General features: G+C 34.0%; 5 protein-coding genes and 1 long non-coding RNA gene across 13 annotated transcripts in view; 5 read left to right on the top strand and 1 right to left on the bottom strand.

The window, feature by feature from the left end:
* The first annotated feature begins 36713 nt into the window (after positions 1-36713).
* On the top strand, positions 36714-146145 carry LOC148173649 (homeotic protein antennapedia-like). 4 transcript variants are annotated; one of them, XM_088039404.1, is made up of 4 exons: positions 36714-36797; positions 136858-137752; positions 139003-139020; positions 145798-146145. In XM_088039404.1, exons 2-4 carry the CDS (start codon positions 137014-137016, stop codon positions 146046-146048), a joined length of 1008 nt encoding a protein of 335 aa, XP_087895530.1. In that variant the 5' UTR covers positions 36714-36797; positions 136858-137013; the 3' UTR covers positions 146049-146145. The 4 variants fall into 4 exon arrangements, with proteins under 4 accessions (XP_087895530.1, XP_087895529.1, XP_087895527.1 ...); XM_088039403.1 differs by lacking the exon at positions 36714-36797 and adding an exon at positions 98711-99223; XM_088039401.1 differs by lacking the exon at positions 36714-36797 and adding an exon at positions 114140-114590.
* Positions 83181-88653, bottom strand: LOC148173650 (uncharacterized). Its single transcript, XM_088039909.1, has 2 exons — positions 83380-88653; positions 83181-83300 (listed from the first exon to the last, which is right to left on the bottom strand). The coding sequence occupies exons 1-2, from the start codon at positions 88651-88653 to the stop codon at positions 83181-83183; spliced, it is 5394 nt and encodes a 1797-aa protein (XP_087896035.1).
* Positions 146146-151515: 5370 nt separating the features above from the next.
* On the top strand, positions 151516-236421 carry LOC148173647 (uncharacterized). Of its 4 annotated transcripts, XR_015770265.1 has the most exons (5): positions 151516-151538; positions 166515-166639; positions 166712-166751; positions 187045-187134; positions 236124-236421. It is a non-coding gene; the product is annotated as an uncharacterized LOC148173647 (long non-coding RNA). The 4 variants fall into 4 exon arrangements; XR_015770264.1 differs by lacking the exon at positions 151516-151538 and having other exon boundaries at positions 166368-166639; XR_015770267.1 differs by lacking the exons at positions 151516-151538; positions 187045-187134 and having other exon boundaries at positions 166368-166639.
* Positions 233947-234766, top strand: LOC148173648 (homeobox protein Hox-B5-like). Its single transcript, XM_088039321.1, has 2 exons — positions 233947-234360; positions 234410-234766. Exons 1-2 carry the CDS (start codon positions 233955-233957, stop codon positions 234751-234753), a joined length of 750 nt encoding a protein of 249 aa, XP_087895447.1. The 5' UTR covers positions 233947-233954; the 3' UTR covers positions 234754-234766.
* A 3929-nt stretch (positions 236422-240350) lies between the features above and the next one.
* LOC148173646 (uncharacterized) lies at positions 240351-272006 on the top strand. Of its 2 annotated transcripts, none has more exons than XM_088038985.1 (3): positions 240351-241202; positions 268122-268334; positions 271105-272006. In XM_088038985.1, the coding sequence occupies exons 1-3, from the start codon at positions 240572-240574 to the stop codon at positions 271218-271220; spliced, it is 960 nt and encodes a 319-aa protein (XP_087895111.1). In that variant the 5' UTR covers positions 240351-240571; the 3' UTR covers positions 271221-272006. The 2 variants fall into 2 exon arrangements, with proteins under 2 accessions (XP_087895111.1, XP_087895112.1); XM_088038986.1 differs by having other exon boundaries at positions 240354-241202; positions 268122-268452; positions 271105-271193.
* A 3829-nt stretch (positions 272007-275835) lies between these two features.
* The window catches only part of LOC148173645 (uncharacterized), a 9790-nt gene continuing 9101 nt past the window's right edge, over positions 275836-276524 (top strand). The window contains exon 1 of the mRNA XM_088039907.1: positions 275836-275887. Within this exon, the coding sequence (XP_087896033.1) occupies positions 275836-275887 (52 nt within the window). The remainder of the gene's footprint in view (positions 275888-276524) is intronic.

Raw genomic sequence — 276524 nt, 5'->3', positions numbered from 1 at the left:
CTAACTCGTTGCTATGGTGATAAATCTTCAATCTTGCCACTTCTAATTGGCTCTCTTTTAGGCGAGTTTAATTTCATGTTAGCTTGGTATGCCTGAACAATTTACTAAGGTAATGGCGTACACTCTATTTGGGTTATTTAGATGAAGGGAAATATTCATGTTATAGGAGAATGATTTACGCTCTTCGTCACCCAAGTTAATTTATCGGTTCATTAACACGACGCTCACCTGTGACGAATCTTCCAAGGCTGCAACACGACCGTTTTTTGCCCCAGTCTTCAATGCCCATTCCCTTTGTCGTCCCTCATAAATTTTGCATCGGAGCACTCACAACCCAGGTGTCTTCTCCACCGTACACGGTTTTAATTAGAATACCAAGTTCCGATATAAAAACTTTACGATCGCCTGACGTTGTGAATAAATCAAGAATTTTATTAGCCGCTATCGGGTTAGTAAACAATATCGCACTCGAAAAGCACGTACTATCAATACAAAGATAGGTACGTGATTCTATTTTTATCACGCTGTGTAGCTGCGTATCAGACAAAGATCGCATAACAAGGATGTCGACAAAAGGCAAAATCATACGTGGCTTGCAATTTGCCTGCGGGTGGCGCTCATCGGGCTGTGTGGCGAATTCTAAGCGGATCTTCCGGTAGAATACTTAAGCTTGACCTAGGACAATGGTCAAGGAGGCTTGGAAGGGACGTTCACGAGGAGCGCACCGGTTTTGTTCTAAACATCAGGGTTGCCAACTCTAGAAAATTCTGACGGGTTCTAGGAAAAAAATTACAATTTGACAATGTCTCTCGAATAATTGCTTCTTTTTTTCACACCAAAAAAATTGAAATTTACAATATTAAACAATGAAAAAGTAGTTTCAATTTGGCGCCAAATTGACAACATAAAACAACAACAAAAAAAAACCTACAGGGACGCTGTAATAATCTGCTTTACGATATCGTTTAGCGTCCATAAAGTGGCTCTTTATGGACAGCGTCTATAATGATAAAGTTCAAACGGCCGCTTGTCAGTGTCAAATAATTACAAATAAATTGTCACCTCCTGTATGCGTTGTAAGTTCTTTATATACACTCCTGAAAGAAATTCCTTGGCTTTCAGTTATTTCTTCCATTTGATCCACGATTTAAGTTTTTTTCACTTGCACTTCAAATGTAAACAAAGTTCGTAACCATAACACTATAAAAACACACTTTATAACCGTCACAAATTTCGATGCCAAATCTCATTCTTTTAAAAGAAAATTGTTTTCGCTACAGTCGAACATAAAGTCTTGTATGTAAATTGTACATAATTAGTCTACAAAGGTCTAAATTATGCACTTATTACATAAATATAGCTATTAAGGTTTTATTGAGATGATTACCTATTCAAAGAAATTTATTGGATTAATTCTTGGTGTTGACAAAAATTATCAAAAATACATTTTATTCCCAAACACCAAATTTCTTCAAAAAATGCTGACGCGCGTTTCGATAGCAATGCTACCATCATCATCATCGCTCTGATGCGAGCAGCATTAATTGAATCTACATTTTACACAATAAAAACAAATTTGATTAATAGCGAAATGTTGCTACATGATGAAGCAATGCCTCTAAGGTAACTGTCTTGAATCTGTCATCTGTCAAATGTCATTTTCATGAGATGCGACTATGAGAAGAAGTTTTAACCGTTTTTGCGAAAATTATCTGTTATTGTGGTTCAAGACAAACATCTCGATAACTTGTATTCTTGCGAAATATACAATTTTTTTCCTGCATTAAAGGATTAAAAGATAGAAAGAGTTCCAAAGTTCCAGTGCTCGACGATCTAAGCATGACGAGCAATAAATCAAAACGAAATTAGCTATTTTATAGTTATGTCGAATTTTGGAATTATTGAATATACAGTGCAACAGAAATTTGTTCCTCTTTATTTGATCTCATTTTACGATTAAATACATTAGTTTAATCATGTTTCAGGCATTCATTCATTAAAACTATCGATTTTGGAAAAAATATTTAGAAAATTTATGCAAAATTTTTGGTTTTTATCAATTTTGGCAGCTATTTTTTTGGGTTATTACAACTAATATAATTATAACAATATGTTCTAGTGATAGCCACAAGCTTCTACAGTCTGTTTCACGAACTTATCCCGATCTACCATAAAAGCGTTCAGAGCAAGAAATGAAGTACGTTTATGGTTTTATCTCTTTCTATCCGATAACTGAAGCTAAAGCAAACCAAGAACGTATAGCATTAAGATTGTGTTTCTCTCTGTTCTTTTCCAATTTAAGAAGTAAAGAGAGACAGAAGCTCTCAAATATGCCGAGTTTTAGATCAGCTCTCAGAGTGCAACTAGGAATGCGAACACCGACAACAATAGAACACAAAAATCACTAAAGAATTGCACAAAATTTACTCTAAGAAAACATTACCTACATGTAAGTTCACTTGAGTACCTGATGGATTAGTACCCGTAAGTCACTGAACCTGACTTGTAACAAAATAATGAGAATTTAAATTTTTAAAAATAAAGTAATATTTGACAGCGTACTCTGTCAAATACAGACAGAGCGGGATGTCGGTACTTGAACCGTACTCTTAAATTTTTATGAGAGATCGGGATAAGTTGGTGAAATAGACTGTAGTATAGTAGTAAAATCTAAAAAAATCCTTCATCTTTAAAGAAATTGAGTTTATTTGTATTTGATTTTTTATTTTCATTATACAGTATGATTCAAATTATAACAAAGCTCTTTTATACAGGGTGTCCCAGAACTCGTGATCCAGAGAAAAAAGGCTTATGAAGGCAACAATTCTGAACCAAAATTTTAAAACAAAAATTTTCTAGCTCAAAAAATAATTGGGTTAAGACAAAAAAAAGGTAGCCAATCCGGAAGCTGAACAGAATTTGAAAATCGGTAATTATGGACACATACTATCGTCCATTAGTCAGGTGAACATTACACTCTCGTTGCCCAGAAAATTTTACTTTTATTTTTGTTTTAAAATTGACTATCTGTATTGCTGCCGGTCCCCTCCCTTGCTCTCTGGGTATGAGTTCTGGGACACTCTGTATATTATTTTCTACAACCAGAATAGATAAAACAGGAAAAAAATAAAGTTAATGTTTTGTTGTTAAAATCGGTGTCTCGATGAAATAGTTGCTATTTTCTAAATCAGGTAAGCATAATTTATCAGAAACAAAGCTAAAATTTAAAGGAACAACAACTTTTTACATTATTGTTATCCTATGTTATTAACACGAAGCAAAATTTTCACTTCCCGGTATTTTTGGGTTTTTTTTAAAGTGATTATGATTAAATTTGCTATTTTTTTAAATACTGTTATTAGCTGGGTAAAATTTCAAAATTTTAGCTGCACAGAAAGATTTTTTTTTTTGAGAACGAGAATTTTTAATGTTTCCTATGAAAATCGCACTTGCAATTACATTATTTTGTTACGTTTCTTCTAATTATGTCCTCTTTAAGCTAATTTGAGCTATCCGCCGCTGAAACCTACAACATCCAAAAGTTGAAACCACCTGAACCAACGCTTTTACAGCTGTTTGCTCAGCGACCCCCGAACCGGTGGTCCAAAATCCGATGACGTGCCAGTCTGAAACTGCTTGCGTTTGATGTAATCTCCTGAAACCGCGCTTTCAGGATGGTTTTATAATTAGTCGAAGCGCAGCATAATGACTTTATTGAAATGAGGGAATTAATTAGGAGCGATCGTATCAACTGTTTTGAAATGAATGAGATAAACCGGTGTCCTGGAAAGAAAGTACGATAAGTGTATGCTTATGAAATTTTCAGCTATATGAAGATTAACGCGAGGGGAGCGCAAAAGATAAACCATAATTAGCAGGATGTCATTTACACTTGTTATTTAAAATTAAAGTGCTTTATTCGCAGATATTCATCTCTGCTTTCACCCTCGCTTTTTATATTAAAATAAACACCGTCCTGGCCAGGCGTTGCGACAGAATTTTTTATGCAAGGGGTAATTAAAGATGGAGCTTCTTGTTGAAATATGAGATTGTTAATGCAAATCAATTGCTTACGCTACCGACCGCCTATAAATCAATTATGCCGTGATTTGATACATTAAGGTGCTTGTCAAATCTTTGATTAATAGTTCTCGTGATGAATTATGAACTTTTGATTCAGGTGAATAATTGTTCAGTGGCAGTACATCACGTGAAGAACCGTGGGAGCTGATAAACATCAGGGGCGTCGATAGTGTTTACACAAAAAGGAGGAGTGGAACAGATGCAGCCAACTTTCCAAATATGCGAGTTATGCGCGAAACAATGCGATCATAAAGCATTTAACAAAACGCAATCACATAATACACAAATACACTGACCAGTGACAACCCTGCGACCTGTGATCTCCGCCAATTCCAGTCCATAACTCATTTCGCATTCAGCGCTGATAAAAACACGAAAACACCCCAATGGTTAAAATGATATATTAATGAGTGGTGCATTTTTCGGTGGTGAAATCAATACTAATAGGTGTACATTTCTATGTGGTTTTGGCCCAAGAAGACGATTTAAATACAACGCTAGATAAATTCGGCGAGTGTCGAAAATGTTTCCTGTGCCATAAAGCTGGCATTTTTCGATAGGATGAGTTCTATACGCACACGGGCCATTTATATTTGAAAGTTTTATTCGAAAAATATTGCCATCCAAGTCGTCAGAAAATAAAACAAAAGTCGATAAATTATTGATGGACCTGGCCCGGCGTCCGCCTAACAAAAGCATCTCATGCTATGGCGATATATTTTGATAAAATGTATTTGAGTAAAGTCGCTAGTGCAGAGTTTAGATTTAGTTTTGTATTTCTTCGACCTCATTCGTGTCTGGAATACGTCTCTGGAGATAAACCAATGATTGACCTCTTCGTAATCCGTCAGTATTCAAATGAGATTTTTCCTTGCAAGACGCCAGAATTTTGTAAACAAAACGATAGAAAAATATGTCTGAGAGCGTATCCTCGGAATAAATTTTATTTGCGATTTACAGTGCAGACGATACAAGCGGCTATAAATCAGCGTTTATAAATTTATCTGGGTTCTATTCTTCTTGAACCGCTTCACTTAGTTGGCTCTCGCCGTATCTCAGAGACCATGTCTGAGGATATTTATCCTGACATATAATACGCTGCTGTATGAAATTTGTCGCACCATTAAACACTCATGTATATGTTGCTTTGGTTGAAGCTTCCAATGTGATTTTTAAAAGAGTTCAAGTCTCCACGGTCTGCAAGTCGGCGTTGGCAATGCAATTAAATTTCGTCTACTGTGTGCCGAGGATATATTGCACCATTACACTGTACTACATTAACACTCTAACGTCTACTTCATTTTTACAGTAATTGAGACTGTTAAGGAGCTCTATTACAATGAATAATTCGCATTCTTCCGAAGATTTCAACAAGTTTCTCCACACACAAGATTTTTTAACATTTCCTATTTAAAACAATTTGCCCTCATCGTTCCTCCCCCATCAATTTCCCGTCGATAGTCGTAATATTGATCGCGTCCCGTATTTAAATCCCGCAATTTATTGTGAATAAAACTCTCCCAGTGCCACATTTTCGTGAATGAAGAAGCATCGCCTGTAAATAAATCATGTTTGCGTAAGAATAAAAAAAATCCGGTCTGAAGCACGCAGGATCGGAGTGATTAGTTAAAATTTGAACACTCCTATCCTGCCGTTCGGGTCAACTTTCTCGAAAGCTTGAGGCTTGTTGAATCGTTGTGTGTTGTATCTTGAATTGGCCTTACTAAAATGAATGAAATTATTCCAGAGTCCTGACACGGCAATGCCTCAGGCCTTCGTTGACCAGGAAGTTGGCGCCAACCACTACCGGATTCTTCGACTAAATCGGACCACAATGTGAGAAAACGTACTACGCCAAAATGGACCCGTCATGTGGCATGTGTATACTTTAGTGGTAGTGTAAAATAATTATTTATAATCCAAAGTAATTAATGTTAACACAGTGACGAGATATTTTTCGAACTGTACTTTTGTTTTATAAAACTACACTGTAAAGAAAATGTGCGAATGATTACTTATATACGTAATTGGGTTTATGTGCCATAATTCACAAAAGTTAACGATATACGTAAATTATAATCCTAGTAGATGTAAGATCTAAATTATGAGAGTTAAGTAAGTGACTGAGTATTTTTTCTATTAGTGTACATATTGTTTGTAGTGGTCCTGCAAGAGCACAAAAATTCATTTCAGCTTGTTTTTGTGGTCTTGAAGCTGTCTGTCTGTCCACTTGCAATTATGGATCTCTGATTTTATTTTACATTGTAAATCTAGGCATAATTGTGTAAACTGTAAGGGAATTTCCGAATGGCTGCTGCAGTTTATCGATGTTGTCGAATTATTACGCTGAAAACGCCCAGCCACATTGGAAAATTGCGACCTGTAAATATAGATCTCTCTTCGTTTGCTATTTTTCTAGAGCACCGCTTGTACTAATTTCGAAAATTATGTTTTGTATAGCTGTAAATAAGAGACAAAAACCTCTTTAAGAATTTATGCATCTGTGCGTATCGTACCTAAAATAGCTTAAGAAACATTTTATACCTTAAGAATTTAGTTTAATTGTTTGAAACGAAAGTACAAGAAATGTATACGTAAATGTACTAATTACGCAGAGGAACTCTGTACCTTGCAAACCAGTGTGTTTGGGCTGAAGCTACATCTTCGTAATCCTAAAACTTTGTACATAAGCTGTAAAATTTTCATAGGGTAAGGATAAAATGTATACTGTTCATCTAGAGTATTGTTTGTTTTTCTTTCTCGTTTTTATCGACATTTTGTTGCTTATTTGTTGCTCAAGATTTAATTTTTCATGTAATATACGCTCCCTATCTTCTCTGTCGTCTATGTGTGACTGTAATTTATTTTAATAAAAGTCATGTTCTAAAATCTCTTTTATTTTTTAAATCAAAGCGACCGTTAATTACCTGATTCTATCTGTTATAGTTTAGTCATTTCTGTGTAATTAAATGTTTATGGAGGCAGATCAATCATCTGATAACTTGTACATTAGAGCAGATTATAATATTTGGTACCAGGATAACGTTCCGCTGAGGATAATGAAGTTGTATTTTTAGACAGGTGAACAACCGGATTTTCAATTATGTCAAACTTTAATTTTTCTAAATTTTGTTTTGTTTTTCACGAAATAAATGAGTTTATTAACAGTCGTTAAGCCAATAAATTTGACTTTTATTGGTCGTTACTTATGTAATCAACGGATTAGGTCAATTCCTAATCCTTATCTTCCGGAAGTCGGAAAATACCAATAATCGTAACTCACGTCCGTGCGCTCATGATTTTCCACATTTTTAAATGTCCACTCGTTTTACTTACAATTTTTGTATTACTGAGAATGAGAAGTCGTTGCTGGACACCCTCGAGTTTTTGCAGGAAATCCTTTAAATCAATAACAAGAGTTTATATATTCCTATGGAGAATGCAGAGTTCGCAGGTTCCCCAAAAAAATTACTAATTTTCGACAAAATTTGTACTAGTTTTTGAGTACCCGGCCTACACTTTTTATTTTTTTTGAGCTTTGCTTAACAACTTACAAAATCCTGAAACTATAAATACAAGGTTCGGCAACATTTGTGTCCACCCCCAAAATCGTCTTTAATTTTAAAGATAAAATTTTAAATTCCCATACGCTCATAGTTAACAAAACTCTAGTAGCTGACGCAAAAATTTGTTTTTTTATTGTGGATCGTTTGGCGTCTAAGACGTATAATTTTAGCGATTTTTGAGTTTCTGCGGAAATACTCGCGAATTCAATTTTTTTTCAACATAACTGTGATTCAAAAAATATTTGAGTTTTTATTTTAAATCTACTGCAAATTGTGTTTAAAATTTACGAAAAAAAATACAATCTAACGCGGACCAAAGGGTAGATGACATTTGTGACACAAGATGTTGACAGATGGGTGTTAATGTAGTTCCTAATTTTGACGTAATGAAATTGGAAACTAACTTAATAAAGCAGTTTTTCCCAAATTTTGAATATAATTTGCATTAGATCTAAAATGACAACTGAGATATTTTTAATACATTTTTTATTGGTTAATTTCATAAACCCTCACAATTTGCTAAAAATTACATCTTTAAGGCTCTTACGTTGCTCAAAAGTATTTGCCCACTTAAAAATATTATTAATTCTTTTGCGATTTCGCGGATATTTCTGCTGATTCTGTGATAAGCGATAATCATTGCACGCGTTTCCACACCTAACTTTCTTCACCATTTCTGTACAAAACTGTCACAAATTTTTTGAGAAAAACTTGAAAAACAATAAACTTCCGCAACCACAAATTAAAGAAGTTTTGTTGTCAAACACCTTTACGATATTAAAAGAACGATAAACTTTTTCAAAATTTCTAAAAGTACATTAAAAAATAAAAAAATTGATATTTTCTAAAACATCATAAAAAGAAAAAAATTGCTGTTAGCATCAATGAAGTATATAAACATGAAAACAAAAAACGCCAAACAAAAGCGGAAGAAAGAAATTATTTTGGAGTTACTTAAAAAAATGTTAGTGGGCAAATACTTTTGAACGGGAGTGTAAAACAATTTTTTGCGTCACCTAGAGCTTTATCAACTATTGAGCGTACGTAAATTTTCAAAATTTTATATTTAAAATTAAAGACGATTTTGGGGGTGGACACAAGTGTTGTATATTATTGGAAAGGTAAATAAATAACCTTCCTAACAAATTGCAGAAGTCGCCGGTAGAGTAGGATTTTGCCAAGATATTTGAAAAAAATCGAAAAATGACCATTTCTAAAAATCGTTTAAAAGTTTTTTGCATAAACTTCTAAATGGACTTTTTTATTGTAATTTGTTCGTTATTATAAAGATTGGGATTTCTGCATTCAAACGCGGTGTTAAACAAGTTAAACAATCTTGCGATTTAGAAGTTACATGATTAAAAATATAAATATAATTAATTTATAAATAAATATAATAATTAATATATAAATATAAAAATTAAAAATAATTTAGAAAAAAAAAATTGTTAACTTCCGATTTTGTAAAATATTTGAATACTCATAAAATTGTAGTTTTTCGATAAATCTAGGGTATCTAAATTATTTTATTTGTCAGAATAGAAGATCTTGGATGAAGTTTAGCAACTGTTAAAAAGTTGTTTTTGTAATTTTAATAAATTTGAAGAGTTTTTCGTATTAATTTTGAGTTTATTGTCCCAGATAAAGATATCTTTATCGCTTGCTGCCAACACATTGGCGAGTATTTGTAAAGAAAGAAAGAAATTAATTCTCTAATTTTTTGGCCCATAAGCAAACTTAAGAAATCTTCAGCATCAAGAAGTTTTCTAGAATCTATTTTCCTGGGCTACGTTAGCATTAAAGTTGAAATAATTCAATATGTGTTTGCAAATTAGGATTTTTTTTAGGCAATGGCATCGATTTTTGTATGAAATCGACAAAAAAAAGTTTTTAATTTTTGAAAAACTTCTCAATGGTTGTTATTATGCAATTTCTGAACGAAAATTGATAGCAATGAAAAATAAAATGATAGCAATAAAAAAGCAATATAAAATTATCTCGAGTTATTGAATTGAATTGTGAAAATTGAATATGAAAATCACTAAAACAGCGTTTTTTTTGGGACATGAGATCAGAAAATTAGTTACCCTAGCGATGAGTTTTATAGGAAAGCTTATTAATTTAGCTTTCTAAAACACGGTCGAGCAATTCTATAACTTTGCAAGTTTTTAAGAAAAGTGAAAAAACACATTTTGTACAGTAGAACCTGAAAAAATTTTTTCAAGATATTTTTTGTTCCGGACCTTATGAAGCAAAACGGACGTCAGGTGCGGAATGAGGAGGCCATTCCACTTTAGAAATGACTTTCTAATTTCTCCAGCACGTTTTTCCAAAATTTGTTGACTAGTGAAATTCGATATTATATTGCATTTTTTTATTTTAAAAAAAAAAGATGATTAGAGCTACAAAAAAATTTCATACTTTTATTGTGATAGTAATTCGGAAAATTCCAAAAAAGTCTCTTTAAAGTTGCAAAGTGGACGGACTTTAGTTTAGGGATGAGTATCATTAGTAAAATTTTGGATTCGGGCCTGCCTTCAAAATGTGCATAATAAATAAAAATCGCAACAGCACATTATTAAAGCCGTCCGAAATAAAATACAATAAAACACGAAATAAATCATAAAGCTCCCAATAAACAACGTTTTACTGCATCCGCTCCTACAGCAGCGCACCTCTGGTCATTATGATATGTGGGGTCCATCCATTTCTACGCAAGAAACCGCACAACACTCTATCAAATTGCATGCAGGTTGTAATAATCCACAAGGATTAAACTGTGAAATGAACGTATACGAATTTAGTCCGGGTTGGCCCGGAGGTGGGGGTGGGAGCATCCCCATTGTGGAGGGTAGATTTGCGGTGTGAGGCAATCAGCCGCCTGACAGCGATGAACGATGGCGCTACCAGGTGTTGCATGCATGCTCATACAAGAACGTATTTTTGGGCCTTTGTTGCCTCAAAAATATGGGCACAATTAAATCAAATGGGAATTAAAGGAAATGTTTCAAATTAAAAGGGGCTCTTTTGAGAGTCTTATGTCGCGGGTAGAAAGAGAAAAAGGATATTTATGTGTCGCTACTTAAATCGGAATAGAGCGTACTTCATTGGTATGCATTGAGGATTTATACAGGCATGAAGCCAAAAACATTCATCAAGGTGGATTTAACTGAAACTCTGATTCATTGCAGCTCTAATATATGTTCGGCTTCAGCATGCACCTCGCTGAAAATTATTATTTACTGGGGCTGATTGCTTTTCCTGGATCGCCAACAAAAGATGAGGAAGAATCGGGAAAATGGACATTTTATTCACTCGATAGTTAAATAACATTGGTACTGGAGCAGATATCTAATACTCAACGTATATCACGAGTGTTTCAATTCAGCTGTCTATAGAAAAGAGAAATGTTCACCTTAATTTTCTCCTGGACAAAACGTGGTCTGATTTAAGAGCAGCAAAGTTCAACTGGCACAAGTCCTAGTCTGGATTCGTAGGTATAACGTACAATTTGCTCTGGTCAGATTAATGGTCGAAAATATATTCGCTGTAAAATGCTCTCTTCACCTAAATCACATTACTACAAACGCAAGTTTTCCTCAGAACGTTCCACTTGGAAGAAATTCGTGGCGATGTTCACCTAACGCTGATGAGACCAAGTTGTGGTATTTATTACAGCAGTCGTGGAATAGTAAATTCCTGGAAGGCGTTGGCATATTTCGCAAGTTCCGTAATGCGACTAGGAAGCTACATTTGATGGAATGCGCTCAGACGGGCGACATTCCTCGGTTCCTGCTAGCGTGATGTGCCCCGGGGCTCAAACTAGACAACATTATTATCTTTATAGTGTTCTGGATTCGCAAATGCTTCTTACGTGTTAAGCGGCCAAAGAAAAACACCAGAAAGCACTGAAGGAAACTTCTAATGATTCATTAAAATTTCCTAGCACCACTTTGGTTTGTCCGAAAAACATGACTAATATCCCCAATATTTATCGAAAAAATTGGTTTTCATCTTTTCAGTCCAAAAAGATTAGCTTTTTTCATTTCGGAATTATGGGGGGCTTTATACATTTTGGAACCAAAAACTCACTATCCAACTTTAATCGCAACTTTAATCGCTTACGTACGTGAGCAATTCGCCCAGTTTTGGATTTTGCATGAAATTTTGAGTAAGATGAACACCAACAATGTAAGTTTGCTCGACAAATAAGCGAGAGGTCGTCCGAATTAGAATTAGATTTCAGCACATAATTTTGTCGAAAAATTTCAAATTTTAAATTCAGGAAATTAACACCTGATTCTTATTGACCCGAGGGTGATCATGGTTCAAATCGTACATTTGTATCTGTCATATTTCCGGAGATATTTAGCTTCAAAAATTGAAAAAAGGTTGCTTAACCCTTTGACTGTTATAACGTATACAGTATGTCCCAGGATTGAGTTCACATGAGGAAAAAAAACGTTATTTTTCATTAAAAATAATGACAAAGGAATAACATTTTTTGCTTAATTTAAAATAAATAAATTTTTAATTAAAACGTTAATAATATCAAGCTGTGTTCTTAAAATCGAAAAAAACAAAAAATAACGAAGAAATTTTTTATTTTTAATTTTGCCAAAAATGTCAAAGGAATGAAATTTGTTCCTTAACTCAACCAATTTTCACTATTTGATTACCTGTTTTAGCACATAGTTCAATTCTAACTCGTAATTCTTTAAGACTGTTTCGAATTTTCTCAATTATTGTTAAGGATGCAATTGCATTTTTTTTCGAATTTTTTAATGCTTACACATTATTGGGTCAATTTTGCTTTGATCTTTAACGCATTATTTGATATTGTGAATCCACAGCCTGCTATTATTTAAATACGATTGCAAAATTTAATAAATAAAAATAATAAAAAAAATAATTTTTAGAGTAGAAACTAATAATTTTGAAATTTTAATTGCAGATTTATCTGTTTTGAAATAAGGAAAAAATGTTAAACTTTTTTTCTCTCTTGTGAACTCAATCCGGGGACATACTGTATATACGTTTTTACATTTTTCTCATAAACTACAAAAGATGAGAATTTAAAATTTTGGGAACAAAAATAAGCGAATAAAACAAATTGAATGACAATATTTACATATTCGTGACACTTTCGGTTATGCCGGAAGTACAAGTCATTTTGCATATTTAAAAATGGACCACCCTATATATTATTGCATTTTCAAATTCTTCATCCAAATTAAGGGTGACTTTATGTATAATGTGCTGTACTTAAATTGGAACTATTTCAGAGATATCTTGATTTTTCTAAAAAAGTTGCACAACAGAAGTGACATTTTTTTTCGAAATAAGTACCCTATAATCTATTTCAAAATCGCCACGTGAATTGGAAAATAAGCAAACAACAAATTTATAATGAAATTTTGCATTAACTTTATGTATTGGACACCTATTTCCTAGTAAAAATACGGAAAAAAGAAGTGTTTTTACTCTTTTGTTTCCAATTTTTTAAGCATGTTTTGGAATGGTGACAATTCAATTTTAAGTGGATCTTTTATAAACAAATTTGGTGCTCTAATAGAAATAAAAAATTCTTAAAAATGTTTGTGGAAATATATTTTTTTTGTAATTTTTTTTTTGAAAAATCGATATACTTCAGAAATGATACAATTTAGGTTATACCACGGCATAAAGAAAGTGATCTTTAATTTGCATATAGAATTCAAAAATGCAAGAAAATATAGGGTGTTCTACTTAAAATAAGCAAGTTGACTGTCACTTCCGGCATAACCGGAAGTGTCACGTAAATATGAATCCATTTTTTCGATTTGTTTTATCCGCTTACTTTTGTCCCCAAAATTTCAAATTCTTATCATTTGCGTTTTCTGAGAAAAATGGCAAAACGTACGTATACGTTTACAACAGTTAAAGGGTTAACAGTTAGTTGCAAAAAAAATTGAATTTGGATTTGACTGGATAAGACAGCTCGAGAAAATCCTTAATAAAAAGCGCTTAAGTTGTTAAGTTGCTAAGTCCATTTTAAATTTTTTGAACAGAGGTCGAGAAATATTTATTTTTTCGAATTTGGGTAATGAAAATAAAATGTTTCTTAATTCTGAACTGATAACATGTTAAAGAATCCAATGCTGTACTTTTTTGTTTTCCTTTTTATAAAATTGGAAACGCATTTTGTTCAAAAATGGACTTAGCAACTTAACATATACTCTATCTGTCTTAGTTTCAGAGTTCTCGAAGTTTATATATATAGTAACTAAAAATTTACTATCCGCAACTTTAAACGCTTCTAATTTGGTTATTTATTACCGTGACTAAATAATTTCCACAGTTTTGGATTCTGCGCGAAATTCTGCATAAAATTAAGTACAACAATATAAGTTTGCTCCACAAATAAACGAGATATTGACCGAATTAGATTTGGATACATATATTTTTTTTAATTTAAAAACTAAAATCTGGAATTTGTGCCAACTGGTTTTAATCGGCCCAAGGGCGAAAAAAAGGTGGTGAAAACCGCATCTTTCTATCTGCTATAGTTTCGAAGATATGAAGGTTCAAAAATTGAATTCAGGTTCATGTTTGGGCTAAGGTTTAGGTTCAATTTAGATATTGAGCAATAAAAATTTCGAAACTAAAAATTAATTTTTATTTTTTGTTTGTTACCTTTTGCGCAAAATTCTGAATGAAATGAGGAGTAATAACTTGGGTAGTTCGACAAATAAGCCAGAAATCGACCAAAAAGTGAGAGAAATTAATTTCGTCTTCGAATTCAGAATAGGAAAGATCAGATTCTAGCAGCAAATGTGTGTGAAAAAGTAATGCGAAATTTTCAATTTTCTATCTGTCCGGAGACATCCGAATTATACATATTTACATATTAAATCGAAAAATTAAATTTCAGATTCTGGGACTTTTCAAGTTTAGTTAGAAAGATTTTTTGACGTTTAATGACTCAACCTTTAGCCAATGGAAGTTTCGCATCGCATGTCATGCAGCAACTTTTCGGCGCCTCAAACACATATGACATAATTTCATTGCATCTGATTGGTCATTATTTTAGTGTAGCCAGCCCACGTCTCGTAAGACATTATTATGTAAAATCATGCGAGGCATAAATCATGCAACGATGGAGTCGGTTATTAAAAGAATTTTTTTGGGCACGTCCTCCAGGACCCTCCACGACGAACCCCAGGTCCATGGCGAAATAAATAGAAAGTGGAGATACCTTAAAAGTCATTACGGCATTCGTAGAATTTACGACGTTGTCAGAACTAATATCCCGTATTAATGAAGAACAAATTGACATTTTTCAGGGTGCGTGCTCATTGCGTATGCGGAGTCACGCTTGGGGATGGAGTCATTGGAGTCAGCGAGGGGATGGAGGTAGACCTGCACACGTAGCTGCATGCGTGAGCCACATTCTCAAACTCACCGCCTAAGCGGCCATCGATGATGAATATGCATACGGTTCTTATGGAAATTTATGGAGTGGTTCCACCAGATACAACGAACGAATCGATGACGATTCCCAGAGATTGATTACGATTTCGGGAAATGAAAACCATACAGCGACGGTTGATGAATATTGCATCGTTATTATTTTATGGGATGCACTATGCGGACAGGTAGTTACAAATGCATAAGCTAATCAAGATCGTAATTTAACGTTGTAATTGCATTCTAATATTGATTGTAATCTAGTTCGAATATTTTCATGGAGACTGCCCGGGTTATGCCCTCATCAATATGCGCTGTTTATTGGCAAATCCTCAATCAATCATCGCGCGCAAAATCTCTTTTTTCGCCCCCATAAAACCACAAACATAAAATGTTTATTTTCGTCTTGACCGTGTCTTCGCAAATCCCACTCATATATCTCTATTAGATTGTTAAATTGTCCATGGTATGTCGTGTAGCAATCAAACATTAAGTATTCAAGCAAGACCACGCGGGGCATTTATCACTCTTGCCCTGATGCACGCTATCCGGCGACTCCACCATTTCTCTTCATCAATGTCTTCCAGTTCTGCGTGATCGTACTACGTCCTTATTGGTTTCCTTCTGTAAAACCCAAATTAGGAAATATCACATAATGAAAATTTCGACCACTGGTACCTCATTTCTTCTCCATAGTTGAGTGAGAGTTATAGTCGAGAGGAGGAAAGCTCCAGGAGAGAAATGATGGCGAGCGAAATCGTTTGCTGAATATCAAGCAGTCTCAGGGACATCGTCTGATATAAAGCAGGCATCGTGGTCTCAAAAGAATTTATTGGATGAATATAAAAATTTCTAGATTGCACACCTACATTTAAATGATTTCAGTGGGGAGCTTTTAACGTGGAAAAAATTTCTACATGCGTACTTTCGCATTGTTCCACTAGCCAGACCATTAGAAAACTATCCACGTACTTGGCATTTTATTTGCGTAACCGTTACCCATCGAGAGGGGTTAACAAAACGTCAATTTCATTCAGTTCGTCGCCGTAAATGCGTGGGAAATTATCTTCGTTTCTTAGTTCAAGTGAATTCTAATTACCCATCACGTAAACACAATTAATGAATTAGTGAGCGTACGCAGGATAAATTTCATTTTGTGAACTGTGATAAAGTGGGACGCGTTGGAAATATCCAGGATTGATAAGTGAGGGCACGTCATAAATATTTCATCCCTTTCATAACTACTACATTATCCAACAATCCATCCAATAGACGCGCGATTGCTCCGTAAATCGTTCCAGGGATCTTGAGATAAACAACAATGATCTCGAGTGAAATACGGACGAGGAGGCTAAGCCGAATGGACGTCATTTTCGAAAGCTCCAGGTCAAAAATCGGGAATAAATGTGCAGTTAACGGGAGTGGACGACCGAGTTTTAGAGCCTCTTTATGGGTATTAGAGGCTCGTTAACATAAACACTTTCGAAAAAGACAATCATTTTTTCAAACGTGCAGCTTGTTGAAAAGGTAAGTTGAGGTACGGAAATAATTGAGAAAATTTGGAGCACTTTCTTTGCATTTCATTGAATAATAAATACATAAATTTTAACCAATTGTCAATATTTTTCAAAAATTCAGGAAGAAACTTCGAATCCTTGAAAAATTTACTTCTTAAAGCACTACATGTTAGGTTTATTGAACACTAGTCAAGAAAAAAATGCTGACGCGCGTTTCGATAGCAATGCTACTACCATCATCAGAGCGATGATTAAACTAAAAACTAACAAAATTCCTTTGGACTAGTCAAGAACTTTTGAATGAAATTTGTGGACAGTCGTTTCTAAAGTAGAATTGTCTCCTCTGATTCTAAATTTTAGTTTTGCTTAACAACTTGCAAAATTATGAAACTTTATAATAAGTATGTCATTGGAAAGATTATTGAATAAGTTTTCCAACAAACTAAAGCAGCCTCTAGGGAAGCCAGTTTTTGCCAAGATATTAGGGAAAAACAGATACAATTTTCGAAAAACGAACGAATTCTGAAAACCTTTTTTTGCGCCTTTTTGCTAATAACTCCTTAATTGGTGCTTTGATTTTTAAGGGTAATATGTATCTCAATGTCATTATAAAGTTAGAGATATCTGTTTTCTGACGCGGTATTAAGCAAATTGTTAGCTCTTGCCATTTAGAAGCCACATGACAAAGAATATGAAGTGATTTTTAGAAAAAAAAACATGTTTTGTCAACTTTCGAAGATTTTCTAAAAATTTTAATTTGCATACTCACAATATTGTATTTTTTCGATAAATCTTGCATTTCTAAATGATTTCATTGGTCAGAATAGATAATAATATTTTAGATAAAAATTATGCAACAACTGTTAAAAGGTTGTTGGTCCAGTTTTTTATAATTTAGATAAATTTGAAGATTTTTTTGTTTTAATCTAGACATTAATGCCATTGTTAAAAAATCCTAATTTCTAAACACATATTAAGTTTTAAAATGACTTTAATGCTAACGCAGCGCAGATTAATGCATTTTAGAAATTTTCTTGGTTAAAAATTAGAGGGTGTAAATTTTGGAGAAAAATGTTTAGATTTTCTTTGAAAACACAATGAGCAACTATTAAACACAAATACTCAGTAATCTGTTGGAACATTGGCACAAAATTGAGAGGTGGCTGTCCTGAAAATTATTTTTTTGTATTTTTCTTTAACACTGTTTTCCTGACAATCTGGTGGCAGTAACCGATGAAAATAATTATCAATTGTATGAACATTTTATCTGGAGCAAAAATATGTCTATGCAATCCCCAAAAAATTAAAAAAAAATATTTTTTTTTGAAAAACTTTTCAATGTTTTTTGTTCTGTAATTTCTAAACGACAAAATATAGCAATGCATTTGTCATGGCGTCAAAAGAGCAAAATTTCAATGTTGTCAACAATGTGTTTCAAAAAAAATTGATGTACCTAAAGTGAAATGAAGAAAATTAATTTTTGAACAGTAGAACCTGAAAAGTTAATTTTTCAAGAATATTTCTGAATCCGGATCTGGTGGATCAAAACGGACTTTAGAATCGCAATCAAGAGGCCATTCCACTCTTCCAGTACAATTTTTTTCTAAAATTTGTTGACTAGTTTCTCGAGTTTTATGCACAATTGACTATGAAAATCACTAAAACAGCGTGTTTTGGGGACATAAGATTAGTTTTTCAAAAATATCATGAACTACTAACCCTAGCGATGAGTTTTATAGGTCGTTGGAAACGTTATTAAATTAGCTCTTCCAAAACACTGTTGAGCAATCCCATAGCAATGCGAGTTTTCAAGAAAAAGTAAAGAAAGTAAATTTTTGTACATTTGAACGTAAAAAAATAATGTTTCAAGAATATCTCTAAATTCGAGCCTGATAGGTCAAAGCGGGCTTCAGATTCATAATCAGAAAGGCATTCCCCTTTTGAAATGACTTTTCACTTCGCCAGTACAAATTGCACCTGGGGGATGTTTTAAATAATTCATGAGATTTTTGATAAAAAATTTAAACAGAAATAATTATAGAAAATCTTGAAAATACAATGGAAAATTTTCAAAATCAAAAAAATGTTATTATATATGTACCTAATCTTGAGTCCCAAAAATCGCAAAAATGACAGCAAGATCCAGAACTTTCCGAAGAATAGAGAGAATTTTAAAACTCCTTGGAATCTGGAGAATCTGAAAAGATTAAAAAAAAAAAATTATACCTACCTTTCAAACAAATCGAAAGCTCCAACGAATCGAAACAAATTTCTTAATGAAATAGGTACCTTGTTGAAATTTTAAGGATTCCAAAGCCTAAAAATTCTCTGAGAAGAATTCGAAAAAATGAACATTAAGTATAAAAATGGTAATATTCAGCTCCTACAAATAATAATAAAAAAGTCACATTTTTTCTTGGTATAATTTTTATTTACAATTTCACTTTGAAAATTTTCAAAAATTTTCATCCTGAAAGAAATGAACGAAAATCTAAACTTTTTTTGTATATTGCTTATTTGAAATGAACATGTTCGGCAGTGTGGATTTTCCACGGAACTGTCCACAGTTGTATCAATTTGTTTCTTTGTTCGAGTGCATCCAGAAATGGTGGACAGTCTCTTCCCTCTTCGGGAATAATCAAACTTCCCTGGATCAGATTACTGCATTTGATAAGGGTGTTATTTATGCCGTCTGGAATGCACGTTGTTCTCGAAAATGTTTATATCTTCATTCGTCGTGTTGACGATAACTCATTTCAAAGTGAGATTACAATTTCCATTCCACTGTTTCTTACAGCAAACTCTAGGAAGACAATAAGAAAAAACAAAAAGAACGGACGGCTCGTGAGTTATTGTGTGTAAGATAAACGGGTCCGCTCCAGCTCGAAATGAAGTCTGGCGGGAAATTTATACGCGGCCCTGCTGCAATATCTCCAGTAGAACAGAATTGGACTAGCTTCGAGGAAAATAGGCTACTGCGGGAGACGCATTTTAAATTAGCTTTTTATTGGGGCTGTTTAAAGGCTCCCAGTTTTATATCAAATGGAAGCGATTTCTAATTGTGGAGTTGTGTGCAGGTGATGGGATCATAGGCCGACCTCGTAAATCTAGGAGGCCCCTGGGCGGGACCAGAACAAGTGCTATCCAGATAACCTCTTTGCTCCACACTCACTCATTCTTGCAGTGGACATGTTAAGATCTTGTCACGGAGGCCAGACCAAAATTTCAACTTTTAGATCGTCTTATCGCGGGCATTCATCCTCGTTCGTTAGCTTCATCAAGATTAAAATTTTATTTAATTGTGGGGATATTAAACACACAAGTGCAGACCATCGATTTTTAGATAAATTACCAGGAAATGATAATTGGGTGGTCATTAAGGAGGGAAAGAATGTTTGACCCTCGTTTCAATGACCTGTATTGATAAAGAGTAAATCTCGGTGATTTACGGCTCTTGTTATCAGAACTAGGCGCGTAACTTTTCTTTATGAAAACTTTTGTTTTCCAGCTCCTGACGTTCAATATATCAGAGGGAAAAATCGGGTAATAACTTGTCTTGAAGGCGTTTGATTGATGTAATCATTTTGATAAAAGCGTCGAGAGAAAATGGAGGAAACCGCAAGAATGCACTTTATGCAAACGCCCTTATCTTCAAAAGGGTGATCCTCGGAGTGGCCCTTATTTATAGCACACACTCTGGAATGCTATTGACACATCTGCGTATAAGGATTTATGTTGAAAGCCATTATCACATGCCTATTTTTCCATTAATCATCGCGGGGGCCAGTATCCTCCATTATCTATGCATAAAAATCCCTCGAAACTATAATCCTCCACTTTCGTCTCCGGTCTAAAGCCTCATCGCTCTTTCTTTTACAATAGTGATAGAAACTGTCGGGTTTCAGTGGTAATAAATAATCATTTGTCATTCAGATCTAGAACGCACAATAACACACCGTATTCCCGATATATCATAAATCCCCACAAAGCTGCGAAATGTAATATGAGTTGTATTTCTCTCCTCCCTCCGTTGTCCACCGAGGAGATATTGGTTTTTTTGCCGTTTCTGGCCGCTGCTGCTGGTGCCATCTTGAGCGCTGCAGCCTGCAGCAATTCATCTCCTTTTTCGCTCATATTTTCTTGCATTGGCCTGCAAAAGCGTTTTATTAAAATACAAAATACCGCGTCGGCGGTTTCGAGGATTAGAGTTCATTGGCAAGTGACGGACGGATTCCTCTTTCTGCCGGCTCCTCGGTTCCTGGAACAACTCTGTTGCCGGAGTTAGGAATGTTTTCGTTTTTTTCTAAAAAATAACCGTCCAAATAAATATGGTAATTCGGTCGGATAGTGGTAGAAGAGTGGAAAGCGGCCATAGTCCGGGGTTTGAAGCTCGGCACTCGCGAGCCCGCCATTCGGCAGCGATAAATCATGGGTTACCACATTGTAGCCCGGTAAATCATGCGGGGCTGTCGGGAGCGGGGCGGGAGGCCCAGCGTGAAATGAAACCCATTCGTCTCTGTCATGCCGAAGTCTCTCTCTTGCGCGAAGCGAGCTCCTTTGCTGCTGCCTCCCTGTACACTTTGTGTTGGAAATAATGCTCCTGCGCCAAACCCCCAATTCACCACTTGACTTTAATTTAAGAGCTAATTTAAAACGTGCGGAAAAACGCCAAGAGACTCCCAAGGAGGGTGCATTATGAACTGATGGGGCACTGGTCAGAACCAGGAAGTCGTCCCAGTGATCGCTAATGATATTGTTCGTTCCCATGCAGACCATGACCACTCACTCGATGTTGCTTGAGATAAAGAGAATCCCAACCAACTATAATGACAATTTAATATTAATATTGTCCGGGCGATTTATGGGCTACACTTAATGAGCAGGTTGTATAATTTACGACGTGGATTTTTCCTGTCTCGTGAATCTGATTTAATTGAGATGATTATTGTGATAATAAATTCAGTCTCGTTCCAACGTGCGAAGAGTCGCTAATTATTCGTTCAAAAATGCACGTGCACCACCTTCGATTTAGGGCTTATATTAATGCGCAGCCACGACGGAGACGACATCCAAGAAGCCATGATTCAAAGTGAACGATGTTCGGACTTAGCCCAAGTTTGTGCAACTTTGGAGCCCCACGCTAAAGAAAGAAGGATTTATGAGAGGGTTTTTTTCTTATTCGAGCCTGCTTGCTTCCTTCCTTCCATACATCGATTTGTCTTCTTTTTGTCGTTTAGCATTTAACAATGATTTATTGCTTAAGACAACGGAAGGATCACCTGCACTCTCGAATCGAAGACGTGATCGCCACGAAGGACATGGAAAGGAGAAAGGAGGAATAAAGCAATCAAATGGGGATTTTGTTATTCTAAAACGTTCTCTGCTGCACGACAATGCTGGAAGGGCTCTATGAAAGACACTTACCTTTAAAGGACGAAGTGAAAACTCTGGCACGCCCGACTGGAACGCAGCAAATACCGAAAGCAATCACGTAATGTGATTATTCAATGTTTTTTTATCAGTTATGCAAGTACAACAAATCCATCAATTAATTGTTCATAGTCATATCGCAGTTTGTTTTTACAAACATTTTTTGTGCTTCGTTTTCAGAATTTTCTCAACTTCATCAGTGAATTAGTTTATTGTTTCATTCTCTGCGAGTAGTGAGTGAGTGGACTTGTGTTATTTACTAAGGAGATTTTTAGTTCTGCTTTTATTTAAAGAAACAGGACCACTTGTACTCAGTCCGCCTGTAAGGTCCTGATCGAATTCTGAATCCCGAAGAAGGAGATGGGGCAGCATTGGCATATAAGGTCAGTGGCTCTCAATCAGTCCGTGGTTGCATGTCCTTTGGGATGGAACGTCTTCTAGACATCCAGAGGTGTAAAAGTCTGGAAAAAGTTTAAATGGACCAAACTATATTAAATTTATATTTATAATATTATTTATTAAAAGATTTTCATAAATTATTATAAAGTCGTGCTAATTTTAGAATTTTCAAATTCTTAGTTTTAAAGATACAATATTACTGCCTAGTTACATTTATTAAGTGTGCTAAATTACAAATTTTTTTCTCTCAGGATTTTAAACTTCTAGCTCTCAAATTACTTCCTCTTAAATACTATAAACTCCTTTAGTTTTAAAAATATCAAAATAAAATTTGGGGATATTACTATATTGGTTGTGTTTATTAAGTGTGCCAAATTACAAATTTTTCCCCCGAATAAGAGAGACTTGGGAATTTTTTATATCTCAGGTGCTCTTAAATTATACCAAGTCTTCTGTTAAATTCTATAACTCACTTAGTTTTAAAGATCCAAGAATGAAATTTGGTGGTGTTCCAACTTTTGTTACCCTTATTAAGTGTGCCAAATTACAATTTTTTTCCCCGAGTAAGAGAAATTTGAAATTTTTGTATTTATAGGCCGCTTTTTAATTATACCAAATCTTGTGTTAAATTCCGTAACTTTCTTAGGTTTAAACATACAAAAATGAAATTTGGGGGTGTTACAACTTTCGTTACTCTCATTAAGTGTGCCAAATTACTATTTTACAAGTTTACAATTTTAATTACAATTTTTTTCCGAAAAATTTGAAATTTTTTTATTTCTAGGGCGCTTTATACCAAATCTTATGTTAAAGTCCGTAATTTTCTTAGCTTTAAAGATAGAAGAATGAAATTTGGGGATGTTACTACATTGGTTACTTTTATTAAGTGTGGCAAAATACAATTTTTTTCCTGGTAAGAGAAAAATTTGAGAATTTTTTATTTCTAGGTTGCTCTCAAAATACATATACCAAATCTTCTGTTAAATTCTATAACTCTCTTAGTTTTAAAGATACAAGAATGAAATTCGGGGATGTTACTACATTAGTTACTTTTAATATGTGTGTTAAATTACAAATTTTTGATCCGAGAAGGAGGAATTAGAAATTTTTTTATTTCTCAGGTGCTCTCAAATTATACCAAATCTTCTGTTAAACTCCATAACTCTCTTAGTTTTAAAGATCCAAGAATAAAATTTTGGGATATTAATATCGTAATATAACCGTTACACTTATTAAAGTGTGTCAAATAACAAATTTTTCCCCCAAGTAAAAGAAAATTGATTTTTTTTTTCTCAGACGCTCCCAAATTATACCAAATCTTCAGTTACATTTCATAACTCGCTTAATTTGAAAGATATAACAATGAAATTTGGAGGTGTTACTACAATTGTTTTCTTTATTAAGTGTACTTAATTACATTATTTTTTCCCCGAGTAAGAGAAATTTGGGAATTTTTTATTTCTAGAGCGCTCTCCAAATATTTCAAATCTTCTGTTAAATTCCATAACTCTCTTAGTTTTAAAGAAACAAGAATGAAATTCGGAGATGTTACTACATTAGTTGCCCTTAATATGTGTGCCAAATTACAAATTTTTTGATTTGAGAAAGAGAAATTTGGGATTTTTTTATTTCTCAAGCGCTCTCAAATTCCACCAAATCTTCTGTTAAACTCCATAACTCTCTTAGTTTGAAAGATCTAAGAATAAAATTTGGGGATATTACTATAACCGTTACGCTTATTAAGTGTGTCAAATTACAATTTTTTGTTCCCTATTAAGAGAAAATTGAAATTTTTTTATTTCTTAGACGCTCCCAAATTATACCCAATCTTCAGTCAAATTTCATAACTCGCTTTATTTGAAAGATATAACAATGAAATTTGGAGGTGTTACTACAATTGTTACCTTTATTAAGTGTGTCTAATTACAATTTTTTCCCAGGTAAGAAAGATTTGGGAATTTTTTTATATCTCAGGCGCTCTCAAATTATACCAAATCTTTTGTTATATTTCATAACTATCTTCTTTTTAGAGTTACAAGAATAAAATTTGGGGATGTTATTACGTTAGTTATCCTTATTATGTGTGTCAAATTACAATTTTTTTCCCAAAAAAGACAAATTTGACGTTTTTCTTTTCATAGAGCGATTTCAAATTACACCAAATTGCCTGTTAATTCCGTAACTCTCTTTACAATATTACAATGATATTTGGTGACGTTATTACTTCTATTATCCTTATTAAGATTGCCAAATTACAAATGTTTCCATCCATAAACATGAAAAACAAGAGAATTTTATTTCCCAAATAATATATATTTTTTTAAATTTTATAATTCTTTTATTTACACTATACTAATTAAAAGTGCCAAATTACAATTTTTTTCAGACGAGAAGAACGAATTCTAGATTTTTTTAAATATTTTGAATCAAATTCGCTTTAAGTTATTTATGAAATTAGAGACAAAAGTGATTCATTTTAGAACGAGACGTGCTAGTGACCATCGATCTAAGATGAGACGAGACAACACATTTCATGTAAAAAAATTCTAATTCAATAATAAAAACGAATTAGAGTAAAAATAAAAATTGAATTTTTAGAACCGAGAATTGTATAATTTTTATCGCTCTTTGTAACGAGTTGCCTGGTGGTTTTTCTCCCGCCGCGCCGCCACTGTTTCGGTGGTTGGCTACTCCAGTCGTGGCAATAACTTTAAAAGTAGTTAGCATTGGGTGGGAACCATTAGGTATTTAAATAGTGTGCTGAATGCCAACGGGCTTCTGTAACTTATTCGGCAATAATACGACTTCACCTGTAACCACCTTCCATTTAAACGACGTCGGAAGAGAGATTTAATTGACTACTAATTACTTGATCGTTGACACTTGTCAATAAAAGCACAGAAACGGCTCAATCGCCAAAGACACGACATTGATGAATACGTCTGTGGTAAAAGGTGGTGCGCTGCACATACAAAACCACTAGTTATACATACATTAAGGTTGGTTCACATGACAAATTGAATGCGAGCCAGTCTCGTCCATCATGTGGAAATTAAAAATACGCCGACTCCTGTATAAAGTCTTTCGTTAACGCGTAAATCCATCAAATATTCATTACGGTATCAGCGTCGTTTCGTCAAAACCCCTCTTCATTAACATTTCAATTTCGGTCAATATTCGAATCGTGTTAAGAATCCGCCATGAAATAAAAGTGTTCACGCTGAAATTATGTTTATAGTAACAGTTATGTTAAGGGCACACTTGTTGTTCACCAGAGAGCTTCGTGCCTGTGGGAACTATCCTCATCCTTGTTTAGGTAAAGTAAAACATCGAAAGCTCTATTGCACTCTCGACGATCTCGGGAATCGAGTTTAGTACTTCATAAACTAGAGGCGCACGCGAGCTTCCGAGGTTGAAATCTTAGGTTACAGAAGAGGGCTGTTATGGTGCCGTAAAGACGAGTGATTTGATTTTATGTGTTTCGGTTAAATATCGCTTTATCCAAGCGGGGTGCTCTGCCTTAACTGCACGACGAATGAACTCTCCTGAAAGTGGGACGAACGAGGCTTTTAGGGAATTTTTAATTGGAATTAGATCGCGGTGAAGAAGGGGTGGCGCTACCCTTCGAAATAATCGATAACTTTGGACCGGTGGTATATGCAAAATAATTCGAAAGCGCTGGAGGTAGACATGATTTGTGACTTCCTATAAAGGTGATGATCGTAAAATTAAGCGAGAGAGTTATGGTACGGACGACGGAAAAATTAATTGCGATGGGATGATTAGATCTGAATGCTGCTTATATTAAACGTACGGAGATATTTTTATTTACATCGATATTATCGATTTCCAATTTGAGGAGGAATTCGGAAAAAGATAAAAATCGCAATTCGCGCTTTCAAAGGCAAAACGAACGTGAAAATTCTATCTAGCAAATACAAAAAAAATAAATTATTTATTCGCTTGTGAGCACTTCACTCCTTTTTTGAACTGCGCTGTCAATCATTTGGAGGTTTTACTACTTTCGCTACGGTTATCAATTCCACATTTTTCCCTCGAGCAAGCAAAATTTAAGAAATTTAAATTACCAATTTTTATTTAAAATTCCATAACTCTCTTAGTTTTTATAATACAACAATGAAATTTTGAGGTTACTTCTTTTGTTACACTTATCAAGGTTGCCAAATTACGAGAAAGAAACATTTGAGAATATTTAAATTAAAGTCGACCTGAAATTAACATTTTTTTTCTATAATTCTATAACTCTTAGTTTTAACGATGTAACAAAGATATTTTGAGTTCTAACTACTATCGTTACGTTTATTAAGAGTGCTACATTACAAATCTTTCCTACGGGAGAGAGGGGGAGAAATTTGAGGACTTTTTATTTTGAAGTCGAACTCAAATTACCAACTTTGTTCTAAAATTTCACAACTCTCTTAATTTTAACGATATAACAATTAAATTTTCAGATCTTACTACTTTCGCTATGCATATCAAGAGTGCAAAATTACAATTTTTTTCTATGCAAAAGAAAAAAAAATTAAATTTTTTATTTTGAAGTGGAACTCAAATTACCAATTTTTATCTAAAATTTTATAACTTTCCTAGTCTAATCGATATGAAAATGAAAATCTGTGGTCTTACTACTGTCATTACGCTTATTAAGAGTGCCAAGTTAAAAAGTTTTCCTCTTAGAAATAAAAATTTCTGAATTTTTTATTTAGAAGTCAAACTCAAGTTACCAATTTTTTCCTAAAATTTGATGACTGTCTTAGTTTAACCAATATAAATCTAATTTTTAGATCTTACTACTTTCCTTGGGCTTATTGAGTGTCAAATTAAAAATTTCTCCTATAAGAATGAAAACTTATTAACTACTTACTACTTTCCTTACGCTTATTAGAGTGCTTCTCCTGTGTAAATAAAAAAATGTTTGCATTTTTTATTTTGTAGTCGAACTTAATTACCATTTTTTTTCTAAAATTCCATAACTCTCTTAGTTTTAACGATAACAATGAAATTTTCAGATCTTACTACTTTCGTTATGCTTATCAAAAGTGCAAAATTATACATTTTTTTTTCTATGTGAAAGAGAATTATTTTTGAATTTTTTATTTTAAAGTCGAACCCAAATTACCAATTTTTTTCTAAAATTTGATGACTTTCTTACTTTATCTGATATAACAATGACATTTTTAGATCTTACTACTTTCGTTACGCTTATCGAGAGTGCCAAATTACAAAATTTTTTAAGAGAAAAATTATTTTGAAGTCTAACTCAAATTACCAATTTTGTACTAAAATTTTATAACTCTCTTAGTTTTAACGATGTAACAATGAAATTTTCAGATCTTACTACTTTCGTTATGCTTCTCAAGAATGCAAGATTACAATTTTTTTATATGTAAAAAGAAAAATTTTTCAACTTTTTATTTTGAAGTGGAACTCAAATTACTAATTTTAATAAAAATTCTGTAACTCTCCTAGTTTAATCGATATAAAAATGAAAATTTGTGGTCTTACTACTGTCGTTACGCTTATTAAAAGTGCCAAGTTACAAAGTTTTCCTACGAGAAAGAAAATTCTGATTTTTCTATTTTGAACTCAAACTCAAGTTACCAATTTTTTTCTAAAATTCGATGTCTCTCTTAGTTTAACCGATATAACAACCAAATGTTTAGATCTTACTACTTTTCTTATGATTATTAAGAGTGCTTCTCCTATGTGAAAGAAAAAAATGTTTGAATTTTTTATTTTGTAGTCGAACTTAAATTACGTTTTTTTTTTAATTCCATAACTCTTTTAGTTTTAACTACATAACAATAAAATTTTCAGATCTTACTACTTTCGTTATGCTTATCAAGAATGCAAAATTACACATTTTTTCTATGTGAAAGAGAAACATTTATGAATTTTTTATTTTGAAGTTGAATTCAAGTTACCAATTTTTTTCTAAAATTTGATGACTTAGTTTAACCGATTGAACAATGACATTTTTAGATCTTATTACTTTCGTTACGCTTATCGAGAGTGCCAAATTACAAATTTTTTTAAGAGAAAGAGAAATTTGAGAATTTTTATTTTGAAGTCGAACGTAAATTACCATTTTTTTGGTAAATTCCATAACTCTCTTAGTTTGAACGATAAATTAATGAAATTTTGACGTCTTACTACTTCACTTATTAAGAGTGCCAAATTACAAATTTATTCTATGGGACCTCAAATTACCATTTTTTTTAATTCTATGACTCGTTTAGTTTAAAACGGTGTAACAATGAAATTTTGTTGTCTTACTATTTTCCTAACGCTTATTGGGTGTGCTAAATTACAATTTTTCCCCTAGAAAACGAAAAATTTGAAAATTTGTTTAAAAAACCTCCGTAAAATCCAGCCCTCGTAGCGCCGCCACTGTTCCCATAACTCCTCGACCAGAAAGTGCGAACATGCGATGCACCCAACACACATTTATCTACCAGTATTGAGATATCAGAGCTCAAAGGCAAAGCGACCAAAAAAATATTGCACTACTTTTTGTCGGAATTAATGATTGTGGTTTTCATTCATGCTTCGTTGGAGCTTCACCGGGATTTATCGCTATTTTTACTTTATTTATTTTTCCTTGTTGTATTTTTTTATTATTATTTATTATCGCGACTCTGACTTTGACGATTTACGACGGACATGATTGGCGTCTTCCCGATGCGGCGTATTGACAATGAAATAATAACTTACACGTAGATGGTTATCGCCGAAGAATGTTTAGTGATAATGAAATGTTCGCGTTCATTCCCTGCAATTATGTGTAAATAAGCGGTTATTTGTTCTAGATGGATGCTGGGCGATACGATTATGCAAATTATATATCGTACTTGTCTCGAGGAGTTATTGGTAATCGCTTATAATCATATCAATTGTGTTGGTGTTATTTCGTTAATTAGTTAATTAACATGTAATTAACTCGAGCAGGAGTGATTTCTTCGAAACGTTTGCAAGACATACTGGTATTATTACACTAATGATGTATTATCTGCTGATTACAATTACCAATTGTAATTTGTGGGAGGAATAATAGTAATTGAATAACGGACGATTATATAAAACTGATACAAATGAGATAATATGCTAAAGAAGCTATAAAAAATATAAATATGCAAAGATAGGTACATACGTCCAACCAGTTTCTTTTATGACTTATTTAATACAGTACCATTGGGTGAGAGATAATAAAACTTGCTTGGCTTTGTTCTTATCTGGTTTTGTAGTTTTATTATGCAGGGACTACATTTAGATAACTGTTCTTACACATGTAAAAGTTGAATAATTTTTCAAGGTTGAATTTTAGGTTGTTGGGCTACGACTAGTTCAGTAGCCAGGATTGGCAGGTCCTTAATTAATCAGAAAGAATTATTGCTAATTGATAAATTGCCCTAAATTAGGAAAAACGTTGTACTGAATAATTCAGTATCCGACAAATCCAAACAAAAACACTTTTAATTGAATTAAATTTGATGGAACGTAAAATAAACTGATCATTTCAGACACCCATAAATTACAAATAACAATTAAATTACATTTACTTAATGACCTGATTAAATTACATGCTCTTAATTATTTGGTATGCAGTTGTGATTTTAATAAGTCTTGTCTTGTAATTAAATTTATGCATAAAATTTCCTGCCCATTATTTTGTGGTCTTAACAAATACGACTTAATTTTTTTCTTGTTTTGACATGAAATTCTCATTTTTGTAGATGGCAATAAATTAATTCTGTCTCGCACACAACATAATTAATTAGGCAGTAGTTCGTACATGCGAGTACAACTCAAGCGTTTCAAATTAAAGGGATTTTTTTAATTTATTCGCAAAATTTGGGATTTTTTCACCAACAAATTTTTATAATGCACAAATTTATCATTTCCGTCGAATGGAACGTCAAAACTGGTTGTTTTTCTCCACATTTCTGCTCTTTATAGTTCCGTTTCTCACATGGAATTGGGGCAGAGCAAACATGTAAATGTGTTCATTAGTTTTTCAAAATAATACGGTCTAAGTATTTATTAGCGCCAATATAAATTATGTTATCGAGTAGTATATCTATTAGTGCATATTTATAGTAAAGTTTGATATCAGATCGCGGTGTGGCTGGATAATTATGAAATAATTGTGGTGTAATTTTTGGGGGAAATCGTGTAGTTGTAGTTCGTTTTTCGGTGTCCGCTTAGCAATCCCATTAATCGATTCCGGCCCCCTTCCGCCGCCCCCGGGCGTTCAGCTTAGATCCCCAATCACGCTCCATCTCGTGCGTGTTGTTTTCATACATTTCCATACCCTTGAACCAAAAAGTGCTAATGGGCAATAACTCCTTAAAACGCGTAATGAAGTGTTAAAATGCACCTCATCAGAGACATGTATTTCGCAAGAATCGATGTCGCATTCGAGTTGGCGCCGAAAGTAGCGATTGGTCGTGTCGTAGTCACGTGTCGCTATTACGTCACGGAGCGAGAACGTGAACCCATAAATCCGCTGAGAACGAGAGAGACGTACATAAAGCATGGTTAGCGGGGAGCGTCAACCATTATCTTGCGTCCCCTGCGTTGTCCGTCTTCTTCTAGCTTAAGCGGTGGCGGCGGTAATAAAGCGAGACGGTTGTTGGCGGTCCGCCCATAAAGTGTTGTCACTCCCCCGCCCCCCGGCGGGCGGAGCGCGGCGTGCGGCCGTAAAGCATTCTCTAACACTTAACTCACGTAAAGCAATCGGACAAGTCTGTCCGCGGTATCAATGATATCATATGTACACACCTGAATCTTAAAGTCACGCGAGTTGCACGTTCTGCACACGTTTCTTAGTGACCGATGGACTGCCGCTTCCGGACCACTTCCGGGTCCTCGTAGGCTCCGGATCCCAAAGGTCAGTGCCTGTTTATTACTTCCGTTGCAGGAAAGTTGTCGCGAAGTTTTCCGCGCGGATTTTTAAAGCTCGACGTACACGGCTCCGCGCCAACCGCCTTTCCCTGTAATTATAATATGGGCCATAAATTTGCCGGCTTCGCGGACTACGCCGCTATCTGCATGAATGGCTTCATTTTCTCGTTATAAATGCATTGAAATTATTGAACAAACCTGTATTTAATTTCTACTCGTCTTGTTTTGCAAATTGAGATACAGGTTGTGCCCGCTTTACAATGGAAATTTAGTTATTATACAAGTAATTTTAGATCTGATACCACCAATCGTATAATCTTCTTTCGGACCACTCTTTTTTCTCCATAAAGCAAATGTTAAGCTGAGGTCAATCTTAAATTATAGCCTACTTACATCGAGAACTGCATAAATCTTACCACATCTGATACACGAGGTTTAATAACCGGACAAACTTTTAAAAACCGAAAAAAAATTCTCCTTCGCTCTTGACGCAAATTTCAAAATTACAAAAATACACAAAAATTCACCGTTTGCCTATCATAAATAAGTTACCATTTATCATGATTATAGTCGAAGATAAATTACTCAAAAATATGACGAGCATAAATTACCACGCCGCTCATAAATTAATCAAATTAATAATCGCAAAAACTGGTAATTTAGCACAACATGTTTGCACTTAGCGCCAAAACTGCAGATATGGAATTGGGTCTGATTGAAGTAAAAATGAAGTAATTTATTCGCTTCACTTTTCAACGTTTCTTATGTGCAGCGCGTATTTTAATGATTAATATTTCAAAATTAATTATCATGTAAAACGCTCTATAATTAATTGTAAGCCGACGGGAATTTGCTGCACCGGAGTAATTTAACAATAAAAATTTCAATAAATTAGCATGTCTACTGAAATCTGATATCTCCTCATCTATTAATTGTAATTACCGCAATTACCGTAAATTTGAAATCTTTTTGTGCACCGCGCCCGATTATTTATATGTATTTATTTAAAGGCGATCTGATAAATCTCACGTTCGTCCTTCCCGGTTTCTACAATAATTTAATTTGGATAGAGGAGTAATTTGTCGAGGACAACCCTGAGAAAACAAATCGCCACAAATAGCATCGCTATTTCCGATTTCTAGTTTCAGTCTTAAACTCACAACAATAAATCTCGCGTGTTTTCTATTTCAGAGGTGAACAAGTTTTTTCAGGGTTATTTACTAGGTACGATTTGAAATTCTTATCGAGGTTTATTTACATTGGCGGAGGAGTGCTACTAAGCAGTGGCACGGTGATGATTGGGGGTGTTTTAGTTTGTTGACTTTAAGTTTCCGGAATTTTTGATTTTTGACCTACAAGTTGAGGAGTCAGTGGCATAATTAAAATTGAATGAGAGCCGCCCATAAATCATCCTCCACAATTGTATTTACACGGATTAACAAGACAAAGGCGCGATTCTCGAGCACAAAGATCACGACACGCCATCGCGGAATTTTTCATTAAAAGGGTTGAAATTAGAGCAGTCGATTTGGAGGGCGGTGGTCCCTAATTCAATGGCCCGCCAGGAAATCCGTTAAGGTGTCCATCCCCTTGAATCCCCTTTGCACTCGATACGAAACGTCCGTTCATCAGAAGTCACTAAACAGGTGGCCAATAACCATAACCGTTATAATAACGCGACCGTTTCTACACAAATGAGTTGAAATTACGACCCACTGCGCGCTGGTAAACACTCTATTACGAGCCAATTCCCTTACTTGCGGGACAATTGCATTATCAGAACTCTTTCGACGCAAGAATAGACCTCCCTTGGACGAGTAATTAGGAGTTCCTTATCTCTCCAGGACACCACCTATCCTAATGCGCACGTCGTAGATCATTTCAGACAGTATCTTCCACAGCTTTTTGGCTTCAACTTTATGACACCACGGTTTGACGCTTATGATGCGCTCTTTCCTTCTCCCGCGTGGAAAAACGCTCAAGACGTCTTCGTCGAGTCGTACGGTTAACTTTATGTGACGTCTGCTGTATTACACACTTCTAGGAGATTTTACGAGGGGTAAATGCGCTATTACTTCAACACCGCGGGCTTTATGAGATCTAGATGTTTCACTGATTTCTTGATGGCTTTCCACCTGTTTCTCCGACTAAATACAGCCCAGCCACGCATCTTCTTCTTCTTCCTTAGCTAAATTGGCCCGAATTTTTTAAGGACGTGCTATAATTTTTGACGAAGGTCGTATCTATTTGTTCCATTTATTGCACATACCGTTAGCTCAGCACGGCGCTTTTTTTTCGCGTCAAGGGCACTTTTTACAGCATCCCCTACAATAGTTTCGGAGGTCGACTGTAATTTACGATTCAGTTTTGAAGATGCTTTCAGGTCAGTGGCTCGTTGCTATCGGAAATATGTGTTAGATTAGATATAATGAGGTGTCTAGTTGTGTTGCTGCGTTTTAGTACGATTGTAGATGTTAAAAATTCGTATCGAAGATCTCGCAACGGTGGTTAAGTGTACGTATGTTCGAGTCAGGTGTTAAAAGTGATGTGACGGCTCTGGTTGAGGAGGAAATTGTTGCACAATGGATATAATTGGGTGCATACATAATAAATTAGGTGGAGCTAGGAAGAATAATGGGATTTACATATTAGGTCTGTTTGGGTGCATGTGTCAACGAAAACTTCTTCTCATGTTGAAGCTAAAAGTGTGGGCCAGGAGGCGTCTGCAGGAACAGTCAAAAAACGGTTTTTTTTGGTCAAAAGTTCATTCTTTGTTTATCTCGATGTCTGCTAATTTACCGATTTTCACATAAAACTGCAAAATTTTCGATCGAGTTTTACAAATTTTGGATTTTTGTCGGTAATTTTTCACTACCAAAATAAAGGATTTAATGTCTAAAGAGATTCTTTTTAGAAATTGTTATTTCGACAATGAGCCTCAAATTTTCTGTAATCTGTAATGTGCCGAAATTTAGAGAGGTCACATTATTTTGTATCTCCTTGTTTACTGTACTCAAATTACAAAATTTTAGAACAAAAAATACAAATAAAAAAAAATTAGTTTGAGAATGATTCGCAAATTTTCAACATTTTTCATTGGAACCTCTAATTCGGCCAGTTCTAAAGCGATCAAATTTGGGAAAGTTACTATTTTAGATACGTTTTTTATTTGTTATGCTTTTTACCTATTACAAAATTTTAGAACAAATTTTAAAAATTTTTATTTTTGAAGTGAACCGAAAATTTTCGACATTTGAGACTGCATGTTGTAAGTCGGCTAGTTCTAACGCGAGTGTGAAAAAAAATGGGAAGATTACTATTCTAGGGCTGCTTTTTAAGTGTTAAATTATAAAATTTGAGAACAGGAGACACACATTTAAAAAAAATTATTTCGGTTATGACCCATAAATTTTTAGCATTTTATATTGAAACCTTTAATTCGGACAATTCTAACGCGAATGTGATGAAATTTGGGTTGGTTACTATTCAAAACGTGCTTTTTAACCACCTCAAATTACAAAATTTTTAAACAAAAGATAAAAATTTTAGAAATTTTTATTTTTAGATTGATCTGAAGATTTTCAAAATTTTGGATTGCAAGCTGTAAGTCAAATGTGATGGAAATTTAGACAGGTTATTTATTATTGTATTATTAACTGTCTCAAATAACAAAATTTTAGAACAGAAATACAAATTTTAGAAATAACTTCTCTGCTGGTTTACCGGTTTCGACATAGAATCAATAAATTTTCAATCGAGTTGAAGAAATTTTGGATTTTTTTGATAATTTTGTTGTAACGCTTACATGATGTGTAGAGAGTGCATTTTTTAATCTGCTAATTAACTGTCCCAAATTACAAAATTTTATGTCCAAGAGAGAATTTTTGAAATTTTTATTCAAGGATAAACCAAAATCTTTTAAAAAGTTCTAAATTTATTAGTTTTAACACGAAAGCCATAAAATTTGGAGAGGAAACAAGTTTGAGGTTGTTTATCAATTGTAGCAAATTACAAAATTTTAGCACATAGAGAACAGGTTTTAGATTTTTTTTTTAAAGTAACCTGAAAATATGTATATATTTTTTAAATAAACCCTGTAATTTTGTTAGTTTTAATTTTAATGCGATGAATTTTGGAGAGGTTACAATTCTTGATCTGCTCAATAAGTGTACAAAAGCAGAAAATTTTAGAGCATACGAGGCAAATTTTAGAATTTTTTTTCTTAAAAATGGCACGAAAAGTTTTGTAAAAATTATCAGAAAATCCCTAATTCTGCTAGTTGTAATCTAAAAGTGTAGAAATTTACAGTTTTTTCTTATCTTTGACTAAAATTTAAATTAAACGAGATTTTTATTGTGAAAATTTTCGATATATTTTTAAGTTCGAAGCTAATTTTTATCCAACGCAGACAACATTCATATTCGTGTTTTATTTTTATTTTTATGATTCAATCTTTGGAATTAAGCCAACAGATGGTCAATTATTGTATTTTAAATTTCAGACATCCAACTAAAAAATAGCAATCGTATCCTGAAGCCCAAAACTGTTGACACTAGCTCAAATTCTCCACGTTTTCTTACAAAATAGCTTATACAACATTGAACAATAAACTTGAACTGGATTATGGTGATTTATTCAATTTATAATACCACACATATCCGCCGCGTTGTTTATTTCTCCAGAAGGAAATCTGTAACAGTAAAAAAAAACTTTTCAACTATTTCGAAATCGTAAAATATCTCCAACAATAAATGTTTATCGCTTAATTTCCCGAGATTAATGTAGATGTTTTAATCGCAATTAATTTAATTGCGCTTGTTAGGCTATTAGGCCGGATTACTACTTTGTTCGAGCTAAGCCACTTTCGTTGCAGACTACTCATAATCTGAGTAGAATTCATGTTTGTTTTCGTCTTTTTGTGAAAATAGACAAAGAATTTAGTTTGTTGTGTTTGCAATGTGCACCGTACAAATAAGCGTCATTATTATCTGCCGGAACGTTAGAAATGCACTTCTCCCTGTTTGATTTAATTTCGCGTGTGAAATTTTTTCGTGAAATTTCCGATCGATTTCTCTAATTCTTTGTTCGGAGGCTCCGCTTTTAATTTGGGCGGTTCTAATCCGAGTCCGTTCCAACCGTCGCTAAACAATCCTTGCTTCAGACAAGGACGAAAAAATACGTGGAAAAAGAATTTTTTCGAGCAGAAACGAGCGTTGCTTTCCTAGCCGATAGTTCGCTAAGCTACTCATTTCCCTATATTTAAATGTTGATAGCGTGTTGATCAGAATGTTATGACTCAGTTCATAGTTGATTGTGAATGTGAACGGATCGTTATGTGCGTTCGCTCAACTTTTGAGTTAAGGTTCTTTTGTGGTGGTTACGTAACGTGGAATTTGGACCAAAAGAGCGAGAGGATACCAGGTTCAAGGTAATGGTGGCTTGGGTTTAACGGCGCCGGCGCAAAAGGGCGATTCTAAGGGTGGTTCAAATTTTTTTACAACTTCCAGGTGAATCTAAAAGAGATAAGCGTTAAATCACTCCAATAAACCTCCAATATATCGTCGATATTTCTCACTTAGATAAATATTCCGCGACAAATCTCGCAATAAATTCGGCAGTTAGTAAAATCCTCGTAGCCATCGTAATGAATGTAAAGCAAATAGTCTAATTGAGGGCCACGTGAGGGCCCATATGTGTAGAGACCGAGGGCGGGAAATTTACGGCCCCGGCATCCGACCGGACTAGAGCTGTTATTGCAGCGGCAAACGATGTGTTTTATATGCCATGCTTTATAAATACGATCACCTACAATTCTTTGGATTTATCCACTTGGGGTGCTGGTGCAAAGTGACTAATTGCCGATTGGAAAAATACAGTTTTTAATTCTGAGATTCACGCCGAAAAATTCAATTCACTCGGAAGCTTACTCTTCTTGATCTGTTGTTTAACTGTTCCAAATTACAAAATTTTAGAACAAAAGAGAAAATTTAGAAATTTTTATTTTGGGCATGACCCGCAAATTGTCAGCATTTTTATTGCAACATGTGATTCGGCTAGTTCTAACGCAAATGGAATGACATTTCGGGCTATTTTTGACCTTCTTTTTAACTACACTAAATTACAAAATTTTATAACAAAATATACAAATTTTAGAAATTTTTGTTTCGGGAATGACCTGCAAATTTTTAACATTTTTTATTGAAACTTAAAATTTGGCCGATTTTAACCAGAATGTGACGAAATTTGGGGAAGTTACCTACTAATCTTGACCCGTTTTTTATCTGTACCAAATTGTAAAATTTTAGAACGGAAGATACAAGCTTTAACAATTTTTACTTTTGGAATGAACAGAAAGTTATCAAGAGTTTGGATTGCAAGTTATAAGTCGTTTAATTCTAAGACGAATCTGCTGAAATTAGTTGAGGTTACTACCATAGACCTGCTTTTTAAGTGTGCCAAATTACAAAATTACAAAAAGTTTTTATTTTGGTTATGAAATATAAATTTTCAACTTTTTCAATTGAAACCTGTAATTCGGCTAATTCTAATGCAAATGTGACAAAATTTGAGAGGCTACTAATTTTAACCTGTTGTTTAACTGTTTCAAATTACAAAATTTTAGAACAAAAAATAAATATTAAAAAATCATGCATAAATTTTTAATTTTTTTTATTGAAACCTGTAATTTAGTCAGTTCTAACGCGAAAGGAATGAAACTTGCGGAAGGTTATATTCTAGACCAGCTTTTTAACTGTCCCAAATTGAACAAAAGATTAGATTTGAGAAATTTTTGAATGAGTCGAATATTTTCATGATTTTGGATAGCAAACCGTTATTCGGACAATTTTAATGTAACAAAATTTGGGGTAGTTACTACCTTTGATCTGGTTTTTAACTGTATCAAATTATAAAATTTTACAACAGAAAAAACAATTTTTAGAAATTTTTATTTCCGGAATGATCCGCAAATTTTCAGTATTTTTTATAGAGATCTGTAATTCGGCCAGTTTTGACGCCAATGTAACAAAATTACTATCTTTGATTTACTTTTTAACTGTGTTGCAAAATTTTAGTACAGAAAATACAAATTTTAAAAATTTTTATTTCCGCAATGATCCGCAATTTTTTTCCATTTTATTTAGAATTCGATCAATTTTAATTCGAACGTAACAAAATTTGGGGAGGACAGTATTTTTGCCATGTTTTTTATCTGTGCTAACGTACAAAATTTTCAAATACCTAATAGATACCTACAAATTTTAGAAATTTTTATTTTTGGATTGATTTGAAAATATTCAAGATTTTGGATTAAATGAGGTGTAAGTTGGCTAATTTTAAAGGGAATGTGATGAAATTTAGGAACGTTACAATGTTAGACGTGCTTTTAACTGCCTCAAATTATCGAATTTTACAACTAACGATACATATTTTAGAAATTTTTATTTCAGTTATAACCCATAAATTTTCAAACATTTTGAAATGAAACCTTTGTAATTCTGACAATTCTAAAGAAAATGTCACTAAATTTTTGGAGGTTACTACTTTTGATTAGTTTTTTAATTGTCCTAAACTACAAAATTTTAAATCAGCAGATACAAATTTTAGAAAATTTTATTTTTAGTATGAGCTGAAATTTTTCAAAATTTTGTACTGCAAACTGTAAGTCGAGTAGTTGTAATGCCAATGTGCTGAAATAGCTTTAGGATTGTATACTTGGTTTTTAACTGTACGAAATTTCAAAATTTTAGAACAGAAAAAACAAATTTTAGAAATTTTTATTTGGCCAATTCTAACGCGAATTTGGTCAAATTATGATTTGTTTACAACTTAGTTTTCTATTTTCTTTATCATCTCTTTAGAATACATTTATTTCAATTTTTCCAGTACTTTATTTATATACCCACTATAAATTAAACACTTACATAGTGAAATTGTTTACTTATTATGCTTATCAGTCTTTTAAAATACCGTGACGATGTCAGTTTTAAAAGCACGGAAATGTAACGAACAGTTCTCCGCTAGAAAATATTTTTCATATCCACCTTCATGTTTCGTCTCCAATTTTCGCCCCATTAAAGCAAGCCCTCCTGCGCTGTACATCCACAGTGCTACCAACATGTTTCTAGTTTCTAATTGCTCATATCTGATACGTATTTATAGCGTGCAATTATGGCGAGGCTTCAAGTTTCTAGCTTGAGCAAGTACAGGCGAGAAGTTCCACGCTATACACGAGCATATTCACTAACTTCCTTATAACTTATCGCGCCTCAGCTATGTCATATAGGTATTTCATTACCAGACCTGATTTATGCCCTGATTTATTTAGTACAAACTTTGCGAAACGTTGCAATATGTCTTTGTAATTAAAACAAAACTCACACTCTGCGGCGAAAATTTGAGCAAAAAACTCCGGGAAAAGTAGCCCAGCTTGATTGTAATTGCTCGTGGTTTAATTAAGCGGAAGCGCTTTTCTATTTTCCGATCGAATTTAATTGACAGAAAATATGAATGTAAGATTGAAACGGTGCAATTTCAGTCGTGACAGCTCATTCATTACAGAATTACTTTGTTTTATGCTGAAGAATACTTGGCGTTCCGCGGTAACGGCAGTTATTAATTTGAATACACAACAAATGAATAAATAAATGTTTGGATATTTCCAAAGAATGTTTAATTTTTAACCAAAGTGAGGAACTCAGATAACTTGCAGGTCACCGGGATAAATAAGCTTTCACACAACAAGTAATTAATTGAATTTGATTACATTCACACTGATAACGTATCAATCTCTTGGGAGGCTCCAGACACGCAAAAAATTGAGTCTTGTGTTGTTTATGACGAGAAAGAAATTTTTGGAGCCCACCGAGGCTCTAAGGTGTGAGTTACGACCAAGGCGGTTAACATAAACAAGTAAAAATCCTATAAAATTAATTCATTCAGCGAGGGATTGTTTAGCAAAACGTAAAATAAAACTGACACTTCGAGGCATTTTTCCGGTCATAAAACCAAAAATCTTGATTGAGAACCAGCTATTATTCTAATTAAATGCGATTGATTAACACGAATAGCTCAATTAACTTAATGGATTTTACAGCTCCAGAAAAAGGTTTAGTACGCCGGTCATAAATCTTATCGGAAATTATGACTACAATGTCTTTTTTTGGGTCAAGTGACTTTCACGGTGGGTCAAATTGCGAAATTTGGTAAAGTCACTTTTGATCCTTATCAATATTTATGGCAGTTTTTTTCGTCGCTAATTTATTTCTAAAAATACCACCACCTGTTCCTTCAAAATACTCGTTTCTCGAAAAATGCATTTCATTATTTTTAATAGCACGAGCTGGAGGTATTTATACTTTCCGTCGGACGGCGCAACGATACCATTTTAACCCAAAAATGCGCCCATGACGTTTAATTAATTGAGAAGGTACATTGGAAATTTATTCCGGTGCCTAAATACACGGGATTTTAACACTTACAGATGCATTTATAAAATATTTAAAAACGTGCTTGTACGTAGGTGTGAAATTTATGTTTCTTGTACGGCTATATACATGTGCCAACAGCCATAGTGAAATATTATATTCTAGACTTAACCCCACATATTAAAACGAAAAATACGTGATTTATAAGTGGGCCTTAACGGACAGTCGTTTATGTGAAGATCACGCTGGATTTATAGCCAATGGAGATGGTAAAATTTGCTTTTGTCTAAACATTTCGGGATTTGTGTAAGGTGAGAAGGTGGAATCATAAATTTGAATTTGTTAGTATAATTTGTGGGCAAAAACTTGCAGGCGACAGGGAAATATTGGCGTCCGAATTTAACAATAAGAGACGTGGATTTATTGGGCCTGTGACTTAGGAAATGGATTTTTTTAATCATTTTCGTAATTTATCGCGCAATATTGGCGATATATTCGGCGGTTTTTGTGTGGTTTTGAGCTTGAGAATTATTATAATGTTGGCAGGTTTAATTACAATATTTGAGAAGAACAGAAAAAGGCTTCGTGCCATTAGAGTTTGGTATTCACTGGGTCAAATTGTAGAATTTTAGAAAGTGAAAATTATAAATGTTCAGAACGAGCCATTCTTGCGTGTGTTAAATTACAAAATTTTAGTTTAAATACAAAAATATAGCAGTAGCTTTTGCAGACTAGTCGTTAAAGCTCCCAAAAACTTCATATTTTTATTACCATAGTAACAGAGTGTTAAAATAAACACAAAAAATTGACGTTTTTCTTGCATAAAATCGAGAATTCTAAAAAAAATACCCAAAACGAGAAGAAAATTATGTTAGATTTACTTACAAACTTAATAAATAATTTACTCATATTATCATTTATTATCATATTATCTGTATCTGTTAGATCAAATTAAACCATCTTAAATTCAGTTAGTCAGTTAGATTTTTGCGGATCTGAGAGCATTTTAGTCCCCATTTTCTGAATCTACAGTTTGTCTTTTAAGAATTTCGCATTCCGAAAATCAAAATATTTCGTCGCTACTGCTCGAATTAGTTTTACGTCTTTCTTTCTGGCTCTTAAGAGCTTACGAGCTTAAAAAAATCCCGCTTCGTCCCTGGACACTGCTGGCGCACATTTTTACTTTCAAAAGTCCCTAACTTACAAAAAAAGAGTTATTTGTTCGTCGATTGACATTTCAGCTAGTTAGATCGAAAACTTATCACATAGAAAATCATTTGAAGCGTATAGTGAAAAATATTTTAATAAAACAGGAATTTCTGGAAATTACGCTTCAGACCGAAAACCGGTAGATAATATTTACTCTCAACTTTAAATTCTAGATTTTTGGTTGTCAAATGGGAATTTATAAAGAATTTTCTATTATCTTTATTTATAACTGTTTTGTTGTTATTTGCCACAATAATTGCAAACATTTTTGAAACGTTTTGGTCCATTAAAGGTCACAGTTTCATGCAAAAATGGTAGAATTTGTCCATTACCGACTAAAATTCGACATTTTTTTATATTTCTATATAATTTAGAAAAATTAGGCGAGGCGTGCAGAGCGTTGATCGCATTTCACTTCCGGAAGATTCTGCACAAAATGTTTTCTAAATAAGTAAAACGGTCGGCAGGCCTCGTTCAAAGTTTTATTGTGATTTAACTTTGAATTAGCGTCGTGCAAATTTTATTTGGGCTAGGAAGATGGTTTGGACCTCGTTTTACGCAGAATTTCATGAAGAATATTTTGATCTCTTGATATTTTTTCATTTGACTGACGGTTTGGAAATAAAATCGGATCAACGTTCGGTACGCCCTCGCCGGATTTTTTTTAGAGAAATTGAGACTTAAAAGGATTTTTTCTGTTCCTAAATTATTATTGTTCATGTGAATTTTGTGGACCAATTTGGGTGTTAATTTATTCAATTTGAATGTTTTGGGCAAATTTTTCGAAACTGAAGTTATATGTTAGCAACGAAATTAAAATCCATTTTCTTGATAGGTGAATCTGCCTGACTTTTTTCGAACGCAGCTTAAAATTTAATTACCGAATCTTGTTTTTCTTCATGACATCGAATTGCACTCTGTCGTTGCCATTATGGGAACAAAAATTGAGTAAAATTTTCCGCGCGAATTTCCTCTGAATTCATCGCCAATTTAGAGGTGCGCGCATTAGCATGACATAAAAGTCCCTCGTTTAATTTGAGTTTAGCTCTTTGTTTTTTCATCGTTGGAGTCTTTGAAAATAAATGCCAGTGACATCCTCACTGTCACGTAAACCCACGTGATTTCGTTTAAAAGGTCGCTTGTTTTTGTAAGAAGTAGTCTCCCCAAAGTCACCTTTAGCGGCCGCATTACGAAATCCATTCTTCGGAATGTAACGGATGCATTTTTGGACGCAACAGGTCAAGATAAAAAAACGCCCGTAATTGCACATATCATAATTCCCTAGCGGAATAATTTTCACCCGTTCTTTCTCCGCCATTATCGGCTAATTGTTCTTGTTGAGCGAGTGGACTTGTAGCCGTACAATTTTGCAAGAACTTTATTAGTGGCACTAAATCTCCGGTGGTTTGAGACCCGGAGCGCCGATTATGTTATTTTTGTCTTCTCCTTCTGGCGCTAGAGTAGAGTAGCGAAGACGCTTCTGACGTTTATGCAGATTTCCCCAGATGGACGTTATCTGCGCACATGATGTATAGAGTTCAATTATACAGCAACATGGCATTGTTTTAAAGGTTGACAGTAACATTGATTGATGGAATATCGGCTCACCGATGCATGTAGCTGAATTATCCGAAGATAGTGTAGCTGGAGCAGTTTTTTACGCTGTCACGAGTTTTATTGAGAAATCACTGAAAACCATCATGAATTAAGGATCGAGCTAAAAACTGATTCTCTATATTTTGTCTCAATCTATAATTTAGCTCCATTTCGGGGTTACGCAACTGGGTTTTAATGAATTCAGTTGCCTGCTGGGATCTCCACTTGTTTTTTTCCTTGTTTATGAAGAAAAATATCATCCAATCCCACGACATCTCAAAAATTGTGCATTTCACCGTTAGAAAGTCTCTTGACCGTTACTAGATATTTTACTACAAGCTTCAAATATTCCATGTCGTGTAAGTGACCATAACTCCAAGAAATACCAACTATAAAAATAACTCGTCGCTTATTACTATTCCGCGAGGGCACCTCACCAACTTGTTTACCAATTACTTTTTTATCTATTTTGACGCCAGCGTTGCTCCTTTCAATAATTGATCTCTTATTATTTATTCAATCAATTTAGCGTTTGCACGCCAGTTTGTAACGCTTCGACATTTAGAAAATGACTCAATTGCCTGCTGACGCAATTAATTAAATTTTGATTTATCATTTATTATATTAGCGTTGTAGTTGTGACATGTCGAGTTGGTTTTACTGTAGTTTAGTGTTGATTCCGTCATCTGAAAGTATTACGGTTTGATTTATTCCCGTTAATAGCTTGCGGTTTGTGGTCAAAATCGCTGCAGAATTAGTTCGGTTTTGCAGCACCCATCATCCCTGTCGCCACGAAAAACTCGCCTCTGACCGGAACGCCGAAACTAATTTATTATTCAGAGGCGGCCTCAGCCCCCCAAAGTTATTACTTCCGTAATTACAAAAAAACCAAAGCTGTAGGAAGCGCCTTCTAATCAATTTGGTGAACGTCGAATGATAAAAAGTTGTTTTCGTTCTACTTATCTCGGCGGCCATGTTGCCGAAATTCTGTACCTACGGGATGCAGTTATGTAACTTTTCTGGTATGTGGGCAGTGGTTTAGCCAAAGATAAGCTTTCACACACAGTCGCAAGTGGCGAAACACTTAGAAACTGGTTCTTGTTCACCGTGAACCTCATGTTCGAGGCGACGCTGCGCTTCTCATAATCACAATTAAAACGAATGCGATAAACAAATGTAACCACAAAAACAGTGAGATTATCTAACCCAAGTGTGAGGAATTTGGCCGATGAAGAAATTCGGACCTTTTGGAATTTAGAAGGGGAGAGAAGAGCAGTAAAATAGTGAATGTAGGCTTACACGTATGGAAATTGGTATGATGCAGCTGCGCAGGATGTTCCCACAGAAGGTTGCAAATTCATTATTCTACAGCACTCAAGAAGTGTTTACAATGGTTCCGATCACTTTTGAACCGCTGCCAACGAGCACCCAGTCACAATATTTTCACTGAAATGAACCCGCCTTCTGACGGACACGTTCCATCATCCGATTTACATCAATCGTATCGCCGTTTCACGACAAGACATTATCCATTTAGCGCTAAAGAGGCAGTGAAAACTAAATTTCACGTTTCAGAGGTATAAACAACAAGTGAATTTTAAGCGGCGGCGACTCAGAACTTCATTATTTGCCACGTAATGCTACAACCGTCTCGTAAAATTTTCTCGTCTTTTATTTCCGCGTTTTCAGCTTCTATTCTCAATCAATTCACGTTTTTCCCTATTGCTGAATTATGTATTAGACTCGTAACGGTTGTCGGTGAAAAGCAGCCAGGATGTTCATTTTTAAAATCGCATCTAATTAGACTATCGCTAATTCCATTAGTTTAATTTAGCTTCATGCTAAAGGCGAATAAATCATAGATAGCCGCAGGAAGCGATTTTTTGGTGCGAATTCTCGACTTATAATGAAGTTGTCTCGGGGAAAAATTTGCATTTTCCGTCATCTTTTTTGAAATCTTATTAAATAATTTTTGTTGCTTCAATAGTTGTAACCATTTTTTTATCAAAAATTATTTTAGGGCTGAAATAATAAAATTTGGACTTTTCTCCTACTCTTATTTTAATTGGCAATTTGTTGAAGTGTTGACAAGTCTTCCTCTCGACAGGGGCAATTCACCCCTTTTCGGACAAAAAATTGTCTTGCTGCGAGACGTGTTGAGCGTTGATTGCAATTACTTTAGATCCAAAATTCTAGTGCTTAAAGTTTTATCTTTACCACGTAATTTAAACCATAAACGTGAAATAGAGGAAAAATTTAAGAAGAGATTTGCTCAGATTTACTCATTTGCTGACAAAAAAATTCTCGCACTATTGAAAGGAAAATTTTATTTTCTACTTATTTTTCGTCTAAAAAAAAAGTCGCATTGGCAGAAAAATTCGTTTTAATGTAACGAAATTTAGGGAAGATGCTAGTTTTCAACTATTTATTAATTGTGTCAAATTACAAAATTATAGAGTGGAAGACACAAATTTTAGAAATTTTTATTGGCATCTTGTCGAAATTGAACATCTCAACTTCAGAGAGAGCGTTTTAGTATAGAGTTAATTTTCCTGATGAGTCAAAAATCTTCAACATTTTGCAAATAAAATTCTAATTCTGTCAATTTTTGTTCGAAAGCAATGAAATTTTAAGAGGTTACTACTTTCGAATTATTTATTAACTGTGCCAAATTGTAAAATTAAAGAGCGGAAAACACAAATTTTAGATTTTTTTTTTCTAGATAAGTCAAAAATCTTTAACATTTTTCAGAAAACGTTCTAATTCTGTCAATCGTCGTTCGAAAGCAATGAAATTTGGGGAGATTACTACTTTCGAATTATTTGTTAGCTGCACTAAATTGTAAACTTATAGAGCAAAAGACAATGGTTTTAGAAATTTTCATATTTTGGACGAGCCAAAAATCTTCAATATTTTTCAATAAAATTTCTAATTCTCTCAATTTTTGCTTTAGAGCAATGAAATTTGAAGAGGTTACTACTTTTGAATTATTTATTAAGTGTGCCGAATTGCAAAATTATAGAGCGGAAAACACAAATTTTAGAATTTTTTTTTTTCTAGATAAGTCAAAAATCTTCAACATTTTTCAGAAAACGTTCTAATTCTGTCAATCGTCGTTCGAAAGCAATGAAATTTGGGGAGATTACTACTTTCGAATTATTTGTTAGCTGCACTAAATTGTAAACTTATAGAGCAAAAGACAATGGTTTTAGAAATTTTCATATTTTGGATGAGTCAAAAATCTTCAATATTTTTCAATAAAATTTCTAATTCTATCAATTTTTGCCTTAGAGCAATGAAATTTGAAGAGGTTACTACTTTTGAATTATTTATTAAGTGTGCCGAATTGCAAAATTATAGACTGGAAGACACAAATTTTAGAAATTTTTATTTTCTAGATGAGTCAAAAATCTTCAACATTTTTCAGAAAACGTTCTAATTTTGTCAATTTTCCTTCGAAAGCAATGAAATTTTGGGAAGTTACTACTTTCGAATTATTTGTTAGCTGCACTAAATTGTAAACTTATAGAGCAAAAGACAATGGTTTTAGAAATTTTCATATTTTGGACGAGCCAAAAATCTTCAATATTTTTCAATAAAATTTCTAATTCTCTCAATTTTTGCTTTAGAGCAATGAAATTTGAAGAGGTTACTACTTTTGAATTATTTATTAAGTGTGCCGAATTGCAAAATTATAGAGCGGAAAACACAAATTTTAGAATTTTTTTTTTCTAGATAAGTCAAAAATCTTCAACATTTTTCAGAAAACGTTCTAATTCTGTCAATCGTCGTTCGAAAGCAATGAAATTTGGGGAGATTACTACTTTCGAATTATTTGTTAGCTGCACTAAATTGTAAACTTATAGAGCAAAAGACAATGGTTTTAGAAATTTTCATATTTTGGATGAGTCAAAAATCTTCAATATTTTTCAATAAAATTTCTAATTCTATCAATTTTTGCTTTAGAGCAATGAAATTTGAAGAGGTTACTACTTTTGAATTATTTATTAAGTGTGCCGAATTGCAAAAGTATAGACTGGAAGACACAAATTTTAGAAATTTTTATTTTCTAGATGAGTCAAAAATCTTCAACACTTTTCAGAAAACGTTCTAATTTTGTCAATTTTCCTTCGAAAGCAATGAAATTTTGGGAAGTTACTACTTTCGAATTATTTGTTAGCTGCACTAAATTGTAAACTTATAGAGCAAAAGACAATGGTTTTAGAAATTTTCATATTTTGGACGAGCCAAAAATCTTCAATATTTTTCAATAAAATTTCTAATTCTATCAATTTTTGCTTTAGAGCAATGAAATTTGAAGAAGTTACTACTTTTGAATTATTCATTAAGTGTGCCGAATTGCAAAATTATAGACTGGAAGACACAAATTTTAGAAATTTTTATTTTCTAGATGAGTCAAAAATCTTCAACACTTTTCAGAAAACGTTCTAATTTTGTCAATTTTCCTTCGAAAGCAATGAAATTTTGGGAAGTTACTACTTTCGAATTATTTGTTAGCTGCACTAAATTGTAAACTTATAGAGCAAAAGACAATGGTTTTAGAAATTTTCATATATTGGATGAGTCAAAAATCTTCAATATTTTTCAATAAAATTTCTAATTCTATCAATTTTTGCTTTAGAACAATGAAATTTGAAGAGGTTACTACTTTTGAATTATTTATTAAGTGTGCCGAATTGCAAAATTATAGACTGGAAGACACAAATTTTAGAAATTTTTATTTTCTAGATGAGTCAAAAATCTTCAACGTTTTTCAGAAAACGTTCTAATTTTGTCAATTTTCCTTCTAAAGCAATGAAATTTTGGGAAGTTACTACTTTCGAATTATTTGTTAGCTGCACTAAATTGTAAACTTATAGAGCAAAAGACAATGGTTTTAGAAATTTTCATATTTTGGACGAGCCAAAAATCTTCAATATTTTTCAATAAAATTTCTAATTATATCAATTTTTGCTTTAGAGCAATGAAATTTGAGGAGGTTACTACTTTTGAATTATTTATTAAGTGTGCCGAATTGCAAAATTATAGACTGGAAGACACAAATTTTAGAAATTTTTATTTTCTAGATGAGTCAAAAATCTTTAACATTTTTCAGAAAACGTTCTAATTTTGTCAATTTTCCTTCGAAAGCAATGAAATTTTGGGAAGTTACCACTTTCGAATTATTTGTTAGCTGCGCTAAATTGTAAACTTATAGAGCAAAAGACAATGGTTTTAGAAATTTTCATATTTTGGATGAGTCAAAAATCTTCAATATTTTTCAATAAAATTTCTAATTCTATCAATTTTTGCTTTAGAGCAATGAAATTTGAAAAGGTTACTACATTTGAATTATTTATTAAGTGTGCCGAATTGCAAAATTATAGACTGGAAGACACAAATTTTAGAAATTTTTATTTTCTAGATGAGTCAAAAATCTTCAACACTTTTCAGAAAACGTTCTAATTTTGTCAATTTTCCTTCGAAAGCAATGAAATTTCAAATTATTTATTAGCAACACCAAATTGCCAACTTATATAGCGGAAGACATAAATTTTAGAAGTTTCCATATTTTGAATAGGCCAAAAATCTTCAAAAATTTTCAACAAAATTTCTAATTTTGTCAATTTTCGTTCTAAAGCAATGGAATTTGAGGAGGTTACTACTTTTGAACTATTTATTATCTGCAGGCAATGCAAAATTATAGAGTGGAGGACACAAGTTTTGAAATTTAGAAAGAAAAGAAATTTTAGAGCCATTTTTGTTGAATTATAGATTATGGTCTCTCTCCAATTCTTAGTCTTTTATTTTATTACGGTTATTTAGGTTTGAGGAGGAATGTGAAAACTACCCAAAATTTACATTTCATAATGAAATAACTGATGAATAACATACCTATCACTGATAACATTTAAAGATTTTTCTTCTGGCAGTGCAACTTTTTTTCTGACAATTCCACTTTAAAAAAAGTGTGTTGGCCCCTCTACGCTTCCGTAGCAAGACATGTCTTTTCAACTTTGCGTGGTTTGTGGCAAAACAAGTAAAGTGCAGAGTTGAGTTATCGGGGCTCCGAGAACTTAAATAAGAACCGCATAATAGAACAAGGCGTTGTGTTAATCAACAGTTCTTACATCTTCACATAACAAGTTTTTCCAAGTTGTAACCGCAGTAACGATACTTTAGTGACTCGAATTTGGGAAAGTGAAGTAATTGTCTTTAATACAGATATTAACTTGGCATCCGTTATCGCACTAATCGACCTTTTTGCCTTGATTGTGCTCCAAGGAAGTGGCACATAATGCCAGGCAATGTAAACCATGTATGTCCATATAACGCCATACAATTGACTTGCCAGTCTATAAATCTTGGCCACTGTGTTCACATTAGCCGCTACATTGATTACATGCATCGTCTACACACCGCAGATGAAGTGAACTGTGCGCAATTTGTTGTAAATAAATACATATTTATTATAACAATTATTCCGTTTTTGTCCGAAAAAGAGTCTTTGAGGCGGCCGTAATAACTCCATCAGCCGAACAAATAACTTAAAACCTCCGGTACATAAATAAAATTACACTTAAATAAAGCCCATAATTAATGGCTGCTTATAATTTAATAACTGGCTACTGCATAAATCTCGACATCAAGCGTCAAGATGGCTGCATGTTGTTTCTTTGTTTTTCGTGGATCATGGCCAAGATATTCTGCACTTCTTTGCCGACTGAGGCGACGCATGGCGTACAGAAATATCGGCTGTGCAGACACATCACCTGTCGGCATCTCTTCAAAGGAAATCTGACGCATCTCATTAACCTACAACAGGAACGGTCCATCATTTGGTTAATTACGAAATGAAGACGTAATGGAGTGGACGAACGAATAAGAAAAACTTTCCTCCCCTCTCTAAAGTATCAAAATCTGATAACTGAGATGTGCACAAAACGCACCTCGTTGTTTAGTGTTGTGTTACACACACGAACATTAATTTTGATAGCATTTCACGCCACTGCTTAATTGGCACCGGTGTGGGATGCAAAGATAATGAAGCAATCAGAGCTATGGACAGATTAACAGGAAAAGTTATCTGCACACTGCCAAAACCCCATTTTCTTCGTCTAAAGTGATTTTTAGCGGCGATAGTTTTTTCAGGGAAATGGCCATGCGCGAACTAACTGTGCTTCGTAATCAATAAATGATGTGCTGTACGAAGCAATAAATTAAATTAACGCTAAATTTAATTTTGGAATCAAGCGCGAGTTAATTTACAACTCAGTTATTGATATATTTGTTTTATTTAAAATTGCCGAACAATTGTTTCACTTGCAACGCATTCATCATTTCTTTTTGTCGAGCTGGGAATGGATGGATGGAGGCGAGAGTTTATTGAGCGGCAATTACACGAATCCACTGTTGTGCGGGGGAAATTGTATTAAACACTCGCTGGTGTCTTCGATGGGTAAAAAATGAGTCCTGGGGGCGGCGAAGCCACCGATAAGATAAACAAATGAAAGATGGTCGAAAACACCGCCATTAAAGTCCTGTTGATTAGCTCATGCGAGATTATTTACTACAGAAAAGTTTGCAACATTAGCATGTTCACTCTTTCTTTATTTGTATTTCTCAAATGTAACTAAGCTAGCAATTCATTACACAGTTCCTTTGCTCCGTTTCTCCTAAATTAAGTAAACAGTGGAGCGACTTCCCTTAATTGCATCCAATTAAAAACGGCACACATGCATCAATAAAGGGATGCGCAAAATCCTATCTGAAAGACCACACTCGACTTGTCCGCTTACAATTCTTGCAAATAAGTTACGAAACACGGCGGGTCCAATGATTTAGGGAAGTTAGAAGTCGCGCTCGACTGTAATGGTGTTCCATCGATTTTACATTAGGGGTTTCTTTGTACATTATACTTTATACAATCTAAAGTTGGATATGCACCCGGTTGGAGAGTTATGTCCCTAAAAAACTCGGAAACTTCGGAGATGGAGAGCGGGAAAAAAACAGATAATGGGAAATAAATTTGCAGGAGTTCGTGTTGTGATATTTTTCACATTATAATTAGGTGGGGGATATTCTTGCACGGGGCGAATATTGAACTTGGCACTAATATATTACGTCAATTAAGGCAGATAAGCTCTCCGGGGACTAAATTTGGATTTTTTTCAGGTAGGACGACATGCGTGCGATCTCCATAGACGTAAGTAATCGAAATTATTTATTAAAAATTATCCTGTTGGTTTATCGCTCGCGAGGGTGTTAGTGTCAACTTTCAAATTTGATGGTAATTGCGAATTTGAATACAATACCTCGTTCGGCAGCGACAATTTGTTTGCGAGAGAAAAACATCTCTGAATTTCCTTTATTACGTTTAATTATAAGAAAGAAAATTTCGCGAGCCCATAAATTTCCCGTCAACGGTGGACGCACAACACGCGTTTCATAAGTGCAGACAACGCTCGTCGAGAATGTGATGTAATGGAAAAATACCGAAAGTTAGAGAATTGCGAGAACAGCGGTATACAAGCTGGTGATATTAAATTTTCCGACCTTCTGCGTCCGTAATGTATTGGCCTGAGGGAGAAATGCGGTTTTTGTTATATACCGATTATATATTAAACTGTTCTATCACGAGTCTCTTGTCTGCTGTTGCCAAGAAACCATTTCGGGAAAAACAGATTCGATTTCGATGGTTTATGGAAAATTTCGGGGCGGAGGAGGATCAGCGAAAAGGCGCCTCTTGGCACTTTTTTTCGGTGGAAAGAGGAAAAGCGCTTTGAATTTCAGATCCAAGAAGGAAATCGTGGCTGTGGCGATGTATGGCCCACTTTAATTGGCATTAATTATCCGGTTTTTGGGATTTATGCCCCGCGGCGGCGACCCAAATCCAGCATTTTGTGAAAGAGACAAATTTTTGGGGTTTTTATTTTGGGGATGAAGTTTTTTTAATTAAAAATAGCGCAACTTTGTTAATTTTAGCTACAAACAAATTTGGGGAACTAACTCATTTGGATTTAGCTGTTAGCTGTGCTTCGTTTCAAAATTATTGAGTAAAAGAGACAAATTTTGGAATTTCTTTATTTTGAGGATAAACCGAAATTACAATTTTTTGTATTAAAAAACGTAACTCCGGTAATTTTAACGCAATTACAACGAAATCTGGAGGGATTATTAATTTGGATCTTGCTATTAATTGTGCCAAATTTCAAAATTATAGAACAAAAGAGACACAATTTTTTATTTTGGGGATGAACTGAAATTTCAATTTTTGTTTTATTAAAAAATGTAACTCCGATAACTTTTACGCAATTACAACGAAATTTTAAGGGATTATTAATTTGGATCTGGCTATTAATTGTGCCAAATTTCAAAATTATAGAACAAAAGAGACACAATTTGGAATTTTTTATTTTGATGATGAACTGAAATTACAATTTTTTTATTAAAAAAGGTGTAACTTCGCTGATTTTAACGTAACTACATCCAAATTTGGAGAGGTGTCTAATTTGTACTTCGCAAGTAACTGTGCCAAATTTCAAAACTATATAGCAAAAAATGCAAATTTAGATTTTTTTTATTTTGAGGAAAATAAGAAATTGCAAAATTTTTATTAAAAAATGTAACTCCGGTAATCTTAACGCAATTTTAACGAAATTTAAAGGGATTATTAATTTGGATCTAGCTATTAATTGTGCCAAATTTCAAAATTATAGAACAAAAGAGACCCAAGCTGGAGTGTTTTATTTTGATGATGAACTGAAATTACATTTTTTTTTATTAAAAAAGGTGTAACTTCGGTGATTTTAACGTAACTACATCCAAATTTGGAGAGGTTTTTAATTTTGACTTATTAACTAACCGTGCCAAATTTAAAAATCATAGAGCAAAAAATACAAATTTTGGAATTTTTTATTTGGAGGATGAACCGAAATTACAATTTTTTTATTAAAAAGCGTGTAACTTCGCTGATTTTAACGTTACTACATCCAAATTTGGAGAGGTGTCTAATTTGTACTTCGCAAGTAACTGTGCCAAATTTCAAAACTATTTAGCAAAAAATGCAAATTTAGATTTTTTTTATTTTGAGGAAAATAACAAAATGCAATTTTTTTATTAAAAAATGTTACTCCGGTAATTTTAACGCAATTTTAAAGAAATTTAAAGGGATTATTTGGATCTAGCTATTAATTGTGCCAAATTTCAAAATTATAAAGAGACACAATTTGGAATTTTATTTTGATGATGAACTGAAATTACAATTTTTTTATTAAAAAACACTGTAACTCCGGTGATTTTAACGTAACTACAACCAAATTTGGAGACGTTTTTAATTTGAACTTAGTAACTAACTGTGCCAAATTTAAAAAATCATAGAGAAAAAATACAAATTTTGAAACTTTTATTTGGAGGATGAACCAATTTTGAAATTACAATTTTTTTATTAAAAAATGTAACTCCGAGAATTTTTAACGCAATTACAACGAAATTTGGAGAGATTATTAATTTGGATCTAACTAATAATTGTGTCAAATTTCAAAAATAGAACAAGACACAATTTGGATTTTTTTATTTTGATGATGAACTGAAATTACAATTTTTTTTATTAAAAAAGGTGTAACTTCGGTGATTTTGACGTAGTTACATCCAAATTTGGAGAGGTCTCTAATTTGAACTTTGCAAGTAACTGTGCCAAATTTCAAAACTATAGAGCAAACAATGCAAATTTTAGAATTTTTTTATTTTGAGGAAAATAAGAAATTGCAAAATTTCTATTAAAAAATGTAACTCCGGTAATCTTAACGCAATTACAACGAAATTTAAAGGGATTATTAATTTGGATCTAGCTATTAATTGTGCCAAATTTCAAAATTATAGAACAAAAGTTTTTTATTTTGATGATGAACTGAAATTACATTTTTTTTTATTAAAAAAGGTGTAACTTCGGTGATTTTAACGTAACTACATCCAAATTTGGAGAGGTTTTTAATTTTGACTTATTAACTAACCGTGCCAAATTTAAAAATCATCGAGCAAAAAATACAAATTTTGGAATTTTTTATTTGGAGGATGAACCGAAATTACAATTTTTTTTATTAAAAAATGTAATTCCGAAAATTTTAACGCAATTACAATGAAATTTGGACGAATTATTAATTTGGCCCTAGCTTTTAATTGTGCCAAATTAAAAAATTATACAACAAAAAACACACAATTTGGATTTTTTTATTTTTAGGATGAACTGAAATTAAGAATTTTTTGTAAAAAAGATGGAAAGGTTTTTAATTTGGACTTTGCAAGTAACTGTGTTAAATTTCAAAATTATAGAGCAAAAAATACAAATTTAAAAAAAAATTATTTTGAGGATGAACCGAAATTACAATTTTTTTTATTAAAAATGTTTCTCCGGTAATTTTAACGCAATTTTTAGGTATTAATAATTTGCATCTAGCTATTAATTGTGCCGAATTTTACAATTATCGAGCAAAAAAGACACAATTCGAAATTTTTGTTTTGAGGATGATTTAAAATTACCATTTTTTTTATTAATAATGGTGATTTTAACGTAACTTCAACCAAATTTAAAGAGGTTTCTTTAGACTTTGCAAGTAAGTGTGTTAAATTTTTAGGAAGAACCTAAAATATAGGTATTCGATATGGATGATTTATGAAAAATTTCGGGGCGGAGAATCAGCGAAAAGGCAGATTTTTCGGGGGAAAGAGGAAAAGCGCTTGAAATTTGGGATCCAAGAAGTAAACCGTGGCTGCGGCGATGTATGGCCCACAATAATTGGCAATTAATTATCCGGCTTTTGGCGATTTATGCCCCACGGAGGCGGCCCAAATTTCAGCATCTTGTGTCCCGGCATTTGCTTGCATTAATAGCAATTCCAGAATTGTCGAATGGGCCCTGTGAGGCAACATAATCACGGGCGTCTCGAAATCGCCGGGTGAATATTTATACCGCACCCATAAATCCCTTGTCGACTTTTTGCCATTTACGGTTACAAGAAGTGCTCGCTATCTGTGCGCCTCGCATTTTTTCAGCCCCCTACTCTCCAACAAATCATAAACAGATAAGAAGCAGCACTCGCGTCTTCCGATAAAGATAGTCCATGTTAATTTCGAGCTGCTCGAAAGAAGAGATAATGAAATCGAGCGAATGTAGCAAAGTCGACACCCCATAAACCATCCCCGTTGTGTTAAAAATGCTCGCATTAATCGGTCGCCAGTTTCTAAATGAAGTAGTGGTAGAACTTGGAGACCACACCGAGGGTCTGCAGATATTTATTGCACTTATTCATTAGGGAATGGATTCATCACAGAAGTGCGCCGAGGAGAATCTCATGATACGCCACCAACTGAATCATGGAGCTGATTACCTCTGGGTCTTGCAATGCGCTCGCCGAAGATGAATAACCCCGAAACAATTCCTACATAAACATTTTACAACGTGGAACTGCAGCTTTTTACTCCGGCACACTTCTTTGCTTCACCGCGGACTCGTTTATTGCAACAATAAAATCGGAGAAATCGTTGCTGGAATTAGAAGGATAAATTGGGGAAATTCAAAATGCAATTTTCAGGGCTCTCCAGAGGAGGAGATAATTTCAAACTTTGCTTATGTGGGATTTTAATCAACGTGCTAAAATTCGCAATATGTTTAAAATCCCTTCCGACAGTTTGCGCCGTTTTTGATTAACGACAGTTTTTATTTCGGAGCGGTAAATCATGTTTCTATGCAGGTAATTTGTGCCGGTTGATCGCGCACCTGAAATCGTGAAACACAATTTAGTAAAACCAAAATATCAATGGCGAGCCCTTCGTACGCGACATGCATAATGTGTAAGCAATCAGAGCACCGAGGGGTTGCAGCGCAATCCGACATCAGCGGAATGAAACAGCTGTGCTCAAAGGGGTAGCGCCAATTTGTCATTGTTTCGTTCGAACTAAATATTGCGTCTCTTAATTGCACATTTTTGCTCGCGTGCGTCGTCTTATAAATCGTGTGCGATATCGAAATCTAATATGGAACTGGAATTGAACAATAGGTTATTTTCGCTCACTTGAGAGACAAATTCTAGGGGTTTTATCTTATTTTTCTACCCTCGTCTTCCCCAACAAAGATAGATTACTCCGCCATTCTTGCAATTTCCCTGTCGTATCTGAGCTCATAAATTGCGGGTGAAATATCACCAGTTGGTGACTGGGGTGAGGAGTACACGAGATGGAGGGTCGAGGGGCGGTCTAAAATAAAGAAATATGCGATCAAATCGATGTTTAATACGCCCGAGAAGATAATGTCGCGCTATTTAAATAGTTGTTGTATATTAGCTCTGGAAAAGTAAAAAGAACTTTGCGCTACTAAATTCTAAAAGCAATAACGATGTAAATTTAGCTGTTGAAATCGCCGGCATGCCGCATTATATTTCTAACAGGAAATTTATAGCCACGTTCATTCAAATTAAAATTTGAGTGGAGTTTTACACTCCGCAATATGGATGCTGCTTTATAAGCAAATTATGTTTTTAAAAACTTTGTTAGCTCCCTATTGTTTTTTTCGACACCCTTTGAGACATCACCCCCAAAAGGGCCGTAACCAAAACGAATCATAAAACGATTAGATACCGTCTGGGCAGGGCATTGTGCATTTTGGACGTTCCTACTGGTGACTATTTTCAGTAGTTTTAAAATAGCGTGATTAATTGCGGTGGCAGAATTGATGCACTCCATTCCGAACGTTGTTGACTCACGTACCTTGATTTATTAGCCCTGTTTTGCTTTGGTACTCTTTCATTAGCAAAATAAAAGCACGGCGCAAAACAGAGCGAGCTTTTTGTTGATTTTGCGCGACGATGGAAAAATTCGGGGCTGCGAAAATGCTTGATCAAACACCAAAGACCGCTTTTTGTCCAACTCCGTTTCCGGTGGTTCTGTTATACTTAGCTGCATTTTATGCGTTGGTAAATTGCATGTTTTTTAAGCATTTGCATGTTAACGAGGTTTGTAATTAAAACTCTTCAATTCAATTAATGTCTTTCAATTCAAAGTTTCCTGATGGCAACTACACATTTTATAGTTCAAAATGTTCTCAAATCGTTTTTTCTTGTTCGAAAATTTTCTATTTTAGCACAGTTAATGAACACTTTAGAAGTAATAATTTCGCCAAATTTTATTGTCATAACTTGAAAACTAAGAAAGATACGAATTTTAATAAAAAAGTAAAACAATTTTGGTTTGCAGTAAAATGAAATCTTCCAAAATTTTTGTTTCTTGTTTTAAAATGTTGTATTTTAGCACAGTTAATAAACACTTTAGAAGTAATAATCTGCTCAAATTTCATGGTCATAACTTAAAAACTAACAAAGACACGAATTTTAATGAAAAAAGTTAAAAATTTTTGGTTTGTCTTAAAAGAAAATTGTCTAAAATCTCTATTTCTTGTTGGCAAATTTTGAACTTTGACACAGGTAATTAACATTTTAAAAATAGTGATCTTCTAAAATTTTATAGCCATAACTTTTAAACTAACACAGATACGAATTTTAATGAGAAAAAGTTAAAAAAAATTGGTTCGAAGTGAAATAAAATTTTTATTTTTTGTTCAAAAATTTTGTATTTTGACTCAGTTAATAAACACTGTAGAAATAGTAACCATTTCAAATTTGATAGTCATAACTTAAAAACTAGCAAAGATACGAATTTTAATGAAAAAGTAAAAAAAAATTGGTTCGCAGTCAAATAAATTTTCCAAAATTTTTATTTTTTGTTCTAAAATTTTGTATTTTAGCACAGTTAATGAACACTTGAGGAGTAATAATCTTTTCAAATTTTATAGTCAAAACTTAAAAACTAACAAAGGTACGAATTTAAAAAAAGCTAAAAATTTTTGGTTTGTCTTAAAAGAAAGTTTTCTAAAATCTCTATTTTTTGTTCTAAAATTTTTGACTTTGGCACAGTTAATAAACATTTTAAAAGTAGTAACCTCTTTAAATTTTATAGCCATAACTTAAAAACTAATAAAGATACAAATTTTAATGAAAAAAGGGTAAAAATTTTTAATATGTAATAATAAAAATTTTTTAAAATCTCTATTTGTAATTCTAAAATTTTGTACTTTAGCACAGTTAATGAAAACTTTAGAAGTAATAAATAATCTCGCCAAACTTCATTGTTGTAACTTAAAAACTAACAAAAATACGAATTTTAATAAAAAATGTCTAAAATGTTTGGTTCGTCTTAAAATATTTTTTTTTAAATTTCTATTTCTTGTTCTAAAATTTTGGACTTTGGCACAGTTAATAAACATTTTAAAAGTAGTAACCTCTTTAAATTTTATAGCCATAACTTAAAAACTAATAAAGATACAAATTTTAATGAAAAAAGGGTAAAAATTTTTAATATGTAATAATAAAAAATTTTTAAAATCTCTATTTGTAATTCTAAAATTTTGTACTTTAGCACAGTTAATGAAAACTTTAGAAGCAATAATCTCGCCAAACTTCATTGTTGTAACTTAAAAACTAACAAAAATACGAATTTTAATAAAAAATGTCTAAAACGTTTGGTTGGTTTTAAAATATTTTTTTTTAAATTTCTATTTCTTGTTCTAAAATTTTGGACTTTGGCACAGTTTATGAACGCTTTAAAAATAGTAACCTCTTTAAATTTCATAGCCATAACGTAAAAACTAACAAAGATAGAATATTAAAAAAAGTTAAAAATTTTTACTTCGTTTTAAAATAAAAATTTCTAACATCTTTATTTTTTGTCCAAAAATTTTGTACTTTGGCACAATTAACGAGCACTTTGGAAGTAGTAACCTTCCCAAATTTCATTGCTATAACTTCAAAACTAACAAAGATGGAAATTTTAGTAAAAAAAGTTGCATAAAAATACGCCAATTAAAGAATTCAAAAGAAAGTGTTGTAAAATTCGGCTTCCTCGTTCTAAAATTTTCTAATATAGCCAAGAAGAAGAAATTGAAAAAAAGTAAATTTTCTTTACGGTAAAATTGCCGGAACCCGGAAACTCCTGTCGGCTTAGCGTTTCGTCCGAAAAAATTAAGATTCCGCTCTTGTCCACTGTCGTTCCATCCACACCTGTTCGTCCTTATCAACGATGAATGCGTCGTGCTTATTTAGGGCCGAAAGCGCGTTTTTCCCTCCTAAATTGCCTCTCCCAATTATTATTAATGTAGCCTCGCTATTGCGTGCCGCCCCCCAAATGAAAACATGTAAACCAGAAAGTTCCGTCTACAAACATGTCAAAATTTCCCTCGACTTAATTATTGTTGTCGTAAAGTTGCAGCAAGTAGCGGCCGCAGCTAGAACTATTCAAGTTGGAGAAACTCTGACAGGAAGCTTCTGGTAAAGTTTCTGTGAACTCGGGGTGAACAAAGACCATGAAAAAAATCATGAAAATCGTCGGACAGGTATAAATGCAATGCAGTAGACCTTGACTTGTATTATTTTCATATCCGTGTCCCATCTTTTACAAGCAGCTGGAATCGGGGTGACGCAAGAAACAGTGTCCTCAAGGCCACAATTATTCTTGACTCAACACCAAGTTCATTGGTATGGCAAACGGCGCTGTGTGGTGATTGTATTGTGATTTAAATAATGACAGTTATCTGGTATCTATCGGAATTTTTAACCAACTGTGACATATTTGACCGGTGCGGGCTGATTTAGCGACGGGTCGATAAAGCGTCCGATCCCTTTAATTCCCCAGAAATAATCATAAATGGGAAACGCAACCAAGACATTCCAAAGCTCACATCTTTAACATGCGTTTAAGAAACTTTAATGGCTGCTGCGTGATCCTCGCGTGATTTACAGCCCCCAACCGGGCGTGCCTTTAAATGTAGATTATAAGATTTTGATGAAAACATTAAGCTCGCAGTGGAGAAAAATATTTGGTCAATCTTCAGACCCATAAATCGTTATTGTAACGAGCAGCTTTCCAGCGGAAACTGATAAAAATTTGAGCGGTTTGAATATGAAAATAATTATCCAATTTGTAATAATTTTCAGTTAGAAGTGATGCGGGCTACTCATAACCACGACAAGTATAAATTACACGCATTGTCCGATCAATTAAAGGAAAAGTACAGAGTTTTTGCTCGCACCGGTGCGGTGGCGTCCGTTCGCCGTCTAATTGAACCAAAAATTTATGGCGAGCTTCCAAAAATAATTAGATCTATTCCTTAATAATCACCTCCTAATTTACGAGCGTGGTCAACTTTGGGCGCTATTATTCATCCCGTCATTTTATCTCGAATCGAACCGCCCGATTTGGAAAAACGACGTGGGCGCTCAAAAATCACAATACGTGCCACAATCCTCCACTTTCGCCGAAACCCACAGGAAACACTAGCTCAAAGTTCGTTCCCTGGCGCCACAGTTCCGAAAATTTTCCGATCGTGTCATTTGTATGCAATCAGAGAAGTGCAATAAACATCGGCGCGTGATTGCTGGGTCCCACGAAAACTGGGGCTCGCATGATTTATCGTTAAAAATTGTGATGATAATTAGTTCATTATTGCTCCATTAAAAGCAGGTAAAAATATTTGGTGTGGGGCTATTATGGCAGACGTCGGCTCTTTTCCTAACAGACCCTTGGGCGACCCGATAATCGCCAACAAAAGTTCGAAAATCCCTTTTAGCTATTGGTCGGGTCCCCTCTCTGCGATATCTTGTCCTATCGGCTACCCTCAATGGCCTTCAGACGGGACCCAAAGCCTGCTTTATCAGACCCCCATGATGCAACCCCCTCTATTTTACATCTGAGCGGTGCAACAACAAAGAGTAAATTAGTCTTGCAGCGACCAAAGAGTTGTGAGTGCTGTGATGCGAATTGTGGGAATGGGGCACATGTGCCGGCCATGTGAGTATCCGTATTTTGGTTCAAACCCCCGAAAACAAGTCCGATTTAGCAGGTGCATGGCTTTGATAAAATTTCATTTTAAAACGGTCTCGGTAATTTATTGCGGCTTGAGGAAGGTACAAAAATTCATCTATGCGCTGCAAGTCCTGAAAATTCCAGCGATAAATTAACTAGCAAACTTTACTTTTAAATTTTGTTAAGAACTTTATTATAGTTGGACGTATTTGAGAGTGTTTAAATCATTATAATCTGTTTATCTTCCTTTATCTAAACTTTGCTATTTCGCTGCGAGTATCGCTTCCCAGAGGACTAGCCCCTTCCTGGCTTTTGGACTCCATTTAAGCAAATGTCTTCCGTGGTAAACGCCATTAGGACGACGAATTTGTCACTGCATAACTTTTGATGGAAATATTCGTTAAGAATTCATTAATTTTTAACTGTGCTGTCATAAATGACTTACCGATTTATCTGAATATTTATTAAATAATTAAGTGTAGGAGCACAATGATTTATTTGTTATTGTTAGTGCGGCACCTTGCTACCGGTATCAGATTAGTACACAAAGTTTCCCATCGCACATTTTTTCCGTTTTAAATACTTTTTTAGTTAGGATTGCTTACTTAATCTTAAGTGAATTTAACTGTCACATTTCCGCGCCAGAAAAATTGGAGAAACTAGTTTTGAATTTCTGAGAATCAATTTCTGGATTCTTAGAATTCCGTGTTCTAAAAATGTGAAAAAATTTGGAGATGTACTTCAAGTTTCTGCCTCTTAAGAAATGGAATTTCAACATTTTTTGAGCAACAGGAACGGATTTTAAAAATTTTCATTTTTACGATGGGCTATAAATTTTCAAAATTTTCTATTCGAACTCGTAATTTTGGTTGTTTGGCAATAAAATTTTGAGAGAATACTACTTTTGTCCTGTTGACTGCCTGTCCCAAATATTCATGTTTTTTGAGCAACAGAGTCGGGTTTCAGAAATTTTCTGTTTTAAGACGAGTTGAAAATTTCCAAAACTTTCTATTCGGACTCGTAATTTTGGTTATTTTGACACTAAAGCCATAAAATTTGGAGAGTTTACTAATTTTAACTTGTTGACTGTTTGTCCCAAATCTCATATTTTTCGAACAGGGACGGATTTTAGAAATTTTCATTTTTAAGGTGGACCAAAATTTCCAAAATTTTCTATTCGAATCTGTAATTTTAGTAGATTCGAATCTAAGGCAATAAAATTTCGAATGATTATTATTATTGATCTGTTGACTGTCTGTCCCAAATCTCAATTTTTTTGCGCAACAGGAACGGATTTTAGAAATTTTCATTTTTACGATGGGCTAAAAGTTTTCAAAATTTTCTATTCGAGCTCGTAATTTTGGTTGTTTGGCAATAACATTTTGAGAGAATACTACTTTTGTCCTGTTGACTGCCTGTCTCAAATCATCAAGTTTTTTGAGCAACAGGGTCAGATTTCAGAAATTTTCTTTTTTAAGATGAGCTAAAAATTTCCAAAACGTTCCATTCGGACTCGTAATTTTGGTTGTTTTCACACTAAAGCCATAAAATTTGGAGAGTTTACTAATTTTAACTTGTTGACTGTTTGTCCCAAATCTCATATTTTTCGAACAGGGACGGATTTTAGAAATTTTCATTTTTACGATGGGCTAAAAATTTTCAAAATTTTCTGTTCGAACTCGTAATTTTGGTTGTTTGGCAATAAAATTTTGAGAGAATACTAATTTTGTCCTGTTGACTGCCTGTCCCAAATAATCATGTTTTTTGAGCAAGAGTCGGGTTTCAGAAATTTTCTTTTTTAAGACGAGTTGAAATTTTCCAAAACTTTCTATTCGGACTCGTAATTTTGGTTGTTATTGACACTAAAGCCATAAAATTTGGAGAGTTTACTACTTTTAATTTGTTGACTGTTTGTCCCAAATCTCATATTTTTTGAACAACAGGGACGCATTTTAGAAATTTTCATTTTAGGTGGGCCAAAATTTTCTATTCGATTATGTAATTTTGGTAGATTCGAATCTAAGGCAATAAAATTTGGAGAGATTATTATTATTGATCTGTTGAGTGTCTGTCCCAAATCTCAATTTTTTCGCGCAACACGGATGGATTTTAAAAATTTTCATTGTTAAGGTGAGCCAACATTTCAAAAAAAAATTATTTGGACCTGAATCTTGATAGTTTTGACGCAAGAGCAATGAAATTTGGGGAAATTGCTATCTTTGACTACCCAACTGACTGTTCCAAATTCAAATTTTTTTGCGCAGCAAAGACGCATTTTAGGAATTTTAATATTTAAGACAAGTTAAAAATTTTCAAAAATTTCTATTCGGACTCGTAATTTTGGTTGTTTTGACACTAAAGCAATAAAATTTGGAGAGTTTACTACTTTTGATCGATTAACGGTTTGTCCCAAATCTTATATTTTTTGAGCAACGGGGAGGAATTTTAAAAATTTTCGTTTTCAAAACAAGCTAAAACTTTTTAAAATTTTCCATTTGTACGTATAATTTTTCTAGTTTTGACGGCAAAGCAATAAAATGTTGAGAGATTGTTACTATTGACCTGTTGACTGCGTGTTCCAAATTCCATATTTTTTGGTCAACAGAGACGAAGTTTAGAATTTTTTTTATTCAAGACGAGTTAAAAATTTCCAAATTTTTTTATTTGGACTCGTAATTTTGGTTATTTTGACACTAAAGCAATTAAATTTGGAAAGTTTACTATTTTTTATCTATTGACTGTTTGTCCCAAATCTTATAAAGACAAGTTAAAAATTTCCAAAATTTTATATTCGGACTTTTATTTTAATTTAATTTTAGTAGTTTTGTCTCTAGGGCAACAAAATTTGAAGAAATTATTATAATGGACTTGTTGACTGTCCCAAATCTAATTTTTTTCGGACAACAGGGACGGACTTTTCGAATTTATTTTCGCAGAATCTTAATTTGCAGTGCTCGCTGAGCTAAAAATGGTGAAATTTTCAGATGCGCGCACGGAAAATTCTCTTCAGAGCAATAAATTGTCGACGAATAACATTCCTTTTGTGTTGTTCAAAATGGCGGCTAAAGCTCTAAGACGGCTTAATTTTTTTTCTCATTTTCCTAGGACAATTTATGATCCCGTCATTTTTTGTACGATTTAATTATTTCGAAATATATCGTAGTGATTAGCGATTACGAAAGGTGCGTTGTAAAATTTATGCGCCTGGTTATTATGCCCGGATTTCGTGTTCCTGAAACGAATACATAATTTACGACAAGTAATCATTAAAAAACCAACAAAGCTCGAGATATAATCGACAATAGAGAGGCGCAAAATGTAGTTAAAATGAGACTCCCACCGTTTCAAGATTTTTATTGCCAATGAACTTTAATGTCTTAATTATGAAGTGGTTGCGAGCAATTTAATCGATAATGAAGATCATAAATAAATCAGATCACTTTTGATAGCCACCGGTTTTTTACTAATTGGCACCAAAGAATTGTTCTTAAATGTTAATGAAGCGTGCTTTGTCAACATTCCGCCTCGAGTGTATAAATCCGAGTCTTCCGTCGGAGTGCCCATATTATTCAAAACTTTATAATGCAATTTCGCGGTGATTTACGGTCAATTGCTCTTACCCAACTTTTTCAGACGAGGCCCTAATTGTGTCTCTTAGGAATCGAGCTGATTTAAATTTACACCGTTAACACGTTAATTCTTGGTGAAGACACACAAGGTACAAATACCGACATGTCTCCGAAAATAAACCCAGAGAACGAAAAAACCTTCTATTGTTTAGCGACAATAAAACGACCTAAAAAATTCTTTGGGCTTTTATTATTCTTTTCATTGAAGCTGACCTCGACTTGGGGGACAAAAACTATTTTCCTGGCTATAACTCTTGAAGGAGCCTGTGGTGCAACGGACTCGAAACTACCAAAAAAATGCGGATCTTCCTGGAAATAACTGTAACTGACCCATTTGCAGATAGGGATGATTTACCGGCACAACTTGAGTTTATTATAGTTATCGAGCAACCTGTTGCTGCATTTTTAATATTTCCGCACTTGCAAAACTGCAAAAATCATCCTATTTTCGGTTCGCCAAAGCAGATAAATCAGGACTAAAAATAGAAGCGACTAAAAGCTCCACAAATCAGCGCGCACGCCAAAGCGAATTTCTTCACTCTTGAAGAATTTCAATTTTTCCAAGGTGTCAGACATTGGCAGCACTACTACGAACGGAAACTAAAAAACAAGCGCCAGCAAATGGATAATGAATTATCGCCATGGACAAGCTGCACTTTTTTCATAATTTCACATTTGCATGATGAGGGCGCTCCTCGAAAAAATTTCATTTCTATGGCGAAAAATAAATTTACAATCAATAATCTAGAACTTGATTCGTGGTTATGTTTCCGACGCACTGACAGAGGAGCAATTAAGTGTAATCAATTACCTCCCAATTACACCGGTTAACCTCTGTGTAATTTCTCTTGAATTGCTGTAATTTCTGAAAGATTAACGGATGAGTTATCGATGGATTTTTTCACAAAGACGTGCAATTTTACCTTTTTTCAAAACGGATTAATTAATTGCGGACTTGTCACCTACTTTCAGTGGAAATGTAGACGCTCATTTCCATATGTCTAGATTATTTCCCGACAGGTGTGATAAAGAATCATATGCAATTTAAATAAGACCGATCGCCTGAAATCTGATCTTAAAGTGACAATTGCGGTAATTAGTCATACCTATAAATAAATGATTTTACAAAACTTTATTCGTCTAAATCAGCTCTAGATTTTAGAAACTTTCCTAGTGTTGACCTTGTTCTTATTTTTATTAATTTATTATTATTGATTTCTTATCTTTCATTCATAAACTTCTGTAAAATTTAAAATTAGACAGTTTTTAGGACACAGATATGCGACCCCAAACATAAATGGTTATAAGTTTTTTTAGATTTTTTACTTGGAGACTGATGAATCCAAACCTATGTGCCCTAAAACTGTAAAAAAATTCAAACTTATGGTTTGGACAGATTAAAAATGAAGATACATTTTTCTCTGGGAAAAACGAATGTATTTCAAGGTATGCGCTCGTAGTAAATCACATTGAAGTAACAGGTTATTTATAATAATTAATTGAATAAATATGTAATACTCATAATAATTGTTTAAAAAGTGCAATACAATCATAATATATCTAACAACAATAATAAAGCTTCTAATTAATTATGTATTTTAATTATAAATAATTCAACAAAGTATGAAATATGGCGAGCATGTTCTTTACCCATAAACGTCCTTTTTCCGTTTTCCCGAGCAGCCCATAAAACCAATACCTCCATTTCCCGTCACTTTCCACAATTATCCGATTATCTCCCAAATAAATGCAAACATCGGTGAATTTTTGCCGATCCGGTACTCTCTGTTTACAGGAGATAAAATTAAACTTATGATTTATTTTCGTGACCCCACAGTAGGAGTGAGAGACAAACAGCCAGGCAAAGGCCGGCACTGTCCCTCTGGTTAATTGCTATGTAATTAATGGGCATACATAATTGCAGACCGCAAAGAATTCATGTGTTGTGGGGGTGCTTTAGTTAATAAAACGCATCGGTTGGATCTGACAAGACGAGACTTATCCCTTGCTCGTTAGTCAATAACGTTGGATTTCAGGGCCGGAATTTCAAGTGGAGTGGACTTTTTGTTGGGCCTTGACCGGCAGTGGCGTCTCGTGGGTTCAGAGATTGTATCGTTGGAAGAAATAAGGGAGGGATTTTACCTGCTGGCGTCACCGAGCTTAATTACGGCTATTTGTTGCAATTTTTGAATATTTTTGAGGTGCTCCGCCTCCGGTCCGCCGCCACCGCGAGATAATTTTATTGTTTCCTTGTTTACAGCGACCGTTCCTCCGACCTTCCCAATTAAAATCCATAAATCCTCGGAAGCCATGATATATGTGGAGGCCATGCCGAAAAGGGCAGCGGCCTCAACTACAAGAATAAGCGTAGTTTTGAGCATTGCACTCGTGTCCAAGATCGCTCCCCCGAAATAATTAAGCGGCGTGACTTATGGTTAATTAATTCGGGCATCGCGTCCACTCCAATAAATAATAAAGAAAACGCCACGTCTACGGCGAGCTTTATCTGAAAGCAGCTGTCAGCTGGCCAGATTAGGGTCAGGCGGAGAACTCGGGGGGGACAAAGGGGAGGCTGTCAGATCCAGCGGGCCGTGGATTCGTCTCGCACTTAGGCTAGGCTCAACCCTAATCCATTATGGCAGATGCAGCTTAACTTTGGAAATTTAGAGTTGGAGGAACACAGTTTTAAATTTAGTAAATAAGATTTCCGTAAACGCGAGAGGACTAACAAGACGGGGTTTACCGAAAAACGCCAACCGGAAGGGAATTTAGGGCTAGGGTTAGCGAGTAATTAATTACCGGTTCGTGGTTTGGGCTCGACGCGTCGTCGAAGAGGCTTAACGCAAGGACTAGCTTTGTTGAGGATAACAGCGAATTCTAATCCTTTTCAAAATCGACCCACGACTCGGCAAATTGAAAAAATTCAAAAGTGACATTTTTCGTGACGTCACAGGTTGAGTAAAAATAATTTTTGTTTACTGTGTAAAAAGCGGTAATCAGTAAATTATAGGAATTGTGCGATTAGGAATTGTACTGACAGGCACCATTGTCTTCGCCTCGAGTCGTTTAATTTTTTCGACCTTCACGTGCGTGTTGGCAAACAATGCGATTTTTTATTAGAAGAAAAGGAAAATTTTCAGGCCGATTTGTTGCAATTTGAGGATCCCATTCTTATTCTGTTCATGCTCTAAATTTTTCGAAAGAGCAGTCATTGTGTTCTATGAAGGATTTTTTCTTTCCGCGGATTTAAAATGACGATTTTTTGCAATTTTGTAGAACATTCTTCTAAATTTGGATTCTACGTAAAATTCTGCACAAAATAAGGGCAATTTGCATTTGATATAGCCTAGAAATAAACGAGATAAAATATGTATTGTGTATACCGGTGTCCCAGAACTCACGCCCCAGAGAGAAAGGCAACAATTCTGAACCAAAATTTTCAAACTAAAATTTTTAATTTAAAAAATAACCGAGATAAGACGAAAAAACGGTTGCCAATGCCGAAGGCTGAACAGAATTTAAAAATCGATAACATATACTATCATCCATTGCTCAGATAAACTCTTGTTGCCTAGGAAATTGGGATGGTCTTTTACTCTACTTCTCGAATAAGCTTTCGGGATTGGTTGTTAATTTTTATCAGTTCTCGAATACTATTAAACTTAGTCAATTTTTGTTTTGAAATTTACCATCTGTATTGCTGTCGGCACCTTTCTTGCTCTATGAGACGCGAGTTCTGGGACACCCTGTGTACATTTTAAGAATGAAATTTAGTATTTGGAGGTTGTTCGAAGGCTTTTTTCAGTATGATGTCATTTTCAGTTAAATTATTTCAGAAATCAAATTTACTAGACAGGGTCCGGCAACACTTGTGTCCACCCCCAAAATCGTCTTTAATTTTAAAGATTAAATTTTGAAAATTTGCATACGCTCACAGTTGACAAAGCTCTAGAAGCTGACGCAAAAATTTCTTTTTATCACTGATAGTTTTGTCGTCGCGACGCTTTAAAAATGTAATTTTTCGTTAATTGTGAGGGTTTGTGATATCAACCCGTAATTTAATTTATTTTCAATATAAATGTGTTAAAAATATCTCAGTTGTAATTTTAGATTCAATGAGAATTGTCTTTAAAATTTGTGAAAAAAATGCTGTTTTATCAAGTTAGTTTCCAATTTCATTACGTCAAAATTGGGAACTACGTTTACACCCATCTGTCAACATCTTGTGTCACAAATGCCATTTATCCTTTGGCTCGCTTTAAATTGTAACAAAAGTCTTACTTGGCGAAATTGTCGCTTTGTCGATGTTAATTAACGATTTCTGGTTTTTATAAAAAATATCATTAACTGTTAAACTGTGATGTCTAACAATGAAATTATTATAAAAAGTTTATCCAAATAAAGTATGATCGTTTATAAAAGAAAGCATTTATCTTCTCTTAAAAAATTGTTTTGGTTTCAATTTTGGATTCAGGAAAGAATTATCTGCAACATAAGAGGTGCGATGGGCGTCTTTTTTTCATCACCTTGTATTTATACTCTATAGCCAACGAAAAAGCAGCTCAAAATCTAAATGTGGACCAAAACTGACATCTATGAGTCAACTATTTTAGTAGTTATAAGCAGAAAACTGACATTGAACATTTTTAGCCTTTATTTTTGAACCAAAAGTTCCAATGTCAAAGTCTGAGCGAAAAAATTAATTATTAATATTTTACATATTAAAATGTGACTTACAAAATTATCTTGCATTTAGAAATCTAGTTTTAAAATGTATTTAAACCCGCTTCAGCCGATTCTTTTTATGCATATTCTCTCCGTTTTAATGAAAAATTAGACCAAAATTAAATGTATCCTTCTCAAACCGCAGATTTTATTGCTACCATGCCCATCTTGTTTGTTACATAAGTTTGCCCCCGTCCTCCCACGTCTTTTCTCTTCGCATTGTTTTCTTCTAAAGTATGCCACTGCTGCCACCGAAATCCTCCTAATCGGTTTCATAATTCCGGAAGTCACGATTCCAACTAATGGATGTCGTCGCATGTGTTTAATATTTAACAAGAAATCTCAAATAATTCAGATTGATCTAAAGTTTGAAATACCACAGTTGTGCTTGGCGTAAAAACTCGTGAAAAAGCAGTTCTTCTATTTGAACTGGTCGAAAACAAGCGATTATAAATAGCTGTTTAATTTGGCTAAACGTTTATTCAGTCATAAAGTAGATGATTATCTGACATAATGTATATCCCAATATATATTTTACTCACGTCCTTTGCACGCGAGGGTCGGTACATATGAATTTTTCGGCACCGAATTTTAAAGAAGAAGACGAGGAATGTTGGGTAATTTATTCCGGGGAATTGTTTAATTACATTGTCGATGTTATCTAGGCATCTTTTTATGAAGCTATTATCTTGTTTTGGGGTAATTAAAGAAAATTCGATTTATCTAAGCGTGGGGAATTGCTGGTAGATAAACTCTTAAATGTCTATAAAAATATCACCGCTAATATAGTTATAAATCATGCACAAACAAACAAACCAGAACCGATATCTTGCTGTGGTTAAGTCGTTATAAAAAGTAAATGTTATAGCTTAACCTTTTAATCTATCAATTTCCAGCCTCAAAGTGTGTAGTGCACTTTATTTATGTTCGAAGTTTATGAGCCGTGAAACATTTTCTCGTTCAATTTGAATTTTACCACCTTAATCGCAAATCCGCGCATTTTGCAAAGGGGTCAAGTTTAGGCCACCTAAGTGATACTTATTTAATTACAATTTATTCACGTTCATAACCTACCGCATCGCGCTGCCCGTGCAGAATACTCAAACGGATTTGTTGTTGATTCGATTTGTATAATTATTGCAATTTTTATGCCACTCACATTGCCACAATAATCGTAAATCCTCTACGTTACTAGCTACTTCTCTATTGTGTGGTCTAATAAAACAATTTATTATCCAACCAGCGTATCGTTACGTTATATTTTTTAGAACCGTATGCGGCCTAAATGCCGGGGACTTTCTAAGAATTTTGTAAGAGCGCCTTTCTAACTTTGCGGAAAGAATCCCTGATTCCGTCCGTGGCGACCTTTATCTAGCCGGGTGCTGATCCAACTGTACTGTCAAATGGAAAAGATCCCTGTAACCGAGCAGTTGAGCTATCCGCCACTAGGGGAGACACGAGTTTGTCGCGCCCCCACTGCCACGAGCGGCGAACTACAAAGCGACTTTATCGGCGGGATCAATATTTTTTCGCGGGAGTTTCGAAATTCGACTTTGATGACTAAACTAATTTGACCACGATGAGAAGAGACCTCAAGCATGTGCCTGCGTCGGCCAATCGGCTTGGAGAACGAACCGCTTGCGTGCATGTTTGGCTAGTCGGACTTCTTCTATGACCTACCTCCTCATATTTTAGTGCTATTTTACTCTCTATTAAAGCTGTCGTCTCTTTCTTTTTCGTGCAGTGACATGGGAAATTCAGGTAATTTTTTCGTAAAAATTCAAGTACCGTATGTAACTGTAATGCAATTTGCGCACATAGTACTTGTAATTTATGGCACTTCGCATCCAATTTATCACTCTTTCAACGTTTCCTGCCGAGCTATTACTTTCTCTGGTTTATAGACACCTAAAACTATAAAAATTTATTATTTTTCTTAACATCTGGTGGACGCATATAATAATAATGTAGAAACCTGTTTACGATGTTTATTTATGTTGTTAATATTTGTGCTGTACAGATGTGACGGTGGAAGTCGTTCTCAGCTTACCACGAAAACATTTTTTATTATTTATGGTTGTTTAATTTGGATCGTTGCTATAACTCATTGCGGTTGTTTTTATTGGAAATTTATTCTAATGTGATTGCGGTCAAGAAAATTCACGTTCATTGACAACCAAAGAGATTATTTACTTTGACAGTGTTATCTTCCAATTAGAGGCCAAGGTTAGAGACGGAGTATTTTTAGAACCGCGAATTGTACCGTTTTGGGAAAAAACAATTGGCTATTGGACTTTTGGGCCTGTTTTAGTCGGAATTGCTCCAAAATGCACTCATAAAGTCGACCATTACTCACCCATTTGAGGCTAATAAAAGCCTGTTACTCCCTAGAGAGATAAAGTCATACATATTCCTGAAAAATACGCTTTGGGAATTGCCCTTGCTGTCACTTCTATCAATTTTTTTTGAAAAGGAGTTGTGGATAAAATATTGTATTATACTCCTAGTGAAATTCTGAAAATCTGTGTAAGATTCTGAAATTAAGAGTCCAATAAATGCAAAAAAATCTTCGAAAAAAATTACAATCTTCTTTGGAATCCTAAAGAAATCCGAAGAATCTGAAGACACTAAATATGTAAAATTTCTGGGACAAAACTCAAGAAATTCAAAAATTCAATTTGGGAAACCTCTTCTAATTCTGCTCGTGCTTTAACTTTTTCGACCCTTTTCAGACCGTTGTTTGAACTCCTTTTATTGAATTTTGTTTTTTTTTGTTTTAAAAGGAATTGACAATTTCTCTAATCTTGGATTGTAATATGTATGTAAAATTTTGCGTAAAATGTGGACCAATTGCATTGGATTTAGATTATCAATTTACGAGATATACATAGATACATTGACATCTTTAAATTTTAGGAAAAAAAGCAGCTCAAAATGTAAATATTTTAGGAGTAAGAGCCATAAATTAATAACCATCTTAACATGAAATTCTGATAGTTCTGAAAAGACGTTTTTGGCCTCATGAATTGTAAACGTCAAATTAACATTGAACTGACATCTTCGGAAACACTAGATTTACAAGCGCCCTGGACGTTTACACCCGCCGTGCGGTAAAAATTGCCCAAATCGTCTGCTCTTCAGATGCGTTTATAAATAAAAATCACTTTACCATAATGAAGATTGATCACCAAAGTGGAATCTACCTAAACTATTATCTCAATTAAGACAATATTTCTATTTTTAAAGTAATATTAAAAGGTTTTTTTATACAGCGCCATCTTGTGTACTTTTTGTGCACCAACTACAAAATTGACAGAATTGACAGATGATGAAATTTATAAATGTCAGATGTGACAGTTCTCATGAATTTTGAAAAACCCAATTATTATACAAAAAGTTTAATACAACTCTTGTGCGTTAACCACTTTACAGCGCTTAATCATTAAAGCACTCCGGCTACGCCGTCGTGCTTCAAACTGATTTCGCGCTGTAAAATGTAAGTTACCGCACGCGACTGTAAATAACTATTAACTAACGCAAAAAATTGCAATTTTCTGTGGAATTTTAAAGAAACCAGGAAAATCTTAAGCCAATCCATAAACATGTCAAATTTCTAGTTTTAGTTTTTTAGGTACTATCGACGACACCGAATTGTGTACGGCAAAATTGTTTAGCGTAATTATGACTTTAAATCATAGGCGCACTTCTAATTGTCATTTATGACAATTGATGACAGTAGATAGTTAAAATCGGCTAAACATTGAACTGTAGTCGAAAAACCAAGAACTATTCCAAAATTTGATAAAAATCGGTCGCTAAGAGTAGTGGCTGCTGATTAGTAAGAGTTGTATTAAAATAAAATGTTTAGAGAAATATCAAAAAGAACGCCACTGGTCAAAGTCTGATTTACATTATGGAAATTCAGAGAAAAATCCATGACAACGAAAAAGTCGTGGTGTCGCCGATAGTAGTATCGCGGAATCAAAATTTCGAACATCAAATTGATTGATGTTTAAAAATTGTAAACTGTCCTTTGTTTTTATAACCTTACAATCTATAAACGGCACAGCAAGTGTCAGAAATTTACTTTAAATGTCAGTCACAATGACAATAAAGCTTGCTTTACATTGCCATGTCAAAAAGTGATGTTCGAAATTTTGATTCCGCGATAGTAAATGCAGGACAAAACCTAAAAAATTCAAAAAAAATCATACTTTAACTCATTCGTTTAATTTTGCTTTTTTGCCTCGACATATTTTTTAAAGTATGTATTGCTCTATCAGGAATAAAATTTGATAATATTACATAGTTTGAAGCGCATTTTCCTCATCGTTTCTAATTTATTCAGATCCTATCACGATTTCAAGGTTAAAAATGTGTCCGAAAATGGCCATCAACGAGTGTCAAAAAAATTTTTTATTGCAATAAATTGATACTTTTAGGCTTTGTTTTTGAACTTATTTCAGGCAGAATTTTTCTGGGAACTTTAATCCATATAATGAAATTCAAATTATCATGTCCATTTGTTTGGGTACTGCCAAAATTTTTATTTTTAATTTTTTTTTTGCATATATCTTTTGAAGTATTCCTCTGGCGGTGATAAAATTCGGTCCTCTTAATCATTTTGGAGCGCTCTTTCCATTGGCGGAAGATTAAACCGGATCCGAGCACGATTTCCTGATAAAAACTGTTTTGGAATCTATCTGTCGCAAGAAACGGACTAATTAAATCCCAATCACGTACTTTTTAGTCTGTACTTTCTAATAAGCGTAAAATCAACGAAATAGTGCTTTTAAAAAAATTTATCACAATAATTAGTTTTGATCACATTGAAACCACTGGCTTTTTATGTGGGATAGGGGTGGAACTGTCCCGTTTAATGGAGAAATTGAATAAAATTTTTCATTAGCGCCAGGCAATTCCTGCAGATGAATCTCCCATATCCTGAAATGACCATAACACTAAAAATAATAGAGAGCCGATGAGGTTAATTCAATATGAGCAACAGTTTAATGCCTTGACGTTGTTTTACGAGGTTTTAAGTGGCCATTGAGATCGCGGACTTTTGGTGGCAGCTTATCGGCACATGCGCTCTATTCAACTTGTTTACGATCCCATAAAACCAATTCCGTGACTGTTATGCGCATTAAACACATCGTAAAACTCGTAAAAGTCAACAGCAATATCATAATCATTCTGTGTATGTTGTGAATCGAATATCTGATTAATGTCTTCATTGGATATTGCCGCATCTTCGGCGAACAATTGGCGCGTGCTGGACGATGAAATTTACATTTTTCATGCTGTGACACAGCGCAACGTTTATCTTTCGCAACAACTTTTCCGTGTATGAATGTTGATTTTAATCAAAGAAAAATTACCTGACATTGCGGAAAGCTTGTATCCACGGTTTGAAGAGCAAAACGTGTAAATTATACGGTTATGTACGGATTTGTGGAAGATAAATGGGCTGTAAGCGACTTGTTTTCCGCTTTTTCTAGGGTATTATTTTTGAATGGTCACTTTTATCGCTGGGCTAAAAATTGTGTTTTTGTTGCAGGTAGGGAGGCTCCGTTCCCAGAACGGCGGCGTAAGTACACCCAGTAAAAGTCCCTAATTAAAATTTAATTAAAAGTGCAGCTCTTGTTTAAAACAGCCACACACTAAAATAAAATAGTGAAGGGTCATAAATTGCGGCAATCTCCTGAAAATCAATCTGGGCTCATGTTTCGTAAAATTATCGTTGCGTGTAGACCCCACTAGCCATCTTACTTTTTTCCGAGCCTTCCATTAGCGAGAGGGAGACGGGGAAAAAGTCGGGACAAAATAACCAGAGATGGAGAAGCATGACTTGGGGCAAGGTATCAAAAAGCGTTGTTATTATAATAATAATCACATGCGCGAGTGGCGGGTCGGCCATAAATCATCTTGCGATCCGCCTGCTCGGACGGTCACTCAGTTGACTGATTTATCGATCGAAATGTCGGCTTTCTTTTCCAACGGTGTTCTTGTTTTTCTCTGATTTTATGTTTTGCAAATCTTCGAGCGGCGGGAAAAAAGCGGCCGCGGATTAAATTCTGATGCGACTTGAAAAGTCGCAAAAATCTTCACTAAACACCTCTAATGGCACGCTTCGTCAAGAAATGAGGAATTTAAATCGCTCGTGGGCAAATGAAGTCCGACTATTTTCAAAGTGCTGATAATTTATCAACGTCTGAAACAGCCTGTGAGCGACCATTACTCTTACGGCCTCACACAAACGTGCTGATTGCTGCAAGAAACGATGTGGGAACATGGACGTCTGGACCAATTCTTTCATTAGCGAATTTTTCCGCAAAAAACAAGGCGCGCGATCATCCTGCGAGTGAAAGGCCACACTATCTTCCATCCGACAAGTGGCAGGCATATGCAAACAGCGATGTAGATCTTTTATTTGCGCCTGAGCGAGACATGTTCTCGGCTATTCTTTCATGCTCCCATATCATCTACAAATTCTTGATATGGTGGACAGCACAATGGACAGCGCGGTGTTCTAACGACACCCTGTAATCTGATTGCTCCGACCATTTTTACCCGCAATTTGCCCAATGTACCACATGGTTTTTTACTATAGTGTTGATGGCCCACCTGCTGAGCGAATGGGGCACAAAAATGGGTAAAGCACCGCACCTGGTGCAGCTCCCGTTCGATTGTAGCAATAAGGCAAATACAAGACGCAACAATTTATTATGTTAGCCCACGCATCCGAGGTATTATTATGATAATAATATGGAAGAGACTGCATTGCTGTTGCCATATCTTCGATCAGTCCATACAACTGTCGTTGAAGTGTCTCTCTATCTTTCCGAATTGAAAAATGCACTATCGCCGGGAAAATCTGAGAAAAGATGGATAGTTTATACATTTATGCGGATGTTTTAAATATTAATTAGGTCGGGATAATTGCACTATGCTAATTCTGCTCAGCGGATAATCATCGGTGGTGGAATAATGGCTGCCAGGTAGACGGGTGGTCCAACGACTTTGACCAATCTTCGAGCTCGAGAATTTAACAATTCCCTTATTCTTTTAATTGGGTGTTTGTAGATAAAATACAAACATCATTTACATACGTGTATTTAACGCACGGAATTAATTTCAAATATTTCATAACTCGTGATTACCATCAAAATTTAAGAAATGGAGGAAATAATACTAAAATTAAAGACAGTCTTTGTTTGTGCAGGCTGTTGACCCAACGCATCTACAGGGTATCCCCAAAATTCGCGGAACAACTTAACACAACGTTGTAAAATATGGGTAAAATAGTGTTAAAAAAATGTGAAAAAAAATCTAAGTTGTTCATAGGCGAAGATATTAACCTTCTTTTAAGACTAAATTTGGCAACCTCTTCAGTATATCAATAAATAAAATAGTAACAATACGTAGGTGCAAATTATGTTGTATCTATGGAAATAAAACAGAATAACACAAACTACCTCTTTATGTCAATGTCAAATAAATTGAAATTAAAAAACACAACATTACAACAATTGTTCAAAGTTTTGCCCGTGTTGATTTCTGCAAATATCTGCTCGCCGAATTATGTTCGCTTGCACCCTGTCTAGTATTTCCTCATTTATAGCACCAGCTGCTTCAAAAATTCTGTTTATTAAAACGGCTTGGTTTGGCACCGGTGTTCGGTATACGGTAGACTTTATATGGCCCTAGAGGAAAAAGTCCAGAGGCGTAAGGTCGGGCGATCTCGCTGGCCACTGAAACGGCCCTCCTCTGCCTATCCATCTTCCGGAGTAATTTTTGTTTAACTAAGCTCTTACGGACGCTGCATGATGGGCTAAAGCGACATCCATTTGTTAAAACCACCACCAATTAAATTTTGGTAATCATCTATGAGAAATTCCAAAAATTTTCTCCGCCAAGTCGAGGGGGAATAATAAAAGTTCCAATTAAATGATTATCGAATATGCCAGCCCAAACATTAAGACTAAATCGTTGCTGATGTTTGGACAATGTAAATACCGTAATAATAATTCCTAGTATTGTAAAATTCATCTCTTAAAAAATTTGCTGCTCGGTCCACATAATGTTTCTACAAAATTGAGGATCATCTTGCACCTGTTGCAGCAACCAATTGCAAAAATTTTCCCTTCTTACAATAATCTTCTGGCAATAATGCATGCACTTTTGTACTAAGTTGTTTCGCGAATTTTGGGACACCCTGTATACTTAATTACAATCTGATTTCGGTCAATAATAAGTCGGTAAGACTGTTATTACGGTACCTCGAGTTCTAATTCGCTTAGACCACCAATTTTCCTATTGTAAACGCGAGCCCAATTTAGAAATTCTGTATCGGTAATAACATGGTTCGGACGTAATTTACGGCCATTTCTCATCCCGGTCCGGGACGCGAAACCGGAAACGCAGCCCACGTTTATTTTGATGTCTGAATGAACTGGAATAAAACTCCGCCAAAATTGATAAGAATCGTCCCTTTCCACAACAATTACAAAAATTGCCCAAACAATTCCCTAGACGTGCCGACATAATTAATGGATCGCGTCCCAGCATTTTGTGTTTTATACAAAAGCCGAGGATAAACTCAACTTAAAAAAATCCAACGAAAATAAATGTATTTCCGACGAAGCTGGCGGCAATTTCGTGAATTATGATATCATAATTCAAGAAAAGAAAAGAGCAGTTGGCAGGCCTAGTAGGTGGTTGTCCGGACGGACGTCGCGACGCTGCGATGCGTTTCATGATGCTAAGGGTGAAAGTTTTAAATTTTGGCGCGACGTGGCGACGCAGCGCGGACAAAATGGGGAACTAAACGGTTCGACGAGTTGGCGGTAGATGGCGCAGGGTTGGGGGGTGAGTTTGAGCGAGCGGAATAAGACAAATTCGTTTTCAAGTTGATTTTTTTTGTTTCAGGTTGTGTGGATACTTGGTTTGGTGGAGGATCCAAATTCCAACGGTGAGTGACCCAACACGGCATTTCCATAACGGGCCGAAAGGCGTCGTCTCTTTGGGACTTGGTGGAGTGCGTCGGTCGTAATTAAGAGCCCCCAAAGAGGGGTGGTAACACGAAAGCTTTTGGCAATTAGGCGTTTCAGTCCATAGTTTGATGGAAGCATTAGGACACGGTCTGGCGGTGTAAATTGTAGCGATAACGTCGTTTATTTATTGCCCTCTTCGGCGCCACCTTTTCAAATATGCATCGAATTAACGTGATTATGATAAGGGATGATTATTTATCAACACTTGTGACGACATGGGATTTTGTGTGTTTTCGTCCAATTCCTCCCTTCGTGGGGACAATTTGAGTTACGTGTTTTCTTCTAACGAGATCCGCCTTTTCCTTGTTCGTACTCCACCATTTTCGGATACTTATACATTGTATTATAATTGTAAATTGGAGGATTGATTTTGCAAATGAAGTCGGATTGAAATATTCGAGATCCACGTTCACTTTTTCGCCGGAGCGGCCAGCATTTTCCTTCCGGGATCCGGAGTGGGTTCTAAATATCAAGCGGCGAAATATCCCTCTTGGGGCTTTACCGCGATTTCATGCCGAAACTAATCGCCGATAACTTCTATACGATTTATTCACTATTTCATAAATTTTCACGTGGTTCGGTTATCGCCCACAAAAAATTCATTGTTGAAACAAAATAAATTTGTCATAATTCGGATGTAGGTGATTGTTTTTTACTATGTCGTACATGTAACGGTGGTATTTTAAGTTCTGCTCATGCATTATTTATGGGCGGATTCCTCGTGCAGAAGGCCATTTCGTTGAAAGTTATAGCAAGTTTTTATTGTGCAGAGAACCAATTATATTGGGTACTGAAGCAAGATCAAGGTTACAAATATGAGGGTTTTTTTTGGCGATGATCGACAAATTTAACGGCCGAGGTTCACTTTTTTATGCTTAATCAAAATGGTACGAATTATTGAAGTAACTGGGAACAGCTAATGATCTTAATTTGGCCACTCTGACGACTTGAATGAACAGAATTAATTTCTGTATTGTACCGAAAAGATTCTGCGAATTTCTTCTGGTAATTTTTGGCTCTATAGCAATGAAACTTGGGGAGTTCACTGTTCTTTTTACTGAGTGGACCAAAAAATTTGGGACATAAAAGACAAATTTTAGAAATTTTCATGTTGATGGTGAAACAATATTTCCAACTTTTTTATGAAAACCTCTAACTTTGGCAGTGATAATTAAATTTAGGGAAGTTAGAGTTATTGATATTAGCAATTAGTGTACAAAATTATCATAAAAGAAATTTTCAATTTGTCGTTAATGCAAAATTTTGATATTTTTTTAATTAAGGCCTTTGCTCTATGGAAACGAAATTTTTAGAAGAAACTGTTTTGACATTATTGCTGAGTGTGCCAAATTACAAAAATATCGAGCATTAAAAACCAATTAAAAAAACATTCCTATGAGGTTGAAGCGAAATTTCCAACTTTTCTTATCAAAACTTCTAATTCTGCTAATTTTGGCTCTATGGCAATGAAATTTGGGAAAGTTATTGTGCTTGACATTATTACTTAGTTTGCCTAATTGCAAAAATATCGGACATAACAGACAATTGTAAAACTAATTTTAGACATTTTCAGTTTGAAAGTGAAGTAAAATTTCGAACTTCTTTGTTATTAAAATCTATAATTCAGGTAATTTCAGTTCATTGGCAATGATATTTGGACAGGTTACTGTTCCTGACATTACTATTGACTGTGCCAAATTGCAAAAATATCGGGCATAAAAAACAATTTTAGAACATTTTACTTTGAGGGTGAAGCACAATAGTACTTTTTTATAAAAACCTGTAATTTCAGAGATTTTTGATCTATGGCAATAAAATTTGGGCAGGTTAGTGGGTATCACATTATTACTCAGTGCACTAAATTACAACATGGTCGGGCATGAAAAACCAGTTTTTGAAAATTTTACTTTAAGAGTCAAGCAAAATTTCGATTTTTTCTTATGAAGACTTGTAATTCTGGTAATTTCTGCTCTATGACAATGAAATTTGTTGAGATTACTTTCTTTGACATTATAATTAAGTGTGCCAAATTACATTAATTTTGTGCATAAAAGACTAATTTTACAAATTTTCAGTTTGAAAGCGAAGCAAAATTTCGAACTTTTTTTTTATTAAAATCTGTAATTCTGGTAATTTTAGTTCTATGGCAATGAAATTTGGAGAGATTACTGTTCTTTACATTACTGTTGACCGTGTCAAATTGCAAAAATATTGGGCATGAAAGACCAATTTTAATATTTTACTTTGAAAGTGAAATAAAATTTTGAACTTTTTTTTATTCTGTAATTCCAGATATTTTAGGTTTATGTCAATAAAATTTGGGGAAGTTAGTGTGTTTGACGTTTTTACTCAGTGTACCAAATTGCAACAATATCGGGCATAAAAGACCAGTTTTGGAAAATTTTACTTTGAGGGTGAAGCAATTTTTTTTGTATCCAAATTTGTAGTTCGGGTAATTTTGGTAATGAAATTTGGCGAAGTTACTGTGCTTGACATTGTTACTAAGTCTACCAAATTACAGAAATATCGGTCATAAAAGAGAAATTTTAGAAATTTGCAGTTCAGGATGAAGCAAAATTTCGAACTTTTCCGTATCAAAACTTGGCGGTAGTTATATTTTATATTATTACTCAGTGTGCCAAATTACAAAAATGTTGGGCATAAGTGGTAAATTTTTGAAAATATGTCTTTAAAAATGAAAGAAAACGTTAATGACAATTCTATGCAAATTTTAACGTGCATAAAACGCCGACAATGGAATTTATAATAATAAATCGTCGTTATTGTTGTTGAAAAGATGTCGAATTTGTGCGCATTGTTTCCTAGACGGAATTAATTGCATCAATTTTCCTTCGATCGATCGGCTGGGTCTTTAAACTCACCTGTACAAAAGCTGCACCTTTGCATTCCCATGAAAAATTTATCGATTCACTCCGTCCAGCACTATCCATATTTAAATTCAGTCGTTTTAAAAACCCATCCATCCAACTAATAAATACATAATAGACAAACGTAGCGACACGCAACCGGAATTCAAAAACCCGAAAAAAATACAATGATCACAATGAAGTGAAAGTTGCTCTTCTATTTTGTAACATCGACATTTACGACCCCATCCCCCGAAAATCTCTAAACAATAAAATCCCAAGAAGCGACGAAAAAATAGAAGAGAAAGTTTTTACAGTGTCGTAAAAATCATTTGTGCGGCGGTTGACTAGGGTCGGAATTGCGCAAGATGAGCTTTTGTGTGTGAAAAATGCAGACTTTTGTGTTGTTGGAGTGGATTAATTTAGAGCGGCGATTGCGTGCACAAAGGCAGTTGATTACGAGTATCACGTATGCAGATAATTGTAAATGCATCATTTACACAATCTGATATCGGGGACATGTAAACGTGTAGCTACCAAGACTAATTACAAGCAGCTTCGAATGCTGAATTTATTTGTTTGCCTACACCTACTCTGAAGGAGTTGTGTTTGTAGACTCACATGCAGACTCAGTAGTTGTTATTACAATTTGCAAGATACTATCTTGTAATTTACGGCTAAGCGTATTTCATAATTACTACAGCGCACTTTATTAGCTTATTATGTACGTGAATTATTATTTTTACGGGAATCTGCCAGGACTCGTCACATGCCAGCAACTCTTCTTCATGGGAGGCGAGCTTTTACCACTGTTGAGGGGGTGAGTAAGGACAACCACCATGGTTCTATCAATACTACTGTTTATTAAAAAACGCCTATCTAATATAATACTAATTTGAATTAACTATAACTGTGATGTTCAAAATGTTGTGTAAATCTGTTGTTCGCCAACATAACAACCAACGTAACTGGTTTACGGTCGCTGGTTTGCAACCGTATTCTGCTGTCGATGCATCCACAACTAATTGTCACATCAGGATTGCTCCACCGTGGACTGTGAGCCGCTCTACTTTCGACACTTCCAGGTGAGCAATCCCTGATTAATCGATGATTAATCATATTGGCGAGGGCGACGAAATGGGTTGTGGACCTCTCCAGCAGAATGTTGTCTCAGTCGTGGCATTAAAGGTTGAGTACTGCGGCCTTGATCCCCTGGATGATACACTGAAACATCAGCTGACCACAGTATTTTGTTTCACATCAAGTTATTTATAGTATATGGCATTCGTATTACAACTATTTAATCCCCCTTTAAAATAATTGCTACATGATTAAGTACTAGTTTCCCATGAATTACAACTAATTCCCATTAACAAAAGAAATCTAACTGGCTTAACTTAAGTTCGCGACAACCCTGATGTGGAGTAGTTATGAAACGGATCCAGAATCCCTAACGGTTGAAGCTCCACCACTTCCTGTTGTGCTTGTCCCTTGATTATTTGAATCCTCCTGGTTTCCTGTTGGAATCTTCACCAACTTGTGAATTGGGCGTTTTGCTTCCAGTCCGGACGCTCTTCGAATTGTCACGACCCTTACCAATCCTTCTTGTCCCTTATGAACTTGTTCAATTTTCGCCAACGGCCACTTACTGGCAGAGATGTTATCTTCTTTCACTAAGACGACATCTCCTGGCTTCAAATTTTCTACTTCTGACTGCCACTTGTTTCGCTGTTGCAGCTGGTGTAGGTAATCTGTCGTCCATGCCTTCCAAAAGTCCTTTTTCATCTTTTGGATGACTCTCCATCTTCCCGTTAGACCGTCACAACTTTCTAACGCTACGGGATTGGTTGGTCCCACCAACTCCTTTCCAATGAGAAAGTGTCCTGGTGTCAACACTGATACATCGTTAACTTCTTCGGTTAATGTGCACAGTGGACGTGAATTCAAACATGCTTCTATTTGATTGACTAACGTCGTCAATTCTTCGTACGTTAATGTACTTTCGCCAATGACACGTTTTAAGTGGTGCTTTGTAGATTTTACTCCAGCCTCCCACATACCCCCAAAGTGCGGTGCCGATGGAGGGATGAAATTCCACTGAATTCCCTTATTTGCTAATTGATCTTGTATGTCGGAACCCTTGATCATTTCGCTTACTTCTTCTTCCAACCTCTTAGCTGCGCCCACAAACGTCGTTCCATTATCTGAGAAAATGTTCGCACTCATTCCTCTGCGAGACATAAACCTCTTCAATGCTGCCATGAAGCTTTCCGATGTCATGTCGCTCACAATCTCCAAATGGATCGCCTTTGTTGCTAAACAGACAAACACCGCTATGTATCCTTTATACGACTTATTTCCTCTTCCCTTTGACACTCTTAGTTGGATAGGTCCTGCGTAGTCGACACCGGTGTTGGTGAACGCTGACACTGGTCTGACGCGAGTCTCGGGTAGTTGACCCATCAGCTGTTCTGCTGTTTTTGCACGATAACGAATGCAAGTAGGACAATTGTTGATGACCTTTTTCACGGCTCGTTTTGCGTTTGTTATCCAAAACTTTCTTCTGATGAAGGCTATCGTTTGCTGATTACCTCCATGAAGAGTTTGTAGATGCGCTTCCCTGATGATGAGACTCCCCAGATCACCTTTTCCTGAGATGATTATTGGATGCTTCTCATCATATTTGAGTAGTGAATGTTTCAATCTTCCACCCACTCTCATAATTCCTTTGTTGTCAATGAATGGGTTCAAGTTTATCAACCCACTTTGTTTGCCAACCGACCTTGCGTTCTGCAGTTTCTTTACTTCGTCAGCAAAACATTGACCTTGCTCCATTTTTACCATGTATTCTTCCGATTGAAGTAACTCCTGCACTGCCAACGGACCGCTGCTTTTTCCTTCTCTGCAGGCTCGAATGAATCGCAAACACCATGCCAAAATTCTTTTTCCTTTTGTAAACGACGAATATGCTGCAAAGATTGGCTCTGCTGGATGAGTGACCTTCACATGCATGCATCTTCTTTCTTCTATCTTCGTATCTTCTTCTACTGCGACGTTTGGCCATTTTTCCTCCTCTTTCAACCAACTTGGACCATTCCACCACAGCTCGTCTTCCTTTAACTTGTTTGCATCCAGCCCTCGTGAGATCACATCTGCAGGATTGTCCTTTGTGCTGACATGATGCCATTTAACGTTTTTTGTACGTTGGATCTCTGAGACTCTATTGGCTACATAGGTCTTCCAACGTCCTGGTTGTCCAGCTATCCATGCTAGCGTTATCATCGAATCGGACCATGCGTGTAGCTCTGTTTTTTCCAATGATAATGTAGTTATTATTCGATGCATGAGTTTTGATAACAGTGCCGCTGCGCACAATTCCAACTTCGGCAAGGTTACCTTTGTTTTTATTGGAGCCACCTTTGATTTGGCTGCAAGCAAACTGACTGTCACTTCCCCATCTGGTTTCGTAACTTTCAGGTAAACCACCGCTCCATACGCCTTTTCTGACGCGTCGCAGAATCCATGTACTTGAATTTGAACCGAATTCTTGCCTTGTTGTGTCCATCTTGGAATGACAATTTCTTCAAGCTCCTTCAGAGTCTTAAGAAATTCATACCACCTGTTAGCAACCTCGTCTGGAACTTGATTATCCCAGTCTAGCTGACCTCTCCAAAGATCCTGCACAATCAGTTTGGCTGTCACTACGACTGGTGCTAACACTCCCAGTGGATCAAACAATTTCGCAACACTTGACAGAATTGTCCTCTTCGTTAATTTCCCACTCGTTGACGTAGTTGTGTTGACCTTAATCCTGATTGTGTCATCATTGGGTGCCCAGAATACTCCCAACGATTTCTTCACCTCGTCCTTGGCGAATTCTATTTGTTTGTTGTCTCTCAGGTGCTCTGAGAGGGTTTCTAACAACTTGCTGTCATTACTGCACCACTTTCTTAAGTTAAATCCACCCGAATGAAACATGTTTATCAATTCCGATTGCAGTTCAATTGCTTCTTCAGTTGTGTCAGCCCCAGCTAACACGTCATCAACGTAGCAATTCTTTGTAGCTACTTCAGCCGCTTCTGGATATGTGTCGCGTTCGTCTTTTGCCAACTGTTGGATGGTTCTAACTGCCAAAAACGGTGCTGACGCAGTTCCATACGTCACCGTAGTCAATCTAAACTCTTGAATGGGCTCTGATTCTGAAAATCTCCATAGTATTCGGTGATACTCCTGATCATCTTCATGGATTTTAATTTGACGGTACATTTTTTCTATGTCTGCATTAAAAGCTATCTTGTTGCTTCTCCATCTCAACAAGATGTCACAAAGTTCACTTTGCACTCTTGGTCCAACTAACGTAATGTCATTCAGACTTTTTCCGTTACTACTCTTACAAGATGCGTCGAAAACCACTCTTAATTTAGTTGTCGAGCTATCTTCCTTTATTACCGATTGGTGCGGAATGTAGTATCTTCCTGTCCTTTCCTCTTCTTTCGGAACTTTTGTCATATGACCTAGTTGCACGTATTCTCGCATGAACTCGTTGTAATCTTTACAATGTTTTTGTTGCCTACTCAGTCTTCTTTCGAGTTGTAGTAACCTTGCGACCGCCCGTGACCTAGATTCCCCAAGTTTAGAATCATCACTTTTAAAAGGAATTCTGACGACGTATTTTCCATCCATGTCTCGTTGTGTTGTTTCTTCATACCGCTTCTGACACATTTCTTCTTCATTTGTCAGCTGCTGCTCCGTTGAAACTTCTTGCTCCTCCCAAAACTTGTTTATGTTTTGGTCTTCTTGAGCTCTTGATATCAAGCTGCACAGTTTGATGCCTCGCGTTTTTGAACCTGAGCTGCTTCCGGATATTATCCATCCGAAATGCGTATTCTGACCTAGTAGTCCATTTTCTGTTTTCTTCATTCCATCTAACAATATCTCGCGGTACTCTTTTGCACCTAAGATAATGTCTATTTGCCCTGGGGTGTAAAACGTTGGATCCGCAATGACCACGTTTTTCCAGTCGTCTTCTACGAAATTTATCTGGCATTCTGGTGTTTTTTCGGTTAGCTTCGGAAGTATGACCACATCTGTCTTTAATTCGAATGCTCCTGGCATCCTTGCTTTGCAAACAATTCTAATTTTTTGGTTGCTAGTTTTGGGTTTCACATCCCCAATCCCCGAAATTTTTGCTCTAATTCTTTCCCGAGGTAGTCCCAACTGACAGGCTGCTTCTTCCGTAGCAAAAGCAGCTTGCGATCCTGGATCAATGAGCGCTCGCAAGTACTCCAAATCCCCAGACGCATTCTTTACTCGAATTAATGCTGTCGCCAACAAAACCGTTTCGTCATGACGTGCGATGTGACTTGCTACCTTCGTCAGTTGATGTTTTGTTTTTTCTGACTCCATTTTCTTCTGATTGACCGATTTTTCTTCATCCCGATGCATTAGGGTATGATGAGTTTTCCCACATACGCGACATTTACTCTGCGAGTAGCATTTCTTCCCAAATTCATGACTCAAACAGTTGTAGCAAAGTTTCCGTTCCCTCGCGAAGTTAAACCGGTCATCAGCATCAAGCGATTTAAATTCAGGGCATGCATGAATTGCGTGAGACAAAGAACAAAATTTGCAACTTGCCTTATTTGATGTTGGAGATTCCTTGAAGCTTCTTGCGTTTTCTCGTTCCGACTTCTTTCCAAGATGATGAACTGCTTCCAACGCCTGGAATCTTTTCATCAAGAACTTCAGCACACTCTCCAAGGATTGTACTTCGAAAGGGTTGTCTATCGACGCTTCAAAGCTTTCATTGGTCTTCCAATTCCACTTGTTTGCCATCACACAAACAATGATTGGATCCCACGATGAAACCTCAATCTTCTGCTGCTTTATGGCTTCTAGACACTCTTTCACTGTGTTGTACATCGTCTTCAGTTCCTCTGCGCCGTCATCCTCCTTCATTGATGGTAGTTGCAAGATCTTGTTCACTAGTTTGTTCACGATCAACCTCTTATTGTTGAACCTTTCTTGAAGTTCATCCCAAGCACTGCTGTAGTTGTCTTCAAGAATCTCAAAATGTTGAATGGCCCGTAGCGCTTCACCGCTTACGTACGTCTTCAAATACTGCAGCTTTTCCACCTTGCTGAGACTTGTGTTTGCGTGAATGATCTTCGTGAATAGGTCCTGGAATGTGGGCCATTCTTCGTATTTGCCTTCAAACACGGGTATCTTAATCTTTGGCAGCACCACACTCGTTGACCCCGAAGTTCCATTACCTCCGCTTGGACCTTTCATCTTCTCTTCCAAATGAATCATCACTGCACGATACTCTGCACGCATCGTGCCAAACCATTCCTCTTTGAAATATTTGGACTCCCGGTTGCCCCTCGCACACCTGCAGAGTTCCACTTCCTTTTCTCGGATGGTTTCCCATTGAGTTCTGATGTCTTCAGAATACTGCCGGAATCCGTTTGTTGCCGTCTTTGCACTGTTAATATCAATTCTCAACAGCTCCATCCGACGGGCTTGGTCGATTAAGTTCATTTTCAGCTCAACTTCTTCAGCTGATTCTACCTTGGTTTTAAGCAGATCTCTACATTTGTCTATGTAACTTGACACCTCCATGTAGGCTGCTTCAATTCCGCTGTAGCTATTGTTTACGAAATACTGACTTTTTTGCTCCCGATCTAGAGCCTTAATCTTCGCATGGTTAGATTTTAGCTTGGCCACAATTGCGTCTATCTCTGCGGCCTTTTGATGTAGGTAGTGCTCCGTCTTCCTCTCTTTGGAGTCTTTCTTCATATTTATCAACTTCCTTGTAAGCTCATCCTTCCACTCCAGCTGCTCGCTTACCAGGTCGTTGATTTCTTCCATTTCACCAGGTAGCACTCTCACTTTCCTGGCACAAACACTTTTTTCCACGAACAGACACTCCCGTTTCGCGAAAGCTATAGGAATTTGGCAACGTTTTGCCCACTTGAATCTTGCACACTTTACAAGATTTTGCCACGACGATACACTTAGTTTGCTCGAAGGACCATGTTGAGGGGGTGAGTAAGGACAACCACCATGGTTCTATCAATACTACTGTTTATTAAAAAACGCCTATCTAATATAATACTAATTTGAATTAACTATAACTGTGATGTTCAAAATGTTGTGTAAATCTGTTGTTCGCCAACATAACAACCAACGTAACTGGTTTACGGTCGCTGGTTTGCAACCGTATTCTGCTGTCGATGCATCCACAACTAATTGTCACATCAGGATTGCTCCACCGTGGACTGTGAGCCGCTCTACTTTCGACACTTCCAGGTGAGCAATCCCTGATTAATCGATGATTAATCAACCACTGACACTAATATAATATGCAATTAGTCTTATCACTTCTTAAATTAATTTACCGGCATTTCTCCATAATGAATTTTGAGCTGCATAAAAATAGACACGAATTTTCCGAATTGCCGCTTATCACCAGATAAGAAATAAGTAGAATTTCAACTGCGTGTTATCGCCGTAAAAGTGTCGGTTCAATTTATAGGTGTGTAGTTTATGGAAAAGTGATAGCACTATCAGAGAAATGTAAAAGCGTAAGAAGTAGATTATCGGGGGAATTTTGTTGACAATATTTTCCCAAACTTGGTGTTTTGCTAATTTGCGCCGATAGAATTTGCGCTCGTTTCCAAGATTGTGACTAGAAACTCCGCCAACTTTTCCGCTCGCGCAAGCATAAAAAGAAGGAGAAAAAGCCCAACGCATGACTCATGTTTTCTTTGGGGTGACGATTCGCAATCTATATTTTATATAGAATTTATTAGAGTCGGACGAAATGTCGCTTCCCTGGAGGAGCACGGGTCAGCGATCGCTCCAATATTTCTGCAAAAATCGGAAACTCTACTAAGTTACTATTACAACCCTCAAACCTGCAAATTTTTCCCCTCTCGAACGAAACTGTTTTCTCTTATTCCCAATTCATCCAATAAGTGGTCCGATTCTGCAAAAGCCTAGGGGCGGTTTAATGATAAAGCAGCGAGGAAGGAAAACTATGATTGTCGGAAAAGTGGGGAAAGTAACGGTAATAAATTACGATGGAGACGGGATGGCTGCAATGAAGTAACGTACTAAGACAATGCCTAATTGTGGGAAAACTGGATTTTCGGTCAAGGGTCTCCTTGTCCAGTGTCCTTTGATTTAGTGGATTTAGATCCGGTCGGGGTGGTCGGACACAAAGGGATCCATGGGGTCTTACCCTAAGGAAAAATGTTCACTGGGAATATTTATTTACCGCCGTTTATTTATCGCAACTAAACAAACAGATCTCGCGCAAAAATAATGTCTGTAAGCCGGGCATTTATATATCATCGCACAAAATCAATTACTCTGTATAGACGATAATATAAATGATGTCGATAAACACGCTTCTGTCCACACGCTATAAATTAAGTTTTCCATAAATTTCGCATGTTTTCGTTTGGGATCATTGCAACTAAAATTTCACCTCTGCAGTCTCTATTTTGTATAAACACCTAATTAAAACTCGCGATAATAAATAAACCGGTTGCTAACAAGATATTAAATTATTATGAAAAAGGAAATTAATATCTTTAGAAGTGCATAAATCAAATCGAGTAGTTTTTATTTTTGAAAAAGCGACATTCGGAAATATTTGTGGAAATTAATCGAGTCGGCCATAACAAGTGACATTAATTAGCGCTAACGGTTACTTTTAAATTTTGATGCGATTTATCTTTAGTCGGTTTCGGTGAACTGATTCGGTTTTTAATTGTTATTAATTACAACATGGAAATTAAGCGCGGTGGAATTTTTTACCGATGCGTTTTCCATCGGAATTCCATTAATAGTGGGGATATTTCTAATTCAAATGGGGGCCGTTACTAATTTCCTGACTGTCTCAGTTTGAGAGTGTGTTATGTGCGCATAAAAAACTAATTTTAGACATTTTCAGTTTGAGAGTGAAGTAAAATTTCGAACTTTTTTCTGTAATTCTGTAAATCTCTTTTCTGCAATTCTGGTAATTCCAGTTCATTGGCAATTATATTTGGACAGGTTACTGTTCCTGACATTACTATTGACTGTGCCAAATTGCAAAAATATCGGGCATGAAAAACAATTTTAGAACATTTTACTTTGAGGGTGAAGCACAATAGTACTTTTTTATAAAAACCTGTAATTTCAGAGATTTTCGATCTATGGCAATAAAATTTGGGCAGGTTAATGGGTATGACATTATTACTCAGTGCACTAAATTACAACAATGTCGGGCATGAAAGAACAGTTTTTGAAAATTTTACTTTAAGAGTGAAGCAAAATTTCGATTTTTCTTATGAAGACCTGTAATTCTAGTAGTTTTTGCTCTATGACATTGAAATTTGTTGAGATTACTTTCTTTGACATTATAATTAAGTGTGCCAAATTACAATAATATTGGGCATAAAAGACTAATTTTAGAAATTTTCAGTTTGGAAGCGAAGCAAAATTTCGAACTTTTTTGTTATTAAAATCTGTAATTCTGGGAATTTTAGTTCTATGGCAATGAAATTTAGAGAAATTACTGTTCTTAACATTACTATTGACTGTGCCAAATTGCAAAAATATCGGGCATAAAAAACAATTTTAGAACATTTTACTTTGAGGGTGAAACACAATAGTACTTTTTTATAAAAACCTGTAATTTCAGAGATTTTCGATCTATGGCAATAAAATTTGGGCAGGTTACTGGGCATGACATTATCAATCAGTGCACTAAATTACAACAATGTCGTTCATGAGAGAACAGTTTTTGAAAATTTTACTTTAAGAGTGAAGCAAAATTTCGATTTTTCTTATGAAGACCTGTAATTCTAGTAGTTTTTGCTCTATGACATTGAAATTTGTTGAGATTACTTTCTTTGACATTATAATTAAGTGTGCTAAATTACAATAATATTGTGCATAAAAGACTAATTTTAGAAATTTTCAGTTTGGAAGCGAAGCAAAATTTCGAACTTTTTTGTTATTAAAATCTGTAATTCTGGGAATTTTAGTTCTATGGCAATGAAATTTAGAGAAATTACTGTTCTTAACATTACTATTGACTGTGCCAAATTGCAAAAATATCGGGCATAAAAAACAATTTTAGAACATTTTACTTTGAGGGTGAAACACAATAGTACTTTTTTATAAAAACCTGTAATTTTAGAGATTTTCGATCTATGGCAATAAAATTTGGGCAGGTTAGTGGGTATGACATTATCAATCAGTGCACTAAATTACAACAATGTCATGCATGAAAGAACAGTTTTTGAAAATTTTACTTTAAGAGTGAAGCAAAATTTCGATTTTTCTTATGAAGACCTGTAATTCTAGTAATTTTTGCTCTATGACATTGAAATTTGTTGAGATTACTTTCTTTGACATTATAATTAAGTGTGCCAAATTACAATAATATTGTGCATAAAAGACTAATTTTAGAAATTTTCAGTTTGGAAGCGAAGCAAAATTTCGAACTTTTTTGTTATTAAAATCTGTAATTCTGGGAATTTTAGTTCTATGGCAATGAAATTTAGAGAAATTACTGTTCTTAACATTACTATTGACTGTGCCAAATTGCAAAAATATCGGGCATAAAAAACAATTTTAGAACATTTTACTTTGAGGGTGAAGCACAATAGTACTTTTTTATAAAAACCTGTAATTTCAGAGATTTTCGATCTATGGCAATAAAATTTGGGCAGGTTAGTGGGCATGACATTATCAATCAGTGCACTAAATTACAACAATGTCGGGCATGAAAGAACAGTTTTTGAAAATTTTACTTTAAGAGTGAAGCAAAATTTCGATTTTTCTAATGAAGACCTGTAATTCTAGTAGTTTTTGCTCTATGACATTGAAATTTGTTGAGATTACTTTCTTTGACATTATAATTAAGTGTGCCAAATTACAATAATATTGTACATAAAAGACTAATTTTAGAAATTTTCAGTTTGGAAGCGAAGCAAAATTTTGAACTTTTTTGTTATTAAAATCTGTAATTCTGGGAATTTTAGTTCTATGGCAATGAAATTTAGAGAAATTACTGTTCTTAACATTACTATTGACTGTGCCAAATTGCAAAAATATCGGGCATGAAAAACAATTTTAGAACATTTTACTTTGAGGGTGAAGCACAATAGTACTTTTTTTATAAAAACCTGTAATTTCAGAGATTTTCGATCTATGGCAATAAAATTTGGGCAGGTTAGTGGGCATGACATTATCAATCAGTGCACTAAATTACAACAATGTCGGGCATGAAAGAACAGTTTTTGAAAATTTTACTTTAAGAGTGAAGCTAAATGTGCGTCAATGATATTCCATCGGAATTCCATTAATAGTGGGGATATTTCTAATTCAAATGGGGGCCGTTACTAATTTCCTGACTGTCTCAGTTTGGGTAATTTCTTCCATAAATAACATATCACAAAATGACTTCAATTTTCGCAGTCTGTAATTTTCTGGTATCGTGTCACGGTCCCATTAGTCGCCTTTCTGTGCCGCCTGTGTCTCGGGTAAGAGACACCCTATGGTACCGGAATTACCTAGCTGATTACCAAATCAAACTCGTGTTCTGTGCCTGATACACCGCCCGATACACAATCTCCCTTTGTAATTGTCTATCTAACTTTCACTTTCGTCTATAAAAATCACGAGATCGTTCCGACGACCTCCATTTTTGTTGACGAACATGCTCATGAAGAATGGCTTCTGTGCGAAGTTTGTGTTTATTTTGTCCCCTTCTCTCGTTAATGCCGCTTCTGAAAGGAATGTGGAAGCTCTCTTTCTATCACGTTCGAACTACCCTCAAAGACCAACTCGTCACCCTGGGGCTGTCACGTGATCTTGCGCAGCTGTTGGGGGCATATATTGTACCTATGAAAAAAACTAAGGCTAAATTCCACGTTTTTAGGCCGCACCGGATTTATCATCGTCAACGGGAAAAATTGATGGAACTGTACGAAACTATAAACTTGCTTGGCAACACCACACATAATTTATATTCGGGGGAGATTATAATGAATTTAAAAAAAGACAAACATAAATCTTGTACCAATAAACCGAATTATTTTTATCTGCGTTTGATTTCTTTGTGAGTTGATTTGTTTGTTTGGCCCCGAAATTTTGAACAACATCTTCGCGAGCTGGGCTCAGGTGCGCCCATTTTTGTCGTTTCCGCGCAGCGTTAATTAAAAGGAAATCATAATTTATTTAATGGCAAGTTAATTGACTTGAGCACATGCCTTCATTTGAATAATAAATGACGTCGCGAGATACAAATTCGTGACGGCGATCATCGTGTTGATTACCTAAAAAACGCGCAAATGGCACAGTTACGAGATGAGACAATCTGTGTCTTGAGGAGCGGCGTAAATTTTCAATTTTCCAAATGTGCTGGGTGAAGATGAGCTGTTGGGTTTTATGAAGAGGGGTGAAGTGGGACGATCTCGGTTGGGTATTGATTTAGTAGCTGGCGGGCGTTCTAAGGCTTTGGTAGCAGATAGACAGGCAGAGGCATGACGCATTATATATGGCGGTGGAGACGAACTTTGCTGAGAGAGACAATGCGATTTCCTCCCACGCCACTGAGTGGAATGCCATGTGTGTTTGGGAGAAGCAGCAGCTCACAAGGGAACGCTGCCTGATGTGAAAAAGACAGCTGGGCCTCGGAACTTATTTCGAAATGCAAACGAAAATAATCACAAAATTCCGTCTTCCAGCACTCAAAATCGGCTTTTTCGCCTAATTGTTTACAAGATTCCCGAGTAGTGGTATTTATGTAAATCTCAGTTAATAAATTATTACAACGAGGGTTGTTAAGGTGGTAATAAAACGCAGCAACACATTGCTCTAAGCCGGCGGATAACATTATAACCTTCCTTTAGAGTGTTTACGTGCCACCGATAATTTATCGCGCGATTTTTCGATATGAAGTGCGAACTGGATGAGAATTTTTAGCAACGGAGAAATATCTCTTCCTCGAAGGAACAAACAAAGTCAACATGTTTTGATGCCACCCCAAACTTTTTAATTACAATAAAATGCAATCTAACTAATTACACGGTAGTTTCTGCGCCGACAGAGATTTTAAATTTAGATAAAACGCTGCCAAAATTTCGTTTTCCTGTGCGCCATAAATTAGAGTGTTTGGCTGACATGGAGTTCGGATTAATTCATCTCTTTCAGATTAACTGTAGTGAACTGACGTTGGCGTGAGGGTTTTTCATGAACGGAGAAAGCGGAGCCGAAGCTAGAACATGAATCTCCAAATGAAATTATTATCACTGCTTTCAGCTGCTTTTAAATATTTTCGACGCGGCTCTTCCGCCTCTCTCGTGCCTAATTAACCCAATCTAATGCAAATTTCGACCCCGCAAAGACATGCGAGCGGGAAGCGTCGGCTTTGTCCCAAAATTTTTCTATTTGAAAATGATTAGCGCAAATTTGTAACACGTTATCGCATAAATCGACTACGGCGGATACACAAATTGTTATGACTTATGACAGTAAATTAACAGGAATGACTGCAATAACTGTTTTATTTTGTAACCGGAAGTTGTTTAATTTATTGCACCTACCTACTGTTTTAATTAACGAGATAAAAATGCTCAGTTTGATGTTGGCTACCCCCGTTCGATTCGTAATTAATAGACCATGAAAATGCTTCCTTGTCAATATAAAACGTAAGATTTAATTAAATAACGGGAGCTTGATCTAGGTGAGTCCTCAGCCACTAGAATTAATAAACGCATGTGAAGTATGCGAGTCGGGACCCTCTGGATATTCTTGCATTTACTGATATGCATATTTAATAACGGTTTCTACGCTTCATGTGTACAACATGCACTCCAAGTGCAAGTTTTATCGTACCCGGGACCATACATCATCGTCAGTGTCAATGCCGGAGAATACCGTAAGATTTCGTGAATTTTCCATTAATTACTTTAATTAGGCTCTTGGAACAAATACACGCTTATCTCGATTAGAGTTTCCGAAAAAATGATTAACGGTGCCGCTGAAAGCTACTTAGTATGCGCATAACGAAATTTTGACCATCGAAATGAAGTAATTAGCGTCTAGTTCGAGTTTTTGTGCCCCCTGCTCCGGCGATATGAGAAATCGCGATAAAAATAAACAAAACAAACGTGTACCGGGTGTTCCAGCGATTGCTGAACATAGGGAAATAACATGGGAAAATGAATTTTATTTTTTTCCTGCTCTCTCGAACCTCCAAATTGAATTTGGTCAGCGGTGGATTATTCTTTGAATGATTCTCAATCAGACTGTAATTTTTTTAATTCGATGCTTTTACGGCATTATTCAAAAAATCAAATTAAAAACGGTTAATTTTGAATTTCCCGCCGGAATGTCGGTACTATTGAAATTGAAGTGAGTCCAAACTAACCACACTTTTTAAAGATTTGGAGGTTCATTCGTTTTGGAGGACCAACAACGATGTCTAACGTTTCAAAACTCTTGTTCTAAGCTCAAGTTGTTGATTTCCGACGTAGGTAACTTCAATCTGCGCAAAAATATGGTTAAAATTTAACAAAATGTTGCGAGAACTTTGAACTCTTATTAAAAACAAAAACATGTTTGGCTGTGTTCTTCTGTTCGACAGTCTCTGCCATATATTTTTTGTCGTTTCAAAAATGGTATTTTCAGTTGTAGCATTTGCAGTTTGTCGCTTTCCTGATTGTTTGGTAAATAAAACCTATTTGGTTAAAAAAAGTAAAGTAGAGTATTAATTGAATAGTGTTACTCAACAAAGATTCAGCCACTGTAGTCTAAAAACGGAGATCAAGGCTATTCAAGCCTTAATTTTACCGATTCTGCTTAACAGATGGTGACAATTTTTATCGATTTAATAACGCGATGAAGTCCATTAAAAATGTTTTGTGAGTTGGAAATTTGTTGCACCATTCAATTAAAAGGCAACATAAGCTGCACCGCCAACGTTTCTTTTTCTCTCAGCTGCTTGTCTTGGTAAGATGGAAAAATCCAGTTCGTTTGGAATTATATTAGATTCTCAAAAATCCCCCCTCTGCAGCAGTACAAAAAGACAATCTAGCAACGAAATTTCTCCTCGTATTTGCTAACATTTTTGGTGTCACTTGGGTGCATATTTGACTTATTTCTTCTTTTAGCTCTTGAGTATTTGGATAACTTCTTCCACCGCGATATAAGTTCTCATTGATGAATCCCCATAGGAAAAAATCGCAGGCCAGTTTACATCTAAAAATTTGCACACTTGAAATTGATTTCTCAACAGTCTTATATTTTGTTGCGAGGTATGGCTAAGTGCCTCGTCTTGTTGGAACCATATTTGATGATCTTCGTTGATGCCGATGGCTGGAAACACGTTTGTCGTCAGCAATTGGTAGTATCGCGCCCCTGTCAACGAGCCATTTATAAAGAATGGTCCAATAAATGCGATGACCCAGAAGCCCAATCCAGACGTTTTCGGACTGGCGAACTTGTCTGTCGATTTCGATGTGGATTTTTTAAAGCCCAAATTCGGTTGTTTTGACTATTGGGTTTCGCACTTCACGTGAACCGTAAAACACACATTTCTCAAAAGTCCTTGATTGTCATTAATTTTGGTAACCATTGTTTCACAATAGTCTGCAGGGCGTCATCTCTGGTGTTTTTGCATCTTGAAGCTTTTAAATTTGTGTACCTTTGTTATTCGGTAGGCTGATGTGGATGGAATCTCTCTTTTACTTTGGATTTGGCAAACGCTAATGGTTGGTTCGTTTTCAAGCTCTGTTAAGGGATTATTTGCTTCACCAAGAGTCCAGATGCATGTTTGGAACGACAAAAAATATTTGGCAGGGACTGTCGAACAGAAAAACACAGCCAAACATCGGTGTTTTTGTTTTTAATAAGAATTCAAAGTTTTCGCAACATTTTGTTAAATTTTAACCATATTTTTGCACAGATTGAAGTTACCTACGTCGGAAATCAACAATTTGAGCTTAGAACAAAGTGAGGTTAGTTTGGAATTGTACCGACATTCCGGCGGGAAATTCAAAATTAACCGTTTTTAATTTGATTTTTGTGAATAATGCCGTAAAAGCATCGAATTAAAAAAATTACAGTCTGATTGAGAATCATTCAAAGAATAATCCACCACTGACCAAATTCAATTTGGAGGTTCGAGAGAGCAGGAAAAAATAAAATTCATTTTCCCATGTTATTTCCCTATGTTCAGAAATCGGTGGAACACCCGGTATACGTTGGTTCCGGTGAAGCGGCATGGTTCAGAAACGTCGAATTAGCATTCCGTTCAGAGCAGAGACTTCGCCAGATTGAAGTTGCAGCTTGGATGATGCCAATCCACATTTCCACCGAGGTTCATGAATTAAACAACGCAACGATAGGCGTACATATCGTACTCGTGTTTACTGTATTGATTTATTGAACGGTTTAATTAGGCGAAAAATCGGAAAAGCTGTGATAAAGAAGTAGAAGCGGCGATAAGTCCAAGTTGACGGCGTCCGCAAATCAGTTTTATTGTGGTCAGTAGTTGAGCAAAGTTGGTGTTTATCTGCTGTCGTTTTGTTCCATGGGATTCGCAGGACCTCCTCCACGGCGGCGCTCTCCCAATTTGAGGAAGTCGAAACGAATCCGCGGTTGAAAGCTTTACGATTGCCGTTGACAGGTTTAGCGTCGTTCCCGCAAAGAGCGCGCGCGGCGTGAATTTCCTCAAAAGTATCGCCTCCGAAAATATGGGTGTCATTCCGTGCCAAGATTAGCGTTCGTATTCAAAAAGTTTATTTGCACGCGAATGTAATTCAATGTAAGTTTCGCAGTCACGGGCCGACAGCTTGGTAGATACGTTCGGGGAATAAACACAAACGCCTCCGATATTCCTAATGCCTTTGTTGCAGGAGGCGGGGGACGCATGAGCACAGCGTCGCGGCGCTTCAACACAAGTGCGGGATTACCGGCGTCGGTCCAGCAGCTTCATTCTAGTGTCAGCCCGCGTTTGCTTCTCGCTGTTTTAAGTTAACATTCGCTTGTGCGGTCGTGGTCGGCGTGTCCAAAGTCGCAAATTTGTCATTCGAGCCGCGTCTTTGAAAAACTCGTCCGATGAAGATGTCATCGTGTGTCGTTTAATGAACGCCAGCCGTCGCGGTCAAATGCGTTGTGGTGCGCGCCAAAAGCACTTTTAAATCTCGGGATGACGACCGTCTTGGACACCTTCACCGAAGCCTGGACTTTCCTTCCAGACCGGTGATACTTGAGCAATTTTTCGTTTCCTCATGGCTGAGAACATGTGGCGAGTGAACGGACTCGGATGGTGATCGTCGAACGATAAACAGACGTTTTTCTTTCGTTGCTCTATGATTTCTTTACGATGGTGCGCAGGAAGAGGAAACTCGCTTTTGTAAGAATAACAATCACGGTGAGTTTTTCTAATTTATAGTGGGGCTGACAAAATTTTAATTAAATCAATTCTGAACATCGTCGCCTCGAAACACATAAATCTTTATGAATCCGTTGTCCGCATGTTTTAATTAAATATTCGAGATTGATAAATGGCCGCCCATTGTCTGACAAAATATAAAACATTAATTACGCGCCATCCTCACCTACGACGACCCGTGTTTATTGCACTTTTTGAATATTTCGATGCGGATGACCACCACGTGCACCAACAGCAAAAATTTTTACTCGACAACACAGACGCTGAATTGTCTAATAATAAACGCACCACGGCTTTCGTCAGATTGCATATTTTCACTCGTCCTGCACTAGAATTTCGTTTCAACAATCCGCGCTGATTTACGACCATTTCCCCATAATGTGCAATTATTTAGTTTCGGCGGCGCAGGTAAGCACAGTTACACAAGACTGTTATGTAAATCAGCCGTGAAAAAGCTCCAAGGCTATTGAACCATCGCCGTAAAGTTCGGCCCATAAATCAAAATTTCCAAAGTACACTTTTTCAACTTTCACTTTGACTGCGAGATAAGAAGAGCATTTTAATGTGGCATCTTTTTACCCTCGTTTAAAAGGCGCTATTGTAAACAAGGTTTCTAACGTGTTGGAATAAAGCGGAATGCGTAACAGGGGGTCGGCTAACTTTTCCTTCTTTAGAAAAGTCTATTATGACACTTAGGGAAGAAGCGAAAGTTGCGAGGGATTATTAAAAATTCGAGACGGATTTGGGGAAGATGGTGATTTGTGATGGTGGTGACCGCTTGAAGGGGAGATTTATCGATTATTTACAAATTGGTCAAAACGCGGAAAACTTGCAAGATGGCATATATACAGACAGGGGGTGACAAATGGTTAGGTGGGTGGGGGTAAGTAATGATAGTAAACTGACAGCAAATGAGAAAGCGCAGCTGGCTGATTATGGGGTACTCAACGCACATGACCCACCCTTTTCAGAGAGCTCTTTGTGTTAACACCCTTCATTCCACCCCGTCCAAATAAATTCATAGCCAACAATAATTAAGTCAAAAAATGAATTCCGTCTCGACCGGCGTTTTATTGAAATTAGAATTCCGCACGACGACCATTTGCGATAAAGCGTTTCGATTAATTCGAAAAACGTCGAAAATACATCTTCACACTTCAGCAAGTATCGGTAATGTATTACAGGGGCACGGGTGAACTAAGTGATAACGCTTATAGGCTTCCTCGAGACCATAAAGTGCAGTGAATCCGTGCCTCTTGGAGCGAACGAGTGAAGCTAAAGGCCAAGTCGCGGGGAGGATTCGCAAAATACTGCGGCATAACTTTCATTGTTCCGGTTGGGGTGAAAGTGAGATATTCGTCTTCTGGAGACGAAATTCCTAGCTTTGCTAAGTGCCGGGACTGTTTGTCTCCTCTTTGTTTCTAGTTAAACGACAACTATTTACGGGAATGAGAACCGGGATAAAGACGTTTACTGCGGCTTCGAATATTCTAATAGATACGATTTTCCTTCTAAAATTAACGCACCCAAAAAAAGGACACCGCGCGGAAAAACAAACAGTCGAGTACATATCGTCCGTTTGTTTCGGTTGTTTATTCGTAAGTTCTGTTTCGTGTTAATTTAAGTAGCGTTGTTGGTATATAAATCACGCATGTTAAAACCGTGATGTTATTGAATTCGGTCGATAAATTGTTGTCCCCGTCGTTGTCGTTTATCTCTCGCGGTGCAAACAAGTTTTTCGTTAGAATTTGGCAGTATCGTAACCTGGCCGGTAACGTGACAGGCCGCAAAAAGTTGGGCTGAAGCTGGCACAATAAAAGGGCAAGAATAGTGAAAAGTAGAGCCACAAATCATGCGTTAGACGGCAATATATGACTGCAAACCCGATATAGTGAAAGGCTTTGTGTTTACGAACACTACATTATATTCGCAAGTCTACGGAATGGCGAGGGATGCACTCGGATGACTAATGTATTTTAAAATGCCCTCCACTCCCGCGAATTATGCGGCTGCGGTTTTGGCTATGTGAAACGCATAAAGGCTAGTTTACATAATGCCGTATCAAAACGCGCCATCGATGATGGCACGGGTAATGCAACAATAGTGTTGATCGGAAACATAAATCAAAATTCGACGCGATACCAGTGCTCGTTACCCTGATATTTTTACGGTAACGTTCCGGTACGATTGACTATCTACCGACCAATCACACGTGCTGATATGGATGCATCTGCTGGTTAAAATAAATACTTGATTTATCGACAGACGATAATTTTATAAAGCGATTATTTTATTAAACAATGCCAGCGGCGGGATTTATTTATCGGTGGCGGCAGTTGACACGCTGTTACGCGAAGGGACGAAATTTTCATTTGCGGAATTTCACGCCAACACTATTTCAGTACACTTATAGTTTCATTTTATTGCCATTCTAACGTTAATTTAAAGGCACTGGGATATTTATTTTGAATTATACCAAAAATTCTAAAAAAAAATTGTTTTGAAATTTCGAATTATTCGCATCACAATGAATTTTTCTTAAATGTGCGTATTGCTCGCGAGTTGTCAGGAATTAAGGGTTTTTGTTGTAGGTAGCGTCAAATTTAAAAATAATTGTAAAATTTACTATCCCCCTATTAAGACAAATATCCTACTCTTATTAATAAAGATTATATAGATGTTTAAAAATTTTCTCTGAAAAATTGAAAATTTTCTGGATCTAATTTATAAATCATGTACCGTAATGACTTGATAGTTCGGACCTGCGATAATCCGCATCATTTTTTTTTACTTAATTCCATATGTTTTACAATCCTGGAATTTTATGCTTTACTAATTTTAATTCAATACAGAGTGCGTTTTTTATTCTGTTAAATTCTAGATTATCAAATTTTGATTCTGTTCTCTGAAATTCTTTAAGCTTTTATAGAAATGCCCGGGATTCTCCAACATTCAGGATTGCGGTTTTTAGGGTTTCTAGTCATTTTATAGGATTCTTTAGGAGTCAATAGAGTTCTTTATCTTACCTATTGAAAATGTTTGGACTGAAAAATTCAAAAATTCTCTTGGATTTAGTAGGTTTTATTACAATTTTTTGAACTCTTTTTTGGACTTTTTACTCTGTTTTTCTTAAAATTACCTACGATTTGAATTCTCTAGGACTTTCAAAAAGTTTTCGAATAGACTTTGGATCTTTGTCCGTTCTTTAATAGGTAGAGCGCTTATTTTGATCTTCTGATTTCATTATGACAACGCCAAATTCATAGAAAGTCAAACAAAAAGAATTGTACTTAATAGAATTGCTAATTTTTTGTCTTCTGAATTTTTTCGAAGAATATTTGTTTCTGTCAATTTATTATGATTAATAATGCGCTGAAATTGACAGGACTTACCTACATACTCATTTTGATTTTTTGATAAAATAGGAAACAAAAAAAAATTATATATGGAATTGCTAATTTAGTGTTTTATGAAATGCTGTTTTATCAAATTGGTTTGCAAATTTATAACGGAAACTACGTTTACCAAGACAAACTGTCGATGTCATCGTTTTTTCTCAAATTTTAAACGCAATTTGCATTAGATGTAAAAATGCAAACTGTGAGATTTCTATCACATTTATGTTGAGAAGAATTTAAATTAGCAAATGACTTAACAAAAACTCAACAATCGCTAAACATTACCTACACTTCTTAGGCGTCGCAATGCCAAACTAACGGTGCTAAAAAACAAATTTTTGCGTCAGATTCTGTATCAACTAATAAGTGTATCCAAATTTGCAAATTTTTATCTTTGAAATTAAACACGATTTTGGGGATGTTCATATAAGTGTTGCCAGACTATAAATAAACTTTTAAGAAATTTCAACCTGTATTATAAATATATTTTAGTTGAAAAAATCTGTATTTGTGTACAGGGTGTTAAAAAAAGGCGTCCATGCTACCTACCATGTTGCAGCTAATACTTTCCTGAGCCCAAAATTGAAAAAGCTTTTTTTTAAAGAAATTAGAAAGTGTTGAGCAGCAATGCCAGTTTTTCCTCTGAATAAAATCCGTTTTGTAAAAAAGAACATAACAGGTTTAGATTAATTTTGCTTTTATTTCTAGGATCGTTTAACAGAAAAAGACATGATACATCCACTCATGGGCGCCTTTTATTTATCACTCTTTATAATAATATGTTTTTTTTTTCTAAAATAAAAGAGGTACACATTGTAAAATAACACGTTTGGTTAATTCGAATTTTTCGATATTTTAGATCGGTCTGGATTAACGCGACTATTCTGTAAAATTTGTAATATATTTTTATTTATGTCTAACAACCGTTCTTCGGACTATTTTATTCACTCTGAATTCTAATATTTGTCTTTGCCCAAAATTTTCAAATTTAAACCGAAATTTAATGGACTTTTTTTCTCCTACTTCCAAACTATTACCGTAATCGGTATAAAATTTCGTTTCTTTATAGATTTTGAGCTGCTCCTTTAATTGATTCATAAATGAACATTTTTTTAAGGAACTCCAAAATAATTTCTTTCTTCCGCTTTTGTTTGGCGTTTTTGTTTTCATGTTTATATACTCCATCGATGTTAATAGCAATTTTTTTTTTGATGTTTTAGAAAATATCAAATTTTTATTTTTTTATGTACTTTTAGGAATTTTGAAAAGTTATCGTTTCACATATTTTCACAATCCATCAGTCTATAAATGTAAAAACGAAAGTGTTGATTGACGTTTACCGTTTTTTTAATATCGTGAAGGTGTTTGACAACAAACTTCTTTAATTTTTGGTTGCGGAAGTTAAATTGTTCAAGTTTTTCTCAAAAAAATAGTGACAGTTTTGTACAGAAATGGTGAAGAAACTTAAGTTAGGTGTGGAAACGCGTGCAATGATTATCGCTTACCACAGAATCAGCAGAAATAACCGCGAAATCGCAAAAGAATTAATAATATTTATAATAATTAATAAGTGGGCAAATACTTTTGAGCGGTAGTGTAGGTACACACATACATATAACATTTCATAGAATCGTACTGTTGATAAAAAAGTTCAAAAAAATTCCTAAAGTAGACTATTAAAACCAAAAAATCCCAATGTATTGTAGTGATATTCTTCGTACAATTTTAACAAAATTTGACGACCATTTCGTGGAGCCGAAATCATTCGTTGCCAATTTTGGTGCACGCCCAAATAAAACTAGAGTCTTGGTCTAACTGTAAACTAGTCTGTAATAAATCTAACTGTCAGGACTTTAATGGAAAAATAAATATACCTACACCTTAAAATTCCACCTTGTGGGACGGAGGTCTTAATTAACTCGAAATAAAGTTATTTCCGAAAACCTGAAATGAAGGCCTGTCCAGGTCTAAAATAATTTAGAAAGTGCATTTCCTGTCGAGCTGTTGATATATTCGCCAAAAAATAAAATGTAGGTCGATATGCAGCAACGAGAAAGCTGGCACGTTTTGCTATGATTTGTGGAGAGAAAAATGTCCATATTCAGCGGTTGCGCCAAAACAACACGTTTCCACCTTTTCAATTATGGTCACCCATCAAAAATCAGTTTACCATCGCTCTTAATTCCTCCTTTAGCCCCCATCTAATTTTACGGCGCCATAAATCTGCGGTGATTCCCATGTTTACACGGCGGTGCCATCGCGATTCTTATTTTCGGTGTGTGCGTTTAGTGATTCTTGTTTTTTTTGGATGATGGTTCGCTATAGCGGGGCTGTCTGCCAGTCCTGCTCTTCATTTCTCGCATTTTCCATCGCCATAAATCAAGGGACAGGAGACAGCCTAGCGGAGAGCACTCCGTTGCTATGGTTCCGCGGCATCCCGACAGTTTTGCGGGACGAGGGGCGGCGGGGAGCAGATCAGAACCGGGGATTTAATCCTGTCGGGGATGTCTGAGAGACGGGGAAAGTTAATAAGAGTTTGGGGGGATTAAAAATAATCCTACTGTTTTGCAATATTGCTGCGCGCAGCGGTAAATTTCTATCGCCGATTCCACGCTCGTTAGTGCTAAGGGGTACCCTATGATCCTAATTTCAGTTTTTCTTGTTCCAGGTAAGCTGCCCACCATGCCAATTCTTCTACTATGGTAAAGTAAATTAAACCGATCTTCTGACACTTTAAAATGTGTGTAATCTATGTTAAGCTCATGTTGTCAGTGAACCGAGCAGGTGTCGTTAAATATCCTCGCTTCTCTATGCCAGCTATTCTAAATGGTTTCTAATTATGTGCGGACTACCAGTTATTTTATCGTAAAATCCGATGGTTCGGAAACTGGGTGAAAAAGTGCAGTATAAGTAGTTTCACATTTTCGAGTTTGGATTTCACTCTTGGGAGCTTTTCTGAATCGAGCGCAAAGTATCGAGGGTATTGGAGAAACATTTTTGGCAATTTGTAACGCAACAGACGCCAAGTAGGTAAAGAAAATATTGGCTAGGTCAAATGTTGGATAATCAAAGATCAATTTCGTCTGACTTGAAATAACAAAGCTCGTACACTAGGTTAATGCGCCAACATGATATTTCACTCTTTTTGCTATTAATTATCGTAATATTTCACACGCGGACGGCTATTCATCGCAGCCTATAATTTTTAAGACGTGTTAACACAACTTTTTCTAATTACAAAATTACAGAGTCGCTTCTATAAATTCTTCTTCTTGTTAGCGGTTTTCTTTAGTTTCGGTTTAGTCTCATTGTCTTTTAATCCGTGCTTAAATTTTTCTTACATCCTCTTGATAGAGTTTCTATATCTTTTTGTGACTTTATGTCCAGTTGTATAATAAACTGTCTTTTGGTATCGTTTAGCGTTTATAAAGTCCTTCTTTATGGACCGCGTCCGTAATGATAAAGTAAAAAGTAATGATAAAATTTAAGCTATTTATTCACTCTATTTATGGTTTAGCTTTTTTACTTGGAATTCAAAAGTAAACACTGTTCGTAACCATAACACTAAAAGCAGTATACTTTGAAACCTTGCAATTTTCGATGATAAATCTCCTTTTTTTCAGAGAAAATTGTTTTTGCTACAATCGAACATAAAGCGTTGTATGTAATTCTTACATAATTAGGCTTTGTAGGCTCGCTCTATTTAAACTATAGGACTCGTCCACAAAGACCTAAATTATGTACTTATTACATAAAAAGTTTTTAGTATGCATTCCCAGAAATAGCAATTTTACGGACTCTTTGAAGTCCCTAAAATGAACTTTTCCGGACCTAAAACTAAACTAAATAGTTCAAGACAACTTGATTAGATCCAATAGAATAAATGAATAAATAAATTAATTATTCGGTTTGTAAGTGAATCTAATAAGAGTTTTTAGGGAGTTATTTATTATAAACAAATATTTTATTATAAACAAACAATTTGCTTTTGAAAGTTACAGGATAAGAGCGAGCGTAAATTTGTTTGCAATTTTTGTGAAACGGTTCAGTGCCAAAAGTTTTTCAGTTTCTTCATATTTTCTTATAGTCTTATACAAAATGAACCTGAACACAAGTGGCAAAATCGTTTTTATGTTCCGTTGTAAAATAATCTATGTTTTACGGTATTGTTTAGCGTCCATAAAGTGTCTCTTTGTGAGCGTCCCTAATGATAATAATATATAAATAATTATATAATGCAATTTTACCCCCTGTAAGCGTTGTAAGTATCTTTATACATACTTCTGGACTTTTAGACGCTATTCCATCTATTTCATCCATTTTAAACACGTTTTAGGTTTTTTCACTTGCACTTTAAACGTAAGCACAGTTCCTAACCATAACACTTCTTTAGAGAGAAAATTGTTTTTACCACAACCGAACATAAAGCCTTGTATGTAATTCGTACATAAATTAGGCGCTCACAAACCCGTTCTGCATAAATAGAGAGCTCGTTCATTCCAAAGACCTAAGTTGTGAACTTATTACATAAATATCTATTTTACGGACTCATCGAAGTCTTTAAAATGAGCTTTTTTGGACTCAAATAAACAACTTTATGTTATTCAATGTGACTAAATTATTAGGCTTGTAAGTAAATCAAACATGGTTTTTCGGGGACTCATTTATTTAAACCATAATTTTCATTGTAACACAGTGAAAAGTGAAAATTAAAACAGTACGATAAAAGTGAACAAATTTTTTTGGCAATCATTGGAAAATAGTTAAATTCAGTGCCAAAAGTGTCATTTTTTGCAAAATCAGAGTCTGCAGTGCTTTGTATTTTGTTAGGGTTTGCTCTGCAGATTCTTCCCACGCAGAGGCCTCTAAGTCCGCCTCTGCAAAATTATAGGAGACTGCACAATTTAATCTTAATCTTGAGAACATTTGAAGGCGGTGACAACCCGATGCTTTTATTTCGAGGCTCATAAATCATGAATAATCACTTTATAATTGGCATTTTAGGTCTGCTTCTGGTTAAGCACCTAATATTACACATGAATATGTGTACGCTCGTATATCATTTGAAAATATTCCGGGGTAAATCGCATTTAAATACGTAACTGTAAAACCGATCTGAAGATTAATGAAGAACAACACCGACTAGTTTCTACAGTTATTTAATTATTTTCGAACGGAACGCCGCGTAAAAATAGCAGCCAATATTACGTATTATCACAGAGCGCGTAGACTACATAAATTAGAAGAAATTTAGTGTAGTCTGGCAATTGGGGGTGATTGACTGTCGAGGGAGATAATTTTAGACAAAATGGCGGAACCCGGGTTTCTTTGTCCGCCGCAAGAACCCAAATATTTATCCAGACAATGGTGCGATCGCAACAAAAAGCGTCTCCGAGTTGGTTTTTGTGAGAAAGTCGCTCCGAATCCGGTCCCTGTAAAGCACAAACAGTTTTTCGGCCCGTCCGAAAAAGTGATTTTATTCATTAAAGCGAAGTAGTGTTGGCATAAGTTCAGCGAGTTTTTGGGTGGAAAAGTTTGGTTCAGGATCACATTATTCCGCTAACATGGGTTTTAATTGAAATCTCTCAGTCAGCCCACCCCCGCTTGACGTATTTCATAGGTGTCATCGGCAGCGGCCATTTATCAAGCTGGTAAAAATTGCTCAGTCTACAGGAAACGTAAATTTCGCTGGAGCAAAAACAACGCTGATTGAACCAGTCAGAACGTTCTGCAGGCTCTGACCCGGGCGAATTTTTACTAAGAGAAAAAATTGATTAGATACCGAATTGAGCAACAGACGATGAAAAGCGCGCACGGTTCATTTTTTGAAACTTGTGCCCTCCGATAAAAAATTAATTATTTCGTCCGAGCTTAATCTCGTGATGTACAACATCCATTCCGTACCGAATGCTGTTACACATGGAAGGGTTAGTTTCATTACGCATGTATGGCATTCTCTACAACATTTGCACGGACACGGTATTCAAATTGGAAGTCATTGTGGCACAGTGGTAGTATTCGAAATATGCCGAACGCAACCCCTGTAAAATATGACGGGAGATTTAAATATCATTTGAATACAACGGTCACCTTCATGGATATTAGAGAACACCTCACTCGACATCTTAATTATAAACCGTACACTTTTGATAAATCGGTGCAGACAGACGAGGTCGAAGATAGAATATTCTCTATGCTAATCAATGTAACAAATTGCTCAAAATAAACACCACAGGTTGGGGAGGATTTTCCCGGAGCATCTGTCGATTCTGACGAGCCCAAACGGCACAACAAGCTGTGAAGGGTTTCGATAAATCAAGACGAAGATGATTTGTATGGGGACGAAACACGGGAAGAATGCTGGCAATTAGCAAACAGGGATGTGTGCTAACAAGGGTGGACGTTTTTCTCAAGGAGGGTCGCGGTTATTTCTCAATGGCAACAAAATTAATTAATGATCGGTTAGTCAGTCGATCGAGGAAATAATAGTAATAAATTCGTTGGAAGCTTATGAATATAAATTCGAAAAACCGTTGCAGATACAAATCTAATTCGGACCTCCACATTTTAATTATAAATAATAAGTCTATTATCTCAGTGGAACAATAAATTGTGAGACCTGAGACCATCAAGTTATGCGTAATAAATCAAAAATATCTGGCACAATTTGGAAGACTCAATTAATAATAACATGTTCCCTAGCATGGCCGACGCATAGGGGCGGACTGGACGGCATCACCATTGTGCGTTACGCATAGCAGGGGGGCAAACATCCTGCGAAACCCACCAAAAAACAGGGATGACTAATATTTGTGTCAGAAACCTTACGGACGACCATCAAGAATTGTAATGAATCTATTATGTTCCGAAATGAGGTCCCATCTTCCACGACACAGACCTTTTTCATAATTAAGTGGCGAGATATCTTGGAAAGTTCCACTGAACCGCGAAGAAAAACCGTTGCAATGTTGGAACTTTCATAAAAGTCAGTTCTAGTTCTGTCTGTGATATGTTTATTGCCGTATTAATATTTTAGTTGTGTTGTACTAATTAAATGCGCAATGAGAGGTGTCATTGGAAATCGCTCTATTGACCTGTTTTTACCAGTTTCTACCTTGACGAGAATTGATGGCGGGACTCCGGAGCGCCCAAGACAAGAGGTGGTGGCAAAAAATCATTTCTCAACTGTCAGACGACAAGCAATGGCAAAAATTTGAAAACTGCGTTTGCATGATAGCAACAATGTACGAGTGTTAAAATTGTTTCAAGTCGCGCATAAATTTATTATTTATAATTTACTGGCAGTGGGTAAATTACCGGTGTTGCACTGTCACGATTTTTCTTCGCCGCGAAATTTAGTACCAACTAATATATTGATTTATCGCATTTGAATGTCAGTTTTATTTCGGTGCCTATAAACAAAAATGATGTAACTGACCTCCCCCATCAATGTAACAAGCAGAAGGCAGGGCCGGGGGCGGCATTGTGAGGGCGAGGATTCCTAATATCCGGAATGTTCGCGATCTTAGCGCATTGTGTATGCCGCGCGGGGATTAGCCCATTAATCACTTGGGTCATTGTATCAACTATCAAAGCGTGCAAGGTCTCGCAACAATAGTCCGCGCGCTCGGCTGCACACACCCCCAGCTACAGGACGCCCCCGACGTTCCCTGCTGCAACCCCTCGCTCGAAGCACAGAAAACAATCGAATTTCCATTACATAAAATGCTACGGACTTCGGAACACCGAAATAACACACCGAAAGTCATTAATTTTACTCGGATTTCACCAACGGGTTAACCGCCCTTTCCAAAATACTACCAATCAAATCAGCGCGAAATGAAAGCTCTTTGATCGATAACCGAGCGGGAGATTCCACATGCTAAGAATAGCCGGGTTAATTGCCGCCTTCGAGCATTGCTTTTCTTTGGTCAATAAGAAGGAAAGAATCGAAAATTCGCCCCATCAGCTAAGTGACCACTTTGCCGGAAATGCCATAATCCGCACCGTTGCCAGCTGCTGCCAGATGGAATCATAAACTTGCACCTCTGAGCTCTAAACCCGTCATCATCCAGATCTCATAAATGTGATTATCGTTAACCAATTATCAGACTACAAAATGGACACAGGGCCATAAAAATGGAGATATCTCTCAGAAGCCGTCTGGGGGCGGTTTTACGACCATGTTCTTCAATTTAGTGGCACGAGTCGGTTTCGTACAACTGGTTTAATTTTATTACGAATTGGACACTATAAAGTATCGGAAAACCTCGTAGGAAGAAGAAAGCTGTCTTGGCTAATGTCAATGTTATCGCCCCATGAATAAGTTACAGATTTAAGTCGATGCATAAAATAAAAATTTCTAAAATGCGTGGCGCTCTTTCGAAAATTTTCTAATTTTGCAGATATAACGACCAAATGTACAGCAGCATGTAAAAAACGCAATTTACAGAGGACTTGTTTAGCGTTTCCTATAATTTCGTGATTTACCGTAGAACAAGCAGAGTATTTTCCGCAAATTTCAAGATTATGGTCTAATTAATAAATGATTTGCAGAAGATTTTTTTGAAATTTGAAAATTATACGTCTTTGAAACTTTAAAAATTTGTTAAATTTGTCATGATTTTGCAGTTACAGCGAGCTCATTTGAAGCACTATTTCTACAGAAGCGCAAGTTTATAGCCCAATTCGTGTCCGATTTACAAACGTTTTGTTGAATTGTAAAAATTTTTGCGTCCACTCAAAAATAAAAATTTTAAAAACTATTTCACGTCTCCTATTCTTTCGTGATTAAGCACATACAACAAACAAGTTTAAGACAGTATTTTCCACAAATTTCAAAATTAGAGTCCAATTAATAGGTGATTTACAGAAGATTTTTAGAAGTTTTAAAAATGTGCGTCCTTGAAATTTTGAAAATTGAAAATTGATTGATTTACAGAAGATTTTGTTAAATTTGAAAATTTTTGCGTACCCTAAAAAATAAAAATTCATAAAATCTGTTTCGCACTTTCTATAATTTTATGATTTGGCATATGCAACAAGCAAGTTTAAAAGAGTATTTTCTATAAATTTTAAAATTATAGTCTACTTTATAAATGATTTTCGAAGATTTTTTGAAATTTGAAAATTATGCGTCTTTCAAACTTCAAAAATTTGTAAAATTTGTCTCGATCTTTCGATAATGTTGTAATTTTCCAGATGTAATAACCAAGTATAAAACGACGTTTTCTTCAAGTTTTGAAGTTATAGTCTAATTCATAACTGATTTACAGAAGATTTTTTGAAATTTGAAAATTATGCGTCTTTGAAACTTTGAAATTTGGAAAATTTGTCTCGATTTTTCGATAATTTTGTAATTTTGCAGTTACAGCGAGCTCATTTAAAGCACTATTTTTACAGAAGCGCAAGATTATAGCCAAATTCGTGTTCGATTTTTAGACGTTTTGTTGAAATGTGAAAGTTTTTGCGTCTACTCAAAATTAAAAATTTTAAAAACTGTTTCGCGTCTTCTATAATTTTGTGATTTAGACAGTATTTTCCACAAATTTCAAGATCATAGTCCTATTGATAGCTAATTTTCAGACAATTGGAAGTTTTAGAATTGTACGTTCTCGTAATTTTGAATATTTGTAAAATTTGTTTTGATTTTTCTATAATTTTATAATTTGGCAGATGCAAGTTATAGTCCAATTTATAGAAGATTTACAGACATTTTTTTTTTAATTTTTTGCGTACACTAAAAAATAAAAATTCATAAAATTTGTTTCGCGCTTTTTATAATTTTATGATTTGGCATATGCAACAAGCGAGTTTAAGAGACTATTTTCTATAAATTTTAAAATTATAGTCCAATTCATAACTGATTTACAGAAGATTTTTTGAAATTTGAAAATTATGCATCTTTCAAACCTCAAAAATTTGTAAAATTTGTCTCGATCTTTCGGTAATGTTGTAATTTGCCAGATGTAATAACCAAGTATAAAACGACGTTTTCCCCGAATTTTGAAGTTATAATTCATAACTGATTTAGAGAAGATTCTTTGAAATTTGAAAATTTTTGCGTTCACTAAAAAATAAAAATTCCTAGAATCTGTTTCGCGCTTTCTATTTCGTGATTTGACATATACAAAAAGCAAGTTTAAGAGAGTGTTTTCCCCAAATTTCAAAATTATAGTCTAATTGACGGCTGATTTGCAAAAGTTTTTTTTTTATTTTAAAATTATGCATCTTCCAAAATTTTAAAATTTGTAAAATCGGTGGTAATCTTTCAATAATTTTGTAACTTGGCAGATGTAATAAGAAAGTTCAGGACGGCGTTCTTCCCCAATTTCAAAGTTAAAGTCTAATTTACAGCTGATTTACAACAGATTTTTTGAAATTTTAAAATTGTACGTCCTCCAAACTTTAAAATTTTGAAAAATCTGTCTGTATTTTCAGATAATTTTGTAATGTGACAGATGTAACGGGCATGTCTAAGTCGGCATTTTCCCTAAACTTTAAAATTATAGCCCAATTTATAACTGATTTGCAAACGTTTTTTTCAAAATTCTTATACATCTGTTTACCTTTTTCGATAATTTCGTAATTTGGCAGGTCTAGCAAGCCCACATTGTCCCCAAAGCTTAAGATTATCGCTGTTTTACGAAGGTAGTCCTAAAATTTCACAATTTTGTCCGTTCTAAATAACTAAAAATTTCGAAAATAATTTTGCAATTTTATTGATCTAACAAGTACATTTAAGGCAATAATTTCCATAAACTGCAAGGTCCAGGAGGCATAAAATGGAAATATCTCTCGGAAGCCGTTTGGGAGTGGTTTTACGACCGTGTTCTGTAACTTTGTGGCACGAGTTTGTTCCGTAGAAGGAGTTAAACTGGTTTAATTTGACGACGAATTGGACACTATCAGAGAATCTTGTCGGAAATTCTATAAAAAAAAATCAGAGGTGCTGGAGGCGAGCGCAGCGAGCATATTTCGCAAACACTGTTAGTTAGAAATGTGAGATACTTTTTCGGCATTTTAAATAATCAATGGATCTAGGAAAATTGTTCCTAGGAATTTTGATTTAAAAATCGTAATATTTCCTTGTTCGAAAATTGTCCTATTTCTATTTGACAATGTCTTCGGTACTTTTTGGATATTTCAGGACGGTTGTTGGTTCATTTTCCTTAATTTAATGGCGCGAGCTTTCATAATGTTCCCGAGATCTTGTAAGCGAGCGCAGCGAGCGTTTTTGCAAAAATTTAGAGAATTTTCGGCGATAAATGGGCAATGAAAGCTTTTCCCCGTCGTTAAATATGAGCGTTTCATCCGCGAAAGCTCCTTTGTCGGTGTGTGGTCCGCGCACATAAGTCGTTTTGGAAATGGGGGTAGGAGGTTAGTTTCAGCATGACAGCGCGGGAGCGTTGATAGAAGGAGAGCGACGGGAGGTGTGCTGCGTGCGCTTGGCATATAGTGATGTTTGAAACGCTGACAGCTTGCCAGCACTATTACATCGCGTCCACCAATCCCGTGCGAGTCCACGGTGCAAACTGACTGTCGCGCGCCCCTCTCGAATTTGACAGATCAGTCCACGCGGTATGAATCACCGGTTTGACAGTTGAGTGCGGTGTGCGACGACGATAGTGCGATTTGGTGATGTGCGCCCAAAGTCGCGGACGGCAAGGTAAAATCAAAAAAGCGTCGCGGTACGGGTGGTCCACCGGAGGAATCTTAATGCCGTTAATTGACATGTTAGAGCTCACACTATAAAGCGATTTTAAATGGAACTAAACGGACACGGTTGCGATTATACGAACGCTGGGGGACGGGAACCAGTTTACCAATTTTCAACGACAGATTATCATATAGTCGGTACCACCAGATTGAATTTTAATTGTGTCGTGATACTGGATAACCTTCGATGAATTTTGTGAGATATGGCTACCATGGACTCCTTAATACAGGTAGATGATAGTTTTATGAGGGCCTATTACTATTTAATGACAATGCTTATAAAGAAATTGTTACTTAATGGGTACCCACTCGTAGGTTACTAAGTAAGTGCGGCCATGGTCATAAATAATGACTGCCGTTATGTGGTTAACGTTTTTTCAAAAGCAACAAAGAACTCGTTGACTCGCGTGTTTGGGAACTTTGCCTGTAATTTTACCGCCTAAAGTGTTTACTACCCATATTCGGTAAATTATGAGAGAACCATGAAAAACTGACGTTTATTACCAGATTAAAATTAAAAATCACATAAACACTACTCGCGTGTTTACACTCACATTTATTTACGCTCCTAGACACATAAATTCGAATTTTTACATCAAACACTACAATAATTTATACACCATATATTTTAACTTCAAAAGTTCATATTTAATTAAAGAAAATTGTTGTAATTATTTATAATTATTTATTTATTGTGTTGTTGTTGTGCGACTTTTCCAGTTGAACTTTCATGTTTCAGCAACAATTTCACGTCAAACTTATTTTATGTGACAGCAGACATTTATTATTCACCTTCATTCTTTGCGTCATTCGCCATTCAAAACAAACACAAAATTCAAACGTTTACCATTGCAAATTTTCCGAAATTGTTAGACCACATTTTTCACTCGTCGCGCTAAAAATAAAAATTCCACAAATATGTCTTACATTTTATAGTTTCTTTCGACTAAGCAAAAAAATTCCAAAAATGCTTAAAAAAAGGAAAGTAAAATTATTGCTGCATTTCTAGTTAAATTGATAAAATTACGAAGCAGCAACATTAGAAGATAGCACATTTCAACCCAATTACAAACCGTTAATCGCTTGTTAAAGTCAAGGTCGGCTTAAATATTGTTAAGAAGAACGAGTTTGAATTAATTGTTTTTTGAACATAATTTAAATGGCAGTTTTCCATGTAAAACTTTCAAGTTTAAAGCAGGCGGAAAGGTACCAACTGCAGGTTTAAATTAGGCTAATATTATCTAAATATTTCCTATGGCCAAAACTTGGATATTTACATTCTTCTGAACTTCTAACCGCAGTTTGATTTAATTTTGTTAAAGCAACAATTAAATGGTTTTACATTAAAAACCTCCATGACGCAACGCCTCCAAGGACACGTATAACAGTTACAAGAGATTTTCGTAGCTGTTATTAATTTATCAATCTGATTACCATTTGCTTAATTAATTACCTCTCAGCCTCTAATTACCTAAATTATAAAGCGCACAAATTCGCGTTGCAAATTAACTTCTTAATAATATGCGGACAAACCTACGATTTCTACCAAGAAGTTGTCATCTGTTGTTTTTTAATTAGAAAGGTGATTTCTTGTTTTTCGACTTAATTATATTTAGGCACTTCCTGCGTTTAGTTTTGAATCAGATAACGTACATCTGGTGGCAGTAAAATTTTATTGTCACATTGTTTCCCTCTTTATCGTATTTTCCTGAAATTGTGATCAACCGATAGAGGATTCCTGCTGCGCTGAAAAACTTCATTTTCTTGGCGATGGCGTGTGTTGGCCAACCAGGTGTAACAACAAAAACTTGAAATCACTTTTTGCCAATTAGTGTTGAGTAAAACAAGAATATTCGAGGTTTTTTATCTGACATAGATCTACGTTATGTTGCCGGTTTCGAAGAAAAAGTAACGACTGTTGTACTGTTTTCCTTTTATCTCACACTTCATATCAAAAGTCGTGTTTTGAAGCAAGAGACATAAAACTGTCACTAGCTTATTATTCATGTCGGGGTCATTTTTCGAGATAATTTGGGTTGTGCGCGTGAAACTTTCTCCAAATTTTGATCTCGATAAAAACGAACTGAAATCTTTTCCGGATGATCAATAGCTGTTACGCATTGTTCCACGGGTCGTTCAAGGGATTCAATTTGAATAATAATTATTTTAATTTGAATATTGTGTAAGCTGAGGTAGGGTATAAATCAGAGGGCAATTAGAACAGACTGACAGGAGGCCCTTCTTACCACCACTTGATATAGCATACATATGCATGTCTCATTATACGAGGAGCTTGCGTTATGTCTAATCAGTTCGATTCCCTTTGGAACGATAAATCATACGCTGTTAACGGGGATTCTGATATTTAGAGTTCGCCCTGATTCAATTACTGGGAAAAAATACACGAATCGATGAGGTCAAGGAAGTAAAACAACGCGGGATTCGTTTCACTGACATCATCAGGGTTATTATCCAATCACCCTGTAGACTGGGTCATTTTTCCTCTGATCCGGCCCACGCATAATAGAGTTATGAGTCTATCTCCTAATTTCGTTTCAGGTCTATAAATTATTACCTCGAGATCTCTTGATTAGCAGGGTCTGCATTCTTTCAAAATGACCCTTATGGTCTGGTCAGAGAGGGTCCTTTTTTTTGGTTGGACGCGGAGAAAAACCATCTGTCTAATAATTGCATATGTACAGTTGCGTGCGATGTTTTTGTTACAGCTAGTACACGCTTCACAAATTGATTGTGTACGTCCTTTGAGAATAGAATGCGAACCCACTGTTTTACATTGCGATAAATGCAGGCGATAATTTGTAATTGTAATATTAAATAGTTGCTGGCAATCCATTACAACGTGGCGTTTATGCATATTCCGGTTTTCGCTGATATTAGACGGTTATTAACTCGGGGTAATGAGCACAATTGAAGAAGTCAATTGCTTGTTTTGATAAAGAAAATGTGGAAAATGTGTGCCCTGAAGATTTTCTAATCCGCACGCGCTTACTTTGCCTATTTATAGTCCTTGCAGTATCTATCATACGATGCCCCGCTTATTGTTCCGATTTGAACCCAATTGAACACAGTTGGGACGACTTAATAACATCACACTTTTCCTGCTAATTGCTTTCGCTAACTTACATCATAATTGCGTGGAGAAAACTGTAAAATTAGTCACGACCCGACGAGACATTACCTGAAAATATAGATGTCGAGACGTTTTCCCGACAAATGAAGTCACGAACTGTTCAGAAACCATTATGTGGCAAATTTATTGATTTTGAAAGCATAAATTTGATTATCAATGAAGCTGGAGCTTGACTGATTAATGTGAGTCGGCTTGGAATTAAATGGGAAAAGTGAAATCTGTTATCGGTTTCTGATGGGAAAATTAAAAAACAAACTAAAGTCTTAAGTGAGAGATAAAATAAATATGAAAACTGAATTGGAAAGGAGTATTTTATTGAGTTTTTTAAGGTTTAGAGTTACAAGTGGTAATAAAAAAAACATATTGAAATCTTTTGTTCACCTCCAATTTCTCGGAAATTTTCTAAAATATGTCTCTTCTGTTTTGTTTCTGTAAAATTTGGTTCAATTAATAAGTGACTTAAAAATAGTAACCTCCCCAAATTTCATCATTATGGCGCAAAAACTAGCAGAATGACAAGTGATAATAAAAATGATCATTTTTTGTTCGTTTTTCGAAAATTTGTTAAAATTTGTTTCTTTTAACCTGCATTTTTCAAATTCGGCCGAGTTAATAACTGAGTCAAAAATAGTCAGATCTCCAAATTTCATCATTGCGACGCAAAAACTAACTGAATGACAAACGGTAATAAAAAAATATTAAAATTTTTTGTTCGTCCCCTCAATGAAAATTTTTAAAATATGTCTCTTCTGTTTTGTATGTGTAAAATTTGGCCGAATTAATAAGTGACTCAAAAATAGTAACCTGTTTAAATTTTATTAATATGGCGCAAAAACTAGCAGAATGACAAGAGGTAATAAAAATATTGAAACTTTTTGTTCGTCCTCTCAATAAAAATTTTTTGGAAAATTTCTAAAATTTGTCTCTTTTGCCCTGCGTTTTTCAAATTTGACCGAGATAATAAGTGACTCAAAAATAGTTGCCTCCCCAAATTTCATCATTGAGGCGCATAAACTAGCTGAATGACAAATAGTAATACAAAAATATTAAAAAAATTCATTCGTCCTCTTTAATGAAAATTTCTAAAATATGTTTTTTCGGTTTTATATTCGTACAATTTTACCGAATTAATAAGTGACTGAAGAATAGTAACTTCCCCAAATTTCATTAATGTGGCGCAAAAACTAACAGAATGACAAATATTGAAATTTTTGGTTTATCCACCCAATGAAAATTTCTAAAATTTGTTTCTTCTGCTCTGCATTTATCAAATTTGGTCGAATTAATAAGTGATTCAAAAATAAAAACTTTCCCAAATTTCATCATCGTAGCGCGAAACCTAGCTATAGCAGACAAGAGGTAATAAAAAAATATTTAAATTTTTTGTTCGTCCCCCAAATAAAAATTTCTAAAATCTGTCTCTTCTGTTTTGTGTGTGTAAAATTTGGCCGAATTAATAAGTAACTCAAAAATAGTAACCTGTTTAAATTTTATTAATATGGCGCAAAAACTAGCAGAATGACAAGAGGTAATAAAAATATTGAAACTTTTTGTTCGTCCTCTCAATAAAAATTTTTTGGAAAATTTCTAAAATTTGTCTCTTTTGCCCTGCGTTTTTCAAATTTGACCGAGATAATAAGTGACTCAAAAATAGTTGCCTCCCCAAATTTCATCATTGAGGCGCATAAACTAGCTGAATGACAAATAGTAATACAAAAATATTAAAAAAATTCATTCGTCCTCTTTAATGAAAATTTCTAAAATATGTTTTTTCGGTTTTATATTCGTACAATTTTACCGAATTAATAAGTGACTGAAGAATAGTAACTTCCCCAAATTTCATTAATGTGGCGCAAAAACTAACAGAATGACAAATATTGAAATTTTTGGTTTATCCACCCAATGAAAATTTCTAAAATTTGTTTCTTCTGCTCTGCATTTATCAAATTTGGTCGAATTAATAAGTGATTCAAAAATAAAAACTTTCCCAAATTTCATCATCGTAGCGCGAAACCTAGCTATAGCAGACAAGAGGTAATAAAAAAATATTTAAATTTTTTGTTCGTCCCCCAAATAAAAATTTCTAAAATCTGTCTCTTCTGTTTTGTGTGTGTAAAATTTGGCCGAATTAATAAGTAACTCAAAAATAGTAAGGTGTTTAAATTTTATTAATATAGCGCAAAAACTAGCAGAATGACAGGAGGTAATAAAAATATTGAAACTTTTTGTTCGTCCTCTCAATAAAAATTTTTTGGAAAATTTCTAAAATTTGTCTCTTTTGCCCTGCGTTTTTCAAATTTGACCGAGATAATAAGTAACTCAAAAATAGTTACCTCCCCAAATTTCATCATTCAGGCGCATGAACTAGCTGAATGACAAATAGTAATACAAAAATAATAAAAAAAATTCATTCGACCTCTTTAATGAAAATTTCTAAAATATGTTTTTTCTGTTTTATATTCGTACAATTTTACCGAATTATTAAGTGACTGAAGAGTAGTAACTTCCCCAAATTTCATTAATGTGGCGCAAAAACTAGCAGAATGACAAATAAATATTGAAATTTTTGCTTCATCCCCCAAATGAAAATTTGAAAATTTTTTCTTTTGGCCCTGCATTTATCAAATTTGGCCGAATTAATAAGTGACTCAAAAATAAAAACTTTCCCAAATTTCATCATCGTGGCGCGAAACCTAGCTAAAAGACAAGGGGTAATAAAAAAATTTAAATTTTTTGTTTGTCCCCAAATGAAAATTTCTAAAATCTGCCTTTAGAAACTTTCCCAAATTTCATCAATGTGGGGCAAAACTAGCAGAATAACAAAGGGTAATAAAAAATATTGAAATTTTATGTTCATCCTCCTAATAAAAATATTTTCTAAAATTTGTCTCTTTTATTCTGCATTTATCAAATTTGGCCGAGTTAGTAAGTGACTTAAAAATAGTAACCTCCCCAAATTTCATCATTGTGGCGCAGTATTGGGTGACTGAAAAGCATTCTTGTATTGTTTTCAAAGCGGTAATTTATTAAGGAATTATACAACACTTCAGTTTTGATTGAACATGCGTAAGTTTAAATCCCATGCGTAATAAATAAACATTTCAGTTTCAATTAAGTCACCGTTATCATAACGACACAATTAATAATAATAAATGATTACGAAAGATCACGCCGTCGATTTTTTGCATTTTTGTTTGTAGCCTCCAATCAATTCCACATAACCAACAAACCATAATCCTGTTACAGCATGCAATTATCTCCGCAAAAACTAATGAATACATATACTTGTAAAAATATCCCCATATAATTTAATCGCTATAAAAGGCATGTAAAGCATAATTAATTACATGACTTGTAAATGGAAGGTGGTTTTAATTAGCAGTAAAATCGAGCGCATGGAATAACCACCCATTACGTTGCGGTCTTCGCAAAAACTGACCAAAAAACGAAATTTAGTTAATTAAGCTTTCACTGCATTTCCTGTCCGATGGGCCCTCATGAGGGCGCTGTCCCATATGTGGGCAATTTTTCTGGTCCGGGATTTCCATAAACTCCAGTTCGGTGTATTAATTAAAACCATAGAAAATCAATCGCTGTTGGTTTCCTGCGAGCGAAACTGGTCGCATTATGCAAGTCCGTCGGATGCAGCAGACAAATTGCGCTTCTAAAAGCCTCCAATTATCGACACATGCCGGGCAATTTCCATTCCAGCACAACCAACAAATGTTGTCGCTTTACTCTAAACGAAAATAATCAGTTTACAAAGGTGAAATTAAGATAATAAGATTAGTCAGAGGCATGTGTCCGTGTTCCTGCGATGACGGCGCTTGCATGTTAAGCTGCCGTTACCGAGATCAGGTGGGTTCGTCCTGAGCTTTACACGATACAGAAGGGACGAAAGGGAATTTGGTGGCGGGGATCTTGTAATACTCGCAAAGGTGGCACGCATAGATTTCGCCCGGTTTCACTTGGCCACATTGTTTAACGTTAACGCCGCAATTCATTAAATATGTTAAATTATTCCGGTTATAAATAGAGGACGTAATTTATGCCCGTTTTGCCGTGAAAACTCCTAACACGCTGCAAATTGGCTTAATGGCACACTTCGGAAAATCAGGAAAATGGAAAAACGGGATTGTTCTTTGACCTTTATTAATTTCGTACACTGTTGATTGTAATCGGAGAAAATGCGTCATTTTCCCTGGTTTACCTTGTACTACCGTGTACAAGAAATTCAAAGTGAACCGCAATTAATCACGGCCGAAAAGTCGAGGAGGGAGCGGTTTACTAGGTGTTGTAATATTAACACAAAAAAGGAAAAGTTACTAGCCAAAACCTTACACGTAGTCTTCATCTGAAACAACACTTTTAATTTCCCTTGTTTCGATTCCCACAGTTGCAGTTCAAGTTAATAATTGAGTTTGCCAAATTACAAAATGATAGTGCCGAAGTGATAATTTTTAGAAATACTTGATTTCAGATCTTTATAAAAAATTACAATTTTTTTTATTAAAATCTAACATTCTTTTGGTTATAGTGCCACAGTAATGACATTTGGGAAGATTACTATTTTTGAGTTGCTAATTAAGTCTGCCAAGTTCCCAAATGATTGTGCCGAAGTGACAACTTTTAGAAATCTTCGTTTTCAGACCTTATAAAAAATTACAATGTTTTCCAATAAAATCTCTAATTCTTTTGGTTTTAGTGTCACAGTAATGAATTTTGGGGAAATTATTATTTTCGAATTGCTAATTAAGTTAAGCAAATTACAAATTGAGTGTGCCAAAGAGACAAATTCTATAAATTTTTGTTTTTAGGGCTTATAAAAAAGTTTACTATTTTCAAAAAAAATATGTTTTTAGTGCCACGGTAATGAATTTTGGGGAGATTGCTATTTTCGAGTTGCAAATTAAGTTTGCCAATTTACAAAATGATTGTGCCGAAGTGCCAAATTTAGAAATCTTCGTTTTCAGATCTTTAAAAAAATTACAGTATTTTCCAATAAAATCTGTAATTGTTTTGGTTTTAGTGCCACAATCATGAATTTTGGGGAAATTATTATTTTCGAGTGGCTAATTCAGTGAAGCAAATTACAAAATGATTGTGCCAAAGAGACAAATTCTAGAAATTTTTGTTTTCAGATCTTATAAAAAAGTTTAATAATTTCAAAAAAAATTGCGTTTCTTTTAGTTTTGGTGCCACGGTAATGAGTTTTGAGGAGATTACTATTTTGGAGTTGTTAATTAAGTTTACCTACTAAATTACAAAGGATAGTGCCAAAGTGTCAAGTTTTAGAAATTTTCGATTTTGGACGTCATAAAAATGTATAATATTTTCCAATAAAATCAGTAATTTTTTTGGTTTTAGTGTCCCAGTAATAAAATTTGCGGGGATTACTATTTTTGAGTTGCTTATTAAGTTGGCCAAATTACAAAATAATTGCAACGAAATAACAAATTTTAGAAATTTTCGTTTTTTGACATAAAAAATTACAGTATTTTTGTTAAGATCTGTGATTCTTTTGGTTTTAGTGTCACAGTAACTAAAATTAAAGAGATTACTATTTTTGAGTTGCTAATTAACTCTGCCAAGTTTCCAAATGATTGTGCCGAAGTGACAACTTTTAGAAATCTTCGTTTTCAGACCTTATAAAAATTACAATGTTTTCGAATAAAATCTCTAATTCTTTTGGTTTTAGTGTAACAGTAATGAATTTTGGGGAAATTATTATTTTTGAGTTGCTAATTAAGTTAAATAAATTACAAAATGATTGTACCAATGAGACAAATTCTAGAAATTTTTGTCTTCAGATCTTATAAAAAAGATTAATATTTTCAAAAAAAAATTGCGTTTCTTTTAGTTTTAGTGCCACGGTAATGTGTTTTGGGGAGATTACTATATTGGAGTGGCTAATTAAGTTTGCCAAATTCCAAAATGATTGTGCCGAAGTGTCTAATTTTAGAAATTTTCGTTTTCAGACGTTATAGAAAATTACAGTATTTTTCATTACGATCTGCGATTTTTTTGATTTTAACACCACTGTAATGAATTTTGAGCAGATTGCTATTTTGGAGTTGGTAATTAAGTTGACTAAATTACAAAATGATTGTGCCGAAGAGACCAATTCTAGAAATTTTTGTTTTCAAATCTTATAAAAAAGTTTAATAATTTCAAAAAAATTTGCGTTTCTTTTAATTTTGGTGCCACGGTAATGAGTTTTGTGGAGATTACTATCTTGGAGTTGTTAATTAAGTTTACCGACTAAATTACAAAGGATAGTGCCGAAGTGTCAAGTTTTAGAAATTTTCGATTTCGGACGTCATAAAAATTTATAATATTTTCCCATAAAATCAGTAATTTTTTTGGTTTTAGTGTCCCAGTAATAAAATTTGCGGAGATTACTATTTTTGAGTTGCTAATTAACTCTGCCAAGTTTCCAAATGATTGTGCCGAAGTGACAACTTTTAGAAATCTTCGTTTTCAGACCTTATAAAATTACAATGTTTTCGAATAAAATCTCTAATTCTTTTGATTTTAGTGTCACAGTAATGAATTTTGGGGAAATTATTATTTTTGAGTTGCTAATTAAGTTAAATAAATTACAAAATGATTGTACCAATGAGACAAATTCTAGAAATTTTTGTCTTCAGATCTTATAAAAAAGATTAATATTTAAAAAAAAATTTGCGTTTCTTTTAGTTTTAGTGCCACGGTAATGTGTTTTGGGGAGATTACTATATTGGAGTTGCTAATTAAGTTTACCAAATTCCAAAATGATTGTGCCGAACTGTCTAATTTTAGAACTTTTCGTTTTCACACCTCAGAAAATTACAGTATTTTTTATTACGATCTGCGATTCTTTTGATTTTAGCTCCACAGTAATGAATTTTAAGAAGATTGCTATTTTCGAGTTGCTAATTAAGTTTACTAAATTACAAAATGATTGTGCTGAAGTGTCAAATTTAAGAAATTTTCGTTTTCAGACCTTGTAAAAAATTACAGTATTTTCCAGTAAAATCTGCAATTCTTTTGGTTTTAGTGTCACAGTAATAAAATTTGCAGACATTACTATATTTGAATTGCTAATTAACTCTGCCAAGTTTCAAAATGATTGTGCCGAAGTGACAACTTTTAGAAATCTTCGTTTTCAGACCTTTAAAAAAATTGCAGTATTTTCCAATAAAATCTGTAATTCTTTTGGTTTTAGTGTCGCAGTAATGAATTTTAGGTAAATTACTATTTTTGAGTTGCTAATTAAATTAAACAAATTACAAAATGATTGTACCAAAGAGACAAATTCTAGAAATTTTTGTCTTCAGATCTTATAAAAAAGATTAATATTTTCAAAAAAAATTGCGTTTCTTTTAGTTTTAGTGCCACGGTAATGAGTTTTGGGGAGATTACTATATTGGAGTTGCTAATTAAATTTACTAAATTACAAAATGATTGTGCTGAAGTGTCAAATTTTAGAAATTTTCGTTTTCAGACCTTGTAAAAAATTACAGTATTTTCCAGTAAAATCTGCAATTCTTTTGGTTTTAGTGTCACAGTAATAAAATTTGTAGACATTACTATGTTTGAATTGCTAATTAACTCTGCCAAGTTTCAAAATTATTGAGCCGAAATGACAAATTTTAGAAATTTTCGATTTCAGACGGTATAAAATTTTTAGTATTTTTTATTAAAATCTGTGATTCGTTTGAAATTTGAGATTATTATTATTTTGGAGGGAGCGGTTTACTAGGTAATATTAAAACAAAAAAGAAAAAGTTCCAAGCTAAAACGTAACACAAACTCTTTATCTGTTGATGTTGAAATGTCCTCAGAAAAGAAACAACACTTTTAATTCTCCCGTTTCGACTCCCACAGACATTCCGTTTCCTGGCATCACTTGTGACAACTTTCCGTCGTGTTCCTTTTCATCATTTTATTTATACAACCATTCATTACGATGTCATTTAATTATGAAAGTTCCAAGTCTCGTTCTGTGCCAACTCTTGACTAATTACAATCTTCTCCAGTTCAGCGTCCACAAAAACTGTCGTCAGATCCATCGAATTTCGGTTTTTTCTCCCAATTTCCTAGCTAAAGCTTATTGTTTAGCCGCCCGACAGAATATGATGTAGTCGGCACTAAAAGTAATGAAAGTCGTGTAGTTTATGGGCGAAAAACACGCACCCAATTTTATTTAAATACGACATTTGTACGAAAATGTAGTTAATAACAGTCTGTCGCTCACGAGATACCCAATATTTTTCTAAAACGATAATTTCGCGTTCCCCGACCCGAAACGTTGTGTGGTTACGCCAATTCCGACAATTAATTCGTTGGTGCATGTTAAATGGGTATTATTGACATGATTTATGTTGCACATTTGCAATTTGTGGCTAACGCAGGTACTTAGATATTTTCAATTAAACGGGCGTTTTTCTTTACTTGTCAGCCATGGGCTCTTCTCCATTTCTGCGTCTGAGTTATTCTGATAGGTTGTTCTGTAGACATCATTTGTCTCTGACACATCATTCATCCATCTTCTTGACGTTAGTTGTTCGCTCTCTTTCGAGATTAAGACATTTTTCGTCTTTATGCTTCTGAATTGTTCCTTTTAAACCCACATGGGTTAGTCATTAATGAAAGTTTCAATTAATTCCCGAGCTAACTCACGTTTCTGTGCGATTCTGATGGGATGGTTAATTAATGTGAGAATGTAGACTTAAAAATTGACCAACAATAGACGTGGGAGGATCTGGGAGAAGAAATTCCAACAACTATAATTACAGCTCGAAAATATGTGCTTGCCGGTAATGGTTTAATCTTATGATTTTGATGACTAAGGTGCACAAAATGATTTATTTATTGAGAAAGTAAAACTGAACAACGGCAGTATGTAGGTTAGCGAAAATGTCAAATTTGTATTGTAATTACTCCAAAGTAATTTATTATGTATTGGCAAATTGTACTAACATTCAAAACGTGTGTGTTTCCTGCAGGAAATTATATCTGTTCGCGAATTTTTCTGACATATTTTGCATATTTCAAATATGCGGGTTCGAATACCTACTTAATATTTTAATTATATAACAGGGAAACATGTTTTTCATCTCCAACAATATCACGCAATACTTAGTATTCATTATTGTAACGTACGAAATTATGCGTAAAATTATATAACATTATAATTTTTGTAACTGTTTATGTAACTTGCAATTAAAAGAATTTGCATACAAATTAAAATCGTCTCTTCTTAGAAGAAGTAATTAAGTGAACTAGAAGCAACGGCCGAGGGTTGTTAACTCCACTTTCATGAGTTCAAGATTTTGAAATTGTAGTTTTGAAATTTGGGGATGCTATTATCACTTAGTGACTTGGCGAAATTTCAAAAATTCAGTGCAGAAGAGACCGATTTTAGAAACTTTTATTGGAATGAGTGATAAAAATTTCTGTATTTAGCTACTAAAATTTGCAATTCTTTTGGTTTTAGTGGTAAAGTAATGAAATTTAAGGAGATTACTAATCTTGAGTTGCTAATTATGTTTGCCAAGTTACAAAATAGTTGTGCCGAAATGACCAACTTTAGAATTTGTTTTTCAGATCCTGTAAAAAATTTGAGTATTTTAAATTAAAATCTGCGATTCTTTTGGTTTTAGTGTCACAGTAATGAAATTTCGGAAGATTATTAATTTTGAGTTGCTAATTAAGCCTGTTAAGTTTCAAAATTATTGTGATTTTCGTTTTCAGACCTTAGAAAAAATTACTGTATTTTCCAACAAAATATGTAATTTTTTTGGTTTTAGTGTCAGAGTAATGACTTTTGGGGAAATTTTTGGGGAAATTACTATTTTTGAGATGCTAATTAAGTCTGTCAAATTACAAAATGATTGTGCCGAAATGATAAATTTTAGAAATTTTTGTTTTCAGGCCTTATAAGAAATTACAGTATTTTCCAATAAAATCTGCAATTCTTTTAATTTTAATCCCACAGTAATGAAATTTAGGGACATTACTATTTTCAAGTTGCTAATTGAGTTTGCCAAATTACAAAGTGATTGTGCCGAAGTGATAAATTGTAGAAATCTTCGTTTTTAGACCTTATAAAAAATTTGAGTATTTTTTATTAAAATCTGCGATTCCTTTGGATTTAGTGCTACAGTAATGAAATTTGCGGACATTACCATTCTTAAGTTGCTAACTAAGTCTGCCAAGTTTCAAAAGTATTGTGCTGATGAGACAAATTTTAGAAATTTTTGTTTTCAAGCTTTACAAAAACGTTATTTTCCAATAAAATCTGATACTCTTTTAGTTTTAATTTCAACGTAATGAAATTTGAGATTATTTTTTTTGAGTTGGTACTTAAGTTTGCCAAATTTCAAAATTATTCTGACAAATTTTTGAAATTTTAGTTTTCAGTCCTTATAAAAAAACTTCAGTATTTTTCATTCAGATCCGATTCTTGTGGTTTTATTGCCAAAGTAATGAAAGTCGGGGAAATTGCTTCTTTTAGGCTGCTAATTAAGTCTACCAAGTTTCAGAATTATTGTACCAAAGAGACAAAATTTGGAAATTTTTGTTTTCAGGTCATAAAAAATTTGATTATTGTTCATTAAAATCTGCGATTCTTTTGATTTTAGTGCCACAGTAATGAAATTTGGGGAGATTATTGTTTTTAAGTTGCTAATTAAGCCTGTCAAGTTTCAAAATTACTGTGCTGCAGTGACAAATTTTAGGAATTTTTGTTTTCAGACCTTTGAAATTTTTCATTAAAAATCTAGGATTCTTTTGGTTTTGGTACCGCAGTAATGAAATTTGCGGAAATTACTATTTTTGAGCTACTAATTAAGTTTACCAAATTTCAAAATTATTGTGCCGAAGAGACATAATTTGGAAATTTTCGTTTTCAAACCGCATAAAAAATTACAGTATTTTTTATTAAGATTTGCGATTCCTTTGGATTTAGTGCCACAGTAATGAAATTTGCGGACATTACCATTCTTAAGTTGCTAACTAAGTCTGCCAAGTTTCAAAAGTATTGTGCTGATGAGACAAATTTTCGAAATTTTTGTTTTCAAGCTTTACAAAAACGTTATTTTCCAATAAAATCTGATATTCTTTTAGTTTTAATTTCAACGTAATGAAATTTGAGATTACTTTTTTTGAGTTGGTACTTAAGTTTGCCAAATTTCAAAATGATTCTGACAAATTTTTGAAATTTTAGTTTTCAGTCCTTATAAAAAACTTCAGTATTTTTTATTAAGATCTGCGATTCTTGTGCTTTTATTGCCACAGTAATGAAATTTGCGGAGATTACTATTTTTGAGTTGCTAATTAAGTCTGGCAAATTACAAAATTATTGTGCCGAAATGACAAATTTTAGAAATTTTCGTTTTCAGACCTTATAAAAAACTTCAGTATTTTTCATTCAGATCTGCGATTCTTGTGGTTTTATTGCCAAAGTAATGGAAGTCGGGGAAATTGCTTCTTTTAGGCTGCTAATTAAGTCTACCAAGTTTCAGAATTATTGTACCAAAGAGACAAAATTTGTAAATTTTTGTTTTCAGGTCATAAAAAATTTGATTATTTTTCATTAAAATCTGCGATTCTTTTGATTTTAGTGCATCAGTAATGAAATTTGGGGAGATTATTGTTTTTGAGTTGCTAATTAAGCCTGTCAAGTTTCAAAATTACTGTGCTGCAGTGACAAATTTTAGGAATTTTTGTTTTCAGACCTTTGAAATTTTTCATTAAAAATCTAGGATTCTTTTGGTTTTAGTACCGCAGTAATGAAATTTGCGGAAATTACTATTTTTGAGCTACTAATTAAGTTTACCAAATTTCAAAATTATTGTGCCGAAGAGACATAATTTGGAAATTTTCGTTTTCAAACCGCATAAAAAATTACAGTATTTTTTATTAAGATTTGCGATTCCTTTGGATTTAGTGCTACTGTAATGAAATTTGCGGACATTACCATTCTTAAGTTGCTAACTAAGTCTGCCAAGTTTCAAAAGTATTGTGCTGATGAGACAAATTTTAGAAATTTTTGTTTTCAAGCTTTACAAAAACGTTATTTTCCAATAAAATCTGATATTCTTGTAGTTTTAATTTCAACGTAATGAAATTTGAGATTACTTTTTTTGAGTTGGTACTTAAGTTTGCCAAATTTCAAAATTATTCTGACAAATTTTTGAAATTTTAGTTTTCAGTCCTTATAAAAAACTTCAGTATTTTTTATTAAGATCTGCGATTCTTGTGCTTTTATTGCCACAGTAATGAAATTTGCGGAGATTACTATTTTTGAGTTGCTAATTAAGTCTGGCAAATTACAAAATTATTGTGCCGAAACGACAAATTTTAGAAATTTTCGTTTTCAGACCTTATAAAAACTTCAGTATTTTTCATTCAGATCTGCGATTCTTGTGGTTTTATTGCCAAAGTAATGAAAGTCGAGGAAATTGCTACTTTTGGGCTGCTAATTAAGTCTACCAAGTTTCAGAATTATTGTACCAAAGAGAAAAAATTTAGAAATTTTTGTTTTCAGGTCATAAAAAATTTGATTATTTTTCATTAAAATCTGCGATTCTTTTGATTTTAGTGCATCAGTAATGAAATTTGGGGAGATTATTGTTTTTAAGTTGCTAATTAAGCCTGTCAAGTTTCAAAATTACTGTGCTGCAGTGACAAATTTTAGGAATTTTTGTTTTCAGACCTTTGAAATTTTTCATTAAAAATCTAGGATTCTTTTGGTTTTAGTACCGCAGTAATGAAATTTGCGGAAATTACTATTTTTGAGCTACTAATTAAGTTTACCAAATTTCAAAATTATTGTGCCGAAGAGACATAATTTGGAAATTTTCGTTTTCAAACCGCATAAAAAATTACAGTATTTTTTATTAAGATTTGCGATTCCTTTGGATTTAGTGCTACTGTAATGAAATTTGCGGACATTACCATTCTTAAGTTGCTAACTAAGTCTGCCAAGTTTCAAAAGTATTGTGCTGATGAGACAAATTTTCGAAATTTTTGTTTTCAAGCTTTACAAAAACGTTATTTTCCAATAAAATCTGATATTCTTTTAGTTTTAATTTCAACGTAATGAAATTTGAGATTACTTTTTTTGAGTTGGTACTTAAGTTTGCCAAATTTCAAAATGATTCTGACAAATTTTTGAAATTTTAGTTTTCAGTCCTTATAAAAAACTTCAGTATTTTTCATTCAGATCTGCGATTCTTGTGGTTTTATTGCCAAAGTAATGAAAGTCGGGGAAATTGCTACTTTTGGGCTGCTAATTAAGTCCACCAAGTTTCAGAATTATTGTACCAAAGAGAAAAAATTTAGAAATTTTTGTTTTCAGGTCATAAAAAATTTGATTATTTTTCATTAAAATTTGCGATTCTTTTGATTTTAGTGCCACAGTAATGAAATTTGGGGAGATTATTGTTTTTAAGTTGCTAATTAAGCCTGTCAAGTTTCAAAATTATTGTGCTGCAGTGACAAATTTTAGGAATTTTTGTTTTCAGACCTTTGAAATTTTTCATTAAAAATCTAGGATTCTTTTGGTTTTAGTACCGCAGTAATGAAATTTGCGGAAATTACTATTTTTGAGCTACTAATTAAGTTTACCAAATTTCAAAATTATTGTGCCGAAGAGACATAATTTGGAAATTTTCGTTTTCAAACCGCATAAAAAATTGCAGTATTTTTTATTAAGATTTGCGATTCCTTTGGATTTAGTGCTACAGTAATGAAATTTGCGGACATTACCATTCTTAAGTTGCTAACTAAGTCTGCCAAGTTTCAAAAGTATTGTGCTGAGGAGACAAATTTTCGAAATTTTTGTTTTCAAGCTTTACAAAAACGTTATTTTCCAATAAACTCTGATATTCTTTTAGTTTTAATTTCAACGTAATGAAATTTGAGATTACTTTTTTTGAGTTGGTACTTAAGTTTGCCAAATTTCAAAATTATTCTGACAAATTTTTGAAATTTTAGTTTTCAGTCCTTATAAAAAACTTCAGTATTTTTTATTAAGATCTGCGATTCTTGTGCTTTTATTGCCACAGTAATGAAATTTGCGGAGATTACTATTTTTGAGTTGCTAATTAAGTCTGGCAAATTACAAAATTATTGTGCCGAAATGACAAATTTTAGAAATTTTCGTTTTCAGACCTTATAAAAAACTTCAGTATTTTTCATTCAGATCTGCGATTCTTGTGGTTTTATTGCCAAAGTAATGAAAGTCGGGGAAATTGCTACTTTTGGGCTGCTAATTAAGTCTACCAAGTTTCAGAATTATTGTACCAAAGAGACAAAATTTGGAAATTTTTGTTTTCAGGTCATAAAAAATTTGATTATTTTTCATTAAAATCTGCGATTCTTTTGATTTTAGTGCATCAGTAATGAAATTTGGGGAGATTATTGTTTTTAAGTTGCTAATTAAGCCTGTCAAGTTTCAAAATTATTGTGCTGCAGTGACAAATTTTAGGAATTTTTTTTTCAGACCTTCTTTTGGTTTTAGTACCGCAGTAATGAAATTTGCGGAAATTACTATTTTTGAGCTACTAATTAAGTTTACCAAATTTCAAAATTATTGTGCCGAAGAGACATAATTTGGAAATTTTGGTTTTCAAACCGCATAAAAAATTACAGTATTTTTTATTAAGATTTGCGATTCATTGAAATTAAGGGAGATTACTACTTTTGAGTGGCTAATTAAGTTACAAATCGATTGTGCCGAAGTGACAAATTCTAGAAATTCTCGTTTTCCGGAATTTTCATTTAATTTTATACTAAATATTTCTTAAATGTGTTTCCGAAATTGCAATAGAAATCCCAAGCTAATTCCTGACGACCGATAGACAAAACCGCTTCTTGGACGCGGCCGCAGCTTGCCCGGAACCGCATCTAAATATACTCGGAACCAAAAGTTCAAAATCGCTGGCAAAAAGTCAGGATCCGCCGCATTCCCGACATTTACTCTCCATGGCCATTTCTTCCGAACCCTCCTCATCTCTCACAGCGGGATTAGCAACCCCAACCCTCGACACATTGAAAAACTCCTTGTACTTGTCCGTAATGGTCAGTTATCCTTCACTACCCCTCGCAGTAAATAAAATTTTTTTAAAAGTAGATATGTATGTGTCAGTGAGTGTTGATCAACACGGGAAGCGCACCGGTCCCATCCGGCTGATTATCACCCAGAGCACACATGAGTGGAGTGTTGCGGAATCAGCAGCAGGGCGTATAGCCAACTCCAACTCGATAAAGCGGGGCCATAACTCACATGCGACACCCTCACACCTTCACATACCTTCGCTACAAGTTTCATTCATGCGCCAAACGTTGGTACTTCCAAACGAATTCACAACTCGTCCTCATTACCGCGTTATTTATGCGGTTCCCATGTGGACAATGGACGCGAATATGCTGCGGAAGTGACGGAGAGGACGCCATGGGACCTCCCATGGCGTATAAAGCAAACTTCAAAGAGAGAATCCAACTTGCTGCGCCAACAAGGTCAAAGTGATAAATAATAAATATATTGTTCTTTTCCCATTTCTCCGAATTGCCATAGTTTCAACTAGTTTCAACCGCTCTCTGGACCCGACAAGTGTTCATCGATCCGGCCATATTTTGTTCTAGTGCACAATAATAAATTCCAGCTTTCCGCTGAATCATTTTATGATTTACACCAAATACCGCCAGTTTATAAAAATTGACGCAAAATCCCACCCCTTGAGATAAATTTCCATTGACATATTTATAGTTTCCGCTAAAATGTGAAATGATTTTATGGTTCCAGTCAACTAGGAAATGCGCTTTTTGAATTATCTACAAAATCGCATGCAAGCTGATTAACATCGATTCATTCCAAACTCTAAAAACGACACTTTTTCTTCTCGGGGATATTTTCGACTGATTTTCATCCCGCTTGCGACCACATTCAATTTATCAATTTCAGTTTTCGCTGCCGCGACATTTCGGTGTTATATGGCGCTTTTATGTTTGCTGTAGTTTTGTACGGACATTAGCGGAAATGTTATATATGAAGAGCAACTATTGTTTGCTGGTTCATTTTATGTCCCGCATTACAAGATGATTTTTATTTTTTTGCCTTGACCCCAAAATAGTTTCACAATAGTCGTCAAATTCTTCAAAATTTGCAAAGCAAAATTCTTTACGGCTTTTGATTACTTTTCATGGTTTTCTGAGCCGAGATTACATATCAGGCCAGTTTTTACGATTGCCTAGATAAGACTGTTTTCCATTGGAAAATTTGGCCCACTTTCAATAAATTTTTGGCCGCGAAATTAGCATAATTCTAGTTCTGATCCTCCATTATTATAATTACCGCCTACGAGGCGGCTTCTTCGTCTCTACCAGAACTAGTCTCAACAGTTTGCTTTCGAAATAAAAAAACTGAAATCATTATTCATAAAACAGACTGACTGTTTCCTTTATGAATAACAAATTTTCGGAGGGAAGTCAAGAGGAATGAAAGATATCTCTAATTTGCCGACGCTTTGGGTTAATTTATACCTGCCTACCTATGTTGAGGGCTTATTTAAGGTCCACGATACAATCGTTTTTAAATCGTAGCAATTAATTAATTATAGTGATTAACAATGAATTTAGCTTGACTTTGTCGTTTCACCACCAGCACCGCAAAAAAGAATCTCAGTCGAGTTGGTAATGTATTCAGTGGCCATCATTTTCCCCCTTAATAGCAGCCATGTTGATGGATCGCAGCCATGATTGTTTTGAATTTTTCCCGTTCCCCTTCGGGGTGACTCCACCCTTCACTCAATCACTCAAGCACCCTCCGCCCCTCGAAGATCACCATGTAAAATGCCTTTTACTGCCATCTATACGTTATTTGTGAGATTTCTTGACCCCAGCCTGTTGAGTCTAAATAGTTTATCACCTTGCAACTAGAGGGTACAGCGAGCGTCTTAATTGTAGCAAGTTTTTAACAGGTTATGCAAAGGAGGCAAAATTAGATTTGTATTTTTATTTTCAACATTTTTCTTTCCACTATTGTTTGCGTGGCAGTGGGCCAAGACACGAATTATAGGTAGACTAAATTTAAAGAAATTTATGGTCGAGCGGTTTTTTGATCTAAATTCAATTATCTTCGATTGAACCGATGATGTCTGCATTAAGTCTCGAACAGTATACATTTGAATAATCTGACATGAAGCGGACACCCTATTGCACCTATCTGACTAGTTGATAGTGTCCTGTGATTTAGTGCTATGCATATCAAGGGACTATTGAAAAGGCAATTGAAATGGAGCAGCGTAATCGCACATGATGAAAACAATTCATCAATGCGGCTGGAATCGATAGAATTCGTGTTGTAACTCCATGAAAATGCAAACGGTCGACAGAGGACAAAGCAAGCCCTCACCGATACTCGCAGCAGGAATTTTAATCGAGCTAAAACAATCTGCGCCCGAACGGAACCAGATAAATCCCATTTCACTGCATTTCTCCCTGTACTTCCGGCCACTCCGGCGATTAAACGGAACTGCAAAGGGCCCCGGTATCGAGAAAACGACAAGGATCGTTTTTCAAAAAACAACACTGAACCGCCACGCCGGATTAAAATTTCCTGCTTAATTCACGTTAACTGTATTACCGGCATCAATCGTGCGACAAAAAACTTCAGCTGTTACCCGACAGAGGCGTACAGATCGGCGATCGGCGCCAATTTCAATCCGGTTAAAAATCATGTCGGGAGGGGTTGTTATTAATTGTCCCGAAGCGTAGGTTGCAGCACCCTCACCGCCAAAACCGAGACATTCACACCTCATGCATTAACGTCTCACCCCCACATAACCATTCCATCCAAAAACACCCTGGAGTGTCAAGTTCTTTGATTAAATTAAAAGTTCGGTCCGCGAGGACTGCCGACATCATTTACATGCAAATCTCATTTAAACATTTAGCCAATTACATTTTTGGGGTAGTTTGAGGGTTGATCACTCACCGTTGCGTTGCACTGCGAAACTGAGGTGTTGGGCAACTTTCTAATTTTTTCAAAGCGAGAAAAAGTCTCGTGCTTTTGTCGGGATGGTAATAGGTTTGGAATAAAACAACGAGATCGTGGTTGAAATCTCATTTGCACATCCACTTACCAAGCATTTTCTCTCTCAGAACCAACTCATAAATCTGTGACATTAAAAAACAAAGGCAGGGAGTACATCAAAACATGTCTGTGGTAAAAAATGTAGCTTTCGCAAAAAGCAAAGCTTGATGGCGGCGTCACGTTGGCTGGCTGCGGTTAACGAATTGCATGTGTGCGGAACCTTTCAACTTGACAAATCGTATGTCGGAGACGAGACCTTCATTCTGTGGGTGGAGGCAATTAGTTTTCCTATTAAACCCTCTACCTTTCTATAAACATGGATGGCGGAATTCCAATGCTAAGAATAACGGACGCTCCATGCATCATATTGATAACACCTGATGAAGCTTTGCGCAATTAGGATAATCGAGAGAGGAGATTGCTATTAATCAGTGCAGGAAATAGGCATTTTTTGAACACGGGCACAAACCAGCTAATCTAATTAATAACTCTGTCGCAGCAGAATTTGAATACGGAGATCTAATTACCTGTTCTTGGCGCGGTATGCAGAAAATTTTTCGAGGCGGTCATTAACTGACGTGTTTTTAACGACAATTCTTTTTTGGGTTGTTATTCAAGAGTTTTCTCATCCGTTACGACTACTTCTTAGAATGGAGGAGAATATCCAGATCTCGTTTAGATTTCAGCCGGTTTATAGAGCGACTACGGCGTGGCCTTTGACACGACCGCATTTAAACAACTTGACTTTACCGAAACATCTACACCTAGTTAACTTGGGGGTACAACTACTTCAAACACGTGTTAGTGACATGTCACGTTTCTTTCTGGTTTCATGACCGTGATGAATTCTTTATCGCCTTTTCCAAGGACCACGATGTCTAAAATAACGGTAGCTCTTGGGCCAAAGGTTAGGAAACGCAACAGTTGAGGAATGTCGACTTTCCCAACAATTGGAAGTAGTTTATGCGCCCTATTTTTTATGCAAAACTTTCAAGATAAGATAAGTTTTAAAACCACCTCGGTTTTATCGGTCCACCGCGTTATCGGCCGTTCATTTTGGAAATATTTCGAATATTCTATGGAGTAGCTAACTAGCTGCAAGTGTCGCATTCCGCGGACACGTGTTTACATGAAGCGTGGAACCCAAATGATGATCCGTCTCAGTTTACATGTGTCAGTCATTTCTAGTCTTTGCTCAAAATGTTTAGTCATTTGCCATTTGCACCTCGATCACAAATGTTATCAAAGACTTTTGTTGCAGGGCCGCATGACGTTCGTTTTCGTCGCCCAATGAAGAAGACCGCCAGCAACACCACGTCGTGAAAAAAAGTGTTTTGTGTAAAGTGGCGATGATACAATGTCTTTAGTGCTTTAGTGAGGTTAAACTGTGTCTAACTGTGTATCTGTGATCAGAATTATGAGTTCTTATTTCGCTAATTCGTACATGCCGGACATGCGAAACGGGGGTGTAGTATCAGCGGAGCACCCACATCAACACCAACACTACGGCGCCGCCGTCCAGGTCCCTCAAGGCGGAGGCGCAGTGCAATCGGACCCGAACTCCTGCGGCGCCGACCCTTCCGTCGTAGGGCTCCGCCAAAGCATTCCCCCGCACCACTATGGAGGTCCTCCTTCCGGCGGACAGCCGCCCCAGGGGATGCCCTACCCACGTTTCCCGCCCTACGACCGGATGGACATCCGTGCCGCCGGTTATTACGGCGCCCAGCAGCAGCACATGGACGGGAATCAGGAGTATCGACCTGACAGTCCTGGCAGCATGCACATGGGGAGCAGTGCTCCTCCGAACGGACACCAGACGCCGGTCGTCTACGCTAGTTGTAAGCTACAAGCGGCGGCGGTTACTCAGAATGGGGTCCTGGGGCCCACGGGGAGTCCGCCGTTGAATACCTCGCAGACGATGAATAACCATCATATGGGGCATCACATGCAGGAACAACATCCTCAACATCACCAACAACATCATCAGCAGCAGCATATGATGTATGGGGGGCAGCAGGGGGCTAATATGCATCAGCAGGGGCCGCCGCATCAGCAGCCCCCCATACAACAGCAGCAACCGCAGGGGCAGCAGCCGTCGGGGAACACGGCGGCGGCGCTGCCCAGTCCTCTTTATCCGTGGATGAGGAGTCAGTTCGGTAAGTTCGCCAAACCAAAAAGGATAATGACTATTACATGATTTTCTCTCAATTAAACCAATTGTAGATCTTGACTGGACGAAATGCTTCATAGAATTTCGCGTGTTTTTCGTAAAAAACAGTTTAGTTTCACCGCTCCAATTTCTAAAACGTCAATCATCTTTAGAATTCTTTGCCACCTCCGTGCTTCTTTGTCCCCTCGAAACAAGGGAAAATTCCTCAGCTCCCGATTCCCCAAAGTGAAACTTGACAATGAGGTCCACCTAAAATTGCACAATGCTGACATTTATTGTACCTAAGTTAGTGATTTATGGCGGGCATTCACGTTTGATGCGACTTTGCATAAAGAGACCTTCCGGACATCTCAATCCTCACAGCAGGAGCCCCAGACTGTCCCTCAAGCGAGCGATAAATTTCAACCGAAACATTTAAAAAGTCATTAATTTTGATTGTCGTATCAACACTTGAGGTGATTGATGGTAACGTGGTGTACATGAAGTTAGTTGTGCGGTGCGGCAGGTGCTTGGTGGTTCTTGGTTCGTGGTTTTGCATGTCATTTGGCAGTCGGAGTGCAAGAAGTAAAAGAATGAGAGAATGCGTGGCCCATGTTCGAAATGCATCATCCAAAGTCTGTGGTTTGTCTGTCGGTTTGTGAAGCAGCGATTAAACTAATAGAGATGGAATTTACATCTGTTGGCAACCATAAGCACGGTAATAACAATATAACCGCTTCGGTATATAGGCTACTTGTTGAGTGCAATTTATGAAGCAAGGATGTGTTCGGGCCACGTTCGTGCAGATCCGAGCCGCGTCGACACTATTAAATAAGCATTCTGGTGATAAATTGTGACGGGATGAGATTTGATAGTGCTGTAAATTATTTAACCCTTTTCATAGGGTAATTATTATTAGGTTACACCGCCATAATGTTCTGAATTGTTTATTTTATTATCTCTTAATTTGTTTCACTCGTGTTCTCGAAATTTATGACGCCATCTAACAAGTCGTAAAATACGTGTTTACGAACTGTAAACATTCACTCGTTATGACCAACTGCTTCTTTATGATCGGACTATTTTTCATATGGTATTGCCACAAAAATGCCATTTGTTCGCGGTTTGCCGCCGCCGGCAATCATTTCCACTCCACTCACGCATCCTTCAATGTTTCGATGGATCTTTACATTTTTGCATATTTCTCTATTTTATTGTGTCACTTGGAGAAATAATAGTCTTCATTCTTTTTTGCAGATTCCTCGCAAGGAAGAGGTTAGTGAAGCTTCTTTTTTGTGTAGTGTAGACGGAATGCGGCTCCTAGTTTTCAAGCCGGAGAATTTAATGCGAGGCCTATCTAAACTTTTCACCTGAAATAATAACTTCATATTTCATGCAGCTGTTGGGAACTGAAGCGTTTGATTTCGAATTAATTCTCCTTTTAACGTGCTTCCGTTCGGTTATGAAGCGCGGAAAATATACAGAAAATTTCACTGTGAAAATATGCAAAAATGTACGATAGAATCCTCCGGGAATCTAGTTTAGGTTAGGAATTCTAATTTATTTTTATATTCTCTCAAGATTTTAAAATCCGTCGATTTCTTCAGTTTTACATTCCTTCACGTCTTTCGTCTTCTGTTCTTTACTTTCGTCGGATTCTTGAGTCTTTCTTGTTATTCAGATTCCGGTCATTCGACATTTTCCAAATTTCCCAGATCTTTGAGATCCTGCAGATCCTTTTTCAGATGCTTGAAATTATTTTCAATTTTACATTATCTCCGTATGCTTTTAACTGTTTTTTCTATTTCTACAGATTCTTCTCAATTCTTTGTTTCTTTGTTTCTCATTATCTTTCAGATCTTTTCAGATTAATATTAATTTATCGATTATATGAAACTTAAATGTGCACTGGATTTACCTACAAAATATATAAAATAACTGTCCGTAAAATGAAAAGAAGAATTGATTTGCTCAGATCCCGGAGCGCCGCAATTTCCATTCAATAACACATCAATTAGTGTCTTGTTTGGTCCGAGTTCTAACGTCCAGTGTAAGTTGAACAAATCGCTCTTTTAATTAATGACCTCCCGCATCCTCTTTGTTCCGTACATCCGAAACGCAGACGTATTTTTTCCACAAAGTCTGTAGTATTTCATTTTGCATTTCATTTATAACTCGCTAACAGAGATATCACACTCCCACAATGAGAAGCGACAAAGAATAATGCGTTTTTATTGTGCGTCGACATACAATTGCATAATCTACGGTATAATAGAACCGCTCTCCGTATTTTCCATTTTGGAATTCATTTATTCCTGTTCAGTCGGTGGTCCATGGGGATGGAATTCGAGTGTGAATTAGACTGTGAGCGAGGGTATTAGCTTTCGCTCTTTGATCACGCGGTCTAACAACGGCTCGGTTTTTTGACGGCCAGTCATGGGTAGTTGATATGGGTCTGACGTAACGTCGGAACGCTCAGAATGGGTGCAAGTCCCAAGACTGCTTATCTGATAAGTCACAGTCTGGTGGTTGGGGGTCGCAGACGGCGACATCGCTCATGTAAACCGACAGATCCTTTAATTATGGCACGACGATGGCGGACGCACAGTCTAAACCCAACGTTAAAAATTTGGACGTTGTTTCGCGTTAAAATTCTCTCTAGGTGTGCAGATTGCAAGCCGACGTTTACAAATCGGTTTCATCTCAAACGGCCTTCCCACTCGAGCACAAGTATTCAGTAAGAATAAAAAGCCCCGTTAATTAAAGAAGCATCGAACTAATCAGAGTTCACGTCTGTGTTGAAATAAATCAAACTCAGAACAGTCGGGTTAAAATAATTACATGTCTTGTTCAGGGTAGCGTAGCGTTCATCACGACGAAGCTGCATCCGAATCTAATATCGTTAATTAGATAACTGAAAAACCTCTGGGATTCGGGAGAATTTTAAAAGAAATCCGCTCCTTCCTTTATTAATGTCTTCCACTTTATCATAAGCAACCCACACACGGGGTTTGATCGCGGAAAAATCGCTCGTCTTTTGACGAAATGCTTAATTTGACACTAATTACCACCGCAAAAAGCGAGCCGAAAAGAGGAATGTTGAAGTCGTTTTTACCACCACACTGGAACTTAAATTGCTAATTATAATTATTGACGGTGGAACGTGGTCTCAAGACTGTCAATAATTGGTTTGCAATCATTTCGCGTAATAACCGATCAATTAGGTGAAAAAGCGAAGCGGAGCCGGCGGTTTTGAAGCTCTTGCTCTTTTTGGAAGGCCTCAAGTCGACGAGTTTTCAGAAATCTATTTCCACGTTTTAATTTTTCATTTGTATGCGTTTTGTTTGATTGCAGTGTAGCTATGAATATTCATATTTTTGTTTATGTTCCGACAAACGCAAGTTTCCACATTAATAAAACGACTGTTTGCAGTAGTTCGGATTTCGATTTTTTCATTAGGGAAATTTATGTGGGAATTTGCTCGTTTTTTGAGAAAATTTCAAGATGGCCCCGTGGCACCACCTCCGTGCCCTCCATTAATTTCGGCCCATCCGCGTCGATTCGTCATAATCAATCGGTTTTGACAAGAATCTTATTATGGCGGAGCGAATCGTAATTATTGTGTAGAGAGTATTTTGAAATTTCGCAAGACCGCCGAGTTCTGAAACATGGAAATGATTTATGCATCATTTATAAACTCATTATCTCAGATGCAGGCTCTACCGCCTAGAGCCAGGTTTGATTGGCGTCACAAGGCCGGCTCAGCCTCCCTTCAAACCGATGTATATAATTATTTTCATACAATTTTTGTTGCTTTCCAAGACTCGTCTCCAGGTAATAATTTCTATAATGAAACCTCCACAGGATACGCCGAAATTTGACAACCGTTTCATGCGTTCCAAACTCAGAAATGACAGTGGCAAAAACTGTACATGCCTATTACCGACTTCCTGTCTCCTTTCGGCGACTTTTCTTATCGCGGAGGATAAATCACCAATGGGTATCATTTTTGCGATGGTATGCACCCTCAGCGATGAATAATTAATTGCAGCTGCGATCGCTGGCGAACTCAAATAGACGATGTAATTCCCATCACTGCTGGAATTTAGCTATCGCAAAATCGAGATATTCAAACGGGGAGGTATGAATCAACTTATGAGGCATAAATCAAAATTAGAAGACGATAAAAATATGAAGCAGCTGCAAATCAACTCGCAGCTAGGTCTGGGCTGATTGGGTTTGTGCATCGCGGAAAACGCGCGGCATCGCTGGTGGAAATAAACAGTTTTTGTCGACAGCAAATTGGGCTAAATATAAAACTGCGGAGGCCTTCTATCCACATAAAAAGGAAAACAAGACTTCTTCTATTTTATATTCTGCTCGTGAAATATTTTCCAGTTCTTCCAGATCATCTGGATCAAGTACGAGAGAAAAACTTTTAAAAATTTTCTTATAAATGCTTTAATTTCGTTATTTGCCGCGGGACAGCAATAGGATTTGGGGAGTTTTTTATTTAGAATCTGTTTACTAAACGAACCAAATTGCAAAATGATTTAACAATTAGCTATGGCAAATATTCTATTTTGGTAATTTCTAGAGCTGCAGAAACAACATAAACGGAGGTTTTTATGTTGGACGTTAATTGTACCAAATTTCAAAATTATAGACTAAATATTTAGCATTTTAAAAAAGTGTATTTTAAGCACGAGCGAAAAATCTCGAAATGTTTTATATAAATTCCTTAATTTCGTTATTTGTCGCCATTCAGGAATAAGATTCGGGGAGGTTGCTACTTTGGACCAGTTTTTTAAATGTACCAAATTGCAAAACAATAGAACAGTCATGTCACATTTAAAAAAAAATTTGTCTTGATTAAGCGAAAAAATTTAAAATTTCTTAAAAATGTTCTACTTTGGTTGTTTCTAGAGCTGCAGGAACAAAATTTGGTGAGATTTCTATGTTGAATCTGTTTGTTAATTGAACCAATTTGCAAAATTATAGAACGGATATTTCTCATTCTAGGAATTTTTATGTTAAGCTTATGCGAAAAACTTTAAAAATATTTGTACAAATACTCTAATTTCGTTATTTGGCGCAAGTGAGGAATATTATTTGGGGAGTTTGCTACTTTGAATCTGTTTATTAAAGGTACAAAATTGCAAAATGATGGAACAATATAAAACATTTGAATTTTTTTATAATGCTCTAATTTGGTTATTTACAGAGCTATTGGGGTAAAATTTTGAGAAGTTTGTTTGTTGAACCCGTTCGTTAATTGTACCAAATTGCAAAGAACAAATATTCTTTACATTAGAAATTTGTATGTGAAGCTCAGGCGAAAAACTTCAAAGATATTTCTATAAATGCTCTAATTTAGTTATTTGGCGCGAGACAGGAATAGGATTGGGGGAGTTTGCTATTTTGGACTCGTTTATTAAAGGAACTAAAACGCAAAATAATAAAACAATTTTGTAGAATTTAAAAAAAATATATTGCAAGAACGAGCTAAGAAGTTTGAAAATTTTCTTATAAATGCGCTAATTTAGTTATTTAATACAGCTGCAGGGACAAAATTTGGAGAGATTTCCATATTGAACCCCGTTCACTAATTGTACTAAATTGCAATTTATAAAATAAATATTTCACGTTTTGGAAAATTTGATTTTAAGCACGAGCAAATTATTTCACAATGTTCCATATAAATGCGTTAATTTGGTTATTTGCCACGATATAGGAATAAGATTCAGTGAGGTTGCTAGTTTAGACCCGATTGTTAAATGTACGAAATTGCAAAGTAATAGAACAGTTATATCGCATTTAAGAAATTTTTATTACAAGAATGAGTTAAAAAGTTTGATTTTTTTAGAAGTGCTCTAATTTGGTTATTTACAAAACTATATGGAGCAAATTTGAAGAGGTTTCTAAGCTGAACTTATTGACTAAAATGTACTAAATTGCAAAATTATGGAATAAATATTTTACGTTTTAGAAAATTTTATTTCTAACACGAACGAAAAACTTCAAAATGTTTCATAAATGCACTAATTTCGTTATTTGCCGTAATTGAGAAATAAAACTCAGGGAGGTTGTTACTTTGGGTTCGTTTATTAAAAGTACCAAATTGCAAAAGTTTTATAAAAGAATTCGCATTGGTTTTTAAAAACCAGTTAAAAAGTCCGAAAAAAAACGCTCACAGCTCTAGAAGCTCACGCAAACATTTGTTTTTTATTACGGTTTGTTTTTGTACGTCGCGACGGCTAAGAAGTATAATTTTTAGCGATTTTTGAGTTTTTGTGGAAATATTTGCGAATTAAATATTTTTTCAACATAACTGTGATACAAATATCTGAGTTTTTATTTTAAATCTAATGCGAATTGTGTATAAAATTTGCGAAAAAAACGCTGTTTTATCAAGTTAGTTTTCAAAAAAGACAGCGCAGTGGCAAACTACGTTTACACCAAAATTTCACATGTCACTTCATTCACTCTTATAAAGGTTAATTTTGATTAACACGGGCACGTTGCACTTTATGGACACCAAAAATCGTTAATTAACATTGACAAAGCGACAATTTCACCAATTAAGACTTTTGTTACAATCTAAAGCGAGCCAAAGGATAGATGTCATTTGTGACACAAGATGTTGACAGATGGGTGTAAACGTAGTTCCCAATTTTGACGTAATGAAATTGGAAACTAACTTGATAAAACAGCATTTTTTTCTCAAATTTTGAAGACAATTTGCGTTGAATCTAAAATGACAACTGAGATATTTTTAACACATTTATATTGAAAAAAAAATAAATTAGAGGTTTTGAGGCGTTGCGACGCCAAAACTGTCAGTGATAAAAAACAAATTTTTGCGTCAGCTTCTAGAGCTTTATTAACTGTGAGCGTATGCAAATTTTCAAAATTTTATTTTTAGAATTAAAAACGATTTTAAGGGTGGACACAAGTGTCTCCGGTCCCTGTATATTAAATAATCTCTTATTGGAATATTAATATTTTATAACCTGAATTTAACCAATTAGGTGTTTTTTTTGAGGAAACTTGTTAATTTGAACATTAAAAATCATAAATAAATTAATAGAACTGAAAGTAGAGATAAAATTTGAAAAATTCTGGTGCATTGGAGAATTAAAAAAATTTCTTTCTACAGTATGTCCCCGGATTGAGTTCACAAGAGGAAAAAAAAGTTATTTTTTATTTTACAAAGAAATGACAAAGGAATAATATTTTTTGCTTAATTTAAAATAAATAAATCTTTAATTAAAACTTTAATATTATCAAGCTGTGTTCTTAAAATTGAAAAAAACAAAAAATAACAAAGAACTTTTTTATTTTTAATTTTGCAAAAAATGTCAAAGAAATGAATTTTGTTTCTTAACTCGAACCAATTTCCATTGATTGACTCATTACCTATTTTAGCACCTAGTTCAATTCTAACTCGTAATTCTTTAAGACTGTTTCTAATTTTCTCAATTATTGTTAAGGATGCAACTGCATTTTTTATCCAATTTTTTAATACTTACGCATTATTGGGTAAATTTTCCTTTAATCTTTAACGCACCGTTTGATATTGTGAATCCACAGCCTGCTATTATTTAATACGATTTCAAAATTTAATAAATAAAAATAATAAAAAAACTAATTTTAAGAGTACAAACTAATCATTTTTTATCTGTTTTAAAATAAGCAAAAAATGTTATTTCTTTGTCATTTTTTTGTGAAATAGAAAATAAACTTTTTTTCCCTCTTGTGAACTCAATCCGGGGACATACTGTAGATGCTGGTACTGCAAATTTGAAATTACTGAAATAGATTTAGTTTATATTCTAGTTTAAATACATCTAGTAATTCTAGGCTAAATGAGAACTAAAAATTTGGAGATTAAAAAATGCCAACATGAACTGGAGGTCCTTGAAGTTTGATCCAAACTTCCAGTTTTTGAGGACTTTTAGTTTTAGTATTTATTTATAAATTGATACCTTGATTGAGTGTATGCAACCAGTAATTGGGTTTTTCCATTGTCTAATGTAATTTTTGTTTTAGAGAGGAAAAGGGGCCGCCAGACGTACACCCGCTACCAAACGTTAGAGCTGGAAAAGGAGTTCCATTTCAACCGTTATCTGACTCGACGGCGACGCATCGAAATAGCTCACGCACTTTGTCTGACCGAAAGGCAGATCAAGATCTGGTTTCAAAACCGCCGCATGAAATGGAAAAAAGAGAACAAGACCAAAGGGGAAGCCGGGTCAGAGGGCGGCGGCGACGACATCAGCCCCCAGGGTTCACCCCAGTGAAGCACCCCCTCACGATAACCATGTACCTAATTACACATTGTAGTCATTGCATTTTCTTTTTGCCGGATCTCCCGACGAAAAGGTGCGCTCTTTCGGCAGGAACTCTCCAAATTCCCAACACAACCATAATGACCTCTCACACCTTTGTGTATAATTCAAGTCGATAATTTAGTTCCGATCGCGATTCTCATTGACCGATTTTATAGTTTATTTATTTATATTGTATAGATAGTCTTTATTGCGCGGTTTTATATTTGGACTCCACGATTGATTTAGAGGCCAGTGCTACGTGCAATCCAGTGATGCAGACGAACTGCCTAGTGATCTTTTGTATAAATTTTCTAATGTAATTACTAAAAAAGAGTGGTTCGCTGAGGCTGCAGTTTTTGGATAAGAAGGTCAGTGACGTTTGTTTGTGGCGAAGCGAGCTGACTGGAATCTCCTTCCTTTTTCACGATTTTTCAGCAATTTCCAGTGAGTTTGTTGATCTGTGTGACTCTTTAGTCTCGAAAGTGTACGTTCGGCAACTAGAATTTACTTATAAAGTGTAGATATTTCGAATGAATGTATATTTGGTTCTACTCATAAGTTATACAAATGATGTAAATAAATCCGGTAAAGAAAAAGGATATGAAATATACGATATTATTAAAATTACGCACTTTCATGCCAAAGGTAGAGTAACGTTATCCATGTAGGACGTTATTACAATACTCAGATACGTAAACACTCTTAATTAAGGTTTTGCTGTCCAGCAACGTTAAACATTCGGAGTATCAAAAATGACTTTAGTTTTTGCAAAAAATAATGAGAGATGAAATATTTTATATACCATGTAATTGGAGCCGCAATTGAGGACACAATTGCTAGTGATAATAGTAACGAAATACGTAACGCTGCTACAAATCGAGTATACGTAATTAATTATTTTAATATAAAAAAAAAACCAGAGCTATGTAAGACGGTTAGGCAAATTAAATGGGTCTCTCTAAATTCCTGTCGACCGTTCCGAGTTCGTCCCTGTTTAACTTGGTTAACCATTTATATACGCAACTATTTATACTATAAATTAGGATTTGCAGTGGCATGCTGTATATTTGTACCTATATGGATAAATTAGAGTATAGTTCTTTGTGCTGTGGTGTAATATTTTAGACTAGAAGTACTAAGTTTGGCCGACACTTAATTTCGGACAAATTACCTTTAATTTTGTAAATGAACAAAAGAGATGTAATATAAATTATTATAATTTTAACCAATCCTATATAAATTTTTATTTGATTTAAACGAAAACTTTTAAGTATAATACTTTACTACTTGGATTTCTGTCTTGTGGATTTCAACCTATATATACCGTACATATAATTAATATATGTATAAATAAAATATTATTGTAAATTTACATCGCGTTTTGTGTCCTCCTCATCCTCGTTTCGAAATATGCCAAGATGGCCTCTTTTCAAAGGGATTATTATTGGATAACATAGTGTGAAAGGCTCCGCCTCAGTTCTACTTTTGACTGGATGATAAATGAATCATACTGAGGGTCCAAGTCCTCCATCTGATTATCAAAAATCCGAAACCAATCCGCCGCCCCCGCTTGCATGCCGCATGACATTGCATGAAACTTTAATTACGTTGCACGAAAATGCCTATCAAGACATCTCCACGTTGTTTCCGTCTCCTTTCGTCCCGTTTTCTTTCGCGAGGTGCGTATGTTGTACCGCCACTTGAATCAGAAGTTATGGGCAATAACAAGTGGTCTCTTAAAGTAATCTGCCACTAAATCATTCTAGGCACACGCGATACGCGTTTATCTTAGTTTACGCAACAGCTTGCATGGGTTGGACGAAGAGGGAACGAACGATGTGGCATACAATAGAATAGGAGATGAATACGGAACATCCATAAAATCGCAGATGATGATTTAAGATAGCTCTTGTCTTTTTCGCTACTTAGTGTTGTGTTTACAAGGTGCTTATGCGGGTGTTTTATGGGGTGAGGTAGATGCAGGATCGACTTTCCAAATTGGATTTTATTGACGCAATTGCTCGATTTGGGAATTTGATTAGATTAGATTAGGCATTCGGGATATCTGGAGAGGAATGTTTGATTCTCTTTTTGTTGGCTTCTCAAAATTTGAATTACATTTCGTTCACGTCAGCATTTTAAAGTGGGAAATTTGTATTATATCTTTTAATAACATCTGCAAAATTAATTAACACAGTGCCACATTTAAATAGCCAGTGGTACTAATTCAGCACATTTAGCGAAAATCGTAACTTAATCGTAAAAATCGTAATTATTCTAACAAAAATTGTGATGGCATTTAATACTTTTAGCTTTAAAACGATTCTAATTATCCTAAAATTGGATCAGGCGTTTTGAAACCACAAGCCATGGAAGTTATTTTAATTTAAACTCGATTTGTAAATTTCAACCTAACATACTAATGATTAAAAATTTGTGACAAAAATCAGTCATATTTCCCACCTTTGGCTTTGAAATAACTTCAGTTTTTTTTAAATCGAAGCAAACTTTATAAAAATGCAAACCTTTGAATATAGGTCTGCACCGCTCTAACTTTTTTTTTGGAACTTAAGTTTTAAAAATTCGTAACTTGAGTTTGATAGGCAGTAAAATTTTGAAAAAAAAATACAATGACACTGCTTACTCTAAGCGTTAAAAATATACTAATTTTATTAAAATTGGATGGTTGGTTATGTAAATAGAGCCCACTGAAAATAAGTCTGCACCGCACTGACCCATTTGTTCTTTTTTGAAACTTGAGTTTTAAAAATTTGGAACCCGATTACCATCGGTAGTCAAAATTTTGAAAAAAATCACAGTTACACTGCTTACTCTGATCTTTAAAAACGTACTAACCTTATTAAAATTGGATGGTCTATTTTTCCTTTATTTTTGGGACTTGAGATTTAAAAAAATCGCAACTTGAAATGGATGGGCGGTAAAATTTTGAAAAAAATCACAGTGACACTGCTTACTTTCAGTTTTAAAAACATACTAAATTTATTAAAATTTGATGGTTGATTATGAAAATACAGATCACTGAATATTGGTCTGTACCCCACTGACTCATTTCACATTTTTTCAAAACTTGAGTTTTAATAATTTGCAACTTGAAATATATGGGCAGTAAAATTTTGAAAAAAACTACAGTGACACTGCTTACTCTTAGCGTTAAAAATATACTAAATTTATTAAAATTGGATGGTTGGTTATGAAAATAGAGCCCACTGAATTTAAGTCTGCACCGCACTGACCCATTTGTTTATTTTTTCGAAACTTGAGTTCTACAAATTCGGAACCCGATTACCATCGGTTGCCAAAATTTTGAAAACAATCACAGTAACACTGCTTACTCTGAGCTTCAAAATCTTACTGACCGTATTAAAATTGAATGGTCTGTTATGAAAATGCAAACCACTGAGCAATAGGTCTGCACCGCTCTGACTTATTTTTCCTTTATTTTTGGGACTTGAGATTTAAAAAAATCGCAACTTGAAATTGAGGGGCGGTAAAATTTTGAAAAAAATCACAGTGACACTGCTTACTTTCCGCTTTAAAAACATACTAAATTTATTAAAATTTGATGGTTGATTATGAAAATACAGACCACTGAATATTGGTTTGTACCGTACTGACCCATTTCCCATTTTTTTCAGTTTTAATAATTTGCAACTTGAAATATATGGGCAGAAAATTTTGAAAAAAATACCGAGACACTGCTTACTCTTATCTTTAATAAAGTACTAAAATTATTACAATTGGAAGGTCTGTTATGAAAATACAAACCATTGAATAAATAGGTTTGCACCGCTGACTTATTTTTTTTTTCGGAACTTAGGTTATAAAAAATCGCAACTTGAAATCTATAGGCAATAATATTTTGAAAAAGAAAACAGTAGCACTGCTTATTCTTACCATTAAAAACATACTAATTTTTTTTAAATCAGATGATTGGTTATGAAAATATAAACCACTGAATACCGCACTGACCCATTTTTTTTTTTGGAACTTGAGTTTTAAAAATTTGCACCTTAAAATTAATGGGCAGTAAAATTTTGAAAAAAATACACGCAAATACAACACAGAAAATTCACTCAAAATCGACTAGCAATCAAATTTTAAGTAAAAAATTAGAGATGATAATAAGCATTGATATTTGTAAATCTAATTTTTGTCTCTTAATAAAATCTAGAGAGAGAACATTTTATTTGGGACAGAAACTATTAAAAATAAGGAAAGTGTTTAATCTCTTTTTAATAAATGAGTAGATTTAATTTCTAAAGTGATTTGGTTTTAGGCAATACACAGGTGAAGACAGACATAATTCCCTTTGTCGATGCAGGCGCAGCGAGTAGAAGCGAGCTTTAGAGAAAAAGCTCTCGCTGCATTCAAGATGTAAGAAAAATCCCACTTTAATAATGCCTGAGTGAATCGAAGCGGTTATTTTAAAACATTATCACGGTCCAGTCAGTTTCTTTTTATAATTTTCTCCAGCCATAAATCTTGTAGCTTGCAATGTAAATGCATGCTTTCGTTATGTTTTTTGTCGAGTAGTTTAAAATTGCATGGCAAAGCTCCGTTCAATTTCCGGTATAAATTAGCTGTAGGTAATTGCCAGTCAGTCGATAAAGAGTTTAGTGAAAAGTGATCTCAAGATCTTCATACTAAACACTTATTTGGCCATATATTTCAGGACTGGTAGTCAAGACCGCAAACAGCTTTATGGAAAATGCTGGGGTGGCGGCACATAAATCAATAACTGTGTATTCTCCGTCTCTCGCTCCCTCCAACTTCCATCGTACTCCTTCTTTCTCCATATCATCCGAATTGCTAAAGTTAACCTCGATATTTTTGTAAGATATACGAGCATTTCATTTCTATCATTTAATTCTTCTTTAAAGGATCAACACGCGAAACAATGTTGGAAAAGTAGCGTCCTGTCATTATCTCATTGTAGATGTGGAAAGCTGATATTTTTATGAATAATAGGAGCATGCTTTTATTTGTAGTGGCAATAATGGCTTATTTCCATTCGCCATTAATAAAATACGTCGTAATGTTATATTAAATTCATCCTAATTACTGGAACGCTAGATTCTACATTTAGATTATGAGTTAATGTGGTTGTGCGAGGTTGTGGATTTTAAAATTGGCGCCTTTTAGGGGGCCATTCTGATTTGGGCCGATCTTGTATCGCTCCACCTCTAACACTTAGTTGCTGTCAAGCAACTGTCAAAGCTGCACGGCCCCTATATTTGTCAAGGCCCTGTGGCACCGCCTATGTTCCTTATAGCTCAAGCTGATTGGTGGACACAGGTGCTTTCCGGTGTATGATTAGTCATTAAGCATATGAATAAACAACATGCCCTTGGATACTAGCGACTCTTTTACAACCAACGGTAAGTGCTCGAACTAAATAGTTTTCTTTGTTGTTGCCATCAAGTGAAGAGCTCCTCATTGGTATGTACGTAACATGTAGTCTTATTGAAACTCTTCAAGACATGTTACCTTGAGGATGTTGCTTTAATTAAATTATGGACTAGCAGGTGCATCCGTCTTGAATTTATGGCAAATGCGAGGCTAATTTTAGTTCACATCCTGATTAATTTCTAACGGTATTATTTACACGTGGAAATCTTACAAAGGTGTTAGACGACTCGAGAGCTTCGCACTAAATTAACACACAAAAAATTATTTATGAACCAAAACATAACTGCCGTCGGATAATATTTACAAACTCCCGAGAAATATTATTCTTGGCAACACCAGACAGCTGCTTAAATAATCTTATTATTTTTCCTTTCTTATCGCTTACAACTGTTGCATAAATACCACATTAATACTAAAACAACACTTGTAATTGCAAGCGTTTATTTGCTCGAATTTGTCCAGAATTAATCGTCGTTTTCTGGATCACTGGCAAGATATTTTTTAAACGCGGATAATAAGCACTTATTTTGACACGGCAAAAAACAAACAGATGCTAAGACTTTTCGCACTTTTTTGTAAATTTGCGAAACGACCAAATTGTAACAATTACCTCGTCACCTGAAATTGTTTTTACCTGCTTCTTCCGGTTGCTATAAAGATGTAATAACCTGGAAATTGTCTAGATGGGTGTGGAGATACAAGAACAAATTAGTAATTTTAAGGGGATAATTTATTTTGTTGGGAATAAATTCAAAAATGATGCAGAAGGAGATAATGTTTTATTTTTTTATTAGGTATATTTATAAAGGTACGGTCAGGCTTGAAGCTCTTTGAAGTCCACCCACTGAAACGAGATAAAATTTCAAAATTTTGGTTAGTATTATTTTGGAATTTACAGGACGAAATTACCTCTTTGTTGACAGTTTATAAAGTTCAGAAAAATTACAGGTCCAAATTAATATGTAATGCACGAAATTTGCGTCGCATCCAAATTTCTAAAAATGGGACAATTAAAGTGTACGTCAAAAGCCGTAGTCTGTGTAAATTTCATTGTTTTAGCTCTAAAATTTCCAGGATTACAGATCAGAATTAAACTTTTATATAAAATATAAAAATTTCTAAAATTTGTCACTTTTGATCTATAGTTTTTAGATTTGGCACAAGTAAACAGCATATGAAAAGTAGTAATCTCTCAAAGTCTCATTGCGATAGCGTTGAAATTACCAGAATTACAGGTCCGAATTGAAAATTTTTGTAATTTTAGTCTCATTCTTAAAACAAAAATGTCTAAAATTTATTACCTTTGCTTAATAATTTTAATTCTGTTTTATGAAAAAACATGTTGAAAGTAGTATTTTCTCCAATTTTCATTGATGAAGCACCAAATCTGACAAAATTACAGGTTCGAATTAAAACTTTTGGCTTGATTTCCAAAATTAAATAAAAAAAAATGATTTTTTTGCTGTAAAATTCTGGCATTTAACACAGTTATTAAGTGGTCTAAAAGTAGTAATCTGTCCAAAACTTATTACTGTGACTTAAACACTCACCAAATTACAGGTCTGAATTAATTTTTTTGTTTACAATTTTTGCTTTCCTTAAAAATACAATCAAAAAAATGTTTTTTTTTTGTTCTAAATTTTTGGCATTTGACACGGTTGTTAAGTAGTCAAAAGGTAATGATCTGTCGAAATTTCATTGCTGTAGCTCAAAATCTGGCAAAATTACAGGCGCAAATTAGAAATGTTTTGAGAATTTTCGCTTCTCCTGAAGAATAAAATTGTTAAATAAAAAAAAATGTTTCTTTTGCTTTAAAATTCTGGCATTCAACACAGTTATTAAGTAGAGTAGTAATCTCTCCAAATTTCAATGCTGTAGTTCAAAATTTGACGAAATTACAGGCCCGAATTAAAAAAAATAGAGAATTTTAGTTTTTCCTGAAAAATAAAATTAAAAAAAATGTTTCTTTGGTCTAAAATTCTGTCATTTGACTGAGTTATTAAATGGTTGAAAAGTAGTAATCTCTCATTGCTGTAGCTTCAAAACTGACCAAACTGCAAGCCCGAATTAAGTTTTTTCGACTGTTTTAGGTATCTTGAAAAATAAAAATTTGAAAAAAAAAGTTTCTTTCGCTTTAAAATTTTGGTTTTTGACACACTTAAAAAGCGTAATATCTCTAAAGTTTATAACTGTACCTTCAAATCTGACGAAATTAGAGGTTCGAATTAAAAAAAAATAAAATTTTTGCTTCTGTAAAACCAAAATAAAAAAATGGTTTCTTGCTCAAAAATTTTGGCATTCGACACGGTTATTAAGTAGTCGAAAAGTAGTAATCCGTCCAAAACTTATTACTGTGACTTAAACACTGATCAAATTACAGGTCTGAATTAATTTTTTTGTTTACAATTTTTGCTTTATTTAAAAATACAATTAAAAAAAAATGTTTTTTTTTGTTCTAAATTTTTGGCATTTGACACGGTTGTTAAGTAGTCAAAAAGCAATGATCTCTCGAAATTTCATTGCTGTAGCTCAAAATCTGGCAAAATTACAGGCGCAAATTAGAAATGTTTTGAGAATTTTCGCTTTTCCCGAAGAATAAAATTGTTAAATAAGAAAAAAATGTTTCTTTTGCTTTAAAATTCTGGCATTCAACACAGTTATTAAGTAGTCCAAAAGTAGTAATCTCTCTAAAATTCATTGCTGTAGTTCAAAATCTGACGAAATTACAGGCCCGAATTAAAAAAAAATAGAGAATTTTAGTTTTTCCTAAAAAATAAAATTAAAAAAAACGTTTCTCTGGTCAAAAATTCTGTCATTTGATTGAGTTATTCATGAGTTAACGCTTCAAAACTGACCAAACTGCAAGTCCGAATTAAATATTTTCGGCAGTTTAAGGCTTCTTGAAAAATAAAAATTTGAACAAAAAGTTTTTTTCGCTTTAAAATTTTGGTATTTGGCACACTTAAAAAGCGTAATGTCTCTAAAGTTCATATCTGTAGCTTCAAATCTGACAAAATTAGAGGTTCGAATAAACAAAAATAAAATTTTTGCTTCCGAAAAACCAAATTAAAAAAATGGTTTTTTGCTCAAAAATTTTAGCACTTGACTCAGTTAAAAAGCAGGTCAAAAGTAGCAACAGCAGAACTATATGAATTACATCTACGAATGCAAATTTTTTCAATTTTTAGTTTGTATTTCTTAAGACATTTTAGAATTTGAAAATATTTTTGATTTTTACAAACGTAATTCTTGTCTGTATTTCTCACAACATCTTTATGTCAAAGAAAGCGTTGTGGCTTGTTGGATGTGCCTCTTCAGCGTCTTCTAACAGCTGCATCTCTATATTAATCCCCCTATCAAACCCGTGATAAAAGAGCGGGTAATTAGCATCGTCAAATATTTGCGTCTCGGCGGTGTAAAGCAAAGAGTTTGCATTTCCTGTGCAATTTAATAAATTTTCTCCGCAGCCGATCCAGAATGAGAGAGTAAAGTCTGTCTAATTATAACATGACAAATCGTCTTGGTGCCTTGATATTGCACCTGTATGCGACATTTGTCCACCTCAGCCTCTTGCATAAGGTAGCAAACATGTTAAATGTTCAAGTTGCTGTAAAGTAATGTAAAGTTTTTCGTTATATTTGCAGTGAAAATACTCGCTATATCTCAGTCGAGAAGTTCCCTGCTCAAAATAGCACTAAACAGGCGAGCTGACGGTAATGAATAATGTAACAGCGGGCGTTGTAAAGAAACAAGCCTTCCAACGTGATTGAGAGATCGGAAGAAAGGCCCAGAATATAAAAAGGAGATCAGAAATCGTTCTGCGGGCGACAAAAACTGATAAATATCCCTGAGATTTACGTGGATTTCGCACCAAACTTTCATAACATATTATACGAGCGAACTTGGCTAATGACGGACGCTCACATTGAATTTCGAATACTTCTGACTTTTAAATCAACAGACTAGGTGCGCCTCAATTACAAACCGGATCAAAGGTGCTCTTAATTGGAGGCTAAGCAAAAATTGAGCGGAAAAGGATTAAGAAAATCGTTAATAGAGCATCAAGTTAATCAAAATTTATCAACATCACACTGTTCGCAGACAATGGCCTCGCCGATCGAAAACTAATTAATGATGTAACTCCTAAGAGCTATCAGTGAATCACCGACGAAAGCAGACAAATGAAAATTAATGATTGAAATTGAGAATAAAATTCATCCATCATGTATAACAGGAGAATGATGGGAAAGACCGCCTGCATAATACAAGCTTTCCACTAACAGCTACTGTGTCTCTAATGCTTTGGCAACATTCATTATCCACAGGCACCTCATATCCGAGGTGTTGCTTTGAAAAATTGAAATTAATTATCGCGGTGGGGTAACACTGCAACAAATGGAACAGATGCGTCGAATCAAAAAGTTGGCGAATTTTTTCGCCTAACTAGAACACGTCCTATTTCCCTGTAATCACGCCACAACTCTCTGTCTATCGTGGCAATAACTCATCGCAATTGTGTTTAATAAGAGTCTTAATTAAAATAGTATCTTCAGATGTTCGACGCCGCCGCAATCTCGTCGGCATCTACAAACACACTTTGTGAAAAATCAGCCCCTTTTCATTTCGCCCCAGCACCGGAAATATTTGCATTTTGCGTAACGCCCGAATTCTAATTAGCACTCAACTTTTCGTGAGCATCATCATCATCGACTTATCGATAAGAAACACGCTCATTTCGGCTCAAACAGTAATTAACTTCCATGGTTTATTACTCGGTGACTATTGTGGTTATTTGAACGAGATCATCAACGGTGCAGTGATGCACGGTGGCGCATGAATGGGAGTCGCCGCCGCATTATAAATGATTTTACAGAGGCTTAAAAATACACTTTTTGCCGGAACGGTTGCTTTTACAGATGTCGGGGCTGGGATTTATTGGGATGCGGGACAACAGGCTAAAAATAATAACGAGAATTAATAAGAGATCCGGAAGTACAAGGCTATTTTAACGGAGGTTTCAGACAACGTTTTGGTTTACAGAGCCAAAGTTCCTGTTTGTATACAGGTCGAATGGTCAAAAAAAAATCGTCCTTGCTTGAAATTATATTATTACATTCATGTTTGAAGGTGATTTTAGGACCTAGTAATCAGGTCAAAGTGTCTTTGTTCTGTTGCTCGATAATTTTGTAATTTATCACAGTTATTAAGTTAATCAAAATTAGTAAGTTCCTCAAATTTCATTGGCATAGCTTTAAAATTACCAGAATTACAGGTCATAATTATAAATATTGCAATTTTTCTTTTTTTTATGATTAAAAATTAAAGTTTCATCCTGCAATTATGAAATTTGGTATTGCTCAAAAGCAGGGCAAGATTAATTATTTTTCCAAATTTCATTGCTCTAGATTAAAATATGACAAAATTACAGACACGAACGAAAAATAAAAAATAAACATTTTGAAAACGAAAAAATCTGCTTTCTGTTCGATAATTTTCTGATTTATCAAACTTGGTAATCAAAATTAGTAAGTTCCTCAAATTTCATTTGCATACCGTTAAAATTATCGGAATTACAGGTCCTATTTAAAAATATTGGAAATTAGCCTTTTTCTAATAATAATACATAATTCCTAAAAATTTTCATTTTTGTTATACAAATTTGAAATTTGGTGCTGCTAAAAAGCAGGACAATATTATTAATCTCTCCAAATTTCATTGTTTTAGGTTGAGATCTAATAAAATTACAGTCCTGTACTTAAAATATTATAAACTTTTTGGCAGTTTGCAAAATAAAATTTTTTAAAAACTGTGTTTTTTGTTCGATCATTTTGTAATTCATCAGAGTTAGTAAGATAATCAATATTAGTAAGTTCCCGAAATTTCATTGACATAGTGTTATAACAACCAGAATTGCAGGTCAAAGTTAAAAATATTGGAAATTGTCGTCTAATTCCTAATAATAAAAATTTCTAAAATTTGTTAGTTTTGTCCTACAATTTTGAGATTTGGTACTGTTAAAAAGCAGGACAAGATTCATAATCTGTCTAAAATTCATTGTTTAAGATTAAAATTTAACAAAATTATAGACCAGAACTTAAAATACTCGAAGTTTTGGAGTCATCTCAGAAATAAAAATTTAGAAAATTTTGATTGCTGTTTGATCGTTTTGTAATTTTTTATCACAATAAGCTAACTAAAAGCAGTAAGTTTTCTAAATTTCACTAGCATGGCATTAAAATTGCCAGAATTACAGGTCTTAATTAAAATTATTGGCAAACCTCGTCCCTTTTGAATAATAAAAATTCTTCAACACTGACAACTTTTAGATTTGCTACTGTTAAAAAGCAGGGAAAGATTAATATTTTTTCCAAATTTCGTTGTTGTAGGTTGAGATCTGACAAAATTACAGACCTGTACTTAAAATATTAGAATTTTTTTACTCATCTGAAAAATAAAAATTTTGAAAAATTGTGTTTTTTTGTTCGATAGTTTTGTAATTTATCAGTTATCAAATTTTACTGGAATAATCTTAAAAATTAGGTCACTGGTCATAATATAGAATAGGTACTAGAAATTTTCGTCTCTTCCTACTTACAAAATTTTCTAAAAATTGTCGATTTTATCAAACAATTTTTAGATTTGGCAGTGTTAAAAAGCAGAACCATATTTATAACCTCTCCAAATTTCAATGTTGTAATTTCATTCCCATTTGCCAAAATTACAGATCTGAACTTAAAGCAATTATTAAAAATTTTTGATCCATCTGAAAAATATTTTTTTTTAACTATTTTGTTTCTTGTTCGATAATTTTGTAATTTAGCAAAGTTATTAAGCTAATCAAAATTAGTATGTTTCCAAATTTTTTTTTGTACAGCGTTTAAATTACCAAAATTACAGGTCATAATTGAAAATATTGGAAATTTTCATCTATTCTTAAAAATAAATATTTCCAAAAATTGACAGTTTTGTTCTACTATTTTGAGAGCAAGGCAAGATTAATAGTCTCTTCAAATGTTATTCTTTTAGGTTAAAATCTTGCAAACTTACAGATCCGAACTAAAAACATTATAAATTTTGGACCCATCTAAATTTGAGAATTTTTCTTTCAAATTGACGTTTAAGATTTCTCCCAAAATTAATGCAGAAAATTTTTTCTTGATCACTAATCTCCAAACTCAACGCAGAATTGTAAAATTATCTGTGAATTTTTAGAACACGTTTTGAACTTTGTTTGCAAATATGTTTTTGCAAAAATATTTACTCCAATTTCGCTGTTTGTCACGAGAATATTTATTTAAAAATTAATGTGATCGTGTCAAACCGCCTTAAAAAATAAAAATCTTGTTTTTTGTTCGAAAATTTCATAATTTATTAAAGTCATTTAGATAATCAAAGTTCTCTCAATTTTATTGGCATAACGTTAAAATTATCAGAATTACAGGTCATAATTAAAAATGTTATCGTAAAAATAAAATATTGGCCAATTTGGTTTTACAATTTTTGGATTTAAAATACAGTTAAAAAACAGGCCAAATGTAGTGATCTTATTAAACTTTATTACTTCACTTTTAAATCTAACAAAATTACAAGTTCGAAAAATTCTCATCTAATTTAACTCGTTTAATTATTCTCAATCGATAGCAGCGAAGAACAGGGTAATTTTGCGCTTTGATTGTGGAGCGTGTAGGTGGCAATCATGTGTATTGTCCTAGTAATTTTTAATGCGTTTTTTCCCTGCGCAATGTCCGCCCTGAAATATGCGGTCCTTAATCATAAAAATAAAATTGAAATATATTAGAGACAGGGTACTATTATAATTATTAGAGCGAAAAATGCCTCATATTTATTCTCGTTTCCACAAAGAAAAAAATCATTGTGTCAGTGAAAATATGAGAGAAGGGAAATATTTTTGAAAATGGCTGTGTGTCGCATGGAATTCAGCGGCATAGAGGAATAGCTACGGCGCGGCCATATCAGTCTTCCTTCTCGGTGACAGTTCGTCATTTGTCAGTGTCTGTGGCACAGTTGGCGGGGCCTGTGTCATGTGGGACAAAACAGCATCGGCGAAATCTTTGAATGTGAGCTAGCAACGAACGAAGAGGCGCATCTCTCACCGTCTAATCACCATCGAGGGGAAGTATCATTAAGGCACTGTCATGTCAATATGATATCTGAAGGGGTGGCTCATAGTGTTTCTATACAAAAGGGACTTTTTTAATACCGACTGCGGTTTGGGTACGTTCTGTTTGCATATTAGCTCGGGGAGCTCGCCAAATCAAATGCTCACTGACTTTTATCCTATGCTAATATATTCATGAAATTAGAATTTGCTTTCAAACGATTCTAGTTTATACAGATTCGCATGCCAATCTCTTCGACTGTTAATACAGAGGGTACGAATTATTAATTACACGGAACTACCAAAGATTAATATTCACTACAACAGATTTGTATCTCAGACACTCGAAATCACAATGAACTCTAAGAAAGATCATTAATTTCAGACCAAGAGCATTGTCTTCGGCGAGCTTCCATTCTTGACTTTCTAACACCACCTGGAGGAAACCGCCTAAAATTCTCTCAATTGCTCCATACCACTCAAACACGATCTGAAATTTTGTAACAACTCGTGACGTTCCTAAAGAACTCGTTCCGTGTAAAATAAAAATGAGTGTACGATACCTACACACATCTCGAGCATGAACTGAAAATGATGGATGATTTATGCACGGCACAATAGGTAGCACGTGAAATTTATCTGTGGGTGATTTGTTGCTCGGACCGGAAAAATTCTCAAACATCATTACGATCAAAATCGGATTCATTCCAAGAAAATCCGCCTCCGAACGAAATTGCAGTTGTTAAACTCACCGCAAAAAGACAGTAATTGCAGTGGGCTCAAAACGCCATTTCATTCAATTGTACAATTGCGTCCAAAAATAATGCACCATGGTATGAATATAATATGCACCCAACAATACATTTTACCCCTAGAACTTTTGGGCTTGAGATCTGAGCGGTCAGTTTTTGTCAGACAACCAAATTTTATTTACAACTCACTTGAAAACTCATGCAGATTGAGACGACTAAACAACATGATTGAAAGAAATTTTGAATCAATGTTTGTATTTTTAAGCAATGACCTCATTTCCACTATTAGATGATTGCGATTAAATTAATCACGCATTTAATTAAGTTTGATTGCTGACATGGTGGATGATGGAATCAAATATTAATTTTAATTAAAGATGTAATTTTTAATTTCTAATTTATTTCTTAAAATTCTTTTTTTTTCACATAATTCACTTTCATTGCTAAAAAAGTAAATTTTAGAATTGATTTATAATTCTGATCAATAGTAAGTAACTAAGTAAAGGCCAGATTAATGCAATAATTGAAATCAAATTAAACTTTCAACTTACTTATGTCACTTTAACATAATGTTAAATATTTTCACCCCTCCCCCCCCCCCCAAAGTGGAATCTACCTAAATTATTATCTCAATTAATAATAATCAATTAATAATTTGTCAGTGTGACAGTTATGAATTTTGAAAAACCCAATTATTTAAATTAAAAGTTTTTCGGCCAAAAAGTTTAATACAACTCTTGTGCGTTAACCATTTTACAGCCAACTTACAGCTACGCCGTCGTGCTTCAAACTGATTTCGCGCTGTAAAATGTAAGTAACGCGACTGTAAATAACTATTGATCAAAATTAAGAATTTAATTTTGTTTCGGTAAACCGGGTGTAAAGTCCGTTTTTTTATTAAAAAAACCACCAACACCGCACTCTCCCAGCACTTTACAACCGGCAACATCGTCGATGGTGACTTTTTGGTCATAAAATCAAATAGGTTAGCTGCCTAATTGACAATTTGATTACACAAAACGGCCTTCCAGGCTGTGCCGAGTCTATTAAATCCCGATTTGCAATCCAACAGGCTGTAAAAGAAACACGTTTTTAACGGAAACACTGCCTAATTTTCAGAAATGTCAAAAAATTGACAAATATTTTCTCACCAAAAATCTCCCTAGGCAACGTTGTCGGGTGTAATGCAGGGGAAAATTGCGGTGTTGGTGGTGTTTCTTTAAAAAACGGACTTTATAATTTTTTAATTATTTGTCTCTAGCTATAAAATATAGTTTTTTTTAACTTTGTCATAAAAATTCATTTTCTGTCATTGTTTGGGACCTAAGAAACTCAAATTTTCTTCATTATTTTCACTAGTAATTAACTTATGTCTCTACTAACTAGTAAGTGAAAAAGTTACAGAACAATGAGAGCAAGTGATTTGACATGTCAAAATTGACAATTGTATATTTTTATTTAATTTAAGCGAAATTTGAAAAATTTTATACTGCACTTTTAAGCTAATCTAAATTTTAATCATTCGTCAACTCTATTATTACAAGTTAACATTAGATTAAAACAAAACTTAACTTCACACGTTGATAGCTCTATCAATTCTTTATATTCCATTTACCTACTAATAAAAAAAATTACCAGAAGACAATTTTATCCCCTTAATAAAACATTATTTTGTGTAATCTACTATACATATTTTGTCTGTATGTCCTGAAACTTTATTTCCAAATATTTTTTCCCCAATTCCAGTAAGTTTGAATCAACAAAAAGGCTGTAATTTATTGAGGATCAATTCTGGTCATCAGACAAGACCCACCACTTGAGGGTGATTATGTTTATAGGGTCTTGCGGTCAGTTTGGTGGAAACTGTTTAAAAAGTTAAAGTCATAAACGCTCCACCGTATTTATATGTTTCTTTTACGATCACAGAACAGCAAAATAAGATCTAAATAATTTTAGAACAGGGTTTTTGCAAACATTGAAGAATTACCATTTTATGATGTGCTGGGACGGTCAAGAACGGACTTGGACCTGCCCCGGCGAGGCCCTCAAAATGTTTTCCGATGCTGGTGCATTATTTTTGGACGCAATTGTACCTTTCTAACATCACCGCGATGTCTTTTTGATGAACTGCCGCAAACAGGTTGGGCCTTTTATTGACAATTATAAATAAATTTTGAGCTTCACAGCACCTGGCTTTACCCCACTGAAATATAAGCTAGGACCAAGCTATTCATAACACGAGCATTCCATCATCCGAAATCATATTTGTAACCTTCCTGAACACATTCGTGTTTCACATTCCTCCGACAATGGCACCCACCGACGCATCAAACTTGTTTTATGCTTGTTTTTTTATTATTTATCTACGTTACATAAGCTTCGACTACTTATTCTTCGTCGGGTTGCAGCAATGAACAATGTTGTAGCGAGACGGGGAAATATTATTGTTTTTACTTTATTGGTGTGCCTGAAGGTGGTGCTCGATCGAGCGGAACGTTGGAATTAAAACGTTTAAAACTCATTCCATTTTGTTTAAGAGTGGTCAGGTCGGGCTCATTTACTGCACGAGTTTTGCTCGATTTTTTATTTTATTTTGTGTTAAAATAATTATTAATGCCTTCTCATTATCTTTTCCAAATAATAAGCAATAAAATTTGGGTATACAGTATTGTTGGGCTATTTCTAACTCTGCTAGATTCAAGAATCGGAAAGAAGAAATGTCATATTTCTAGCATTTTCAAATGGGGCCTGTAATTCTGTTACAATTATTTGAAAGTAGAGCAACGAAATTTGAGGAGATTACAGCTGTTGGTTTGTTTTTAAATAAATTGGGATGGAAATATAAATTTATTCGTTACTAGAAATTAATATTATTGCATTTGAGCACAAATTAATAACACTAGTCATCAAATTTTGGAACGAACTGAAATCATTTCTTAAGTGGAAAGTCCCCTGATTCCGAATCTGGAGACCGTTTTGCTCTACCAGGTCCGGATTCAAAGATATTCTTGAAAAATTATTATTTCAGATTCTACTGTTTAAAAATGTAAGTTCTCCACTTTTTCTTGAAGTTATGGGATTGCTTGAGTGTTTTGGAAAGCTAATTCAATTAGATTTTCAACGACTTATAAAACTTATTGCTAGGGTAAGTACGTCTTATAAAATTTTTGAAAAACGGATCTTATGTCTCAAAAAATGCGGGTTTCAGTTGTTTTCAATATAACTAATGCAATTTTCCATATAACTCAATAGATATTTACATAACAAGTACGGAAAGTGTCCAATTTCACACGAGTGCAAGACAGACACTTTCCCACGAGTTATGTACACTATTTTTCCTACGACCTTCTATCATCTGGAAAAAACTATAAGTCTCCACAATAGTTCATGTGTTATCTATTCTAAATGTTAAAAGTGACGTATTCCACATAGTTATTGGTTGCTGTTTTTGCACATCCATTTACAAAAGTAAAAGTCACTAGTGTGATGAATATATCTGCACACGTGTGTCAAAATTGACTTGTCAGAAACGACCATTTTTACTATTATGTATGTTGTTTTGCAGTGAATCGTCTAGACATTTGAGTGTGAAATTCAAGACTTGCATTGTATTTCATAACAAGTCAATTTTGATAGGTATATGCGGATATATTCATATCACTTTTACTTTCGTAAATGAATGAACGGAAACATCAGCTTTCAGAGCCATTTAGTCGTATGGAAAATGCCACTTTCATATAAAAATTATTACTTCGATTTTTTATTATAATGTATCATTGAAAAGGTTGAGTTTTAGCCTTTTTGATGTGTTGACAAATACATTGCTATCTCTCATAGTTTTAAAGTTACAGGACAAAAACAGTTTTTCAAAAAAATAAAACTTTTTCTTATATTTTTACGATTTCAGAAAAAATCAATGCCATTGCTTAAAAAATCCTGATTTCTATACACATATTGAGTTTTAAAATGACTTTAATGCTAACGCAGCACAAAAGAATACATTTTTAAAAACTTCTTGATGATGAAGAGTTCTTAGTTTGCCTTTAGACAAAAAATATAGAAGGTGGAACTTGTAGACAGGAATTTTTCAGAATTTTCTGGGAAACATAATGAGTAACTATTAAACACAAATACTTGCCAATCTGTTGGAAAGTTAGCACAAAATGGAGAGCTGAATCTCACCGAAAATTCATTTTTCATCTTTATTTGAACTTTTTTGCAAGACAATCTGGTGGTAGTAATCGATGCAAATCAGCATCAATTTCACAAAAAACGTATCTGGGTCGAAAAAATTATCTAGATCGATACAAAAACTTCTATAAATTTATTTAAATTATAAAAAACTCGGACGACAACTTTTAAGAGTTGCCGCTTAATTTTTATCTATCTGACCAGTGAAATCATTTAGAAACGATAAATTTATCAAAAAACTACATTTTTGTGGTTATTTAAATTAAAATTTTACAAAGTTAACAAAACACAATTTTTTTAACAATTCCTCTATATTCTTTGTCACGTACCTTCTAAATGGCAAGAGCAACTTTTTTAACACTGCGAGGAAGCAGATATCTCAACCCTTAGAATGACGCATCACAATAAAAAATAAAACCACCAATTTAGGAGTTCCATGCAAAAACGGGTCAAATAATCAGTTTTTCTCAAATATCTAGTCAAAAATTAATTCTTCCGGCGACTTTTATAGTTCTTTGGGAAGATTGTTTAATTATTATTTCAATGAAATTTATGATTTTGCAAGTTGTTGAGCAAACTGGAAGAAACGAAAGAAAACGCGAACTACTAAAAAGAAAGTATTTTGCAAATATATCTGAGTTCTGGCCTGATGGAACAAAACCGGCTTCGGATTTAAAATCAGGAGGCAATTCTACTTTAGAAACAACTTTCCACTGCTTCACTACAAATTTCGTTCAAAATTTGTTGACTTAAATGTTTTCAGAAATCCACAGCAAATTGTTCTGGTCTGTAGAAATTTAATTTATTTATAAATAAATAAAAGTAACATTGATTTTTTAAGTGTAAACTTATTTTCAAAAGCTTCAATTTGTAAATTGGACTCAATATTTGTGACTATCAGAAACTTTGGAAATTTTGGCGTAAATTAGTAAATTTTTAAACAGAGTAATAACAAGAAGGAAAATTAAATGACATTTTTAAAATGTATTGTTTATGTTCAGTGTTGAAATAAAGCGAATTGCTCTTTAAATGCACAAATTTCCACTGCAATAGAATTAAACATAAAACCACTATTTACCACAAATGTAATGGAGATAATAATACCAGTTCCGCTCCAAATGATCCACTTATTTTTTGATGATCGCTAATAAAGATATAATTCAAATAAACAGCCAAACCCAAGGAAGCAAAAGTTGACGACCTTATTCTAAAAATTAGGAACTGTAGATAAGTAATGACATGTTTTTATAATGACCTCATAAAGGTAAGTAGGAACGTAAAAATACAGTTATAAGTGGAGATTGAGTGGAAATTTTATCGTGTAATTTAGAATGTTTTTAATATGTCGATCCAGCGAGCGACGGGCGAGTGAAATAATAAAAACAAATTTTCATGTACTTACAATTTTTATTACTAGCAGTGATGGAAGTTGCGAAACGAGCGAACTTCTTTACATGAGCAATGTTAATTTGAAACTAAAGTTTGAAACACAATCCCAAAATCCCCAGTAAATTTGTGGTCAATTATCTTTTGGCCAAGTATAAATGAGTTTATGGCAGGAAAGTCGAGCAGTGACCGAAAGGCAAAATTACCGTCATATATCAGGTCCGTCCTTCGATTTAGATCCGCAAACCTTTACAAAAGCTCCTCTTTCCAAGGTATTTGCATATTGCAACTTGAATGGGTTCGCACTTAAAGAGTTTATTTTTAGCAGACACTTTCGAGGTTTCAAAGCCCATATTTATCTCGTCCTTCGTCTATTGTAAATCGTAATTGCAGGTAAGTTAATTTATGGATTTCAAATACTTGGAGGAATCTCAGCAGTTTGCGTCGGGTGTCTGCGGAGGTTGCACACAAGATATGAACAATGGAACATTCATCCACTGTCTGATGAACCCAATAATCATCCTGAATATATTACCAGCCCAACTCCTGGGTTTTCAGAGATTTTCCACGCCGCAGTGTCCAAAGAAACAATACCTACAGTGACCCACTTTAGCATATGGTCGCCGGACCATTTTTCTATAATAAGCAAATTTGCAAGACACCACGCTGGGTTGCGTCATGGGGTAAGTTGTAAATTACGTTATGCAAAAATGTCGGTTTTCTCGATGATTGTGGTCAACTTTCACAATTTGCAGAATGCAACCAAAAGCTAGTCTTCTCTCGATGCTGCAACGGGTGAGTCTTATTTTTAACAACTTGTACTGTTATTACATGCGCCCTTAATAAATGATGTCGAGAAAGTAATAAGTGGAATCACGTGCATGCTAGGTTCAAAAAGATCCTCGATAAACTTACATTGTGAAATTATTCAACGAATTACGTTCTAGCACGCTGAAATGATAAGTGGAATTATGTACCTTGTTAGATTGAGGAAATTACAACTTGGGACCGCATCAACATTTTTATAGTGCAAAAAGTTAATACCTAATAAATAGACACGCTCCTAATGTGCTGGTATTTACTATTTTATGTAACTCGAGAGATTCCAAGAGCTGCAAAAAGGGGGCACGCAGGAAATGAAGAAACACGTCAAATTAACACACCTGCATTGATTTCATTGGCGCTTTTTGCTTAAATAAATACTCACTTGTCAGAACAAGACTTAGAAAGTGAATATTTTTGTCAAATTAAATCATCCACGGAATAACTAATTCAATCTAAATTAATACAGGAAAACGAGACATTAGTTTTGGCTCAATTTCTCTTCTAAATAGTCGAACGGATTAATTAAGCCCACAATTACTTCTCCCATATTTAGCGATCATGGGCATAATTATCTGTAATTGTGACCACTAATTAGATAAATTATGTATAAAAACAAAGATTATATTGTGTATATTCGCTGCATATCTAACCATAATCGCGTACGTAACTTTTATTATAATCAGGAGATTATTAAACTGATTACATCTTAATAACTATTTTTAATGTTTGGAATTTTTATTTTTAGAACTCTGTGTTGTGTATTAGATTTAGTAGTAAAATTAAAAAAAAATTAAATTAGAAGCAAAGCGCTCGTATTTTTGGCTAGCGCCCGTCGCTTCTCCGACCGCAACCTCAAACTAAGTTCCTTTCATTTGTAATAGTTAAATTACTAGTTGTTTAATAAACCAATAATGATAATTAATAATTGTCTCGATAAATAGATATTGATAAATAGCGCCGCCATTAATAATAATTCCATTATGGATTCTTATTGTTGTGACTATGGAAGAAACGAGAGAATGCCATCAGTCAGTCACCAATTACAAAACAATTATTTCGTGGTCAGAGTAATCCTAAAGTGTGTAATTTCGCCTTGATTAAAGTCATATACTCATGAAGCGTAAAATTATGCTGAAACCCTAAACTCGTCTCTCATCACACATTTCCACGTTTTAACGTACATTAAAGAATTCATAAATTAAAAGCTCAAATGAGCTTTCCAGAGCTTCAATTTCGTATTCATCATTCTCTGAAAAATTAAAAGAAAAGCGAAATTACCCCAAATTGAGGTAATTTGGAGCGGGCAGACACGATCAGTGAATAAAGTCATTACATGAGTCACTTAATTAGTTAATCCCGTAGAAATTTGAATTTAAATTAAGTATAATTGTACCTTGGTACCGGCGTTAATTAAGAAATGGGTCGTCTTGGTGTATAGGAGTTATTAAGCTCAAATTTGTTTGAATTAAATTTAATTGTAAACATGAGATGGCGTTATTTTTTACGAGAATCGCCCCTAAAAATACATAATGCATGCCGCCATGTTGCCATTAATCTATAACCTATCTAAGATGGCGAGTGTGAGATTACTATAATCAGTGTTTGGTCACACGAGACTTGAGCAGTTTGTTCCTTCGAGTTCACGTCGTAACAAGTTATCGAAGTACCGGTTACAACGCTAGAAAATTACTTTATTAACTCTTTGAAGAGTTGTCCTCGTAATCACCATCATCCGCAAATTACGCTAATTGCTTGCACTTTTTTAAAATCGCCTAAATAATAACTTTATCCAAGGGAGGGTAATAACCTGGAAATTAATGTTTTGTGAAAATAAACATGGACGAGACATGTGTAGCCGTAAATTAAGATTTAAGAAACCTAAATTTAGAACGACATTTGATCTAACGCTGGACGAGCCTCATTGCTATTCTCTTTCTGTTTGGCAGAAAAGTGAAGGTGTCGTGATGTCATGGATGACGTAGGCTCATTTTTTATCGTAATGCCATGCATTATGTATTTTATTTCGCGGTTTAATAAGCTGCAGATGAAATATTGATCATGCCGACGAAAATTTTCGTAATCTGGTTCGTTTTCAAATGTCTTTTTTGGAAAATCATTTCTCTGAATGGTGCGTTCTGGTCCGTGACCCTTGCGGAGGACGCCCATTTTTGTACCATCCTCAGGGGTTCTTGGCCATTTTTTAACCGCGCCTACCAGTTGGGCATCTTGCTACCACTTTAACAGACACCATTCAAGTGCAATTTGTACCAAAAGTTTGGAGGCAAGCAGGGGCGAAATTGTATTGCTTCTAGCAAAATTTTCCTGAACTGCTAATACCTACATGTTTTAAGACAGTCTTTAAAATTGATCGAATTTTACTGTAAAATTTCAAAATTTACAATTAGCACTGTTTTTAAGCGGATCAAAAGTAGTAAATTTTCTAAAGTTTATTGTTTGAGGGTGAAAACTTTGGTCGTTCTTAAAATAAAAATTTCTAAAAATTAAACTAACTAACTTTAAAATTTTGAAATTTAGCACAATTGATAAAGAGGTTAAACGCATTGAACTCTCCAAATTTTACTGTCTTAGATTGAAAACTGCCCAGGTTACGGAATTTGATAAAAAATAGTAAACATTTTTGGTCGTCTTCATAATTAAAATTTCTAAAAATTCAGTTTCTTCCTCAAAAATTTTGGAACTAATCATAGTTTGTAAGGAATCCTAAATTAGTAAAATCTTCAAAGTTCACTATTCTAAGATAAAAACTGAAAAAGTCAAGAATTTTAATGGTAAGTGATGAAAATTTTTGTCTTCTTTAAAATGAGTTTCTAAAAATTCTTTCTCTTACTCAAAAATGTTGGAATTTAACACAATTAATAAACAGGTCAAAGACCCTAAACTCTACAAATTTTACTGTCTTAGGATGGAAACTGCCAAAGTTACGGAGTTTAATAAAGTAGTGAAAATTTTTGTTCGTCTTCAAAAAAAAATTCCAAAACGTTGGTTCCTTACTCGAAAATTTTGCGATTTAGCATGATTAATAAACTCGTTTAAAGCAATAAATTTTCCAAATTTTACCATTTTAGGAAGAAAACTGTTAAAAAGTTATGAAATTTAATGAAAAGTCGTGAACATTTTTGGTCGTTCTTAAAATAAAATTTTTAAAAGTGCAATCTTTTGCTTAAACATTTTGAAACTTAACACAGTTAGCAAAGAAGCCAATATTAGTAAAACCTCCAAATTTCACTGTTCTAGAATGAAAACTGCCAAAGTTAAGAAATCTAATAAAAAGTTGTAGAAAATTTTTGTCGTCTTAAAACTGAAAATTTCTAAAAATTTGGTCTTTCGCTAAAAAATTTTGGAACTTGGCATACTTAGTTTGCAAAGATACCAAAATTAGTAGAAGCTTGAAATTCCACTATTCTAGGATGAAAACTGACAAAAATTGAACAGAAAGTTATGGAAAATCTTTGTCGTTAAAGTAATAATTAAAAACAATATGGTTTTTTATTCTAAAATTTTGGAATTTAGCACAATTAATAAACAGGTCAAAGACAGTAAATTCTCCAAATTTTACTGTTTTCGGAAGAAAACTCCTAAAGATACGGAACTAAATGGAAAGTGTTAATTTTTTTTTATTAAATGAGAAACTACAATTTGAAAACCACAATTTTTAATTTAAAAATACATATAAAGAAGACGATGGAAATTCCGCATATTTCAACTCCCATTTTGTAGAAACGATTTTCAGTTTGAGAGAATTTTCTTCTTCCGGATCTGAAAATTTAAATTTGCAGAATAAAATTTATTACACCTGAAAGAAAATTGTTTAATTTTTTATTAGGAACAAAACAGAATTTTTAACAATTATCTGAAGAAAAGATTGCAATTTTAGCTTTCCAAATGGGCCGTATTCAGTTAAAATTGCATCATTATTTTTGGTATCAAACTTGATATCAGCCAGGCCTGAAACAGCCCGAAATTTAATGTTTTTTCATTTAACTGAGGTAAAAAATCGAATAAATTTCTTGCTCCACTTCCAGTCAAAGAATGCACAGAAAGCAATGTAAAATTCCAGAGATTTTAAACTGCAATTTGAAGAATGCACTTCTAGTTTAGAAGAGAATTGTGATTTTTTTTATTGTTTTATTGCAACTTCTTCTTATTTAATATTTGTCTTTACAATTGAGTCGGATTCGGTTAAAATTGGATCATGGGCTTAAAGTCAGCGAGTTCGGACCTGAAACAAAGAAACGGAATGTTATTTTTACTGTTTACTGATTGTAATAAACGAATAAATTTCTACAATTTTCAATCAAAAACTGGCGAATTCTTTGTTGATTTCGCTCAATCTGGAACCTGTTGGCTCGCAATTAAAACGCTCTGAACATAACTCAATCTCGGCGCTATAAATATGAATACAGGTGCTAAGTATCCCTCGTGAAACCCCTAGAATTTTCATTACGCATCCGTTTCGAAGTACATATAAAGCCTGTGGTTAAATTCTCGTTTAGTCTGCGTGCTTCTCGCGACTCGCCATATTAATGTACCTAGATTATGCTAATTCCGCATATACATAAACATCTACTTAATGTAGATCGCCGTCTGAAAAATTACACGCCATCACCGGCCGGCGGACTCTTGTTCGGCAAAAAAATAATTGGCACCAAAACCACGCGTCATTTTGTGATGGAAGTTTTGTTGGTAATGGAAGGTGGGACTAAAAACCCTAACAAGGAACTACGGAAAGAAACGCATGGCTGATAAATGAGGCGGCGTTTATTAAATGAAGACATTCTATTCTCTTAACGCGTTGCTAATGATAATTTATCTCGTACAATTCATGTTCATATACACACAGTTCCATTTTTTATGAATTCATTTGGTTAAGCACAAATTTAATTTATTTCGTTTGACAAATGGCCATTCAAAACTAGGAGAAGTTCGATATTTCATTCCCGTATGTAAAAGAACGTGAGGCGCTTAATTAAAAGAAGAAAACAGTGAATTGATTTACATGATTGTATGCAATTTTCAGGTTGCCGGCGCCACTATTCTTAACGGCTTTGTTAGCAGAGGAAATTTGTGTACTTGGCAAATATTGTTGACAAGCTTAAACACTGTCAAAAAGTTTTGTTCCGCTCGCAGGAACCGTAGAACCGGTGATTATATAGTCATCATGTTAAAGTGAGCTCAGTAATGATGCATCCTGATAATTTCTCATCATTAAGACCGACCGGTTCCTGCTGGTAAAAAGAATCCAGAATTCTATCAAAAGTTGTACCTACTTTGGAAGCCTCTCACAATCTCCTGTCTCCGTAATTAAACATCATCATTGAAAATCGCGTACGTCGCATTAATCTTACGTTCTATTCCCGAAGAAAAAAAGCAACTGTTAGAAAACATCGCAGTGAACCTTGGCATTATATCCTGTGGGCTTTCTCACCAGGAGTCGACACACGGCGACGTTGATTAAATGATTCGATCTTGAATTTAAGTCTTGGAATATTTTGATTCATGCAGTGTGTGGTTATAATAAAAGAACAGGCTTCTGTTGGTTGAAGCATGACGCGCCTCGCAACCCAAAGAGACGAAAAAAGCAGCGCTTAGCATTCCTCCATGCCTAACAAGGATCGGCGATTTTGGGACCGTTTTTGAATATGTAAAGTCGGGCGTCTACGCGCACGAAAATCCCGGCCATTTGTTAGATAGAAAGTTGAAAATGGTCGAAACTATTTGGTGGTAGTATCGCTGTATCACAGCTTCGAGAGACACCATTAGGGAATGACATTTGATGGATTCGGTAGACCAGCCCCAGTGCACTGGGGATTTCTACATTTTTCGTTTCCTTTCAGGTTTTTTAGTCGCCGAGGGAGCCTGAGCTAGACGGACGCACAAAGCGAACAAAGACATCAAAATGATGGATTCGGTTCATCTTATCCCAGAGCGTGATCGAGTCATATTTCAGAGGCGCGGCGGATGGGACACGGCTACAACTCTGAATGTTAATTCCATCATCGACCCACCGACGTTTGCTATTTCAGACATGTTGCACCAAGGAGGCCTCCGCCGAAATTACCTAAGCAACACATTTCGCGCACGTCACTCATATCGAATGAAACTAACGACGATGAGGGGCATGAATTTAAATGGTCACATCCAACAAATTGAACCATATATCTGGCTTCCGCTGCACTCGTACACTCTGCTCAATTGTTTACTGAATGCTGCATTCCTATAAATCATAGACCTGTTTACCATTTTAACATAAATTACCCAACGGACGAAAAAATCGAAACACGCCGCTTTTATCAGACGGATAAGAGATCCTATCGCCACCGAACGATCGTTAATCTTACAAAACTGAGGCCAAGGAAACGTTAAACTTCCAATTGAATTGTCATTATCGTGGGGCTCTTAACAAGTACAAATAACCATATCTTGTTTCTTTGGACTGCCAACGAAAAATACAAATTCTTGCTTTGGACCAAACATATTTTATTACATTCCTTTCAGAGTATCTGACGACGATGACTGTATTTCCCACGTCTGGCTTACTAGGTGGAAGACCCACAAACCAAAAAATTGCTATTTTAAACTATCTGGACACGAAAAAATTATTTTTAGTTTACTCGAAGTTTCAAACATTTATTAGCTAAAATTGCTCTTTAATTTATTTATTATTTTATTTGTATTCTGGGCTAAATTATTGTATTACGTATCTAATTTAAGTAGAATTTTTAGTGATAAATTTAAAAAAAAATTTTTTTTTGTTGCCCTGAATATCTGCGGATTTCTATGTTGTCAAGACCATAGTTTTTGAATGTATTCTTAAAAGTACTGAATTGGCTCTGGGTTTTATGATTTTGGCGTATTTTATATTTTTAATAATTTAGACTTTGAGTCGGCTCTTCAGAACACGAATTATAATAAAGTGTTTATTATCATGTTAAAATTCGCTTTTGGGCACGCCACGTGGCCAACAAAAGTTGGAATGCTTCAAGATTTTCAGTAAATAAGGGCATAAAAAATATAAAAGACGCGCTTATAAAATGCGTTTTATTAAAGTTTAATAAAAGTTTTACAATTTTTTTTCTTTTTTAACTTCTATATACATGAATTAACAATTCAAACGAAACAATTTGTAATAATTTCCAAAAAAAAAAGATATTTGAGTATATACTTGCTATTTTTTTCAATTTTACAGATTTTTAGTAAAATATAAAAATCAAGATTGAAAAAAAATCAGAGCCAATTTTTCAAAACCATTCAGTTTTGTGAATTGTTGGCATAGAAGTATTCGAAACCACTCTTACATCAAGGGCAACAAAATCACTGTTGACCAGTGTAATTTAGAGAATAATTAACACTAATTTATAGCAAAAACAGAATTTTTTAAATTTACATTTTTGCAATCTATGAGCATTTGTTTTTTTTATCCTAGGAAAATTTTAAGTATTTTTTGGCTCGGAAACATCATCAAATCTGTATTCTACATCAATCGAAGGAGCAGCTTAAAGTCTATAAGCGAACAAAATTTGACATTGATAGACCAGGAATTTTAGAAGATTTTAGAACAAAAAATATACAGTTTTTAGCCCTTTCGGTTAGAATTTTTTTTCTTAAATAAGACAAATTTTTCTTATTGTCATAAGGCCGGAATTTTATAAATCAAAATCTGAGTAAACGAGGGTGCAAACTTATCTTTCTGTCTGTTCCAGTTCCGGAGAAAAAAAAATCTGGATTTTAAAAAAATTCGCACTATTTTGCGATTTAACAGAACCGCGAAATTATAATTGCTTTTAATTCAGTTATTTCTTGCTATAGATAAATTCAAAAAACAGATTTGGATTCTATGAGAAATTCTGTATAAAGTTGGAACAAGTCGTATTAAATTAACATTACAAACAAACGAAATCTGGTCATCAGTAAATTATAGTAGCGGTAATTTTTAGTGTTTTTTCTGGCACGGAGACGTCGTCAACTCTGTTTTTATCAACCAAAAGAGCAGCTCAAAGTCTGTAAGCGGCCAAGAACTGAGTATTTTAAAAGTTAGATTCAAAAAAAGAAAAATTTAGATTTTTTAGTGCATTGAATCTGAAATTTTTTTCAAAAAAAAATTAAATATTTCTTTTTGACATAAAGACGAATTCTTATAAATCAAAATTTATGGAAACGATGGCGAAAACAGTACGTTTCCAACTGTTCCAGTTGCGGAGAAAAAAAAGTTTGGACTATTTTGCATTTTTTAGATCTTCGAAATTTAAATTTAAATAAAGTTTTTATTTCAGTTATTTCAGGTCATAGAAAAATTCTAAAAACAGATTTAGATTCTATATGAAATTCTGGGTAAATTAAGACAAGTTGGCTTAATTTAACATTACAAATAAATAAAAAAATATAAACGAAATTTTACTATCAGTAGATTTTGAAAATAGGCATTTTTAAGTGTTTTTTGGCACTGAATTGGCACATTAAATTTGTTTGCATTTTACATTTATCAAAAGAGGAGCTCATTGTCTATAAGCGCACCAAATCTGACATAAGTTGAGTATTTATTACGTTAGAGACAAAAAACCGGAAAATTAAGATCTGAAATTTCTTTCTTCAAAAAATTAAATTTTCTTATTGACATAAAGCCGGATTTTTATAAATCAATCGCAATTTGAGAAAACGATAGCGTAAACCATATCTTTCAATATTTTTCAAATATTAAAACTTGATTGCAATTTGGCAGAGCCCCGAAATTTTAACTGCTTCTAATTCAGTTATTTCTTGTTATAGAAAAATTAAAGAAACAGTTTTGGATTCTATGAGAAAAAGATTGCCAAATTGTATTAAATTAGCTCTAGAAATAAACGAGAAATTGGCACCAAAAGATTTAAATAGATAATATGTAAATGTAAATCTTTGCGAAATTGTTACTAAATTACAAACTAATTATATTTCTTAGTATTTTTAATTAGGAATCGGTGCAGAAAATTGGGAAACGTACCAATGATTTTTTTTTCCAATTTTGAAACATGAAATTTTTGACATATCCACAAAAAACCTGAAAAGACTTTGAGTAAAAAATTATAAAAACGTATTCTAGTTCTAGTTTAAACAAGCCCCGACATTCAACAGAATGATTCAGAAAACTCTGGCAAAACAAACTGTTTTATATTATCTTAGTCCCATTTGTTTGAATACACCTATAAATAGTTTGAAAACAAACTTTTCAGAGTTTTCAGTGTTATAAATTTCTACAACGGTGATTCATTTTATTTTTTCCGCGACCTGTTATAGACATCGTTGTATTTATATCGGAGTAGAATAAAACAGTTTGTCGTAATTTATAGCGAAGTTTATAAATCACTATTTCAGCCACCACATTGAGCAATATTGACGTGATTCGTTGGCGCTTACTACAAGACCTGATTAATGTCTAAGTTATAGACATACTCAGTACAGAAACGGGGATGAAATACTTGTTTTGACTGAGATGGGTTAAGTGTGGACGGATTTATACGAGGGCTAAATCCGACAACGGAAGTAAAACGGTGTGGTGGTATTTATCGAAAAAAATAGTTTAATTGTAATAAATGTCGGTGGAGGTTTCATCCTCTCTCACTTTTTACATTTTCTACTTCAGATGTTTTAATTTATCTCTGTTTCCCTGATGAAAAACCATAGAAAAAGCTCCGCTCTTATTTTATGATAAACGATTTTGTACAAAAGAAAAATTTCGAAGTAAATGAGTCGTAAACAAAAAAGCCGGTCATCAAGAAAGCAGATTACGGTTCAGACCGCTTATTGATGACCTCCATGTTCAAAGACACAAAGGTCTTATCACTCGGAAAGGAACAAATACCACCGGTCCTAAAAAATCATCACCAATCTATATTTCCTAGAAAACGTTTCTGTGATAAACCGATCGGAGACTCCACTTTATTTTCCACGGTTTTGTTCTTCAATTAGAAACGGCAACATCTTGTTTACCACAATCATCATTAGACGAGTTTTTTTAATCAAATCCGATGGATTTATTTTAACGGACACTTGTCACTTTTAATAGGAGAATCGATCATTCGGGTTAGTTGCGAGGGTGAGAAATCCGATATAATAACGAATGAACATCCCTGCAGGGAACTTTTCCATTTCTTAATATCGTGTTGGGCTGCGGGCATGGGATTATTGCAGCAGGGCTGTAAGTGTATTTTAATTGCACCGGATTTTCGTTGCACAAGATGGAATGCTCGGATTTAAAGAGAAGAGAAAATTTCAAAGTCGGAGAATTTTATTCGCGCCATTGTTTCGTCGCGATCTTCGCTGTTTTTGCCGGCTGATGGATACAAGATGCATTAGTCAGTCTGATGCATGACATACGTCACAGCTGAAACTAGAAAAGATGAAAAATGCGATGGAAAGACGCTGGGGAAGGTTGAGCGAAAAATACAAAGTACAAAAACTGAGGAAGTGGGGATCAGAACTCACAAACAGCTAAAGTTTTTGGGTCTCCTGTGGGAAGCAGCGCATTGATACTCGCAGTGATGAATGTCGGTGATAATGCCCTCTCGTCAATCCCCGTCCGCAACACCGGCCGAACAATGCCAAGCTCCTGGTAATTCACTGCTACCCCTATCTATTCATTTCTGTTCTGCCCTGCGATCTGGTTTTGTTGGTTCTACATCTTTAATAAATGCCACCAAATTATTACATAATAAGAATTCTTCACGACTCGGAATTAACATTCGAGCAGGTGGCGGCCCATCATGCTTCTTCGTTCGGTCTTCCCATCACAATAATAATGGGAACGTCTTAAAAGCCCAAATATAGAACGCCGACTGAATAGTCCCTACACGTGCGTATAACAGATAACCGGGAGATTTTTGGACATTTGACTAATTTCGCCCCATTAATCTGTTTCAACCTTAGCTGCAGTTACTTATTATCTTCACCTTTATTGGGGGTAACGTACCTATAGTTTGCGGAAACCTAGTTAAGCGTTTTATTAAATTACAAAGAAAGACCTTGCCTTTAACTCAGGTATTCTATTATATTGGCATTGAAATATTCGGCTTCTAACCTTGCAATTACCTGTGCAAATAAAAGGATTTTTCGGGTTAGTCAGAGACGGTTACGGTTATTCTCAAACATGAAAAACAACTCGGAGGTTTCCGAGTTTCGCGGGAAAAAATTACTGATCTTATCTATTAATAAGTTTTATTGAAATGTTCTAGAATTTCACGCAATACAACGAAATAATCAAAATACACTTTTCAAGGCAATGAGAAGTTCGTTGTCGTGCGTCGCGGCGGCTAAATTGCATTTCATTAATTTTATAAAATTCTCATTTTTTTTCTAATTTTTAGCTCAGTGTTGACTGTAAATTCGTTTTATCCGTTTTTATTTGAATTAAATAGAGAAGCCAATTATGTTGAAAAAAAATTGAATTCGCGAATATTTCCGCAAAAACTTAAAAATCGTTTTAAATTATACTTCTTAGGCGTCGCGACGCCAACCAATCCGTGATAAAAAACAAATTTTTTCGTCAGCTTCTAGAGCTTTGTCAACTATGAGCGTATGCAAATTTTCAAAATTGTAACTTTAAAATTAAAGACGATTTTGAGGGTGGACACAAGTGTTGCCGGACCCTGTATTTAAATAAGGTAAATTTGGAAATAATTGCACCTTGTGAGATTTAGCACTGTTAAAGAGCAGTTCGAAAGTAGTAGTTTTTCGAAATTTCATTGCTAGAGCTTCAAAACTAACACATTTACAGGTTACGAATTAAACATATCTATTAAAAATTTTTGGCTAGTCTAAAAAATATTTTTTTTTAAATGTGCTTTTTGATTTTGTACAGTTGGTAAAGGAGTCAAAAGTGGTAATTTCTCCAAGTTTTATTGCAGTAGCATTAAAATTACCTGAATTCCTGATCCGAATCAATTATTTTCGAAAGTTTGCGTATTTTTATAATATATATATTTTTTTAAATTGTGTTTTCTGTTATACAATCTCGTGATTTTGCACAGTTGGAAAATCAATTAAAAATAGAAATTCCCACAAATTTTATTGCTCTAGTATTAAAACTACCAGCATTACTGGTCCGAATCAAACATTTTCAAAAGTTTGCGTATTTTTAAATAGGAATTTTTTTAAATTATTATTTGTGCCCTAAATATGTGAGATTTAGTACACCTAAAGACCAGTTTATAATTAGTAGTCTGTCCAAGTTTCATTGTTATGGCTTCAAATTGCGCCAAGTTGCAGGTCCGTTTAAATAAAGATATTAGAAATTTTGGGCTTGTCTTAAAAATAAAAATTTCTAAAACTGTTTTTTGCTTTATAATATTGTGATTTTGCATATTTAGTAAATCAGAAATAGTAATTCCCGCAAATTTTATTGCTGTACTATTAAAATTACTAGAATTACTAGTCGGAACGAAATATTTTCAAAAATTAGGTTTTTTTTCTAATAACAATTTAAATTTAAATTATCACCTTTGCCCTATATTTCTGAAACTTGTAATAGTTAAAGAGCAGTTTATAAGTAGTAGTTTGTCCAAATTTCATTGCAAAGGCTTCAAAATTAACAAAGTTACAGGTCCGAATTAAAGTTTTTGCTTTATTTAAAAAATAAAATTTTCTAAGAATTGTGTTTTTTGTTTTACAGTACTGTAATTTTGCACAATTGGTAAGCCAGTCATAAATAGAAACTCATTAAAATTTCATTGCTGTAGTGTTAAATAGAATTACCGGTTAGAATAAATTTTTGTACCAATGGTCGTTTTTTTTTAATAACAAATTTGTTAAATAAATATTATTTTTGCTCTATATTTGTGAAATTTGCTACATTTGAAGACCAGTTTTAAATTAGTAGTCTGTCCAAATTTTATTGCTAGAGCTTCAAATTTAACCAAGTTACAGGTTCGCATTAAAAATATTAGAAAATTTTTACTCGTCTTGAAAATTAAATTTTCTAAAAGTTGAGTTTTCTGTTGTATAATTTTGTGATTTACCACAGTTGGTAAACCAACCCAAAGTAGTAACTTCCCGAAATTTCATTGCTGTGGCATTAAAATTGCCAGAGCAACTGGTCTAGATCAAATATTTTAAAAAAAATTGTATTTTTTTATTTAGTTTTTTTTTCAAATGATCATTTTTGCTTTAAATTTTTGAGATTTGGTACACTTAAAGAACAATTCAAGATTAGTAGTCCCTACAAATTTCGTTGCTGGGGCTTCAAAATGAACAAGGTTACAGGTCCGAATTAACCACATTAGAAATTTTTCACTAGACTAGTTTTAAGTAAAAATCAAAATTTTTCAAAATTGTGTTTTTTGTTCTATAGTCTGTTGATTTTGCACACTTAATAAACTGACTAAAAGTAAAAACTACCCCAAGTTTTGTCGCTTTGGCTTCAAAACTAACAAAATTACAGGACCCGATTAAAAAAAATTGTAGACTTGCTACTCTAAAAAATAAAAATTTCGAAAATTGTTTGTGATAATTTAACAATTTAATACAGTTAATAAACAAAGTTAAGAAAAAAATACTCACACTTTTAAGAATCGTCAGAGCATGAAGCTCTTGAGAAAAATTGGAGTAGGCGCATCCACCATTTTTTCAATATATTAAAAAAAATCATGTGGATGTGTAAAGGAATGTTTCGTTTCTCTGTAAGTAAATGGACGGTTTGGGCTTTTCAAATGTTGCAATTATGCTTGGTATAATGTTAAGGACAGGTTTCATCGATTATCCAAGAATATACTTATCATTATTGCAGGTATAACAAACGGCACCGATAATAACAACACAAAGCCGCAATGTTGGAATAAGCGTTCTATAATTCCATCACGCCTTCCAACAATAAAATTGCAGCCATAATGAGATTGTGGGAATTCTTTTAATAAAGTGTGTACGTTTCAAAGTGGAACTTTACTTAGCAGTAATGCAGTAATTGCAGCATTAGAGAAATCCAATTTGAAAGCAGAGTGCGTCGGTAAATCCCCGCCCAGCAATACCAACCTAATAATCGGTATGAAAGCAAAACGTGTAAAAGAAGTCGAGGCAATATCTCAATTAACAGCCATACTCGCATCATATTCGATTACGATTTAGGAACAGAAGCTATGATATCCATGCAGTCATTAATTACAGAAAGAGATCCGAGAGGCCATAAATAAAATTCGACATTCCATTTGGCAACGTCGCGTGGAGGGTGGGGCGGATCTGACGCGATGATGGAACGAACCTCGGAGAAAAATGATCGTGTCAGGAAGGAGGGGGAGGGGGAGAACGAGAGGGTGAGTCTGACCGGGGTTGCTCGGCCTTGATGGATTAGAGCCTCAAGGGGAGGGGGAGCTGCGACACACGTTTCCCTCATACCAATTAGAATTCCTCCGATTGAATCGCTGATTGCCCCATCCAGAAATTCGCGTTTGATTTATGCTTTGTTTTGATATTTTTCTCTTTTCTTGTTTCAATTATCGATTTCGAGAGGTACACACTTGGATTTCTGATTAATAACTGCGACCTGAATTTTTCTTTTCATTATTCATGAAGCCGAAAAGTTGTTTATTCAGGGGTGGAACATGAAAAATTTGTTCATGCTTTCACATAAAACCAATAGAGCTAATGTGTTCTTTCATTATTTATCGGGGAAGTAGCGGGAATCAATAACTAATATACATTATGACATTTCATTCCGATAATGAAAGAAAAACTTATTAAAAATGGATACGACAATACGTAGGTAACTAAAGAATACATCAAAACTGAACAAATAACGTGTGGGAAACGAATTATGGAAATTATGTTGTTTAGAAAGCAAAGTTTTGCTTACACAGACAATTCTACATGCATCGTATTATCTATTTTAATTTGTTAAACAAGCCTGGAAAAAGTGCCATCATTTTTCCAACGACGTTTTCGGGTTAGCGGAAATTTATTGACTTATAGTTTTCTTTTTTGTACTTTATGAATTTTAGATTTCGGTTTTATTCTCTTTAGACATAAATCAGTTTCGAAATTGTTTAAAGCTCGGACTGAATTATAGGTGCTCATGAGCTAACATCAAAACTGAAGCAGTATTTATTTATTTTTATGGTAAATTTTATTTTATTTATCTAAACCTAAGATTTTCCTGCTAGGATTTAATTCTTAAAACTTTTTTTTTTTGCATTTTTATGCGTCACAAAGCTTTAAAAAAACTGCAAAAAAATTGAAACTGGCGCATCCACCATTTTTGCAACGTGGTAAAAAGAATATTTGTGTGAAAATTTGGAAGAATTTCTCGTTTTTTATGTTTAATTTAAGATTTATAAGGAAAACAAGTACTTTGAGAAAAGTTTAAAAGTTTTCTGAGAATTAAAATTTTTGAATTTACATTTTTGACATGTCGATAAAATAAAAAGTTCGAAAATTTATTGTTTTTTGGCGTACAATGCTTTAAATTAGAACATTTGCTAAGCCAATGAAAACTAGTGACTTTTCCAGATTTCATTACTACAGCTTAAAAATTATGAGACCTACAGGTCAGTATTGAAAATTTTAAAAATGTCTCTTTTTTAGAAAATATAAAAATTCTTTCTTTTGCTTTATGATAGATCAGAAGAAATTGATTTTGTTAAAAAACTGATAAAAAGTAGTAATCTCACTAATATGTATTGCTCTACCTTAAAATCTAACAAAATTACAGGCCCGCATTTAAAATGTAAGAGAAATCTGTGTCGTCTTTGGATGTTAATTTTGACATGCAAATTTATGTCATTGCTATTGCAGTGGTATTTAATGAAGTTATATTTTTTTATTGGTTTACTAACTCTGCTAAAGCACAAAATTGTGGAGCAAAAAACACAATTTTTAGAAATTTTTATTCTTATGGCTGGCCAAAAATGTTTAATTCGGACCTGTAACTTTTTTAAATTTGACACCCGAACAATGAAATGTGGACAGATTACCAATTTTGAACTGTTTTTTAAGTGTACCAAATTTTACAAATTGAGGAGAAAGGTGATAAATCACAAAAAAATTCAAAAAACGAAAATTGTTAAAAACACTTATTTGAACTTGTACTTTTGAGAATTTTAACGCTACAGCAATGAGATTTGGGGGAATTACTACTTTTGAGTTATTTACCAACATTGCTAAATAACGAGATTGTAGACTAAAAAACCAAATTTTTAGAAAGTTTTATTTTGAAGGCGAGCCAAAAGTTTTTAATATTTTCTATTTTGTCAAATTCTAAGCTAAAGCAATGATATTTATATCAATTACTCATTTAACCTGATTGTTTAATTTACCAAATTCCATAATTATTATAGAACATAAACAAAAAATTTTAGACGAAAATTTGTAATAGAAAAATGGTGGATGCGCCACATTTAAAATTTTTTTTCTATAAGCTTTATGCTGCACAAAAATCTAAAAGATTTTTTAATCAAAGTCTTAGAATTTTGGTTTTATTTGTTTAGCTAAAGAAAGGCAAATTTTTTCAGATCCGTATTAGAAAATTTCTATACAGTGCATTTTTATTATTTATTATTAAAAAAATTGATCGAAGTTTGAATTTCGAGGTGTATTTTAGATTCCCCAAATTGTTCTAGACAATGTTAAGCGTTTAAAAATCTAAAATTAAAAGTTATATAAAAAATCAAAGGTTCAGAATTTAAAAAAATATGTAGTTGAGAATGCTAAAAATATGAATTTAATTTTTATCATTTGTTTAGTTTCTTTACATTTGTTGAATTTTTGAATTGGACTTTTTACCATGAAACTTCAATTTTTTAATAGCAAAACAGAAAAATTCGATTTGAATAAATTTCTGCACGCTGTGACAATTTTCGTAAAAGTGTGAAAAGAAAAAAAAAGCTGTAACAATAAAACTAAAAACTTTAAGCAGTAAGAATAAGTCAGTAAATGCAAATCCGTGGCATGTCGGCCTTAATCCCCTTCTTGATTTCACGCGACATGAATCCAAAACAATAACATACGTTAAGGGTGAAAGCTAGCAATTAAAAATGTGTTAACGCTGCACCCACTTAAAAATTCACCCCAACGCTTTGCGAAGAAATATGAAACGTTTCCCGAACTTATTTAAAAACCAGCAACACACAATCATGTAATATGAAGTTGAAATAAGCAGAGCGGCCGAGTTGTGTTTACAAAGAGGAATTATAAATGGGGAGGCCAGAAAACGCAAGATAAATGCTTCCCAAATGAGAAAATGCGAACGAAATGAATAGTAATGAATAGGAAATGGCTAAACAGTGAAATGCTTTATTCGCCACCGCTTCACCGACAGATGAATGAGTGATAAGTGAAATGTAATTATATTTTATTGTTTCACAGAGATGCCGCATCGGGTTTGAATAAAGACGCCGTTTTATCACCAGTGCATATTTTGACGCTACAAAGGAACCATTAATTATCCCCGACTTGGCTGCAATGAAAGCTTTATTGTTGCGATATCATGTCAGGAGACGCTTTTTGTAATAATTTTACAATCCGCTGCGAGCTAAGCGATCGCTTTTATTCCCAATGCGCTCGATCGCCACTGATAACAGATAAAGAACGCGGAAGAAAAAATGATTGCAAGAGGAGGAGAGGCGTGGATTCGTAATTATGATATCAGTGAAAAAGCGGTAGGTGTACTTAAGCAGCCGAATTTTTGCAGTTAATAAGTATTAGGCGGTCGAGAATGAGAATAATTTATTATTCTCATCATGGAAACACTACAAAAGGTGTGGTTGTAAATAATGTTCACACAATATTTCGGGCCGTACTCACAGAGGAGTGCCATTTGTCTAAGCGTCTATTAATTTTAATTTTATCTTTTTTCTGGACGGGGTTGACGGTCATTTGTTAAACAGTCCTCCGCTACTGGTTCAGTTTTATTTTTCCATTACTTGGTGATTACTGCATTATTAATGGCAGCTATAAGCAGACATCGCTACCAAATGATAACTAAACATGTTAATTACTATAATGGAGGACGGTATTCCAGCTATGTTCCTAATGGCTGCCTTGCTCTTTTTATGACCATTTTTATAACGACTTCGTGTCAATATTTTACCGTTTAGATACTACTCCAATATACACAAAGCGCTATTTATTAAAGAAAATACACATTTTCATAATAAAATTTTAATCTTACCTCAAAATTTTTAAATTACACGAACATTAAACGATCTACACGGGCCAAAAGACACGACTTTACTGACGTCCGTCTGATTTTAATTACCCAATCTGCTAACAAAAGAAATTATGTAATAACGTTTTATTTTTTGCGTATTTGCTAATAAATTAATTCGGCGATTTTGTATTATATAAGATTTTTTTCTCAAACGGTTTATATTCCAATTAGAGTCAACAAATTTTGGATGAGTGTCATTTCTAAAGCAGAATTGTGTCCTGACTCTAAATCCGAAGTCCGTTTTGTTTCATCAGATCAGGACTCAGAGATATTTGTAAAACAAGCTTTTTTTAGCACTTTTCGTTCACTTTTGTTTTTTTCAGTTTTGCTTCACAATTTGCAAAATCATGAAACTCTATAATATACCATTGGAGAGGCAATTAAACAAGCTTTCCAACGAACTAAAGAAGTCGCCGGAAAAGCTACTTTTTGTCAAGATAAACTGATGAAAGTTTCGGAAAACAAACGATTCTTAAAAAATTTTGACACTTTTTTGCTGAGAACTCTTAAATTGCTACTTTGATTTTTTATTGTGATACGTCGTTATAAAGGTTTGAGATCTCTGCTTTCTAACGCGGTGTTGAACAAATTATTATTTCTTGCCGTTAAGAAGTTACATGACAAAGAATAAGGAGTGATTTCAAAACAAGTGTGGGTTTGGTAACTTTTGAAAATTTTGTAAATATTTTAATTTAAATACCCACAAAATTGTAGGTTTTCCATAAATCTCACGCTTTTAAATAATTTCAGTGGTCACAATGGAAGACCACAGATAAAAATTCTGCAGCAACTGTTTAATGATAATTTAAATGAATTCGAAGACGTTAATATTAAATTTTCGTAAAATTGATGACGATTTTCAACGGTTACTGCCACCAAAAAAGTTCAAGTGAAGATGCAAAAAATTAATTTTCATGACATCCATTTTCTCATTTTGTGCTAATTTTTGCCGAGTATTTGTGTTTAATTCTTATTCATTGCGATCTCTAGAAAATTGTGAACAATTTTTTTCAAATATTTCCTTCCTCTAATTTTTTGGGTCGGAAAGCAAACAAAGAACTCTTTATCATCAAGAACTTGTCTAAAATAGATTATTCAGTGTCATGTAAAGTTATTTCTAAACTCAATACGTGTCTAGAAATAAGAATTTTTGAAGCTATGACATTGATTTTTTAATGAAATCGTCAAAATAAAAAAAATTGACTAACTTTTTAATGTTTTTTGTCCTGTGACTTCTAAACGATAAGAGCAAAGCATTTGTCAGCGCGTCAAAAAGGCAAGATTTTAATCTTTTCAATGGTGCATCACAATAAAAAATCGATGTAAAAATTCTTGAGTTATATGTACGTAAAATTGCATATGAAAATCACAAAAAAATTTGGAAATTTATTTAAGCGAAGGTAATATAAGTCGTTAAAAAGCTTATTTAATTAGCTGTCAAAAACACTGTCAAACAATCCCATAGTAGTCAAGAAAATATGAAAAAAAATTGTACAGTCGAACTTAAAAAAAGACTCATATTTTTTAAAAATAGCTCTGAATCCGGTTCTGTTGGACCAAATTTGTAAACTAGTGTTTAATTAAAAATGTGGTTGTAATAAATCTTCGGAATATGAAATCCTCTGGGAGACTCTTTGACACAATTTAAAGTTTTGAGATTAGAGGAAAATGTCCTCTTCGGGATATGTTGAAGAAACCACTTTATCGCCAATGATCTCAAGTATTTACATTACTTTTAAATCCAAGCAATTAAAAATCTTCTCTTCCGAGCTACCAGTTGAATAAAAAAATTATAAGAGATATTTGATTTGGATCATCCTTCTAGTTCTAATGCAATTTTCGCAAAGGTAAGGTTTCGGTAAATTTGTAATAATTTCCACACGTGATTTTTTATAACAAACTCCGTTGCGTTCATTAAAGTAAATTTTCCCGCACTCCATCCCTCAACAATATTTAACCCTATTGGATTTATTTGTCTGCGCCATAGTTGAAAAGATCTTGTTGAATTGCCGCAGCGTTTATTCTCCCTTGTATTTTTCGGTCACTGTTCGACGATGACTAAGTGGACTTACTTGTTCGCAGGACGAAGAAAAATGATGATTCCGCATTGAGGAGTTCCCTTGGTCTCTCAGCAATCCCTCTCACACCCTGCTGAAACTGGGGATTCTTCAAGTTTGTATTTTATTCTTTTGTAGTCGAATGTCGCCTCTCAAGCGAACGCGATTAACTACCATCATTTTTTACCTAATGGGCTCTTCCAGGATCCAAAGACGACATAAATATTTATAGAAATTATGTCTCGCTGAGATTGATGAATTTTTTTATAAAACGTCGTTTTGCACGGTAGCGCGCCAGGCGGCTTGTGTCCGAACTAGAGTCGTGCCATCTTCATCAATCTTTTCTAATTTATTGTCTTATTTCCCATTGTCATTTTTCATCGGCGGCCTAACTACATCTTCATTTTAAATTAAACACGAACGTATAAAATTACTACAAGGACTACATGAAATTATGTAGATTAATACCGCTACACGCTCTCCAGCTTTGAATTGAGTATGTTTGTGTGTTTCTCGTGTTTTACTTCGAAATTACACGAATTATTTTTGTCGTTTTGGAGGTGTTTGGATTTGGTTGACACCGACGTGACAGGTGAAGTAATTGGTTGGAGATAATACTTTCTCATTGTTTCTCATTGTTGAATTCCAAGCAACTCAAGCGAAACGAGCTTTTCAAAAATAGTCCGAATTTTGGCGGTGATCGATAGTATTAAAAGTATTTCACGTCTCCTGTGAAATATGGTGCAAATCTATTATATCCACATTTCGTCTGATGGCATGATAAAAATGTGTTTGGTATAAAGGCGAAGTTGCAATCAATAATATGCCAGTCGGTACCAATCGACAAAACAAATCCGGCACACTGCACTAAACTTAGAATCATGTTATGTCTTCATCTCATCCGACAAACGCACGCAGGTTCGAGTCCATTTCCAGCAGTTTATCACTTAGTTGTTTTCACTTGACGCCCGATTAATATTGTGGCATGCCCAACCTTGAATCGACCGGTGTTGATATCTTAGAAAGATCAATCTTTTATTTCCAAGCCTAGGATTCACTTTGTTTTCGGGTTACGTGTTCTAATCTCTGGAAAGGAGGGAACTTGTCTGGAAATTTACAACGATGTGGCGAGAGAAGATAAAGTTATTGCGGGGGAATGGCAAAAATCTCTGTTTAAGCACTTGTAAACAGCTCGACATTTTGTTAATTTCAAAACACTCAAATACATGAGGTGGCGTTTAATTCAATTGGCACGCATAAAATAAATGGGCATATATTAAGTCTGTTATATACATCCATTCAAATTAAAGACCTGGCATTACCTCGAGCACCAAGTTATAAAATAAAATACACAATTAAAGCGGTCGGTTATACGCAAGGCGACGTTGGGGTTTGAAGCTTAATAAGCGTAGGTACTATTAAAATCGCATCACTATCAGACCGCCATTAGTTCAAATAAACCAAGTCCTACCATTGGGGAGAAGGAGCTTTAATGTCTAATGGTATTAAACCGCCCGGCCACGAATGGGATTATAATAGGTGTTTGTTGACTTATTTTCGACGGCCAACCGATAATCGCACGAGTTTCCCATTTATGAATAAATTATCAAAATTTCCACAAACCCACAAAACCTCGCCGGTGTCAATTGTACCAAATCTTTTTGAAATTTTAAACATTGTCAGAAATAAAGTTTCGGACAAAAATGATTTGTTAATTTTGTCCATCTTAGTAGTATTATTGTTATAATGAAGAAAACAAAATACGCACATGTTAATAGACCCTCAACACTTTCATAATTGACCTATAAATGATTATCATACTACAGCGTTAAAGAGTAAAAAAATTTTGAAAAATGATAACGGACGGGACAGGGTATGACCTACCTTGAAAGTTGCAACAATTTTAATCAAAATTTTTTGCGAAGTATTGTGAGCATTACCTACGAATGTGATATAATTGGATTGAACCAAGATTGAGTAATAATTTGACACAATGTTTTATTTAATATTTGTTAATCTGGTATTGAGGGATCGATTTTATGTATTTCAACCAACTATTTCAAAACACGACTAATATTAAAATTAACACGTTCTGCAACACGTTCAGTCAATATTTCTTTGTTATTTAGGTGTTGAAAATGATGTTTTTGCTGAATTTTTTCCAATTGGTAATAAAGGGTAGGATTGTACTTCTTAACTTCCTCAGCACTGATGAATATAACGTTTGCAGTTTTCTCTGGGCGCACTTAAAAAAGTCGTATGCAGTGTTCACATTAGCTCTTCGGCTTTTAACTTCCACCCAAACACATCGCTTAACTGTTATTATATATATAAATAATATATATAAATGTTATTTCGAAATCTTCTTGAAAGAAACATAAATTGGCCAACGTATATTTATTTTTAAACTGCGCACCGCATCCATCCGAAAAAATATAAAAATGTCCCATTCCAAATTTTGCTTTCAAATGGGAAAATATTGTTTTTAAAAAAGCATATACCGAGTGTATGTGTAAACACAGTCACCTGGCTGACTGACCTGGCTATGTGTCCAATGTGCAGACTGTATTTCGTCCTGAGACACCAACGAGTAATTTTCGGCAAAATCTATTTGAAATAATACTTCATTGTCTTTTAAATTATTTTTACGAGAAGAAAAGTACTCATCTAGTTTTCTTTTGATATAACAGTGAGATTTGAAGTGATCAATTTGATTCTGCAACGTAGAAATTGCAGTATTTAGAGAAGCTTCCATTGACACAATTTGGGTTCTACCACCAATGTCCAAATTTTAGAAATTCAATTTGTTTACTTGTTATTATTTAATTTTAAGGTGATTAAAACTTTAAAGAGAAACTGTATTAAATAATGAAAATATAACATCAAATTCTTTTAAAAGTGGTAACTGTGATGATGCAGTCGATGAAATTAACACACTTCTGAACAAATTATGTTACAACCTTTTGTCACTGTCAGTGTCAAACAAATCACCGTCCACTTGAAGTTAAGGAAATTTATTGAAAAAAGCATATTTTGGAAATAGTCATTTTCGACATAATTTAACTCAATTCTGATACAAAATATCTGTTATTGAATACATGTACGCTAAAATATAAACCTTGAAGCACAATATTTATTACCCAAATTGAAAAAATAAAATGTAAAAATTGATCACCAAAACAGTTTTCGTCTTGGAATGTATGTACGCATGCTCTGTACATACCATGTGTGTTAGAGCCAAATGTCTAAAAAACGAGTAAAACGTAAATAAACAGTCACATTAATTTCACTTAACTAGAGAAAATAACCAAGAAGGAGATATTGCAAGATAAGGATCATTTTTTGTATTGTCTCTTCTTTGATTTCTTGTTGATTTGTGTTTGGGCTATGGTCAAATACATTAAATAAAACCAATAATATTTGTACAGGGTCCGGCAGCACTTGTGTCCACCCCCAAAATCGCCTTTAATTTTGAAATTTTGCATACGCTCACAGTGACAAATCTCTAGAGGCTGAAGCAAAAACTTGTTTTTTATTACTGATAGTTTTGGCGTCGCGACGCCTTAAAAATGTAATATTTAGGTAATTGTGAGGGTTTGTGAAATCAACCCTTAATATAATTTTTTTTCAATATAAATGTGTTAGAAATATTTCTGTTGTCATTTTAGATTCAATGCAAATTGTTTTCAAAATTTGAGAAAAAAATGCTGTTTTATCAAATTAGTTTCCAATTTCATTACGTCAAAATTGGGAACTACGTTTACACCCATCTGTCAACAGCTTGTGTTACAAATGACATCTATCCTTTGGTTCGCTTTAGAATGTAACAAAAGTCTTGGTGAAATTGTTACTTTGTCGATGTTAATTAAGTCCATAGTTAGCTTTATGAACTAGTTAGTCAAAATTGACCTTCACACAGGAGAATGAAGTGACTTGTGAAATTTTGGTGTAAACGTAGTTTGCCACTGCGCCGTCCTCATTTTGAAAACTAACTTGATAAAACAGCGTTTTTTTCGCAAATTTTAAACCCAATTTGCATTTGATTTAATACAAAAACTCAAATATTTGTATTACAGTTATGTCGAAAAAAATTTGAATTCGCGAATATTTCCGCAAAAACTAAAATAGCTAAAAACTATACTTCTTAGGCGTCGCGACGCCAAACGAATCGTCATAAAAGAACACATTTTTGCCACAGCTTCTAGAGCTTTGTCAACTATTTTAAGCGTATGCAAATTTTCAAAATTTTATCTTTAAAAGTGTTGCCGGACCCTGTATGTAGTAAAATCCTAATCGATGCAATGATCTTGTTACAATTGACGTGGTCTTCTAAAAAGTGTCCTGAAAAGTTATTGGAAGTTTAGACTTCAGAATTATGTCTGTTAAGTTTTTCAGTTTTCGACTCCAATGAATGCAAAATTTTAAATAGTTAAATAAGCTTATTATAAACAAATATTTAAATTTTGTTACAATTGACACCGGTCTCCTCTACCCACAAGTCGAGTGCCGTAACAACATCATTATGAAAATTCACACAGTGGCGTGCGAGCCCGCAATTAACCTCGCAAAGTGCTAATTTCGCATGCTTGTAAAACAATTAGGAGAATCGGCGACTTTCGATCGGTGTAAAAATAATAATCACATTGAAACCACTAGGGAATTTATTAATTTCCACATTTTGTGCGCGTCTTTGCAAATATAACTGGAAATGAGCAGTCTCGATATATCCATATGTTAAATGAAGCACAGGGAATGAGCTCGCGTGCAAATCCATCTTCTTGCACGGCGCCCCGAGTTCGAGCCCTACCAAGAACGCACTTAATCAAAGCGTCGTGCCGCCTCAAAACAAATGCGATTTTTCTTTCGTCTTTATATAAAAGGATTTTTTGCCCGGGAAGCGCTCGGCTGAAAGTTGGAATTATTGTTGACCGTACTTAGGAAATATCCAAAACTAAAACATCCGCTTCGTCACCTTCCCGGGAGGATTTAATTACCGCTGAAGAAATCCGCGATAATATCATGCGTACATCGGATTACGCATTCAAAATCGTTTAATCACTCGCAATTGTGGCGAGGGTAGGGCTTTAAATACTTAATTAAGCCATAGACTTCATTTGCATGTCTGAGTTTGAGCCGTGTTTTCATTAATCAGTTTCGGAGAGTCCTTTAATTGAGGGAAAAATGTCTCACATGTTCGAATTTCGGTTGGTGATGGATCCCGCTGATAAGGAAGCTTACGATACACGACGCTTTCGATCGAGCTTGAATCCATTTGGAAATTGTCTCCGCATCATGGCGTTGATAGAGTGCTGACTCGCTCCTAATATAATCGAATTGAAAATTCTGCGGGGTGGAGCGGTTCCTCAAATGCGGTTTTAATTAGGATGGATTCTGATGCAGCGATAAGATTTTTTTCCCAAAAAAGCGCATACATATTTTACAAGCGTACATTAGTGTCATTTATTCTGCATTTTTATAACGTATATAAATGTTCCCGAGGCTAGGTACATTAGTCGATGGCAATTATCATGTTTTTGAGCAACGCGGTAAAAACATGAAATATTAAACGGTAGATTAAAGATGCCGCATCATGGGAAGACGTTTGTCCTCCGGCGACTTGAAAAATACCTCCACCAAACATAAAAGCATATAGGAAATACTGACGGAGTATATGGATGACGCTTTTTCCGCTTCAGCCTTTTCCATGTAACGAACAGTCCTAAAGAGCCGGGCTCTTAATGATGATTCTTCAGAGTAATGCGCTCTTTGGGGAGTTTTCAATAGAGGAATCTCGAAAAGTCCTCTACACGCTTTTTCGTGATGCGAAGACGGTTCATTAATGATTTATTTGATATATTTTAAGATTGTTCAAGTAAAAAACGCAATCAAGTGTCTCCCCAAAAGTCGTCGCTGAGAGCAATTAATAAGTGTTGCCCTGTGGATCGAGCGGTAATGGAAAGCTCGGTCAAATTAGTAATTATTCGAGAAGATCCATCTTCATTTGTCTGTTAGTCCGAGACGTTTGTAATCATCTATTTCATTGGTTACTGAATGGGTAATGAATGTTCCGCGGATTCCGTCAGCTACAATGGCACCTACTGAACGCTTCTGGTGCGCCGAGCACAGTGGGTACCCAGAACTGTACAAAGAGGACATTTGTATTTGTCTGTGCCGAGTTTATGTAATTTCCTATAGAGTTTGCCCCTTCACTTCCCGCAGCACCGCTCCGACGGGGTGCCTCCTAGACGGTGACTATCTCGTGTTGCTCGTTCCGACGAAAAACGCATTCTAAACGTAACCGATATTACAAAGCTTTCTGTGAGTCTGCATCGCATCCAATTCCGAGCGGGCCGCGGCCTGGCAGTGACGGATTGAAGGATATTTGTCATCCTCCCGGGTCGGCCACACTGCTGTCTGCCCCCTTTGGCCCCCAGCGAGCTGCTCCCGGAGCCGCCGAGGACGACGAGAACCTACAGATTCTACAGATAACGAACATTGCATTTTTCAAAAGCGCGATCACGTGTGGGAATTTCATTACGGAACCACAAATATCTAATACAAAAATTATGATCACATTGAAACCACTAAAAAAACAATTGTACGCAATTTCGTGTTGTTACGCCACAGAGATGAAAAAATTCTTTCAAAAATAAAGTAAACAAAGGCTTGCCGAGAGTTTAATGCGTTTAAGGCCATGTTAAACGTTTCGTCCAACTCAGTTTTCAGATCTTGTCAAAATTACAACGGGGTAATTTTGAAGCACATTTCTCTTGTGATCCGAAAGTGTGGTATTAGACACTGTTTGCAGTGTCCACTCCTAACTTTTCAACAGCAATAAATTTTTTTTTTTTCAAACCCCACAAAATTGCTAAACGGCACATGAATTTTTCCTAAGAAGAAAGTTGTAAATTTTACCTGGAAACCAAATTTGAAACTGTATAAATTAAATCGATATTATGACTCGATAATACTCCAAGATATTTTTGGACGATTAAAATTATAGTAGTCTCCCGGTATCCGCGGGGGTCGAAGAAAGAGGTCTGAGTGAAAATTTCCTTTTTATTGCTTTTGTGTAAAAGTGATAAGATTCCAAAGTTGACCAATCAAAACTCGAAAAATTAATAAAGATCTGACTGCAAACATAGTGGTTTGGTTTTGACAAAAAACGAGAATGCCAAACAACTGTCACATTTGTCAATGGCGGCACAAATGTACTTGATGCTGAATATTTATTTCGAAAAATATATCGAATACGAAATTATAAAACCTGATGATTTTAAAAAATTTTTAAATGTCTTAGTATCTTTTAGGCGATACTCAACTTTCTTATTTTAAATTGGAACCCATAATTTTTTTTCATAATTTGGAAGATATTAATTTTCTTGATTCAGAAATGTGTAATATATTCAACTTTTACAAAAAATATTTAAAAAAAATATCAAAATTGAAAAAATTTAGGCAATAAAAGTTAATAAAATCTAGGTGCATGGTGTCAAATAAAAGAATGCCGTTATTGTAATGTCAAAAAGCAGCAAATAACAGAAAGGATCGATTTTTTTTTTTTGAAATTATTAATAACAAAAGACAATAATAATTACAAATCAGAAAAAACGACTACCTAATTAAATTAAAGTACTGTTGAAATGTCATCCCGTTTTTTATTGCACAATTGACACCTACGAGAAATGCATTGTGCATTGTAAGGTGTAGCCCCATCTTGTTGAAAGAAAACTTTCTGCTGCTTTTTGACATTACAATAATGATATTGTGTTGTTTGACACCACGCACCTAGATTTTATTAACTTTTATTGCCTAATTTTTTTCATTTTTGATATTTTCTTTTTAAATATTTTTTGTAAAAGTACACATTTCTGAATCACGAAAATTAATATCTTCTAAATTATGAAAACAAAAAAATGGGTGTCAATTTAAAATAAGAAAGTTGAGTATCGCCCAAAAGATACTAAGACATTTAGAAAAACTTTAAAATCAACAGTTTATAGGGAATTAAAAACCACTTAATTAGTTTTTTAAATTTTTGAAATGGGTTCATAAATAAAAATTCAACGCCTGCCGTTTTTAAAAAATCACCCTGTATAAACGCTGTAACAAGAAATGATACAGCACACACTTTGACAGATCTGTCAGGTACGCCTATGTCACAAAATATCAGGTGTGACATGTGTGAGATTTTGTTCGACGAAATGACTTGATTTCTGAAATTTTTCAAATATCCAAACTTCGACGTGATTGTTTACTTTTACGTCCTTCCACAGCTTACAAGAAATGCTACAGAAAAAAATTCTTCGAGTTTTTAATTACTACCACTTTCATAATATTGCTGTTACAGTTTGGTGCTTTACTTACCAAGCATCCTGTATAATATGAATTATAATGGGTATAAGTTTGTGAATTTTATGTTTGACTCAAGGTTTAGGGATTACAATCATCTTGTGGTCACCCCCAAAATCGTCTTTAATTTAAAAGAAAAAATTTTGAAATTAAAAATTAAAGAAAAAAGTGATAAAATATAGCCGTCTTTTGCATTTAAAATTTGTTTTTTTTTTCTTGTCACTTATCATTTCAACTAGCAATACGTTCGCGTCAAAATTGACTTTCATACAAATGAATCAAGTGACTTGTGAAAATTTGGTGTAAACGTAGTTTCTCACTCACTGCCCGTCATTATTTTAAAAAGTAACTTGATAAACCAGCGTCTTTTTTTTCTCTGATTTTAAACACAATTTGCATTAAATTTTAAGTAAAATCAGATATTTTTATCACATTTATTTTGGAAAAAAATTGAAATCCGCAAAAACTCAAAAATCTCTAAAAATTACACTTCATAGGCGTCGCGACGCCAATCGAACCGTGGTAAAAACAAATTTTTGCGTTAGGTTGTGGAACTTGATCAACCATAAGCGTATGCAATATTGCATGAAACTAAGTCTGAAAACTTCCCAGAACTTTACATGGGATTCCCCATAGGAGAAAAACGTTGAACATGACCTAACTTCACAACCATCAGTTAAATCGGAACATACCAAGGCATGGAAAATATTTTCTATGAAATTGAGATTAAGACCATATCTGAATCATTACACTGGTCAAGAATGATTTTGTTGTCTATGATGTAAGAGTGGTTTCTTCATACTTCTATGCCAACAATTCACGAAACTATGGATGGTTTTGAAAGATTGGCTATAATTTTTTTTTTTCAATCTTGATTTTCATATTTTACTAAAAATCGGTAAAATTGAGAAAAAAACAAGTATATTCTTAAATATCTTTTTTTTGAAGTAATTAAAAATTGTTTCGTTTGAATGGTTAACTAATGTAAATAGAAGTTGATAAAGGAAAAAAAATATAAAACTTATGTTCAACTTTAATAAAACGCATTTTATAAGCGCGTTTATTATATTTTTTGAGAACAATCTCTTTTTAAAGATCAGCAGTAATCTGCCATCAAGTGATGATTCCATTTTCCCTAATATCATTCTTTCATCACTTTTAGAATGGTGGAAACTCTTTTCCTGTTCTTCACTACAATTTCCTAGATTTTCAGGAAATCTATCTAGATGACGCATTCCAACTTTTGTTGGTCACGTGGCATGCACAAAGCGAATTTTAACATCATAATAAACACTTTATTATAATTCGTGTTCTGAAGAGCCGACTCAAAGTCTAAATTATTAAAAATATAAAATTCGCCAAAATCATAAAAACCAGAGCCTATTTAGTACTTGCAAGGATATATTCGAAAACTATAGTCATGAAAACATAGAAATCCTCAGTAAAAATATATTTTTTTGTTGAGCTGTGTTATCCTAGTTCTAATGGAATGTCGCCAATGGGAATCCACATTAAATTAGTTTGAAGATTTTAAGTTCAAAATAAACTCGTTATAGTAAAAAACAAACATTTTTGCAAACTTTTCTTGTTCTACTTTTCCAGATCTTGAAACCAAATCGGTTTAAAATTTTGACCACCATCAATTTGTGAAGCTAATTAAATTTTGCTTTCAAACCCGCAAGTTATGAATCTATTAGCATAATTTGAATTAACAACAATGTGTTTGCAGACATTTATTACGCTTACTTGCATCTACAAATTAAGTTATTATTTGTACATCATTACCGCAGATAGCATCATTACCATCGCGAATGACTGATATGTACATCTTCATTAGAGTTCTCACCTGATAAAATCTTCGCCCGTAGCACTAATTTAATAATAATTCTCTTGGTAAGAAGCAAAACTTTTGTGGATTTTTCCAAATTTGAATCCTGCTAGACCATCTGCTGGATCTTTTGTATGGTCGACCATTTGGTTTATTGCAAAAAGCAGCTTGTGGCCTTCTAATGCTATCTATTTCTATTTATCTAATATTTTAATAAGCCCTTTGTTATTGCTTTGAGCACGAAAGAAATTATCAAAAAAGCAACGGTCTCGTCTGGTCCTTACGACATTTTAATGCTCAGCTACCTAAACATAGTCAAATTTTTTCCTAGAAATAGTAAAATCCGCAAGTTTGGGCTGTCTACCATATAATTCCGCATCGTTTAAAGCCGGACGTATTTTTTATCATTATTAAACACATGATGTGGCAAAAAACCTTCCATTATTAAATCTGAATGGTCAACTCGCGGTTTGGGGTAAATAACAATAATCATCAATGAGTTGGTGGGTAATTTACATTTGTGTACAAAACAGGGTAGTTCTTGACACGGTGGGACATTAATTTTGACCGGACCTAAGCATTATCATTAATTTGGACACCTTGGAGTGTCGCGGATTGTAATCGCCACCTGCAGAGGGGACAAAAAGTATGTTGTGGATAATAGGAAAGTGCAAAAAGTGGAGCTAAAGAAGCGCACCAGGTGAAAGGAAATGATGCGATTTCGGTACCAAGTGGATAAACGCACTTTTTTCAAAAATATAACTCCAGAATCTGAGCGAATCTAACTTGTAATTGCAATCCATTAAAATAAAAGAGAACAACATTAATTAAAAGCTATCTGATCGAAACATGCTCGTTTTTTGGAAGACCGGTTGCATGTCTTCCAAGCCGCCGTCACAAAACTCTACCGTAGTAACGACCAAGTAATTTTTACTTGGCTCTTCACTTCTAGAAAAACTCCTAAGTACCACGTCATTATCGAGCAATCTTCAAATCAAAGCTGGTGATTACTCCATTAATGACCTTTTTGTAGTGGAATAAAACCTCGATTTCGATCGTCTAATTCGAGACTTGATGTCCACGATCATTACCAACAGATTCCCTCTTAATGAGCTTCAATGATAAATATTGTGGAAGCACGACGCGTCTGCGTCTCCGCCGCCGCCATCGCTCAAGTAAGGAAGGTGCGTTGTTCAGCGAAGCTCAAGATCCTGGCCCAGGATTATAAATCCATTAGGAATGTTCAGCAGTTGCTGCTCTGATTAGAAACTGACGAGACGAGATCGCAGATTATGCGAGTGTTACCTTGGGAGATGAACTTTGCAACCATCGAGTTGATGACAATTTCGAATTTAATTCCACTTGCTGAGCTGTGGCTGTTGATGATTTTAACCGCAAGTTTTTACAACATAAAACCATCTAAAATTTATTAAATTCAATTTTTAATAAAAGGGCATGACGGTTCTGGCGTTTTTGAGTTTTTTAGAACACCTAGAATTCAGTCCTTAATTATCCTCCTTCTAACTACAGAAATTTCAATGCCACACAATTTGAATTTAAGAAGATTACTATTTTTTCCTGCTTATTTTCTGAAACGGACTACAAAATTATACAATAAGTAAATTTTCTTTATAGAACGAGTTAAAAAAATGCAATCTTTTGCTTCAGCAGTTGTCATTCTGACATTTTTAATGATTTAGAAATGAAATCTAAATATTGAAGTATTTCAAACTTTGATCACTAATAACTTAATTATTTTTGTTGTACGTAGATTTTGAGCCCGGAAATAACAGCAACCAAAAATTGCAGTTAGTGAAATGATCTTGAAATTCTCTAAATACTGGGATTTGTAAATGTCATTGTATTCAAAGACTTACTGATACAATGCCTCTAGACTCAAGGGGCAATTTTCTCAAAAAAAAATTTAACTCTTGACATAGCCGATTTGGAGAATTCAATGCCGAAATAGAAATAGACGCTTCCCAAAATTATTTTGTATTTTACTTATTTAATTGTTATATATCACCCCCTATGTAGATAAATAGATTCGCAAATAATACATTGTCATCTTAAGCCTATTTTTTAATTTGTCGTGAGGAAAACAGCGAAAACAGAAATTTTTGAAATTCTTTTTTCCTAATATAACGACATTTCGACAAAACCAATAATGACATGTCAAAAAGTACGTCAGTCTCTAACGATAAAGAAAAAAAACAACATAATTATTTTTGCTGTTAAGTACATAGTGTTATTTTAGTTTCCTTCAAAAATAAACGAGATTTTGACTAAATTTGGTTTTTAGAAGGTCTTTTTGAGATAATTTTTAAGTTGTTTTTGGGCATAAACTGAGTTATACATCAATCGAAAGAGTAGCTTGAGATTCATCAACTAGCTAAATGTCAGATCAGTTTATCAGTTAACGCCTGGCCGGTCAAAAAACAAAATTTATTTTTTTAATTTTTTTATGAGTCAGAATTTTTCCAAACAAATTGACTATTAAATTTTGTATATAACTCTAAGCAACAAAAAATAATGGCAAATACCGCAACTTTCTTTCTGTCGTATTTCGGAAATATGGAGCATTAAAAATTCCGGAACAGAAAATTTACTATCCAAAACTTAAATTAGCCATAACTCAGTCATTTGTTGTCATACATAGATTCTGAGTCCGGATTTAGAATTTGCGTGAAATTTTGCATGAAAAATTAAATTTGATCAAAAAATTAACAAGATATCAACCGAAGTATATTTACACAGGCAGTTTTGTCATACAATTTATTAAAAAAAAACATTTTTTAATTTAAGCAAAACCTAAAATCAAATTCTTTGCAAGCAAAATTCGAGAAAAACCATGCCAAACCCACATCTTTCTATCTGTCGGAGTTTTTGAGATTCGGAGCACCTTTATTTTCTAGCGATTAAAATTTTGGTTCTCTAGCCACAAGCCATAATCGACCATAACTCAGTTTTGAATTCTGCGTAAAATTCTGCGTTAAATGAGCCATCAAAACGTAGGTTTTCTTCACAAATAAACTAAATATTGACCGAAGTCGGTTTTTAGGAGGTCCGTTTGGGATGATTTTTATGGAACTTTTTTAGGACGGAAACAACGTTTACTATCATAAAAGAAAGAAAGATTTGCTTGAGATTCATCAACTAACCAAATGTCAGATTGGTAGATCAAATAGTTTACGAGTGGCGATCAAAAAAACAAAAATACTTTTTTTTTCATACCAAGTCAAATTTTTTTTTCCCAAAAAAACAAATCATCGGATTTTGAATATTTGAGAGCGGATTCTAAGCAACAAAATAGCAGAAATACGATTTCGAAAACCCCATCTTTCTATCAGTTGCAGCTTTGAAAAATGTTGAGCATTAAAAATTTCAAACATAAAAACCAACTATTCGAAACTATCCTGTGATTCATTAAATTTCCATTCTAGGTAGGCCGTGTATTTTGGACGTGCGTTGACTTCTTGTTCGATAACTAGCAAATCTCGCAAATATTAAGTCGAAACTACATTAATGGTGTCAGTTACGACATGAATTTTTTTCTCAAAGCCAACAGCGAATGGAAATTTAATGAATCACACAATATAATCAACGATAACTCAGTTATTTGTTATGTTACGTAAATATTGAACCCGGATTTGGAATCCTCATACACTTCTACATAAAATAAGTAGCCTACAACTAAAGTTTGCTCTAAAACAAGTTAGGTACTTAGTTTTAATCGTGACAGTTTATTCTGAATTTCGGAAAGTGTTGAGACAAATTCTTAAAAATCACAATTTGAAAAAAAACGATGGGGAAAGCTTTCATTCTGTCGTATTTTCCAAAATATGGAGCATTGAAATTTCCGGTGGTTTCAATATTTGATTAAACCTTTCTTCTTTTTATTAGTATAGCTGCCATTTTTACAATTTCGCTACTATAGCAAACCAATTTGAGGGAATAGTTGTTCTTAAATTTCTTCTTAGGGTGTGCTCACCTAGATAATTATAGAACAAAAGAAACAAATTTGACAAAAAAAAATTGAATTAACCAGAAATGCTCAAAATTTTCTATTAATAGATTGCTATTATTCTGGAAATTTCAATGGTGCTGCAATAAAATTTTTGGAGGATCCAACTATTGACTTCCTTATTACTGTCCTAACTTACAAAATTAAAAAAATACAAAAAGACAAATTTCAAAAATCCAATTTAAGACGAATCAAAAATTTTGCAAGATTTTCCATGAGAACAGCTGTTAGCAGTTTTAAAGCAACAGCAGTGAAATTAAGAACGAAACTATTTTTCACTTGTTTATTTACTGGGCACACGCCATTTTTCTTCCATTATAATAAAAAATGTTTCTAAAAAGATTTGTTTCTGAACTTCCCACCCCACAAAAAATCTTTCTCTCAGCTCCTCGGTGAATTAATTACTCAACTTTTCGACCTTATCATTCAAACATCTTCATCACTTAAAAAAGCACCCCCGATGTTTCCCATTTGTTACAGCTTGTAACAAAACCAATGATTGAGGAAACAGTGACGGACCGACATAGTTGGCATAGACTGATTGGCAAGCTGCGAGCTTGATGAGTAACATACTGAGATCTTTATTATATCTCATATATTTTTAGATTTTATCGTCTCCAGTATTGTGTCCCAAAAAATCCCGATGTGGCATGCAGATAACACTTGACAAGAATTTTTACTTATCGCTGCGAGTGGGTAATAATTAGGAGGACAATTAAAATGTGATTAACCGCGATGTGAAATAGAGCCGATTATTAAGGAGGTGGAGGTGTTATTAGGAGACATGGAATATTTACATTATGGTGGACAAACAAGATAGAAATTAGAAGAGGATCGATAGAGAAATTCGGGGGTTTCACATGTACCGGGAGTGAACGAAAAGTCGAAAACTGTCGTGACTTTTAAAAAAAAAAATTTGTGTCGTTTCGCTTGTCTTTTCTTCCCCAAGCTACTGTCTGTGATTGGAATAAGGTCAAAAGTGTTGCACCCTGTAGATCCACCCTTAAGGGGTAAGGAATCCGTAATATTTCGTTATTTTCTTCGGAATCAAAACAGGTTTCTCCAGACGCCGACAGCCTCCAACTACTCAAACACACAAAATCCATTAATGTAGCCCTTGTAAAAGAAGTGTCAAAAATCTAACAATAGCACCCCGTAATGACCCTAATGGCCGACGGTGTATCGAGAAGCGATTAGTGCCGATGCACTACGAAGCCCTTCGATCGGTCAACGGTTGGCCAGTGTAAATGATGTTGCCGCCACGCCCCTCGCTCATTACAGGTAGGGAGCTACCATCAATTTAAAAACCAATCAGAACTGCGCTCGTCAGCTGAACCTAGCGTGCTTTGCTAATGACAGGTAATTTTATGTAGAACAAAAACAACTCCTAGATTGTATCTTTTTCGAATAGACGACGTGTTTTTCTTTGCTTTTACGGCTATACGCACTTGTGTACACGTGTGATGGAGAAGAAACGACACATTACGCTTTTTGTCAAAGTGCTGATTTTAATGGGATTTCGGCCAGAATTGCTTTGATGTTGTCTTTAGTCATTTCACGCCAACTGCAGTTACTTTTTTCAGTGGCGGAGGAATGCGGGAAAAAATCAGGTTCCCACCGGGGGTTCAAGGGGGTGCGTTGTTTAATTGAATTCTGAACGCACACCGGAAGTTATGGTGTGAAAACCAATAATTTTGTTAACGTGTCTTTTAGCCCGAATTAGTGGATTACTGCATGATCTAAATCTGAATTTACAAGTATGTGGCAGATGTGCACCTGAGGCTGTTTTGGTGTCAATGTAAAAATCAGCAATTTCTCATGCAAATTTTCAAGAGATATTATCTGCCCCTAGGGCTGGTTTATTCAATTACGTTTTATTGCCCAGAGTTGGGAGATTTTTTTGTTTTGTTATTGGTTTACATTTATTTATTTGACTGAATGGAGTCTATCAACTTCCTTATAACTCAGTGCCAATTAGATCGAAAAGAATCTGATCTAACAGATCTGTGGGTTCCTCAGAACTCTGGATTTGCTTGGTCAACTTAATCAACATTCTGAAAGAAATAAAAAGCATTTTATAATATTCACAGGGTGTCAAATGACAAAATTACAGAACAAAAGGCACAGATTGCTCAAATTTCCTGTTTAAGACGAACAAAACATTTCCAAGCCTCTGTACGAACGGCTGTAATTTTAATAATTTCGAAGCTATAGCACTAAAATTTTAAGAGCTGACTACTCTTGACTTTCTTATTTATTGTGCCAAATTACAAAACTATAGAGCAACAGGATCAAAATTAAAAAAAAAAAGTTGTCTAAGCCTTTTTATACGTAACTGTTATTTTAGTAATTTTGAAGCTATAACTCTGAAATTTTAGGAAGAGACTGTCCTTCACGTTTCTATTTTTGTGCTTAATATCAAAATTATAGAGCAATAGAATCAGAATTAAAAAAAATCTTCTTTAAGACGAACGAAAAATCTCGAACCCAATTTACAAACAGCTGCAATTTTAATAATTTCGAAATTATAGCACGGAAATTTTAGTAAAAAAATAATTTTGATTTTCTTCCTCACTATGCCAATTTATATAATTATGCAGCAGTAGAATCGAAATTTAAAAAAAATCTGTTTAAGACAAACCAAACCAACATTTTCCAACTCTATCTACAAACAGCTGTAATGTAGGTAATTTTAAAGCTATAACATTGAAATTTTTGGAGGACACTATCCTTGGCTTCCTCATTGATTGCACCAAATTACAAAATTATAAAGCAATAGAATCAAAATAAGAAAAATTTCTCTTTGAGACAAACGAAAATTGTCTAAGCCTGTTTACGAACAATTTGAATTTTAGTAAATTCAAAGCTATACTGAAACTTTGGGATAAGCTTATCCTTGACTTTTGTATTTACTATGGCAAATTACAAAAATTTAGAGCAATAAAATCAAAATTAAAAATATAAAATTCCTGCTTAAAACAAAGCAAATTTTTCAAGTCTGTCTGCGAATAACTATAATTTTAGTAATTTTAAAGTTATACGACAGAAATTTTGGAAGGATATTACTTCTGATTTAATTATTAATTTTGACAATTAACAAAGTTATAGAACTTTTGAATCAAAATTTAAAAAAAACTGTTTAAAACGATTCTAGAATCATAGTCTTTCAACAAATAACTACTGCAAATTTAGTATTTTTTAATTTATAGCACTAAAATTTTGGGAAGAGAATTTCCTGATTTTTATTCTGTTAAGTAAAATTACAAAATTCTAGAGCAATAGAACCGAAATTTAAAAAAAAATCTACTTAAGACGAACAAACTTTCCCAAGCTAATAAACAAACAGCTATTTTTTTAGTAAATTTAAAGCTATTGTAATAAAATTTTGGGAGAAGATTATTCGTGACATTTTTATTTATTGTGCCAAATTACAAAATTATAAAGCAATAGAATCATAAAAAAAAACAAAATTGATCAAGTCCATCTACAAATAGCTCTAATTTTAGTAATTTTAAAGCTATTGCACTGAACTTATGGAAGGACACTATCCTTAACTTTCTTATTTATTGTGCCAAATTACAAAAATATAGAGTTATAGAAACATAATAAAAAAAATCACATTCAGCTCGAACGAAAAATTTCCAAGCCTGTTTACAAATAGCTGTAATTTTACTCATTTCAAAGCTATAGCACTCAATTTTTGGGAGGATACGATCTTTGACTTTTTTATTTACTGTGCCAAATTATAAAATTTTCGAGCTATAAAATCAAATTAAAAAATCTTTTTTAAGACGACCTATTTTCTAAACTTATCTATGAATAGCTTTTAGTGATTTTCCAACTACAGCACCAAAATTTGGGAAAGATACTATTTTTGAATTCTTTATGTATTGTGTTAAATTACAAAATTATATAACAACGGAGACAACTTTTAATAAATTATTGAATATTTTAAAGCATTTTTTTTCCTTATTAATTCCCCACAAAATTGTATTTTATACACAAGATTCCGAACAACCACAAAGAGAAGCAGACAATATTAGTCGTGATATATTCGAAACTCCCATCTCTTTATTAATGAAGCAATGTTTGTCACTAATTCTTCCTTTCATTTATCACTGTTAAACCGTCAACGTCCAGTTTTAGTTTCCGACTGTGGCAGTTCAAATATCGCTTAATATTACTTAACACACTTGTGTTGAAAAAGGGACTTGACATCTTGCATGTGGCTACCCACATTACGGAAATAATGTTAATTGAGATAAGATAAAAAGTTGAGTTTGAATTTTGGTGGATGCGCCAGTTAAATATCGCTTCTAAATAAAGTTCTGTCTGTCCGAGCAAAATGAAAGTGCTGATGGCGTGGCCATTACCCAAATCTGAAGCCCTTAATTACCCGACCAATGCACACAACAGCTAAAATCAACGCAATTTATCAAACGCACAAAATATTGATGTTAAAATATTTGATAGAGTAAATTGTCTCTCTGGATTGTTTCCCATTGGAAACCTTAATGTGGATTTTGCGTGTATTAAGTGCTTTATTCCTAATCACCAGCCTCGGAATTTTTGAATGTTTTTTGTGCTTTTATATAAATACACTTTTAAACGCCTTCATCAAAACCAAAAGTGAAAATTTTAATGAAAAAATTATTCGGCGTTGTTAATGATGACAATTATTGTAGATTTTGAGGATTACGATGTAGCATAACGCGATATTAATGAGTTTTGTCCTTACAAGGAAAGATGGTCGCTTGCTGGAACTACAATATTTATATATGCAAAACATTACAACAACACATTTATCATAAACTTTCATTTTCCAGTACAAATACTACCTAGTGACAATAACTTATGAGGAACATTTTTCATCAGACTGCGACATCTTAGACAATAATGTGCTTTGAATGAAGCGGCCTTATTCCTGATAAAATTCCGATTAGCTCCGAAAAATTTAACTAATACCATAGTTAGTTTTTAATAAGTTTTCGACTAATGAGTAGGTAACTAAAATCACATTATCCTTCCAAGTGTCTGTATCGTCTCCGCCTCTTCTCCGGATTTCAATCTTCGAGCACCCAACATTGATAAATTCAACGCCATTTTTCTTGCTCGGCTTGCAGCCTTTCTAACACAAGAACTAAAATAGTAACTTCGGGTTTTAAGCGTTCGGGTAAATGAACTTTTGATTAAACGCCGGAGCTAATCGCAAAATTACAACCAGATCGGGGGTGAGAAGAAAAGGTCCAATTTTCTGGAAAACGAGCACGTTGGTATCTGCAGGTGTTCATGGTACTTTTTATCGGATAATTGGCTCGTTGCTATAGGTAGAGAATTCCTTCAAAAACGTCGTCTCTTTTCGCGAGCTTTCATCGTCTGCACGTCTTAATGTATTTTTTACGAGCTGCGCTTTAAAACAATGTTGCGGCGTGTTAAAAGAGCGATCAATTTTAATAACGATATGAATCTGGTGCAGTTGTGGAAATTGATGACGTCGGTAACGGTAACGAGACTTGTAACGAGCAATGAGGGAAAACCTCTAAGACTAATCATGGTAATCTTTCTCATAATGCCTAGTGCTAACAACTTTTCAACCGTTTAAGAAAATCACGGGCTATTAAAACTGCGACAGGCCCTGGCGTGTTTCGCGGCTCTCGTATTCCGTACCAATTACTGAGATGTTTACAAAGCCAAACGTTAATCACTCGCAAATCTTGCTTTTAATTGGTTCTTTAATTGACATTTATGTGGGCTTATTAATGCGGCTATCATTCAACGACCGACGAATAATATCGTATTGCTCGATGTTCTCTGAAGATCAACATTCAAAGGATGACTGTTGCGGCGCAGACACAAACAAATCAAGGCGACTCACACTGAAAAGGACATAATTATGCCGTAATAACACTTGACGAAAAAATAAACAGCTTTCAACTCGGGATGAGTTATGGGGGCTACCGACTTACCCACCAAACAGAATTTCTCTTATTTCTCCAGTTCTTCGCAATTAAAGAGGATTTTTTTTACAAATTTTACCCTACGAACAATTCAGGAAAGTTTCTTTTATTTTGTACACAAAAAACGCATTGAAGGAAATTAAATTAAACGGTTTCTTTGCTTCTTGCTCGAGTTCAGAGAGAATTTCGACAGATTTGCACATTTCAGACGACTTTCAGGTCTTCTGGTTTTGAGCTGCTAGCAGAACGGAAATTTTAGATTTTCTTTCATCAATTTATTGAAATTTTATTTTTAGGCGACTTTCACTAAAAATGGAATTTTTAGGCCTCAAAAGCGGCCAAAAAGTACGTCTTTTCTGGCCGCAAACATTTTTGGTTTTGCATATTACATCAAGATACCGACATTACCCCCAATTTTTTAATTTTTTGGGTGAAATCAAATCGACAAACTGCTGTAAAATTATTGAAAATGAACATGTCTAGCAGTGCTGCTGCAACAACATCAAAAAGCACATCAAACCTAATTCATGCAAATTGCCGAAACTGCAAATGTAAACAAAGAAAATATGAACTTTTTTGATTAAATTAAATTAAATCAATAAATCATATATAAAAATTAATTAACTTGTAATTGTCGCCTAAAAAATCTTGTGTGTATCACGGCCAAAAAGTGCCATTTTGCCCTCGCCTTCTTTCTGGCCTCGGCCATTAAAAAAGGGCTCGGCCAAAAAAGAAACACTTTTTGGCCTTGGTACCCAAAGACCTATTTTTTCAAAGCAAAAAAAGAAAATTTTGCTATATAATAAATAATATTAAAATTTTTTATTAGTCTTCGCAATAAAAATCTCTAAAAAATGTATCTTTGGCTCTGCATTTCTCTAATTTGGCCAAGTTAATAAGTAGCTAAAAAAAATGACAGATGTTTGAATAAAAATGTCGACATTTTTGCTTGATTCTCCAAATAAAAATTTCTAAAATCTGTCTTTTTCGCTCTGCAATTTTATAACTTGGTCATGTAAATAAGTGAGTAAAATATAGCAACTTCTCCAAATTTTATTACTGTAGCGCAAAAACTAGCAAAATGACAGGTGGTAGTGAAAAATATAGAATTTGTTTATTAGTCCTGGCAACAAATCCACTTTAAAACTTTGTAATTTGTCAATGTTAAAAAGTGACTACAACATAGTAATTTTCTTAAATTTTATCACTGCAGCGCAAAAACTGACAGAATGACTGGTGTTAGAAAAAATAATTCAAATTTTTGCTGAGTTCTTCAAATGAATATTTTTAAAACAGGTCTTTTCTGTTTTACAATTTTGTAACTTGGCCAAGCTAATAAATAACTAGACAAATTATAGTAACGTTCCTAACTTTTATTCTCTTAGCGCAAAAACTAGTAGAATGATAGGTGTTAGGAAAACACTGTTAAAATTTTTGCTTAATTCTCTCAATAAACATTTCCAAAATCTGTTTATTGCGCTCTACAATTTTGTAACTTGGTCAAGTCAATAAATACCTATAGTATAGTAACGTTCCCAACTTTCATCTCGGCAGCGCAAAAACTAGTAAAATGATAGGGATTAGGAAAAATCTGTTAAAATGTTTGCGAGTTCTCGTAACAAAAATTTCTAAAATCTGTTTGTTCCGTTCTACAATTTTGCAACTGAGCCAAGTTAATAAATGACTACAATACAGTAACATTCACAAATTTTACCCCCGTACTGATAAAACTAGTAAAATTACAGGTGTTTGGAAAAAACTGTTAAAATTTTGCTTAATTATCTCAATAAAAATTTCTAAAATCTCTCTGTTTCGCTCTACAATTTTGTAACTAGGCCAAGTTAATAAATAACTATAATATAGTAACATCTTTAAATATTATCCCCGTAGCATTAAAACTAGTAAAATGATAGATTTTTGGAAAAATTATTGAAATTTTTGCTTATTCCTCGTAATAAAAATTTGTAAAATCTGTCTGTTTTAATCTACAATTTTGTAACTTGTCCAAGTTCATAAATAACTATAATATAGTAACATCTTCAAATATCATCCCTGTAGCATAAAAACTAGTAAAATGACAGATTTTTGGAAAATACATTGAAATTTTTGCTTATTCCTCGTAATAAAAATTTGTAAAATCTGTCTGTTTTGATCTACAATTTTGTAACTTGGCCAAGTTAATAAATAACTATAATATAGTAACATCTTTAAATATTATCCCCGTAGCATTAAAACTAGTAAAATGATAGATTTTTGGAAAAATTATTGAAATTTTTGCTTATTCTTCGTAATAAAAATTTGTAAAATCTGTCTGTTTTGATCTACAATTTTGTAACTTGGCCAAGTTCATAAATAACTATAATATAGTAACATCTTCAAATATCATCCCTGTAGCATAAAAACTAGTAAAATGACAGATTTTTGGAAAATATATTGAAATTTTTGCTTATTCCTCGTAATAAAAATTTGTAAAATCTGTCTGTTTTGATCTACAATTTTGTAACTTGGCCAAGTTCATAAATAACTATAATATAGTAACATCTTTAAATATTATCCCCGTAGCATTAAAACTAGTAAAATGATAGATTTTTGGAAAAATTATTGAAATTTTTGCTTATTCCTCGTAATAAAAATTTGTAAAATCTGTCTGTTTTGATCTACAATTTTGTAACTTGGCCAAGTTCATAAATAACTATAATATAGTAACATCTTCAAATATCATCCCTGTAGCATAAAAACTAGTAAAATGACAGATTTTTGGAAAATATATTGAAATTTTTGCTTATTCCTCGTAATAAAAATTTGTAAAATCTGTCTGTTTTGATCTACAATTTTGTAACTTGGCCAAGTTCATAAATAACTATAATATAGTAACATCTTTAAATATTATCCCTGTAGCATAAAAACTAGTAAAATGACAGATTTTTGGAAAATATATTGAAATTTTTGCTTATTCCTCGTAATAAAAATTTGTAAAATCTGTCTGTTTTAATCTACAATTTTGTAACTTGTCCAAGTTCATAAATAACTATAATATAGTAACATCTTCAAATATCATCCCTGTAGCATAAAAACTAGTAAAATGACAGATTTTTGGAAAATATATTGAAATTTTTGCTTATTCCTCGTAATAAAAATTTGTAAAATCTGTCTGTTTTGATCTACAATTTTGTAACTTGGCCAAGTTAATAAATAACTATAATATAGTAACATCTTTAAATATTATCCCCGTAGCATTAAAACTAGTAAAATGATAGATTTTTGGAAAAATTATTGAAATTTTTGCTAATTCTTCGTAATAAAAATTTGTAAAATCTGTCTGTTTTGATCTACAATTTTGTAACTTGGCCAAGTTCATAAATAACTATAATATAGTAACATCTTCAAATATCATCCCTGTAGCATAAAAACTAGTAAAATGACAGATTTTTGGAAAATATATTGAAATTTTTGCTTATTCCTCGTAATAAAAATTTGTAAAATCTGTCTGTTTTGATGTACAATTTTGTAACTTGGCCAAGTTAATAAATAACTATAATATAGTAACATCTTTAAATATTATCCCCGTAGCATTAAAACTAGTAAAATGATAGATTTTTGGAAAAATTATTGAAATTTTTGCTTATTCCTCGTAATAAAAATTTGTAAAATCTGTCTGTTTTGATCTACAATTTTGTAACTTGGCCAAGTTAATAAATAACTATAATATAGTAACATCTTTAAATATTATCCCTGTAGCATAAAAACTAGTAAAATGACAGATTTTTGGAAAATATATTGAAATTTTTGCTTATTCCTCGTAATAAAAATTTGTAAAATCTGTCTGTTTTGATCTACAATTTTGTAACTTGGCCAAGTTAATAAATAACTATAATATAGTAACATCTTTAAATATTATCCCTGTAGCATAAAAACTAGTAAAATGACAGATTTTTGGAAAATATATTGAAATTTTTGCTTATTCCTCGTAATAAAAATTTGTAAAATCTGTCTGTTTTGATCTACAATTTTGTAACTTGGCCAAGTTAATAAATAACTATAATATAGTAACATCTTCAAATATCATCCCTGTAGCATAAAAACTAGTAAAATGACAGATTTTTGGAAAATATATTGAAATTTTTGCTTATTCCTCGTAATAAAAATTTGTAAAATCTGTCTGTTTTGATTTACAATTTTGTAACTTGGCCAAGTTAATAAATAACTATAATATAGTAACATCTTTAAATATTATCCCCGTAGCATTAAAACTAGTAAAATGATAGATTTTTGGAAAAATTATTGAAATTTTTGCTTATTCCTCGTAATAAAAATTTGTAAAATCTGTCTGTTTTGATCTACAATTTTGTAACTTGGCCAAGTTCATAAATAACTATAATATAGTAACATCCCTAAATATCACCCCCATAGCACCAACACTAGTAAAATTACAGGTGCTTAGAAAAAAAATAGAAATTTTTGCTTATTCCTTGCAATAAAAAACTTGGCTAAGTTAATAAGTTACTAGAAAACAGTAACATCTTCATATTTTATCCGCCTAGCGCAAAAACTACCCTAAATGACAGGTGCTGAAATTTAGTTCTCGTAATAAAAAATTCTAAAATCTGTTTTTCTGCTCTACAATTTTGTAACTTGGCCAAGTTAATAAGTAAATCCTGGATGTTGTAAATGTTTCTAGCATCAAAGGTGACTATAAAATGTCAAAGAAATTTGCCGCTTATTACAAATGTAGGTTTTGATTTTTCATCTGACATTTAGAGTTAACCTCAATTATAGTCAAGTCAATTTGGAAAAAAAACCTGTTCTAGTCATGGTTTGAAATCTGAGAATCAAAGACTTGGGCACAAAATCGTAATAGAAACGTCATTGACGTGTGACATTTTAAGTATAGTTGTATTCATTATAAAATCTAAGCGGAAAAATAGTGCATCACAGGAATTCCAGACTCACCCTTGATGCTAGAAACATTTATAAACACCTTATATAGTATTGTAATATTCTAAAATTCGATTCCCGTTGTACAAAAACTAGTAAAATGTTAAATGTTGGTATCAAAATTTAGAAAGTTTTACTTCGTCTTTTAAATTAAATTTTTAAACTCTCTCTACTTTAAGTCTATAACTTGTAAGACCTGAAGAATTTGGAGAATCGATAGATTAGAAACAGCTTAAAACAACTAAAAGAAATTCCACATTCAAAGATAATAAAGCAGATATGATTTCATTCCATTCCATTATAATTCCAATCGTCGAAATAATAAAGAACAAGAAATAAAACTTACTTCTCTGATTGAAATCAAACCCAGTTCTCCCTAATTCGCCTCTTTTAAACCTAAAATTTCGCAACCTTCAAACTGCAATTCCTCACGCAACGATCCCGCTGGCAAAATGCCGATATTATCGCGACCTTGAGCGTCCAAACCACCCCTATACAGATTCTACCCTTAATGTCTTTCAGAACCTCCTGATAGATGTCGCTGAACAAACAAGATAAATCCCAGCCATTATCGCCCCAAATCAATTATAAATCCCCGCATCGCAACTTTGATATAAATAAACTCCTACGAACATTTTCGCGAAGCCGTAAAAACAAACAGCGAAATAAATTAAGACCGCGATGAAATCCACGATGAGGGTAAATGACCAAAAAAACAAATTATGTGTCCAAACAGCAATAATTCTCTAATCAAACAGAAGAAATAGTAGTAGCGACAATAAACAAGTGTTTATCTTCGTTATAAGTCGCTCAGTCATCAATTTAATTGGGACGAGATGTTTGAGACGTTAGTGTTATTACCAACTAATTTGGGACAATTTATTGTTACATAATACAATAATTTAAAGCTCGAGCTTTCTCGGCGAGATTACTGCGCACAAGTGCGAGCTCTGACCGAGAGATGGCCTCGCTCTTTTCAGAGGGTCCACGCTGAAAGTACGCGTGCTTGCCGATGGTAGGAGCTGGGGTCGTGAGTGGGATGACGAACTCATTAAATTATCGTAATTCCACCGTTTGGATTTATCTGAAGTGGGAGATAATTATTTTTTTGGGCAAAATTTTGTACAGTCACGAAAAACTCAGCCTTGTTAGGAAGTAATGGATAGTTTTATAAGCACGGAGCGTTACGCAAGAGTTTTTTGTGCAAATGGGTGCTCAAAATTCTCGCGATTCCTTGGTCTTTTCCACTCCATTTGCGCCCGCATGGGACCGACACCGTCCACTGAACTCTACCTAAAAATAAAGGATCAAACTACCTTATTGATTAAAATTCTGAGAATAATGATGGATCTTTCACGAGATGAGTAGCAGGAAATTCGTAATATTCACACTTTTTATCGATTAACTACCTACTTCATTACGAAAAAAAGATCAAAGTTTTCAAGCAGTTGATTCAGTTAGGATGACTGATGACGGAGCGCGACTTAAAAATCTGATTAATTTGTATCGTAACGTCATGTAAGATCTATTTATAAATGCAACGCCGTGGTTAATTAATCAAAGTAAATTTAGTCTTTGGCACTTTTCGCAGGTAAAGTTACCGGCCTTTCTAACACCGACGCAGGAGATGGACAAAAATCACTAAACACATACCTACCACGGTGCAGTCACATTGTTATCGTTGCAAGACATTATTCTAAGACACGTTCTTGACCCCGACTGACCCACACTCCATTATCTTTGATAATTGTTATTGGAACATAGAGGAAATGTTAAAGGGAATGGATCGGATTGAGGGCTCTCCCAATTTTGATTAACATGTAGCCTTTATGAAAGAAAAAGTGCCCTAACGGTTTTCTCGGCAACTCCGTCATTATTTTAATGCCCTATAAACACTTGATAATACCACGATTTTCATAGTTTTGAATCTATAATTAGTTTGGGTCTGTATAAGCGGCAAATTAGTTAATGACAGCTAATTACGACGAGCCAGCGGTCAAATGCGGAAGATTCCAAAGTATTGAAAATTCGCAGAGATATTTTTGTGAGCTGGCGCTTGGTAATAACCAAATGATAATAAATCATGAAGACGCCGCTGAACAAAGCAATTTACAAAATATTTAAAGTGTGTTAAGTTTGAAAGTTTGACATCTGTAAAACGGGCAAGTATTTAATGAGTTGAGTGAATGCCTGCGTCGTTTCTATTTGCATGTCACTTGTGCTGAAGTGAACTGATCTGGAAGGTCGGGGTGTTCACCCTCTTGAGCGGATAGTGAGCGGAATGTGAGGAATAGTTACGTGGGCTCGAACGCTCACTTCTTCGGAGCGGAAGATTTATTACCCGGTAGAACTGAATGGTTGTAGAGGAAAATTTAGAGGTAACTATTTACCGCATAAATCCTTCTTTATTACTCGAATGTGGTGTCATACGGCAGCGTAAACAAACATAGTTAACTGGTGGGTTTTTCAGCGGAATTTTGTGAGATGAGTGATGGGTGCGGACGTTGAGAAAGAATGCAATATCGTGTTACAATTTCGTATTTCAATTTGCATGGAGCTGCCGGTTCCTGTCTGTCAGGTTGAACTGAATTCTCGTCTGGGGAAGTCAGCAAGGCGATCAACGCATTTGAAGGGCGGTCGGCTTGTTCAAGCGAACAACACAAATCGACACGAGAAAATAACTCGGGACGTGACGACGGGATGGGGAAAACTCTGGAAGCGCGTATGCTAAAATCCCGGAATTAAAAAACGCCGTCCATAACTTGTCATTACACGATTCATTACAAACGGTGTAAGTGCCACGCTCGACTGCCAATTTCTGACCACCGCCAGTTTTTGCGGGCTCGAGAATGCAGTAACTGAACTGAAACTAATTAAAAGTCGTCGTTTCGATCGAATCCTGCTGGCGGGACATCACTCAAGGTTCGCTCTTTCCGACAACCTTTCACCCAGACTATTTCCGAATTTCTTTCCCGTCATTTGAACGTTTAATAACTGCCTCGTTTCGCGCGAGAGGGCCAGAAAACAACAAATTCGCTCAGGACCAAAATTTTAGACGCTGTAATTGCGGCGGCGTCTCGACAAATCGCGCAAATATTTACTCTTCTCATCAGAGTTATGGTAATAAATTCATAACATCTCAATAGAGGCACCGTTTCGACGCTCGACGCTGGCGCCCGTCCCGACGCTTCTGACGAAGATGGATCACCCGACATCGCTGGACAAGATCAATTGAATTTCTTTCCGCTTACCGCTGATGCGGCCCACAATGCACCATCTACATCCGAATGGGATTACGAAAAGTTTTTTGTTTCGCCAACTTTATTCATTAACATTCGCTCTTCGGCTTCATTTTTACTCAGAATTAAGAAAATATGAACCCCCGATAAATATTCAAAATCCATAAAACCAACCGCCGCTGATAAATAAACAAAGCACAACTAAAAGAATGACAGGTCTTAAAAAAAATTTTGCTTAGTCCTCTTAATAAAAATTTCTAAAATCTGTCTCTTCTGCTCTGCATTTTTGTAATTTGGCCGTGTAATTAAGTAACTAAAACATAGTAATTTCCCCAAATTTTATCACTGTAGCCCAAAATCTAGCAAAATGACAGGTTTTTCTGAAAAATATACAATTTTTTTATTAGTCCTTGCAATGAAAATTTGTAAAATTTGTTTCTTCAACTCCATAATTTTGTAACTTCTTCATAGTAAAAAGTGACTAAAACGTAGTAACTTCCCCAAATTTTATCACTGTAGCGCAAAAACTAACAGAATGACAGGTGTAAAAAAAAGTTTTGCTTAGTCCTCTTAATAAAAATTTCTAAAATCTGTCTCTTCTGCTCTGCATTTTTGTAATTTGGCCGTGTAATTAAGTAACTAAAACATAGTAATTTCCCCAAATTTTATCACTGTAGCCCAAAAACTAGCAAAATGACAGGTTTTTCTGAAAAATATACAATTTTTTTATTAGTCCTTGCAATGAAAATTTGTAAAATTTGTTTCTTCAACTCCATAATTTTGTAACTTCTTCATAGTAAAAAGTGACTAAAACGTAGTAACTTCCCCAAATTTTATCACTGTAGCGCAAAAACTAACAGAATGACAGGTGTAAAAAAAAGTTTTGCTTAGTCCTCTTAATAAAAATTTCTAAAATCTGTCTCTTCTGCTCTGCATTTTTGTAATTTGGCCGTATAATTAAGTAACTAAAACATAGTAATTTCCCCAAATTTGATCACTGTAGCCCAAAAACTAGCAAAATGACAGGTTTTTCTGAAAAATATACAATTTTTTTATTAGTCCTTGCAATGAAAATTTGTAAAATTTGTTTCTTCAACTCCATAATTTTGTAACTTCTTCATAGTAAAAAGTGACTAAAACGTAGTAACTTCCCCAAATTTTATCACTGTAGCGCAAAAACTAACAGAATGACAGGTGTAAAAAAAAGTTTTGCTTAGTCCTCTTAATAAAAATTTCTAAAATCTGTCTCTTCTGCTCTGCATTTTTGTAATTTGGCCGTGTAATTAAGTAACTAAAACATAGTAATTTCCCCAAATTTGATCACTGTAGCCCAAAAACTAGCAAAATGACAGGTTTTTCTGAAAAATATACAATTTTTTTATTAGTCCTTGCAATGAAAATTTGTAAAATTTGTTTCTTCAACTCCATAATTTTGTAACTTCTTCATAGTAAAAAGTGACTAAAACGTAGTAACTTCCCCAAATTTTATCACTGTAGCGCAAAAACTAACAGAATGACAGGTGTAAAAAAAAGTTGTGCTTAGTCCTCTTAATAAAAATTTCTAAAATCTGTCTCTTCTGCTCTGCATTTTTGTAATTTGGCCGTGTAATTAAGTAACTAAAACATAGTAATTTCCCCAAATTTTATCACTGTAGCCCAAAAACTAGCAAAATGACAGGTTTTTCTGAAAAATATACAATTTTTTTATTAGTCCTTGCAATGAAAATTTGTAAAATTTGTTTCTTCAACTCCATAATTTTGTAACTTCTTCATAGTAAAAAGTAACTAAAACGTAGTAACTTCCCCAAATTTTATCACTGTAGCGCAAAAACTAACAGAATGACAGGTGTAAAAAAAAGTTTTGCTTAGTCCTCTTAATAAAAATTTCTAAAATCTGTCTCTTCTGCTCTGCATTTTTGTAATTTGGCCGTGTAATTAAGTAACTAAAACATAGTAATTTCCCCAAATTTTATCACTGTAGCCCAAAAACTAGCAAAATGACAGGTTTTTCTGAAAAATATACAATTTTTTTATTAGTCCTTGCAATGAAAATTTGTAAAATTTGTTTCTTCAACTCCATAATTTTGTAACTTCTTCATAGTAAAAAGTGACTAAAACGTAGTAACTTCCCCAAATTTTATGACTGTAGCGCAAAAACTAACAGAATGACAGGTGTAAAAAAAAGTTTTGCTTAGTCCTCTTAATAAAAATTTCTAAAATCTGTCTCTTCTGCTCCGCATTTTTGTAATTTGGCCGTGTAATTAAGTAACTAAAACATAGTAATTTCCCCAAATTTTATCACTGTAGCCCAAAAACTAGCAAAATGACAGGTTTTTCTGAAAAATATACAATTTTTTTATTAGTCCTTGCAATGAAAATTTGTAAAATTTGTTTCTTCAACTCCATAATTTTGTAACTTCTTCATAGTAAAAAGTGACTAAAACGTAGTAACTTCCCCAAATTTTATCACTGTAGCGCAAAAACTAACAGAATGACAGGTGTAAAAAAAAGTTTTGCTTAGTCCTCTTAATAAAAATTTCTAAAATCTGTCTCTTCTGCTCTGCATTTTTGTAATTTGGCCGTATAATTAAGTAACTAAAACATAGTAATTTCCCCAAATTTGATCACTGTAGCCCAAAAACTAGCAAAATGACAGGTTTTTCTGAAAAATATACAATTTTTTTATTAGTCCTTGCAATGAAAATTTGTAAAATTTGTTTCTTCAACTCCATAATTTTGTAACTTCTTCATAGTAAAAAGTGACTAAAACGTAGTAACTTCCCCAAATTTTATCACTGTAGCGCAAAAACTAACAGAATGACAGGTGTAAAAAAAAGTTTTGCTTAGTCCTCTTAATAAAAATTTCTAAAATCTGTCTCTTCTGCTCTGCATTTTTGTAATTTGGCCGTGTAATTAAGTAACTAAAACATAGTAATTTCCCCAAATTTGATCACTGTAGCCCAAAAACTAGCAAAATGACAGGTTTTTCTGAAAAATATACAATTTTTTTATTAGTCCTTGCAATGAAAATTTGTAAAATTTGTTTCTTCAACTCCATAATTTTGTAACTTCTTCATAGTAAAAAGTGACTAAAACGTAGTAACTTCCCCAAATTTTATCACTGTAGCGCAAAAACTAACAGAATGACAGGTGTAAAAAAAAGTTGTGCTTAGTCCTCTTAATAAAAATTTCTAAAATCTGTCTCTTCTGCTCTGCATTTTTGTAATTTGGCCGTGTAATTAAGTAACTAAAACATAGTAATTTCCCCAAATTTTATCACTGTAGCCCAAAAACTAGCAAAATGACAGGTTTTTCTGAAAAATATACAATTTTTTTATTAGTCCTTGCAATGAAAATTTGTAAAATTTGTTTCTTCAACTCCATAATTTTGTAACTTCTTCATAGTAAAAAGTAACTAAAACGTAGTAACTTCCCCAAATTTTATCACTGTAGCGCAAAAACTAACAGAATGACAGGTGTAAAAAAAAGTTTTGCTTAGTCCTCTTAATAAAAATTTCTAAAATCTGTCTCTTCTGCTCTGCATTTTTGTAATTTGGCCGTGTAATTAAGTAACTAAAACATAGTAATTTCCCCAAATTTTATCACTGTAGCCCAAAAACTAGCAAAATGACAGGTTTTTCTGAAAAATATACAATTTTTTTATTAGTCCTTGCAATGAAAATTTGTAAAATTTGTTTCTTCAACTCCATAATTTTGTAACTTCTTCATAGTAAAAAGTGACTAAAACGTAGTAACTTCCCCAAATTTTATGACTGTAGCGCAAAAACTAACAGAATGACAGGTGTAAAAAAAAGTTTTGCTTAGTCCTCTTAATAAAAATTTCTAAAATCTGTCTCTTCTGCTCCGCATTTTTGTAATTTGGCCGTGTAATTAAGTAACTAAAACATAGTAATTTCCCCAAATTTTATCACTGTAGCCCAAAAACTAGCAAAATGACAGGTTTTTCTGAAAAATATACAATTTTTTTATTAGTCCTTGCAATGAAAATTTGTAAAATTTGTTTCTTCAACTCCATAATTTTGTAACTTCTTCATAGTAAAAAGTAACTAAAACGTAGTAACTTCCCCAAATTTTATCACTGTAGCGCAAAAACTAACAGAATGACAGGTGTAAAAAAAAGTTTTGCTTAGTCCTCTTAATAAAAATTTCTAAAATCTGTCTCTTCTGCTCTGCATTTTTGTAATTTGGCCGTGTAATTAAGTAACTAAAACATAGTAATTTCCCCAAATTTTATCACTGTAGCCCAAAAACTAGCAAAATGACAGGTTTTTCTGAAAAATATACAATTTTTTTATTAGTCCTTGCAATGAAAATTTGTAAAATTTGTTTCTTCAACTCCATAATTTTGTAACTTCTTCATAGTAAAAAGTGACTAAAACGTAGTAACTTCCCCAAATTTTATCACTGTAGCGCAAAAACTAACAGAATGACAGGTGTAAAAAAAAGTTTTGCTTAGTCCTCTTAATAAAAATTTCTAAAATCTGTCTCTTCTGCTCCGCATTTTTGTAATTTGGCCGTATAATTAAGTAACTAAAACATAGTAATTTCCCTAAATTTGATCACTGTAGCCCAAAAACTAGCAAAATGACAGGTTTTTCTGAAAAATATACAATTTTTTTATTAGTCCTTGCAATGAAAATTTGTAAAATTTGTTTCTTCAACTCCATAATTTTGTAACTTCTTCATAGTAAAAAGTGACTAAAACGTAGTAACTTCCCCAAATTTTATGACTGTAGCGCAAAAACTAACAGAATGACAGGTGTAAAAAAAAGTTTTGCTTAGTCCTCTTAATAAAAATTTCTAAAATCTGTCTCTTCTGCTCCGCATTTTTGTAATTTGGCCGTGTAATTAAGTAACTAAAACATAGTAATTTCCCCAAATTTTATCACTGTAGCCCAAAAACTAGCAAAATGACAGGTTTTTCTGAAAAATATACAATTTTTTTATTAGTCCTTGCAATGAAAATTTGTAAAATTTGTTTCTTCAACTCCATAATTTTGTAACTTCTTCATAGTAAAAAGTAACTAAAACGTAGTAACTTCCCCAAATTTTATCACTGTAGCGCACAAACTAACAGAATGACAGGTGCTAAAAAAATGTTTAAATTTTTGCTTAGTTATTTAATAGTTATTTATTATATAAGCGTCTAAAATGAATGAATTTCTATTCAATTTTGACCACCCTAAGCCCCAAAAATTGTGATTCAAAGTTCACATTTGAAAAACGTCAGAACTGACAGCTACCAAATAAATATCAGGTTTGCATGTGTAGTGACTCTGGCGACGGTGTTTGTCAAAAATTTATTCAAAAGCTCAAAAATTATGCAAGATTCCGAAGAAATAATGAAAAACTTGCTTCCGTTAAAGAGTCGAGATGCTTATAAAAAAGCGTATCAAAAGTTTCTTGGATGAAAAAAGTAGCAAGGCGTTATAATAACCATGGTTTCAAAACAGCAAAATAAAATTGTTATTTAGCTTGTTGATTAAAATTTTTATACCGCTAGCGGATAAATCAAAGCTTTAATGGCCTGCTAACAGCAAAATAAATGTCTGTTTAAATGTCAAAATTGAATAAATATTTTTTTCTGTCACTTTAGTGCTAGATTTTTGTAAATTGGCCTACTTAATAAGTAACTAAAACATAGTAACCTTCCGAGATTTCATCATTGTAGCGCTAAAACTGACAGACGAGGTGTTTAAAAAAAATGCTGAAATTTTTGATTAGTTCTTCAAATAACAATTTCTAAAATCTGTTTTTTTCGTTTTGCAATTTTGTGACTTTTATAACCGTAATGCAAAAACTAGTAAAATGACAGATGTTCGGAAAAAAATATGGAATGTTTTGTTTAGTCCTAGCAACAAAAATTCTAAAAACTGTTTTTTCTGGTCTGCATTTTTGTAATTTGGTTAATTTAATAAGTAACTAAAACATGGTAATTCTCCTAAATTTTATCACTGTAGCGCAAAAACTAGCAAAATGACAGGTTTTTCTGAAAAATATAGAAATTTTGTATTAGTCCTGGCAATGAAAATTTGGAAAATCTGTTTCTTCCACTCCACAATTTTGTAACTTCATATTAAAAAGTGACTAAAACAGAGTAACATAGTAACTTCTAAATTGTAGCGCAAAAGCGAACAGAACGACAGACGTTAGAAAAAAAATGTTGTGAAATTTTGGCTTAGTCATCAAAATAAAAATTTCTAAAAAATCTTTTTTCTGCTCTACGATTTTGTAATTTGGTCACATTAATAAATAACTAAAACATAATAACTTCCTCAAATTTTATTACTGTAGCGCAAAAACTAACTGAATGACAGGTGCTAAAAAAATGTTGAAATTTCTTAAATCTGTTTTTTCCGTTTTGCAGTTTTGTAACTTGGTCAAGTTAATAAGTAACCAAAACGCATTAACTGCCTTAAATTATATTCCTGAAGCGCGAAAACTAACAGAATGACAGGTGACAGGTTAGTCCTCTCAATAAAAATTTTTAAAATCTGTCCGTTCCGCTCTACAATTTTATAACTTAGTCAAGTTAATAAATAACTATAACAAAATAACATCCTTAAATTTCATTACCGTACTGCAAAAACTAATACAATGACAAGTGTTAGAAAAAAAAATATTGAAATTTTTGTTTAGTCCTCGCAACAAAAATTTCTAAAATCTGTTTCTTCTGCTCTGCATTTTGTAATTTGGTCAAGTTAGTAAGTAACTAAAACATGGTAATTTCCTTAAGTTTTATCACTGTAGCCCCAAAACGAACAGAATGACAGGTGTCATAACTTTATTTTTAACATTCGCTCTTCGGCATCATAAACGCAACATTTTTACCATGAATTAAGAAAATATTAAGCTTGATGAACCTTCGATGAAGTTAATGAAAATCCATAAAACAAACCGCCTTCGCCGCTAAATAAACAAATAGGAATTCTAGAATAAATAAATTAAACATGATCGCCATCAAACTTGATATTATTTAGCAATTATAAATTCTCTAAAACCAGAAGTAAACTGTCGTTAATGTAGTCATTATGAACGGCAAGCTTCTACTTTGAATTTTTCATTCATAAATTAAAAAATAATTACTGTTAAATATTCACGACGTGGTGCAGAGGGTACTTTAACGACTTTAGTTTACCTTTGGATGTTGGAAATGAAGCGATGGTAAAACAGAAGCCAAAAAACATTCTGGGTGTCTCTTAATTTAACAGTTGTTGGAGTTGGTACAACATATAAATGCGACAATTAATCATATCATGGCCAAGATGTAGAAGATGTAAGCTTGCGATATCGGTGCTCTGTAATTAATCATTTCAAATTAGATACTACTATTACTATTCGTAACAGCTGCTAATTATCGTCAAAATAATATCACATCTCGCATATAAAACAAACCACAAAACCCCTAAATGATTGATGTCTTCAGCACGGTCTATTGTAAACCATAGATACGCAAACCTCGTTTTTTTCGGGATTTCTCCGCACGCCTGTTGCACGAAATGAACGATTATCAACGACGTAAAAATAACGACAAACGATTTATTAATCACGCTCTTAAATACCCCGTAATGCAAACGTGCATTAATTACCTCAACCTTTCCGTGTTAACGTCAAATGGCGCTTAGATTGACCAATAATGCTCGATACAGCCTCAGTCGTGCAATAAATGTACAATCTCAGGACCGATTCAAAAATTTGCAAGCTGTTGTGCTGCCGTCTATTGACGTATTTCCGACACGCAAAACGCTCATTACATGCATTTCCGCTCCTCTTTCTCATATTGTTTTCGGTCGTCCCTTTAGCGTTTAATTTTCCACTAATGTCGTTTGCACAAGAACGTGTTCGTGATGAGCGTTCAGAGATCATTTTTATTTCAACGTGCCGAAAACATAACTTCTTAATTTTCAATACCACCAGTGCCAGAAACGTCATCGTGCTTCATTCAGACGCCACTCAATGTTGAACTAGCAAAAGAAGGAACTGCATGCTTGGGCTATCTCAGTCCGCCATCTATGGCTGCATAGATTGCAAGAAAATGTTGCTCCAACATGAAGGTTTTCAGAATCATATAAATTCTTCTCTGAATTCTTGAACTCTTTTTGGTAGTTTACTTAATTTAGAGAAAAAATCGAGAAATAAACGGAAGAAAAAGAGATTTTCTTCGCAGGGTTTCTTCGTTTGCTCATCTAAAATAAATACTGACAAAATATCCTCTCAAACCTTCCAGGCGTGTCGAGAATTTATCGCATTTTTTCGGCCGAATTATCTACTAGTTAAATAATGCAATATCAAGTAGTAATAGCTATTTATATAATAACTACATAATTTAGGTCTTTGTGGACCAGCTCTATGAGTTTACAAAATATATTTATGTACGAATTACATACAAGGGTTTATCTTCGATATTATTGAAGAGGATTTTAATTTAAAAAAATCAGATTAGGCATCAAAACTTGTGAAAAAAAAAAGTATAAAAAATTTGGTTTGTCCTAAAATAAAATTTTCTAAAATCAATACTTTTTGTTCTAAAATTTTGCACTTTGGCACAGGTAATGAACATGTTACACATAGAAAGCTCCTCAAATTTTATTGTCATAACTAGAAAACTAACAAAGATACGTATTTTAATAAAAAAAGGTTGATAATTTTTAGTTCGTCCAAAAATAATAAAATTTTCTAAAACCTCTATTTCTTAATCTAAATTTTTGGACTTTGGCACAGTCAATCAACACGTTAAAGATGGTAACCTCCTAAAATTTTATTGTCTAAACTTAAAAACTAGCAAATATACAAATTTTAATAAAATCGGCCTAAATGATAAGAACTATCAATCAATGTTGGGGCTGTAACTCTAGTATCTACAGGTTTAGTACTACAGAATTTTATAGTCTTATTAATTGTCACATGCTTAATTAGTATCTCAAAACTCAAAATGATTCATCAAGAATTATCGATTTCAAACTGATTTATTATTATTATATTATTATCTAGTTGAGAAGAAAATTTTTTAGTATAGTACCCACTAGTCTATAGCTTCAAAATTTGGCAGATTTACTAAGTATAGTACTGCTATTTAGTGGGTAGAAATTCAAAATAATTAATCAAAAATCACGGATTTTACAGTGGTTTATTTCTAGTTGACAAGGAAATTTTGTAGTATTCGTGTTTTGGGGCTGTAACTCTAGTATCTACAGGTCTAGTACTACAAAATTTCACAGATTTATTAATAGTGGCATGCCTAATTAAATCCTCAAAATTCAAAATGATCGATTAAGAATTATAGATTTCAAACTGATTCATTTGTAGTTGAGAAGACAATTTTCTAGAATAGCATTTTCGGTGCTCTAACTCTAGTATCTATGGAGATCTGGCTTCAAAATTGAAGAGATTTATTAAAGGTGGTACGCTTATAGAGTGTTATTATTCAACAAAAATCATAAATTTTGCAATTACTTATTTCTAGTTGAAAGAAAAATTTCCTAGTATACTAGTTTTAGGGCTGTAACTCAAGTACCCTCTGGTTTATTGCTTCCAAATTTGACAGACTTATTAAGTGTAGTACTGTTATTTAGTGCGCCAAAATTGAAAACGATTTATCAAAAATCACAGATTTTACAGTGGCTTATTTCTAGTCGACAAGGACATTTTCTACTATTTTTGTTTTGGAGATGTAACTCTTTTAGCTTTTGCCTCTTTTATAAATTGTTAAGGCCGAGCGTTGATCACAATTAAACAAATAATAAAAAATATGAAAAAAATTAAATCGTGCATAAAAAGGAAGAAATAGGTGAAATAGCGTCAACAGCTAAAAAGTTTGTTTTTCCTACCAGAAGTCCAGAAGTGTAACGCAGACAGGAGGTTAAATTGCGGCCGTTTTACTTTATCATTATGGACGCCGTGCCACTTTATGGACGCTACACGATATTGTAAAACATAGAATGCATAATATACAATCGGTGCTAAAAAACTTTTATTATTAAATTGTTTATAATATAATCCTTTTTATTTTTTGTAATCCTAAGGTAATTGGTAACAAACTTTCAAAATTTTCTTTTCAAAAATTGTTCGTTTGCTAATTTACAATAACCACTGAAAAGTTTTGACCTTTTATCCTTTTTCTAACAAAAGAAATCTTGCCGAGCGTTGATCTTATTTTACCATCAGATAAATAATAAACAATATAAAAAGAAATTGTGCATAAAATGGAAAAAGCAGCTGGGACAGCGTCGAAAACTAAGGAATCTTTTCTTCGTACCATGTACGGCATACAGGGGGTAAATTGCGGCCGTTTTACATTATTATTACGGACGTCGTCCATGAAGAACCACTTTATGGACGCTAAACAATATCGTAAAACATACAGTATAAAGTAGGTGTAACATTTTAATAGTGGATGAGAATTTGATTTGTTTGAACTTTAGCTACGTCTCTCTAGTTCCAGAGTCCTAAGAAACTAGAAATTTTGCCCAGTTCGATACAATACCAGTTTTGATTTTGTAATCCGTTTTGTTCTTTTTCTGATTCAACTAAATTTTGGTCTAAGGCACGTTTGTTTCTTGATTGAATTATTTAATCGCCAAATAGAGTTTGATTACCTGGTTTGCATAACGCGGACAATGGCCACGTGCCGCGTGCTCACTTTCTTCGATTTGCAGGAAAATATTGACCCAGTTCGGCTAAATGGTACTGTCTGCATCGTTACAACAATAATTAGCCTCCAGTCCCTAAATTAATGTTTTTACCAAAATGACTGTATTTGAGTCCCAATTACGAAGTGGATATCTGGGTTAAAGTGTTTTGCATATGTTTTCAATAATTCGGGCCAAAAGTACGTAGTAAAACCAACAGAAGCATGTCTCTTTTGTCGGCCCCGGAAATCTGCTTATCATTTCCCCTGTTGACTGCCGAGCGCAGTGCTCCTGTTGGTCGGCATCTAGCCTCGTCTGAATAGTTGCAAGTAATCCTCTGAATTTCAACTAACACCGGCGGCCATACCAGCTGTCACTCATGTCACTTGCCTAACTAACCCTGTCATTGATGGCTAGTCAAGCTCCACCATGGTTTGTGATGAGTGTGCGAATATGAGTAATGAAGTAAAGACGAGCCGCTCATTCCGTTAACCCCAGCAGTTGACCTGCGTTGATTTGCCAAGATATTGTCTCTACCGAAGTGATTTGGTGGTATAAAATTTGCAAGAAAAAATTTCTTGTCTCGAATGATTAATAGTTTGAACTATATTTTTCCTGCCGAGATCAGATTCCTGGACGTTTGACATGGTAAAGCCTGTCATACCATTATTGTTATCACTTGTCCATCGATGACTTCATCAAAATCAAGCATCGACTGAAATTAATGCTCCGCTCGAGATTTTAAAAGCGAGTCGCGTGTGGTCTCTCGTATGAAGTTTTTCTTTGCGCGTTGGGACAAGGAGAGCATATTAATAATTAAATTGTGTCTGGCTCGCAGATGAACATAAATTTGAATGGTTGAGTCGCATCATAGAACGGCACATTCATCATTTCACATGCGCGACGATAACTCCGAATGGAGAAAACAGTGAGAAAGAGTGTTCAATTTCTGAAGACCGGTGTTCCGGACCATAAATGCTCACTTATGTGCCAACGATATCACGGGATTCTTTCTCGGTGCCAAATCAAACAAGGTATTTCTGGCGAGCGGTGTTTGTTTAGTTGCTAATTTAACAACAAAAGTCCCCGATAATTGATCTAAAAGTGGTTAGGCGCGCGTCTACAACTCCGGTATGCGCTCTACCGTTCGTCTACTCTTCTTTTCACAATTTGGCATTTGTACGAAATATAATCCATCAACGTCAACAGTCGGGTTGTTTTCTCTCAGCCCTGTCGGGATCGCCCTCGCACCTCACCCCTGCATCCCTCGACAATCCGACAATAACCTACTGGTATGGATGGACGATTTTTGTCATTTATTATTGGCTGCGAGGATTGATTTTTCCAGTGTGTGAAATGTACTATGATGTGTTAATTCAGAATACAAAGAATGCGGGTTTTGGACAAAAAACTACAACAAAGAACATAAATTACACTTACAACTAGGTGGCCCTCGGAATTCGGTAGACTCGCTTTTTTCGTGGACCTCGCTTTTCCGTGGCGTTGGATTTTAATTTGAGATTGTTTATATGTTAGATTATGAAACAAAAAAGGCGAGTTTTACAGAATTCCGAGGGCCACCTAGTTAATTGTCATTTAACATTTTACAAAGAAAGTTTTAAAATAACTTCATATTTTGTGTTTTTTGATTTTTGAAACTCTTGATACAAATAACTACGCATGGCAAAATGAAGAATTTTCTGAAAATTTTTGAAAAAAAAACAGACTTAAAGGCTTAAAAAAATAACCAACGGGCTTCGCTATTAAAATTTAAACATTCATAAATCAGGCAGGCTGCGCCTTTAAAGGTTTCGGAGTCCATTGCAAATTCTATTAGAATCAAAGAAGAAAAAATATACACACGGTGTAGTCTCAGATTTCAGCAATAATAATTACAAAAGGGCTATAATAATTTATATTTTGAAACTCATTGTTTGGAAACGAACTATTTGTTTAAGCTTATTCACTCATAAATTGGTATTGACCAGAGGCTGAGTTCACCTGATTTCCTCGCTGACTGTCTTGTAATTTCGTCTAACTTCCCTTGATTTTCTTTTGATGTCGTCTAACTCCTGATTTTCAATTGATATCTTAATGATTTTTTCTTATTGTCTAGTGATTTCTTATTGATGACATGACTTGTCAGAGATTAATACTTCTCAAAAATGGCTTACATTTAGCTTCCTCTTATTTCCTCGCTAATTTTCCCTGATTTCTTTTAGATTTCGTCTAACATTCCCTGATTTTCTTATGATTTTGTCTGACTTTCCCTGGCTTCCTATTGATTGTTCCTGATGTACTAATGATTTCGTCTAACTTTTTTTGATTTTTTTTATTTCGTCTAAGTTTCCTTGATTTCGTAACGAATTCCTCTGATTCATAGTGATTTATTAAGACTGATACATTGATTTCCCAGGAACATTAATCTCAGAAGTTAAATTTTTCAAAAATGGCGTACGCCAAACTTTCCTTTATTTCTTTGTATTTTCTTGTAATTTCGTCCAAATTCTCCTGATTTTTTATGACTTCGTCTAACTTCCCCTGATATCCTAATGATTTCCTCTGATTTCCTTTTGATTGGCCTCTGATGTTCTAATATTTTCCCCTGATTTTTTAGTGAATTCGTCTAACTTCCCCAGATTGTAAAAACCCTTAAAAGTCAAGTCATCTGAGCAGGTCAGCGCTACATTATCTTGGAGGCTGCTATACCAAATAATGATTTTATGGCTTAATTGGGGTAGCCACTACCCAATAGAACAAAACCACCAAATAGCAGATTCTATAATTTTCTCATTGTTAAAGACATCGGTAAAATTCGCTTAATTTGTTTAATCCCTCTAATATCTGCTGTCTTACAACGATTAAAAATTTGACCGAATCGTAAATGTTCACCAAAATTTGAACTCGTCGCATCAATTTAATTTATTTGTTGAAATTTTGTTAACTGTAAGTATATAGTATCCTTTTTAATATCTGTTTGTAAATCTGTTTGTTGATATTTAGTCGGAATTGACACTTTGAAAAAATAGCTTGCTACTTGACATTGAAAATGTATCAATATTGTGTACTACATATTAAAAATAAGCGCCGAACAGGCTCCTTGAGAATTTTTTGTTTTCTTCGAGTTGTTTATCCGTTCATTCATTATTATACAATGAAGAATATTTTTTTTATATCATCAGAACAGAATAAGTTAGGATTCATTCGTGGATTTTTTTTTGTAACCTCCTCGTACCAAAATCACACGCTTGCAATAAAATTTCCATCGGTAACTGTTTCGAGAAATATCCCAATATGCGAAAAATGAATGAAAAATCGTATTTGTCTCGATACGCTACGGTTTCCAGCGATAATAAAGTACGACTTTGTTGTAGTGGGTCGGGAATAGATTAAAATTTAGAAAAACGAAATTCATTACAGGTTTGATTATGCTTTAAGTAATAAAGTCTAACTATGATGTGTTAATTCCGAATACAAAGAATGCGGGTTTCGGACAAAAAACTACAACGGTGCTTATCTAGGCGAAGAACATAAATTACACTTACAAAGTGGATTTAAAATTTAAAAGGAATTAATACACTAAGCTGGGGATTCACCCCATCCCAAAGGTCATATTATGGGACACGGTGCATCGACAGTTGTAATAATCTTTGTAAAGAGTTTAATAAAACGATGATTTGAGCTCGGAGTAATTCATTACAAATAGTCTGTAGTATAATACATCAAGCATCCAAGTGCCCGGTGTTAGTGTGAGTTATGAATGTATGCATACAGTTGCTGTATATGATTAGGGCAAAGTCATTAATAACGATTCGGTCAAGAAAATTATATATTTTATCCACAAACTGTCATGACGTCATTATTCATGATATTCCATCAATCTACTCACAATAATATTAATTAATTCCGTCCTGACATATCTAAAATATCAATTTCCAGCCTGACGACCTGACCCAAAAAAGAAGTTTTTCTATTTACCACCAACTCCCACGTCTCGGTGAAAGGGTGCATCGGCAGCTTTATTACCCCCCCAATAAACCTACCCCAAATAACTTTCCGTTTCTTCGCATTGTAATAACGGAGCTCGCCATAAATCTTGTATGATCGCCAACTGTAAACATGTACAGTTACTTGAAAAAATTTCATGGTGACTCAGAAAAACGGAGAGTGAAATCCGCTTGATGGATGGAATTTAAGTAATGCTACAACAGTTTAAACAATCTTGTCATCTGCAATCTATTAACACCCGAAATGATCGCTAAATGTTGCGCAGAGTTTCACCCAACAACATACAATGATTGACAGCGAGGGCCGGCACGATGATTAACGAGATGTTTCACAAAATGACGGTTTCTGAACTGAACTTTCCTCCCTCACGGGGAAAATATCGGTGTGTAAACACGCAGTTAGGGCTATTTTATTTTAATCGATAATTCTGGGGATTTTGCAAACGAGGGGGGCAAGAAAATCGGATTTTTGTCAGTTTTTAGAATTGGGCAGTTTCTAAAGGTCTGTCTTACTTTGAAAAGTTTGGAATTCGTTTCAGCTGTCGTTTCGTGACGTCTCTTCTCGTCCCGAGATACAGTCAAGAGCAAAAAATTTTAGTCGTCAGTGTCACTGTTCTGACGTTTTACCTCCACAATTGCTAAATGTCGATTTGATAACCAAAATTTTTACCTCTCGATTGTACGAAAAATTTGAAATAGATAAAATTACAAAACTCATTTTCATGATTTTTAGATATGTAGGTACATACTTACTAAATTTATTAGTTTCAGTTTGAGTTTATGATTCTCCCAGCTTGAAAATTATAAGAAATAAATCAGAAATGAAAATAAAATTTGACAAATTATTAAGATTTCAGAAATTAACGAAAATGGAAATTATCAATCTGAGATGATTTTTGTATCGCAAAATGTTCATTTACAGTCACGACCATTTTAAGTTGATCAATCACAGCTCATCTGCGTGTAGTACAAGAAAAATTTTTGTTGGTAACAGCAACGGAATACTATCTAGCTATAAATGAACTATGATTGACCAACTTTTAAAGTACTGAAGTCCCGAAACATCAGATTTTATGCAGAATTTCTCATTACAAGGAAGGGCAAGCGTTCTGGGACAGAAGAATTAGCTTAAGATCTAATTGAAATAACTAACTAAAACTACAAGTGTTCATAAATGTTTATACACCGTGTTTCAAAAAGATTTTCGTCTAGTTGTGTATAATTTTCCATACAAATTAAAAAATATAACATTGGTTATATAACCTATACTTTTGAAAAATTATTAAGTAGATACTGATCTGCGACAATTAAATCGCTAAAGAGGTAAAACCGACTCAACCTATGCTAAATTTTTCAGTTTGTGGTTTAAATTTTTTCCTTGTTGTCGATTTTAGCATTTGACAAACGACACTATTGACAGAAGTTCGAAGTGACAGAACCACATAGTTCAAATACAAGTACAATGCAAGCGGCACAAAAGACATTATAGACATTCCAAAGGTAACTAGATAAAAATCATTTTGAAAGACGGTGTAGTATTAAGGGTGGCTCTGGAATTTCTGTATATTTTGCCTCTTTGTTTTCGTAGTGAATATAACTATAGTACATTATTACACGTATTTCATAAGGCGAGTATTGTAGAATGAGTTTCATGTAGAATGGTCAAACAGAATGAGTGCTACAAGTCGTCTTATGAAATGAGTGTAATATACTATTTTTTCTACTTTGCATTGTAAATAAATTTAAAAATTGCATTTGAAAGAAATTATTTTCGATTAGGGATTTTTGACAAGTTAGGTTGGTGACAAAAGAGGTAATGACATTTGTCTAACAAAATTTCAATTCAAATAATTACTGACGTTTTCTGTTTAATTTTGCAAAATTAGGTATTGCAACGTTTGGTTTTCTTCTGATTCATTATTCCTAAATTCACATTTTCGTGATCATGATGATGATCATCATTGAAGTTTTGATTCAACGTTTAAGTGTCGGCATAATAACATAGCCAACATAACAAAAAAAAATACTGTTTTGCCGTGTTATATTAAAAAAAATTGTTTTTATTGTGAAACGCGTTTGCGTTTTTATTGTTAACGCAAAGTAGAAAAAATATGTAATATCTATACTATTGGAAAACATAAAAGTCCAATTACCTTAGGTTTTTGGTAAACTGGAGTGTACCTACTTGCCGTCTACATCAATCGAATCCTTTTTTTATTTGGGATTGTACCTTAAAGTTTATCAGATTCATTTATTTTATTTTAGGTTATCTAAGAGAGGAGGAGCACTTGAGGATGCAGTAATTGTAGCAATTATCAAGTTCTTTATTTTTTCTCGCACAAAGTAAAATTCAACGAATTTAATGTTTTGAATTGATCTTTTATCATTAGACCATTTAGTTACCACTCTCGGCAATTGTCAAGTTTAGGATGTTTAGTTTTTGCCAATTTTAGTAACTTTTATTTTTTGTGAATGAATATTATGTTAAAAACTATATAAAACGTCACTTACTTTACGTTTTTGTGTCCAAATTTTTGATTTTTAAGCTAAGTAGAAAAGTTTTTTTTTCAAGACTTACTTGCTTAGCTTGCATAGCCATGCTTGATGCTAGAAACATTTAGAAACACCCTGTAGTAAGAAATAAAAACTCCAGAATTTGAAAAAATCTGTTTATTTCCCGACGTTTATTTTAAATATCTGCAGATTTCTCTCACTTTGGAATTATAATATCGCTCCCAGATCTGCATACATAATTATTTTAATAAGAATTGATATTTGTTGATTAGTTTATTTATTGTTACTCATTTATCACATACATTTTTCTTGTATTATTTATTACTCGTTCACAGATAGCTGAAATAAAAATCTTAATAATCGCAATTTATTAATTAAAAAAATCAAATAGTTAATCGACAGCAATAAATCAGACTTTGCACTTGCTGTTCTTTCTCCCCACAAGATAAATAAAATATGCAACACATAATAGCCCCCCATAATTATCCATCTCATCCAAACACAGATAATTACCCCAAATATTTCCCCCCAAACTTAAAACAGCACTCGAGTGAGAAAACATCATAAGAGAAATTCCCTTATTAATGATTCGCTTTAATAACTGTATCGCAATAAAAGTAATATGGCCAAAAATGCCTTTCAATAGACGAATATATTAAAAGTGACGGTAAACCACCCCCGGCACACAGTGAACATGAACAATAGACGATCGGAGCCGATAGTGATTGGTTCCTGCTCTGTTATCGACTACTGAATCTCATTATGTTCGATACACACACGCATCTCTATTGTTGCAAAGTCTACAGAGGGGAAAATACATGGACTGGGGTTTAGACTGTGACAGTGTGAAATTTTTAAATAGTTGGGCTATTAACAAGAGTATGCGTTAAATTGGAATTGTGACGATTTGATTAGTGAATTTTCTTGTCCGAAACGTTCTAAGCCTACCAGTTCCTGTGTCAACGAGCTGTAAATCAAAGCATCCCAAAGTACCTAGGTAGTGTTGTAAATCGAAACTTGGCTATTCTTCAGAACTCGCTCACGAATTTGTTACAGGACGCAGTAAAATGGATTGTTCGATGTTCTCGGAAGGTCGGCTCTGGCCTATTTTTTACTTCTTAGTACCTGCGGCCGTGCCAACATCCGATTAAACTAATTTTGATTAGACCTAGTGTGATGTCTGATCACAGTCACAGTCCCAATAACTAAGATGAAAAAGCGGTGAACGGTCGGGGGTGGGTGCATTTCACAGGGCAGCTGGCGAAATAAAAGAGCTGCGACAAACCTTAGGGGGTCGCAACCCCTCCCGTCCGACTTTTGGGGGAATACTTGACAATGTTAGCATTTATCTGAACGTGCCTGGACCGTGGCAGGACATGGTTAGTCGTAATTCCATTTTTGCCCAAGTTGGAAGTGAGTGACTGGTGACGATGAACGTGGCCCAATACAGTGATTACTGGAACAATGCGCACCTGTATCAGAACTACAGGAACCAGTTGTTTAACAGTGACGGTGGCGAACAAAATCAGGAGTGGAATAGTTGCGTGAAAGAGGAACCCACGTATGAGAGTTGCAGGTTTTCCATAAATCAAACGTATTCAAATTTCGAGCCGATTGTGAGCCACGACTTCACACAGTTTGACAGCTGTCAGCAGAGCGTTTTTGAGCCGAAAGGACAGGAGGTCGCGGTCAATGGGAATAAATTGGAGGAGAAGGAAGACGACTCGCCGGCTCTTCGCGCTCTCTTGACCCGGCCGCAGACCAAAAAGACCCACAGCTTCGAGGAGGACCTCGGGGAGACACCCGCTAATTTCTACCCGTGGATGAAAACCAATGGTACTTCCTCACTTAATTTAACAACGAGCTTAATTGATTTTTTTTGCAGGTGATACGGCCTCCCCCGGGGGGAAACGCACGCGACAGACCTACACGCGCTTCCAGACTCTGGAATTGGAGAAGGAGTTTCATTTTAATAAATATTTGACCCGCCGCCGCCGCGTGGAGATCGCCCACTCTTTGAGCCTCACCGAGCGCCAGATTAAAATTTGGTTTCAAAATCGCCGTATGAAAGCGAAAAAGGACTCGAAGTTCGCAGAGAGCGGCGTTTCATCGACCCAAAACTACGCGTTGTATCATCCGGAGACTTCAATGACCGACGTCGAGATGAGCGAAGTCGCTCAACCTTTGACCCAAATCAGGAATCTTCCGGGGCCTCCGGTCTCTCCGTGATCCCACGAGTCTTATCGAGCCCAATCAAAATGTACATAGATTAGTCATTAGTTGTAGGTAGTTTTCTTGAATAAAGGAGTTCTTTGTCGGGTCTCCCGAGGGATTCAATATTTTGACAATTTGGACAGATTTGAAGATGACTCAGGGATTTTAAATATTCAGTGATGGTTTTCGAATTACCACGGTCAACACTGAGTCATGCGTGACATTACAATTGCACTTGGTTCATTTTGTTTCATCCCTCAACCCTCGGCTGCAGCTGCCTCAGGTAAGCATGCGCATCCGCGGCATCAAAGATGGCTGATCTAATAAGATAAACGAAGGCGTGCAACGGATTTTCTTTGTTTTTAGTGTTGTTTAAAGCAAGACGATGGCAAAACTGATAGTGAATGTGGTACGTACCGATTTTTACATTGTTTGTAGATAAAATCGCGACATGCGATGCGTGATGCTCATACCGTTTAACCGTAATTACGATTTCCATCGTCTCTTCGATGGGAGACCTTGAGACTAATTGTTACATGTCCACCGAAATAATTTCAACATCTGCTGTCGTAATGAGCGCGGAAAAAAGTCGCGATATTCACCTACCTCAAAGGTCCAGTTTTCGCTGTCAGTCGTTATTGATGATGTTCGTCAGACGAACGATTAAATATGAGGGTAGACATGCCTGTGCGGATATCTGATCACTTACATTTTGTAACCTATTTTTGTGTTGGTGTTTTTGTCCGTGTTTACATTCTTGGGATATCGCTGGATAAATATAGAAAAACTTGACAGGTTGTTATTTACGGCGTTCACTTTTAACCCCAGTGATAGTGTGTTAATACGACAAGTGTGCTAATTGCGAGAATTGCAATGATATCTGATATGGGTATGCGTGGTATGAAGGTATGCACGGATGTGGGTCAGCTTGGAGCAAACAATCGTAGAAAGGAAAACGAGACAAAAATTATTTATCGGTGGACAGAGAATTAGCTAATTCACAATTAGCATGATGGAGTATGAAATTAAGTTTATAAGTGAGTTCTGCCGTTATCAGAAATTAGAAAGCATGACTGGGTACGCGGCAATATCGATTGCTTAATAACACGTATGGCAAAATCTTGCTTGCTTTAATCGAAATCAAATGAGTGAAGTTTGCTATGCTAACTATACACTTTCAAGAACAAAACTTGATTCTCAGAAAAAATATTTGATGCAAAAACAGGCATGGAAGCCCCATTTTGAGCGCCCCCTCTATGATCAAAGTCATAAAATCTTTCTGGTGTACCAAAAGAACTGATTGCTAAAGCGCGTGCTATGTGAATCAAACACGACTTCTTTGTTATGAGCTTTATTGACAAGTTTATTTTTCGTATTTGTTCCAGACCAAAGTGGCCCTCCATGATAAGAAACAGATCTGTGATGGACTGATAATGGCCGATCTTTCACTGGGGGAGAGGTAGCTTAATCATCGTTATTGAACTATCTTAATGGTTTGTATTGTCCACCGTTCGATATATCATGTGTGAGCCGTAATGGAATATTTATCTTCCTCTTGGTTTCCGCCTTATGATTCTGGCTGAAATAAACATGAATAGAAGCATCGCGACGTCTTCACCACAAAAACAACTCAATGAAACCTTCTTTTATATCTTTAAGAAATTTTAATAAAACCTTTGATTTCTTAGCACTTTTCTTTTCTTCGTCGAAGCGACTCAAGCATCCCAAATTGGAAAGTAGTCTGATATTGGAAACAGCGCACTTCCATTAGACCAGATGTGCGGAGCGGCCCGTGAATATGCAGCGTTGGGGTGTGTATTGGTACATAATAGGTTCAGTGACGTGTTCCACTAACCCTGACAGGAGGGTCGCGGGTCGGACAAAGCTCGGGGCGAAGGGAGAAGTTGGGACCAAGCGCTGATGGATTACCCGGCCACGCTGTCAAACGCAAGATGGATCTGCCATTTTCAAACTTACTCTTTCCCAGCAAATAGTGCAGTGGTGAAACAAGGGCGATGGACGGCGAGCAGCCATTAGCAGAAACTAATAATGACAATTAACGAAAAAAGTCCTGCGGCCCTTTCAATCAATGCAAAAATGATTGATTCGTCAAATTTTTTGTAGCTCAAATTTCCGCTTTTTTTGACCAATTTTTAAATAAAATGCAAAGGCAATAAACATTTATTTATTAAAAATTTTTTTTTTTAAATAAAGTTGTATAAAAATGGAAATATGGAAATAGCCTATTCATTTGGGGGAAAATTTTAATTCGAGACCCTTTGGAAGCAATTGAATAACTAATATAAAATGGAGCATGTTTGACTTTCGCATCAAAATGTATTTCATACCAAAAATACATGTTTTATAAAAAATATATAAAATCTTTAAAAAATTTCATTTTTGTTTCACTCACTAAAAAATATTATTTTTGTATCTATTAAAAAAATCCAATACACACCTGCTAAATACACATGTTTATTAAAGCAATTTTGACAATCTAAAATTAAAACTTTTCCAAATAATTAATTTTTTCCTAAATAATTGCAAAAAACAAAAATTAGGATGGTCGTGAATTTTTTCTCGAGTTTTACAGTTTGATTTGACAGTGTTTTACCTCCACGAATTCTGTTAACAATCAGTATTCTTTGTGGAATGAATACAGCCGATTAAATTTCTGACTTTTTTTAGCAATTTTTTGCCACAATTGTGTTATCAAATCAAATTAAATTAATTAATAAAACTGAAACGATTGCAGAATGCAGGTCTTGCTAAGTTGGTGTGAATCGTCAATAATTTTTTAAAGCCACTTTTAAAATGAGTAAGTCAAGTCGATTTTGAGTTAATTTAGCGGAGCAGTGTATTTTAGAATTATCGTGAAAGTAGTTTAAAAGTTAATTTTTGAATGAGAGAAAAAAAAAGAGAAAAAGCAATTCAACAAAATTCGGTGAAGCAACTCTTTAAAAATTTGAGAAAAAAAGTAAATGCGAAAAACTTCGCTCTCTAAAATATTTATTTAAAAGATGTGAAAAGAGATATTTTCGCTTTGACCTTCACCACAGACCGCCCCCTCAAAGAGCTTTGAGTCCTCAGCCACTTGACAACACTTGCGTAAGTATCAGAGGTCGTGAACATCTTTTTGCTCTAAAATGTCCTTCATGGGTGGCCGCCACTGAAAAGTCCCAATCCCAGATGTGGGCAAATTTGACGCAAAAGCAAGCTTTTTTGAAAATGTCGCTCCTTTTAAAGAAACCAAAAGTAAACCACCGTACCGATTTATCAACTCTTCCAACTTCAGACACAACAAGGCCAAAGTTTGCAACTTTTCTGCAAAGTTTCAAGGTAACCCCAAACATTTCCATTGTCCATCCTCAGTTATTCACGGACTTTACCTGACGATAGTGCACTAATTAGCAGACATTCTGCTAAACAAACCGTTTTCAACTTTAATTAGTGCTTAATAAATGAGTAGTGGTTTATCCTGGCATATAAATACCGGATTTACCGACAAACCCATGAATTGCAACGAATATGCCGCTTGAGTTATGCATTTCTCTTGTCATTAGAATAAATTATAAACATTATGAATCACGTAATTGCGTGAATAACAGATGGTGGTGGTTGCAACAGCAAATCTCACCTAACTGAAATTTGTTACCAATTCGCAAATTCATAAAGTTTCTGAAAAATACGTGTTTTATTTTAAGAAACGGATGATTAAGCATGTGAAATTATCAAGGGTTTACGTGATGAAAGAGTTTGTTCTAAATATTTTGATTTATACCAGAGCTCGAAGAGTTTCTCTAATGATTAATTGACTTTATCCAGGAGACCACGATTCGAATTTTCATAAAAATTTCCCCTCATCAGACTGTAATTCGTTTTATATAAAATTGCATTGAAAAAGTCCTTCATTAAGTATCCATTACTTAAATGCGCGCAAAAATGTATGCTTATGACACATGTGAGCCACGGCTGTCATTTCACTAATAAAAGAAGCTTTCATGACCCTAGGATAGAGGCAAATTACGATTTTTTAAGGACATCAGCGACATTCATTAAACGTACAATAGTTCAACAGTTTTGGAATGTTAACAGTTGGAGAGACACTTCTGTTTGTTATGATAATGCAAAGTTCCTAATGATGATTTCAAATTGCCACAATTAGATTTTTTTCTTCGACAGATGGTGTGTTCGATGCTATTCATGTTAGATAGCCGATGGCGAAGCTGCGCTGGACATAATTCATGTTTTAGTTAGCTACTTAATAGCGATAAAAACGTGTAAAATTTACAACAGGAAACTCCGATAGTCATGGCGTAATGAGCGACGTCAATATTATTAATCGATAAATGATTGCTTTCATTCATCTTTTTTATTAAGTTGCATAGTACACTAGGGCGAAAGTAAGCCGACAGGTTTTTTAAAAGACTATTTATATCAATTTGATTTGAATTATGTTCCTAGGTAAATATTGTGTTACAAAATTAAAAATCTTGTTTCAATTGGAGCAACTTGCTCAATTTCACTGAACTGAAAAATTTGGAACCAACACCAATTAATCACAAATGGTACAATCGACTGTTTGATGGCAAAACCGATTTTCCATTTCATCCTTCTAGGACGTTTTTTGCTATTTTTAAAATTTCCATTTTTTCACCCATAATTATATTTATAGCGAGTTATTAAAGATTACAAAACTGTTGTAACACTTATGAATTTTTCATGGCAAAGGAGAGACATTCCAAAGTTTATTTTTGACACAATTCAGTCATAATTTATTTGTATACTCATAATTTTACAGTATTTTGAGGTGGTTGCAATATGTTATATAAAATCATAATTTTACACATAATGCATAAATCAACACGTTGGTTTTCATCAAACCCAATAAAATTTATGTTCTGAGTAAGCGAAGACAGACAAAAAGTAACATTGAAGAATAAAATATTTTTTTTCTATTTATTGCCTTTTGCTCTTCATTTAGACGAAGCAGATGTTTTAAGACAAGGGTGTGTATTTTTTGCCGACATGCCTTTGATAAATAATTAGCTATACTTGGCATCTAATATTCCAAACATGCAGTAGCATTTACTTCATTATTTTAATTAGTAAAAAAATGCGGCTTTTATTTGTACCGTTAAGAATAAATTTCGATAAGTTGATGAGTACAGTGGCTCATTTTAATTAAATCCGTCGCAGATATGCAAAGCTGTGTTATCAGAGCATAATTTATCGTATTTTTTTTAAATTATAATGAAGTGGAACCGGTGGCATTCAGTGGTCATAAAAGTGCATTCGTTTCCTCCACAAAGCTCGCACTTGACCTCTCCGAACACGCTGCATTCTCACCTCCCCAACAAATAAGTCCGAATGATTCATTACGTTCCCGCTACCGGAATACGGGAAACACACACTGCTCAGCTGAGCGTCAAATCTTAAACAATTCACAAATTATCAATTTGAAACTCCTTGTCCCGCCTCTTGCCCCTCCGAAACTCCTCCCCGCGCGTGCGCCAGTGGCGTCCCAACACGCCGTGTGTAGAAGTTCCCCCCCCAATTTGGTCCATCTCTGTTTTTCCCACAGAGTTGATGGGGTTTGTCTCGGTTTTGCTGTTGTCCTCCGCCCCGCGTGCTGTACTAAATCCAATCAACGTGTGGTGTTGGGCAGTCGTGGCGCCGCTACGCAACCGTCTCGACGCGAATGCCCATCACTATCAACCAGACCTCCACGTGATACGGATGGTATTGTCCCGAACGCGATGTCATTCAGTGGTACCTGAGCAAGTGCAGTGTAATAACCCATCAGTGAAGAGACAGTGACGTATGGTCCAGCATGAGTTCGTACCAGTTCGTCAACTCGTTGGCCCAGTGCTATGGGCAACAGCGACCGGCGGATCAGCCCGCCGCCCCCGGTGCCGACTATTACAACCCTAATGCAGCGGCCACTTCGGCCTATCCTCCGGCGTGCTACTCGCCGCCGCAAGTCGCTCCTCAGTACCCGCAGCACCCGTATGCCGCCCCCGCGCCGGGACACGGCCTCCAACCCACCATGGGCGACTACACCCAACTGCAACCCCAACGACACCTCCACCACGCCAGTCCTGGCCCTGCCGCCAGCTGCAAATACGCGGATTCTACCGCCTCCACGGGGGTGGCATCACCGCAGGATCTCAGCACTAACGCGCCCGCGAGATCCACGCCGCCTTTGCCCGCCGCCCAGAGCAGCAACGCGACTGTCACCTCCAAATCGGGGCTAACATCGCCATTGTCAGTTAGCACGTCGCCGCCGGGGAAACCCGCCACCTCCACAGCGTCGCAAAATCTGTCGTCGCCGGCGTCGAGCACCAGCTCCACTTCGAGCAACGAGAAGTCGGGAGCCAACAACAACAATTCCAAGAGCGGACAATCGAGTAGTAATCCGCCGCAGATCTATCCGTGGATGAAGAGGGTGCATCTTGGACAAAGTAAGTGATATGACGTAAATCAAAAGAACGTGGCGTTGAGACGAGGGCTGGGGGCGGGTTGGGCCATAAATCAAGCGGTGCGACCTTTGGGCCTCATACGTAAGCGGCCACTTCCCGACAGACGCCGCTGTGGTTTAAATATTGATATTCATTCGATAAAAAACTAATCTCTTAAGAACCACTTGTGGATATCCGGGGGCAGATAAACCCGAAAAACGGAGATAATCGCAAAAAATATCCAGACATCCTGCTGCCAAATCTCATTTTTTTGCGCACCGAAATCAAAAGTCCAATTGCAAACTCGTTTTCCCCCTTTTTCTGCTCTTAATTTATCCGCGACATTGCCTTCCAATAATTGCCCTCTTCGCTGCTTCACTGATTTAGATGTAAACACATCTTCCAATTACCAATGAAGGTCCGCGAATGAGATAATAACACACTTCAGACTCCCCAGGCACGACTCTCAACGATAAAAAATGTTCAACGCCCCTGCAAAACTTGACACTGTTCCTTCCACCGGTTCGCAAGAACAAGACCAAAAGGGTTTACCACTCACCAATCTATAATTACCAGATAACAATATAATATGTAATAGGCGCTTTTTGTTGCTTTGGAACAAGAAGATGATAAATTATAACGTAAAACATTTTACTTAAGGTACTACATGTGCAATGACAAATGGTGATAGAATGTGGCGTTAATTTGCATTAGATTGGTAGACTTGAAAAATGGTTGTGGTGTGTCAAAATTATTAGCATGGGAAATAATAGTGAAGCCGCTCGGGTCTAGAACCTGTTTAATTGGAAAATTAGATTAAAAGTGTAGTAGCAACAGAAAAAAATTGATTGATTGGGATTAGACCACAAAACTGCTACATCTTTATTGATTTTTAAATTATTGCTCGTTAAAATTATCTATATGATTCGGTTGACTTTAATACCAATTCATCAATTTGATTTTATAAAAAATTGTTCAGTTCCCTGGACAATTAATCGAATGTCTTCGATTTTAAACGCAACGGTCCTCGATGGTCCCCTTCTCAAACTTGCCCCCCAACCCCATAAATCTTCTCTAAAGTAAACTATATCTATTGTATGATAAATTGAAATGGGGTGTAAATTTCATACCGTAATACACACATCATAACTTCTTAAACCGACTTTAGCCCCGCTTTAAATTGTCCTCAACAAAGCGCCACCACATTTACAACCCGCAATGATCCCAAAGAAATTTCGATCAAGCTTATAGGTACTTCATCTTATTGAAATTTTTCCATGCTCCATTGATTATGGTTATCTCAGCTCAATTCGCTGGTTGGTGTCGGTAAACAAATGGGCGGGTAAATTGCCATACGGCAAACTCTTCCATAATTAAGATGTAAGCTCGGATTGTGGATGGATTTTTGAAAAAATGAAGTGTGCATGCGAACCTATAATGATCGTGGAAGCTTTGGGCAGAATTGACGAATTGATCGCATTAATTTTGCATAGCGGGAGGCCGAAAACCGTTTTGGTTGGTTATTACGTCAAGTGTTTGGAGCAAAAATTACTTAACTTAAGACAGAGGGGTGAATCTAATAGTTATAAATCAAGTGGATCAAAAAATGTAGACGGAACTTGTCCTTCGAAGATAACATCGAGAATGTTCAGGAAAAATAATTGGATTTTGCGTACTACTTTCTAGCTTAGGCGATGTTGATAGTTTCGAGAGATTACAGAGCTAAGGCTGTCATATTTAATTTTGTTTTAGAAATGAGGTAATTATTTTAGAATTTCATAATTTAAAATCTAAAATTAAATTTTCCAAGTTATTCTGTTGGACTATCTTCGAAATGATAGAGCCAAAATTAGCCAATTCCAGTCGTTTCAAAGCAGATTGCACGTTTCTAAACTTTCAAGTTTCTCACACATCTAGCGATCGTAGAATGATTTTCGCACACCACGGAATTCCTTATGAAATTTTGCGTAAAATGAGGCCAAACCGATCGCGATTAAATTGAAATTAATGGATTTATTGCCTTTGGAAACTATTGATGTGCTCCAATTCGCCTAAATTTACCACCAATTGAAAGAAAGGGCGTCAAATTTAATTCCACCGAATTTTTAGCCGAAGAACGAAACTGCACAAACTCGGCTGTATAATTCTAATAAAATGCTGATTTTGTTCCGCCAAGCATAAAATTCCGCTCACTCCTCTGAACCTAAATATAAGAACTATGTAACTCACCTCCACTTTATGTAGTTATAAATTACATGCAAACATAACAAGCAACCTTATTAATTCTCAAACCGGCATAAAAAGCACGTTAATTAAAAAAAAACAATTAGTCAGAAACGTCAGAATGAAATCCATGCATCCGGAGCGCTCGCAATATAAAGAAACAATGTTTAAAACTCCTTGCAATGTTTAATAAGAAGTCATCCCCGAAAAATTCCCACATCTATTCTCCACTGAAGGGCTTTTATCTCCTTGATGGTTTTATATCGATGGTGAAGCAACACCGTGACTTCAACAGGTGTATATATTTTGCCAGCGTCTGCACAATCGAATATAAACCCTGTTGGGTAATAATGCGGGCAGGAGCAATGGCTTGTGACCCCAGGGCCATAAATATCCCGAGAGTCTTCGGGATTGCGCCGTTCTCTCGCCGCCAAACATGTGTTTTGTTCCAGATGCAACTTAATGCCCTTCAATTTTCAAATGTGGAACAATTACCACTATTTTAAAACTGTTTCCGCTCTTTTCATGCCAAATCTTTGGGACAATTTCGAGATTTATTGTTTCCCGTGCGACGATTTTTAACTTGGAATTAAAACAGGTGGAGAGAGGCAAGTGCCCTCATCGGCTTATCAGTGGGTGTCATCTATTGTTGGAGGAATTTGAACTTGGACGTTACGATGTTGTCTTGTAGATGCAGGTAATTAGAGGAATTAAACACCAGAAAAAATTACGTTATTATGGTGGTATTATGGCAGCTTTTTGCGTTTATAACAAAAGTTTTGGAAAATAAGTACATGCACTTGGGTCTTCTCCAAAATGTCACCTCATTTTGATTCATTCCGAATCCAAAATTTCACGGAATTTCGTGGATTTTTTCACGTTCTTCTAGTGTTAATCCCGTGAGATTAGACTCTATTTTCGTTAGTTTTAAAGTTTTCACTGGGAATTTTGGCACCACTTTTAAAACGTGTCGGGGCAAATTTTAGCCAGGAAATCGCCGGCAAGGACTAAATTTTTTTCTAGAAATCAGCTGAACAGGTTGCAAATATTTTATCGCCTCAAATTTATGTGCAAATATACCTATTTAGATTTAAAACATGTGAAGTAAAAAAATTGAATTTGAATCTGTTGGCAGCACTGTTAGTTTCTTCCGAGGACCATTTTGATGATTTTAGGGTAAAAAGCTACTAAATAGATAGATGTATTTTAAACGCAAGCTCAGCCTAAAGCTGTGCTTTCGTTGTGACACTAGATGAGTTTTTTAAAACAATCTCAGCCGAAGGCTGAGCTTTTGTCGTCGTGCTAGTTGTAGTTTGACTGAGTATTTGAAATTTGAAGCCGAAGGGTGTGCTTTTGTTTTTACATTAGATACATTTGGCTGAGCTTTCGTCGTCATCTAGACGTAGTGTAAATTAATATTTTAAACGCAAACTTAGTTGAAGTTGAGCTTTCGTCGTCAAACCAGATGTAAGCTCAGCCGATAGCTGGGCTTTGTTACTTTTGATGCGTAAGGCTGAGCTTTCATCGTCATATTAGATATAGTTAGACTGACTCAGCCAAAGTATGTGCTTTCGTTGATGCATTAGACACGTTTCTTTAAAGCAAGCTCAGTCTAACAGTTTAATTTTTAATACAACCGTATTTTCCCCCAAAATTTGACATTCACCCAGAGCCCACTCTGCAATTTATTCAAATTCCAAGGCTTCCTTCGACCATTTTAGCACCGTCACGAACGTGTTTCATAACTCTCGAAACGGAAGATTTTTTTGAAGGTTGCTGACATTAAACAAAGTCAAAAAGATAAGATAACCTATTTTTTCCACTCATCATGATTCTTGCAATTTACGCTGATTTTCACACCACATGAGGAATAGAAAACAAGACTTCTCAAATTAAATTTCGGTCGAACGTCGTGGTCCTTGGTCGGTACACATGCCAAATTTTTATCTGGACAAGATCAAGATTTATCGCTTCCCCTAAATCCGAGCGTGTCACTCTTCCAGTCTCTATAATTTTCGATCATCACTCGTTGGCACTAATTAATTATATTAAAGTGTCATTAATCCCCGAAAGCCACATAACAACTCGAAAATTCATAAATGATTATCCAGTGCTCACCGTTGGGGTTGTAAATGTCGCAAGGGGAGCAACTCCAACAACAGATGGTTGTCATGCCGTGCGTAGTTAAAAATGGAAATTCAAGCGTTATTCTCTTAAAATATTGATAGCAATGTGTGTCTTTAATAAGTAATGATTGCAGTGTCAAAAAAGTGAGACAATTTCCACGAGTTTCCACATAACCGCCTATTATAATATCGTTAAATGTGATATTGATTCCGGTCATAAATACTTAACTGGACGAAATGTCCAGTAGATTTTCAAAGCGTTGCGTAAACGGAGCTTTGCGGAAAAAATATAATAAATTTTCCAAAGTATGCAAACATACTTCAACACTTACATATTTGTTCGGCTTCTCACATGAAAGTCTGCTGTAAATTAGGTGCGGTACATTTACGTTACGGCGATTTATATAAAACAATTTATTGCTGCACAAGTTGACGTAGGTGTGCGGTACACTATGGTCAATTTTAATCTGCATTCTCTACCACTATCGATCGTATCTCGTCGAAGACTGTAATTAAAACGCACTACCACAACAGAAATATTCTTTGTATGAAATTAATCTCCACCTTGTTAAGAAATACTTGCATGGGGTGACCGTAATTTTTCGTTTATCGCTTCTAATTAAAATTATGTTTCATCCATCAATCGGAAACAAATTATTGCACCAATCACATACACTGTTCATTGGCAGCGACTACTGAGACCCACACGCACAGAAACAGGAGGTTAATCCGACAACTCTATCAATCAAACGAATAGCCTCGATAAATACAGGGTGTTAGCTAAAATGGGGCGTCACTTGGTTTTGAAAAGGTTTTCATTTAGTTCGACAAAAGTTGATAAAGTTTATAGGTGATTGATGGATTTGGGATTTTCGGACGATGGAGGCTGGAATTAAATTCAATTAAATTCGGGGGGATTGACAAAAATATTGTTTGGACTGACAGAAAGATTCTTTCGTTAGCGCCAATTTGCATCGTGCGAAATAAAATTTTAGACACCACTGCGTTATTAATCGTAATTAATTCATAAGTGCTAATTTACTTTATTAACGATTTTCAAGATAAAAATTTACGCACGCATGGCTCCATTTAACCACAAAAAATCAGGAAGTTTGGATGAGAGTGAGATCACTAACCAATTTTTTTATTCAGTTTTCCGGTTTTTAGTATCCACAAATTCTTTTTTCTATTTCGCGTTCATAATGAAGATGTTTCGATACGCGTTTGAGCGTATTTCAGTATCGTAATGAACCAATCCCGTGCCAATATTTCCAGGAACTTATATTTTTCTTAGGTTTGCAGCAGACAAACCGTCAACCTTCCGTCAACGTTGACAATTTAGATTTTGGTTTTGAATAACCTTGATAAATCAATCAATACACTATTTTTTCTTGTTGTACTTGGCTTAATAATTCATCTGAGAAAAACTCTTTGGTTGCAAGAGAACCATCATGATCATGATCAACATCTTCGCTCTCTTGGCTCCCTTGGGCTCCGGTAACCTCAAAACGTCACACCTGTCAAACTGATTGAAATTGAATTTGGCTACTTCGAATTTTTTCCCGAACATTTTGCAAATGCCAACTACCCTAAAATTCCCTAGATTTCGAAATCAAGTTTTTTCGTTTAAAATAAGGCGAAACAGAAAAAATAGCGTATGATACTTGTTCATAATACATTTTGCCGCACTTACTACTTTATGACACTCCTCGCTGCGCTCGTCGTGTCCTAAAAACGTGCGTGCGGCAAAATGTTCATTATGAAACGCGTTTCATAATATACTATATTTTTATTATTAGTTGAAATCATCTATAAATAGAATTGAGAACCACTTAACTTGCTAATTGTCGAACGCGGGCTTTAAACTCAGAAACGTGAGCCCAAGAATAAACTTTGTTGAAATATTGGTTGACAAATTGTGCTTTTTAATATTAATGTCCGCTATATTTAGACCTCTCCTTATAAAATTTTTATGTTTATATTGATTAGCATAAAACGTTTTTCTCCAATTTGAAACTGGGGAAAAATTATAATTGGGAGCTAGCCTTCAAGTAAAATGATAAATGGCTCTGATTGCAGCCAAAATCTAGCAAACATCTGAATCGATAAGACTAATGAAATACACCAGACACCCCACGTCTAATCGAATTGTTTTAGAATAGCATATCGCGTGATCTATGCCATTCTAAGAACCGAACACCTGTCCCATATCACTTAGTGGAACGATTACGAACTATTAGTGCAAGCAGTGTAGAATAGAAATTCAATAGACCGGGAAAAAAGTGTTTATAAATATTGTTAATTTGACAATAATCAAGTTTAATCGCGTGACTAAAAGGCAAGGTTAATGACTTATTTTAGGGGTAATAAATCTTTTCCTTAATTGATCCGACCATTCAAATATTCAGAGTAGTAATAATTTTTCCATCTGCTGGGAATCTCCAAGAGAAATCGCCCTTCAAAAATTACCTGGTAGCGCGAGATAATTTGAATATTTGGAGGGATGCGCAAAAAGTGTCTTTTTATTGCGCCGACCTTTGTCGGCACATGTTCGTTCGACTCTTATTAATTATCTCGAGGAATTGTTAAACAACTTGACAAACAAGGATACAATATCGGCCATACATCACCTGTGTATTAAGAACTGGCCGAATTTCCTTTGAATACCATTAATTGACGAGTAGGGAAGAGTCGGGCGGTTTGGAACTCGAAAGTTTCCCCTTTTCCACAGTGCTCTCTTCTCCCGTCTCAAAAATGTCCATCGGGCGATAGACGCAGACCTACCGGGCCGCCAACACAAAATAAATCATCAATCACTCGTGGCTTGGAACAGTTGAAACAAAGCGGTATAAAAGCAGCGGGAAATACGAACTATAAGGTTCTAACGAGACCATACTTAGCAAAAGATGCATTGTATCAAGCTTTTTATTCAATACAAAAACTATTACTAAAGATTTCATAAATAGATGATTTATTATTTGGTGCAGCCGGTTTAGGTATTGTTTGGTTCGATTGAAGACGAAATTAAATAATAACATTAAAATCTGGTGGCAAATATCCTCGCTTCGAATATTTTAAGGATAGGTCTTTGTGATGTCTACCGGGAGTAATTAATCAAATTCAGAGGAAACAAAACAATGCCTTCAGATGTACAAGCCGGAAATTTTTCGCGATTTCAACGCATAAGGATTTCTTAAGTTATTATTCTGTTTTGCGCTAATGACTTGTTAAAAGGTTTTTAATGTCGTGTGATTTTATGCAGGAAGTTAGGCGATGATATGTGCAACGAGGTGCATGTGCAAGAGAAAGTGAAAATTTTGACTGTTGACTCCACCAAATGACAGCATTTTTATTATTAGCATCATTACCAAACAGTTCTAAAATTATTACCGAAGATATCAGCAATCACTTAATAAACAAATAAAATCTTGGCCACAATTGGATCGGAAACGGCGAATGTTTATAAAATTATTCAAAATTGAATAAACAGCTCGTACTTATCTAATTACAAACCCATAAAAGCCATTAATATTTGTCAGCACGATAAGAGCGGTGATGTAAAGCCGAAAAAAAGCCATTATGGTGTTATGTAAATTTCGATCTTCGTCAGAAAATAGTAAATGCACCGACTGGGCATGTTTATATTTTGACCTCAATATTATAATCCTCCGCGAGGTCATCATTCTTGTGACAAGTGAATGACAGACGACTTTATATCAAAAACGTGGGCGTAGCGGAATACAATTGAATCGTCACTTTTGAAATTTACCACGGTCCGGTCCTGTTTTTTTCCTCTCCAGCACGTGTGAGGCGTGGGGTGAATGGCAAATGGCAATTTAAAAAAGAATTCCATTTTTGAGGATGGTATGGGTTAATGCAATGTTTGTATAGTGTTTGGATCGAATAAGAAATGCTCTGATAATTTTTCTATCCATTTATAACTGTCTGTCTATTTCCTCTCTGATGTGTCCTCCCTTTCCCCCAAGCTTCGAAGCGATGATCGCGTCGGAGGGTGAATCGTTAAAAGCTTTGATAATTTTGAATATTTGAAAATCGTAAATCAAAGTGCTCAGGATTTATTTCGCTGTTTAATTAGATCGCGGTAATAGCAATCGACTTATTTCCGACGGCAAAAAGGTTATTTATTGCCGCTAAATCACATGTTGACATACTTAACATGTGCCAAATTGTTTCCTTGCTATTAGCCGTATTAAACATTTTGCCAATTTTTCTACCACCGACAAAAATCAAGGACACGAAATGCCACGAAATTATTTTTTAAACATTGACTACTGTGTTGTCAATAAACCTATTATCTTTATAAGTGTAGGTAATATTCAAATGGAAATTTGCGTGCGTGCTTTAAAATTGATAGTCTCAGTGTCGTACTATTGTTTTTATAATCACTTTTTAATTATCGCAGACTGATTAATCGGAGTAATCCATTTTAATTTTAGTAGACCGTAAAAATAATTATTCTAATAAAAATGCAATTGTGTTTTAATCAATAAAAATTACGCTTGATATTGCTTTCATCTAGGTGCTAAAGTTCTAGGTGATATACGGTGTAATGTATTTACGTTTGTGTTATCGGGGACTTTTGTTAATTTCAACACGCTAATCCTGATATCGATACAACTATCACAAACATAATAAGTCTGTTTGAAATCAGAATAAAATTTTAAATCGTTTGACTCCGATTCTTAAATTATTCTTATATTAGAAATTTGAGAATTATACCTAGAGAAGTTAATAGAAAATGTAAAATCTTTCCTTTTCTTTCTAAAATGTTCAAATTTGGCGCAGTCAATAAGCAAATCAACATTAGTAATCTTAAATTTTTTTATTGCATTTGTATTAAAAATACGAGAGTTGCAGAATGTAATGACAATTCTTGCATGATTTTGTGTTGTTTTAAATCTAAAAATTTGTAACATTCGTCTTAATCGTTCAAAAACATTTTACTGAAACAGTTAAAAATATATTATAAGAAGTAACCTCTAAAAATTTAATTGCATTTGCATTGAAAATACGAGAGTTGTAGAAATTAATGTCAGTTGTAAAATTTTGGGTAATCTTAGAAAACAAAATTTCTACAATTTTATTCTCTAGTTCTCAAATCTACCTTGGCATACTTAATAACCAAATCAAAAATAATTACCTCTGAAAAATTCATTGCATTTGCGTTAAAAATACAAAAGTTACAAAATTTAATATGAATTGTTGTTAAAGCTTCGCTCATCCAGGTAATATTATTACTAAAATTTGTATTCCTTGTTTGAGAGCCTTTTACTTTGAGGCCCTTATGAACGGGATTATAAATAATACTCCAAATTCTAAAAATTTTATTGGATTTGCGTTGAAAATACGAGAGGTACAGAATTTAATGTCAATCGGGAAAATTTTGAGTAGTCTTAGGTTTCAAAATCTGCAAGATTGTTTTGCTCGTGCTAAAACTTTGGAATAATTTTCTTTAAATTTTATTAAATTTGCATTAAAAATACGAGGGTTACATAATTTAACATCAATTATTGTAAAGTTTTGAGTGGTCTTTCACCTCAAACATTGTAAACTTTGTTTTGCTTGTTTCAAAAAATTCTAATTTGAAACCACGTCAAATCTTTAAAAATGTTATTGCGTTTGCATTAAAAATACGAGAGTTACAGAGTTCAATATAATTATTGCTGTAAAATTTTAGGAGAGAAATAAAACTTTTAAAAATTGGTGTAACTCGTTTTAAAGCCTTCTTAACACACTTAAGAGTTGAATAAAAAAAACTTCTTGAAAATGTCATTAAGTTTGCATTAAAAATATGAAAGTCACAGAATTTAATATCAATTTTTCTAAATTTTTGAGTTGTTTTAAGTCTCAAAATTTGTCTTTCTTTTTCTAAAACATTCTACTTTGGAACAGTTAAAAAGTCCGTGAAAAATAGCAACCCCTGAAAATTGAATTGAATTTCCATTAAAAATTCGAGAGCTACAAAATTTAAATCAAATTATTGTAAAATTTTAGGTCTTCTTAGAAATTTAAATTTTTAAAATGTGTCTTTCTCGTTCTAAAGTCTTTTACATTGGCACAGTTAAAAATCGTGTTTAAGTTAATAACTCCCGAAAATTTCAATGAATTTGCACTAAAAATAAATAAAAATACGATAGTTACAGAATTAAAAGTCAATTGTTGTAAAATTTTTGAATAATTTTAGGTCTTGTACTAAAACATTCCACTTTAGAACAGTTAAAAATCGTGTTAAAAATAGTACTAATCCCTGAAAATTTCATTCCATTTGCATTAAACATACGAGAGATACAGAATATAATGTCGATTGTTATAAAATTTTGAGTAGTTTGAGAACCAATTTCATAATCATTCTAAAGTTCCGTTAAAATTTAAAGTAAGTGTTTGCCATAGAAACAAATTATTGTAACAATACTTAACCGACCTTTAGTTAAAGTCGCCTTTAAGCGATAATTATGAAACTGGCCAAAATTTGTAAAATTGGTCTTGCTTAGGTACTCTAAAAAAAATTTACTTGGGAATAGTTAAAAAGCAAGTCAAAAGTAGTAATCCCTGAAAATTTTATTGCATTTGTATTAAAAATACGAGAGTTACAGAGTTTAATACCAATTGTTGTAAAATTTTCTGTTATCCTAGAAATAAAAATTTCTAAAAATTTGTATTCCTCGCTCTAACACGAATCGGATCAAAAATAGTAACACCTTAAATTTTTCTACTTTTGCACAGTTAAAATACGTGTCAAAGATAATATCCGCTAAAAATATCATTGCATTTGCATTCAAAACACGAGAATACAGAAATTTTAAAAAATTGTTGTCAAGTTTTGGGTGGTTTTAAAAATAGAATTTCTAAAATACGTCTTTCTTATTAAAAAACATTCTACTTTGGCACATGTCAAATATAATTATAAAATAGTACCACCTGAATTTTTTTTGCATTTGCATTAAAAATACGAGTTAGAAAATTTAATATCAAAATTTTCGGTCGAAATCAGAATTTCTAAAATTGGAACTTCTTGTTATAAAATCATCCAATTTAGCACAATTTAAAAGCGGGTCAAAGAAAGTAATCTCTGAAAATTTCATTGTGAAAATGAGAATTGCACAATTTAATTGGAAACGTAAAATTTTGTTTCGTCCTAGTAATTTTTGTTTTTAGTTCTAAATTTTTTTCATTTATCCTACCTAGTTATCGAAGGAGTTTAAAATAATAGCAATTGAAAAATTATAAGAACTGCGCAAAAAATACGAGAATCACAGAATTTAGAAACAAACTTGAAAATTTTTGTAATTACGCATGCAAATTCTAAATATACAGGATGTCCCAGAACTCGCGCCCCAGAGAGCAAGGGAGCGTGCCGACAGCAATACAGATGGTAAATTTGAAAACAAAAATTGACTAAGTTTAATAGTATTCGAGAACTGATAAAAAGTTAACAACCAATCTCAAAAGCTTCCTAGGCAATTTCCTAGGCAACGAGAGTCTAATGCTTAACTGACCAATGGATGATAGTATGTGTCCATAGTTACCAATTTTCAAATTCTGTTCGGCTTCGGGATTGGCCACAGTTTTTTTGTCTTATCTCGGTTATTTTTTGAGTTAAAAAATTATGGTTTCAAAATTTTGGTTCAGAATTGTTGCCTCCATAAGCCCTTTCTCCCTGGTGCGCGAGTTCTCGGACACCTGTATATACAATCTACAACCTTTTTACGCTTCAATAATTTCTTGAGCCTGAAGTGCCCCCAGGCCTTTCTTCAACACTTGTCACCATTCCTCCTTCATTAATTCCAACCAGACGAGACATATCTCGAGCTGATGACGATAGTTTTTAAGTCCCATCAAAAAATTAGTGTTTTTAAGTGTCCATAATCTCGTCATTTTAGACCCGTCACATGAAAACCCCCCATGCCAATCAGCGTCAGATATTTGAGCCGAAAGCAACGAATCAGTCGCGACAGCGTCTGGAGCTATCCTAGAGAAGGAAACATGGGGAATCTGTCAGATGTTGTTACTTTACCGAGAAAGCTAAAAGTGACAGTCGGTCCATGAATGCAACGCGAACAAACCTCGTCTTGTTTAAATACGTTCCACTTAAGTTCTAAGCAACAATGCCGCTTGTGTTGTAAAAATCTAACATTTTGAGCAGAATTCCTGCTTAATCAAGATTACCACAAGAGAAATAAATGAATTGACATGGTCTGTTTAAGATGGATTGAAAACGTAATTCTTGTGTTGGAAGTGTGATTTATGGGTCTAAGTGAATATGTTGTTTCGAGTTATTTAAAACTGATTTGTAACAATCAGAAACCTTGTTACCGGCAATTTCACCCTGTATAATCGAGTTTTTCCATGGGCAATATGTTCGAGCACACAATAGAAGGTGTCGACACAAATGGTTTAATTATGCTAATAGTTAATGGTTTGTAATTATAACCGGTAAGTAGGCACTAATTAAAATAGTGGAAGGAACCTAAACAGAAATTACAATAATTAGTCGTGACATTAGCATTTTCTCTCGCGAGGAAAAATGTTTATTTCGCGAACATGCACAGTCACACCTACTCTATGTTCCAGATTTATCAAAAAACTCGATATCGATTACACGAAAGTAAAAACGCTTTGTTTCAAAATTTCCCGGAATAAATTACACGCACTTGGGGCCATTTTAAAGCGTGACAAATTGAAAATTCGTCGAAAGTACCATTACCTACGTGCAAGCCTTTTACCCAACGCACAATAGAAATAACAAGACATTATTTATCATAATAGCCACGGCTCATAAATTAAAGGTAACACGACTGATGTCAAGACATTTGAGTTATTTTGCAAAGGTTTGACCTTGTTTTCTATGCAAATTTTCACTCAACTCTTCTCTCAAAGTCCCCAAGGCCCCAACATCCATGAAAGTAAAATCGCTGTTTTGAATTGGGAATCGGCACGTTTTGCGAAATTTGCGTCGCAAGTGTCCCAAGACCTACATCTCGACAGGTTAAATTCTCGAGGCCAAATTTGCCATTCATCACCGATCTATTGAATGAAACAAAAGCGTAAACAAGCGGGACCTTGACTAAGTGTTCCATCAAAACCAAAAATATTTCTTCCTCTATCTTTATAAATGAAGCTCAGCGAAAACACTATAAATTAAAAGTTCTTGTTAATTTTTCCACAATAAATCATCATTCTGGTGAAAATCACTATATTTCACACGTCTGACAGTTATGTAAAAATAAATGCCGCAATACCGCACTAACGTAAACCAACCTGTTAGATGCATAAATTACGCGGCGATTTTACAATGTAAAAATTAATCTGTTTACAAGTTTGATAATAAAATTTACAATAGGATGTTATCTGTCGTTCCACGATAATCGAAATTTTGCGCTGCGTGCTTTATAGTTTTATCCCGTGGGTTCAACAACTTGAGAGACTGATAAACCGAATTTTATTACGAAAAAATGAAGACGTCTCAATTCTGGACTAACTACCATATTCCTGGGCAATAAACCATCGCTTTGGCCCGCAGCCACCCACTCCGTGTTTAGTTGGATGCAAACCCAATTATAACTCTCCGAACATAGCGGCGCAATCTTCAAACCGACATCAAAATGATATACAAACATTTCGCAAGCCGCGGACATGGCCAAATGACATCCACAGTCGTAATTCACTTGGAGCATAGGTGTTTTGTAGCGAGTCTTTCTCAAGGAAGCCGCGACGAGCTGCTGAATAAATCAGGAGTTGGCTTTTGGCCAGTGATAGAGTCGTGGGTGTTTGGGAAAGCTCCATCACGGGCGGAGACGAGTGTCATCGTTTTTAAACAATCATTATCCACTTAAAATACATCGATTTCATTACACTTTCATTTCGGGTGTTTACTAACAACGCGAGAGAGGAGAGGCTAAAAATATATGGGACTGCGAAATGGCAGGAAAGTGGCGAGAAATTCGCGGCTTTTCGGATTTCACAATACTTCTCTTTGTGATACATTTTTTGCTTTTTCTTTCACCATTTTCTCTTCAAAAATAATGGAAAATAGGAATATTATGAATTTCTTCGTTTCGATCGTTCAGTGCCTCTACCTCCTGATAAACAAATTTTCTCTAAACTGTCCTTTTATTAATATATAATTTGACAAAGTGGCGATTGCAAAACAATTATCTGTCGTTAAAATTACAAGACTCATGTAATTTAAAAGAAAACGTCAATTTATGGATCGTCTTAGTAATCAAAATTTCAAAGTAATTGGCAGAGCTAATAAGCGAGTCAAAAATAATAACACCTAAAAATTTCATTGGTTTTGCGTAAAAATTACGAAAACTACATAATTTAATAGAAATTGTGGTGAAATTTTGGGGTGGTTTAAAGCCTTCTACTGTGGCATAGTTTAAAAGCGTGTCAAAAATAAATTTCTCTGAAAATTTAATTGCATTTAAATTAAAAATACGTGAATTACAGAAATTAATAAAAATAGATGTAAAATTTTGGGTGGTTTCTAAAATTAAAATTTTTAAAATTTGTTTTTTTTGTTCTAAAACATTCTAATTTGACACAGTTATAAAGCTTTTCTAAAGTAATATTCAGTAAAAATTTCATTGCTGTTGCGTTGAAATTACGAAAATTACCGAATTTGATAAACATTGCTGTAAAATTTTGTGTGGTTTTAAAAATAAAATTTTCTAAAATTTGTTTTTCTTGTTCGAAAACATTCTATTTTGGCACAGTTAAAAAGTGTCTCAAAAGTATTAATCCCTGAAAATTAAATTGCAATTTGATAAAAATTGTTGTTAAATTTAAGGTGGTCTCAGAAAATAAAATTTCTAAAATTTGTTTTTTTAGATCGAAAACATTATAATTTGGCACAGTTATCAAACGTTTCTAAAGTAATATTCAGTAAAAATTTCATTGCTTTTGCGTTAAAATTACGAAAATTACCGAATTTGATAAACATTGATGTAAAATTTGTGTGGTTTTAAAAATAAAAATTTCTAAAATTTGTTTTTTTAGTTCGAAAACATTATAATTTGGCACAGTTATAACGCATTTCTAAAGTAATATTCAGTAAAAATTTCATTGCTTTTGCGTTAAAATTACGAAAATTACCAAATTTAATAAACATTGTTGTAAAATTTTGTGTGGTTTTAAAAATAACAATTTCTAAAATTTGTTTTTCTTGTTCGAAAACATTCTATTTTGGCACAGTTAAAAAGTGTCTCAAAAGTATTAACCCTTGAAAATTAAATTGCAATTTGATAAAAATTGTTGTTAAATTTAAGGTGGTCTCAGAAAATAAAATTTCTAAAATTTGTTTTTTTAGTTCGAAAACATTATAATTTGGCACAGTTATAAAGCGTTTCTAAAGTAATATTCAGTAAAAATTTCATTGTTTTTGCGTTAAAATTACGAAAATTACCGAATTTGATAAACATTGATGTAAAATTTTTGTGGTTTTAAAAATAAAAATTTCTAAAATTTGTTTTTTTAGTTCGAAAACATAATTTGGCACAGTTATAAAGCATTTCTAAAGTAATATTCAGTAAAAATTTCATTACTTTTGCGTTAAAATTACGAAAATTACCGAATTTAATAAACATTGTTGTAAAATTTTGTGTGGTTTTAAAAATAACAATTTTTAAAATTTGTTTTTCTTGTTCGAAATCATTCTATTTTGGCATACTTAAAAAGTGTCTCAAAAGTATTAACCCCTAAAAATTAAATTGCAATTTAATAAAAATTGTTGTTAAATTTAAGGTGGTCTCAGAAAATAAAATTTCTAAAATTTGTTTTTTTAGTTCGAAAACATTACAATTTGGCACAGTTATAAAGCGTTTCTAAAGTAATATTCAGTAAAAATTTCATTGTTTTTGCGTTAAAATTACGAAAATTACCGAATTTGATAAACATTGATGTAAAATTTTTGTGGTTTTAAAAATAAAAATTTCTAAAATTTGTTTTTTTAGTTCGAAAACATTATAATTTGGCACAGTTATAACGCATTTCTAAAGTAATATTCAGTAAAAATTTCATTGCTTTTGCGTTAAAATTACGAAAATTACCAAATTTAATAAACATTGTTGTAAAATTTTGTGTGGTTTTAAAAATAACAATTTCTAAAATTTGTTTTTCTTGTTCGAAAACATTCTATTTTGGCACAGTTAAAAAGTGTCTCAAAAGTATTAACCCTTGAAAATTAAATTGCAATTTGATAAAAATTGTTGTTAAATTTAAGGTGGTCTCAGAAAATAAAATTTCTAAAATTTGTTTTTTTAGATCGAAAACATTATAATTTGGCACAGTTATCAAACGTTTCTAAAGTAATATTCAGTAAAAATTTCATTGTTTTTGCGTTAAAATTACGAAAATTACCGAATTTGATAAACATTGATGTAAAATTTTTGTGGTTTTAAAAATAAAAATTTCTAAAATTTGTTTTTTTAGTTCGAAAACATTATAATTTGGCACAGTTATAACGCATTTCTAAAGTAATATTCAGTAAAAATTTCATTACTTTTGCGTTAAAATTACGAAAATTACCGAATTTAATAAACATTGTTGTAAAATTTTGTGTGGTTTTAAAAATAACAATTTCTAAAATTTGTTTTTCTTGTTCGAAAACATTCTATTTTGGCACACTTAAAAAGTGTCTCAAAAGTATTAATCCCTGAAAATTAAATTGCAATTTGATAAAAAATTGTTGTTAAATTTAAGGTGGTCTCAGAAAATAAAATTTCTAAAATTTGTTTTTTTAGTTCGAAAACATTATAATTTGACACAGTTAAAAAGCTTGTCAAAAATAATTATTTCTCAAATTTTATCGCAATTGCGTTAAAATTAAGAAAATGGCGGAATTGGATAAATAAAATGTAAAAGTTAACGTGGTCTCGGAAAATAATTTTTTTAAAATTTGTCTTTCTTATTTAAAAATATTTACCTTAGCGCAGTTAAAAAACATGTTAAAAACAACATGTCTTGAAAATGTTGTTGCATTTGCATTAAAATTACAAGAGTTTGATAAAAATCGTTGTTAAATTTTATATGGTCTCAGAAATTAAATTTCTGAAATTTGTCTTTCTAATTCTCAAACATTTGTTTCTTGGACAGCTAAAATGCGTTTCAAAATAATATCTCCTAAAAATTTAATTGCAATTATGTTAAAATTACGAAAATTGCAGAATTTGATAAAAATTGTTGTCAAATGCTCGGTAATTTAAAAAATAAAAATTTCTAAAATTTGTCTTTCTTATTCGAAGACATTCTACTTTGTTACAGTCAAAAAGCGTGTTAAAAATAATTATCGCTGAAAATTTTAGTACATTTGCATTAAAAATACGAGAATTACAAAATATAATAAAAAAATGTCAAATTTTGGGGTGCCTTAAAAATAAAAGTGTCTAAAATTTGTCTCCCTTGTTCTAAAATATTCAACTTTGGCTCAGTTCAAAAGCGTCTTAAGAGCATTTAAAATATATGCTAAAAATAATGTGTTCGGAAAATGTTGTTGCATTTGGATTAAAAATACAAAAATTACAAAATTTAAAAAAAAATGGCAAATTTTAATTGGTTTCAAAAATCGAAATTTCTAAAATTAGTCTTTATCGTTCTAAAACACTCAATTTTACTTACCACAGTTAGAAAGAGTGTCCAAAGTAATAAAGTTGTGAAAATTTTTAATAACATATCTACAGTTTACCAAACGATCTAGTGCGGTTATGGCTTTGACTGTTTAAATCGTTTTCAGCCATCTTACCGTAAACCCTCATAAACATAATCATCCTCAAGTGGTTGGGTCTGAACAGCAGTAAATATTTTTACCCAGCTGGTCAGTCTTACAAATCGAAACAATGGAATTCCCCAAAATATGTCTAGCCTAGCGCTTCATTTTAATGCGTATAAAACCCAACCACTTGAGGATGTTTATACTTATGTGGGTTTGCTGTAAAGTGGCAGTAAACGATTTAAAAGTCAAAGCCATAACCGCACTAGATCGTTTGGTGAACTGTAATTACAAATTTTTAGAAATCCATTAAGCTTTTTTCGAAAATTTGCCCTAATTTTAGGGCAAACTTAAACAAATTTTTATTTGACGTAGAAAATGATTGAAATATTATTTGAATATTTTATTTTGTTAGTGCCGCTCTGGAAACCTTGGGTGGTTCCTTAGTTTTGATCGATTGCCTATTGTGTTCAAAGCACTCCCCGTGCAATAACTACAACATACCGAATCAAAACAAGAGAAAATATATATAAAACCGTTTTAAAACACGCTAAAATTAGATTAATATAACGGCTAAAACAAAGTACAATTTCGCTAATTTCATGCTCATTTTCGCTGACTTTTCTTAAGTGCTGTTTTATGTTTACCTAGAACTCAACGTGGATCAATTGAACTTTCTTATTCCTGAGCAAAAATTCTAAATTAAACGGCTCCACATCCGTGAAATTAATAATATCCTCGTGAGACGCTTAAAATTCAGCTTAATCACAAATGTCAACAATCCTTTCCCATCGACGAAATCCTCACTTTTTGAATACCAGAATTTACAGCGTCCACAAATGTTGGTCTATTTCAAAAGTGACAGCGACCGAAAATACAGTACAAGCCGCTATAAAACATGTGACAAAATTATGTTCTTTTTATTGGTCTCCTAATCCAGATTTTTTCCATGGACATTTATTTCGAGTTAGGCCAGTAATCGCCATCACTTGTAATAGCAAAACGCCATTTTAATGTCACCAGTGCGTGCTGAAACAAACACTTTAAATCACATTTTCAAAAGATTTGTTGGTGGAAAAACTTAATTGACTTTGCGGTGTAATTATTAAGTAATAATTGATTTGTCCCGCAATTATGAGGATCCCAATCTTATTTTTAATTTTACAATATTGCTCGACGTCATTTTAAGAAAACAATAATGCGTGGAGCCGAATGGAAATTGTTTTCAATTATTTTGTAATTACTGTGCGACGGAAGGTAATCAAAACAATAACAATTCAATTTAATTTCAAGTTTTGGTTACTTTTAAAACGTATTAAAAAATTCGAATGATAGGTAAACACGGCGAGCTTCGTCACGCGAATTCTCTAATTTGATTAATTATACTAATTAAATTATTTTTTTAAATTTATTATTCATGTATTCATGAATATTGATCACCATCACTCATTTTTACTGAATTTGTCCCCGGCGCCGAAATTCGCATTAATTAAACAAATTAACGGGGCATAATTAAACTAAGGTGAATTTATGATAAACTTGAAGACTGTTTTATTATCTATTTGTTGTTGTTTATTGAGCAACTGCCGTCAACAGGTCGTAAAGTTTGGCTCTATTCATTAGTGTAGTAGTCGCGGCTAAAATGTGTATGAAAAAAGTAATAATCCGCATCCTCCCATTGATTTATTCTCGAGTTATCATCTATGAGCTTCACTTATCCATTTATCTCCTCCCACACCTCTAAAATTCCCGTAAGTGGCGTAGGACGAGCTCAGCTCTCTACATCTCTGATTTTCTGCTCTAAATCCACAAGTAGGTGTCTAATAAAACTAACTTTAAAATTTTCATTTTACCACCAACAATAACAATGATCATATCGAATTAAAATCAACAGCGCAAAATTGTGTCGTGTAAGTGCAGACGTCTTGACAGCCATATAATTTTCTATATGCATTGTTCGTTTCTCCACTTTGATCACCTTTTGTGTTGATTCAATTCGATGTGGTCACTTACATCGACTATTAATACGACGCTTTAATTAAAAACGGGAGATTTTTGCTTTGACCCAATTTTTGCCGTTCACCTGTTAACTATGAATTATGAAGGCATTTGTAACACATGTATAAATACTAAACGTACTCGATAAATTATAAGCGAAGACGTCGCTGCAGGAGCTGTTGGCTTTTGCCGACGAAGGGTTAGTGTGGGTGAAAAATTATTTATTGGTTTGCGGTGGAAATGGAGACTGTCAGTCTGGAAAAAGTCAGGCTATAGGCTATAAAATTATATAACGAAGAATAAAAGTAAACCAAATTCTGGATGAAGATTTTTATTTACAAAATTCCTGGAAGATTGTTAACCGTCCATTGCTCCAGAAAATTTTTAATTTTAAATTTGTTTTTATTTTCTTCACATTTAATATCTTTTCGTCCAGGTCCAAAACTCATATCTTTTATTTATCTTAAATTATTCGGTTTTCAGCATTCTGAAATAAATGCGTCAATTTTCGAAATTTTTATCTCAATAGGTAGGTACTATGTTTTTAATTAAAATTTATTATTCTGCTAGTTTTATTCATCCAATAGTAAAATACTTAATAACGTTGCTCATTTACAAAATTATAGAGCAAAGTAAACATATTTTAGAAATCTTTGTTTTCCAGACTAACAAAAAATTTCAATACCTTTATACAGGGCAGGGCAACACTTGTGTCCGTCCACCTCCAAAATCGTCTTTAATTTTCGAGATAAAATTTCAGAAATTTGCATACGCTCATAGTTGACAAAGCTTTAGAAGCTGAGGCAAAAATTTGATTTTGATCACTGAAAGTTTTGGCGTCGCGTCGTCTTAAAAATGTAATTTTTAGTTAATTGTGAGGGTTTGTGATATCAATCCTTAATTAATTTTTTTTTCAATATAAATGTGTTAAAAAAAATTCAGTTGTCATTTTAGATTCAATTCAATTTGCATTGGATTTAAAATAAAAACTCAGATATTTGTATCACAGTTATGTTGAAAAAAAATTGAAAATGCGAATATTTCCGCAAAAACTCAAAAATCGCTAAAAATTATACTTCTTAGGCGTCGCGACGCCAACCAAACCGTGATAAAAAACAAATTTTTGCGTCAGCTTCTAGCTTTGTCAACTATAAACGTTTATGCAAATTTCTAAAATTTTATCATTAAAGTTAAAGACGATTTTAGGGATGGACACAAGTGTTGCTGGACACTGTATAAGTATTTAGTTTTGGCAGCACAGTAATGAAATTTTTGAAACTTACAATTTTTAAGTAACTTAATAACTTTGTCCAATCATAAAATTATTGAACAAAATATACAGATTTTAGCAATTTTTGTTTTCAGAACTAACAAAATATCTTAATATCCTTTATAAAAAATTGTTATTCTGTTAATTTTAGCAGCACAGTAATGGAATTTTTAAAAGTTACTATCTTTGAGTTACTTAATAAATTTGTTCAATTACAAAATCATAGAGCAGCATAGACAGATTTTAGAAAGTTTTGTTTACAGGTATATCTAAAAAATTCAGTACTTTTTTAAAATATGTGACGCCATTTCATTGATTTTAGCGGCAAAGTAATGAAATTTTGGAAAGTTATTACTTTTGAATTACTTAATAACTTGGCCCAATTACAGAATTATATAGCAAAACAGAAAGATTTTAGAAATATTTGTATCTGAACTATAATAAACTAAATTGTCAAAATCCATTAAAAAAATTTGCTCTTCTTTTAATTTTAATAGTACAGTAACGAAATTTTGAAAGGTTACTATTTTCGAGTTACTGAATAACTTTGTTTAATTAGAGAATTATACAGCAGAATAGACAGATTTTAAAAATATTTGTTTTCAGGACGAACAAAAAATTTCTATATCATTTATACACATATGTCAGTCTTTTAATTTTAGCGGCACAGTAAAGAAATTTTGGGAATTTACTAGTTTTGAGTTACTTAATAACTTTGTCGAATTGTAAAATTGTAGAGCAGAATACAATAATTTTAGAAATTTATTGTTTTCAAGGGTAACAAAAAGTTTCAATATCGTTTAGAAAAATTTGCCATTCTTTTAATTTTAGTGGCACAGTAATGAAACTTTGCGAAGTTACTTACTTTGAGTTACTTAATAACTGTACCCAAATACAAAATTATAGAGCAAAATGGACACGTATTGAAAATTTTTGTTTTCAAGACTAACAATATCTTTTACATTTTTTAATTTTAGAAGCACAGTAATAAAATTTTGGTTACTATTTTTGAGCCTAATAATAATTTTACTAATTTACAAAATTATAGAGCAAAATATACAGATTAAAAAAAATGTTTTCAGGACAAAAAAATTATTATCTTTTATAAAAATTTGCCATTTTCTTAATTTTAGCGAAAATTTATTGGATCAATTCTTGGTGTTGACAAAAATTATCAAAATCACAATTTATTCCTCTGATGATCATACATTGCTATCGAAACGCGCGTCAGCATTTTTTGACAAAATTTGGTGTTTGGGAGTAAATTGTAATTTTGATAATTTTAACGACACAGTTAAACAATTACAGAATTCAATAGAAATAGTTATAAAATTGTTGGTGGTCCTAGAAACAAAAATTTCTAAAATTTATATTCCTCATTCATGTCCAAAAAAATAATTCCCTAAAATTTTATTGTTTTCGCGTCAAAAATAACATAATTACTGAGTTTAGAAATTTTTGTTTTCAGAACTAATAATAAATTTCCATATCTTTTATAATAGTTATTCTTTTAATTTTAGCGGCACAGTAATGATATTTTGAGTTACCTAAAAACTTTGTTCAATTGCAAAATTATAGAGCAAAATGTAGATTTTAAGAATTTTATTTTTATGAGCAACCAAAAACTTCATAATTTTCTGTAAACTTGCCATTCTTCCAATGTTAGCTCACGGTTACGAAATATGAGGATAACTATTTTTATGTTTTCTATTAACTGTGTCAAATGACAAAATTATACAGCGGACAAAATAAATTGTACAAATTTTCTTTTTTTTGGAACTATGTAATAAAAAATATTTACTTAATAATAAAAAAATATGGATTTTAAAGAGGACATTAACAAATTGAAATAAAAAATATTAAATTTACTAAAATCACATATATCTTGTACAATTTGAGAGTCAAAATTCGATGAGATTTCAGACATAATCTACAAATTTTTTCGCTGAAATATTCAAACAGCAATTAAATGGGAGTAATTTTTTTCATAAAATTTATCTTCAATTAACTTTATTGTTGTTTCCGTGTCGTGTTGTGACAAATAATGATAATGTGAAGCATTATATTAACAAAAAAACTTCGCATGTTGATGTTTATCCAAATGCAAAACACTTTCACAGATTTCACCAGCATTAAATTTGAATGTGATATAATAATTACATTTAAAATTCAAATAGTTGGTTATTAAATAACCGTTTGAACTAACAAATAATAAATCTCTGACTTATTAAATAAATCACTGAGCTTATATTTTAAGTTGTCACGAGTAGGACACTATAAAAATTGCTCATTATTCATTTAGTTTAGAGATATAAGTAGATGATAGATGTGATGGTCGCACGCAAATTTGCGTACAAGTTAAGTGAAAAGTTAGAGAAAAACATTCTATAAATTTCGAAATTAAGCTATTATTAATGTTAAAGTGTTAGAGGAGCTTTGTCGGAGGACAAATTAGCATAGATAGAGATCGTAGTCTGGTCTCCCAATAAAGCATAAGTATGCATAATTTTATTTTAAAGTAAACGCTACCAGAAGCGGCGATAATTTATTCACATACCTGTTGTTTGGATATTTAAAAATTCAAGACTGTTTTAATCCGAAACGTATAAGAATCCAGTGCCATAAATCTTGGTGTGACCTCGTAAATTACAAACAGTTGTAGTTAAATATTCCAGATTATAAATAACTGGATACGATAGGCAGCCTATGCTTTACACTCTTGAAAAGTCGCTTATAAAAAGCGTTTTCTAATACCTGACTTTGCGGAGAGCTTGTTTCCATGTCAGCCGACCCGTTTACTTTTATAAGCTGTTTCGCTAAACATAAAAATTAATCAATTTCTAATTATGCGACAAGCGACCATAAATTTCGTTCAGGACGACCTGACACGCCGAATTATTGTTGTGGAAATATTCGAAAACTATCTCTGGTATTCCTAATGGCTCGGTGGGCCAGAAATAAAACACAAAATTGCATCCGAATTATTTATTGCTTCTTAGATAACACAACTACAGTTTATCAAACGCTCTAGTGCGGTTATGGCTTTGACTTTTTAAACCGTTTATAGCCATAATCATAATAACCCTCAAGTGGTTGGGTCTCATCTGGCTTGAAATGAACCGTAATAAATATTCTCAATCTCTTTTCAAATATGCAATTTAAAAGCGAATTTTTATGCTTCTAAGTCCCACTTAATAATAGAAACTTTCAAAAAAAATTAACAATGTTTTTACAAAAATAAAGATAATACCGTTATTAGAAATAATGGCTAACAAAGATATGTTAAAATTAACCCAAATTCAACAACTTTTATGGACTATTTAACCTTAAAAATAACTCCCACAAATTTCGTTCTTGTGACACCAAAAATGTGGAAATTAAACCGCGTTCAAGTTTTTTTTGTAATTTTTTTTAGCTACTCGAAATAAAAATTCTACAAATTCTCCTTTTCGCTCTAAATTTTTGTAAATCGGCAATGTAAATAAGACAGTCAAGAGTGATAATCTTCACAAATTTCGTTAAAATCACATAACAAATAAAGTAGTTGCAGGATCTTAAAAAATTGGTGGCATTTTTATGGTCTTAAAACGAAATTTTTTAAAAATTCGACTTTTTAATCAAAATTTTTGCAAATTCGTGATATTACTAAAACAAACAAAAGAAACAACATGCATAAATTTCGTTCCTCTCGCACTAGAAATAACAAAATTACAGTGTTGAAAATATTGACATTTTCACTGTTGTCCAAATAAAAATTTCTAAATATTCGAATTTTATGGTCTAAATTTTTCTAAAACTCTTAATAAGACATTTAAGACTTATAAACTTTACAAACTTGGTTACAGTGGCATTAAAAATGAAGAACAGGTCGTTCAAAATTTTTGGTCATTTTTTTTTGGTTAAAAAACAAACATTTTTCTTTGCTCCTCGAAATCAAAATTTCTAAAAATTCTCTTGTTCGGTCTAAATTTTTCCAAATCGACGCACTTAATAAGCCAGTCGAAAGTGATAATCTCCACAAATTTCGTTGAAATCGCATAAAAGATAAAGAAATTACAGGATTTAAAAAAATTGGTGGCATTTTTTGGTCTTAAAATAAAAATTTGTAAAAATTTGATTTTTTGATCTAAATTTTTGCAAATTAGTGATTACTAAACCAAACAAAAGAAACAACATGCATAAATTTCGTTCCTCTCGCAGTAGAAATAACGAAATTACAGTGTTGAAAAAATTGACATTTTCAGTTGCCCAAATAAAAATTTCTAAATATACTTCTTTTGGGTTTAAATTATTCTAAATTGGTGCTATTAATAAGACAGTCAAGACTTATAAACTCCACAAATTTCCAAATGTTCCAATATACGTATTTTTTTCTTTAGTATCCCCAATTAATATAATTGCGTTTGTCATCAATTTGAATAAGTTTGGGTCAGTCGAGTAACAAAATCACCTCAAAATGTAGACCTGTAAGGAGTTGATTTGTACGACTGACCAGCTGGGAAAAAATATTTATTAGATGAAACTCAACCATTTGAGCGTTATTATGTTTATGGGGGTTTGCGGTAAGCTGGCTGTAAACGATTTAAAAAGTCAAAGCCATAACCGCACTAGAGCGTTTGTTAAAGTGTAATTTCTTGCGACGATTTCGGGACCAGATTATACCCACTGTTGTAATGCCTGCATTGCATGAAACGCAAATTACAAGCGCATTTGCTGGATTAGACACACAATTACGCGATTTTACGTCGATTTTTAGACGGCGCCGTTTAATCGCTTCGTGCAACTGAGCCATAATTGCAAAGTGTGGACAAAAGTCTTAGAAATTTTCACACAAAAAATAGATAAACGAGGGATAGGAAAACTTTAGGAACCTCTGATCCCTCTGTTATCTCGGAACTTCCTGGTGCCTTAAATAGAACATGAAATCATTTGCGATAAAAATTTTACGTAATTCTGGTTCCTGTAAAACTGCAGTTAGAGGTCGTAAAATTAAAATAAAATATTTGATTTAGTTTAATGAGATGAACCCGTGACAAAATATTGTGTGGACACAGAAGCATTTTAAATAAACATGTTCATCATCAGCTAAACGAGGCATCAATTCACAGTAATGTTGTTTATGCAATCAGACATAAAAGGTTAACAAGCAACCAAGGGAAGAACTGTGTTCACTTAGCACTTTCAATCAGCATTGTCCGCTCGCATTTTTCCAGTCTAAATATAATATTCTAAATTAAATTATTTTATGTGAAACGGTGGGATTAACCCCTGAGCAGACGAAGCCCAAGTTTTATTAATATCGGCCTTAAAATAAACTTTAGAACAGTGGATTTTGGTTTATTGCGTTTAATTGCAGCTGTGTCAGGCTTTTTTCGATAGATCTGGCACAAGACTTCTTTGTTGAACTCGGTTACGTAAAGGTCAACTTTATCGTAATTACCAGTGAAAAATCTAATTGTGTGGTCTTGAATCCAATCAAAATAACGAGTTGTCGCAAAATTTATGTTCTTGGCAAGCTAACATAAATACATTTTCAGGTACGATTTATGCAGCTATTCATAATTTTGTGTTTTCAGGTACTGTGAATGCGAATGGAGAAACGAAAAGACAAAGAACGTCATACACACGCTATCAAACTTTAGAATTAGAAAAAGAATTCCACTTCAATCGGTACCTGACGAGGAGAAGAAGGATAGAAATAGCACATGCCTTATGCCTCACCGAAAGACAAATAAAAATTTGGTTCCAAAATCGAAGAATGAAGTGGAAAAAAGAACATAAGATGGCCAGTATGAATATCGTTCCTTATCACATGTCTCCTTACGGACACCCTTATCAATTTGACTTGCATCCTAGCCAATTTGCCCATCTCGCTACTTAGGATGTTTATGTGATTCCATTTTATAGGTATTTTTTTATTTATTTTTAGTTGCTTTAGTTCTTCTTATGTTAGTCGAAAAAACAAATTCGGAATTACACAGGGACATTGTAAAAATTACTTGCTTTCGAGGTGAAGGCGGAACGTGGATATATTTTCGTCTTAAACTTCATAACAATTTTATTTCTACACGACTTTAAATTATACAACTTATTATACAAAGATTAATCAATCGTAAACTCTCGGTTAGCTTTCTATTAATTTTATGGAGTGTAAAATGGTAATGAATTTTACTAGCTATGAAATAAATAGAATTATTATTTCGAAGATAATAGAATCTTACAATTATCGAGTGAATGCCGACTGCATTTTACACCTCAGTCGCAAATTATTAGGGCTGTGTTTGTATGCATGTGTCTGTAATAATGTGATTACAGTAGGACCTCAATTATCCGCGGATTATCTAGATTCTAGAAGAAAGTGTTTAATAAAAATGAAATTTATACCATCTTTAGTTGACATACTTGACTGCAGACAAATTGTATCGTATTACACTTATACAGAGTGATGAAAAAAAGCTACCTGTCATGTTGAAGCTAATTCTTTCCCGAGCCTAAAATTGAAAACGAAATTTATGCTTTTCTAACTTTCTTTTTTCAACGATCAGAATCAATTTAGTTAAAAATTTTATAACAATAAGGGCCAGTTTCATAATCCCTTTAAATTTAAGATTGTTATAACAATATTTTAAAGGACCTTTAGTTAAAGCCGCCTTTAAGCGATGATTATGAAACTGGTCCTTAGATTGTTGGAGATTTTTCACAGTTTATCAGTCATATCTCTTTAATTTATTGGGTATTTATTTAAAAAAATGATAGAATATATTAAAATCATTTTGGCTTGTTAAAATATTAAACTTCGATTTTTTACTTGATTGAAAATGTTTAAAAAAATCGTAAAACAAACATTTTAAATTTTCATAAAAATCACTTAGAACCTTATAACGCTCACGTCGCGATTCTGAATGAAAAAATGGAAAAAAATGTTTTAAATCAATTTTCTTAAACTTTTAAGAGTACAATTTCTTGGCTTTGTAGAAAATTTTTCAACGTCGCAACATAGTGAAGCTGTTAATATTAGTTGCTTAATTACTGCCGAATGTAAAATTGTATTTAAATATGTCAGCCATTACCAATTACTTCCTGTGAAAAAAAATCCATTTTGTGAAAAAGAATAAGTTTAGATTATTAACAGAAAAGGCCATGGTACTTTCACTCATGGGTCCCTTTTTTTTATCACCCTGTATGATGTCAACGAGCAAACAAACATGTCGTCTTAAGCGGAAGGTAAATGGCGACAAAGTCCAGATGATCAATTTAAAAAACAAGGATTCTGTCTTGCATTTGGAGTGTAAAACTGCCAAAAGAAGTATTCTAAGCTCATTGTCATTATATTTTAAGTTAAAGCATTTTCCAATTACAAAATTTTATTTTTACCAATCACAATCAAAACTTTCGCGACAAAAATCGCATATACATATTGCTAAGTAACTAACAAATACAATTTGAAAATTTATTGATAAAACGTTGTACCTAATTGCGCAACATTAAATTGCTTTAATTTAAATCTAAAATGATTAGATATTTTTTTTGCAAATTTAGTTTTAGAATGACAACACTGTGGTCTCAGGTCAATGTGGTTACAGGCTCTTCGACGGTTCTGAGACAGCCTGTATTTTTTTCTAATTTTGTATTTAATATTTAAATTTTAGTCTTTTTGTCCGTTTATATTCTAATAAAATTTTTGAATTTTTGACATTACAAAATATTTCTTCGAAAATGCTGCTTGAACGTGCACTATTTCAATAGAATATTTTGGAAAAATCTGATTATTCAGTAAACAAAAAATTAATTTTTTGAAAAACTTGGCAAAAAAAAAATTAACCAGGCATTTCTATTATCAGGGCGATAATCTAGCTTGACTAGATAATCAAGACCGTACTGTATCACAATTTGTGTCTTAAAACATAAAATAAAAATAAATTGTTTCTGGGTTTAAAAAATGACTTTAGAGCACTAATCTACGTAAATTACCACTTTTGGCCCAAAATTTTCCTACGAGGCGTGCCGAGCGTTGATCGCATTTTACTCCCGAACTATCAGTCAAATCAAAAAAAATCAAGAAACTAAAAACATTCTTAATAAAATTCTGAATAAGACTATATTTAAACCATCTTTCTAGTCTTTAGAAAATTTGCGCAATGGTAATTCAAAATTAACCTAGATAGACAAGAGATTAAAAAAAATCGAACCATATTTCTAGTCTAGTATTTGTGAATAGCTATGGTATTTGACACAGAAAATAAGTCTTAGAAGCTAATTTGGCTGTGAATATAGCTTTCGTAAAATTGACCACCTTCAGCTGCATGTCTAGATAAATCGTCTAATTTTGTAAGTTAGATTTAGAGAGAGAGTAATGAGTAGTTTATCTTCCAATTGAAACGAAATTAGTGTCGAGCTATCACAGTTCCGACCTCACCTCTCGTGCACAGAACACGGCTTAAGTTAGTTCCACGTCTGAACTTAGCCTTAGCCACACCTCTTCCGTAGATATATCTTACATTCGACCTCCATCTCCATAGTTTGTGGATGCAGTCTGAAGCTCCCTCTTTACTGTTCCAGATTTCCACCTGGCGTCCCTCCAGGACGAAGGCTACGCATTCCACCAAGCCATGGGGATGGGAGGCATGGGTCCTATGCAGCGTGGTCTGTACGCTTGCGGGAGTCCCTACAGCTAGCCCTGGGCCTCTTACAACGGAGACTGCGGTCCTTCGTAGGGCCCATCGGATCTAAGGGCGGTCTCCGGCCTACGGCACTGAGACGGGTCGCTACAAGGTCGAAACGTCGCATGTGTCGGGGTTGCTATTCCTGTGCCAATAGACGTTAGATGCGGTATTGGTGGTGTCATTACTTAAGTTCGGTCGGGAAAACCGCCGAACTCTAACTAGGCTTGTACTTATCCGGTTTTTTTGGACTAGACGTGCAATATTGTTATGTTTTGTTTTGGAAAATGGAACTTGTAAGATATATCTAGAATTTTGTATTGAGAATTCGTGGAAAGACACTGCTCACTAAAGTTTAGTTTTAAAAGAAAGTGTGATTAAACTAGGTTAGGGTTAGTGTACATATACAGCATGATTACTTCACTTTTGTAAATACTGTCATGACTTGAAATAAATAAATTATTCTTAAGTTATGTACCGTATGAATGGATCTAGAGTACTTTGTAAATACTCTGTCACCTCCACCATACAATGATTGCCTGCTCCAGAAGAAGGTGGTCCTGTGGAGCTGGCAGAACACTTATGTATAGAACAGTTCTTCACTTTGAGGCCACGTTTGGTTCACTACTAAGTGTAAAGTTGTATAAACCATTGTACATTTTAGCTCAACATTGTTTCATTCTTTTTCAGTTATTTATGTATTTGTACTGTGTGTGTGAAAGATGTACAATTTAGATTGTACGAGATCCTAATATTTACTGTTGTAATTGTCCACTCTGAATAAACAATTATTAAAACAAATGTTTCATTGTATCCACACTGACCTATTCTTTCATGTTAATAATTGTAAATATTATGACAGACTTGTAGCGATAATAGATTCCATTTAGTCACACTTTATTTACTCAACAGTGCATTTTTCTTGAAAAAATAAAACAAATGTCGTGCAACAAAGAGATACACTCTGAATGAATAACCTTCTGGAACAAGATAAAAAATGATTGTCTTACCACAAAAGAGCATAAATCGTATTCATCGATTTGCAAATGCTAATTTTTTGCATTCAAATCGAGAATGCATCAACGGTTGGTGGTCAAACATCAAAATAAACTCTTCAGTGTCAATCTTGACCCGTCGGAGATGTTACGGTTTCTTACACATTACCATACAAAACATGCAAAATGAATAATACATAACACTACTTTTGAATGTGGAACAAAGAGTTCTGCACAAGCCAAGCGGGAAGAGTTGCAGGTTTCTTCGGGGCTACCTAGTAAAACAAAACAAACAAGTTCAGAAACAGATCAAAGACAAACTTCACTGTTTAATTAATTAAAATTACAGTTACTCGGGTCATGAATAATTAAATCTGTTTTTACACGCATGAAGTTAGTTCGGTTAGGTCTCTGAAGATGTCCTCTCTGTGTTGGTGCACTGAGTGGACAAGAGGTGGCACTACAAGAACTGTTTCTTACAAATTGGTAAATGTGAAGAAACCTTTTTACGATCGGGATTTTTGGAAGTTTTTATAGATTCTACATTTTCTGTGAAATAGGTAAAAACGGTTTGCTTTCAAAAACATTCAATAAACCTTGAAATGGTACTTTTATAAATGTGTAATGAGTCGTGACTAAACAACAAATAATTTTACTTCCATATAAGATCATGTAGAATAACGGTAATTAAATATCTAGAATTTCTCATTACTTTTGTACATTAATAACGGAGAGAAACATGGAAATAATGTAATGCATGAGTTGGAAAATTAAATAGAAAATTTTAGTTGAGTTTAGTTGAGCCGAGTCTACACCCACGGAAGTGATAACAGAATCTCTGTTTTGTGTTGTTAAATGTAAAAGGAATAATTTAGTAAACGATTTAATTTCGAATTTTTATTAGTAACCGCAATTAAAAGTGAACAATTTTCTTAAACGATATTTGCTGAGTTTTGAAAATAATTTTTTTAAAAATATGTATCTTTTGTCCTACAATTTTGCGATTTGGTGAAGGTAATAAGCAACTCAAAAGTAGTAAATTGTCCAAATTTTATAGTTGTAGCACGAAAATTGTCAAAATTACGAATTTTGTTAAAAAATTTCAGAAATTTTTGCTTCGTTTTAATATAAATTTCTAAAATTTGTGTTTTTTGTTCTATTAATTTACGATTTGGTGAAGATAATAACTAACTCAAAATTAGGATCCATCGCAAATTTCATAGCTCAAAATCTAAAATTATCGGAATTACAAATTTTATTATACACTTCCGAATTTTTTTTTGCTTTATTTAGAAAATCCAAATTTCTAAAATTCGTGTTTTTTATTCTATAGCTTTGCGATTTAGTGGAGATAATAAACAACTCAAACGTAATTAAATCCCCAAATTTCATAGTTGTAGCACCAAAATTGTCAAAATTACAAATTTTATTACAAAATTTCAGACAATTATTACTTCGTTTTGATAACAACTTTTTTTTAAATTTGTGTCTTTTGTCCTATAAATTTGTGATTTGGTGTAGGTAATAATTAACTCAAATATAGTAACCTCCCAAAATTTCATTCTTAGGAAACCTAAATTATTAAAATTACAAATTTTATTATACAATTTTGGAAATTTTTGCTTTGCTTTGAATAAAAAAAAAATTATAAATTTTGTGTCTTCTGTCCTATAAATTTGCAATTTAGTGGAAGTAATAATCAAAAGAAAAATAATAAAATCTTCAAGTTTCATAGTAGTAGCAGTAAAATTATTAATGATACAAATTTTATTATTTGTTGTCGGAAATTTTTACTTCGTTCTGAAAATAAAATTTTCTAATATTTGTGTCTTTTATTCTATAACCTAGCGATTTGGTGGAGATAATCATCAGCATAAAAACAGTAAATTCCTCATAATTTTGTAGTAGTAGCACGAAAATTGTTAAAATTATGAATTTTATTATAAAATGTCGAAAAATGTTTGTTCTGTATTGAAATTTTAAATTTAAAATTGGTGTGTTTAGTCCTAAGACTTTGCAATTTTATAGAAATTATAAACAACTTAAAGATAATAAGATTCTCAAATTTTATATCCATAGCACTAAAATTATCGAAATTACAAATTTTATTATAAAATTTCGAAATTTTTCCTTTCAATTTGAAAATAAAAATTTCTAATATGTATTTGTGTTTTCTGTTCTATAATTTTGCAATTTGCTGCAAATAAAAGACAACTCAAAAATACAAACCTCTGCAAATTTTATAGTTGTAGCGTTAAAATTATCAAAATTATTAATTTTATTAAAAAATTTTGCAAATTTTTACTTTGTTTGCAAGTTAAAAGTTTGTATTTTTTGTGTCTTTTGTCCTATAATTTTACGATTTAATGAAGATAATAAACAACTTAAAAATAATAAAACCCCCAAATTTCATAGTTGTAGCGCTAAAATTATCAAAGTTAGAAATTTTATTAATTCTTGTCGAAAAGTTTTGCTTTTATCTGAAAATAAAAATTTTAATATTTGTGTTTTCTGTTCTATATTTTTGCGATTTTGTGGAGACAACTCAAAACTACTAACCTTCCCAAATTTCATAGTTAAAGCACTAAAATTGTCAAAATTACGAATTTTATTTAAAGTTGTCGAGAATTTTTTAACGATTTAGTAAAGATCATAAACAACTCAAATTATATGTATAGCTGAGACACTAAAATTATCAAAATTACAAATTTTAGCAAAAAGTGTCGGAAATTTTTGTTTCGTTTTTCTTAAATTTGAAGATTTTGCTCGATAATTTTTAGTTAAAAAATTTACACTACAAATCAAATACAAAAACAAATACAATACAAAACAGTCTGAATCTCCCAATTTTTTGAATATTGAAAATATTGATCGCTGAACCGCCCGGTAAAGCGATAAATTGTAGCTTTTTCTAATTAACGCTAATTGAATTACATCTTGAGAAACAAGTAATTAAATCAACACATTATTCTGTGTTTTAACGAGCTCAATTTTACACATCATGTAATAGATACGGTATCTACTTTGTACAATAGACCCAGCCAAGGTCACACACGCACATGTAAAAGGCATTTGTGCCCATTGAGCTAATTACAGAAAAGATAACGGTATAATTTGCCAAACAAATCACTGCCGACGTATTTCATCCAGTTAGATTACTATTAAAACCGTAACTAATAACGTTGAAGCACTGCTCATAAACGCAGTCACGCAGATCATCTTCAATATAGATTATGGTAATCAGCCAAATCTCCATTTGTCAACGGAAATGCTCACTTTTATTTCAAAGTTACCTGTATTCGACACCAAGCACAAAGGCCCGATTCGAATAGGTCCGTGACGTCACTGGGACCCTCATGCAGCTGTCAGTAAAGTGATCCCGGTCCAGAAGCTGTCAAGGGAATCAAAATCATCACCGCCTTTTTTATAATGGCCGTCTTCGCCCCTCTCCTCTAATAAAAGTCTTGATAACGAAGAAAGCTTTTACGATAAAAATATGCGATTTTAGGAAAATGCATTTTCGGAGGAAAAATGTTGGAAAAGGGATTTTATCCGTGTTATTCAGCCCCTAGGGTTTCAGAACTCGGTAAGGTTTATGACCCAATATTAACTGTCTCCAATAATAATTTATGTTAATGGCTTTCGGGCCGGCAGCAAGCTACCAGGGAACTGAGACCGCGACAGTTGGTACTGAAACGCAGTGAAAAGTGGAAGTGTCGTGCTCAGTTTTAACAGAACTAGAACCGAACCCGCTAACAAACAACTATGAGTAAGTAAAAGCGAAACGCCAATTATTACTAATTAGCACAGTCAATTAAATTAATTACTAGAAAAAAAAATGAGGAAAATGACCAGCGCGGCGGTCACCACGAGCGAACCTCCAGCTTGTGTCCACTTCTCCACGATTATTCCTCTTGTTTATCATAATTTATTCAAAAAGCCATATGTTTTATGAAGCTTTCACGCGTTGAAATTTTTTAATTACACTCGAGGGCTGACGCGCCAGCCGGCGGCCTCGTGGCCCCTCGAAAATCCGGCGTTTCGGTCTGTTTTTACCCGGAAAATTCTCCGCAAAACCGGCATTTTTTCCAAAAATCATCTTTATAAATCGATTGGCGCCATCTAAACATTGTTTATGTGTGTAAAAACGCGCGCATCTTTCCCCCTGCGCACGCCCCACTTTTGCCATTTTAATCAATACGAAAAATTAGCATATCCGTTAAATAATTCTTCACTTAATTAAAGCAATAAAGCCGAAAAATTTGCCTGCTAAATACTCACGAATTGTTTATTAACACGGACGTTTATTATTCATGCTCCGATT

Source organism: Gnatocerus cornutus, chromosome 6 (assembly GCF_029298725.1).
Source record: "Gnatocerus cornutus isolate USDA-ARS CGAHR chromosome 6, icGnaCorn1.1, whole genome shotgun sequence".
Taxonomy (NCBI): Eukaryota; Metazoa; Arthropoda; class Insecta; order Coleoptera; family Tenebrionidae; genus Gnatocerus; species Gnatocerus cornutus.
Note: the sequence above shows the minus strand (reverse complement) of the source record. Positions and strands in the feature narration are given on the sequence as shown.

Coding starts and splice junctions, on each gene's coding strand:
- LOC148173650 (XM_088039909.1), bottom strand. CDS start 88,653: ATGGAAGAAATCAACGACCTGGTAAGCGAGCAGCTGGAGTGGAAGGAT. Junction 83,301..83,379: donor ATAAGGGACAAGAAGGATTG/GTAAGGGTCGTG, acceptor AGATTCCAACAG/GAAACCAGGAGGATTCAAAT.
- LOC148173649 (XM_088039404.1), top strand. CDS start 137,014: ATGAGTTCTTATTTCGCTAATTCGTACATGCCGGACATGCGAAACGGG.
- LOC148173648 (XM_088039321.1), top strand. CDS start 233,955: ATGAACGTGGCCCAATACAGTGATTACTGGAACAATGCGCACCTGTAT. Junction 234,361..234,409: donor CCCGTGGATGAAAACCAATG/GTACTTCCTCAC, acceptor TTTTTTTTGCAG/GTGATACGGCCTCCCCCGGG.
- LOC148173646 (XM_088038985.1), top strand. CDS start 240,572: ATGAGTTCGTACCAGTTCGTCAACTCGTTGGCCCAGTGCTATGGGCAA. Junction 241,203..268,121: donor GAGGGTGCATCTTGGACAAA/GTAAGTGATATG, acceptor TTGTGTTTTCAG/GTACTGTGAATGCGAATGGA. Junction 268,335..271,104: donor AAAAGAACATAAGATGGCCA/GTATGAATATCG, acceptor TTACTGTTCCAG/ATTTCCACCTGGCGTCCCTC.